This window comes from Leopardus geoffroyi, chromosome C1, assembly GCF_018350155.1.
Source record: "Leopardus geoffroyi isolate Oge1 chromosome C1, O.geoffroyi_Oge1_pat1.0, whole genome shotgun sequence".
In the NCBI taxonomy this organism is placed as follows: domain Eukaryota; kingdom Metazoa; phylum Chordata; class Mammalia; order Carnivora; family Felidae; genus Leopardus; species Leopardus geoffroyi.
The window spans coordinates 186,422,854-186,653,970 of NC_059328.1; the positions used below are offsets into that span (position 1 = coordinate 186,422,854).

At 40.1% G+C, this 231,117-nt stretch overlaps 1 protein-coding gene and 1 non-coding gene across 15 annotated transcripts; both read left to right on the forward strand.

Annotated features, from left to right (window-relative positions):
• Positions 1-44,433: 44,433 nt before the first annotated feature.
• On the forward strand, positions 44,434-44,539 carry LOC123600160. Its single transcript, XR_006713535.1, has one exon. It is a non-coding gene; the product is annotated as a U6 spliceosomal RNA (small nuclear RNA).
• An 11,962-nt stretch (positions 44,540-56,501) lies between these two features.
• SPATS2L (spermatogenesis associated serine rich 2 like) lies at positions 56,502-223,983 on the forward strand. Of its 14 annotated transcripts, none has more exons than XM_045480662.1 (13): positions 56,502-56,556; positions 80,021-80,070; positions 139,913-139,973; positions 163,736-163,844; positions 167,273-167,322; positions 169,920-170,166; positions 186,200-186,406; positions 187,755-187,890; positions 208,111-208,169; positions 214,392-214,501; positions 217,072-217,174; positions 220,034-220,254; positions 223,082-223,983. In XM_045480662.1, exons 3-13 carry the CDS (start codon positions 139,935-139,937, stop codon positions 223,475-223,477), a joined length of 1,677 nt encoding a protein of 558 aa, XP_045336618.1. In that variant the 5' UTR covers positions 56,502-56,556; positions 80,021-80,070; positions 139,913-139,934; the 3' UTR covers positions 223,478-223,983. The 14 variants fall into 14 exon arrangements, with proteins under 14 accessions (XP_045336618.1, XP_045336627.1, XP_045336623.1 ...); XM_045480671.1 differs by lacking the exon at positions 56,502-56,556 and adding an exon at positions 56,717-56,768; XM_045480661.1 differs by lacking the exon at positions 56,502-56,556 and adding an exon at positions 56,722-57,095.
• Positions 223,984-231,117: the final 7,134 nt, after the last annotated feature.

The window sequence follows — 231,117 nt, forward strand, 5'->3', positions numbered from 1 at the left end:
TGGTTCTATGCAGCAAAAGAGAAAAATATGCTTTATGCCTTTTTATTGTGTACATATATATGTGTACATATGTGGTGAGGAATTGTGTTTCTTGCAGAAAAACACAAAAGTAAGTAATAGGCATCTTGATTATAAAGAACAGAAGGAGGAAAGAAGGCAATGGTAAATCTTGATATAAAAGTGACAGAATAAAGCAAAAACTTCAGTCACCAAGTATTTCTTGATTTCCCTCTTGGTTTACTTCTCCAGATCTGCTGTCTACTGTCTCTTTCCCACCCTGAGTCCTAGGAGGCTGACTTCCATGGACTGCTTCACCTAGTCCCTTGTCTTTGGTTGTAGAGACATCAGTAGTAGATCAATCAGTAGGCTGGAGTATTTATTTCCTGTCACCCTACCTCTCCCCATCACAACCCTGTGCCAGCCCAAGGATTTGGGCAGCGGCCACATTCCTCTGGATTCTTCTAGGCTTCTTGATGTCCTCAGCTTTTCTCTAAAGCTTCCTCTTTTAAGGACTCAGTTTGTACTGGATTCCAGTAATATCACTCCCCTTCCTCTTCAGGCTTAGGGGTGGTTGTGGCTTCCTGCTAACTCCTGGGTGCCTCACGATCCCCTGCTGGTTCTTCTTATCCTACCCACACCTCTATAAAAAGAACTTTTCTTAAATTCTATCCATTAAACCTCTTGATTTAACCATCTGATTCTTTCTGGGAGTATAAATAAAACAGTACCTCTCCTCAATATCTCTATTATTCAAGGGGAAGAGACAAGATAACTCCCTTTAAAGAATTTACTTGCAATCAATCAATGATGAACAAGATTACTGATGTGCCAGGCATATTAGGCACTGTGAAGGGGACAACAGAGGTACAAGATCAATGTTAGTATGATAGTGAGCATGGAATCAGAAGAGCTGGAATCAGAAGAGCTGGAGCTCAGCTCCAACACTTACTATTTACACTTTCTTGTAATTACTAAAGAAGAATAACCTTAACCCTAATTGTTTCACAGGAGTGTTTAAGAAAAAAAGAAAAGGCTGTACATGAGAGTGCTTTGCATATCAGGCATGGACATCTTTTCAGAGTTTTACAAGGATATGACACAGTGCATTGGCTTCTACTGTCCCCTAGCAGAGAGGGACACAGAGCACTCAGAATATGGGTGAAACAGTGGCCATAGGAAAATGTTCCTATCACAAACTTCTGTCTGCAAAGGATCAAGAAGGGGTAAAAAGGACAGGGAGGAGAAATATGATCCATTGAGCCCCCAGCCTTTAATCAGGCACCCTGAGCCTCACTCTGTATGAATCATCACCCTTGTTTTTAAAACCAACAAGACTCCACAGTAACTTTGCCTTTACCATCTTTCTTCTAGCATTCCAACATTTCTCACACCTTTCCAGACTGCCCACTATTTCCAGACCCCATAGAAGCCACATGATACAAAATTATCTGATGGAGACATCACACGTGTATGCATTTTGTGCATTGTAAGGAAGCACTTAGGCAGACGAGCTCAGACAGAGAGAACTTTACAAGGCACACAGCTTCTTGAGACTGTGCCATCGCCATTCAGATGTTCAGAACACATAATCACATCACTTCCTCTGATGATCAGGAATGGCAGAGACAAGATTAGGTGACTATCTCTGATCATCTCTTTGCTGGCACTACATATTTATTAATGAGACTTTTTAAGCACGTACTTTTAAACCACTCAGAAAATTTTAAATACTTGTGCTTTAGAGGCTAGTTGGGCATATTAATTTTCCACTGGGACAAACTCAATTGGTTCTATTATATGCCTCAATATTTGCAGATCTTGAAGATCAATACATGCCAGCAAAGAGTTTGCTAACTTTTAATTTGCCCTTTAATTTTTAAGCTGTGTGGTTCTTAAGAAAGAAATTTAATATATTGATTTGAAATTTCATTCAATGAAAAATTAGTTCTTTCTGGGCTGCAGCCTTAAATTAATCATCAGTGAATTTATTGAGTCACTACAAAGGACCTAAATTTCTGTTACATGGGTGGTGGCATGCCATTAAGCAGCCTCCTTCTGCAAAGTGGGAAAAAGATGCTCACGCATGGGGAATGAGTGAAATGCTTCTAGAATGGAATGAACTTTTCTGAATGTTTGCATTCAGCATGCATACTTAAATAATGAGGAAAATAAATAAGAAGGCAATTTTGAAGAAGAAGAATGACTTGAAGACAGGTAAAACTTCTGGCCCTAACCTCATTACCCTTTTCTTTTTACTTGGTACTTCTTTCCCTTCTAAAATCTCTCCAAGACCCCCAATTTTTAAGCCATAAACAAGAACCAATTTAACTTTAGTAAACTTGCCCAAATTATATGCTATATCTTTAAAAGAAATCCATTCATTTGTTCAACAAACATGCATCTATCACCTTCAGTGTAATATTCGATGAGGGAACACATACAAAGTAGACGTAGGAATTTAACTGTGTGATTATGTCAGTTACACGATGAGGATAGTCATCACCATGATGATGATTTACCAAGCATTGTGCTAACTGCAAGATGTATTTTTGTGAACAAGAAAAATATGGTCTCTGGCCTTGAGTACCTTCCTTGCTCATTGGGCAAGACATAAGATACACAAAAATAAGCAAGATAGTAACAGTGTGATAACCACTTTGAAGGAAACAATGGAGTGTTTGATAGAAAAACCGGGAAAAGGTTTTTTTTGTAAAGTCTTGTGTAAAGCGTTGAACCAAGGGGTTTAGGGTTACTTCCTTCTGTTAAAATACCCTATTTTTTTTTTAAATTATCATGTGAAACTAAATCTCTTAATTTAAGACATTTTGTTACAACTGTTAAGAATAGCAGATAATCATCCCTCTCTTCTTTCACTCGGGCTGTATATGGTTGAATCCAATGTTTACTAACTTTATCAGGAGCAGAATATAATTCATAGAACTGTCTTCTGAGAGGGAGATACACAAAATGAATCACCCTCCCACCATGAGGAAACTGAGATATCAGAAATAACCAATTCTAAGTCAAATCTGTCGTTCTAATTCCTGCCTAAAATTAGTCGTTGGATTCATTGCCCCCCCCCCTTTTTTTTCTTGAGTGTAATCCAATTACTAAATGGTTTAGAAGAAATCCTAACGAAGCAAGAGTACTGGTTAAAGGGGAAAGAAAATTAGACTTTGAAGTACAACCCCAAGGACTGATTTTTTTTCTCTGTTTCTTTGCAAGCATGATGTTTTTGCGTAATTTAATTGGCTCATTTCTCATTTTTTGTCATCTCTTTCTTGTTTCCTAGCCCAGGGCCAGACCACTGTACTTTATACCATTGTTTTAACCTCTATCAAAGGCCTTATTATGCATACCCCATCATAAGTAATATCAAAATCCATAATCCTTACCTTCAACGGAGTTAAATGTAATTGGACTTAAAACAACCAATTATGTCCTCAATTCAGCTGGTGTATAAGGTGAAGAATGCAATTTCCCTGGAGGAAATGGGAACACCCTGATTCTGTAAAATAGTTCTAAAGGAATTTTATAATTGTTACTGTTCCCTGCCAGGCCTATCTCCCCACACCTCCCGAAACACAGATTCCATTTGTGTATGCTACCTACTTTCCCCCCAAACACCCCATCTCCTTCCCGGCAGTGCTTTTGTTCTTTCCTCCTCTGTAGAGAATGCCTCTCTCCCCTCCCTGCAATTCCCCTGCTGAAATCCTACTCATCCCTCCAAGCCCAGCTTAGATGTTCCCTCCTTCTCAAAACCTCCCTCATCCCCAGAATTATTCCTCCCCCTTGTTTGCTCCTGTAACATCTAGCATCTCTCCTCACATTGTGCCTGATTTTATAGATATTTTGTCGTCTTTGCTGTTTCACTTTCAAATTTGTAAATCTTTAAGAACAGGCATTTAGAAATGTATGTTTAGATCCCTTTATCTTCTCACATGTTGCCGTTGGCCTACAATGCATTCCATAATTGTGTTTAGTGAATGAATAATCAACCAGTCTACATACTACATCCATCATGGTTCTCTTATGTTCCAAATCCTTGTGGAGTAGAATATGTTTTTTCTCCCCAAAAAAAGAATTATGCACTAATAGGACTTTTTTTTTTTTCCTGCTCACGTTTATAGGAAATATAAAGCCTGGTACAGAGGGAAAGGCTAATGTTGGCTTTTTTTTTTTCCCCCGCAGCAATTGCATGTCCAGAAAACCGTTTTTCTCTAATCATTGCAATGAACATGTAATGTACTCTGGTAAACACTGCTGTCTGATGTGAACCTTTCCTTATGCAGTCAGCTCCCCAGCCAGGGTTTTCATTAAACAGTGCACCATGCTGGGAGCTGGGAGCTGTATTATGCATATTCTATGACAAGATGTCTGACTCTTTTATCGGCATGTATCTGATGGTTTCAGAGTAGTAGTATTTTCCACCTCTTAGTTATTGAATGCGAAGGTAATTAACATATGTTTATTGGATTGGTAATTTCTTTTCATTAATTCCAGATTTGAGAAGGAGTCTCCTAGAGGATGCCCAGTCCATGTGGACTCAGAGTCTCCAAAACGGGAGTGGTCAGACATTCAAGTCATTAAATCAAAGAATGCTCCTCTCACTCGATAATGTTTAGAAGGAACTTTTAGCACACATGCATACACACACTCACACACAGTAATTGGTTTTTAGAATACTTCATCAGCTTAGCTAATCTAAAAACAGAGCAGAACATTTGGTTTTTACATGTGTTGGGCTGATCACCAAACTAGATTACCTCTGCAACAAAAGGCTTTATGAATGAGTTTAAGAACGATGTCCCAGTTATGAAAACATTTGCATGAGGCTCCAGGCTTTCGGCCACCCTTTCCAGACCCCTCAGACTTGCCCTGTGGTCATGGACTGCGTTACCTCCAACTCTAGCAATTAAATTTTCAGACAAGCTCCAGACCATGCTCTGGAGAATGGACACTGTGACTATTTTGGTTCATGCCTCACAAGATGTGCATCAAGATGAAGCCAGGCTGTGCCGGCTGCATACCGCCCTCCCACCCCCACCCCAGAAGACCATCTCTAGTTGTGCGATGGTTGCCCTATGACACAGCAGAACACTGCAGACGTTTTCCTGCAAGTTTGAGACTTCACTGTGTCCAAAAATAACTAGACAGGCCAGGTTTGGATCTAGGAAACTTTTTAGCTCATAGACATATTTAATAATGGAAACACTGGTCCAAAATTTCCTACAGAGACCTCTGCTTTGGAAATGGTTTTATTTATACACAGCTAAAAAAATATCATTTCTGAAATAGTTATGTGGGGCCCAGTATTTAATCTTTTCATGACTTCTGGAAAAGTTCTTTCAACTGGCAAAGTCCAAAGCTCTTCTGTTTTTCCTCAACAGCCACCTCTGTAAGTGTAACCAAGACTACAAAAAGCAAGTAAAACAGGGCCCATCCACCTACTTATGATTTGATGTTTCCTTGATAAGGATTTTTTTCCCAGAAAATCTAGGTGCATTTTGTTCTGTTTCATACTATCCTATATTTAAACTTGCAAAAAATGGTAGTGGATATTTTTTATTTCATTTAATGTTTAAAAATGCTATGCATATTGTCATTATGCAGCTTAAAATAAATGTTATAATTTCAAGGGAGTTTTGAATTCCCTGGAAAACCCTGCAAAATGTTTAAATCTCATTAAGTCCAAAAACTACTCTTTTTAATCGCCAGAGTCTGTGCCACTCTGTTTTTCACTTTTTAACACTATCTTAATTAATTCAGATTTCAGGTCTGTGGTCACTGCTCCATTGCTGGATATAAAAGAAAAAGCATCTTCCCGCAGCAAAGATGACAGACCTTTATAATGTCCCAGGCTGGTGCTGGAAATACAGCAGCAAACAAGACCAAGCCTTTTATCATCTCAGAGAAGAAAAGGACTTGGGCTCTAAAACTGTGGCATTGAAGTGCTGGCTTTGCTACTCTTGGCACAAACTTAACTTCATTTTACAAAGCCTTTATTTTCTCATCCGTAAAATGGGGCAATTCATTCTTGCTTTCCTACCAGCAAGACTGTCGGCAGAATCAAGTGATATATCATATATGTACAAGTACTTTGCAGGCTCCGTGGGATCAGAGAAACATGTGTTACTTTAAAAAAAGAGAGGGGCATTAAGCATCTGCCTCTTGATTTCGGCTCAGGTCACAAAGTCACCATTCGTGAGATCAAGCCCCCAGTTGGGCGCGCTCTCTCTCTCTCTCTCAAAATAAATAAACATTTGTAAATAAGTAAATAAATAGAAATGAAAGAAGTTATTTTAAAACTAAACCTACTCTGGCTTTCTTTAGATGCTGAAATATGCTGTCTTTTACTTTCTTAATTGCTATGAAGAGGCTATCACAGCAGAAGAGAGTTTTTCTTTCTGTTCTCTTGCTTTTTGACAGACAGGCAGAAGAAACTAATATGCATTCAGAAAGTTTTGGTCAAAAAGGTGAGCAAAAGGCAAAACTACTAAACACATGTTCTATGAGTTCTTAAACATGCAGGACAAAAACACAGAACCTAAAACAGTAATTCAGTACCTCCAGCTGCTGGATGTCTCTGGATTAGCGAGGGTAACACTGACTCTCAGGACAAACAGCCCCTCACCATTTTATAATAGTCCAAATACAACAGAAGTGTATTTCTTGTTCATGTGAAGACCAACCAAGATGTCCCTGAAATGTAAGGGCTGTTCTCCAATCAGCATTTGAAGTACAGGCTCCTTGTATTATTTTGAATCTTATATTAACCGCTAAATGTGTATACACACACACACACACACATTTAGAGTTGTGTATATATTTATATATTTAAATGAGAAGATGACCACTTATAGAAATATTACCTGTAGTTTATAAATATTTAAGTATTTTGAATCGAGTAAGTTTAAAAATAAGGATTAGATTTTGTTTTCCCTTTTACACATCCGTTTTAATCCTGAACTCAAATTTCTCTCAGAAAATATTTAAATTCTAAAAACGTCTTGCCTCACAACGCTAAATATACTTGTTAAATCTCCACTCTTAAAAAAAAATTCTAAGCACACAGGTATGCAAAATTCTAAAATGATATGTGGGCTTCCCTCTTTTTTCACAATGTGATTTTCAAATTACAGGGTCGCTTGGAGAGTAGAACTAAAAGGTAGCTTTTGGAGGAGGAAGAGCACCATCCTTGGTGGAAACACCGCCATCTTGGTCTTCAAGGAACACCAATCATTAAGAAGCAAAAACATCTCTGAAACGAACACGCCCTCTTTAAATTCAGTTGCGTTTTTATTTTTCTTACATTCTATGCAAGGCTTATGATGTTCTTATGATCTCTTGCCAACGCTTTTGATTAACAAGATTGTGTGGGGGAAAAAATGCTTTTTTGAGCACACCTCATACATTTTCCTAGAAGAATTGCACTGCAGAGGGTAATTAGTGTTATAAATAGTGAGTGTTTATTTGTATGAGCAAACGCCTAACTAGGTGCAGGTTCCAGCTGGCTAGGTGAGTGTTTCCTCAACTGAGAAATGCACACTGCAAGCACAATAGCATCATTACCAGATACTGGTGCGACGTGGGAGAGGAGCTCAAGGATACTATCCTAGGGAGGAGAGATGTCCACCATTTCCTCCAAGTTAACAGGAATTGGCTTCTGATCCTGGAATTGGACTTCATTTTCTGGCAGCATCAGTGTGGCATCAGGTAGTAGACATGTAGAAGGAAGCTGAGAGCATGAGCTTTGGGCTTAACAGACCTGGTTCTAAGTTCTGACTCTTCTTCCTACTACCTAGGTGACTTTGGGCAATTTTCTCAACTTCTCCAAATCCTCCTCAATTAATTTTGTAAAACAGGATTACCTACAGTACAGGACTATGTGAGGATTGAATGAGATAATGCTTGTAAAGTACTTGGAAAACTTCTGGTATATGGAAAATGAACAATAAATGCTATTATTAAATTAAATTTTAGGACCCAAAAAAGGAACTTCACAAGGACCTATGAGGCTTAATTTTTTAAATTACTCATGAGCAGATCCCTTTGGGTTAGAGAAGCACTATTATTGTTATAAAACTCCAGATTTATTTTCAAAGGCTTCTATAGACTGAATTTGGTCTTCTCTAAAAGTTAATAAAAAGGCCCTTTACTGGCATCATGTGGCAAAATAATACAGCTGATTAATTTATATTTAGGGAGAAAAAGAGGTATCATCAGTCTGATGTAGTGACATACATATCACATTCCAGAGTGTAATTCCCTCTTGTACTCCCCTGATCATTTGCCTGCCCAGAATCCTGGGTGAGAAACACTCTGGGACTTTCCTGGGTTTCAACACCACACGCCTCAACAGATATACAATCCTGGTTTGCTGATTTGAGCAGTGCACGGAAAATCTCTTTACATTACTAAAAGATCTGGAGAACTAAACAATACTAAGTCTTGTGTTATCTAGCATATCACTCAGGTCATCTTTAAAGGTAGAGAATTGAGACAATTATCTAGATAATCGACAAGTCACGCTATGTCTCAGGGAAGGAAATCGAGGCTTTTCTCAACGTGATTTCCTTGTCGTTGTCTGGCTGATGAAATCCAGGTTCTTTTCCTGGCTCTTACGCCATTTAAATCTTAAGACTTAGGAATTTATGAACTTCAAAAATTATTTTCTATTTAAATGCATTACTTACTTTGAGAGAAGATTTCATCTATTAAACACCAGTATCAAAGCATGATATTTTCTGCCTTGTGGGGAACTTTCTTTTTCACTCTAGGGACAAAAATAATAGCAATTCTATATTTGTTGGTAACTTTCAATTTCTGCATCATATCACATTAGATTGACCCCATAAAATACTTTATTTCAAAGGCAATTTCACAGGAAATGCTAGCTTACCTCTTTGGCAATTACTACACAACAGCTTTAATGGTTTTGTTAACTGCTGCATCCCAGTACCTAGCACTGTGCTGGGCACATACTTGGCACACGGGAAGTATTAGTTGAATATAATAATAATCCATTAGATCAACCTTAGACATATCATCATATTATAAACCATAGTTTTAAAATAAAGTTTGCTGCAAGATAATTATGGAATCAAAATAGAAATCATGATTATTATTCATTAAAATGAGACTAATAAAACATCTTTATTGATTGTCATGCATTTTTCAAGAGTCAGTAGTAAATAACTGAACAGAATTGTCACCCATATTCCTTTCTACAAATAAATCTTTGATTCTTAAAGTTCAAAGTCAAAACCATCAGGCACTATGAACTCTTTCGATCAACTGCAACTATTCCTTTGCTCCAGGAACTGCTCCAATGAACAGAATTTTCTTGTTTGCAATTTTTAGCTGGCAGATGAGAAACGCATGAAGCTTTATCCAAATGGAAAACTCAGTCATTCTTGGTAAAGGAGAAGGAAAAAAAAAACCTGTCAGTTCTAAGAATTTGTCACTGGGAAGAATATTAAGGTGATGCACCTTATTTGCACTTTATTTGAAATGCAACAGGCATAGACTGGCAACTCCTAATTTTCACACTAAACTGGACTCTCATCACAATTATCCCTACTCTTCATTCTCTAATTGTCCTGTAACACATAGCCACACACTCACTCACTTATTCACTCACTCACTTACGAGTGGTTTCTAGGAATTTCTTGGTGGGACTGAAAGGGTAGCAGACAGGAGAGAGATTCTCTCCCACCTACAGTTGCATCCAGTCCCACTTGGCCTAGGACTCAAGGAGGAGAGGTGAGGCAAGGGTAGCTCTTGTGATACTCCTGGGTCAGCTCTCCCCTCACCCCTGCCTGCAAGTTGCATGGGAAAGTGCATATTGCTGATGATTGCAGAGGCCCTCCTGGGAGGAAAAGCAGTGTTTACACAATTATTACTGAGCTGGATTCCAAACTCTTTATTGTTTTAGCTGTCTGTTTTAAATCAGAGAGAATGGTTAGGAAGTATTTTGGAAACCAACTGAAAAAGAGAAGTGATGTGGACTAATGCAGAGTTTCCCAGACTTTTGAGTTTCATGGACCAGTAACATGTCAAATAAGTTTGAGAACCAAGAGACAGTTGCCTCCTTGTATTTTGCCAAGTAAGACATTAAAACAATACCAAGTCATGATCACCAGATCCTTCATAAAAGGAACAATACTCTAATACCAAAACAGCAGGAAGAACATAATCTCAGAATAAAGGACCATTGTTCCCAAGACAGGATGGTTGGTAACCTTAAACAGTGGGGGTGGAGGGAATCACTTTTAGGGGATCCCATGGTCATCCTAGATCTCCTCTGATCTCTCTTACTGGTTTTTGTGCTCACCCCCTAGCTTCTCTGCTGTGCTTCTGGTTGTTTTCACCAGCAACTTTCTTTAGAGGAGTGCCCTCAGGCTTCTAGAGTTGCCTTGGGTTCATGTCCAAGAAAGCCAGAAGTAGTTGGGTATGCCTGAGTGTGCAAACCTTGCTCCCTTCCTTAGAGGTGGACAACCACTGGGGAGTAAATTCTTCATGTTCAAGCTGAGACTGGGATTGTCCCTGAAGTCATACCCCTATTTGGCTTCCCTCCCATCCTGTCCTGCTTCCCCCACTCCTTTACTGCTTTCTCCCGGGAGATATTCCCTAATATTTCCTGTGCACATAAATCCTTGTCTCAGCGTAACTTCTGGGGAACCTGACCAAAGACAATTGGGTAAACATTTCTTCCCAGATCAGTGTCAGTGTGTTTATGGCCTTTGAAGGAACATCCAGAGAAGAGACTTGAATGAGAGGGTTTGGGTTCAGGTCCAAGCCTCACCACCAACCAGCTGTCTGATCTTGGTCAAGTCCCAAACCTTTGTCTTTTTTCTGTTCCTTATGCATGCAATATGGTGGCTGTGTGGGGGATACGAATGAGGGTGAAGTTGGGAGGCAATTTCACAAACAAAGGTAATGGGAAAAATGTAGTTTCTCTACTTCCTAGAGCTGATCTCGTTTTTCTTATAAGCCTCTGGAATATGCAGTTCCAGCCTAATCAATGTAGTTCATCCAATAATTTAAATAAACTCTCTATATAAGTCAGTCTTTATCAGGCAAATGCTATTCTTTCAGATGTCCTACTCCTCTCTGAGGTGTCTGGGAGAACAGAAGGAAGATGTGTTACCTCCGAATTGCAGGAGAAAGGAAGACCTCGGAGCTGTGGGTCAAGGACTCAGACCTGACTTCCTGCTGCCTGGTCTCTTTGACCTTGTCCACTGAGCTCTCGGGCACCCTGCTGGTATTGGGGACTGAATCTATGGCTCGGCAACAGCCAGCAGTTCCCTTGGCTGGATCAGAGCATAACCCACTCCTCTGCTGTCTAGACTTCCCTAAGAATCTCTCTGACATTAGGACCTCCTGAAGTTTAGCTGTGACTTCCATTTGATAGCCACCTGGATGGCACTCTGTACATCTTGTCACAGGTCATTATGTCCCTGCTGTGGTGACCCCTCTGGCAGGTTCCCCAGCCACACTCTCAGTCTGCATATGTTCCTACAGATGATGAAGGACATTCAGGTCTCTGTAATGCCACAGAAAAGCAGAGCAAGCCTAGCCCCATCTTCCTCTCTGCCCAGTCACACTGTGTCATCACTTTATAGTAAATACAAGCTACATGCAGCAAAAGGGTATCTTCCTGGAGTCTCAAATAGAAATAGGAGTAAATGTATTCTTCTTTGAGCTTTCCCCTAATACTTATCCCAGATGCTTTACCCTCTGGGATTTCTCTCTGAAGAAGGAAGATCAGGGCTCATAGTTGATCTTTCTCTTATCGCTATCTTTCTCCTCCCCACAACCCCCTGAGGACCCTCAGGATGAGCTGTATTTAGCCAGGTTCAGCCCAATGGTACATCAGGGGCCACCATGTACACTTGTACAGATTTGCCTGCACAAGAATGCCCAAATGAGACAATGAGCAGGACTTGAAATCCTGCTCTCTGCTTACCCAGCCAGGTGTTCTGGCACTGGGCTTTTTCTCCTCAGAGCTAAGAGGTCCTTTTTCTAGTTGGCATGAAAGCATTGTAGGGATGAGTGGCAGTTCTGGTCATATCCATTCTCTTCTGAGGGCATTACCCCCTTCTCTGGAGCTTCAATGCTGTCAGAAGACACAATTTATGAGGGAGAAGAACGACATACACATTGCTGAGTATTTTCTAAATGTAATCCACATTGCAGAAGATGAAGGCCTGAGACCAAAGGGGTTTGAGTGATTGGTTAATGAACAAGTAGCTGTTGTGCTTTGCCACGAAGCAGTGCTGTGCAAAGACTGGGGTGATGCAGGAGACGGAGGGGGGATGTACAGCATGAGCCCTAAAGAAGCAAAACTGAAGTGAGCTTTGGGGAAGAGAGTAAGACACCACGCCATTGGTGCAGCGTGGGCTTCCATTCTGTGGGGCTTCAGCGTAGATGCAGGCCCGTGAGGTCAGGAGTGTCCAGGCAAGGCTGATGTCCATGACTGGGATACAGGCAGGGGTGACCTTGCTGACCTCTTAAACATGGCACAATCAGACTTCTCTTTTCAGAATTTTTCATCAGTCTTGGGCTTTTCTCTACTCTATCTATCTCTATTCAATCCCTTAAAAAACAATAAAAGACCAGCTCCTAGAGGTGGCTGATTTTTACACATGTTCCTAGAACAGGGAGGTTCCTGGACCGCCCTCATGAGGAAAACAGATACTTCTACTGATTTCAATTTGATTTATTTTTCCTGGTTAGAAAAAAACTCAAATATGATTATTAAAGAAAAACTTTAAGCGGAAAACACAATGCTGAGCAACTGTGGATTTAATCCCACCTCCTTAACAGGACACAGACCTGCCATTTAGTTTGTGCCCCACCCCTACCTCCTAAGACATGGTCGGGGGGTGGGTGGGGGTTGTGCCGAAACGTTATTTGGCCAGTGTCCATAATATGACATATGGACATCTGAGCTTCGGTGGTCAGGTCTCTTTACTTCAGATATATCCCTCAGGCTGTCAAGGATCATGCCTTTGAGGGCCTCCCTCATACCCTTGTTGGTTGCCCAAAGAGGTAATTTGTGTCCATCTAAGCAATCGGCTCACTCAGAGGTGGTCAGCATAATGGTCCTCCAATACCTCACAGACTAAGTAAGGGTCAGCATCCATCTAAAGAGGGTGCACATTTCAGAGATTCATAGAAACCAATGAATGACTTATTTTTAGTGGACTAGGGTCCATATCTACTTTATTTCTATAAACAAATAGATTTATGAATCCATGTAATATCTATAAATATTACAGATTGTTTCTAACGAAGAGGGGGGAGAAAAAAGAGAGGAAGAAGAGAGAATAAAGCCCTTCTCAGAAAATGTTTTCGAGTGCCTTTTCTTTTCTTGTATTTATCAGAATAGATGCACTATGGAAAAATAATGCACTACGTAAATTCTACTTATATTAGCATAAAAATGAAAAGTAATCACAGGAAATGATTACAGTGTAAGTATGCTTATAAATTCAATATTTTTCTTTGTAAAAGATGCAATGCATGATTTTTAGTAGGAAAAAATGCTTATTTCATATCTGAAAGTGGACTTTTTTTCAGTTTGAGGAAAGAAAAAATACCAGGATGCTTAATGTGAGTTAATAGAATTACAATTAGTGTGAACAACTCTCCGTACTGTCTGAATCACTCACCAACATTTCACAGAAATGCCAAGTCTGATGGGCTATCACATGAGAATGGTAATATTCGTAGTGGTCCCTGCCCATCCCACAGGGATGTTCTGGAAAATAAAATGAGCCAGTAGTATGCACAACAGGGGTCCAATTCTGTACCAGCACAGGGGTTTTTCTGTCCATTCTGTCACAGCCCTCTGATCATCAAAGCCCAACACTATCTCTATATAAGACGCAGGGTACACATGTCTTGGGTCATTGAAAAGAATGTGCATGTACCAAGGGAGTTTGGGTGGAGCCTGGCAAAGTCTCAGAGATGGGCCATTTTCCTCCCAATAGGCAATCCAGGGCCACTGTGCAGGCAACTGTGGATGACAGAAACATACCTCAGGGCCTTCAGGGAACAGCTAACATGGCTCCTACCCCTGGTTGACATGCAGGGCTACCTCTAAGTATGACAATGAAAGAAAGAAAAGAAAAGGAAAGAAAATAATCAGCATTTTAAGATTTCTCCTTTTTTTAAGTGCTTATTTATTGTGTGTGTGTGAGAGAGAGAGAGAGAGAGAGAGAAAGCCTGCACTAGTGGGTGAGGGGCAGAGAGAGGGGGAGAAAGAGTATCCCAAGCAGGTTCCACAAAGCACAGAGCCTGATGGGGAGCTTGACCTCATGAACGGTGAAATCATAACCTTAACTGAAATAAATCAATCAGAGGCTCAACCAACTGAGCCACCGAGGTGCCTCAGATTTTATCTTGAAACAAACTTACATTTGTGTCCTCTCAACTTCCCTCTCTCCCCTACCTTAGAAAGAGCCTTCTTTCCTTGCCAGCCCTGTTTTCAGGTTCTGTGAGGCAGAATCAGGTAAATGGACATGTGAAAAACAGGACTCTTGTATAAGCCTTGGTAAGAGACTTGACCAGAAGGTAAGGGGTGAGAGTTAAAAGGATGAGAAGCAAGGTGCCTGGCTGGCTCAGTCAGTTGAGCATCTGACTCTTGATTTTGGCTCAGGTTATATTCCAGGGTTATGGGATCCAGCCCCGTGTTGGGCTCTGTGCTGATCATAGAGCCTGCTTAAGATTCTCTATCTCTCCTGCTCTCTCTCTCTCAAAAAAAAAAAAAAAAATGAGGAACTTCTGTTCACTGTGTCTGAGAAAATGAGAGGAAGAGAGACCCTCAGAAAGGTTTCTAAAGATTGCAGAGTGGCCCATAAAGTAAAACCATACACTAGCCAGAAGATAAAAGTTCCTTCAGAAGCACAAGTAAGGAGGCACCTAGGTGGTTCAGTCAGTAGAGCATCCGACTTTGGCTCAGGTCATGATCTCATGGTTTGTGGGTTCCAGCCCTGTGTCAGGCTCTGTGCTGACAGCTTAAGAACCTGGAGCCTGCTTCTGATTCTGTGTCTCCTTTTCTCTCTGCCCCTCCCCTGCTTGTGCTCTCTCTCAAAATAAATAAATAAATAAACATTAAAAAATTTTTTAAAGTAAGGCTTGAATGGCTCTTTTTTTATTAATTAATTTACTTTTTGAGAGATATCACAAGCAGGGGAGGGGCAAAGAGAGAGAGGGAGAGAGAGAGAGAGGGAGAGAATCCCAAGCAGGCCCTGGGCTGTCAGCACAGAGCTGGATGTGGGGCTTAATCCCATGGAGCATGAGATCATGACCTGATCCTAAATCAAGAGTCAGATGCTTAACCAAATGAGCCACCCAGGTGCCCCAGGCTTGAATGGCTCTTTAATTACCTTTGGATGCTAGACTATGGTTTTTTTGGATGATACACTAACACAAGGCTGCATGAAGCTGGGGTGTTAATTTAGGTGTTTATCTAGGCACCCTAGCCACAGTATCTTTTAATGGCATATATATTGTCTGAATGATATCACTGACAAAACTCATCTGATAAATCTAGTGAGAGTTTAGTAATGAGACCTTCCTCATGTGCCTCAAAAATTCTTGAAACAACTAGAAAATCTTTCAGATCTTCACAATGATGTGGCAAGCAAAAGATTCTGTTTTCCACATGAAAGTGAGTATTTCTAAGGATGCAATATGCTCTAGTAGGAATTAATATGTGAGTCGTGAGTCTTATCATCTATTTCCAGTTACAACCACAGATATTTTTTCACTTTGGCTAAGTCATCCTTTCTGACTCTTTATAACTCTCCCAAGAATGTAGTAAGAGAATAAATCTGAGTATCATTTGTATCAGTATCATTTGTGCCATATTGAACATTTCAACAAAATGAGCCATGTTATCACAAAGCTCGTGCATTAGTCAGCGTTCTGGGCACCCTGTGGCCCAGTCAAGTTGACATGTAAAGTTAACCATCACAGCTGGATTTAAAAACTTATAAATAAAACCATGTTTTCATCTGACAGAATGTAGTATATGATGTACCTTTCTGCCTGAGAACTAGCCAAGAATTCATCTTTTTGGGTAAGACCATGCCGATGTTGAGGGAGGCCCCTCATAGATGTTTTCCTATTTGGCGTTGCTCCTGAAGAGCAAGCCCTCTCATGAGTTGAAGTGAAGGGAGGTCAAACGCAGGGTCAGCAGCAGGCTGAGAGCAGGATGGGCAAGGTCTGGTAAGAGCCAGAGAGGGCTCATGGGAGCCCAGAGGCTCATAGCTGGATGTGTCCCTAGAGCACATGCATGGAAACCACTTCCTCCCACACGAAACCCCCAAGACCTTGTGCCTCCACACTAGAGATTTAAGAGTTGGACAACCTTTGAGATCTACAGCTAAGGGCATGATGAAGTTGCTCAAAGAGGAAACAAAGGAAGCTCAGACCAGTTGTTGAGCTCATACGTCAGCCCCAGAGAGCCAATTTCTCTTCTTTGCTTTGTCTCTCAGAGTTCATTTTGTTTTGCAACCAGAAATAAATTTCATTTTAAAACTGTATCTAAGTCACACTCCCACTCTTCTATATTAGGGGCACCAACTCTTCCCAAGGTGTGCCTTGCATCCAGATGAGAAATCCTTAGTGAATATCACTCTGGAGTAATAGCTTCTTTATAATAATGACTTACAAGTAACTCATTACCTTCTCACCAGCCAAAAATATGCACTTCTCCAGGGCATATCTACATGACAGTAAGTAAATATAGAAGGAAAGAATTAACTGCTTTACATGGAAATATGCGTTAATTTCTTTTCATGAAAATTGACTTGACAGACTGATAGTTCTGCCCTGATTCTTCAATAGGTAACTGTTCTTAGTTGATTAATTCTCATAATAAACAAGCTTCTAGTATACTAACTCTAATATACTAACTAGTCTTCAAACTAATTTTTCTCTCTCTGTCTCTCTGTCTCTGTTTCTCTGTCTCTGTCTTCTCTCTGTCTCATTTATCTGAACATCTCTGGATCATCAGTCTTATAGTATAATTACTTAGGTATACATTTTACCTTTCTACCACACTGTAAGCTCCTTTACCTTTGTGTGATTCACCTATCACACTTTTGTCTGATAGCACTTAGAACAGTACTTTGCTAACAGAATGCGAATGTGTATTTGCATGCAAAAGCTAGTTAATACTTACTGAATAGCCACTAAGTAACCAACATTATGCTATCCCAATGGAAGGACATGATCTCCAACAAATATTTAAAATCATGTTAGTGAAAGGAGAGTTACTTATCCAAGAAACCACCAGACATTTTATACACAGGCTGTTAGGGATCTACCTTCTCCTTCAGTTAGTATCTACTTCAGCTTAGTGCACAGACAAATATAAGAAATTGTTCAAATAAGTGATACCGTATTATATATTAAATGGTTTTCAAAAATATTACTGCAGTGTATTGAGAAATACCAATGTATGTGTAGGCAAGAAAAATAGTAAATATAACTTAACTGGCAAGATATTTCTGTTTTATGGGTGAGTAATATTCCATTGTGTATATATACATATACATTATATATATATATATACATATACATATCTTCTTTATCCATTTATCATAAAAAGAATGCAATCTTGCCATTTGTAACGAGATGGATGGAGCTAGAGAGTATAAGGCTAAGTGTATTAAGTCAGTCAGAAAAGGAAAAATGCCATATGATTTCACTCACATGTGTAATTTAAGAAACAAAACTAATGAGCAAATGGAAAGAGAGAGAGAGAGAGAGAGAAGCAAACCAAAAAACAGACTGTAGAGAACAAACTGATGGTTACCAGAAGGGAGATGGTATAGGTGATGGGGATTAAGGAGTACACTTGTTGTGAGGAACACTGGGTGTCGTATGGAAGTACTGAATCACTGAATTGTACACCTGAAACTAATATTACACTGTATGTTAACTGGAATTTAAATAAAAGTTTTAAGATTTCTAAAAAGAGAAAAAAGATATTTCTGTTTTAGTAAAAACCATATCTATTAAGAATGAGGACTTTAAGTTCATTTTAAAGTTCATTTGCAAGAAAAATAAGCAAGAGTGGCAGGAAAAACCCTTTTTAAAAATTTGTACAAAAAATAACCACACACAACTAAGCAATAACAGCAAGGAAAACTAAAAAAGGATCAATTGTGAGGAGGTATTTTGAAATATATTATCAAGCCTCTATAATAAAAATTGTGTGGTATTGGCACATAAAGAGAGGGAGAGACCAATGGAAAGGAATAGAAAACACAGAAACAAACTCAGGTGCACGTGAGAATATAATGTGTGATGAACTTGAAATCTCAAATCAGTGGGGGAAAATGTACGTTTTAGTAAATGGTAAGTGATAATTGAAGAATTATAAGGAATAATGTAAAATTGGATCCATTCCTCACACCACACACCGGGATAAATTTCAAATGGATAGGATACTTAAATGTAAAGAAGTAAAACCATATAATAACTAGAAGAAAATGACATGAGTGAATTTGTAATCTGGGAATGGGAAAGACTTTTGTAAATTTTTTTTAATGTTTTTATTTATTTCTGAGACAGAGAGAGAGCATGAGTGGGGGAGGGGCAGAGAGACAGGGAGACACAGAATCCGAAGCAGGCTCCAGGCTCCAAGCTGTTAGCACAGAGTCCGATGCGGGGCTCAAACTCACAAACCATGAGATCATGACCTAAGCCGAAGTCAGATGCTTAACCAACTGAGTCACCCAGGTGCCCCATGGGAAAGACTTTTGTATCCAGAACTCAAGTATCCAGAAGTACTAAGGGGAAAGATGGATGAATTTGACTATATATAATTAGAAAAAAAAATCTTTGAATGGTAAAAATATACTATAAGCAAATTATAAAGATGAATGACAAATATGGAAAAAATATTTGATAAAGGGTTAATGTTCCTAGTATATTTGATGATATGAAAGAATCATTGCCAAATTCTCAGGTGTGATCCTGCTCTTGTGGTTATGTTTTGGAAAAATAGTCTATTGTTTAGAGATACTTATTCAAATATTTATGGATAAAATTGTATGCTGTCTTGGATTTGCTTCAAAATAATCAAGAGGAGGGAGGAAAGGATAGATGAAATTAGAGTGACCATGAATTGAAAATTGTTGACGTTGGGTGATGGGTACATAGGGGGTCATTCTACTATGCTCTCTCCTTCTGTATATATTTGAAATTCTCTTTTACAAAACGATCAAATCTTTTTGAGGGGAAAAACTATATAAAGCACACAATTAGCTTCAGAAACTGTCATTAGAGTCATGCTCAATACATATGTGTGAACACAAATGAAATGCAAATAGTCTCACTCATTTGGCCTAATAAATCCTTATCCTTCGTATTTTTAAAATAAAGGTCACCACCTTCATCATTATGGATGACCAGATGCTCTGAGGGACTCTCCTTCTGCAAAACAATGAAATCTATTGAAGACAAACTCTGAGACCTGACTGATTTCACAAAAGATGGGGGATGTGTTCAGAGGTCCTTCCCTCCCCTACCTCTCCACACTCCCCAAATCATTGGAAACAAGAAGTACCAGAGTCTGGTGCAACTGGAAGGGACAGGGTTACCTGAGGCTGCTTGGGCAGTAGTGGGCCAGTTGGCCCACTGGGGTAGGTGTAAAAGGAACCTCAGACTCTCTGTGCTAACCAAGACACTTAGGAGGCTGACCTGATCCCTGATACAGAGCTCCCTGGCCACCAACAGAAGCAAATCAAATCTGGGGAAACACAGCCATGCTCATGTGTTTACATATTACCCATAGCTGCTTTTTGCTACAAGAACAAAGTTGAATAGTTGCAACAGAGACTGTAAAGCCCACAAAACCTAAAATATTTATCATCTGGACCTTTACAGAGAAAGGACCTTTACACCTTACAGCCTTAAGGATGATGTCAATTCCACTATCACCTCCCTCCTCCCAAATGGATTCTGTTCTTGATTTACTATCATGGCTGGGCAGAGGAGCAATTTCACAGGCCTCAACTTCACTGCCCTCCACCCCCACAGACAAAAGATCTAATATGGGGGTTATTCCAATTGCCATGTATAGGAATTCTAACTGTAGATTCTGAGATCAAAGAACTGACGATGGACCACTGAGTCAATAAACCCAGGGAATACACTATAAGTTGACTTTGGCCAGGACTTTATTTGTTACCTGGCCCTTGTGTGCTCCATGTTAATGGGCCATGATGTCACCTTCTAGCCAATAGTCCTGGAAATATTCAGGCATTACCCTTTCCCAAGTGTATAGTTACCTAAGTAACTGGTCATAAGTCTTTGTGGGGAAGCTCCGGGGTAATCATTATCATGTGCCCTTATCATTGTATACCAAATTCTTCCTCCCCAGGACCTGGCCTTCTATTCAGTCTCTGGGTCCTAGGTTTACAAACTGTTGCAGGTTCAGAAATTAAACAAAGGATTGTGACTCTTTATTGGGGCTACTGTCCTTAGTCTCCCGGTTATTTTTTTCTGACTGCACAAGCTAAGTACCCTTGTCAGCTGCCCATCTATTTTGCATCTAAAAATGCCATGTTCAAAAACAATAAATAAGTAAAAATAAAAATGCCATGTCCTATTAACCATCTCTGTAAGTCTCTAGAGGGCAGGCTCCCTTGCCTGCCACTCCAATCTAGCCACTTATTACAATAATTGTGCCTATCTGGCCTTTATTGTATCAGGTCTTATCATCTCCAGTGTCATCCTGCTTGCAAATGTAGACCTCTCCTAATCCAGCTCTGGACTACAGAGGAGAGCCACCACTGAACATTCCGGTGACATTGACGCCCCTCTCACCAGCAATTCCTATGGCTGTTAACAGTATATCCTTTGGATACTCCCATGGAACATAATTTTCTAATGAGCCTTCATGCTCACTTCACTAAACTTTTCAGTTGCTTCCTCTGCTGTTTCCCATAGCAATTTGGGCATTTCAACTTCATGTGAACCATCATATTTTCCACATTTCTAGAAGCAGCTCTAATAGCAAGGTTGAAGTATCTTCTGAGGTCCCTGTCATAGTATTAAATCCTAGATCTCAGGACAGTTATCTCAAATCAGTATATTTCTTCCCATCCAACCTTAGGTTCTTATCCCCTCGATCAAGCTCCCTTAGACCTCATCCCATGCACATGCTCCTTGCTTGTACTGGTATGTGCTGATTAGATGCTGTAGCTCCTTTAGCATATAGTCCCTTTCTTCTCTTATCAATCACCTTACACCTCTAAGCTGGGGGACTTAGACTTAATTATAGGTCAAGAGGTCCAGAGGAGGGCTAGGGGCAGATCCTGAGGGGGCACATGTTGTCATGGGGGGTAGAAACTGCTCTATTGTCTCAAGGAAGTGGAGTGTGCTCATTCTTAATAGGGACAAGTGGAACACTTCGGAAAGCTCAGAGGTGCAGGAAATCTGTGCACTCAAATTGCAAGGGGTGATTAATCAAGATGTCTACATCCCAAAAGTGGGGCTCCACTTTTCCCCAAACTGGGCCTGACCTGGCATAGCAGACCCATTTTGGTTGGATCCTTAACCTTCTCTGGGGCTTGGTCATTTGATTAAGTCCTGGGCCTTGGTCTTATATTCAACTTTCTCCACCCTTCTGTTGCAGGAGATGAGAGCTCCTTTGTAAGTTATCAGAGAAGTCCTCTGTTTTTCATGACTGCTTTTCAATTGCTTGTTCAGCATTTATAGTGTTTCATCATTGGTTTCTAAGGCATCAACAGTGCTTAGCAATAGTCATCCAATCTCATTGCCCTTAGAGTTGCTATTTCCCACATATTTCTCAACTGCCTGATATGTCATACCAGCTAGTGTATTACACTCCCACACACCACGCCAATTCATCTTTGGTGAGAGCGTTAACCAGCAGATTGCCATCTTGGGCCAGGTGCTACAGGTACTCATCCTACCACAGTGATGGGGGCTTTACTTTCAAGATGGTCCAGGTCCAAAGTCTCATCTTATCATCCAGTTTCTCTGACTACTCCTAGTACCCCAACTGTCTCAGATCAGGTTACTTCTGCAAGAGAAATGGGAGCTATAGGGCAGAGCAAATAGATTTATGGAAATTATAGCTAATGTTCTTGTTCTTGGGTTGAGTGGTTGAGATTCGCTGTTGTTTATTTTATTATCTGGTAATTTAGATATATTTACATATAATCTTTTGGGTCTTTCTAACAATATTTTTTAAAGATAAGTAGTCAAAAAATAAATTGCTTATTAATTGTTTATAGTGCATAGCATCTTATGCTACCACAATTAGAAAATTATGAGAAAGCATTACTATAGTAAAAACATATTAAACCAGTATACATATTCTTTTGTTGTTGTTGAAAGTATATATGGTCTGTTGGAATTAACTAAGAATAGTGGTAGTTCATTATCTTTGTCACTTTTTATTGTAATCTTGGTAATTGATTTTGAATAGAAAAATGGCTTAATTAACTTTTAATAATATATTCTATTTTAGCTTTTAACCAATCAATGTTTTAAGTCTCCATTTTGAGGTGCAGAGATTGATATATCTCCGTAAGAAGTCATGATCTGAACAGGACTCTTGAGGTAGCATTCTCAATGTGATAAAGGATAGTTTCCCAGGTCAAGTTTTAACAAATTGCTTATGCTGATCTTGCTTCATTGAGTTTTGTCTTTCCATAAACTTTGTGGCAATATTAATGTATTGATTCTCAGTTCTTTGCATGATGGAATCCTTAAATATTGATAAGATTTTACATGGGCCAGAGTCATCAACAAAAATCTTGGACGACTATTTTCAGTTTTTTAAACAAGAGAGTAAATGACTATTTATGTTTTGTAAAAAATATATCCTGCTGTTTCTGTGGATAATGAATGGAAGACAAGGGTGCAGGGAAGAAGAGAAAGAAGGCACTGAGGAACTCTTACCAAAGTCCAAGTGAAAAACAGTAAGTGTTGAAGTCAGATGGTGACAGTGATGACGGAGAGAAGGAACCAAACCAAGAAACCTCCTGGGTAATATCCTGGAGAAGGACTTGGTGCTCAATTCGATAGAGAGATAAAGGTAAACTATTCAAAGGTAACTCAAGTTTCTGGTCAGGTGGACTGGATGGAAGCGGTGTCATCCACAATTTGGTAATCAACGATGAATTGACAACTTAAGTAAGGAAAAAACTAACTCAAGTTTTAGCCATATTCATTGTGAGAAGCCTGTAGGGCATAGAGGTAGAGCCGTTAGGGATTATCAAGCAAGATATTTGCCAAAGAAATACTTTGTTAAGATTTTTTAAATTAAAAAAAAAAAAAACAAAAAAAAAACTTCTTCTCTGCTATTACCTCAGTCATGCCTTTCCTATTTCCTGAGAGGAAACCAAACAGATCTCAGGGACAGGTGGGAAGGAAGACAAAATAGCCATAGAGACTGCCCGAACTTGTAACAGCCCTAGGCCAAGCCTAGTGCCATGTGCAGGTCCATGGAAGTCTAATATGGAACTGAATTTTTCTCCATATTATTTTATATTTTATTCTTTTTAAAATCATAGTACAAAATGTTGTCAAAACTATGAAAACTCCAATTCTTTGTAAGTTTGTAACATATGGCTTATACTAAAAATGAATGATTATACACTGATGACCACACAATCCATAATTCCCATTTGGGATAACATAGAAATAATCAATACATAACAACAGGCCCACCAAATATCAATATACAGCAATAAGCCAACCACTCCTTTAATAGATGGGATGTATAAAGCATTAGCAGCAGGCCCACTTTGGGCTTTTATTTTTAGTTGAGCTTAGCTGACCTTTAAATAGATTTGCATTCAGAGAAATGTAAAACTTCCTCAAATATAGTACTACTTAATTCAACACAAGCCATGGCAGGGGAAGGGGTGTCTCTGGAGAAACTTTTTATCTTCCAGTAACTATAAAAGAAAGGTTTAATACTAAGCTATTTCCCTGAAACGTTCACATTCTAGTGAAGTTTATAAATGTGTCTTTGGGATTAATAAAAATGCCATGGAATTGTGTGCCCCCTCAAAGCTGTGCTTACCTCTGGGATTAGTTTTTCGGCATCTACTCTCAGGGTGATGGTTTCACTTTGAAAGCTGTCCTTGCAATTTTGTTGTGATGCCACCAGGTGGTGATAAAGAAAAAATATGATCAGGGGCACCTGGGTGGCTCGGTCAGTTAAGGGTATAATTCTTGATATTGGCTCAGGTCATGATCTCACAGTTTGTAAGATGAAGCCCCACATCGGCTCTGCGTTGACAGCATGGAGTCTGATTGGGATTCTCTCTCTGCCCCTCCCCTGCTTGTTCTCTCTCTGTCTCAAAATAAATAAATAAACATAAACACACACACACACACACACACACACACACACACCACATTGTGATCAAACTATAGAGGCTGTACTCCAGAGATGCAAGATGGGCAGGCAATTAATTGATTAGTGGACACAACTTTCCCACTAATGATTTTAGCTTTTGTTATCACAACAGCGCAAATACATTGTTGTGGGCAAATCTTAAATAAATGAATTGTCTCTTGGACCCTCAACTTTTCCATCTGACCCCTTATGACTGCAGTTACTTCTTCCATTCTCTTGCCCACCTATCAGTACCTGCCTCTGCTCCTTCAACAACAATCACAATATCTGTCTATTAGGTGCCAGGTTTCTCAAGTATTATTTCAGTAATTCCTCATATCAATCTGTGAGGTAGGTGTTGTAATTACTCTTTCACTGAGGAGAATAATACCAAGGGAAACTGAGAAGCCAAGAGGTTGAATAATTTGCCCAAGTTAACCCAAATTATTGGTAATTTCATTAAACATTGGAATTTTTTTATTGAGATATAAATGACATATTGGTTTCATGTGTACAAAGTAATGATTCAATATTTGTATATATTGCAAAATGATCACCACAATATGTCTAGTTAGCACCCATCACCACACAGATACAAAAACTTTTTTCCTGTGATGAGAACTTTTAAGATCTATTCTCCTAGCAACTTTCAAATATGTAATACAGAATCACTAACTATAGTCACCATATTGTACATTATATTCCCATGACTTATTTATTTTATAACTGGAAATTTGTGCCTTTTTGACCTCTTCACCTTTTTCTTCCATCCCCACTCCTCACCTCTGGCAACCATCAGTCTGTTCTCTATGAGCTTGGGCTTTTGAAGCCTCTGGGGTTTTTTTTGTTTTGTTTTATTTTTTGTTTTTTGTTTTTTTTTTTTTTAGATTCTACATATATGTGAGGTCATACAGTATTTGTCTTTCTTTGTCTGATTTATTTCATTTAGCATAACGCCCTTGGGGTCCATCCATGTTGTCATAAATGGCAAGATTTCATTCTTTTTATGGCTAAATAATATCCCATTGTGTATATATACCATATTTCCTTTATCCATTGATTCATTAGTGGACATTTAGGTTGTTTCCATGTCTCAGCTATTGTAAATAATCCTACAGTGAACATGGGGGTACATATATCCTTTCAAATTAGTGTTTTCATTTTTTCCAGATAAATACCCACAAATGAAATTTCTGGATCATGTGGTAGTTTTATATTTTATTTTTTTGAGGAACCCCATACTGTTTTCCAGAACATTGGACATTTTTAAACCAGACCTAACTCTAAAACCTCAGCCATTATTACACTATGCTGATCTCATATGTTACCTGCCTGGGCTCCTCTAAGGTCTTTAGCTAAAGAGAATCCTTTTGGGGGAAAAAAAAAGGTAAAATTTTCAGTATGGAAGAGTTGAGGGAAGCTAGAAATTCTCAGAGGATGTAGATTCTTTAGCTACCCACCAAACCCCCAAATGACATGTTAGGTTGGCTTACTTGATTAAATTTAGCAAGCAATGATTTAAGGCCTCCAGGTGCTAGGCACTGTGCTCAGTGTTATAGCAGAAATAGAGATAAATGAAACCAAGTTCTACATTCTAAGAAGCGCATATTTCTTCCCATCCTTTTTTTTTCAAATGTTTTTTATTTTTGAGAGATAGAGAGAGACAGAGCACAAGTGGGGGAGGGGGTGGGCAGAAAGAGAGGGAGACACAGAATCAGAAGCAGGCTACAGGCTCCAAGCTGTCAGCACAGAGCCCCAAGTGGGACTCAAACCCATGAGCCGTGAGATCATGACCCAAACCCAAGTCAGATGCTTAATGGACTGAGCCACCCAGGTGCCCCTGTCTCCATTCTTGGATATCAAACATCACTGAATGGCATGCTATCCTAATGGAAGAAATTACCTTAATGAAGGCAGTAATAACCTAAGGTTTATTAGGTGTAGATTAGTACATAATACAGGACTTTCTTGGACCTATGCCAAATCCATACATTCCATATAGTATCAAAGACCACCCTGAATGGCAGAGGAAGAGCATGAGTGGAAAGGAGGAGCAGCTGGTAAACTCTTATTTATTTTTAAGCCTATCAGAGTTGTATGGACCACTCATATGTCGTAGTGGGCTTTCTTTTTATGTGTCACCATCCCTTCCTTGGAGAATCTATTCCTTTCATTCATGGTGAGATCCCCATGGAGCTATTAATCACACAGCCTTGCCTCCACTGGCCATTGGAGTGGGCACATGACTTCTCAGATTATACAGTCATGTCCCTCAAGGCATGGTGATTGGTCCAGAGGTGTACATGTGTTCCAAATAGAGCCAATAAGAATCCACTTTTGAAATTGATATATGGACACCAGTAGAAGAAACTATTTTTCCACTGTGATTTCTAACCATGGACTATGTAAAATTTGCCCACTATGTGGAGCAAAATAAAGTGTGCAGGTGAAATAAATCCAACCAAAGGCAAAGCAGTGCCAAGACATGGAATGAGTCACAGGACTCTGATGACATCATTTGAGCTCTTGGTTATATTACTTAGACTTTCAGTTTTATGAAACAAACCCATACACCCATAAGCAAAACATCTTGTATGCATCCATTTTTTCAGAGTTTGTTTGTTGTCAGTTGATCCAGCTGAAGAAGCCGAATGAGAAGTTAGATTGAAAGTATAAGAAGTTAGGTTGAGTACCTGTTGCTTGGAACCAAGAGTCCTGACTTAAAAAAGAAAAAAAGTCTGTAATACCCTTAAACCTAGCAGTTAATGGAGCCACATCCTTAAATCTCTGAGGTAATGAGGCACAAATTAGAGGGCCATGTGCATATGCCCCATTCTTCATTTGCTGTGCCCATAAAAACAGCTGTCTTGGGTATGAGTTCACTGTGTTTCCCAGGTATCTTCCGGAAGAATTTAGAGCAATTTCTGCTATTGTCTGTCAGTACCAAGGATGTCACTGAAAGCAGCATCTTGGAATCCTAAGTATCAAAGCCAGCCTTCACCTCCCTATTAGAAATTTGAACAGTTTGCCATCAGGTATTGGGACTTGACCCTTCTTTGCTCTGACTCTCTGCAGATGCTGAGTAATGAATTGAGATCGCTGATCTAAGGTTTCTATCTCTACAAAGAGAAATATTTTAGCTAATTCTTCTTAGTGCTGAATAAATAGACTTCTGACTATGAATAATCTGAAAATAAGCATTTTGCGGGCCCTCACTGACCATTGTTAAATTGCTAAGTCATTAATCAATTTCAATGACCTGGCATGATGGGAAGGTGAGGTCTGGAAACTAACCTCATGGCTGATATGTGGTCTATGGTGTACTGGTCTGGAATTCAGCTACTGAAACAGGCAAAAAGTAGCTGAGGTTTCAGCCTCACAAGCTCTGATAATTTACCACTAAAAATAAACATGTGCTCAAGAGACAACTACTATGTAAACACCCTCAGAAAGATTTTTCAGCATCTGCATACAGAAACTGCCATCCAATACCCAGCGAAGCTGAGGGCACAGCACACAAAGAACGCTTTATCTTTGGGGGAGCCAGCATCTGCTGAGCATGAAGGAAAGGCAGGACAAAGAGTTGCTTCTCTTGTTCAGGCAGGGAAATGAAACGTGATTCATTGTTCGGTTTTAAGCAGTCACACGTTTACTATTCCAGAACTATGCTAAATACTGGGGTTTGCCTTTCATTAGAATAGAATGCCTATCCCTAGCATTGGTGTTGGGCTACAAGATACTTCCAGGAAAGCAGAGGCATCTTCCCTGAGTCCTCTGTGCCATGTCCAGAATATTACCTGGCACTGAGTAGGTGCTCAGTCGTTTGTATTTCTTGCCCATCTTTCCACTAATACCATCTTCTTTAGGCAAATACAATTTGTAAAAAAACAAAACCATAAGGCAGCTAAATTAGGACACAAACATGCAAAATCAAAGGACTCTTTCCTTTGCCTCAGGTTAATTTTAAACTGAAAGTTTCCTTACTTGAGGTGCATTTACAATGCACAATTTACATACAACTTTTCAGCAACACTTTTAGTATGTAAGAAACAGGGCACACATTTGTGCGTGCCGTTTCACCTCCATCAGGATTTGCAAAAGAAGGCTAGAGGAAGAATTGACGGAACGAACAGCTGTTTCATGAGGCAAGAAGTTAAAAACTTAAAAGCTTTTAACTTAAAATTAGGTTTGGGGATTATCTGAGGTCTTCAAATATTCATACAAATTGTATTCTCCGTTATCACAGGTCATAGGAGAGACTGCAATGCATGAGAATGTACTGTCCAGCATTGTGACAGGAAAACCTCCAGAATCATCAATTCATGTATTTATGGGTTTTGAATATGAATTTTTGCCATGGATCACATACTTATCATGATGAGGAGTTGCTTTGGCCGAGCTGTGTGGGACACAGAAGCCCCTGCCAAGATGAGGAAGGGTGGGGAACCATATGAGAGTGGGAAAGAACTACAGGAGCGCCTGGGTGACTCAGTCGGTTAAGAGCCTGACTTTGGCTCGGGTCCTGATCTCGCGGTTCATGAGTTCGAGCCCGCATCAGGCTCTGTGCTAAGAGCACAGAGCCTGTTTCAGATCCTCTGTCTCCCTCTCTCTCTGTCCCTCCCCCGCTGTGCTCTCTCTCTCTCTCTCTCTCTCTCTCAAAAATGAATAAACGTTAAAAAAAAAAAAAAAAGAAAGAACTGTATGCTACTTGATTTCCTGCTTTCTTGGCTTGTTTGGAAGTCTGAAAGCCTAAGTCTGCCCCTCAGCAGAGATCAAACTTCCCTGAATAGAATAGCCTCCCAGTTGAGCTTACCTCCTCACCAGCCCCAACCTACCCTAGGCTGTGGTTATTTACATCTGTACTAGACGTAATGAAATTCTCCGCCCAGATCTCCCAGATCTAAACTTGAACATCTCTACAGGTGTCTTTCTAAATTTAGGCAGATGGTTTCATTTCTTTTCTCTTATTTTGAGTTTGTTTATGAATTTGTGATTTTACATAGTTACACATAACATTTAAGAAGGATTTTGGTTTCTCATATTCCTAACTAGCTGGGGTCTGATTCTTTCTTTCAGCATCTGCTGAATAACTGACATTTCTGACCACCAGCTAGCTCCTTTCCATTCTTACTCCCCACATCAGAATTTATGAAAAACTATCATCTAATTCTAGTGCTCAGTAAGTCTCTCATGAGGCGTAAATGTCAGAGACCAGAATTTTAGAAAACATCTTGTGACTAACTCCATAGGCTTGAGTAATTCCCAGACTCTAGGACCCTGGTGATGGTTAATCTTATGTGTCCGCTTGGTTGAGGCACAGTGCCAAGCTGTGTGGGCAAATGCTATTCTGGATGTTTCTGTGAGGGTGTTTTGGATCACTGAACTTAGTATAAAGCAGATTGCCTTCATAGTGTAGGTGGGCCCCATCTAATCAGTTGAAGGCCAGAATAGAACAAAATTACTGACCTCCTCCAAGCAAGAGAGAATTCTGCAGCAGACAGCTGGCTTTCAGATTAACTGCAACATTGACTCATCCCTGGGTCTCCAGTCTGCTAAGACTTGCCAGTCTTCCAGTCTCCATAATTATGTGAGCCAATTCCTTAAAGTTAATCTGTTTCTCAGTGTGTGTGTGTGTGTGTGTGTGTGTGTGTGTCTAATTGGTTCTATTTTTCTGGAGAACACTGCATAATACAACACGTTTTCTTCCATTTTAAATTATGGAGTAAACTGAATCCATTCTACGCACATCATGACTAGTATGATGAGCTAAAGAAATAATATGGGCAAAAGAGATTTGAAATAAAGAGCTGAACAAATATAAGGAACTTAAGATTAATAGTGAAAATCAGCAATTTACTTAAAGATGAGCACAAGAAATTTCTTTTTCTGAAGAGAAGCCCTTGCATGAATTTCTCTTCTTTGGTCAGGCCCCCACCAGTGGGCTCTAACAAGTTTGACCCAAGTATGGCCCCAAGGGCCTCAGATGAAGTGGCACTATTTCTAAATGAAAATCAAGGTTGCTCTCTCTGAGTTGCTTACCCAGCTCTTGGGAAGAGAGGTGTCCTAATCAGTCTCTAATAGGTCTGGGTTTTCCAGATGACCTCTGATATTCATATACATTCATAAACATTTTGTTCACCAAGACCAGACTGATGACAGAGATCTCTTTGTTCATTCATATTTTTAAGCATTCAACAAGGCTTTATAGAAAAATCCATTGGTGTGCCAAGGGTCCAAAGATGATAAAGACACCATCCCTGCCCAAAAATATACCCTATAGATTCTCAAAATTGCCAAGGGGATGACCTGAAACACCCTCAAGTCCCTAAAATTGAGAATATGGAAATGCTTTATAGCATCCTGGCTTTTCTCCTGAATCATATTTTTTGCTTGGAGTCACATACAATCTATGAATATTTTCACACCACACGTAAACCACCTTTTCAACTTTACTCAAGCTTAATCTCTTTTACAAGGCAGTCATTTTTTCCTTATGCACAGAAACAATCGTTTGTTATGTGTTTGCTCCTTTTACCAGAGATATAATCAGTGATGAGCAGAGGGTCAATAGAATCAATGGGTCAGGAGGTTTATCCATTTACCTGATAGCCAGCCTTGGACCAGAAAACTATCTGTCTGGGCCTGATGTCCAGTCTCATAATTGAGCTGATGCCCAAGTGTACATATTGACATTTTTCTCTTTGGTAGTTGACAAGGTGTGTATTAAATACTTAAATGCCAAGAGTAGACCACAAAATAATCTTTGTTCTCATGCCCAACTTGGTTCTCTAGGTGCTGATGCCATTCTGTCCTCTGGGACTTCACACATTGCTTAGTCATTCTTTATGGTAATGTTTGTTCCCCACCCACCACCACTGGCCTCCGTTCATAGGTCCCTCTCCCCACTCTACCTACCCCTCCACCCACCACCAACTGAAAGGCTTGATCAGATTTGCCAGATTCTACCAGATTCATGCCAGTCTGCATGGACTGCCCTAGTCCACACTGGTCCATTTCAGCCCAATTCTAAGCCCTGACAAGAGACTGGGCCAATTGTTTCATTTTTTATTATATTTGAAGTAATTACTTGATTTTTGCCTCAAACTCTTTGTTATTTTCTACTACATTAAACTCTTCAATATTGTTTTTCTTTCATTTCATCTTTTGATGTTAACATTACCTAATAGAGAAAAATACTACCACTATCTTGACTTGTCTGTTGTTTAACTTTATGTAAATAGGAGCAAATAGTATCGTAGCAACCACAGATATGTGCCATTCAGATCTCCCTTGAGGAAAGAATTTGCGATGAGGACTGCAGTGAGCTGACTGCCTCTACCTATTGCACCATCAAAATCCATTGCAGAGTTTATACCAAGACCATGTTCTCCCTAGGCTGCACCCAGCCAATGATTGAGCATAGTGGGGGTACCAGAATCAAGCTATTTCTGCTCAGTGCTGGACCCACTAATAGGCAACCTTTGCTCTAGGTTATCCCCATCAGCCTAGCTGCCCTATTTTCTGAGAGTCTTCTTACCTATCCTCCTTCCTTCCCCTTTTTTTTTCACAGGTCTCAGACTACACTGTGGTATGACAGCTCTCCCTGTCTATTTCCACTCTCTCTCCTTTATTTAGCATATTACATCTCTTGGAACTTCAATTCCATGTGGAATCTGCTCCTAGAGGACCTGAACTGATACAGTTTTTTGGGGTCTGGTTTCTTTTGCTTAACATTATATATGTGACTTCAAATGCTCAGTAGTCACATGCAGCTAGAAGCTACTGTACTAGACAACAGATACAGAACATATCTGTTACTATAGAAAACTTCATTGGCAGTACTGTTCTAGTGGTTATATAGTGTTTTACAGAAGAGAATACCCTATGGTAAAATAGACTGAATAATGACACCTAAAGATAATCAGTTCTTAATTTCAAACCTGTAATTGTTACCTTATTTGGAAAAGGGTCTTTGCAGATGTGATTATGTTAAAAATCTTTTTTATTTTTTATTAAAAAATTTTTTTTGCATTTATTTATTTTTGAGAGACAGAAAGAGACAGAGCACAAGTGGGGGAGGGGCAGAGAGAGAGAGGGAGACACAGAATCAGAAGCAGGCTCCAGGCTCTGAGCTGTCAGCACTGAGCCTGATGTTGGGCTAGAACTCACAAACCATGAGATCATGACCTGAGCTGAAGTCAGACACTCAACCAGCTGAGCCACCCAGGCTCCCATATGTTAAAAATCTTGAGACAGAAAGATTATCTTGGATAATCTCTGTGAGCCCTAAATCTAATCACAAGTGCCTTTATAACAGGGAGGCAGAAGGAGATTCTGGTCAAAGGAGGAGGCCATGTGAAAAAAAGCAGAAAGAGGTTTGATTTTGGCCTTGAAGATTATGAAGTGGTACAACTTTAGGCTAGGGAAAGCTGGGAGCCACCAGAAGCTGGAAGACTCGAGGAACAGACACAGTCCCACCTTGCCCCTCCCCCGCCAACCAAGAGTGTGCACTTGATTTGACTCTGTGAAACTGATTTCTGATTTCTGGCCTCGAAAATTGTGAGAGAATAAATTTCTGTTGTTTAAAGTCACCAAACAAACAAACATTATATATGTGAGATTGATCCATGAGCACTTCTTTTATTAAAAAGTCTAATTATAGGGTCACTTGGGTGGCTCAGTCCGTTAAGCCTCCAACTTCAGCTCAGGTCACGATCTCGTGGTTCCTGGTTTGAGCCCAGCATCAGGCTCTGTGCCAGCTCAGAACCTGGAGACTGCTTCGGATTCTATGTCTCCTTCTTTTTCTGCCCCCTACCTCCCTGCTCCCTCTCTCTCTCTGTCTCTCAAAAATAAACAAACATTTAAAAAATAAATTTAAAAAGTCTAATTATATATCAATAAGGCTATTAAAAATCTATGGATACATATGTTAAAATTTTACAACTCACTGTAGTCTCTCATCTTTGTGATTAGATCTATTCTCCCAACTGCCTGCCTCCTTGAGCCTCAAATTCTCACTGAAAGTCTAATATAATTTGAAATGCATCTCTGATAAGAACATGTCTCAGAAACCACTCACAAACTATCAACAGCTTATTCATTCATACAACACATAGACATTAATACCTACACTGCCAAACACCAGGAGGAACGCCCATTGGCAGGTCAAATAAATTCCAAATTCAGTATCTTGGCAGTTGAGAGCCCCACAATGTAGCTCCAGCCTGCTTTTCCAGGTGCATCATCATGTAACCCATACTTACCCATGAAGATGTATGTTACTTCATTCCAAGGATTCCTTAGAACTTCCTGTTTGTACCAGTCTGACCCTCAAGGCAGATCTGGGCAGGACTGCATTCCCTCCCTATTTGCACCCCCAAAGGCAGAGCCCAGTTTTGCCTTCAGCATTCAGGGAATGTCTGTGATGCTGGTAATAATAGAGATAGGCCTTAGGAAATAAGGGGGAAAACACCGGGCTGTGAATTGAGAGAACGGAATTCAAGACTCTGTTCTTCCACTTACTGCCTTTGTGATTTGACCTAGTCACTTAATCTTTCTGAGCCTCATTTGTTCAATAAAAAGATCAAACTGGATTGATCTAAAGTCCCGTATGGCCCTACCGAAGACGCCAACCTCTGATCAAACACAGAAGAGACACTACTGGTGCATTTGGCTGCATGATGAGCCACAGCATGTACTGAATGTTTTGGTTACTTTCATTTTGTCATTTACTTGGATATGATCTTCTGTACTGACTTGCCCAAATACTGGGTAACCCTGGTCTCCATCTGGTACCTATTCTGTGGGCATTTCAGGGACTTTCATTTCCTGTATTCAAGTCTGGAATCTTTGAGAGCCCTAATTTCAATTTGGAATGGGATAAAATCGGCCCTGCATTTCCAAACTTAGAATAAGTTCAACATTCTATGGTCCATCTGTGTCATTAACATGTTCACACACAAACACACCCAAAAATCCAATGACATTAATATGTAACATCTGTTGTGCATATTAATAACTTTGATTTTTAACTTGATTTTATACAATTGAGTCTTTTGTATGGGTCTAAAAATTTTAATTGTAAGAAGAAAAGTGTTCATAATTCATAATTAGTCATTTCAATAATATTCTTTTGGTTGAGAGTTCCTGCCAATGACCTAAAAATAGTTAAAGAAGTTCTTTTACTTTGATTTTAAATATGAATTCCTTTAGACTTGATCATCTGTCATGTGAGGTTCCTAGCTTCCCTCTGAATTGGATTCCATGTGTGAATTTGTAATGCCTGAAAATAGTAGTTAAAAACACAAGCATAAACAACATACACACAACTCCGCTCAAGTTAAAATGTTTACTATTAATGAGTGTGATTATATAATATTTTAAGCACTTACTCACACTTAGGAATCTTCCTATAGCTCTAATTTTCCCCAGAGTTTTAATTTCATTTTCTAAGTGTATTTACTTGCTGTGTTAAAAATGGCCAGAGAAAGCCTAGATAAATGTCTGACCAGAAATTTAGTTAAGTCTCTTTAGGTTTATGCTATGACAGGGAAAGAGAGGACACTAACATTGATTATATGTATATATGCTAACTCATATGCCAGGTACTTTCATATGTATATACTCTCATTTAATTATAGACAAAAATATTATAGTAAAACCAAAAAAAAGTATAAATGAACTTCTAGGATTTAGCAGAAGTCTGATGACTTTACTGAATTTATGAAGATTTTTTCAATGCCTACTTAAGTTCAAGTTGAATAATGAGTATTTATTTGAGTTCTCTAAAAACATCCTCTCTGATGTATAATTAAAGTAAAATCTTCCAGGATAACCTTGATTATTTAAAAACAGGTTCAGCATTTTGACCCTTCTATTTCTCCTATTCTGTCATGTTCATGTAATATTAAAATTACATTTTTATTTAGTCCCCTTGGCTCAGTTTATTTTCTAGGAAGTCTGAGAACAGATTTTCATTAGGTATGATATGTTCTTCATTGAGTGTTGCAAAAATGGGTATCATTTGTATCTAATAGACTTCATTGACATAAAGTAAGACATTTTTAGGTTACTTCTAATTCAAGTTTTGAATTGTTAATGAGTCTGCAGCAAAAAATAGCAATTAAAAAAAATAATAGCACTTAAATAGACCCATTCGTACCTCTAAAGTGTACTGAAATTGTCCAAGCATGTTATCATAAAATAGAAATTATTGGAAGGGCAAAGCTCTTTTATCCTGATTGGCAATGAATAGTCACCAAGAGAAAAGGTTACAAAAATTCCATCCTTGTAGAGAAAGAACAAAACAAAAGCCTGCCCCTTCTAAGAGCAACTTGTAGAAAGTATAGTGTAAGAACGCATTCTTTAACTATGTATAAATAGAAAAACATGGATAAGAGACTAATAAATATTTTCAAATATTAAAATCTACAGTAGCAATGACAGTGGCATTTTTACTGATTTAAGTTAGCATTTGGGGGGAATGGCCACATGCTATTGCAGTTCACTAAAGTGGAAATTTAATAAATTGGACTCCAGTGACTTAAAAGAGTCATGTTATTAGAAACAGTTATTGACATTTGGGAGCAAGGAACCATCACATTTACCTTCTGGTTTGAAGTTCTCCAACATTATTACCATTCTTTTATTATAGATGATATTGATGTTAAAAGCAGGCCAAGATAAGAATGGTCCCTAACTGATTTTGAACTCCCTGTTTGGCTCCATTTTCCAAGAGGTTTAATTAGGGGCATCAGACATATGCACTTATTTACCTTTGTTCTTTCTCACCTATGTTCAAGTCCTGTTAGCTTAGCCAGTCAAGAGATTCTATAAATTATAGGCCAGTGCTTCCCAAACTTTAACCCGCATAAGAATTACCTAGAGAACTTGTTAAAACACAGAATCTCAGACCCAAACCCCAAAGATTCTGATTCGGTACATCTGGGTGGGACTTGAGAATCCGCATTTTAACAAATTCTCAGGTGATACTCCTAACGCCAGTCCTATTGATTATGCTTCTCTGGAGAATCGTGACTAATACCAGTATACCATGGGAACCCCACCTAAATCATCTTGGCATCTTGGCACTGCCTACTGCCATGCATGCTACTCAGTGGCTTCTAACTGAAACACTTGCAACTCTGTCTAATGGATTTTTCAGGGCAATAGAATCTACTTGACCGGTACACAGAGCAGCTGAAAGTGCCAGACAGAGAGTGGATCCTGAAAGCACCCTCAACCACTGACTGACAGGAGTTGGTTGTCCCTTACTTCTCAGGGATAATCCAAGGCACATTCTACACTACCTCTCAGACTTCATCCATAGGACCGCAGGACACTGCAGCTGTCCACAGTGGCAATATGCTTGAAACACGCTCTTTATGAGGCTTTCTTCCCTTCCCTCTCTCATTTCCCCGTAGTCCTACTTGCACTTCTAAGGACTACCTCCTAAGCAAACTGTTTTATTCAAGTCCTTGATTCAGGGTTGGCTCTGGGTGCACCCAAGCTACAACAGTAGTACATACAGTGTGAAAGAATCAATAAATAACAGTCTATAACAGTCTAAGCATATTATTTAGAAACATTGAGAACAATGCCAGAAGAAACAGATAAAACAGCTGAAAGTATTGCCTCTGGGGAGGAGATCTTGTAGAGAGCTAGGGAAACAGGTAGGCAAGGAACAGCTGGTGTTTGTTAAAACTTTGCAATATTATTTGATTATTTGATATATGTACATGTATTTCTTTTATGAAAATAAAAGATATTAGATATGCTTTTGACTTACTTCCAGAATAGGAGCAGCAGGGGAGAACAAAAATAAAGAAATACTGGTTGATTAAGCTGGAAGAAGAAAGAGATTTTCTTGGAAGAAATGGGACCTTAATAATCAGGCCAGAAAGATACAAAGGGAAAAAAATCTACACGGATTTCATCTACACAGTATAGAAGGGAAGATGTGCCTGAGTCTGAGTCTAACCACTTATAAATATGGGAGGATAAAACAGTGTAGTTTGCTTTAGTCATTGCTAGTCCTTGAAAGGCAAATAATGCTCAAAAGAAATGTAAAAGAGAAAAGACCCAAGATTTCAGGGAGCAAAGTAGAATAGCATCCTTTGAGAGAATTCAGATGTAAGAAGTAATAAATAGCATTCTCTTAAAGCCATAAATAGGATGCCCATAACAATACAAACTGGGAAGTACCCCTTGGAGAATGAAAATATCTCTACTCAATGATAACAGAAAACTTGAACAGCTTTTGAGAGAAAACAACTAAGAAGATCAAGATAGAATATGCAAAACATTATTAAGTAGGTGAATTTCACAGTGGCCCATTTATTGTAGCATGAACCCAGAAACTGCCAGTCCTAGGAAAGAACACACGCCAAGCATTCACAGAATTAAGTGGTTCAGCTTCTAGAAATAGCTGAACAAACTCCTCTCAGACCGCAGATGATAACTACGAAGTCCAGGAAAAACACAAAAAGAGAATAATCTCAAGTCTAAGAGAGTGAAAGAAAGAAGGTAGATTTTGGAAAGAAGTAGAGGTTTGGAAGAAGAGGATGAACTAAGGTGAATTTCCCGTTTTTGTGACTTTTAGCTCAGGGATAAGCTGCAGTTGGCATCATGCAGAGGAGCTAGAACTCTGAAAGGAAACCAGTTATTCCGTCTTGGAGAACCGGAAGACGTCGTGTGAGGGAATACAGCTGTAAGAAACGGAGAGAATTCTCCCAGAAAGTACTTAGAGCTCCAAATAACTCTTCACAAATCTCTGCTGGACCCCTCAAGTCTAGATAATGATAAGAGAACTGAACTGAGATTTGAGTGCCCACCTAAGAAACAGGGTTTGAAGTATGAACCTAAGCAAGTCAATTGCCTGGTAAAGCAACCAAAATTGAGATAAATTGGAGAATCCTGACTAATACCAGTACACCATGGGAACCGCACCCAAATCATCTTGGCATCTTGGCCTTGCCTACTGCCATGCATGCTACTCAATGGCTTCTAACTGAAACACTTGCAACTCTTTGTCTAATGGATTTTTCAGGGCAATAGAATCTATCTATATTTATCAACTGAGATAAAACAAAAAATTTCTTCAGAGAAATTTAATACAATCCAGGCTCCACACAATAATAATAATCACATTGCCTGAGATATAGTTTGAAATACCCAACAAATAAAAACCAAGAAACTGTGACCCAGACTCAAGAGAAACAACATTCAATGCATATCAAACCCCAAATTATTCAGATATTAAAATTAGGAGACAAGAGCATTTTTTAGAGAGAGGGAGAGAGTGCACATGAGCAGGGGGAGGGGCAGAGGGAGACGGAGAGAGAGAGAATTTTAAGCAGTCTCCACACCCATCTCAGAGCCCAATGCCAGACTTGATCTCATGACCCTGAGATCATGACCTGAGCTGAAATCAGGAGTCAGATGCTTAACCCACTGAGCCACCCAGGCGCCCTGAGACAAGAGTATTAAAGCAGCTATTAAAGGATGGTCAATGAGGTAGAAGAAATTGCTCAAAATACATACAAGATAAAAAAATTTCAGGAGAAAAATAAAAAGTATAAAAAAAGTCAAACAATAGAAATTCTAAAACTGAAAAGTAAAATACTTGAAATAAAGCATTCACTGGATGGAGCAGAATGGAGATGACAGAGGAAAGAATCAGTGAACTCAATAGAATTACTCACTCTAAAGAATAGACAAGGAAGGAAGGAAGGAAGGAAGGAAGGAAGGAAGGAAGGAAAGAAGAAAGGAAGGAAGGAAAGAGGTAGGAAAGGAAAGGAAAGGAAAGGAAAGGAAAGGAAAGGAAAGGAAAGGAAAAATTAATGGACAGAAACTCAGAGACCTGAAAGACAATATCAAAACATATCAAAACATCTAACAAATTTATAATTACAGTACCAGGAGAATGGTAGAGAATGAAGCAGAAAAGAACACTGAAAGAAATCATGGTCAAAATTTTTCCAAATTTGGTAAAATTCATAAATTGACAGATGGAAGCAGCTCAGGAAACCCCTAGCAAAATCAATATGAAAAAGCCCTTACCTAGCACATGATAATCAAACTGCTAAAAAACAAAAATAAAGAACAAGTCTTGAAAGCAGTCTGAGAAAAATGCATTTCCTCTTGGTTATCGTTAACTTCATATCTGAAACAACAAAGGCTAGAATACAGTGCAGTGACATATTTAAGGTGGTGCTGAAAGAAAAAAAAAATTCCATCCAGTGAAAATATCCTTGAAGAATGAAGATGAAATAGAAACATTTTCAGATTTAAAAAAAAAGAAACTAAAAGGATTCATCATCAGAAGTCCAGTACTACAAGAATTACAAAGAACATTCTTCAGGCTGTAGAAAATGATACTAGATGGAAATATGAATCTTCAGGAAGGAATAAAGAACACTGGAAATGGTAAACAGCTGGGTAATTTTATATAAAATAGTAAAGAATAATTCCAAAAGGCCATAGAACATTAAGGATAGATATTATAATTCCTGTAGGAATTAGTTGAAACATATAATGGGAACAGGTATAGCTAAACAGCCAATAGATAGATTAAATCGAAATTCTAAAATATATTCAGTTGATCCAGAAGAAGGCATAAAAGGATAAATAAACAGAGGAACAAATCAACAGCAGTAACAAACAGAAAATGAATAACAAAATGATAGACATAAGTCCAACCCTATGAATGAAAATAATTCAATGGTGATAGGAGTCTTTCAACAAATGGCATTGAAATAAGTGGATTATCCATATGGAAAAAAAATTGAACCCTAGCTCACACTGTACACAACTATTAATTTGCCATGGATCTGCCAAATCCATAATAAAAATCAAAATCATAGTGCTTTTAGAAGAGAACCTAGGAAAACAGTTTCATGACTTGGGGATAGGCAACATATTTTTTAGGCAGGATACAAAAGCGATCATGGATTATGAAAAATGATAAATTCTACTTCACCAAGAACAAAAACTTCTGCTAGCAAAAGTCACTGTTAGGAAAAAAGAATAGACAAGCCACAAAGTAGGTAAAAACTGAGATTTATTTAGAAGGGGACTATTTATAAGGATGTGATCAGGATATAGGGAAACCAAAAGAGATAGTGCCGGACCAGAGCTGGTAACAGCAGAGGGCAAGAAGAGGTTACTGGAACATAGAAGGAGAGAATCACGTGGAAAAAGTCACCTTTTATAAAAGCTGAGCCCACTTCTAACTTCAGGGTTAAGCATTGATATGTTAGCTTTATTAATGCCCCTGGCTCTTGAGATTTGTTCACGGATGGGAATGTGACATGAGTTGACTCAATGAGAGTGAATTGAGGAGTTGTGATCTCCAGAATGCAGATCAGTGACCTTCAGTCAAGAAACATAGCCAGCTTGGGGCAATCCCATAGCATAAGAGCCAGGGAAAAAAACAGCCTACCATGACTCTCTTCCATCTCTCGTATCTTTCTCTAGGGCTCCCTTTTAACTGAATCCAGCCAGAAGCCAAGGGCAGGGAAGCTGGTTGATACAGTCATAGGAGACACTGTAGGGGGCCCACCCTCATCACCTTGGCGTTTACATTCCCATATGATTTTTGTCAAAATCACATTTTAACATTTTTATTATATGATTACACAGGACTTGCCAACAGGACCATTCCAGAAGTCCCCATAGACACATGATCAGACTCTGCCAACTCTCAGCTTCCCAGCTCCTTCAGCTCTCACACTACCCATCATAAGTTTAGGGATTCCAGAAAGCATAGTCTTGGACAGCACATTCATGGTGCCTAACAGACTCCTTTCTGAGAAAGCTCAGCATAACTTCCATACCCACAGCTTACTGTGGAAGATTCCCTTACCCCCTTGTTGCCATGCTTTTTAACACTCCATCTTGGGTTGATTAAGCCAGGTATCTGTACATTTGCCAGTGATGTTTGACACAGATTTTGAAATTGTAACTGACTGACTGAACTAAAATTTGAATGTGAGACAGAGTCAGGTAACTGGTAGTATTTGTAGCAGAAAGCAGCTAAATCACTAGTATAATAGAGCACTTGAATAGAGTTAGATTCTAACTTCTGAGAAGATTTTTTAAAAAACCAGATTTGCTAAATCTCAACTGTTTCTTGAACCAATTTTCAATTTTTCGAGAGGCCTGCTAGGGTTTTGTGCTATATCCCAATAAACCTGAAGAAACCCTAACAGATCTCAGTTCCTTGCAAACTTAATATACCCAATTGTATCTTACCTTTCATTCAGTGACAGGCATAAAAGAAAAAGGAAACTTACTGCCTTTACAGTTGAGCAGTCTTGAAGTAGTCAAGTGAAGTTTGATCTAGCCACCCAATTGTATCATCGAGGACTTTTCTCATTGTCTATTCCTTCTGCCATCTACAGTGTTGGCTTCATTTCTAGGTTTCAGACAGAACCTATCCTCTCAGCTCTTACCATTTTATTATCAAGTGCTTAGAGGGGTAGAGAAAAAACTTCTGATAGTTTCTGTACAAGTCTTGAGATTCACTCTCATTGAGTCAACTCATGTCACATTCCCATCCATGAACAAATCTCAAGGGCCAGGGGCATTCATAAAGCTAACATATCAATGCTTTACACCTGAAGTTAGAAGTGGGATCAGCTTTTATAAAACGATCTGACTTACTAAAGATATGGGGGCTATGAAGAATGAGGTAAGTGGAGAATGGATGCTGAAAGCAACACACCTAGCCACATATGTCCACCACCTAGCCTAAATGGCGACCCAAAGATATACATACCTCTTCCAGTGACTTATTGAGTCCTGGCATTTGGCTTTAGGACTTCAAAGACCATTTCAAATATTTCAGATATATTTTATTAAGCTCTGGTAAGCCACACCAAAGGGGAAAGATGGGTCTATCCCAGGACTTGTCTCTCTACTGAACTGAAGTAACATCTATAATCAGCCATCTTCTTCCTGCCTCCTACTAAAACACATGGACATACACACACACTGTTAAAAGTATTCAATTCTTCCATGGGTCAAAATCCACACAGAAAAGATGCTTCATGCAAGAACTCTGGAGTTTCTCTAATATGGAAGTTAAGGGTTTTTAGCATTTTAATGAGGTACCAATTAGATATATTCATCCCCATTTCATACCGACCCTGTTTCCTATTATTTCTCTCCTACCTTCAAGGCCCATGAGCTATCTAAATCAAAGCAGACTTATAGAACTCACACTTGGTAATAAGTCAATGGAACACAAGATACAAACAATGTTGATTTATTCCTTTACTATACAAATAAAAAAGTTAATAAGACACCCTGAAAAGACAATAAAGAATACGTTTTTAAAAATTAGGCATACAGTTAGTTTGAGCTGTTAGCATATTGTCCTTGATTACAGAATTTTAAAGTAAAAATGTCCACTGATTCACAAGAAAAGGCTTTCTTATAATTTGTTTAAATTTATATGTGTTTCAACAAATTAAATACCCTCTTGCATCACAATGAACTTGAATCCATACCTTCCATCATATATGAAAATTAACTCAAAATGGATCATAGACCTAAAAGCTAAAATTATACAATTTCTGGAAGAAAATAGAGGAGAAAATATTTGTGACCTTTGGTTAGGCAAAGATTTCTTGGAAATTATATCAAAAGCACAATCTATAAAAGAATAATTTGAACCTCACTAAAATTAAAAACTTCTGGTCTTCAAAAGACAGTTAAAAGTGTGAACAGACAAGCCATAGACTGGGAAATAATATTTGCAACTCATATATATCTGGTAAAAAAAATGTATTCAGAATATACAGTTGATCCTTGGACAACATGAATTTGAACTACCGTGGTCTACTTTATATATGGACTTTTTTTTATAAATACAATATCATACTATAATGTATTTCCCGTCCCTAAGATTTTCTTAATAATATTTTCTTTTCTCTAGCTTATATTATACTTATACAAAATATGTGTTAAATTGACTGATTATGTTATTGGTAAGGCTTCCAGTTAACAGTAGGCTATTAGTAGTTAAGTTTTGGGGGAGTCAAAAGTTCTAAGCAGATTTTCAGCTATGTGGGGGAGTTATTGCCCTTCACCCCAACGTTGCTCAAGGGTCAACTATAAAAATAGCTCTCAAAATAACACATTTTAAGAATGGGCAAAGAAAATTAATAGACACTTCACCAAAGAAGATATAGGAATGGTAGGTAAGCACATGAAAAGATGTTCAACAGTATTAGTCAATAGGAAAATGCAAATTAAAACCACAGTGAGACACCACTTTGCATCCGTTAGAATGGCTAAAATTAAAACTATTGACCACATCAAATGTTGTTGAGGATGTAGAGGAATTAGAACAGACCCCTAATGGGAATGCAAAATAGTACAAAACTTTGGGGAAAGTTTGGCAATTTCTTATAAAGTTAAATATATACCTACCATATAATCTAGTCATTCTGTTCTTATTCATTTATTCGAGAGGAAAGCATATGTCCACACAAAGACTTTTCCACAAATGTTCATAGCAACTTTATTTGTAATTGCTAAAAACTGGAAACAACACAAAGAAAGGTCCATCAATAGATGAATGAATAAACAAATTGTGGTATACGGATATAATAAAATACCATTCAGCAATAAAAATGAATGTACTATTGATACATGAAGTAATATGAGTAATTAAAATAATTATGATGAATAAAAGGAGCCAGTCTCCAAAAGAGAGTGCATAATATATGAGTTCATTTATATAAAATTATAGAAAATGGGAACTAGGCTATAGTGACAGAAATTGGATCAGTGGTTGCCTGGCAGTGGGGGGTGGGAGGCAGGGAGGACATGAGGGATGGATCACAAAGGGGCACAAAGAGGGAATTTCTGGGGTTATGACTATGCTCCCTGTCTTGGTTGCAGTGAACATTCAACAAGTGTACATACGGCAAAACATCAAAGTGTACAATTTAAATGTGTGCAATTTTTTGTATGTCAATTACATTTCAGTAAAATGTTAAATAAATAAATATTTACTGCTTGCTTCACAGCATATATACTAAAGTTGGAAAGATACAAAGAAGACCAATATGGCCCCTGCACAAGGATGTGAAGCAAATTCGTGGAGCATTCTATATTTATAAATACATACATACATACATACATACATTAATGACATTTAAATGTGTTTGTTGAAAATATCCAGCCATGTTGTCATTTGACAACATTTACTGAATACTTCCATGTACTGAAGCTATAAGAAAATGCATGAGACTTAGCCCTGTACTCCAAAGGCTTTCAAAGTTGTTGGCGAGTTCTCATTTTGAACTCGTGGTGTTGGAGCTATTTGTAGGACATATAACATAGATTTAGGATCTAGAAGTCTACAGCCAAGGAACAAGGTATGAGCTGAAAATATAGATACTGGAGTTGGGATACAGAGAGCTAACAAAAACCTTGCATGAGAGAGGAGTCTAGAAATAGATTATAAACTGAAAAGTGAAAAGACTGAGCCCAGAACACTGGGGACACCAACCATCAGAGGCAGGAAAGGGAAGATGTGCCCAGTGTGAGATGGACAGGAGGTGATCGGAGAGCTTGGATGAGAACTCTGAATGATGGCACAGAGGAGCTGAGCCTTCTCCAAAAGAAGGTGGTGTCAGAGGAGGCCATAGATAAGGAATGAACAACGTCAATTGAATTTGGTAAATAGGAAGTCTCTTGGTGACAGCATTTTGGATGTCATTGTAGAGAGGAAGCCAGACACCAGTGCACTAATATTCTTGCATTGTGCTTTGGTTATCGTAAAGGAGGCAGAAAAGAATCAGTTTTAGACGTTTGGATCATCCCTTGTCAGATAAGATTCTATAGCACACCGGAGCACTGAAAAGATAACGTGTGAGTCTAAACTTCTGGTTTTTACTGCTCTTCTCTTTCATTTCTCCAGATAAACACAATCATACTCTCCTAATTTTCATCAGAATTAATGGCAGGCGCCACTTCATTATTCTCTTTCTCCTGCACTCAAGCCCTTCATTTAAATCCCTTATTTGTATCTAGCTCCATCTCTGTCCTGCAAACTGAATTTCCACTTTCTCCTCTCCTCCCCATCTTCAGGCATCTTGACATCTGGGTCTGACATGCTGGTGGGTGGGGATTGTAGTGTCAGATCAGGGATAGCCTAGAGAGTTTGATCACCAGACTGTGAGAAGCCGAATGTAGTTGATCTTCTAGATGGGAACTACAGTTTCTCATGAAACCTTTGCATGCCTTGAAATCTTCTATATGTCTCTGAAATCTTCACTACCAATGCAGTTCACTCTTTATAATAATGACCTACTTGGCCCCCTTCCCTGAGGTGGCCCCTCTCTGTTCACAGCCACCAGGCACTTGACTGCTCTCTCTAGACCATCTGCTACCCTGCTTTTGACTTATTGGCAAAAGGCAATGCTGGGTGGGTGACTTTAGAATTTGGGTTTAAGTAGCTCTTTCAGAGAAGTAGGCTTCAAGTAGTATTGCTAGTTTGGCTCTTATCTTATGTCCTTGTCCTAGTAACTATGCTTCTTCCTTCTTTTCTACCTTGTACTAGAATTCTTGAAATAAAATCCCCATCTCTGCTTCCTTCCTTTTCCTTGGTACCTGGCTTATTGGCTGGCTATATCAGATAAGAATTTAATTTGGTACTAAAGTAGTGAACAACAGTGGCTTAAACAAGATAAAAGTTTATTTTTCTCTAATATAAAAGACACCCAGAAGTAGATAGTCCAGGAATGTTATGATGGTTCTTCAGTGGTCAGGGACCAAGATTCTGTCTTTCCTTCTAGAATAACATCGTTAGTACTGTTTCTATTTTCAAGGTTACTTCATGGCCCAAATTGTCTGTTGAAGCACTAGCCATCATTGCTGTCTTTCAAGGAAAAAGCACAAGAAAGAGGTAATGGGATAGAGGAGGCACATAGCTCTTTGTTCTCTTCTTACAGAAGTTTCTAGAAAGTACTACCTAGTACCTTATTGTGCAAACCAAATAAAACAAAGGTTCTAAGTAAGAAGGAAAGAATGGATTTTTGGATAGATAATCAGAGGTCTCTGACATAATTGCTCAGCTTAGGAACTTTTGCCATTCATATTATACCCACCTCTTTCCCTGGACCAGTGTCCTAACCTATCTCTCTGAGCCTAATATCTGCTGATGGACTTCTACAAATCTGACTGTCTGCTGTTTACCCATCTGGGTCTCCAAATTTTGTCTGTTTCTAGAGTTTCTATTGCTGTCAAGTGTCCATATACTTGTTTAAATTACTTGATTAGTCCTAATTGGGCTTCGATGATGTTGACACCAGGTTTGGACTTCTTGTCTATGAATTCCTGGTGAACAATACTTTCCAGTATTGTCAAAGATGCTTGAAGTTCCCTCAGGGACAGGAAGATAGATGAGCATACTACACAAGAGGCAAATGTGGAGAAGGGTGATGACAATCATTATGTCGGACAGAAACACATCTGTTCTGAAGTAAGCAGATCCTCGCCCTGCTTGAACTACAGCATCTTTTTCTCCTCCTTGTCTAATCAGTTGTCATGTCTGGGATATGCCCCTGCATCCAAGGCCTTCATTTTCTGTTTGCTAACCAGATTGCTACCTTCCAAAATTTCTCCCCATTGTGGCCTCCTTGGCTCAGAATAATTTCTGGCTGTAATTCTTCAGTCTTAGACTTTATCTTAGAAATTATGTTTTCTTCACTTTCTCCTTCACCTGAGCTGTCAGACGCCCATTCTCAATAATAGCATCTCCAGGCTCTACCCCTGAGAATGGTGATAAACAAATTTGTGAGAACAGGCTCATACTGGCTTGAGAGAGCCAATTGCTAAATTTAAAATATATTAAAAATACAAATAAATATATAAAGTTGTTGAACTGTTGATAGCTTGAAACTGGCTGTGATAGGAGTATTTAAAACATGGAAATTGGCAAATGCTACCAATTAGGGCCTTTTATTCCCCTAAAAAGTGGTTTAGTAGCACACCATTGCTTGTTTCTCTCCATAATCGTCCTTTGTGCATATGCATGTGTGCGTGCACGTGCACACACACACACACACACACACACAGAGCGGACAGTCTAACTCCAGATCCTCATCTCTTCAGTCTATCTCTTAGCTTTCAATGGCAGATAATCTTTTAATACTTAGCTACATCCAACAATTCAATATTTTGGCTCCTACCTTAAAACAAACACTTGTAACAGTTGATAATTGAATATATATTTTAGGAATACATTCTGGACCCTAAATAGACTTATCCAAAACTCCTGACCACACCGTTTGAAAACTGCTAATGTAGCATATCTGTCCGTCTGCAGAACACATATAACCATACGCAGAAATCATTTGTGGGGGGGAAAACTTAGATACTTAAAATGGTGTTTCAGTAGAGGGAATTCATGTATCAGCATCAGAGATGCCTTATCACAGAATATTAGCTTCTTTAAACTTAATATTTGAAGGAAGAGAGTCAATTTGTTATTATAGGTATTTCAGAAAGCCTTGTATAAACTGTGCAATGAAAAAGCTTCATAAGCCAACCAAAATTGTCAAGTTGCTTTGCCTTTGACAAGAACTATCAACTCAGATAATTCTGTTGCCTCACAATGATCAGGAGCTTTGTGACATGTATCTTTGATGAATAACAATAAAAAATGAATTATTGCTTATCATTATAGTATTTTAGTAAATAAAACCATCCAAAACATGGAAGGGAAAATAATAGAAGGATGATGGAAAGCTAGGGACCACTAGACTATGAATTTTTTAACAGTGTGTCAATTTCTTACTTTAAAAGTCCAATGTTTATAAACATGTTTATAAACATTAGAGTTTCCACATATAATGACTAGAAGCACAGGCTCTGGAGACAGACTTCCTGGGTTCGTATTAGAGTTTCGTCACTTACTAGCTCTATGATTTGGGTCAAATTACTTCATCTCTCTGTGCTTCAGTTTTCTCACCTATGAAACAGAAATAAAAGCACCTACCTTACATGATTACCATGAAACCAAAATGAAATGCCTCATAAAGTGCTTAGAATGATGTCTGGTATGTACCAAACAACTAATAAATATTTGCTATCATTTTTATTATTAATACTATTTTTGGAATGCTTATAATGTGTCAGCAACTGTGCTACACGCTTTAGATTCAATCTCCTGTAACAGTGTGAGGTACAAATTAGGCCCATTTTATAAGAAAATAGACCCTCAATGAAATGATATAACTTTTCCAAGTTCTCCTGGATGGTAAGTGAAAGAGCCTGGCTCAGTGTGGTCTAGGAGTTCCCACTTAAATGATAGAAAGGTGTAAAACCAATCCATTCCATCCTGATATTTAGTATTCTATTGGGAAATTCTTCCTTCGTAGTCAACCGAACCCCTGCATGCTGTAGCATAAACTATTCTTGTTCTGTCTTCAGCAAATACAGAAAAACCCAATAACATCCTGTGTTTCCACTCAAAGACATTAAGTTTCCCTTCTGACTTGTTTTCTCCAGGTTTTGAAAACACACAAGTCCCACAGGCCTTCTTCATGAACTGTATTTATTAACCATAGAATAATCTCTGCAGAAGCATTTCCACATTCTCTAACCATAATTTTAAAATTAGACTTTAAATCTGAAGTTCATTATTAATGTAAGTAGGGTGCAGTATCCTTTGGCTGAACTTGCTTTGTTTATGAAGCAGCTGGATATAAGGGTCCTTATCCCGTTTTAGACTTTCTTATCCCACCTTCTTATCTAGAAGCTGCTGTCCACAAAGTGTTCCGACATAACAAGAATTCAAAAGCTTTTCAAGTTTGCACATCATTTTATTTCATGGGGGTGAGTACAGATTCATTTACATTTAGTTGTGAAACCAAGAAGACATTTAAATAGTTATGTGGATTGGTGTTCCTTAAAAGATGAATATTATGTCATTGTTAATCATTCATTCATTCATTCTTGTCTGAGTCAGGCACTGTGCTAGATACGGGGAACAAAAGACACAGTCCCTTCTCACAGGGAATGTGCAGGTCTCATCAGGGAGATAAATGCACAATTACCTAATTACAATAGAGCAATGCAGAGAAAGCAACAGGAACGTGGGGAAAAGGGGCAGGGAAGGTACCCTGGAATGTGGAGAGGGTCTGATAAAAAGTCCTGGGTGACCAATCAGAGACCCAGGCTCTAAACCCAGGCTTACTATTTACTTTGTTATTTATTATGCCATCTGTTACGGTTGAATCATATTCCCTCCCATAAAAAGAAAAGAAAAGATATCCTACCTCAGAATGTGACCTTACTTGAAGATAGGGTTATTAAAATGAGGTCATTAGTGTAGACTCTAATCCAAAAGAGAGGAATTTGGACACAAGGACAGAAGCACATGACGGGAAGACAATGTGAAGAGACATAGGGAGAAGTCAGCCATCTATAAGCCAAGGAACGCATCTTCCCTCACAGCCCTCAGAAGGAGTCAATCCTGCTGACACCTTGATCTTGGACTTCTAGTCTCTAGAGCTGTGAGGCAATAGATTCCTGTTACTTACACCACCCACCCAGTCTGTGGCATTTTGTTATGGTGGCCCTAGCTGACTAACAGACCATTGCACTGTGACAAGTATACCCCACATCTCAGGCTCCATTCTAGGCAACGCACTTAGAACACAACCAATCAGAAAACTGCCTGAATCTGCCTTTGGCTCATTAGTATGCTGTGACTCAGAGGAATCTTGAGGTTTCTTTAAATAGTGACTTTGAGTCTGCAACAAGTTTCTTTTACCCTCTCTAGTATGGATACCACCCATCGGCCTTTGTTTATAAGGTAAGTAATAATACAAGAATATGGGGAATATTAGAGTACAAGCAATACCCAATGGATAAAACTTTCTGGTAAGTAACAGATCAATATGGCACTACTTACAAAATGGTTAATAAACATACAAAAAGAAGTTCCATCTCACATGTGATCTGATTTTTGACAAAAGTACTCTTGGTAAATGAAAGATGCTAATACACATCAGAGAACCAACAAATGCACGCATCCAGAGTGAACTATAGCCTATTCACCTATAACACACACACAGACTGGTGCCATTTGTCTTCCTGTTAGCACAAGGTTGAATGAACCCGAAATTATCTTCCTAGGATTTACAGTGACATGTAACCTCTAAAACCCAAAACTAAAACCCCCAATACCCACCTTCCACTAGGTGTATATTCATTTCAAGCAACAGATTTTGAGAAGTTTTTAACCTGAACAAATGTGAAGCAGTGAAAAGATAACCTAGTAGTTAGCTCCTGGATAGACGAAGTAAGTTCAGCCAAAGGACATTACTTGTTTTGTTTTTTGTTTTGTTTTGTTTTGTTTTGTTTTGTTTTGTTTTGTTTTGTTTGTTTCCAGCATGCTTTGCCCTCAGGCCGGCAGGGTTACCTTTTCTTTTCTCACCCCAAGTCTTCCTCTTTTCTGGAAAATTTCCAAGCAGAACCCTGGTTCCAGGTCATAACAGCTCCATCTGCTGCCATTGGAACTTGGAGGGAGTGACTCACGCCTGTGCATTTGCCTCAGCAAGCCTTCCACAAGCCTTTGTTCCTCTGCCCAGCCACCCCTCAGCCCCTTGGCCTTGGCCAGTGTCCACAATGGGCTTTTCTTTCAGTCTTTCGTGACTTACGTCCTTTTACTTAAAAAAAATTATAATTATAAAAATGATATACAAAGGGAAAAAAGAAGTGTATAAAGTTAAAAATGGAATAAGTCCTTCATTCCAAGGGTTATCAGTGTCAACAATGTGCATATCCCTCAAGATACATAGATTTCTACCTCCTTTCCTCCCCGCCCCCTTTTTACAGGACATTCTGTACAGATTGTTCTGACTTGCTCTTATCACTCAAAAATATGTCAGCAGATATATGTCTCTCTCATTTTTAACAGTTATTATTCTACAATGTACATGTATTAAATTTATTTAACCATTCCTCTACTCATAAATGTTGAGGTGTGGTCCAGTTTTTTTTGGCTCTTATGAGTGGTACTATAATAGACATACACATAAATATATTTTTGCACACTTAGTGTTTCTGTAGGATAAATTACTTGTGATGGAAATGTTTGATCAAAGTACATATGTATTTTTAATATTTTTTTTTTAATTTTTTTTTTTTTTTCAACGTTTATCCACTTCCGGGACAGAGAGAGACAGAGCATGAACGGGGAAGGGGCAGAGAGAGAGGGAGACACAGAATCGGAAACAGGCTCCAGGCTCTGAGCCATCAGCCCAGAGCCCGACGCGGGGCTCGAACTCACGGACCGCGAGATCGTGACCTGGCTGAAGTCGGACGCTCAACCGACTGCGCCACCCAGGCGCCCCTATTTTTAATATTTATACATACTGAAACTTGCTTTCCAGAATTTTTATCAATTCACAGTCAGTTGAGTATGCAAGTTGTTACTTATACAAATTCACAAACACTTGATATTGAAAATTTTTTTTGCCAAACTGATAAGTAAAACTTACTATCTTGTTTTTACTTACACTCTGATTATTGGTGAGATTGAGTATGTTTTCACATGCTTATTAGCACATATTCCTTCTTTTGAGAATTCCTTCTTCATATCCCATGTCTATTTTCTTACTTTGCTGCTTCTTTTTCTTATTGATTTCAAGAAGCTACTTGTTGTTTTGCATATCAACCTCTTCCTGTTGTGTACATATGTTGCATATATTTTCTCCCGTTAGGTAACGTTGTTTATAGTATCTTTCACTGCACAGAAATGGGGGTTTTTGTACCCAAATCTGTTTAATCTTTTCTGTTATAGTTTCTAGAGTTTTTATCATGATTGTTCTAACTAGTATTATAAACAATATTGTGAGTCTGCCATGCTTTCTTTAAGTCATTTTTATTTTTCTTTGTTTAGATTATTAATTCACCTGGAATTTTTTTCTGAAATATGGAATAAGATAGTGGAATAAGATAGTAGTTACACTTAACTCAACAGGTTTTTTTACTCAGATAACAATTCCCCATAGGTAGTCAGCAAGTAGATACCATAGAGTGACTCAGAGACTCAAGTTCCTTTCACTCTTACTCTCCTCTAGGTAACTAGTCAGTAAATGACTACTCAGGACACAGTGACCTACTGCCTGGTTTTGTAAACAGAGTTTTATGAGAATACAACCATTTCCATTTGTATACGGAGAGTCTGTGACTGCTTTCCCATAAAACAACAGAGTTGAGTAGTTGCAATAAAGACCTTATGACCCAAAAAGCCTAAAAACGTTTACTATATGACCCTTTACAGGAAATGTTTGCTGACTCTTGCTCTAGAGTCCCAGATTCCTTAGTTTTCACTTGGCAGGTTAAAAACAGAGATCATGTAGTAGGTCTTCCATGGGTGGGGCCTGGAAGTGGGGTATAAAACGTTGGTCAGAATTCAGTCACATGGCCTCACCTAACCACACAGGAGAATAGGAAATGTGAATTAGCTGTGTGCCCAGGGTGAAAGAGAAACAGATTTGTGGAATTATTAGCCAATCTCTGCCACAGGTACGTTGCAATGATTTGTTTCTTTCTTCCTCTCTATTTTTAATCAGAATAGGCTAGTTTATACTGCAGAAACATTACAACCCCTAAATCTCAGTAGCTTTAACAAGGTTTATTTTCTTGCTTGCACTACATATCCAGTAAGGATGAGCAGGGGTGGCATTGCTCATTGTGACTGCACGTTCCAATCCAATGGAGAAGCCACCACCAGGCACCTTGCTGGTTGCAGGACTAAAGAGAAAAGGGAGTGTAGTGTGGTGATGGATGAAGCTCTTAACTTCTGCCCAGAACTGATACTCATCACTTCTAAGCAAGTTGCAGTGCTACACTGCCCTTCGGTAGGGTGGAGAAGTGCAATCCTACCATGAGCTTCAAAGGAAGTAGGGCTGGAATATTTGTGGACAGCCCTAATAAATGTCACACTCACATACAAAGAACACATTCATCTCCTCCCTGCGGGAAATCACCCAGACTCCATCCAGTCACTCCACCTAGTCAAAGTCAAGGATTTCTAAATAATGGCTCTCCAGCAGGTCTGAACAGTGGTCTGGAGCCTGGTGGCCTAGTAGTCTTACGCTAAAGCCTAGCAACTAAAATCACTCTCTGTCCCCACCACTTATTCAGATGCCAAAATTCTAACAGAGACAACAACTGATTATGGCCTAAAACAATCTTCTGGGATCTGAGCTGCTTGCATGAGAGTGAACCCTACTCTGAATGCCCAGAGAATCAGGAGCTCAGCACAATCTAAAGGGGTGGAATATGGGATTTTGCCGAAATCCATACTGCAGAGAAAGAGTCAGCCTCATTGAGAGATGGATCAGTGTTGCTCCACAATTACAATTAAGCACATTGGACAAAGGGTGTGGGTGACAATATGGAAGAAAGCATATTGAAAATGCCTCTATAGAAATATTAGAATATATAACATACTTTGTCCATCTCTCAGAGAACATTTACTCTTATGATTCTTGTTTGTTGGCATAAGAAAAGACGTTCACTTTTTATTTAGTTTAGAAAATGGTAAAATGAGATTCATGGATTATAATTATGGAGAATCATTTTGAACAACAGCATCATACTAGCATTAGATAAGCCCCAGATAAAAATTTCAAATAATATAATTTTTCAAATAAATTTTCAGTATCTGGTACAAACACTGATTCATATTTTTCCATATTCTATTTTTCAATTTTTATATCTCTATGCAGTTATAGAAATGTAATTCGTATGTTTTTTTTTAATCATTTATGCTTAACTCATCAAAATATTGCTTTGTGAGTTATTCGATGTGCAAAAAGTTGTTTTTTTATTTTTATTTTTAAAAAAATTTTTTTTTTCAACGTTTATTTTTGGGACAGAGAGAGACAGAGCATGAACGGGGGAGGGACAGAGAGAGAGGGAGACACAGAATCGGAAACAGGCTCCAGGCTCCGAGCCATCAGCCCAGAGCCCGACGCGGGGCTCGAACTCACAGACCGCGAGATGGTGACCTGGCTGAAGTCGGACGCTTAACCGACTGCGCCACCCAGGCGCCCCTGATGTGCAAAAAGTTTTTACACACTTCTCAATAAGCATTTTAAACCCTCTCTCCCAGAAACAGAAGTTTTCATTTTTTCCAGAGTCAATAATTATTTTCTCTAGTTACTTTATAATTGTCTTTCCATGGGCTAGGCCATTTCCAGGAGAAGATTAATTTTAGTCTAGTTTGTGGTACAGGGGCCACTACTACACTCCTATTCTCCATTTGTTTTTTTTTCATCAACTCAGTGCTTTAACATTTTGCTCTCAATACACATGCCAGTTATTGTTGTAGCTACTATCTACTTGCTGGGAAATAGCCCTCAAATGCAAAAGGCCAAGTATGGGCTTCTGAAAACTCTTTTTTCTCGCTGGTCATATTCAGTTCTTTAAAGCATTTTTCTTTCAGATTTTACTAAACAATTCAGATTTGGCATCCTGGGAAGAGTATGAAATAGTAGAGGAAAGGAATGAAGTCTGAGTTCAATGTTATTTCCCAAGCCTTCCCAGGAAAACATTAATTTATTATTCATTTTGGAATTCTAATTATGGAGATAACCCCCTCCATTAAATACATTATTTTGCCACAGAACCTAAAAGGTACATCAAATTTAAGTCTAATTGCTACAAGTTACCTTTATACCTAAATTTAATAAGCAATGGGATGTTTATCCTTCATATTTATATGTGATATGGCTTTTATTTTTTTACATTTACTTATTTATTTTGAGAGAGAGAGAAAGTGCAAGTTGGGGAGGGGCAGAGAGAGAGAACTCCAAGCAGGCTCTGCACTGTCAGCGCAGAGCCCCATGAGGGGCTCAGTCTCACAAGCACGAGATCATTACCTGAGCCAAAGCTGGATGCTTAACAGCTGGAGCTATGCAGGCCCCCCATATGTAATATGGATTCTAGAAGCAAGTTTTCCTATTTGCAGCATAGGTGGGGCCAGACGGTACAAGTTCAAATCCTCACTCCACCATTTGCTACCAGATAACTTAGGCAAGTTATTTAACTTCTCCATGCTTGTTTCTTTATCTAAACAAACAAACAAAACAAAACAAAATGGACAAAAATAGTACCTACCTGATAGGATTGTTTGAAGATTAAATGAATTAATACTTATAAAGCATTTGCAAATATTTAAATAAATTATGTGATCAATACATAAATCCAGTGTAACAAGTATTGCCACCACAAGTCGCATAAGAAAATGAGTTCCTGTACTTTTAACTCCTCTATTTATTATGGCTGGGCTTTGTCAACAGAGGCACATAATGTTAGCAGACTTGAACTTTACCGGAAAGGTGTTAGATTTTATATCAAATTATGAATTCCTAAAGAGCGGATTATGTACCATTCTGCTATACACTCAGGGACCCCTTAGGAGTTCAGAGTGTGAGATACATAACTACCCCTGGTCTGAAATTTGTTAAGGGGCTTTGACATCCAAAGAACCGTTGAGAAACAGTTACTAGTATTGAGAATACGGGAGGCTAAGAAGTCACCATTTTAAAAAAATAAACTAAATTGGAGCGCTGCCTGCATTTCACTCTACTGCCTCTGGAAGAGGTGTGTTATCTAAAGTGCTTCCATCATGAATAATGATTGAGAAACTGCCTTTACTCTCCCGACTACTGTACTCCCAGGTACAAATCCGTGGACGGATGCCCAGGTGTCTATCTGGAACTTGGTTATTACACACGTTAGAGTAACCCATCCTCCAGGAGCCGATTGTGAACAAGAAGGAAAGGAAGGGGCGGGAACACTCCGGGTTAGCAGGGTTTCTAAGGACAGACCAGAGCCCAGGTACTTTTTGAGCGCCTAGTTAGTTCTTCAGGTCATTTCGAAATCTGCTATCTTTGTTTACATTTTGAGCTTGGCCCAGCACCAGAAAGCATTACTACCTTCTAAAAGGAGAAGCATCCTGCATTTGTAGATAGTGCTGGGGCGAGCAAAGTTCATTTTCCCTCGTGTGGGAGGACGACTCTCCTGCAACACGTGCGGGTTGTGACAAAATCTTTGAATAGCAGGGGCAGTTTAAGTGAGGTGGAGTATTGGGGAGAGGCGAGGAGGTAGGTGTGGGGCAAGCAAGCAAAGTGCGGAAGCTGTACGGGGATTCTTCTAGAAAGTGGGGTGGGAAAAGGAGCTAGGGAGGGCGTGTGGAGGGAAGGCATCTGTGTCAGAACGTGCGTGTGAGCGGATACAAAACCCGAGAGAGGCGTGAGCAGCGCGCTGTGTGTGCGAGCGGGAGCGAGGGGCGCCGGCTCGGGGTGTGTGCGCCTGGGTGAGTGACACTGAGGGGCGGGCTGGCCGGTCGGCCGGCGGGCGGGAGCAGCCTGCGAGGGGCGGGAGTGTCCCTGCGTGGAGCGGGCCGATCCGGAGTTGTGTCAGTGAAGGAATCCAGTCCGGGGGCCGAGCTGGCTGCGCCCTCCGCCGCGAGCGCCGGCAGCGCGGGGCGAGCTCCGGACGGCGCGCGGCCCAGGCAGCGGCTCCCGCTCGGCCCGCCCTCCGCGCCGCAGGGGCCGCTACTGCCGCTGCGCCTCCCCCGGCGACCGCGCCCCCGGCCGCCGTCTCCCGGCCCGGGACAGAGCGACCAACGCTCGGCACAGAGGTAAGCCCGGGACTCGCGGCCGCCGCCGCCCGGGACCCCCCCTCCCCGCGCGCCGGGCCCGGACCGGGATGCGGGGCTCAGGCGGACGCGGTGGGGCCTGGGCGGCCGGGACGGAGGCTCGGCCCGGGCCGAGCGTTCCGCAGCCTGGGCCGCCCAGCCCCCGCCGCCTCTCGGGGCGCTGGGTGTGGCCCCCGCTCGGCGCCGACGCGGGCTGGCGGCACAGACCGGACGCGGAGGTCGCCGTCCTTCCTTTCTCAGGCCGGCGCGAGCGAACGAGCCGGCGGGCGGGAGGAGGTGCCGGGTCCGGCGCACATTTGCGCGCCCAGGGCAAGCGTGTGGCCGCCGCGCTCCGACGTGGACCCGCCCGCCCCGGATCTGAATCGGCCGCGGTCCCTCGCCGGCCCTCCCCGGCGCGAGCGCCCCCTTCCACTCACGGGGCGGAGTGAGACCCACGGCCACCCGCCGCCCTCCTCCCTCGCTCGGAGCCGCGGAGCTGCCCGCCTCAGCCGGGACCGGCCCACCCTCGACCGCGTCCCGGCGCCCGGCGGGAGCGGGATGCGGTGGCCGCGAAGTCGCCGCGATGGCAGGCGGGGTGACGCGGGCAGACGCCGGGCGACCCGGCCGCGGGACAGAGCGGTCGCGCCGCCGTGTCCGGGCTTGTGGACCCGGAGTCCTCAGGCGGCGGCCGGGGCTCGGATCCGGCGGCGGCGGCGGACTGAAGCCCAAGGCGTCAGTTGTTTCAGAAACGCGGAGAGCGTTCTTCGCGCCATCAGCACGCTAGACTTTGCGTGTCTCAGAAGATCGGCCCTGCTCGCTCGCACCGTGTTGGGTTGTTAATACTTACTGCAGACGTAGGAGGTGAAGGGCTGAGACTTCACCTGGACCGAGATGCTACCGAGGCTTCACATCTTCGCAAGTGGAGGCTTCCCGTTCTTGGGGGGTTGGGGTGTGTGTGTTTGTGAACTTCGTGAGCTTTCAGTTCCCATCAGTCCTGGTTTCAGCGGATGTCAAGGTTTTGGAGACCTGACGCTGTAAAGATTCTTTCGGTACAGCATTTTCTTTTCAGTGTATTACAGAATCTGTAGCTTGAGAACTAGTGAAAAACCTTGAACTTCAGACACAGCCTCTTTCTTTACGTGAAATGTTGTATGTAATATTTTTCACTTATTTAAAAAAATTAAATGTTATGTTAACTTTACTAGTCCTCTCAAAAGTAAAAAAAAAAAAAAAAAAGACTCACATTTTAGAACCTATGCAGAGGAAAAGGCTTATTCCAGTATTTGAAAGAGTATGGTCGTGTGACCTTTATGACATGGTTTTAGTTGGTCTTAGAGGAACAATTCATTGCCGTTCTGATTGATTTTATTTTCTGGAGATTAAGCAGATGTGCAATATGTCAGGGAAAAAAGAGGACAGGAAGTCAGAAATTGCTTCATTCTGAAAAAGAAAATATTCAAGTAGCAAATCCAATTATTGTGAAAGATTCTCTGAAAATAAAGACTAAGGTTGCCTTCTGGATAAAGTATTTCATTGGCTTTATAAAACTGTATCATTAAACCAGAAAGCAGTGTGTTGCATGCATGGGGGCAGTTTTAACAAGTAACTGTACTGTTAAATAATATCTGTGTATGTTAATATTTATTGGATCTTTAACTTGGGCAAAATCAACTTTGGGAATGATTTTCTATTTAAACAAAGCAAACATTGCTGCATCTCTAATTAGTGTTTTGGATTAAACTCAAGCTTTGTTAAAACCTATTTTATGGAGGAATAGAATGTAAAATATATCAAATTCTGTATCTGTGTGGCTTTACACACACACACACACACACACACACACACACACACACGACTAGCCCCAAAGATAATTTGCATAAAAATACAAATGACTTGAATGTTTAAGAGCATAGTAAAAACTCAACATCTGGGAAAGGAGTAATATACTCCTTTTTCCTTTCTTTAATCCCTGCCTCTGAAAATATTAAATTATTTCCTAGGGATCAATTAGTTTAACGTACTAATTTAGACAGTTGAGACTCCTTTTGTATTTACGTTGTTTTTGGGAGCTCCCTAGTGAAAGTCTTAAATTGATTTGCTTCTGTGTTCCCACTGGTTTTCAAGTGGCCATTGTGGGGATGGGTATCTATGGGCTTGTGAAGCTGTTCTACCACCTCATGATGATCAGGGAAAGAAAATGCTTAGGCCACACCATTGCAGTCTTTGAAGTGCTGCCAGTCGGAAGCATCTCCTAGATCAATTTTGCTGTGCAGATAGAAATACCGTAAGAAGTTAAGCTTTAGAGATGTCTCATTTTTGGTTCTAAGGTTTATCAGTTTCTCAGTCTGTGATCATAGAATGGTCCTGTCATTAACAATGAATTTTCACTTATGGCATATGTGTGAAAGGCGCCTTGGTGGTCTTTATTCTATTTTCTTTACATAATTTGAATCAGCATCTCATGATGTGAGCTAGGACAAGAACTTTTGGTTACAGTTTTGATAAAATGGAAGAAGTTGAGGTTGCTGGTAGTAAGATCCAGGCTGCCGCCACCTGTCTGGCCACATGATAAAAGTGGAGTGGGTTTTGTATGCAATAGAAAGATATTGCCTGCTCACTGCCCTGTCCTGTTCTGTAGACCCTTTCCTGACTGTGATAATTATATCATATGTCTGTTACAATTTTTGTGCGCAGAATAGCCACTTTTATAAGCGTGGCACAGGACATGAGGGAAGATACATAATATGGAAAGACTTAAGTGATGGAGGCTGTTTATTGATTTTTGAATGATTGTGCATAATTCAGCTAATCAATTCATTCCATCACTGTTATGCGTTAGAGTGTAATCACACAATTAAAATATGATTTTCATGACACAAACAGTTAAAGACCAAGTACACATAATTATAGAGGAAAAACAAACCTTTCTTTTTTCTTTCCTTTTTTTGAAGTAGTCTGCTATGAAGGTGTTATTTCCTTGACACATCAAAATGGCTAATTTGGAGTTGTGATGCTTGTTATGTAAATAGGCCATATGCCGTATTTCTCCAGTTTATTCGTTCAGTGTTGTAATGGATAGGATCCCCTAAGTACCATAGCTAAGAATAATAGTCTGTGAAGATGTGTTTCTCTCTACTATTTATGTCGTTTCCATTATTTTTGTTTAACAGCTAGTATTTTTATTTTCTAATAAAAAATTCTTAAACATGGGGTGCCTGGCTGGTTCAGTCAGAGGAGCATGTGACTTTTGATCTCAGGGTTGTGAGTTTGAGCCCCACGTTGGGTTTAGAGATTACTTAAATAAATAAAAACTTCAGAAATGTTTTTCTTAAATATGATGGTGTTACCTATTTGTATAGCATGCAAATTTTTGTCTCTAGTATAGACACAAACTCTGTTCCCATTTATGCATGCAAATTTTTCTCTAGTATAAACACAAACTCTGTTCCCATTTATGCACCTGTTTAATAGACTTTTCATGGCGGATGTCCTGCTGTCAGACTAAAGGCTGCATGCCTGATACAAAGTTTTTGTATTCTTTGCTAAACCTATTCCTTTCACAATGAGAAGATGTTCCTTGATACTCGGCATTCTCTTTGTCACCTGGACTTGAGACCCAGGGACCATCCTCTGGCTCCTCCATCTTTCATACTGTGCATCAAGTTCTGTTAACTTTTCCTTTTTAATAGTGTCTCTGAACCGGTCCCCATATCTCCTCTGCATTCCTCACTCTCCTGGATAGCCCAGGTCCATGGCCATCTCTGTTCTAGGATGATTAGAGTGAGCTGTACCTTGGTCTCTCACTAACTGAGTTCTCCCCACTCTGTGTGCTCCCACCACATCAGCCTTCCTAAACTCTTCTCCTTAGAACTCCTCTCCAAGGATTGTCTCGCTGGAAGGCTGTGTTGACCTCAGGTTTATCTGATTCTAAAGCCAGTACTCTTTCCACTAGTTCATATACTTTCCATGCCCTTGCCTTTAGTTCCACCTCTCAACCTGGTTTGAATGTACTTTACAGTTTTGCCCAAATTTGGTTTACCAAGTTTATTTTCTAGTCCTTTCCAACATGAACCTTCTATTCCTGGTAATCGGATCTCACTGCCCTTCTAAGATGACTTTGTACCCTTTTGTTCATGCTCTGCTTTTTAGAACATTTTTTTTTCCTTTTTCCTCTAACCTAACAACAATCTCCCAGTTAAAGTCAGCCTGATCATGTTACTCACTGGTTTCTTCTTCTTCTGCCCTTTTGTCCGCACCATCCCTTTAGACCATCAGGTACTCTCCGGTACTCTTGTATGCTTAATTCTTGCTTTTCCAACTAGACTGAAAGTTCCTTGAGGGCACTGTTCTAACTTGCATGCTATCCTTTAACCGTCTATGGGCCTTGGCATAGGAAGCTCTTGATAAGTATACCAGTGGAGTCAATAAGCCATAAGGGTGAATTTTTTCTAAATAATGGGCTTTGATATTGCCTGTGTACTACTCACCATTGTGTCCCCAGAGCCTAGCTTGCAGCTTGACACCTAGTCATGACCTCAATAAATATTTGTTAACATAGAAATTAATGTTGACATTGGATAAAAGGGAGAGGCATTTGAAGGAGGCATCTGTCAAGGAGTTTTTCCCATTTTTCTTCTGTGGTTCTAATCAGCCTCTCCATTCATCAGCTGTGAGATTCTGAGGCCTCGGCATTTTCCAGTCTTGAGATAATGATGGAGGCTGGCAGTTGTGAGTTGGAATTAAGGAGGCTGTCGTTATTTTAAGGTGGAGTGATGGGTCCCAGTAGTGAGCAAAAAATAAAAGTATTCAGGCTTTATGCCAGTATTTTATACATAAAACAATTAGGCTAGAGTTCTCAGTTAAATAAAAGTTCAGCTAATTGGCCATAAAATCCCAGACTGTATCACAGGACTGTCCAACCTTTTTCATTTTAAAACTTCCTTGTAAATTAAAAAAAAAAATCATCTGGGGATTCAAGCAGGGATGAAAGGTAAGGTAGGGAAGAGTTGGCACCCATCATACTGTGTTCAGGACAAAATTAAATTCTTCAAAGTTCCAATAAGACTCACCTTGTACAAGACACTGTTTTTTGCCAGGAAGGAGTTTATAGTCTAACAGGAGAAATGACAAATGTATCCCAGAAACAAAGGCCTAACAGAGCTCAGAGGGAAAATTTCCTTTCCTGGGATATGGTGGGGATCTTGAGTTGTTTATTGCAAGAGTTCAGTAGCTATCATTGGGAGTACAGGGGTAAGGGAATGGTGGCTGGGTGTGGGGGTAGGGAAGGGCAGGCCTATTCTGAGTTCTGAGTCCAGTATCAGTATTCTTTTACCCTGCCACTGCTCCTAAGCTGAAATCCCACCTGAGCTCTCCTGGGCATTGGTGGGCTGCAGCGTTCAATAATGAAACTTAAAGCATCTACAGATCCCTGCAATAATTACTTTTGGTGCCAAGTGCTGAACTGACCATGACATAAAGCACAAAATAAATCTTGTAAGCAGTATAACCAGTGCATTCCTGGGTAGCATCCAACTTGCTCAGAATGCTCAAAAAGGTCTCCTGCATTATGGAGACACAGCTGAAGGTTGAAACTTTGATAGTGCTCTACATAGGGAGAGGTCTGCCCTGATTGTGATCTCAAGTAGCCAGCCATCTGTGAGACACTGCCCAGTGCATCCAGCAGAGCTCAATGAATGAGTAAACATACTGTTATACAGAACCCTAGTTCTGATTCTGTAGAAGTATTCCCATGAGCTGTAAAACTTGGACCAATGGGTTTACATTTCAGGGAAGACAAATTTGGGGTCAGTGTAAGAAAGGTGGCCCTATTATGAGATTGTGCTATTTCATGAGGTGGCTAAGCCCCACATGACTAAATGTATTCAAGCACATGCTATAATACATAGTGTCTCATTTAAATACATGCCTTATCTCCTTTTTTCCTGAAAACAGTGCTCTGAAGTACATACTTTTATTACCCCTGCCTTACTGAAGAGCAATATTGAAGCCTAGAAAGGTTGAGTAGTGAGTTATGTGTAGAGCAGATGTCACCCCTGCATTTGAGGGCTGAGACTGAATATGTATTGTGATGTAGAAAGGACACAAACATCAGATGGCCATTAGGATTTTTTTTAAGTTTATTTATTTTGAGAGAGAGAGAGAGAGAGAGAGAGAGAGAGAACACGTGCACAAGCAAGCTGGGGAGGGACAGAGAGAGAGGGAGAGAAAATCTCAAGCAGACTCCATACTGTCAGCATAGAGCCTGGTGCAGGGCTCGATCCCACGAACCGGGAGATCATGACCTGAGCCAAAATCAAGAGTTGGACGCCCAACTGATTGACCCACCCAGGCGTCCCCAGACGGCCATTAGGATTTTTAAGGACCCTTCCTAACAGTAGGATTGGCGGTTTAATTCTCCTTAGGGATCAAGATGTTGATTGTTGCAAAGCACAGATTCAGCAGCAGCAGAACCCAATGCTAGAAATTCAGAACAAAGTGAATACAATTATCACCATCATGATAGGTATCACTTATTGATTATCTCATTTAAACCTCAGGGTTATCTTGCAAGGTATAGATTATGTACCTTTTAAAAGAGGGAGACACCGAAGTCAGGAAAGTTACATAATTTGATTGAATCTGCATCGTTGATAAGTTGCTGGAGAGTCTGTTTGGTGTCTCACCCCCACAAGTCCGGGCTTTCTTACACCGCTCTTTCTTACACTGCTTTTTTTCTTACACTGCTAGGTAATGCGTGGTGATACTGAAATGTTTACCTATCAGTTCAGCACAGACACTGACCAACCAGAGAGGCCACAAACTATAAACAACCGCTCTGGCTCTCCTGAGTAACCTGAGGTGATTTAGTTACAGCCCAAAGGTATGCAAAAGGCTTGGTAGTATACCAAGACCACAAATCTGGGGCTCCAGGAAACTAGTGACTTCTATGCTCAGTATTTATCTGATTTTCTACATGATATGTAGGACTATTTTTAAAAAGCCTTCCTGTGTAATTTGGGGTGCATGGGTGGCTCAGTTGGTTAAATGTCAGACTTCAGCTCAGGTCATGATCTCTTGGCTCTTGACTTCGAGTCCCGCATCGGGCTCTATGCTGACAGGTCAGATCCTGGAACCTGCTTCGGATTCTGTGTCTCCCTCTGTCTCTCTGCCCCTCTCCCACTCACACCTGTCTCTCTCAAAAATAAATATATATTTTTAAAATTGTATTTCATTTCTATTTCTAAATAAAGAAAAATAGTTTTGCAATGGTAATGTTATATCTTCCTTATAAATGGCAGGTTCTTCCTCGTCACACCTTTCCTTCCCTTTATTATCTTTAGTCGGAGACTAATCTCTCTGGACAACATCCCTTCTTGCTTCCTCAGGGACCTTGTTCCATTATCTCTCTTTTCTTCAGGGTCTCAACCAACCTTTTCTTTCAGCGCATTAACACGCGCAAGTCTTCTCATCTTTTATAAAAACAGAAGACAAGACGAGCAAAATCCCCTTGGCCCCTTCCCTCTTGGTCTGGTTGTTGTCCATCCCATTGCTGTTGTCAGAAGGACCTGTTCTTACACAGTAACTGCACATCCTTTTTTCCCCTTTCTCTCCAAACCCCCACAGTCCTGTCCTCTCATGATGACCACCTCTGACCTTCAAACTGGCAGATCCTTTGTCTAGGATTCTCTTCTGATTTTTGACCTGTGTGCCTTTGTGATTACTCTCTGCTCTTTGAAACTTTGTCCACTTGTTTTCTGAGGCATTCCTCTCTCCTGCTTTCCATTTACAGCATATTCCTAATGTATTTTCTCTCTCAGTCAATGAAACCCACTTCACCAGTTTTTAAATCTGGGAGTCGTTCTAGATTCCTCCCTCTTCCTCAACCCCTGCATTTCATTGATCACCAAGGCCTGTAGAAGCCATATCTCTCATCTCATTGGAATCTGCCCTGACCTGTCAAGACCACCACCACCATTACTGCTTTGGTCTAGGCCCTCATCACTTCCCTTGAGGATTACTGCGGTGGCCTCATAACTGGCCTCTGCCTTCTGCTTGGCCTGCCTCCAATCCATTCCCCACACTGCTGCCTTTCTAAAAGGCAGATTTGGTCACGACTCTCTGCTGCTTAAAATCCTTCAGCAGAGTCAGAGAAGCAGTCTCCAGGATAAAATCTAAGCTTCCTAGCATGGCACAAAAGCTCCTTTGTGATCTGGGCTCTCCCTTCGTGTGTGTATCAAAGTCTTCTCTAACGATCCTGGTTCCTGCCCCTGCCCATGGCATCCTTACTAGAGGAAACGAGTTGTTACGGGAAAGAAATGAGAGGAAAGATGGGAACAGAGAAGAGATTATAGAACTATGCTAGCCAGTACTGTAGCCACTAGCTGCATGTGGCTGTGGAGCACTTGAAATAATGTGAGATGTTTTGTGAGAGTAAAATACACCACAGTTCAAAGACTGTATATGAGAAAAAGATGTGAAGTATCTCATTAAAAGATTTAAATATTGGTTACTTAATGAAACAGTAATATTTTGGATATAGTAGTTTAAATAAAATATATTATTAAAATTAACTTCACATATTTATCTTTACCTTTTTTTTTTAACATGGCTACTAGAAACGTTTAAATTGCCTGTGTGGCTCTTATTATAGTTCTGTTGGACAGCATTGTTACAGAACATCTCCTCATTCCCAGGAGATGCATCCTGTATGAGCCAAGCCCATGAGCTTGTTGAATGATTAAGTCAACCCTACAGATATAGAGAAGCAGCAATTGCTCAGTTTCTTAAATCCAGAGATACAAAGTGCTTTAGATAAGATTCGGAATCAAAGAAACAGATTGTGAAAGCTACAGCCAGGAGTCATGCATACAATGTGCACAGTGCTGAAATCATGATTAAAGCACATCTGTCTCCCTAGCCTACCCAGTCGCTGTCAGGAGTGAGAAGCAGGGATACTTGTGTAGTAGAGGGAAGATTTGAGATAAACTGTAGGAGCCGGGGAAGGGCAGGTCGAGTCACATTCCTGAGAAGCCTTCAACTTGTGTGGCACCAGGTGGAGCACCGGGAGCCTTGCCCAGGTCTCTGAGATGCCCCATCCTGCCATTGATCCCTTCTGGTGGGCCAAGGCCCAGCTTCCCCACTGTCTAGCTCTGGAATTCTGAACAAACTAATGAACCAGTAGGTCTTGAGCCTTAACACAATATGTGTGCTATAGAGTCATTGTGCATCAAACAAAGTGATGTGCCAAACAACTGTTGGTAAAGCACTTAAGATACTAAGAGCAGCAGTCTGTGGATCAGTTGGCCCAAAAGGCTAAGGGCATGAGGGCGGTCAGAAAGACCCAGAAGATAATATATGGTGTCTTAGGAGATACACAAAGCTTTATGTTTTCACAGTGGAAAAGCCAACCAGTGATAGAAACCAGAGCTTATCGAGTTGGAGCAAGAGGGAGATACCTGGAGGTGAGGGGAAGAAACTATAACTATCATGATAAAGGTTCAGCAGGATCGGATTCCAGCGAAGTCTGATAGGCAGAGTGACTCAGTGCCTTCTCTCCTGGTCTTTTGCAGATTGTTCTGTTAAGCCCTTCATTTCAGGGGAGAATCCCTTTGAGCAGTTGTTTTTATTTGTGTCTACTTATTAGGCATTAGTCTACAAACGGAGAAAGTTTCATGTGCTAAAAAGAAAAGTTTGAAAGTCATATATGTACAGAAAAGGGCCTGAGAAAAATGGCGACCAAGTCAATGTGGTTATTGTTCCCCCATCTGCAGGGTGTGGGACCAGTGTAGGCTCTTTGCAGGAGGGTTGCCACTCCCTTGCGTATGTACCTTAGGGACTCTCCATGGGATCGGCCCTGCAGTTTGCCTAGGAAGCCAGAGCTCAGCCTCATTCTTGGGTACCACATTTTCACTTTGTGCCCCAGATTTCACTTTGTCTCCTTCATTCCCAAGTCCCTGCTTTTCGTTTTCATGTAGGAATCCCAAGTTGCCTTAGGTAAGGGTCCCATCATGTACTTCCATGCTTTCTTAGGACAGTAGTCTTGCAGCTGAGCTACAAGCCTTAAAGGTAAGTCCCCTGCTGCTCCCTTCCAGGCTTCTTCAATACCGACACCTGCCAGCAATGGGCAGGAAACTCAGTTTGATAGATGTTTGAATAGCTTGCCTGGATACTGGCTGTTACCTGGTTCCAGACCCATGACACTGAGCACTGCTTATTAATGAGCTGCCCCACTGGCCTCTGGGTCCCATTTGTACCATATGTGCAACTTGGGAAGAGAAGAGGAAAGCAAAAATAAGGCTGTTTTTCCTAAATTATGATACGTCCACTTCTTTGTCTCCTGTGGGAAGGCTGGTCTCGTGTGTAGATGAGAAAGGTAGCCTTCGTGGTGTGATTTCAGACTCTGTACTACTGGAAAGGGCAGTTCAGATATCAACAGCTTCTCTTTTCCTGCTCTCTAATACGTGAAAGCCTACATTATACAAACTCTACTCCCTTTCCTAAGATCAATATGGTTTATCGGAAAAAAAGAGGACAAATTTGTCACTTGAAAGACTTGGTTTTGACTTATGTAATTGACTGTCTATATTATTTAAATTATTTAATCTTCCTGAATCTCCATTTTCTTATATATGAAGTGAAATTAATAATACCCGCTTGTTTTGTTATGACTAAATAAAACAAGATATAAAGTGCCCAGCAGCAGGGCCTAAAATGCAAACGCTAGGGAAGTGGTAACATAAACTTGTTAGATGTGTGTTCTTTAGGTTGAAGCATTTTATAGATCCTTACCCAAAACTGATAAGGAAGAGAAGAAGCAATCTGGGTCAAGGGGCCCAGATTTCACTCATGCAAGGGTGACAAAGGACCATAAGGAAGTTGCCTTCATGGTTTGCTTAAGGCCAGTCCTACCTAATGGTTTGCATTTGTGAAAATATTCATCTGGGATTATGAGTACAGCATGAAGGCATGGAAAAAAGGCTTGTTTACATCGTCTGCCAGGATAGCGTAAGAATAAACAAAGCAAGTTTTTGAATCTCTGAATAGCCAGGTGCACTGCCATCAAAATAAACTTTTATTTCTATTCTTTGCTGATATATTACAAATAAAGGAAGTCACTAAAATACCCTGAAAAGGAAGATTCATATACAAATTAGACACTGGGGACAGATTTCACACTCATTTTGTTGGAGCCATTCTTTCCTTAACTGTGGATGTTTGGAAAGTTCTTTTGTTGTAGTCTTTGTTGCTTACAAGAAGGGAGGAAAAGCTTTAGTATACTAAGGAAAGAGTGGTTTTGATCGGAGGCAATATTGTTCTCAGTGTGGGCTGGTTGTAGTGATTTCTAATACATAGCTGAGAAAACGCATTTATTGAAGAGCCGTAAACAGCAGTGAAATACTCTGATCTGACATACTGCCACTTCTGATCGATGAATGTTATTATAGGAATGTGGGCAGTCCTGTAATTTTTAAGGGAACAGTAGATGTTATGCTGGCTATTGTGGCTGCTAACATCCTGATCTAGAAGGTCTTTGTCCCTTCTATTTACTTCCCCTGTGAGGTCTGAATAGTGGACTGAATTCAGTGCACGCATGGGTCTCCCAGTGACTTCCTTAGCTCTTGATGCAATTGACCCCCCCCCCCCGCACTGTAATATGATAGCCTCAGTATAGTGTCATGTGAAAACTGTAAACTCTCAAGGAGAAAATGCAAATCAATTGCCCCCAAAATTAAAAATAAAAGCATTAAAAATATTATTTAGTGCTGGTTTGTGGCATTGAATATATAAACTCGCTTATTGTTTTGATAGTCCCAGAGCAAGAACTGTTTCAGCTGCGATGGATGATATCAACTAAGGTTGCCATGACAACATTAATTTATAATTTCCAAACTTTGGTAGAATTTCACCTTCTGGACTCTTCCAGATTGCATTTAAATTTATAGTTATTTCTCATTTATTAAGGCAGGCATTTTTAGATATTGCATCCATAAAGCCCTAGGACTATCTTCATGAAAGTTACTAATGTGAAATTAGAAGCGTAGAATGCGCGTTGGAAGGGGATAGAGGGTGCTATGGTTTAATGTCCCCCCACAAATGCAGGATTCCTTTCCGTGGTATCCCATTCAGCCAGCTGCCATTTGAACGCTGCCAGGAGCGAGAACTTCACAATTTTGCTATGCTGAGGAATTTTGACAGTCATCACAATGCTTCTAGATCTTAAGCGCCTTTAGATTTGGACCTAGTCTCATGTGTGGTTGGACCAGTACTCATTATGAAGCACAGGCAGACAAAAATGTTGAAATCTGCTTCCCTGCAGCTTCCCCGTTTGTCTTTTGTCACCCTTTGGAGTGCCACAGAATAGACACCTTCTGTGTGGTAGCTCTTCAAATATTTGACCGTAGCTATTGGACCTCCTACTCAGAGTCTTCTCTTTTCAGGCATACATGGTCCCAGCTCTCTGAACTGAAATCTCCCATCCTGTTAACACTCCTCTGGTCGCCCACTGCTCTGCCCATGCTGTTTTAAAAGCTAGGATCTTCAACTCCACTCCCTCCTCCTGAGTTCTCTGAGCAGTAGGAAACTCCCTTGTTCAGGGCACCCTTCTTTTATTAATCTAGTCAAATATTGTATTGGCCTCCGTTTTAAACCTGGGCCAGCACATTGTTGGTTTGTCACTAAAGTCAAATAAAATTTCCAAGTCTTTTCTTAAACAACTACTACAAAGCCAAGTCTCCCTTACTCTGTGCTTGTGCAGTTAATCGTGTGAACCTGTGTAGATGATTTTACATTTATCCTTGTTACATATTGTCTCTTTTGGTCAAATCATTTTTCTTCTCTAGCAAGACATTTTTGACTTCTAATTTTTAAATTCAATTTATTAGTGATACTTCTTTCACTTATTATTAATTACACATTTGAGAATTGTACTTTCTCATTGATAAAATGTTGACCAGGACAGGCCAAAGATAGAGACCTGTGGCTCTCTACAGGAGACTTGGCATCAGTATGTGAATTTTGTTAGTCTTGTCTTTTCTTTTTTTTTTTCTTTTTTCTTTTCTTACTAGTTTGATAATCTTTCACTTGTGTTTCCCTTCTTCTCCCCAGGCTGTCTGAGAGGATAGAGTCAGGAAATATTTAGTCAAATGCCTAAGTAATGCTATCATTGTTGATCTTCTTATTGCCAATCTTAGAACCTCCATTTTGAAGTGAAACAAGATTAGTTTGGGGTTACTTTTAATTTTTTTTTTTTTTCAACGTTTATTTATTTTTGGGACAGAGAGAGACAGAGCATGAACGGGGGAGGGGCAGAGAGAGAGGGAGACACAGAATTGGAAACAGGCTCCAGGCTCTGAGCCATCAGCCCAGAGCCCGACGCGGGGCTCGAACTCACGGACCGCGAGATCGTGACCTGGCTGAAGTCGGACGCTTAACCGACTGCGCCACCCAGGCGCCCCGAGTTTGGGGTTACTTTTAGATGGCATTTTTCTTTGGAAAAATTTACTAAAATCATATCTAAATGACCTTATTTTAAATTTAATTTAAAAAGAACAATTTGATAGAATAAATTCTTGTCTCATCTGTACATTCAATTCATATGAACTTGTTTGGTTCAAAGGAATTGCTTTTTTGTACATCATTCAGTTCTCTTTATAGAATCATTGCTCTGAAAATGTACCAGTGGTGTGACAGGAAATCACTCCTTAGGTGTCACTTCAACACATCATTATATTCACACCTTCTGGGGTAGACAGTAATCAGGCTGAGGCATGTCCAAACAGTGTGCTGGTGTCTACGTAAATGGCTCCGTGACAGTATCACTTAACATGACCATGACAGGGAATGCACTAACGGCATCATGTCACTAATGGATGTGTTTTCACTAAGTGGAAAATTCTGTATTACTTGAAAAGATTTTTACCCCTCACACAAGCTCTTTCAGTTTTTGTATTAATATCGAATGTCTGTCAAATACACATACGGTGTTTCCCATACTATATTTGGTTGTATTCATATTCAAAATAGTTTTTCTTTTTAAGAGAGAGGGAGTGTGTGCATGCTCTCATGCATGCAGTGGGGGGAGGGGCAAAGAGAGAGGGAGAGAGAGAACCCTCAGCAGGGTCCACGCCTAATGCAGAGCTGGACCTGGGGCTTGATCATGCAACTGTGAGATTATGACCTGAGCCAAAGTCAAGAGTCGGATGCTTGACCAGCTAAGCCACCCAGGCGCCCCTCAAAATAGTTTTTTACATGCTCTTTACCTTGGACTCAGTGGAAAGAAAAAAAAATTGAAGGAATACTAGCACTGAATCTATAAGTCAAATCTGGAAGTCTATGGCTTCATAAAAATACTTGTATTTGTGTAATACTTCACATTTTACAAAGTACTCTCACACATTTTCTTTTTTGAAATTTTTTTTCTGATTATAAAAACAATTCATACTCCTTGATTTTGGAAAAGATACTAAAATGGATAAAAATAATTAAAAGTCAGCTAAAATTCCACCACTCAGAGATTGTCATTGCTAGCATCTGGTGTGTTTTCCTTCCAGATATGCATGTGTGTGTGGATCTGAGTATGCATGCATGCATACATTTGTGTGTGTGTGTGTGTGTGTGTGTGTGTGTGTGTGTGTATGTGTGTGTTTAAACTAGTCTCCTGGTGGAGCTAGGAAGTTTGTATTGAAGAATCAGTGTGACATAGTAGTTAAAAATGCTTTGGAATCAGACAGTTTGAGATTCCAGTACTGGCCATGCTACTTTATATAGTAACTGTAAGTTGCCCAAACTATCAAAATTGTAGTCTCTCTTTCTATAAAATGGGGATAATAATAGTATGCATCTAGTTGGTTTATTGTAAGAATTAATAAGGTAATACATGTAAAGTACATAGCATGGTACGTGGCTCATAGTCAATGCTCAGTAAATGTGAGCTGTTATCATTATACAGACCTTCTTGTCTGTTTTCCTCACTTAAATTCTAGGAGAGCAGTTTCCCTTGTCATAAAATATTATTGGAAAAATATTTAGAATAACTGCATACATTTCAATATATGAATATACCTTAATGTGGTCATTTCCCTATGCTTAGACCATTTCAGTTCTTTGCTATCATAGGAGCACCAGCGTTAATATCCTTTACATTATTTTTTTGTGCATAGACAACAGATTCAAAATGAATCACTAATCACATTTTACAGGGAGGTGGGAAAAAAATGAACAGTTCCTTCGTATATACTAAAATACCAGGTTGTATGCTAGGTTTTTTATAGCAAAATTCTTGTTTGCCTCTTCCACAGCCCCTTTGAGGCAAATCTGTTATCCCCATTTTTCAGATGAGAAAGCTGTGAGGGGAGATAAGTAGTTTGCCCAAGGTCACAAAGATAGTGGTAGTAGAGATGGTATTTGAAGCCAGCTGTCTGATTTCAAAGCTTAAGCTTTTCCATTCTGGCATGCAGTTCATGCCTATCCTTTTAAGGCTGGCGGAATGAATAGTTACCATTGTGCTTTTTACAAACTGTCGCTTTGTACCACGTAAAAGATAGGACACTTGGCTGGAACTCTTGGCTTACTCAATATAGTACCTCTTGTGTGCGTATGTTCTTATATGTTTTGGAATCAAACCTCATTAAAATAAGGTGTTAACTAAAGGAAATAAGACATTGATATGATTGATGAAAGCAAACCTCAGGGAAGAAGACATTTATTTGGTCAATAATACAAAAGTCGTCCGTGTTTTAGTTGTATGGACTAGGCCAGAATTACTTCTCTCCCCAGGAAGCAGGGTATTTCACACAAATCCATATAGGAATTAACTGATAATAATGGCCAAAGTAAATTGATGGTGTCAAAAGGAATTGTAAGTTTCATTACTTGTATATTAAGGGTTGAAAGGAAAAATCTTTAGCTTTAGCTGTAAGATGATACATCAGGAAAGAGCTATAATATTTGCTAAAGGTATAAGTATAGGTACAGGGGAGACATAGAATATACTGCGATAAACCCCCACAGAATTATTTGGTGAACTGACAAGTTGTCTTTAAAAAGTCAACCATTTGGAACATTTATCTTGGCAGCTCTCAAATCTGACTTACAGCATGTAGTGTGGCAGTCAATTTTGTAGGAAAAATGCATAATTAATATGAAGATCAAGGTGTAGATATTGCCAGTCAGTACCTAACACAGTTTCTTAGAACAAAGGAACAATTGAAGTTGTCTTTTAATAGGGTAATCCTGGTTTGTCATTTTGTAGGTTTCAGTTCTTAGTAAAAATGAACAAAAAAAAAAAAAAATCCTAGTAGTAAAATTTCACATTGAAGAGGTACTTTGTTGCAGAGTTTATAACCAACTATTGTCTAGTCAAGGAAGCTATCTTTGGTTTTGAGCTCTTGAATTTTTATAGCCTTTGAGCTTACACATTCTTACCTTAAAATTGTCCCAGTTTCCCTTAAGTCATTTTAGTTCTTGCAAGGGATAAACAATGTTGCCCATAGCCCAATAACTAAAAAAAGTTTGAATCTTGACAGAACATGACTACCAATTTGACCTGATGAGAGTATATCCCCCATGGTGATATCTTAGCTGGGGAGGCCCAACAAGTTAAATCTGGGCTCTGTGTACAGCTAGTGAGGTTTTAACTGTGAACAGAGAATTGGATATGAATCTGCAGACTGGAGTCAAGAGATGGCTTCATTGCATAGTAGCTGTCTAATCCTGGGCAAAGTGCTTTACTGTCTCTGATGCTTGACTCCTTGGGCTCTAAAACAGAGATGATGACTGTTGCACAGGCAAAGGGCATATGGAGGATTAGATATATTGAGCAAACCATTTGGTTAACTCAAAAACGCTTTTATGATGAGTTTCCAAGTTATTAATTAATGGCCACAGGTCATCCCTCTCAAAGAGAAGCTGATTTACCTTTTAAAATGTTTTCCAGGGGCGCCTGGGTGGCTCAGTCGGTTAAGCGTCCAACGTCGGCTCAGGTCATGATCTCACGGTCCGTGAGTTTGAACCCCGCGTCAGGCTCTGTGCTGCCAGCTCAGAGCCTGGAGCCCGTTTCAGATTCTGTGTCTCCCTCTCTCTCTGCCCCTCCCCTGTTCATGCTCTGTCTCTGTCTCTGTCTCAAAAATAAATAAACATTAAAAAAAAAAAATTAAAATGTTTTCAAATGGGTGCGCCTGGGTGGCTCAGTCAGTTAAGCATCTGACTTCGGCTCAGGTCATGATCTCACGGTTTGTGGGTTTGAGACCCACTGTCAGGCTCTGTGCTGACAGCTCAGAGCCTGGAGCCTGCTTCATATTCTGTGTCTCCCTCTTTCTCTGCCCCTCCCCTGCTCATCCTCTGTCTCTCTCTCTCAAAAATAAGTAAACATTTAAAAAATAATAAAAAATAAAACAGTAAGACTTTGGGGCACCTGGGTGGCTTAGTCGGTTAAGTGTCCGACTTTGGCTCAGGTCATGATCTATGGTTTGTGGGTTCAAGCCCTGCATCAGGCTCTGTGCTGACAGCCAACTGAGCCACCCAGGTGCCCCACAAAACTTTTATATTTGATGCATTATTGTAGCTTTTAATAAAAAAGACTCAAAGGAAAAAACTATCAGGTGGTAAAACATATTCCAAATAGATTGCTTTATAAAAAATTATAGGAAACTCTTTGATTATTAAAGTAATCATTGTTGCTGGAGGCGAAAAGAAAAGAGAACAAGAAATTAAGAATTTAGACACTGGATAGTGTCTATGCAAGCTTTTCAGTAGTCCCTCTTGGTTTTTCCCCCAGCCTTGGTTATGTCCTCGTTAAAGGCACAGAAACTGCTTCTGAGTCTGGCTGTAAGAAAGTAACTCCCAATTCTGGAGCTGTGTTAACTCCCTTTCCCTGGGCTGCTGTGGGCCAACCTCTCTGCCTTTATTGCCTCCCAGTCATGGTGGTCCTTTCTCAGTCCTTTAGAAGGACAGAATTTGATCAGTAGCTGCTCTAGAGCTGAACGTCTGTAGGACTTTTATGAAGGTGTTTCAGGTAATTAATGATTGAAATGTCTCTGTGGCATTCCCCAGCGATGGGAGTGTGTGAGCTGGGTGCTGGATATTTTAGACGAGTCTCATGACCATTTAGCAATAGGGAGCCAACCGAAGGTCAACAGATGCCTGGACACCTTGAACATGCTAGCTGGCAATGGCTCAGCCTGCTTGCTGTACTCATTTTGAAGCAATTTCTAAAATCTATTTCTCAGGGCTCCTGGGTGGCCCAGTCAGTTCAGTGTCCGACTTCAGCTCAGGTCATGATCTCACAGTTCGTGTGTTCTAGCCCCACGTGGGGGTCTGTGCTGACAGCTCAGAGCCTGGAGCCTGCTTCGGATTCTCCCTCTCTCTCTGTCCCTCTCTCTCTCTGCCCCTCCCCCAGTCTTGCTCTCTTTTTCTCTCTCTCTCTCTCAAAAATAAACATTAAAGAAATTTAAATTTATTTCTCTTACAATGGGGATTATTTCGAATTTTCCTCATTTGCTTTGGTATCACATTTTATTCAGCTCATTTCTTCATCAGCTTTTTTTGGAGTGTCTACTCAGTACTAGGCACTGTGAGAGGGAATAAGAAGTAATCAGATAGTGAAAAGGAGAGAACATTATATAGCTTTGGTGGAAAGCAAGATATGCCTCCAGAGTTGGGAAAAGGGAGAAGTTAAATACATAATGATTTTCTTTTCTTTCTTTTTTGCTGTACTTTCTACAATAAATTATACTACATAAAAATCAATACCAATATTCATTTATGTAGCAAACCCTATTGTAATGAAAATTCATGTTATCTGTGACTGGGGCAAGCATCATTAGAACACAGTTCCAATACAGTGGAAGACTTTGGACAGTCCCTTGGAGGGAGGTGAAATGGGACTTGACCTATATATCAAGCTGTTCATGGATTTGATATTTTTCATTTCCACATGTCAACAAATACCTGACTTGATATTAAAGCCAGTTAAATCAATATTTCTTCCTGTAGTCAAGGTACAGCAACATATATCCAAAGGCAACATATCCCCAACAGCCATATTTTGTTGAGTACATATATTTTGTCATAAACCTAACTGATTGAACTACCTTCAGCTGAATAGGATGAAAATATCAACATAGCTAGCATTAAAAAAAAAGCCATAAAAAATATCTTGTCCCTCACCCCTCATTTAAGCAGTCCCATACTTTATTTTGCTCACTTTACTCATAAGGAATGACAAAATGGAAAAGATCTTGATTGTGATAGCTGTGGTTTCTCTGTGCTCCATTGGGTCCTCCTTAACCCTTCTCTCAACTCCCATCCCAACCAGAGGATTTCTGAACATAGCATAGTGGTGTGTGCAAGTGAACCCAAGAGTTTTAGATTGTAAGACCCTAATAATTGTGATAGAAAGGAGGGTAGGATATAAACCCGTTCCTACTTTTCTTCTGAACGTTTAACTATCAGAAGATTTCTGAAAATTACCTGTTAAAAACTCTCAATGTTTCTATAAACAAATGGCTGAAATACAATTTATAAACACCAACAATTTATTTATTGTTATCAGGAAGGCCTTTCTTCCTTGTGTGCTGTGGATGGAAGAGTGATTATCATTCACTGGGCTCCTACTCTGTGCTAAGCAATTACAATATTTCTCACCTTTAGTAGGCAACATGGTACTTCAAGGCATGTGTTATTATTTCCATTTTATGTACAAACTTGGTCTGCTGAGTAGCTCATCTGAGGGCACCAAACTAAAAAGGGATTTGAACCCAAGTTTGTGTGATCCCAAAGCCTTTTCACTTTTCATATCAGGCAATTTTCCATAACATATCATGAACTTGAAAAAACTTATTTTTTTCAAAATGTTCAAGTAACACACGCTCATTATAGGAAGTTTGGAAAGTAGAGGGATTATAAAGAAAAAGGAAAAAACACCATAATTCTTCACTCAGGAATAATCACTACTAAATTTCTAATTTTTTTTCCAAGCTTAAGAAAGCTATAATTTATATATCCAAGAGAGTATTGTTCCTCAGAGTTGTCATCTTTGACATTTATGCATGTACTCCAACAATGTTGTCATTGCTTAAAACATTTTTGGAATCTCTTTCAGGCCCAATTTAGGAACCAAATTCTCTGTAGAATGCCATGGACAGGTTACTTTACCTGAAAACCTATCAAAATGATACATTTTTTTTTTTAATTTTTTTTTTCAACGTTTATTTATTTTTAGGACAGAGAGAGACAGAGCATGAACGGGGGAGGGGCAGAGAGAGAGGGAGACACAGAATCGGAAACAGGCTCCAGGCTCTGAGCCATCAGCCCAGAGCCCGACGCGGGGCTCGAACTCACGGACCGCGAGATCGTGACCTGGCTGAAGTCGGACGCTCAACCGACTGCGCCACCCAGGCGCCCCAAAATGATACATTTTTTATATGTTATCTCATTTTTTTGCCACCTAAAATTATATGCTGAAAATATTTAACCATCCTGCAAAGCATACCATCATAGCTTTTTTTTTTTTAAGAACCACAAACATCTTGGGGCTCCTGGGTGGCTCAGTCATTTGAGTGTCCGACTCTTAATTTCAGCTCAGGTCATGATCTCACGGTCGTGGGATCAAGCCCTGCATCGGGCTCCACACTGAGCGTGGAAACTGCTTAAGATTCTTTTGCTCTCTCCCTCTGCCCCTCTCCCCTGCTCATGCACGTGCATACTCTCTCTCTCTAAATAATAATAATAATAACAATGGAACCGTAAACATCTTGTGTTGACTTCTGTTGTGGTGGGAGGTAGAATTTACCAAAATGCTACTTAAAGGTTGATGGACATTTTGAAGTATGTTTAAAAGTCTTGGCTAGGGGCGCCTGGGTGGCGCAGTCGGTTAAGCGTCCGACTTCAGCCAGGTCACGATCTCGCGGTCCGTGAGTTCGAGCCCCGCGTCAGGCTCTGGGCTGATGGCTCAGAGCCTGGAGCCTGTTTCCGATTCTGTGTCTCCCTCTCTCTCTGCCCCTCCCCCATTCATGCTCTGTCTCTCTCTGTCCCAAAAATAAATAAACGTTGAAAAAAAAAAAAAAAAAAGTCTTGGCTAAAATTATATCTGTAAATATTTAATAGCTCATTTGACAACTCATATTATTCATTAAATTGTCTCCACAGCAGTGTTTACCTTTTTTTAGTTCATAAATAAAGTCAGAAATTGTTTTTGTCAAAAGTTTGAAAAGCACATTTTAAAATCAGTTTCTTTTCAATGGAAGTTTTATACTCATGGAATTATTCCCCTCCGAGGAGTTTCTGTGAAAGCGAACATAGTTAAGTGTGATGAACTTATCTTTAAATAAAGTCAGTAGCACCTTGTGTCAAAATAAATGCTTCTCGAAGAAGCAGTCACATGTGCAAACATACACGGTATGCACACATATACATAAAAAAAAAAGATTGCTATCAAAGTGGCCATTAGTATACATTAATAAAGTCAAGAAAGTCAAGTAAAGTATCAACAGTTTTCATCTCTTTGGTTTATTGCATACAGCACTTACTTTTAGAAAACAAACCTAACCCTCAGCCCCATTTCACTGGTCTAGTTTCTGCCTTATTTTTCATAGAGATTCTTATCTTCCCCATCATACTTAGCATGGCACCCTCTTGCCCAGTGTGGGACCCTGGATTTTGGATTGGTGCAAAATTCATTGGAGCCACTCCCAAGGTTCACATTGGGAAGAATGGGCATGTGCTGCTGTCCTCAGGGCTGCAATCTTCCCTGAGATTTCCGTGATAGGAATGGATCATGCTCACAGAGCTAATTACAAAATGTTAAGCCAAGCCTTGTGTTAATATCCTGAGCACTGTTCACAGTGCCTGGCATTGTGTTCAGTCAATGTTTGTTGGATGAATGAAGGGTTATAATGTATTCTCTCAAAAATGGACTGTTGGGAGAAAATAAGTCAAATTGAAGGAGAGAATAGAATTGTAAATTAGAATCTCTGAGCTTAAGAACCTCTGGGCTAAGAACTTTGGGCTAAGAATCTCTGGGCTAAGAACTCATTTAAAGATGAAACCCAGTGAGGTCAGCTGACTTGGGGAAGGCCACCAAGAAAGCTAGTGCCAGAGCCAGACACAGCATCCAGTGTCCTGACACCACCCTCTCCTGTCCTTTCTATGCTTCCTTCTTGTTGTCATTCCCCATTTGCTTCGTGAAGGTTTATCTGACTGCAGGGTCAATGACCAGAGCCCTTGAAGTCCCACATGGTACTTAACAGAGCATCAGGTACACAGGGATTTTCAGGGAACACTTGAAGAGATTGTTGACTTAGTGAGTGATTGGTTGGTTGACTTATGACCCTGGCACCTATCTCTGTGCCTAAGTGGTTACTAGCTAAATGGTGAGCTCCCTGGGATCGGAGAGGAGAATATTATAACAGCAATAATAACAATAGATAACATTTACTTGTAATAAATTAGGCAGGATATCACTATCCAGCTTCAGAGGCCAGATGGTCCTATGTCCCCACCCCACCACTTGCCAGGGATACTTTTACGAAACATGATTTGACCTTTCAGTGCCTCACTTTCTACATCTGCAGAATGCCAGTGATAAATGTTGAAGAGTTAGCTTATTTGAAGCCCTAGAGAAGTGGTAGGCACTGTCTAAACAAGCCTTAAATGTTAGCTCTTGTACTTGTTAAAGTAGCACTGTTGTGTTTTGAATTCATGGTACGAATTGCGGCAACTCTGTGAGGAGGGAACTGTTATTATCTCATCTTACAGTTGAGTAAACTGAGACACAGAGAGGTTGCTCTCCCTAGTAGCTCTTAAGTCACAGGTAAGGACCAGTTCCATGTCTGCTTGACTCCACATCCTGTGCTTGGATGTGAATGTGATGGAAATGGGTGGTGTGGCTGCTAAATGTGAGATCTGACCTCCCAAATTTACTTTTTTCCTAGAGCATTCCGAAACGCAGGCTGCTTTCAGGAATATCTCTGTGGATAGTTGGGTAAGTAGAGATGTTCCTTCCCCTCTCCGTGTGCTCCTCCACTGCCCACCACCAGAGGCTTCTGCAGACTCCCAGAAGCCTCCTCACAGCCTTATCAGTCTCTCAGGATCTCAACACCGGTTCTTGTTTATAGATGTGTGGACTAAAGTCACTCATGATGGGGTGCAGGGGAGGGGCAGTGGACCCAAGGACTCCTACCTCACCTGCATCCCCCTTCACCACCTCCATTGGCATTTCTGTGGATCTCTTCAGAGTAGTTTCATGCATGTAAAATATTTCAATGCACCAAAGGGTATTTTATAGATGCCCTTGTGATGTAGAAAGGAACTATGGTTAAGAGTGGCGGGCTCTGGAGCCAGACTGCCTAGCTAGCCCTCCTTGCAGTGATCGCTATTTTTGCTGCTGTTGTTGTTGTTGTTGTTGTTATTGAAGAACTTGCTCCAGTGACTCTAGAAGTCTGACTTGCAATCTTCAGTGCTGACTCAGTGTTGAGTTGGGGTGAAAGGACACAGGCTTCTGAGCCAGACCATGTGGCTTTGCATACTGCTTCGGCTGCCTAGTGATGGTTATGTCTTTGTGTGTTACCTGCTTCTCTGAGTCTCAGTTTCCTCCTCTCTGAGATGGAGATAATTATATACATCTTGCAGAGTTGTTGGGATAGTTCTAGCTCATGTATGTAATGTGAGCTATATAAGATTGACACTTAATTAAATGGTAATTATTATGGTCATCAGTCACTGGTATTTTAATGGGTTCATGAAAAGTGTTTGCTGTACAGGAAGCATGTTGTTATTTTTGATTCATCATACTTTACCTGAATTTTTATTTTCCCCCCAGCAGTCTTGCTCGTTTAAGTTAATTTGCTTAGCAAGCTGTTGTGAAAAGATCATCACTGGTCCAGACAACTGTCAAATGATTGTAGATTCTAAACTGAGGTAGTCCAAATGAATGAGGTCTTATTGCACCTAAATATTTCCATGAATGTTAATCTGAACTTGATTCTTTTTCTATAACCCTGAAATTTCAGTATTAAGGTGACTGTAACTTTTTGAAAAGAGCCATTAACATTGGTGGGAGTTGGTGGTTTTCCATGAGTGGAATAGAATACTTTTACTTCCTCATATTTGAAATCTGAATCACCATGGAAAACACTTTGTTTATAGTTGTTCAAAGAGAATTATTATGGAAACTATTGGTTCTCTCTCTCTCACTCTGTTGCGCACACACACGCACGCACACATGCTCACACATACACACACTGCTTAGTTTTTCTTTGGGTTAGGCAACTGAAGAGTTACTATGTAAATTCTGGCAGCCTTCTCCCTATCAGACAAGCAAGGGCACAATCAATTACTGTTTTCTTGGAACATACCAAATAATCAGAAACTCTGATTATTTTGCTGGAAGGCAACAAACAGCTTGATGGAAAGATATACCAATTGAAAACAATTCCGATCATATTTTTGTCAGGAGAATGAGATGCCTCCAGCTGTCTGTCACTAATCATATTAGAGGTAGAAAGCAGGAATGTTTTGGCCTGCAAAAGATTACTCTAATCGCATGTTGGGACACTACTTTTACTGGCTGCTTATCCCAGAACAGTGACATTGGACATCCATTCTGTAACTCACCTCGCCAGTTGGTCGTAGTCTCAAACATATGTCACATGAGCACACTTAAGGAATTTTCTAATTACAGTTCACAGGCTTTTCTTTTATCTTTTTATGCTTGCTCTGCAGACATCAGTGATTGAAATGATTTCTCCCTCAGTATAATCCTATTGCCAGCAGTTACAAAAGAGTAGGAAGATGGCAAATGAAGCCCACAATAACTGAAGAGGTGTCCGAATTCAATTAGGAAGAGGCTGTCCCATGTGGACACATAAGCCATATAAATCCATTTTAATTGTGAGCTTGTGGTACTTATCTGGTCGTGTTTATTTTGGATGCAAGTGCCAAAGCTGGATATAGACCAGAACTCCAGATCTTTGAGCTCTGATGACTAATTTGGGTATCCATTGAATCCCTTAATTCATTTCTTAATTACTTCTCCCAGAGTTAGAGTTGCTTGGTTACAGTCATTTTCACAAAATTTTCATAAATCAAAACAAGTGTACATAGATTTCCCCGCCCTCCTATTGGTTCACACATTTTGCTCTTGTCTTAGAGAACTATTCTTGGTGTTATCAAAATAATCACAAGGCCAACAGTGACAACAACAAAATGAATAAATGTGTTGCCAAGCAGCGTAGTAGGGTCTGGACTGAGACACCGGGAGGCTTGGTTTGGATGACTAACTCAACTACTTACAGCCATGGACGTTGGTCAGGTTACTCTCCTCTCTGTGTCTCAGCTTCCTTTTGTAATTGGGACCTATTACATAGGGTTATGTACCTATCTCATAGAGTTGTTTTGAGGATTAAAATAGCATTGTATATGAACTAATATGCAGAAAGTACCTGGCGCTACAGCAAATGTTAGTTACTGTGTTTATGATCAATAAGACAATGGGAGACTGATGAGCAGGACGATTTTGCTAGTGCCGCAATATTGTCATCTAAGCATGCCCCGTTTACGCACTCAATTTGGAGATCATTCATGATAGTTATGAAACATTGGAGATTCTAAAGTTGGAATTCATCTCTTACTTGTATTTGTATTCCTCAGTTTGACTATAGAATTAATATTTTTGGCTTTTCATGTTTGATCAATATGAGTGTTAACTTGAACCCTTTTGGTGCAAAATTGCTTTAAAATTTGAATGAACTTTGGGGCGCCTGGGTGGCGCAGTCGGTTAAGCGTCCGACTTCAGCCAGGTCACGATCTCGCGGTCCGTGAGTTCGAGCCCCGCGTCAGGCTCTGGGCTGATGGCTCAGAGCCTGGAGCCTGTTTCCGATTCTGTGTCTCCCTCTCTCTCTGCCCCTCCCCCGTTCATGCTCTGTCTCTCTCTGTCCCAAAAATAAACGTTGAAAAAAAAATTTTTTTAATAAAAAATAAATAAATAAATAAATAAATAAATAAAATTTGAATGAACTTTTTGTAGATATAATGTTTGCCCTCATTAAAGTGAAAAATGTGATTATAATATATAAATATATATATATATGAGGGGGGTGGGTATTGAGGGAATTGGCCTCAATAAATTCATTGGAAAATTTCAAACTATTTTTTAACAGAGTTAAATGTATTTAATATTGTGGTTCAAACCTAACGAATGTGCAGGAGTGAAAATCCAGGGAAAGATAAATCTAGTAATTTAATGAGCTTTCATCATGGCTACGGAAGAATTAGTTGATATTAAAATTGATTGCCAGGAGATGCACTAGAATTACCTTCCCTTAGGTGTATTTTGCTTTTGGGTTTTGTTTATAAGCTGTAGTAATCTCTATTTTCTTTTCTTTTTTTTTAAGTAGAAGTTTCAAAAAAATAAAATATAAGTTTCAGGTGTACAGTTTATAATTTGACATCTGTGTACACCACAAAGTGACCAACACAACAGGACTAGTTTACAGGTCATCACCATACAGTTGACCCTCATCATCATTTCACCCACCGCAGTTTCCTTCCTCTCTGGTATTATCTTCCTCTCTGTCTATTATCTGTATCTGGGAGTGCGTTTTTGGTCTGTTTTGTTTTTTTCTTCTGTTTTTCGTTTTGTTTTGTTTTGTTTTTTTAGTTTCCACATATGAGTGAAGTCATATGACATTTCTCTTTCTCCATCTGACTTGTTTTGCTTATCATCATAACCTCAAGGTCCATCCATGTTGTTGTGGATGGCAAGATTTCATTCTTTTTATGGCTGAATAGCATTCCATTGTGTAAATTGACCACATCTTTTTGATCCATTCATTCGCAGACACATAAGTTGTTTTTATATCTTGACTATTGTAAATAATGCTGCAGTGAATATAAGGGTGCATATTATCTTTTTGAATTAGTATTTATGTATTCTTTGGATAAATACCCAGAAGTGGAATAGCTGGGTCATATGATAGTTCTATTTAATTTTTTGAGGAACCTCCATGCTATTTTCTACGATGGCTCTACCAATTTACAATCCTACCAACAGTATGCAAGCGTTCCCTTTTCTCTACATCCTCTCCAACACTTGTTGTTTTTTGTCTTTTTGATAATTACATTCTAACAGGTATTAGGTGATATCTCACTGTGGTATTGAAATACATTTCCCTGATTATTAGTGATATTGAGCATCTTTTCATGTACCTCTTGGCTATCTGGATGTCTTTTTTTGGAGAAATCTCTATTCAGATCCCCATTTTATAATAGAGTTTGGTTTTTTCTTGTTGTTGAGTTATATAAGTTCATCGTGTATTTTGGATATTAACCCCTTATTGGATATATGGTTTGCAAATACCTTCTCCCACTCAGTATGTTGCCTTTTCATTTAGACAATGGTTTCCTTTGCTGTGCAGAAGTTTTTTACTCTGATGTAGTCCCATTTATTTTTGCTTTTGTTTCCATTGCCTTTGGAGTCAGGTTCACAAAGGTGTCATGGAACTTACCACCGGTGTTTTCTTTTAGGATTTTATAGTTTCAGGTACTACATTCAAGTCTTTAATCCATTTTGAATTAATTTTTGTGTATGGTTTAAGACAGTAATCTGGTTTCACTCTTTTGAATGTGACTGTCCAGTTTTCCCAAAACCATTTATTGAAGAGACTGTCCTTTATTCATTGTATGTTCTTGGCTCCTTCATCATAAATGAATTGTCTGTATATGTGCAGGTTTATTTCTGGTCTCTCAATTCTGTCCCATCTTTCTGTCTGTTTTTTGTACCAATGCCATACTGTTTTGATGACTGTAGTTTTTGTAGTATAGTTTGAAATCAGGGACTGTGATTAGGGTTTTTAACTATGTTAGGACTCAGCAGTTTCACTTGTGCACAGATGCATGTGCATGTATATATGTATTCTAGAGACATGTATACCCATGAGCATCCAGAGGCAGGTGTAATATGTCCCTAGTAGCATTGCTTGTATTCATCTCAAATTAGAAACATCCAAAATACCTCTCAGTAGCAGAATGGCTGAATAAACTGCAGATGTGATTGTAAGATAGAAAGCTACACATCAGTAAAAAAGAATAAACTAGAGCTATACACATTAACACAGATATATCTTACAGACAGGATGTTGAAAGGAAGAATATACAAAAGAATATATAACAATCTTATTCTATTTATATGAAGTGTGAAAACAGAAGAAACTAAACTCTGTTGCTAAGGGGTACATACATAAGTGGCTAAAACTATAAAGAGAAACAAGGAATTTATTACTGAAAGAATTAGGATAGTGGTTACCTCTTTGAGGAGGGTGTGCTAGGGAAGAGAAAGGACCTGGAGGGCTTGCAAGGTCCTAACAAGGTCCTGTTTTTTTACTGGTCTGGTAGTTACAATATACAGCACATTGCATCAAACATTAATGTTTTATGTGCTTTTCTGGTTGTGAGTTACAGTTCATAATCTTAAAAGTTTTTTTTAAATGCAAAATAACTTCATTTGTGGCCTGAGTTGGTTTGTCCCTTGTCCTGCATAGTTTTAGGCCTAGAGATTCCTGTGATTATAAGGTGCTCCAGAAATAAACTATTGCTTTGTTTCATGGCAAATGGCCTCCAACTGGAATATACACCCTGGGGAGCTCTTGAGAAGAATCATTTGGGTGGAAAAGAAATTGATTAGAACTTTCATTTAGATTCATTTTGCTTTCATGAAACATTATGATAACTGATGGTGACTGTACTGACACTGGCATCGTCCCTGGGCCCACATGTCAGGTGATCAGTTATCACCTGGAGAGAGGGAGGTAAGGCCACCCCCTTCACAGCGACTTCCCTGCTGGTTCCTCTACTTGGGTTATTTTGTGAAATATATCATGCCGCTTTAACTGGAGTTGCAAATTCTATATTTTAGTTTTAACAAACCCTCACAAACTAACACACTGTTTAAAAGATTCTATAAAGAATTTCCATAAATGGAAGACAGTTTTCATATTGCAGGCAACAAGAAAATGACCGAGTTGAGCATGAACTCTGTCAGCCACATTACAAAGTGATGACTGTGACCATCTAATCAGATCTTCTAAGAATCTAGCCACGAAAATTATAAATTACTTGGGAGACATGTGGATTTATGTTCACTGTGGTTAATTGATCCTTAACCTTGTCCTGTGTATATTTGCCTTGAGATAATCATGATTAGCAAAATCTGTCCTTTTCTATTTTGTTCATGTTTATAAGGTATATAACATGTTAATATAATAATATATGTGTATGAATTATAAATAAACAACCGCACATATTTGAAGATACATGTTGAAAACATCTTGAACACCACTGCTGTGTAGCTCAAAGGACATTTCCTGCTAATAGTTAAAATATGTAGAAGATGGTAAGCTTGCTACCCAAAAGGAGGCACCTCTCAGGCCTGATGGTTTTTTAAATGTTTATTTACTTATCTTTGAGAGAGACCGCATGTAAGCAGGGGTGGGGCAGAGAGAGGGAGTCAGAGAATCCAAAGCAAGCTCCATGCTGTTAGCACAAAGCTTGAAGCGGGGCTCAAACCCGTGAACTGTGAGATCATGATCTGAGCCAAAGTCGGATGTTCAACCGACTGAGCCATCCAGGCGCCCGAGCCCTAATGTTTTTTTGTTGGCAAATATCAACACCAAGGCAATACCTTATATATTTTACTTTATTAAAACTTTTCTCAAGCCTGAGTTGGAGTTGAAGTAGAAGAGCTCAGAATAGTTCCATTTTTCTATTTTGCTTGTATTCTTTGTATAAACCTAACCTTTTTTCTTTTTCATTTTAAGTTTATTTATTTTGAGAGACAGAGAGATTGGAGGATGGGTTCTAAGCCTGGTTCTGCCTCTTGCCAGCAGCCAGGCCCCACAGCATGTAGGTGCTACCCTCTCTGAGCTGCATTGCCTTTTCTCTATCATGAGGGTGATAATAGCAGCCCTTCTCCAACCCTTACAGAGATCATGTATGAGAGCATCTGTAAAATGTAGAGTTTCCTACAAATGTGACCAATTATGATCATGTCTCTTATGCTTCTCTTTTAATGAAATGTAACTTTTTATTAAAGTGCTGATGTCCTTAACCTACAAGATTCTTTGATTGGAAGCTACAGAAACTGACTGACTAGCTTAAACAAAATTCCCAATTATTTTAATATTGTTTATTGGAAGTATCCTGGGGTGTCTCACAGACGTGAAGGAAGGGAGGAACCATGAAACTGCATGAAGGGCCGTGACCAGGGAAGCTCTGGTAATCACAACATAGGGTTCTATGTCCCTCTTCTCTAAGATATTGTTAGTGTGACCAAGCACTGATGTCCTCTGTCCTCTGTTTCATGCTTCCAGGTTTGAAGCCCTTGGAAGAGAGAATCTAATTCATCCAATTTTGGTTGACTGACCACTTTTGACCAGCCATCCTTGGGTGACGGGACAGCATCACCTAGTATAGACAGCATTCCCGGGAGGTCTAGTCTCATATGCCCTGGGCCATCTCAGAAAATCAGGGATCCCTGGAGCCCCTGGGTGGTTCAGTCAGTTAAGCATCCAACTCTTGATTTCAGCTCAGGTCATGATCTCACGGTCCTGAGAGATGGAACCCCATGTCAGTCTCCATGCTGATAGTGTAGAGAGCCTGGTTGGGTTTCTTATTCTCTGTCCCTACCCTGCTTGTGCACGTGCATGCTCTCTCTCTCAAAATAAATAAACTTAAAATTTTTTTCAAAAAAAAAGAAAATCAGGGATCCCAGTGAGCTTCCACCTACAACTGGTAGTAGTGTTTCAATAATTGCTGATGACTCAATTTTCTTTAAGGAATTTACATAAAAAGAATCAAGTATAAGTATGAAATTATATATGAACGATTTCTTCAACAAATGTCAACACACCTGATTGAGCCTGCGCTGCTTCTCTTGTTCTTCTTTGGGTGGACACTGACCTTGAACTCACTTTCATTGACGTAATTGCTGTGTAGGTCCCAAGGGCCATCCTTCTGCTTAGGCTGCTTCTCTAGGGTTTGACTCCGTGTCTGCCTTTAGCTACTGCTTGACCTCTTGTTAGAAACAAGGTATTAAATCCACCTTATCATTCCTAATGCCTATATTCTCTTCACTGACTGCCTGACTTGCCCTGAAATTTTATGCCAAAGCGGAAAGGTGGTAAGAAAGGGGCACAGGATCTGTGTGCTGTCAGCAACTCATCACACTATTGAAGGACCTTAACTTTTTTCTCTTGGGGACCTATTAAAATATATTTGAATACATCACAGCCATTCTTAAACAGGATGTTTATAGCCATTCCTCACACCAAACCAGTATTTCATAAGTACCATTTGTTCTGCCAGAGCTTAAGCAACTATTTGTAATATTTCAAGAATGGAAATGATAAAAATATATGCCCGAAAAACTGATGAATATCTTCCAAAACAAGTTAAACATCACTTTCAAACATTGCCCTGATAGGTCCTAAATTGAGTATTGTCCCATTTGCATCATTTACTATAAACCTATAAAGAGTTTCAAGATTCTTTGTTTTTCAAGCACATATATACATCTGAAATCACCAGGGTTTTTATTGTTAGTACACAGTGACGTGGTCCTTCTGTAAAAAAAAAATTTCTTAAGAAGAGAAAGTGTACCACTAAGAAAGAGAGACATTAATAGCAATCACCATTTTACTTAGCCTCCATTTTCCAAAATGCTGAGTTACAACATAATCTATAGTTCATTTTTTTTTTTTTTACCAACTCTCAATACATTACCAACCAAGTGCCTCATGCTGGTTACAGGGATGATTTATTATTCATCATATTTTAAGTGCTGAGCCATGAAATGTTAAACTTGTATTGGCAGCTGCTGTCCAAAAGTTTGCAGGTGTCCTGTCTAATGCTTTGAAAGTCCAGCATTAGCAATAAATCACAGCATACATAATTTTTCAATAAAGTAATGGAAAAGATTGTTGTATTCTGGTTCCTCTAAGCTTTGGTATTTGGAAGTTACTTACATGGGAAATTCAAGTCAAGGGGTAAAACATTCTCAGGCTTTAACCCTTGAACTTTGAGTCAGCCATAGTCAATAGCAAAAGCATCTTGGTAGCTTTGTTCTCCTAACCCTGAGATCTCTTGGCTCTGGGAACTGACAAAGTGCCAAGTATAGGCCTAATTGCATTCCTTGTTACTGAGGAAAAAAAAATCTCAAAGGAATTTTCCTTTTCTTTCAAAGGAGTACCTTGAACATTAACATTTTCCAGAATAGCAAAATTGTTTCTAGGACTTTTGCAAAGCTTTCTGAAAGGAGATCTTGAAGACGGCTCTGGCAGCCAATTAAGAAGGCATGCGTTGCTTACCTAGAGCAACCAAGAGTGAAGGAAGATTAAATCAAAGAAGTAGGAGAGATATGGCTTTGTCCTCTGTGAGCTTGCACTCTGATTAATGAACCGATGCCTTCTTTCCTTCTTCTTTCTCTGTGGTCTGCTCAAAGATTTAGCAAGATAGCACCCGATATATTCAGCCAGACCCATAATAGACCACCAGCTGTCTGAACGTAAGTTCCATTCACCAGTATGCCCAGTGCTGTGCCCATTGCCAGTACATAGGGATGTTCAATTAGTATTTGGTGAAAGAAGGAATATATTCTGGCAGTTCTTTCTGGGATCTATATATTGATGAATTATATATTGGGCCAGATAAACTCTGATCAAGGAATCGGTACCCAACTTTAGTAGATTGGGATCTTCCAATACACAGAGCTAATATTCTAGTGGAGGAGCCATACAATGAAGACACAGGTAACCAAGTGAATAAACACAGTAATTACAACTAGCGATAAGGGCTACCAAAGACCTAAACAGGGTGAATGATCAGAACTAAGGGATTGGAGAAACCAAAACCTAGAAAAATGTAAAAACTCAGTGGTACAGAAGGAATTGATACAGAAGGCTTAATTTGCTCCAGAAGTTAACATATCCAAAGAAAAGCTTCAGCTGATTGCAGCATTTCTTAGTGTAAATAGGTTTACAGAGTTCTTACCATACCGACCATATGTGTTTCTACTTTGTAGAATTTTGCTTTAACACATCGTTAATGCCGAGGCCAAGGGTTAGCTCTCTGCTTCACTTCCCTTCTCCAGGCTGCAACTTCTGTCCCAAAGCTAGGCAGCTGCCTCCCCAAACGTATGATGCCGGTCACATAGGAAACCAGGTGACCAAAAGAAGGTAGATCAGCACAAATTTATCATCAAAGCTGAAAGAAAGAAAGAACCTCAAAGTGAATGCTCTGTTGACGGTGGGTCAGAAGTGTTATCTTTGTATCTCAAGGACAGAACATTTAGTAAGATTTGGGTACAAAGTACACATCACCCTCCAGGCATGCTGAACTATGTCAACCAGAAAACTGTTCCTTAGGGTTTACAATTTCCTCTTTTTCCTAAATTAAAAAATGCTAATGTGAACTCTTGACTCTCAACAACACATGTTATTATTGTATATAGGGCAAAGAGTAAATAAGACACTCGCCTAATGACATAACAGTTCATTTTAACTCAGCAAGCTGGAAGTAATTTTAGCTTATTTTCTATTCTCCCTGCTTCTTTATGGAAATAGGCCACAATCATTTTTATTCTACCATTCTTCATAACCTTATAGCATGCTTCCTGTTGATGCTATTAAGAGCTGTTTTTAAAGACCCTTGAGGGATATCTTTTAATATATTCGTTTAAAAATAATTACTCATCTATAGTACCCCCTTAGAATGTCTGAGGGTTTGGAAATATAGAAACTTCTTAATGAGATATGCTTAATGGTCTATGCAGAGTATAGCAATGTTTACACCTAGTTCAGTTAATGTAAATTATATTTAACTAGTCACTCTGGAAGAGTAGTAGATGTTTTAGAGTAGATTCAATACCTAAAACCCACCATTTGGCTTTTATATATAATATTTATAGATAAAATTCTATGAGTAGTATTTATAGAATTAAATGTTTGCAGTAACATAAAAGTCAATGGTTAGGGACTTTTATAATGTGAAGAATGTGTCTTTTTGGGGCATAAAAATATACATGTGAGACAGATCACTTGTATTAAAATTCTTTATAAACTTTAAAGTAGTATACAAATGTAATTCATTATTGTTCTTTTTAACACTTGTGACATGCAGGACTTCTGGGCTGAACAGCAGTCTGTAACTGTGTGTTTTAAGGCTCAGTATGTTCCTGTTTCAAGTGAGATTTCCTTTTTCATATAACTCTTTTTTTTAATGTTTATTTATTGTTTGAGAGAGAAAGAGTGTGAGCAGGGGAGAGAGAGAGAGAGTCCCAAGCAGGCTCTGAGCTGTCAGCACAGAGCCCGATATAGGGCTTGAACTCATGAACTGTGAGTTCATGACCTGAGCCGAAGTCAGATGCTTAACTGACTGAGCCACCCAGGCACCCCCTTCACATGCAACTCTTATGTTAGAGACACCCTGAGTTCCTTAACTTGGTTCCTTTACACTACACTTGACTTTTGAACCCCCAGTCCATACTTGTGCCACTAGAAGCATGCTTCGCACATTGCTTTAGAAGGAGGTGCAATTTCTAGGAAGGAACCTCAGCCTACATCGCATCTGCAGTCTAGATGAGGGCTCAGAACCCAGTCCTTCCCGTGCACGAGAAAAAGACTGAGCAGTCACTCATTGCTGGTCTTATGTGGCTCCTTTTATGGTCCTCTGACATGTCCACTTTTCCAGAACCTCTCTGCCATGATGCTCTCTTTGCTCTTTGCATGATACTTTCTTTGCTGCTTTGGTATGTTCTGCAGGCTGGTTCTTTTTTCATAGTTATTCCAGCTGCCTGCGGTTTTCGTCTGACAGCCCTGAGTCTTGGTTGTTCTCTCTGTTCCTTCCTAGCCTCCCAACACCACGTTCTCTGCACTTCAGCCTCTTCCCCCCGCCCCCCACAGCCTCAGGAAACTACAAACAAGAATGTGTCCTGGTGGTACCCCTCTGCTGATTCCCCACTGCCCTCTTCGCTGAGGGAAATTGCTGTTTTCCACAGCACTCTAGAGTTGCCAGCTGCATCTTTGTTCTTCTCCCTTCACAGAAAGCTCACGTGGAGTGGGTGCCGAGGGAGGCGGAAGGGCTTGGGGGGAGCCACAGCCCTTTCTCTCGGCGCTCACCCAGAGAAATGCTTCATTGTCCACATCAAGGACCAGACCATGGGAAACAGACTCCCCGACAGTCACCATGGGCTACACAAATATTACTTCCATTTAGCCTGACCTTTCATTGTGCTCAAAAATGACTGAAAATACTTAAATCGTGTACAGTATTTTTCTGGAAACAAAAATTAATGGCGTTCTTTCAAGAAACCACACTTGAACTTTTGCCCTTTTCTTCCTTTTTGACTCATTATATCCAATTCAAGGTTTCCTTTTAGCATGCATTTTCCTTTTGTGAGAAATAGCTAATTTCTCTACTGATAAAATTATGAATCGTAGAAGCAATGTAATTGTTAAAAATAAGGATACCTCATTTGGCCTTATAATATTTAGCTCTGGGAATTGAGTCTTCTGAACATTTTTTAAGTGCTTACTGTGTAAGCCAGACTGACTTTCTAATTCTATAACTGCTCTAATGTATTAACTCAATTAATTCTCAAAACGGTCCTATAGTATTGTCATTTGTCTATATTTGATGACATAGACACTGAGACACAGTGAAGGTAGGTTGCTCAGGTTCCCATAATTAATGGTGGGCAGGGCCTGGGTTTGAACCTAAGTGGTCTCACTTCAGCGTCCACATTCTCAGTCGCTGAAAAAACTACCTGAGTGACCCGACTGTGTCATGTAACCTTGGGGAGCGTAAGTTTCCTCATCTCTGAAGTGGGAATAATAACACCTACCTTACTCAATTGTGGGGAGGATCAAATAAAATAGCTATTTGAAAGGGCTCTGTACATTGTGAAGATCTACAACATGACGTTTAAGTTTGGGCCAACTGTTGATAGTTTCTATTAGTTGTGTGGGTCTTATTATTGACTTTGGCCCTTGCTCCTTGGATATACTGCTGGTTCAGATGAAAAAATGCGTGTTTTTCTTGAGGTTTCCTGGAAATTTCAGCAAAACCTCAAATTTCACAATGAAAATGATTTTTTTTCTTCCAAAATGGTGGCATTTGGGAATATTTAGAGCATAGGCCAACTCAGCCTAGCACTTTTAATATGCCAGGGAATTTCAGTGACACTTGTTCCCTGTAACTCTCCCTGATTAATGTAGCCCCTAACACCCCTTCCTTTTTTTTCCCCCTAAAATGGGGGGGGGATCAATTTTCTTTCAAGTCTTTGCTCACCATGTACTGGTGACTTATCATTAAGTGTCCTTGAGTGTGTAATACAGGGTCTGGGACCTTGTCTCTTACTGCTAGCATGGGCCCATGAGACAGAAGAAATGTTGGACAAGGTTTAGGTCAGTGGAAATCAAGTGCAACGGATGAGGATTTAGAAAAGCTATGCTCCCCCCCCCCCCGCTGCCATCCCACCTCCCCTAAAAAAAGCTTCAAAATGTAGGACAGAGAAGCAGAGCTAGACCCCAGAGAGATGTGATGGGTGGTGCTGGAAGAGGAGGACCAGGGAACAAAAAGGAAGAGGAGATAGGGAATGACAAGCCTATTGGAGATGGGGTTTCCTTGCCACTGTTCTAGGGAAGTGGGAAGCTTCCTCTTCCTTCTGATGTTGGGCCTGCCTTCCCTGCTGTCAGGCTCCTGAATTTTCAGGTCTCACAGTTCTCTCACAAATTAGAATGTTGGGATCTGAATTCTTACTGTCCCTTGCAGGGAATGAATAGCCCAAGGGCCTGACTTTTTGTGATTCTTTGAAGCTTTTATGCATCCTAGATATTGAGTTATTCCTGTTTTGGTTTGTTTTTGGTGGGACTGGTATTTCATACCGAGGGTCACTTTGTTTTAAGGGGTCTTCCAGGCAGGATTCATGATCGTAATGAGTTATTTTTTCCTCTTTTCTAGATAAGAACAATATCTCTGTCATTCAGTCTCCAAATATAGCAAGCAGTTATGATAGAAGAATATCCTTCTGTTAGGAAAGAAGTTGGCAGCCTCAGTGATGTGAAAATGTCCAATTTAGAAAACACGTTTAGAAAGAAAAGCTGCTTTAAGTCCTTTTTGGAATCAGGTGGAATAAAAAGGAATAAATAAAAAACTTAAAAGAATATGTGTGGTCTGACAGCACATTCCACTTCCTCTCTTTAGTCTTACAGGTACTTGTTGATTTTGCCTGAATTTAAGATGTTATTTCTATCATTTCATTAAAATGTCAGACTGCAAACTGGTTCTGGCATCTAATTGGGAGCATAACTTGGATGATAGATTTTTTAGCTGATGCATGTAATCAGAGCACTACAAGAATGTTGCCAGGGACTGTCTAGAATCTCTTTATGAATGTTGTTAAGTTTATAAAAAGACTATTTAACCAGGGAAAGAGAAAAAGGCATCAAATCCCAAAGAAAGAGTCAAAATGAAATGTATAAGTTAATCATGGCTGGAGGTGTATATATAGGGAGCTTCTAGTATAAAATCATCTAATTGATTAAAGTGTCTATAGTTAACATTCATCAGAATTATAGATATAAGCACATCTATCCCATTTGACCAACCCAAGTGTACCTACAATTTCTCTTCATGAAGTGCTGAACTGACCAAAAAACTTGATGTGCAGGTAACTCAAGTAAATTAAATTATGTGAGTCCCTTTGCAGAGGGTAGTTTGGCAATATGTGTTTTTTTAATCCTTTACTTAATTTTTTTTATTTTAAGTAAACTTTATGCCACACGTGGGCTCAAACTCACCACCCTGAGGTCAAGAGTCGTGGGCTCTCCTGACTGAGCCAGCCAGACTCCCCTTTTAGTCCTTTAAAATGTGTTCACTGTTTCATCACAGAAATTTTATCTCTAGGAATTTATGCTGAGGAGGTAACTAAGGATATGTGCAAAGGTTTTAGCCACAAAGATGTTAATCACATCATTGTTTATAGTAGGGTAAATAAGAAATTGCTTATGTGTACAAAGCATTAGTGTAAAAGATTAGTTAAAACTATTATGCTGTATAGTCAGAGTGAAATACTATTCAGCTACTATAGATGATATTGTAGATAAATGTTGATAATGAGAAGATGTTCATTCTATATTGTTAAGTGATAAAATCATATTCTAAAAAAATAAGTATGCCCAGGGTGATGACATTTTTGTTAATGTATGGATGTATTCTTAGAAAATGACCCAGAAATATATTTAAGGGTTAAGTGGTTCTTTGGGTGGTATGATCATGGGCATTTAAAATGTTCTTCTTTTGTGTTTATCTGGGTCTTTAATTTTCCTAAACATACACTGCTTTTATAACAAGAAAGAACCAACAAAGTTTATTTTTAATTGAAGAAAGGAAAGTATGTGAGCCAAACCATATGAAAATGACTGATTGTGGATAACTAGAGACCTCATGTGATGTGTTTCAGCTGAATTTATTTGTAAACACATTTCAGCTGAATATGTATGCCATGATTTGAGAAGAGCAATTGCTGTTTCATACACCTGATTTAGCAGAGATTATGAGCTTTTTTCTGAATCTCTGCAAAATGAAGGAACTCAACTTATTAGACCAACTCCAGGGTTTCTTCCTATCCAAACCCCAGGTCTACACTTTCTAGGTTTACGCAGAGAAACTGCTGAGTTGGGAACTCCCTGCATTTCTCTTATTTATAAGTTGTCAAGTGATGAAAGTATATTAGGAAGGATTCATCTTATTATTTGTAGTACACAAATTAACCCACTCTACAAGTTTCTCCCTGATGTCTATTTTCTGCTCTTTTGAAGGGAGACCTTCAAAAGATCTAGTTTTTCCATCACCTGTTGATTACCCTAGTTTTGAACTTTTGCCGAAAGCTTATGGTGAAGGTCACACAGCCGAGAACCACTCCATGTTCCAGGGAAACTTTGGCAGTAAATGGGAAGCAGTTGAAGCAGACAGTGGCAAAGAACTCACTTCCATTAGAAAATAAAATTTCCACTAGCTGTTAAACCCTGATGACCTCTCAGCCTCTTCCTTTGGTATCATGGAGGCCTCTGTCTGTCCACGCTTCCTGGGCCCAGTTTAGTTCAGGGATGGGTGATATCACACATTTTCACTCATTTATCACTCTTGGCAGATGTCATGGTATTACAGTCAATTTTCAGGGGCGCCTGGTGGCTCAGTCGGTTGAGCATCCAACTCTTGATATCAGCCCAGGTCATGATCTCATTGGTTTGTGGGATCGACCCCTGTGTTGGGCTCTTCACTGACAGCACAGAGCCTGCTTGGGATTCTCTCTCTCTCTTTTTCTCCCTCTCTCTCTTTCTCTTTCTCTCTCTCTCTGCCCCTCCCCAGCTCACAAGTGCGCTTCCTCTCTCTCAAAATAAATAAACAAACTTTAAAATAAGAGTATAATTTCAATACGAGTTCACAATAAACATAGAGGTAAATTATGGTACGCATCTGGCAGGCAAGCTTCTTCATTCTGTATCTTCTGAAATGGGCGTTAGTGGAAAGAGTGTTGTGCCATGGGGTAGGGAACCTGTGTTTTGAATCTGGCTCTGGCATGAGCTTGTAAAACATTAGAGAGATGACCCAGTCTCTTTAGGTCCAAGGTTTTCTCTGTACAGTGAGTGGGCTGAATTCAGTGGTTTTCAAACTTCCTTTCAGCTCTGAGCTTGTATGAAAATGATCTGCAAAGGCCTTTTATTGTTGTCTACATAACTCAAGACTGAAGGCAAAGCTTCTGTTAACAATCCAGCCCTGTGACTCCCCTGCCTCTTATCTCTCTTGGTGTAATAAACCATTGTTTTCTTGTTTATCTTCCTTTTCTCATGCCACACTACATGATTTCAGGGAGAATCTCATTTTGGCATTCTCCATATCCTCTAATGTATGATATGTCTTTGTGACTAGTGAAAAAAATTCTTAAAAGCAGCTACTTTCATTATTCTCCAGTTTTAAAAGCTATCCCCTGAGAACTAAATGTCAATTCAAACATTCCTACATTTGTTATCATTTCTAACCTAACCTATAGAAGTCTAAGACATAATTTGAAACAGAGAAATTCCTGCCTTGAGACAGTGGGCTCATAAATATGTAGTATGATTTACCCCTATAATTTAAGAAAAAAAATTAGGATATTTGATATTTTTAGCAACATTTTTTCAGTATCTACATTGAATATGAAAAATTGTGCTGCTGCACGTGTGCCAATCTTGCATTTTTAATTGTAGATAGCACGTTTTAAAATTGAGCAACAATTTCAAATGAATCTACTATAAAAGAAAAATCAGGTTACTATAATGAAAGATTTACAAATCAAAGATTTTACTTGTGTGTTTTAGCTGGATGTCTCGTTTGTAGACGCTGAAAAATGTAATAGCTCCTTAACCCTTGTATGTAAGAGATCTGCTTTCTGCAGTAAGCACAGAAAACCCAACCTAAACAGGCCACAGAAGAAACTGGGAACTGCTCACTCAATACCAGTTCTTTCTTTCTTCCTTAGTTACACACTGATTTGATTCAAGGAGGCAATGTGCCCAGCCAAAAGACTGCATTTCCCAGCCTGCTGCCCTTAGAGGTGGCCAATAAAGAAATCTTTAGACGGGACTTTGAGGAAACCTCTTCAGCAACAGTTGCCTGGGCTGTGCATTTCTTGACTCTGCTTCCTCTACGTTCCTCTGTGTTGGCTCTTCTCTGAGCTCCACATGTTCACAAGATGGCTAAGGCAGCTTTAGTCCCATCATCGTCTTCCTTCAGACCCAGCAGAGAGAAAGTCCAGTTTCCTAATAGCACAAACAAAGCTCCAGATTTGCTTCTCCTTGGCCTGATGGCCTGTTGGAGGTTGCAGCAAAGCCATGGCTGCGACACACAGAATGATGTGCTTCTGGGTTCATCCTGAGACATCTCTCCCCTGCCCCCAGCTTCCAGCCCCTTTCTGAAGGAGGCTTCGCTGAGTCCTCCAAGCAAACTAGAGCTGCTGTGGGAATGGATAGATACTGGATGATCAGGGCACAAGTACCCACCCTACCGAGTTGGCCAGTTTCTTCTCTTGAGTTATTATAGCCTCTAGTAATGGGGCAAACTAATCATTTGGTTTGCAGAGTTACAGCAAACAACGATTTGGCCATTGTATTCATTTATGGTAGATGAGATTGAAGTCGAAAGGTCATACCATTAATCCAGATTAGATATCAAAATATATCTGTCTTTAACTTTCCAGATCAATGTCTTGCAATAAGCCATCTAACTTCTCTTTCTCATCACCACCCTATATGTGGCCCTGTACAAGGGTAGAATCAAAGTTTAGCAAAAACTGTTTTTAAACCCCAAACAACTGTATTTTCTAGTATAGCTTGTCGACGCAGCAGAGGACATTGTTTCCGAACATAAAGTTGTATAACAAGTTAGAACCAAATGGAATTTAAAATGACTTGTGATAAACCCTGAAAAAGTGGTACTTTGAAACAGTAATGTCAGCAAGCTGCCTATTATGTAACCATAATACCAGTGCTCTGAGTTTAGATGGAGGAGCTACAGGGCAATGACAAAAAATATTGCGGGCTTCTGTTTTGTATGAGTGAACATGCAGAAGTGATTTTGAAGTGATTTACTGCAGTTGCATGTTGGGACATGGTATGCAGCAAGACAGATGATTATGGCCACAGTTCTGAAAATGTTCAGATGGCTTTCAATTAGCTTTGGGAAAGTCTGCTTCTTGCAGAAGCCAGTATTGATTTTTCAGAATGCCTCATAGCTGTTCAGCAGAAGGGCTGATCATGTCAATCCTTTGAAGTCACAGGAAATGTCATTGGAGAGTAGACTGCAGAAGCTTTCTTGCCGCGGCTGAGAGACTGGCTATCTGGGTTGAAGATAGTAGGAACAAGAGTACGGGTTCGGTTAGAGCGAGACCTGGGTCTGACTCCAGCCCTTTCACATGTACCAGTAGATCACGCCAGCTCTCGGAGCCTCGATTTCCTCGTTTGTAAAATGGAGGTACATCAGAATCTAATGAGAAAAGGCATGTAAAGCTTCTAGCAAGTGCCTCAGACCTATCTAAGTGTTTAGTAAGTGTTAACTATCGTTCTCTTTTCAGAGTTGACCCTTGAAAAGAGGGAGGAGTGTTGAATTTTTCACTCTTTATTCTTGAGTTTCATTAGGTAACAACAACAACAACAAATGTGTGAGAGTACAGAAGTTGAGTTTGGGTTGACTCTACCTAGTGATGCTTTTAAAAAAAATTTTTTTTTAATGTTTATTTATTTACGAGAGAGGGAGAGAGAGCACAAGTTGGGGAGGGGCAGAGAGAGAGGGAGACAGAGGATCTGAAGTGGGCTCTGTACTGACAGCAGAGAGCTCGATGTGGGTCTCAAACTCACGAACCGTGAGATCATGACCTGAGCCAAAGTCAGATGCTTAACCGACTGAGCCACCCAGACAGCCCTACCTGATGATGCTTTTGCTTTTTTTTTTTTTTTTTTTTTGGTTTCGTTTTTGATGATGATGATGTGGAAAAATGGAGAGCTGATATTGGGATGCTGTAGGTCCCCTAGAGTCCTGTCCTGTACTTACTTGGGATGTAAGTGTGTTGAAAACAGCCTCTCTGGAAGGATGGTGTCACTGCATTACATGTAAGAATGGCAGCCATCTGCTGTGTGAGCAACAAGGATTCCAGGAAGTCAGTGAAACTTAAGGCTGCAGATGGTGCCCTATTGAAGACCCCTGACATTCTGTCTGTCTGTCATCTTAGACCTGCTGGTAACAGTGAACATCTGAAAATTCCAGGACCCAAGGATGAGAAACTGAAGCCTAGAAAGGAAAAGTGACTCAGAGGTCACGTGAAGAGTCAGTGACATAGACAGGACCTAAAGCCAAGGTTTCTGATGCCCAGGTCAGGGGAAATAATGACTGTAGCCACTAGAGCCACTAACTCTGTTGGTTATCCTCAAAACCTCTCCTTCTGGTCTCCTGTTATTTGCCAGGCTCATCCAACCGCTGACGGACAGGAATTCATTCCCTTCTGCAAATTCAGTTTGTTAGAAGCTACCTGCCCCCTCCCCAAATGTCAACATCTATAGGTCTTCCTATTGTGGTCACTCTATTTCCCATGAATTGAATCCATATCTCTTGCCTAGAGGTCTAGGAGTAACCCCCTCCTAAGCTGTTGAGTCAGAGAAGGGCCAAAGGTCTCACTTTGAGTGCCCAGAGTTCCTCCTAAGCCCGTTGTTTCCGTCCTGGTGCCTCAGACCACCCTCCATTACACCTGAAGCCTCTTGTTTCTTGGATGCAATTTTTTCAGAGAATAAACCCGTGTCTCAAGGGCTGGGGAGGATGGTTGCTTGGCTGCTCTGAGTGGGGTGGATATGTCACTCTCCTGAGCCCTCTTGGGGTTCTTTGGGAGACAGTTGGCTGGCTTCTCCTTTGTATGTATGTCTGTGGGCCCTGAGGTCTCAGTCTCCTCTGGGGAGTCAGTTGCCACTCTTCAGTTTGCCTTCCATCTTCCCAAATTGTGTCCCATCTCAGCCATTTGTGTCTCCTTGCCCATTTGTTGTTCCTTTTGGACTTTTACCGTTTATATTTATTTCTCACCATCCTAGTAGGTTTTGGAAGGAAGCAGAGATCAGCATATCTATTAACCACCTTCTCCCAACCCCTCAGAATGTTTGTAGCCTCCCTTTTTGGTGTATTGTCCAAAATGTCATCTCTCTTAATAGAAGGATGGACTAACAGGAACCATTAGGTCTAACATGGACCTAAAGCCTGGTGAGTAAGGATTGACCAGGGATGACTGCACTTAATTCTTTTTTTTTTTTTTTTTTTTTAATGAGTGTTCCAGACCTTGGCCTTCAGCTACAGAGAGCGGGTTAAGGAAATCTCTCAATACTGATGTGTGAGGCGTTGCCCCCAGCAACAAACACACCATATGTTCAGTCACTACCAAGAACCTTCCAAAAAATAAATCTCAGGTTTTGTGTTATCACTAAAAATTAACCTCACAGCATGGTTCACAATCATGTTTATGAAAGTGTTTTGAAAATGAAATGCGCCACTATGAAATCAATGGATGGAAATCAATGAGAACTCTGAGAGAGAGGCGGATTTGTATATTTCTTCTGTAGCTGAGTGCTTGCTGGGAGGAAGTGCCAAACAACTCTCTCAGTGTTTTGTGTTTTTAGAGGCACTAACCAGCAATAGAAAGCGTTCCCACAAGTGTGCACATATCAGGGATGCAGGGGAACAAATATGTGCTAAGTGAATACACTTAACGTATGGTAGTGGATTTTTGTGACTGAAGCAACATGTTTGCAGTAAAAACATTTGAAGGCAAGACACTTTTCAAAATCCTGAGAAGTTAAAATTAAATGAGTGGCACATATTTTATTTTGCCAAGGACTAAAATTTTCCATTAAAAAATAAATATATTAGCCTTTCAGTAACTTTTCTCCAACATCTGATGTATTTTGGTTAATACTACTTTATTCCTGGTGCTCTGACATGCATAATTGTTACCAAAGGGAGTCACTAATACTGTATTCAGAATTGATGACTGATTTACATAGCCTTAAACTGAAAGGTGAGGCATAAAAATTTTTGCATTTACCCCTTCCCCCGTTCCTCCAGTGGGAGATTATAAATTGAGCTTTTGCTTTAATACCACTCCAGTTCAGCCTTGTAAAAACATAGCTAACAATAATGTAGACTTTAGTGTGAAGTAGCCCTGTGGACTGCATTCAGGATGTACTGGATTCTAGAAATACCTAAAGAGCTTGGTTATAAATCCCTGCCCCTTGACGTTGTTCTTTAAGAGGGTAAATCTAGTTCAGTATTGTTCAATTAATGGTTGCTTTCTATTACCTTTTAATGGATTCTGAGAATGTTGTCCTATCTCTTCTCCAGTGTATTTGGCTACCTTTCTGGTTTGGGTAGTTTCCCATTTCAGTGTACATCTCAAGTGTTAAGTGTATGTTCTTTTTTTTTTTTTTTTTAATTTTTTGAACGTTTATTCATTTTTGAGAGACAGAGAAAGAGCACAAGCGGGGGAGGGGCAAAGAGCAAGGGAGACACAGAATCTGAAGCAGGCTCCAGATTCTGAGTTGTTAGCCCAGAGCCTGACTCGGGACTCAAACCCACGAATCATGAGATAATGACTTGAACTGAAGTCGAATTGCTTAACCAACTCAGCCACCCAGGCGCCCCTACGTGTATGTTCTTGAAGAAAGAACCAGAGACTAATGTGTTTCTGTGTCCCCCCTCTTGGCGTTTTGTTAGTGCCTAGCTGATGAGACAACGCCTCATGGTTTATAACCAAAAGAGAAGCATGCTGCATTTGTATTCAGAGTTTGTTTTCTTGTGTGAGCAAAACTGCCGATTTAAGGACAATAGAAAAGGGCATACACTTAAAGACATAAAATGAGTTTTGCAAGCTCTCTATAAAATACAAAACGTTTTGGTTTTGAAGCTGCTGTATAACCAGCAGAAGCTAAAACAATAAGTAAAGGCAAACAAGCAGTGTTTCTCTTAAACATCATTCCAAATAACTGGTTTAACTAGTTTTCCCCCACTCTATTGATCAGTTGCTCTGGCCTCGTACAGATGCAGCCATGGAATGCTCTTGTGAACCTGCTGCCTTTTTTTTTTTTTAAACCCTTGGCTTTAGAATAGCTGGATTTAATGGCAGGGGGCCTCAGCCTCTGTTCCTGAAGGCTGTTTTCCTCCCACTCCCTTGGAGAGGGAAGCATGATTAATTTCTCCCCTTCCCTTTTGATTATAGGAAAAATCGGGTACAACGTTACTCAGTGCCAGCACACCTGAATTCAGGGGGCAGCTCCCCAGACAATTGCTCTCTTGTTCCTTAGTCTCATGGGCCTGGGGAGCAGAGAGGGCGAAAGGGTAATGAATTCCTCTAGGTGGTGATAAGAGCTACATTCCAAGAGGATTAACAGCACAAAAAGCCAGCTTCTAGGAGGAAAAAAAAACTGAAAAAGCGGGGGAGGGGGAACACCCACATTGACACACAAACATAGGGGCACAGTGAGCTCTTTCCTGTGTGCTCAAAGCCACATTCCAATTTTAGCTGTCAGAAAACGAAGGCACTTTGACGAGAGCCTCTACAGGTTGTACATGGCAGAGATGGTCTTTAAAAAGGCATGGGATCACACTTGGTTTGCAGAAGGGGACTGTGGTCATATCCTCTGCTTTACCATAAGAATTACATCCAGCTACCATCAAGTACCTTCTTAATCATAAACATTTTCAAAATACCTTGATTTCAGATTTTTCAACCTAGAGGAGCAGAGAAGAGGGGAAGAAAAAGTCCGTGTAATTTGTTAACCACATCTGAGAATGGTTTTGCAAATGGAAATTTGGCCCCATTTAAACTTTGCTCAAACAGCATGATCACTGCATTGAAATGTGGGATCTTGCTTGTGCAACTCAAGTGGAGGCCCCTTGTATGTGTTTCAATGGATATATTTGGTGAAACGTAAAGGCAGTATCATTCCTGTGTGCTAATCAAGGGCCAGAACCAACCCACACACATCTGCCTAGCGATTCCTCACTGCTGTTATGAAAATAAACCTCTCATTTTTTTATAGGAAGTCACTACCCCCAAAGGAGAAAATGAGAGCATGTGGATGTAGTCCCTGATTTTCTCACTCATTTCTAACCCTTAACCACCCCACACCCCAGTTGCTGCAATCCCCCAAATGTTCAAAATTTAAATCTAAACACTCCTTGTCTTGTCATATCCCCTCTTGCACACACACAAAATCTTAGTTTAGTTTATCTGCCAAAAAATAATTCTGAAGGTGTTTCCTAATCAGACACATTTCTTGAAAAATAAACATATAACCAATTCTTATTGAAGCAGTGACTTTTACAAGTACTGTGCTGTAACCAGAAATACATCACACCATTGTAGGAAACTACAGCTTTTACATTTTCTTGTCTGAACTCTGCTCCTCTTTTTAGTGAGAAGCATTCCATAAATATCCAAGTGGACCTTGGGTAAAGATGCTCAATCCACATTTTGCATGGCAGAGTCCATTGGAAATCTACCCTCTTGATGTCAGTACAGGCTTAATGAAGTTAAACATTTGCCTAGTGAATTTGTTTTTGAGAGGAGTTACTTCAGGAAGGCATGTTGGAACAGATCTAAGCTTAGCTAACCATGAGTAATTCTTTGCCTATGTCCATAATTTTAACAATGTGAATCATTAGCTCAGACCCTCTCTTTTATCCCAAAGAAGAAAAAATGCATTGGCCAAGACCATGAATTTTAGTGAAGGCGCTTTGTTCTTAGTAGAAAAGAATGTTGATGTTCCTCACCTTTGTACGATGAGATGACTTTAGCGTTAGCCTCATGACCCTAGAAATGGAGCCTCAGGTCTTACACAGTGTAACCAGCCCTAGTAAAGAGCCACATTGGGCAGTTTCCATCTTGCCTATGCACTTTGGTCACATGCCTCTGGAGTCCTCACCAAAGTGATGCCAAGGATTCTTGTTACTATCCCTTCTTCCCATTTTGAGGGGTAGTTTGTAGAAAATATAAGTGGCTTTAACTGTAGATAGGTTTTAAAGTGCTTTCTGGGATACACAAGAAAATGCTTTTCAATTGAGTTTGTTAGTCATTTGCTGTGACCAAACAAACCAGATTTTAGCAACAAAGGCACTACCTTTCACGTCTTGCCAGGGTTGTGTTTTGTAGCTAAACATGACATTTAGGAAATGTCAACTCTGAATGACTTTTTAAAAAATTGTAGTAAAGTATATGGTTGGATATACGTACAATCCCTGACTTACAAGAACTTGACAAACAAGTTTCCAGTAGACATAAAAGGCTGCCCTTCTTCCCTCTCTCCCCTTTCAGGATCCCTTTCATTTCTCCTCTTTGCCCTACTACCCACCTTCCTCCTGTCCCCCCTCAGTGCCAGGCCATTTCAACACTGCTATGGAGACCGCCTGTGGAAAAACTTGACTCTTCTGGAAAAAGCTTGGTTTCTATAGAAAAAAAGTGGAAGAAGAATCTATATACAGTAGGCACAACTGGGCCTGGCCCCAGAGATAGCTCCTGGGGAGGACCAGGTGGATTCACCAACATTTTCTTTAATGTGGCATGATTCCTTTTAATTTCATTTACTTCTGTTCATCTTGACCTAAAAGTATCCTTTTTTTTTTTTTTTTTTTTTTTTTTAAGATCTAGATGTTTTTGAGAGAGTTGAGGAAAACCACCTTTGTTCATTTATATGTTCATGTGGATTGGGTCAGGCTATAGTGACCACAGATACAGACACAGAACCCTTGTGTATGTTTAGTGCTTTCTGTCTGTTTACAAAAGGTTTCCACACACACATTTGTTCTTCAGCTGCTTTACAAATGGTGAGACAGACTCAGAGAACTTGAAATATTTGAGCTGCTAGAAGCAGAACTAAAAACTGCAAATTTAAATTCTGAATTTAGTTCTCCTTCCATTCCATATTCCATTGTGTGTGTCAATATTTTCATGCATGTATGTGTTTTTGTATATGCACACATGTGCACACATCTCTGCCTTTTTAAATAGTGAAGCAAACCCATGGGCAGATGATTAAGAAACAATACAATGCAGAGAATCTCAACCATCTCTCATCTTGATATGCTGCTGTTTTATAAGATTCTTATACCTGGATGGTGAAAATTAGATAACTGGGCTTTATTTCAAGAGCTTTAGAGATTTGAGAGTATTGTGTGTGCCTATAAAACATACTTAAAAACCTGAATGTTAAGGTTTTACAACTTGACTAAGAAATAGCTATGTAACCATTAATTAAAAAATTCATAACATTCATGAAATATATTTTTATTAACATGCCTAATCCCAACACTCATAGTATTTTTCCATCTGTGGTTTTGAATTCCTTATATACAGTAAGTCATTCCACTCTTGGTTAATGGGTATTACTTGTATCTACAGAGTGTATTTGAATTCCATACCAGGAAGCCAGGTTCATTAGATATTTTCATGTGTTAACCTTCTGATCAGGGTTTAAATAACAGAGTTCTGAAACTGAAAATGATGAAACATGCAGAAAAGCACATTTTACAGGTCTATTTATAGTCATAATAATGAGAGTTCTAAACAGATTGTTTCGCTGGCAATGAACATACAATGGGGACATCATAAGAGATGAACTAGTGCCATTTTCTGAGATAGAAAATTCTCACATTTTACATAAAGCCAGAAGTAAAAATGGTTTCCAAGAAAAAACATGTGTTAAGAATTATAAGTGTTTAGCTTAGAAGGAGGGAAAAAAATTGGGTTATCACAAACATTGCTTTTTTTCCTCCCAAAGTATAGAAACAGTTTCCATTCTCTAACTCCATGATGTCATACTCTGAATAAGAAATGGTGAAGGAAATGGAATTATGCAAATGAATGATAAACTTGTTATCAATCAGATTTAATAGGAAATGAAAATCTGAAGAGTGTGGTAAATAGCTAATAAAGCCTTAAGGATCATGCAATTATTATTTGTTAGAATCTTGTTTATGATTAAAATTATGTAAACTTCTACCTAAATGTTTTTTTCAAACTATAGCAATTGCCCTCCAGCATTCTTCATAGATGTTGAATTTTTGTGTCACTGATTTTTATTTTATGGCCAGGTTTTTGAGGACATATATCTACCCCTCTCATCTGCCTCACCAAGATAGGTTACCCCTATTTCTGCTGGTCCTCCCAATGGCAGTATCTATAGAATTACGCCTGGACTCTGCTGCAGTCTTTAGCATTGCTGGCCAAGTGAGACCACTGAGAAATGAAGCCAAACCCAGTGTCATGAAAAGACTTCTTCCTGTCTGAACCTGGCAGAAGTTTATAGGCTGTAAATCTCAGCTCACCCTCTCACTTTCTTTGGAGGCAGGTAGGCATCTATAGAGACCAGCAACTTCTGCCTTTTGAAAGCTACTATGTAACTGATATGATTTTTTTTATTATTAAATACCTCTTTTCTTAGTTTAAACATGATTTTAAAAACCTACCCAGACCAAATTATTTTTTCCGTGCTTTAATACATCTTGGCTAAATTTTAAAGCACAGGTTGTATTTTATATACAGTGACTAGAGTTTCAGTCCATTTACATGCAAGTAGACCATCATAATGTTAACTGTGAACTAACATTGGGTTTAAAGTCTTCGTAGTTAATTTTAGAGCAGTGGTATATATGCAGGAGCAGTACCTGTCTCACAGCACATGGCAGACATCATGTTTGAGAGATGACAAGGATAATCAGTTTGACTTCATAGCTGAAGGCACCCAGGCACACAGAGCCAGGGAGAGACTTACTTAACCACTGAGACAAGGAAACTGCCCTCATGTCAAGCAGCTAATGTCTTGTCACTTGCCAAACATTCCTGCTACAGATTCATGTTCTGAAATCTTCATGAACCAACTAGACTAACAAACTGTGTGGTCTGGATTAAATAATATCTGCCGAAAAAGAAAGAAGTGAAGTTAGCCAGAAGGCCAGATGGCAGCTGTATTTTCTGCAGAACTCCATTTGGAAAGTAAGCTTTATGTAATTTTTGGTCATTTCTTCCCATCTTAGGAGACTGTTTTCAGAATAAGTCACACAGGTTTCAAAAAATGAACTGCATGGACATAGACACATCATATAACCTGTCCACAGGATTATAGCTATTTGACAAAAAAGCTTGGTTTCTTTTCTTTCCAGCATTGTTATCTGTTCTATCCTCTATCCTTTTTTATTATTCAGCTGTCTGAATTACCCCAGAGTAAACTCCATAGCTTAGAATAATGTGGAGTTCACATATAGGAATAAACGTGGCTGAAAAGGTCATGAACTTATTACTAGTCTTCACTTTGTGGTTGACTGGATTGTTCAGTTGTGTGTGGGAAGCCAGTTGTTGTCAACTACATACACACAAACGTGATGTTTTGTTTTTCTTCAAGGCCAAGTGCCATTTCTCAATTGCATCTTCCAGCAAACTTAGTAAGTAGTACCTTGGACTCATGAAAATTTAGTCCGTGTTCCATGTTTCAGCATTTTACTTTGAGGTTACAGGGTGAGCCTCAAGCATTTAAATAGGAACAGAGAAACATCAATTCACACTGGGAGGGGCGCCCGGGTGGCTCAGTCGGTTGAGCGTCCGACTTCGGCTCAGGTCGTGATCTCACGGTTTGTGAGTTCGAGCCCCGCGTCGGGCTCTGTGCTGACAGGTCAGAGCCTGGAGCCTGCTTCTGCTTCTGTGTCTCCCTCTCTCTCTGCCCCTAACCCACTTGCATTCTGTCTCTGTCAAAAATAAATAAACATTAAAAAAAATTTTTAATTCACACTGGGATTACTTACCATAGCAAATCAAGATAGAGGAAAATTTCCAGAAATCAAGTAAGATTGTTCATTTTCCAAATGGTGGGATCATCTCTAGACATATTTGGTTTCTTCTCTTTCTTCCTTCACATCTTATTGGTTATGAAGGTTTGATCATATTCTTTCTAATTGACTATTTGTTTCATACTTTCTTTTCCCTTATCTCCTTCATCACTCTAGCCAGACTCTCATGGTCTCATTCTAGACTCTTCAGAGCTGCTCTAACCAAATGCAAGTATTGTTCCATCTGATATGCCTCCTAACCCCAGTCTGATCTTCATAAAAGATAAAATGTGATGGTGTTTACATCTTTAAAGCATCCAGAAGTTCCATATTTTGTTCTTACAGGGAATCAGATGCTGATATATCTGCCTAGATTTCATGGCCCAGAGCCACCTTCTGACTTCTCTCTCTCTCTCTTCCAATAACCAACTTCATTTCCTGCTCCTTCACATTATGTGGTTCTGAAGCCAGTGTCTGATGAAAGCCAACCTCTATCCCATTTCTGTGATGTCTGGTCTTGGAATAAAGTGTTCCAAGATAAGTCTCACTTGGAATATCCTTCCCTTTTTCCTTCTAGATCAATAAACATCCATTCATCCACTTTCTCCTTCCAAGTCAGTTCAACACATTCTTCCTGAGGATGCACCATTAAATAGAAAATGTTGTCCTTACTACGCATGGTGAGGAGTGCAAAGCTGTGTGAAACAGGGTCCCTGCTGTGCTGCCTGAATCTGTCTGGACTGCTCCAGACCTCCAGATTCTTCTTCTCCAGACTTGTGTAGTACTTCAAGTCTAGACCGGTGGGCTACAGAATGGACTGCTCAAAATAATCCACTGGTGTGCAAGAAGAAAGTACTGGAACTTAACATTTACATTTTTTCACCTCATTTCAAATTTCTATTTTAGAGTATTTTTATAAAGTATATATTAGTACAAAGGTACATGGTTAACGTTTACAAATAAATAGTATACACATGTTAGATGTCCATGTGCAAGCATTTTTACTAATGGAGTGAATGATCGAAAAATATAGATTGTTGCCTGGGTTGCTTATTCGGTTAAGCATCCAACTCTTAATTCCAGCTGATGTCATGATCTCACTGTCATGAGATCGAGCCCCACATTGGGCTACATACTGGGCATGGAGCCTGCTTAAGATTCTCTCTCTCTCTCTCTCTCTCTCTCTCTCAAAAAAAAAAAAAATATATATAGCCTCAAATTCAGAACTTTCTTTGGGGTTTTAGGAGGTCGGCAAACTGGCCCACCCAGGTCCATTTATTCTCTCATTCAAAAACTATTTGCTAATCCCCTAGAGTGTGTCAAGCAGTATGGAGAGAGAGAAGTCAGGTAAGAGGAGATCAAAATGTCTGCATTATTTCTGATAGATGCTCACTGGAAAATGTAGCTTTATATCAGGGCCAGGATGGTTTGCTAATACTTTACCCCTGCAGTAAGCAGACCCAGTCACAGGCAAAGTGGGCAATTACAGCACAGTTTCTACCTCCCTCCTTCCTAGCCCGGGGCAGGGCCTTTGACCAAAGCTTTTACTGCATGACCAAGAGCAGCTAAGAAGTCATCCTCTTTGTATGCAGGCAGAAAGATCCTAACAGAGGGGAGAGAGGGAGGGAGTTGAGTGGGATATGCTCAGTTTATTCTTTCAAATGCACTTACGAGATAAGCCACTTCTTCACAAGGGAGGGAAAGTAGGTAACAGGTGGAGAGAGATGACAGTGTTTCTCTAATATAGGGGTCCCTCCTGATAAATACACCACTGTTTTTTTGGCTTTTATCACCTCTTAATAAATAAGATTTTTCTCTTGTTTCAAATGTATCTCCCTAAAAAGGAGCACTCTTTTCACTGAAAGTACAAGCAAAACACATAAAACCTGTTGACAGGATTTTGAATTGAGTGTTTCAAGGCCTAAGATGTATCTGGACTGAGGCCTAGAACCTGGTGCCATTTTATGGCCCTTCCCCAGAGTTCTCGATCTGATTTCCCAACCCTGCATTAGAACAGAATGCGTGTGTGTGTGTGTGTGTGTGTGTGTGTATGTGTTTGAAAAGAATGGCGTGGCTGTCAGTCTTATCTGGATATATTGTAAAACTCTTTTCCTAGCTCTCCCTCCCTATTCCCCACCATACACGCACACACGCACACTCACATGCACACGCATGTGCATATGGTTCCCTAACATTAAATTTTGCAGTTTGGAGCACATAGTGGGATGAAAGACCCACTATGATGGTGGTGGTGATGAAAGGTGAAGGCAGGTGGTCTGGGAAACAAAGCAAAGAGAAACAAAAGCTTATTGCTTCTCATTGTTTGTAAGCAGAAGGTAATTTAATGTTATTCTAGAAAGAGAGAGGAAGGGAGAAGGAGAGAGATGCATTGAAAGCACACCCCATCTTGGAGTGAGGGACTTCGTTAAGGTCCATTCTAGTCCATCCTCGCTCCTCCTGCCTGCGCTCACAGGGCAAAACTCTAACATGACATTCTGGAAAATTAAAATCTACCCAGTTTTTAAATACTTACAGGGAAAGACTTTACAGCCTCCCCTCAATAACTAATTCAAATGATTAAACATAAGCTCAGATAGCACTTTTCTTCAAACTGTCAACACATTCTTGCTTCAGTTTAAAATGGTTTCCTTTCCATAGTGGAAGAGACAGTTCATCACCATCTTCTGTGTGATATAGCAATATTAAGTTGACCACTAGATTTACAACTGAGCAAGTCAATCCAGTGCCATCATATACTTCTTTTTGTTTGCTTTGAATCTTCTGTGTGGTGCCTCTCTGTATCCTCTTCAGTTTTTCACACCCTGATTTAGTTGTGGAAACTAAACAAAAGAATTATATGGTGGTTTCTGTGTGTTTCTGTGTGTGTATCCCAAGTAGTCAGCTTGAAACAAATACAGTGCTAATTTACAGCTTCTTACCTATGCATTTTGATTTCTTGGGGGTATTCGGACATTAATACGTAGTTCTTTAGGATACAGAAATCTTCTTAATCCAAAAATGTGAATCCTGGAAATTTTAGGAAGGTCAGTGAAGGAAATTTTTGAGTAAATATTAGTTAGGATTTTCTGCTGTGGTAAAAGCAAAACAACAGTGGCTTCAAAATGTACAAATCAATTTGTCCCTGTTTAAGTGTTCCTCAGCATGCAGACTGACATAGAGGCTCTACGTTGAAGGGACTAGTCTTCTTATCTTGTTGCTCTGTCATCCTGTCTTTATGGCTTCCATTTCAAGATATCGTCATCCTTTAGCTGTCAAGAGGGGGCGAGAGGGAGAGAAAACCGCATCTCTCGTTTTAAGGGGACAACCAAGAAGTTGTGCATTTCCCTTCCATTCACATCCAACTGGCCAGAACGAAGCTGCATGAGCATACTGACTGAGCTGCAAGGGAGGCTGGAAAATACTCCGGGTCCTCATGTGCCCAGGTAGGACTTCACAGTTCTAGTACTAAAGAGAGAAGGAGAGAATGGATAATGGGGATAACAGCCCTGCCCCTGGCTTTGTAGATAGAGCCAGCCTGAGAAGCATGCTTTGACCATGAATTCGGTGAGGGGACTCTTAAGTGGTGTAGAAAATACCTAAGGATGTGAAGAAGGAGAGAATCTTGCTCTGCCATAGAATAGCCCAGTCTACTGGGTAAGATCGGCATTGTAACCTAGTGGATCTCAGGCTTGGCATTCAGTAATAAAGGTACACCTCTCCTGCTACTAGGAGTGAAGTTGAAACTTACTTAACTCCGAGAATATTCTTTGGCTTCTGTACAACCTAATTAAAATAGTTTATCTAGGGGCAACTGGGTGGCTCAGTCAGTTGAGCATCCGACTTGGGCTCAGGTCATGATCTCACAGTTCATGAGTTCAAGACCTGCATCAGGCTCACTGCTGTCAGCGCAGAGCCTGCTTTGGATCCTCTGTCTCCCTTTCTGTCTCTACCCCTGCCCTACATGCGCTCTTTCTCTCTGTCAGAAAAATAAATTTAATAAATAGATTATCTAAGTGAAGTTTCCAAACTAACTAGGTTCGGCATAAAACCAAGATCACAGCTTTGCTCGGTTACTCTCTTTTCAGGACACGGAAACCACACTTCTCTATTGCCCCTTGATCTAGGTATCCTATTAGTTTAAGGTATTACTACATTTCCATGAAAGAGTCAGTAACATATATTTGAGGACTGTAATGAAAAAAAAAATAAAACTTTTTAAATGATAGTAAATGAAAATTTTAACTTAAAAAAATTGCACTACCCCATTGTAAGATCTGCATCACTTTACGAATGTTCTAGGAAAATAACCATAAAAAGACATTTTGCTGATTACAATGCTATACATACTCCATCTGGGACTTGCAAGTCGTATTTGTTTACTCAATTAGCCAGGCGCTTTTTCCTGTTAGTGTCCACATTCATCTTTTTCAAATGTAACCCTGGTTTTCATCTCAGCCTGATAAGACCAACCTGGATTTTGACAGTCACACTGATTTTTATCTATTTAAACTGCTAGAAGCAAAATCTGATTTTGTTCCTGGCTTTTGTTATTGAGAAAAGTAATAAAAACCAAGCCAGAATTAGATCAGGGACATCCATTATTTTAACCAGGAACAAAAAATAAATATATAGCTTTACCCAAGTATTGGATTAATTTAAGTATATGGGGATGTTAAAAATTGCATTCAAAATATGTTTCTCAGCTGATTATTTATTTGATGTACACATTTAACATTTCTATTGTCTCTTGTAGAAATAATAATATAATAATAATGAAAACTCTCATGTGTTGAGTTTTCAGTATGCACTTGCCCTGCACAAATTTTTCTGTGCTTGGTACTTAAGCCTTGAATCCATTCCATTCAAACTACATGGCTGCTGACACAGCAGAGGAAGGAAAGCCAAGGAGCTTTGGGTGGAAGATAAACAGCAGTTCTAGCTCAGTATTAATACTCCCAGGTGAATAGATTGTGCATTCTCAACAGGTGCTACATTACCCCCAAGAGGGTGAAAACTGGCTCCTGAGGCGTGAAAGAATCAGATATTATGGCGGAAGTCAGAGCGTGGGGGGGAATTGTGACAGTGCAAGAACGATCAGAGAGATGCCACAATGCTGGCTTTGAAGATGAAGGGGTACAGGAGCTAAACCATGGAGATGAGCCATAGAATCTGGAAAAGGTAAGGAAGCAGATCCTCCTCTGGAACTTCCAGAGAGGAATGCAGCCTGGTGACACCTTGATTTTAGCCCAGTGAGATCCATGTTGGATTTCTGACCTACAGAACTGTAAAGATAATAAATAAATTTGTGTTCCTTAAAGCCCCTAAGTTTGTGCTAGTTTATTATAGCAGCAATAACAAACTAGCACATCAGTTTCCTCCCTGTTCAAGAGAAGGATAGAATGATCTATGTCACAGGTTTCTTGTAAGCATTAAATAAAATAATCCATGAGAAGTACTTAGCATCAGGAGCATAGGGACATCCTGGCCTTGCCAGTATTCGGATGAGCAAGGTTTGCATTCTGAGTGTACTTTTCCCATGTTGATGTTGCTGATAGATTTCTTTCTTTATGTCAGTGACAACAGTCAAGTTTTATGCTGGCCCTGTCACTTTAAAAGGATTTTGTAGATTTCTCCTCAGATCCATGATAATATTGATTGTATATTTCAATTGGGGGAAATTCCATTTGCTAACTTCCGTGTACAACCAGCTCTTAGGTCCTTCCCTCAAAGCTGTTCTCCTCCTGTGTCTTCCCTCTCTTCTGCCCTATCTGAAGTAATACCTGAAGCTTTGGTGGGGTCTGTGAAGAGGTAGAGGAGGAAATTCCCAGCAGTGGTAGAGAGGAGAGAAGGGCCAGCTACCAAGCACCCCAGTAAGGGAGGGGAGTGCCATGTGGGACTTCCATTCCAGGAAGAGGCATTCCAAGTTAGAGCCTGGCTGGGCTGGGAAGGATGAACTCAGGTGTATTGTTTTCTTTTTTTTAACTTTAAGAAAGTGTGTGTGTGTGTGTGTGTGTGTGTGTGTGTGTGTGTGTATTCTTACTTTTTTAACAACTAAGAAAATCCCTGCTGAAAATGAGAATCTTCACAATGTAACATTCACTGACTTGCTTCATTAAGTGAGTTGGGTAGAGCCTAGTGTAAATGAAGTGAAGTCCACAGGTTTTTCTCTATCTTTGTCGAGTCAATTATTTTCACAGAGAACAGCTTTTGCATTATTACAAGAAAAGAAACTAACAGTATTGTATTCTTAATACCCAGTGTAAAAACTCTGTGTGTTTATATATGTTATCTTTTAACTCACAGCATTGCTATGAAATAGATATTACTACTCTCATTTCCTGCTGAGGAAGAGGGAGTGTCCTCACAATATCATTATGGAGTAGATAAGTAGTTATAATTAGCCCCATTTATAGCTAGGTGCTCAGGGGCCCAGGGATGGTGGCATCTGTACTGGTTTGGCTGCAATAGCAGTGTGACTCTTGACTGGGACTGCTGCTAGCCTGTTGCCTATGCAGGACCTTTTGGTTGAGGCCATATTTTAAACCTTGGTTTTTAGTCTTCAAGGTCCATAAATTGGACTTTTTCCGTGAGCTCAGAGATGCTCAGACTCTACAGTGCACTAACAAAGTTTTAATAAGAATGATGGATCAGGGACACCTGGGTGGCTCAGTCAGTTCAGCATCTGACTCTTGGTTTCAGCTCAGGTCATGATCTCACGGTTCATGAGTTTGAGCCCTGCGTCAGGCTCAGTACTGGTGGTGCAGAGCCTGCTTGGGATCCTCTCTCTCTCCCTGTCTGTCTCTCTGTCTCTCTGCCCCTCCCCTGCTCTCTCTCTGTCTCTCTCTGTCTCTCTCAAAATAAATAAACTTTAAAAAAAAAGAATGATATATCAACCTTTATTATTGGGGCATTTATTTCTATCTAAGGATCAGGACATCCCCTTTCCAATATCAGGGGCTCATAGACTTCTCTTGCCCTCCACACCAGTCTGATCCCCACACTACCCTAGCATTCTTTCTGAAATGTACACCTGGCCATTTCACTCCCATGCTTGTGACCCTTCAGGGACTACTTGCTACCCTCAAGATAAAGTTGAGGCTCCATAACCTGATTCACAGACCTCTTTCTCTCTAGGTTCATCTTTTTTCTCTTCATTTGGTTCTAGGGATACTGAACACCCTGTCAGGCCTGAATGTCTTTTGCATCTGGGTTTTGGTGTATTTTAATGCCTCTGCTGAGATCACGTTCTTCCCTTTTGTTCCCTCCTCACTGCACCCCATTTGGATAATTCAGGGCCCAACTTAGATCTAACATCCATCTTGAAGGTTTCCTTGACCCTCCTGATCTTATTTGCCCCCCAAGTGAAAGTGCTCTAATAAAACCTTGTACATCCTCTATAACAGCATGTGTTGACTTGTGTCTTGTTTATTTGTCTGGTAACCTTCATCAGAATCAAAGTTCTCTGAGGCCAGAGTTTCTATTCCGCTCACTGTTTTTCTCCCTAGGTACTTGGTACAAGTCCATGTATATAGGACGTTTTTGATAAAATGTTCTTGAATATATAAAGAACAGAAAACCTATATTCAAGTCCTGGCCCTGCCACTTTCTAGTTGTGTGACTTTTGACAAGTTCCTTATACACTTAGGGTCTCAGTTTCCAAATTTATAAAAAGAGAAATTTCACTGAGATGTTACAAAGTTCTCTTCAAACGTGAACATACTGGGATTCTAATGCAACTCATTAGCTATCCAGAAACCATAAATCCACAATCAAAGTTTACAAATGACAAGTTGGGAGCATTTCCATGGACTTAATTTCTTGAACATGGATTGATTATTTCATTCCATTCACTTACATACATTAATAGTCAATAGATTCATACCTGTTCTTATGTTGATATTTTTGTTCTTGACCCAAGTGTTTATTTTCTGAAGGATACTCTCTTCATCTTACACTGATTGATACAAACGAAAAGAGCCTCATAAGCCTGAGAAAATAACAAAGTCTGTGTATGTCTACTCTCTTATTCTTATGTCCATCTGTTTTTGAGGGTTAATGAAACTTTTTGCTGTACTAAGAATTTCAAGTGAAGGTAATTAAAAAAAAAACTACTAGGTGAGAACAGTAGTTCCAAATAAGAAAAAAATCTGCAATTTTTACTGATTATTCACGGACTTGAGTTGGTAATAGATATAATACCATATATAACTGTGTGAAATATTTGATATGAAAATCAAAGGAAAAAAGAGAACCACTAACATCCCATTGTAAAATTGTTAATGGCAGATGTAAACCATTGTAGTAACTCACACATGGTGTCTGTTAGGTTAACTTCCTGGTGAAGGAATCCATGTCAAACTACCAGATTGTATTTGTGCTTATATACTTTGGAGGTTGCTTTCTCCTACATTCCTAGCACTAATTATCATAGGAACCAGAATCTTAGTATATCTCAGATACTTCTTGCTAGTAAATTAAACATGTTTAGATATTTCATTTGTATATGTAATAATCTAAAGTAGTCATTTACTAAGAATTTCTATTGGTATAATTACTTTTTCCTAAAATTTCCTCTATATTTCCTGTAATTGTGAATAACTCAAACTTGAAAACAGACTTAAAATTTTTCAAAGTTAGTTCCTAAGCCTATTGCAAAGTCTTGATCAATATTATTGAAATGATACACCTACTGCGATAAAACATCAGTACTCTAAGTAAACTCACTACAAATGATTTTTATTTTCTGCTTTTAATTGAAAGTTTTCTTGCCCGATGCCGAATTCCTTTTATCTTTGGACAAAACTGTATTTGGCCTAGCTTATGGGCTAATTAGCATTAGGGTCTTTTCCCCTCTGTCTCCATTATTTTTATGCATTATTGCTTACTTAGCAATCCATGGTGATCTCTGACCTCCTGACTCAGCAGAGCCCATTTCCAGGTCAGGTGGCCATGACCTCATGTAGACAGAGCAGTTTATTAGCAACACACCAAGAAAACACCAAAGACAAATGGATTTGTTGTTCCTTTACTGACAAGTTACTCTGAGCTCAATTCACAGCCAGTGAAAATGACCTGATTCAAATATTTGGTATAGAAACCTTGATGAAAAAATGTATACTTTTCAGGAAGATAAGAATGTATCTTTATTTCATATGGAAAATAAATTGGCATTTATTGGGAACACAGTTTTTGCATTTTGATTACAAATTGCTTAAATTACTTTGTAAAAAGTAGATCAAAGAAATTAAGAAAATAATGTTCATATTTACATGCCTGAGTGTTGAAAGTGAATTCTAATTTTTAGGCTGCATGTGAGGTATATGGATATATAAATTAAAGTTCAAACCCTAAAAGTTACTGGTCATGTTAATGACCAACTAAATTATACTAGAGCTTTGACTATATTCTGTTAGCATGTTAGTTATTCCCATCATTAAGATCAATGATTCTTAATGGCAGGTGGTTATAGATGCAGTTCATAAACAATGTAGTGCTTTCTCTCGTAGCTCTGATTTTTAAAAATTACTTAATTTGATATTTCAATAGCATCACAAGAAAATAAGAATGTTTTCCTCATCAAAAGATTGAGAAACCTGCTTTAATTAATCTGCACTTAAGAAAAAGTTGGTAAACGGCACAGTTTTTGACAGAGACGAAACAAGGAAAATGAGGTGTTCCTAGGGAGCAGGAATCCAGATGTTTTAGGATAGACAGAAAGGTGGGTATCTAAAAATCCAAGAGAGGACACACTTGGCGAAGTTAAAAGGAGGAAGGAAAAAATAGTGTCCAAAACAGTTTCTTGCATGTAGTATGCACTCAATAAATCGTTTTCACTGAATGAAGGAACTGAAACCACTCAGCCCTGTAAGCATGGGTGTAATTTACTTCTGATACAGCATACAAAAGTAACACAAAAATAGTAAATAGGAGTGACGAAAAATTTAAACTATTTGGGCATCTGCTAGAAGTCTTAGTCATGTTTAGGGGCACCTGGGTGGCTCAGTCAGTTAAACGTCTGACTCTTGGTTTCAGCTCAGGTCATGATCTCACGGTTCGTGAGTTTGAGCCCCACATTGGGCTCCATGCTGACAGTGTGGAACCTGCTTGGGATTCTCTCTCTCTCTCTCTGTCTCTCTCTCTCTCTCTCTCTCTCTCTGTCTCTCTCTCTCTCTCTCTCTCTTTTGCCCCTCCCCTGCTTGTGCTTTCCCTCTCTCTCTCTGTCCCCCCACCCCTCTCTCAAAATAAATAAACTTAAAAAAAGTAGAAGTCTTATTTGTGTTTAAAGGAAAACAGGGTTTCAGATACCAATTTACCTCATTTTCTTCTCTAAGAGGGTAAAGGAAATGAAAATAACTGCTATTTTGGATCTGATTTTCACCAAGAGATTGGTTGGTAAAATAGAAGCAGAAGGAAACTTTATTCATTTATTCAATAATATTTGAGTGTCTACTGTGTGCTCAACATTTGGAAAATTGTGACCACGTCGTTTTAGCTTTTGTGATAACCAAGGACCAGGTGATGGATATAGCCAGATGTGTACTACAGATTTTAGGAGGGAAATTTCACATTTCAGCAAAGAAATGGCCTGAAACTCTAGACTAAAGGGATGAGAAACTCAATTCTTCAAATGAAACTGGGGCTCTTGCTATGTGCTCTCAGTGTCATGCTAGATCAGAATTGCCTTTTCAGTTACTTCTTTTTTTTTTTTTTTTTTTTTTTTTTTTTTTTTTTTTTGAGACAGAGAGGGACAGAGCATGAACGGGGGAGGGTCAGAGAGAGAGGGAGACACAGAATCTGAAACAGGCTCCGGGCTCTGAGCTGTCAGCACAGGGCCCGACGCGGGGCTCAAACTCACAGACTGTGAGATCATCACCTGAGCTGAAGTCGGACGCTCAACCGACTGAGCCACCCAGGCGCCCCCAGTCACTTCTATTTGTTGCAAAACTTCAGGCTTCAAGAGGGCAGGAGTGTATCTATCATATTTATCTTTATATCCTAGTAAATAGGACAGAACATGGTACATAGTTGATACCCAATAAATCTCTCTCTCTCTCTCTTTCTCTCTCTCTCTGACACACACACACACACATTTTATTGTATATATAATGAGTTAAGCAATAAACAGTAATGAAATTCTTATGAGTATTTTCCCAAATTATCAAAGCTAATGCACGAGCGCACACACACACACACACACACACACACACACACACACACATTTGTCAAGTCTAATAGTCTACAATGTTTTGAACAATTGCAACTAGAGGTTTGAATGTTCAAAAACAATGAGGAAGAGAGATGGCTATGGCTGCAAAGGGCATGCTCAGATTAACTCAAAATATAAAAGATTATTTAAAGAAGAATTCAAGGACTGGCAAATAACCAAGAACAAATACCAAAGAGAGAGATAATCCCATTAGATTGGTGTCAAGAAGCCTAAAGTCCAGAGTGAGCTGAATTATGTTAAAAAAAAAAAAAAAAAAAAAAACTAAAACAACAAAAGAGACTTAAGCTCACAAGGAACAATTCTACAAAAAATTAAAGTCATAAAGTAAAGTAGACGTAGAACACTGGAATGCTCATGATGTCAAGTGTGTTATTCTCATTTTTGATAATGACATAGTTACAATTTCTGTCAAGAGTGGAATATTATTTTTAGTTGTACTTTTTACCATAGAATTTTGTTTTACTTTTGGAGAAAAAAGAACAAGAAAAGTACAGGACCTCTGATGGGCAAAACAAAGGACTGTACATCTCTTCTTATTCTTGGCTTTTAATCAAGGATCATGATTTCCCACCTGATAAGGGTAGAACAAAATGTGGATGAGGGAATTGAGGCCCACCGTAGCATTATACCAGATCCTAAGCCCTTCCTCACGGATTGGGGTCTCCTGGCCCAGATTGCAGCTATGGGACTGAGAACATCACATCTGTGACTCTCCCACTCCAGCCAGCCATCTTCAGGGAATGTCAGCAAACAGATAAAGCCCCAAATGCCTAGAGATTAGCAAAAAGAGAAAATGTAACATCTCAGCAAAATTTTAGAATTTATTCTGAAATTTTTTAGAATATTCAGAAAAGAAAGTGATAATTATTAGTCACCAGCAAGAAGTCCAGGGGGACTAAATGATACTCCTGGTCAATAAAGTAATTGGAATGCAAGATGAAGAAAATGTGGTAGTTATGGTAATATAGAAATATGATCCAGCCAGTTTTCACAATATCTCAAGATTTCATTGTGGATTTAATAGAGAAATATAAATGGAATAACAGTACTTAAATGAATTCACAAGTAGGCTTGCATAACCAAATCCAAAGAGTGCTAAAGAATAGGTCCATGTTGTCACAGAGAGGGATCTATAGACCTTTACGTCTGTTTTATTCTAGATTTTTCTTTAGCAATGACTTCAATGATGATGAATTTGATAAAAATAATAGAAATAAAAGACACCTCTTAAAAACAGAAAACAGGGGCGCCTGGGTGGCGCAGTCGGTTAAGCGTCCGACTTCAGTCAGGTCACGATCTCGCGGTCTGTGAGTTCGAGCCCCACGTCAGGCTCTGGGCTGATGGCTCAGAGCCTGGAGCCTGTTTCCGATTCTGTGTCTCCCTCTCTCTCTGCCCCTCCCCCGTTCATGCTCTGTCTCTCTCTGTCCCAAAAATAAATAAACGTTGAAAAAAAAAATTAAAAAAAATAAAATAAAATAAAAACAGAAAACAAACTGAGGGTTGATGGGGGGGTGGGGGAGGGGGAAAGTGGATGATGGGCATTGAGGAGGGCACTTGTTGGGATGAGCACTGGGTGTTGTATGGAAGCCAATTTAACAATAAATTATATTAAAAAATAAAAAATAAAGTATTTAAAAAAATAACAGACACCTATTAGATTCTTAGGTGTGAAATACTGTTCAGTTACTCTGCATGCATCAGTTTATTTAATCCTTACAATAATCCAATGCAGTCAATACTTTTATCACCACTTTATATATTTTTTAAAGTTTATTTATTTATTTTGAGAGAGAGGGAGCCCAGGTGGGGGAGGAGCAGAGAGAGAGGGAGAGAGAATCCCAAGCAGGCTCTGCACTGTTAGCACCAAGCCCAATGTGGGGCTTGAACTCAATGAACCACGAGATCATGACCTGAGCTGAAATGAAGAGTCAGATGCTTAACTGACTGAGCCACCCAGGTTCCCCCTTATCTCCACTTTATAAATGAGTAATCTGCAGCACAGAGAGTTTAAGTAACTTCCTCAAGGTCACACATTTCTTAGGTGTCAGCACAGAGATTCAAGCCCAGACTGTTTACTTAATGGCATAGTTTTATCAATGATATCCTTCAAGCTTGTTAATGACCAAAGTGAAATGTATAGCTGAAGTGGCAAGGTGTAGATTTGGTGTCCAAAAAAATTCTAGTAGACTGTAAAATTGGCTGAATTGATAAGATAAAATTAATTTGAAGTAAATATAACCTCATGCACTTAAGTTCCAAAAAAATCATCTGTAAAAGTAAAGACTGAGGAAATGAGACTTACTAATTGGTTGAATGAGCATGTCTTAGGGGTTTCATTAATATAGGCTCATTACGACCAATGTACAGTGTGATGTGATTGTCAATAAAATGCAATCTTAGGTTGCATTAAAAAAATAATAGGGGCACCTGGGTGACTCAGTCGGTTGAGCATCCGACTTCAGCTCAGGTCATGATCTTGCAGTTGATGAGTTCGAGCCCCACATCAGGCTCTGTACTGATGGCTCAGAGCCTGGAGCCTGCCTCGGATTCTGTGCCTCCCTCTCTCTCTCTCCCCCTCCCCTGCTCATGCTCTGTCTCTCTCTGTCTCAGAAATAAATAAACATTAAAAAAATTAAAAAATAATAATAATAAAACCATAGAATCAATATATATACATACTGGTATATAATATTTTGGTACATGATAGATATAATATAACAACATATATGGTATAGATATCATATATATCAGAGTGAGAATACTCAACACTATGTCACATGAAGAATGAGTGTATTCTCAAAGTTCTAAAGGTCTGACAATACAAAATGTTTTGTCCATAAAATAGTTTAGAGATTTATGAAGTCCTTTCCAAGTCTAACATCCTGTGATTCTGTGAATGATTGTGTACTAGTATAGAGAAAGCATACTTAGGACAAATGTGACACTTGGGGAAGAGTGGTTAGATTTATGGGTTAACTGAAAGCATGACTAGGAAAGCATTGCATGGGAAGTTATAGGAAGGCGATTGACTCAATTTTACCTAAGAATTTACTCACAACTAGCCTCATGCAGAAGAAGCTATGTTAAGAGGCATTGAATCTCCATCAGGGAATTTGTTTGAGAAGATGTTGGATGGCCACTTATTGAGGATATTGGAAAGGAGGTTCATTTACAGGTTAGGAAGACAGGAGAACTCTGAATCCCTTATAACTGCAGATTCTGGAAACATGGACAATTACTAGACCTTTCTTTGTGAAATAAGTAGTGAGGGATGGATGGTGAGTGTTGAAGCTGTTCCAGCTTGCAGGACTGTGAGTAAGTTGAGACCTGGAGATGCATTCCATGGGAGTCAGGTTGAGTTATGAACCAAATCAAACAAAAAAACAAAGTTACGCAGAAGGTATTCATGCCTTTCTGGTGACAATTTTCTTTAGATTTTGCCTTAATGGTAAGTCATATATTATTTTCCAACAGAGCCATATATTTGGAAGCATTTCCAGTCTTGTCTGCAAGCAGGCCTTTTCCGTGACCATTTTAGACTCCTGGGCACAAAGAGCCCAAAGGGAAGCTATCACTTCTGGGAGCATGCCTAGCAAGTGTCAGCTAGACCTAACTTGGTTTCAGTGTTCATTTCAAGCTTTCAGACAATACGTGACTAAGAATGAAACCATTCTAGATGCTTCATGGGAAACTTAGAGGAAAGACTGAGGAAAGATTACAAAACTAGTTTGTCTCCCCTTTTGGAATCCTGCAGAGATTCTCCAGGGGAAGAATCAAGGGACTCAGAGGTCCCCTATTTTCCTGAATTATAAGTGAATCCCCTCTCCGGCATCCCACTAAGTAGTCAACCAGCCTCTGCTTGAACAAATTCTGTGACAGGAGACACACTACTCTTAAGATTTGTCCTCCCTGAGAAGTGGAGAACAAAAGTTAAAACACAGACAAAACATTGTTCTTCCCATTGATAACTTTTTTGTCCTATTTGACTTTTTTGCCAAGCCAGCTTTACATTTCTGATTCTAATTCTTGTGAATACAAAGATTTCCCAAGTGGAGTGAACCCATTAAATATAGTTTTTTAATTGTTTTCCTTTATTTGCATTGAACCAAAATAATGACAGTAGTCTAATAGAATAAGCACAAGCTTGGGAATCATTTTCAGAGGTTTTGAGTTCTTGCCTTGCTATTGACTGGTTCTGGGACCTAGGCCTTAACTTCTGTACGCCTACTTCCCCCATCTATGAAACGAAGATAATGATACTTACTTTGCAGGAGCATTGTGAGGACTTGGTGAAATAGACATAAAGGGATAAAATCCAGCCTGGTGCTTGAGGAGTCTATTTTGTTTGCTGTTGTATTCCTCAGCACCTAGGACAGTGCCTGGCAAAAGAAGGTGCTCACTAAGCATTTGTTGAATGAATGAATGAGCTCCTTATATGATAGCTCTTGCTAAAGGCATGGCAGCGTTATCAGATATGGGAAGCCTTTGTAAAGCAAGAATCTGATTGATTATTCAAAGGTTTGAAGAAGGAGAATGCTTTGTCACAGCCAAATTTATTTTCTTCCCATAATGCAGCATAGCTTCAGGATTTTTAAAAACTTAAACTAAAACTCTAAGCATTATTTAGTCTTTGTAGTCTTTCCTCAGTCCTTACCCTATGTTTTCCATGAGATATCTAGAGTGGTCTCATTCTGTCTAGTCATATATTGTTAGAAAGCTTGAAATGAAAAATGAAACGAACTGAAGTCTGGCTGGCAGCCGTTCAGAAATAGATTTTTTTTAAGTAGATTAATTTCCAAAGACATTTTCTCTCTTTAATACTTACTCATATTTTTAAAAGAACCACTTATTAAAACAAACAAGAGTGTCTTTTCGGCATCTGGTTATCTCTTTTTCAAGACTGAGTTTGGTTAAGTTGGTTATCTCCCAGGATGCAAAACCAGGTAAAAATAAAACCAAATGAAATCTTCAATGTAATTTATGAGTTGCTTTCCTGGAGTGAAATGAAACTCAGCTACATAGCTTTTATTTGTTTTGGAGTGTATATTTAATATTAGTCAGATTAAAGAGTATATTTTTGCAAAACTAAAAGGACAAAGAATTAATTTGCTTCAAGTTGAAATAATTTTTTCTTAAAGTCAAGTTTCAATTCAGCATTTCAAAAATAATAGAGAAAATTGGGTCTAGTTTCAGAACCCATAACCAAAATGACAGAGGAATGGGTCAGAGAATTGGGGTGGGATGGGGATGAGAAGGAACTCTCCCATTTGCTAAAAGGAAAACAAAACAAGGACATTATCTCTTTGCAGCATTATGAACACAACAAGCATACAGCTGAAACCACACCATATAACACCTTTCACATACTGCTGTTGTCATCTAATCGCTTACTGCCTGCTAATCTTATCTCTCTTCAGAGCCAATCTTAAAATTATACTGCATTACAATAAGCTGAACACATTGCATCTAGCCAAGATACATAGTGGGCCCCCAATAAATATTTATCAATTGACTTCTCTGCACTATGGAGGTAGGCTTTCTTTCTGGCCTCACATGTGACTTACTTGTTTCTGCCGGAGAGGTTTCAGTTTTGCTTTTCTTCTTACTTAAAAGGCTATTCCCATTAATTGCCACTACTTCCTTAAAGTAGTACCAAAGAGCACCTCGCCTCAGGAGCTCTAATATACCGACCTAAATTAAAGCTGTCTTCCCCTCTAGAAGCCCCTTTAATAAACATGATTAGTCATTTCAGAATGATTTAAGATTCCATTACTGGCATTCTTAGTTCTCTTGGTTCTGACCAAGAGAACCGATGCCCCATAACATGCACTCCTCGAGAATAGGCATCGAGTACCATTTCCCATATTACACACACGTGTGGATGCCCCTCTACATGCAGTGTCCAGACCATGGGGAACTCACTCAAAGGATATGTTCTGAGGCTGGATGATGAAATTTTTAGCATTATTAAAAAATCAAACAACACTAATTGCTTGTCTCTATCAGACTGCCAAGAATGGGTATAAGTGGAATCAAGGCTGTGAGAGATGGATCTTTTTCATCAAACAAGTGATCAAAACCAATACATTTATACCTGAAAATTGCTTTAAGGTAGATTGGATGACTAACAGAAAGTCTTCCAAAGGGAAATAATGTATTATATTTATTTGAGAGGCCTGTACAATATTTGAACTACTGTACAAAAAACCAGTTTTGATTCAATCTTTATAAAAATGATTTGGAAGAGATTAAGCTACATATTGCTGAGGCCTGTAGACCATTGTAAGCATTTGGTGCTTTCCCAACTTCCCCAATGTGAGTTGAGCTGCAGGCCAGGCTAGAGCTCAGTGCAGGGAGAGATGGTGCAGTGTCTGTCTGCTCCCCTCTTACACCTTCATGCTGTAAACTAAAGGAGTAAGCAGGCAGGCCATGGGAAAGGGTTACAAAGAGCCCTTACTGTCCACAGCCAAAAAAAAAAAAAAAAATCTGTATCTATGGGTAGAGTTAACAGGGATATATAAATGGTAAGGGTAGTGGTTCAGTGTATTTAGCATTGGGTTGAAAAGCAACTATTTCTTGTTTTCTCATATTCCATAGAAAGGGTACAATTTCAGTCTTCTCTTTTGGACAGAGTGTATATAGGTTTTGATAGAGGGGAACTAGCGGGCCAGTCTGGTGCCCTGGTTACCCCAAATACAAGACTCTGCATGAAGAAGAGGTAAAATAAGTAACAGATGTTGGGGAAGTCACCTGGTTAAAGAGTTGGGATATATGGGGTTCGATATGGGAAGATGTGGAGGGCTTAAGTGCTCATGATGGGACCTTGGCTGTGAGAATGACCAACACATTGCAGGTTTGGTAACGAGGGGAGGAGGATTAGGAGTGAACTGGAGTGTGTGTAAAGTGACATGACTAGAACAACATTTGACAAAGCTGGGTTTAATGGTGGCGTTTAAAGTGATAACCCAGTCCTAGGTGTTGAAAACTAGGGAATGAATTAGTAAAGATTCACTGCAACCAAGAAGGGAAAAACAGAATGAGAGGACATTTATTCCTCTTTTTTCCACGTCTTTCCTGAACATTTACTTACCAAAGGCATTCTCCTAGGTATTTTGGAAAAGAGAAAGAAGTGCAATTTATCAGAGATAGGCTTGTTAGAGGGAAGGGTTCTTTTTGTAATTCATTAAATCTATTAATATCTTGTACATTTGAAATGCTTTAAAGGACTTTACTAATTTTCCCATTACAGCATATTTCAGGTGACAGATTTCTATTTTTTATTGCAGTTAGAAATTGAAAGAAAATTTACTAAGATAGTAAATATGACCTGTAGAATTTTTAGCATATCATAAAATGGTCAAAATGAGTTTTTATTATCTGTGATTGCATTAGAATAAACCCAAGGGCATTAAAATCATATTAATTCTCTCTTTTTTATCCATCTTAATACAATTAACCTGAAATCAGAATGTATAAAAGGAGATTTAGTAATTTTTAAGTTGTTCTCTAATTAGCTCTAAGGCTTTATTTGAACTTTGCTCTTTCTATATTGTAATTGTTTATTGTCCTCTGAAGACAAGTACCTTAGCTATGAATTTGGTCACCAGAGCACTGATCACATCTGGCTATCCCCACGGCCAGAAACTGTGACCTGGCATGAGTTTCCAATCCATCCTAGGGGAAGAGGTATTCGTGAAAAAGAACATGAAAAACAAATGACCCTGTGGACATAGCCCTGAGAGTTTGCGTCCTTCTTAGTAATGCTGCATTCGGGCCTTAGCCTGCCACCCACTCCCCTCCAGAGCTTCCCCCATCCTGTAAGGTGGCAGTGTCCAAGATGGAGGTTAGGGAAAGTGTAGACATATAAGGGCAATTTGTCTTTGGAAGGTTGTGTTTCAAGGGCCAGATCCCTCACTGGCTAGATGCATGACCGTGACCTCTTAAGGCTTAGTTTCTCATCTGTAGAATGAGGATTATAGGAAAGCAACCACACAGGCTATGGAGGAATCTAGTGAGATTATTTCTCTATTTCTATTTATTTTGTGTGTGCCAAGTACTGTTTTAATCACTTTTACAAATATGAACTCGTTCCATCCTCATTGCCACCCAGTGAGGTACTTATTATTATTATCCTCATTTTACCGATGAGGAAACAGGCATAGAGACGTGGAGCAATCTGCCCAAATCCCAAAACTAGTAAGAGGCAGAATTGAGTTTCAAACTTGGTAAATTGTAATTATTTGTTTTCTAGCATAAGAAGATAAGGAAGAAGCTGAATAGCAGAAAATAGGCAGTTTCCTCTCTGCAATCAGTTAAGGGCCCAAGATGCTATGCACGTTGTAAAAAGCACCATAATTCATGCACATGCCTCTGCCACTCTGCCACAGGGCCAGCTGGGGGTGGGGGTGGGGCTCCCTGGTGACTTTGCCTGTGGGTGGTTACTGACATGGCGGGGACCAAGACAGGCCTGACCCTAAAGAGAAACAGCACCTTTCTGACAACATGTTGAACTTACAGGCTGGGTTTTTAAAAATCAAACCAGCAAACAGAGGTAACATATATAGGACTAACTTGCCTGCAGGCAAAACAGATGTAACAGTTAAGAAAGCCTTGCCCATTCTGCCCTCCAGCCCCCCACCCATGGTTATCCCCACCTTCATACGCCTCACATTAGCTTTTCACTGGTAAAGACTGAATGTTCACCATGAGAACTTCATTCCTCTGAGCAAGAGCATGACCCCTCGTAAAATGTATATACATGTAGGGGCGCCTGGGTGGCGCAGTCGGTTAAGCGTCCGACTTCAGCCAGGTCACGATCTCGCGGTCCGTGAGTTCGAGCCCCGCGTCGGGCTCTGGGCTGATGGCTCAGAGCCTGGAGCCTGTTTCCGATTCTGTGTCTCCCTCTCTCTCTGCCCCTCCCCCGTTCATGCTCTGTCTCTCTCTGTCCCAAAAATAAAAATAAAAACGTTGAAAAAAAAATTTAAAAAAAAAAAATGTATATACATGTGGACATGGTAGTACATTATTCATTTAGTGCAGAATTAGCCAACAGATGCTTCCAGTTAGGTCTAGAACCAAGAACAGGTTTTATTTATTTATTTTTAAGTTTGTTTATTTATTTTGACACAGAGAATCCCAAGCAGGCTCCATGCCGTCAGCCCAGAGCCAGACGTGGGACTCGATCTCAGAAACTGGGAGATCATGACCTGAGCCGAAATCAAGAGTCTGACATTTAACTGACTGAGCCACCCAGGCACCCCTAAAACCAGGAACAGGTTTTAGAAGGGGGAGGGGAGAGAGCAAGCCTCAGGGTATAGTGCCAGGAATGTTTGCTAATTGATTCATATGCTGCACTAGTGTCACAGGAAGATTAGAAGCCTTTAGCAGATGACCATACCCAGAAACTGACCTTTGGAATGATGACTGGAGTCCCAGCCTGTACTGTCTCTTAGGCTCTGGGGCAGTCAGTGTAAAGGTTGCAAGTTCAGTCTTATAGTTACGCCTTCCCTAAGATAAGAAGAATGAAGAACTGGGCATTTACTAACAGGGACCCGAAGGCAAAAGCACTGGCCGGTTTTACAAAAAGGGAACAAGCCGTTTCTCAGAGGGTGAGTCCTTCTGAGCCTCAGGTGGCTGAGGCCACCAGCCTACTGCCGGTTACTCAGCCACATCCGGGATCCGGCTACCTACCCTGTTTCTGACTCCACCTGCGTCACTACTGCGATGACGTACTGGTCATGGTAAAAACGTGTTGATAAAGGTGGGCCAGTTGGGGAACAGGGCTTATCTGCGTGTTGACAAAGCCAGAAACTTGGGCTTTGCGCTGGGAGCTGATTTAGAACACACCAGGAAGCCTTAAAAAGTGAGTTGAGGTTGATTTTGTTGGAAAGTCTCAGGAGTAATTATGTCCAGGAGTTTGGGGGTGGAGGTGGGGTTGGTGTCATTGTGTTAGAGGGGCTGGCTGCTGGTGGGTTCTCTCCTGCTGGATATTGAGGAACTTCCTCAGTTTCCTAGTATTCCTTTCCCACCAAATGCCAGTACATGTAAGGTAGACATCTTCTACTGTCTTTACTCAGTCAGTGCCAGTGCCATTTCAAGACAGTAGGAAAAACCTTTCTCTGCCCCTCTGAGAAAATCATTAAATGTTTCCTAAAAGAGTTCTGACTTAATGAATTAGGAATATTGTGAGCTCCTTGGAACAGAGGTTTCTGAAACCAGACTCTGCACTGAAAAGATGATGGTTTCTCTACCGGTGTTTATTCCGTGACAAATAAGCCAGCTTCCCGAGTTGGCTTTGAACGTGTAGCCTTTCTTTGCCAAGTTTAGTTAGGACTTCTCTTTGCCATTCTGGAGTTATATTGCAGAACCATAATGCATGTTTTCTTGGGAGATGAATATCTATGTTTTCCTTATAAAGTTGCTATAAAAAGTTTTAAGAAAGTATACAGCCCCTGCTGACTGCAAGCATGCCTCCAGCCCTCTGCTATGCCTGGTCTCTGCCAGGAGACTTGCAGGCTGGGCAGACCACAGTCCTGATTCTGAGCCCTGCCCAGAACCTTAAGCCAGCTCAATTCCAACTCTGATTTCCTGAGTCCACACTCTGATTTCCTTCACCACCTCCTCATCTGGCTCTTGTCTGTGTTTTTGTGTATACATCTGTCTCCATCCAGTAATAGAAGGAATCAGGAGGTCCAAGCTGAGACCTCAGCTCAGGCACTTATTAGCAGTGTGACTTGAGTAAGTAGCTTACTCTCTGTCACTCCATTTCTTTTTTTTAATAAAATGAGGATAGTATACTCCATAGAGTTATTATGAGAATTAAATGGGTTAATATATGAAAAGGGCTTAGTGCTGTGTCGGGTACACAGTAAGAGTTCAGTAAGTGTTACTTTGTAACCACTGACAGCATTCCCCATAGAGCCAGGTGCATCCAAGGTGTTTAGTGAATGTTTGTCAGATAATAAGAAAAAGCATTGCCCTCTCCGTAGGGATTGCCCATGGCTAGTTGAAGAACTGGGAGCAAGGGAAGAGAGGGAAAGCGTGTTCTTTTTCAGCATTTGGGGAGTCTGTGTAAGGCACTTGGTGCTCAGGTGTGCGAAGAACTTGCTTGGTTTTTTGTCCATACCCCTCTGGGATTAGAGATTCGTTCAGTGGGCAGTAAGGGTATGGGGGGCAAACTAGCGTAATCTGCAGAAAGAGAAACTATTATGGCGTGCTTGGAGAGGATAGAATTTCTTCTTCTGAACCTCATAATGCCAGTCACTTCACCTTTCCAGAGGCTTCTCTGAGGATGGGCATGTTTTAAAGACTTGAGCTGACATCACTGCATCTTGAAACATAATTGAACTGCTGGTACAAGTAGGTGCTCGCACCAGGCCCGGGTCACCCATATCTCTATGGAAACACGTGTTTGCTTGAAAGCCCCTCGATCAGAAGCAGAGCCTTCCAGGAGCCAGCGTTGGGTCACTTTTAGAAAAAGGCATTTATTTATATTCTCAAGCTGTCAAAGACCTATGAAATGAAATCATTTCAAATTAAATAGGAAAATCTTGCCACAGCTGAATGCTAATAAAGCCTGCCATACACCCACCCCGTGTGCTTGCAGTGCCTGAGATCTGCCGCATTCAGTTTAGCTGCCCTTTGCTCTTTTGCTTCCATTTACACTCTGCTGGCGTGGAAAGGTGGTTTGGCACTTTATGCAAAAATGGTTAATCTTCATTCATATGCCTTTGCCAGTACTAAAATGGAAAAATTCAAAGCTGGGCCGGCCATAAAGTGTGCTTTGTGCTCTTCTCTGCTGGCTCTGGGTGTGCAGCATATACAAGGGCGCACAATTGGGATGACTCTGCCCTCCTACCCCCGCTGTGGGGCTGTTGAGTGAAGACGTTCTCCCATAGAGGTCTGAAACTTGCATCAGCACATCTTGCCCTAGATGCGCTCAAGTGATATTCTAAGTGATTGGAAGCTTTTATCTGCCTCTGGAAGCAGGCCTTTTCAAATAAGTATTGACTGTTAATGACCTGTTTAAATAAAACATTCAATTTTCTTTCTTTCCCCCACAAAGAACTTCGTAGGCAGCGACATTTCTAAACCAAAGGCTAACCCTGCCTTTCAAAAGAGGCAGAGCCTGGGCTTTTAAATGTGAAATTTTTTCTGACATTTGCCCTTAAAATGCTTTTCAGCAAAGTTGTTCTAACAGTGAGTTTAGTGAATTGAAGTGTCTTTGAATAAAAATGCAACCTTGAGGGTTTTTTTCCCCCTCCGAATTAGCAAAATTAAACAAAAAAAGTCTAGGTAAGTATCTTTATATGAAATTCATATTTTAATCACCATTCTCTGTTTCATTGTTTATGTGTCCTCATTCCTAATAATTAAAGCAGCATTCCTCTAAGGAACAAGGCACTGCACAAGAACTTTTATTAAACTGTGGGAATTAAACCACAGAAGAAAGAGCTAAAGCACTTGGAATATAAGAGACCTCAGTAATTACAGCACCAGATAAGGGGCAGCAAAGGACTGAGGGAAAGGGAAGAGGGCACAAAACAGAAGAGAGGGCTCAGGCAACAGGAAAGTCAAGCAACAGAGAACCTATGTAACGTTAAATTTAAGCAAAGCCCCAGTTTCATAGAAGGAACACTATTTCCCTCTTCAGCTGGCATGCAAGTACCCCTGGTCACGCTTGGGGGACTGGACAGTTAGTCTGTGACCAGTTTAAAGGTGATCTTTACAGGAAGACAGCCTAGTACGTTGGAGACAGCCCCCATGCTTTTTTTTTTTTTTTTTTTCAGGTGGATTTTTAGCTTTCTGCTGCCTTAGCTGCTAAGTACTCCCTTCACTCCCAGGGCCCTTACAGACTTGCAAGGTCTGAGAGCTGAAAAGGGCCACAGAGGTACTACTCGGAAGGGTAGAGAATATGCCACCCCAAAATGTGATTGTAGGAGTTCAGGACGTACTACCAAAATATGTCACCTTGACCTATTGATTATTGTGAGCTCTCGGCATTTGAAAAACAACGAAGGCAGGGAGAGGCTATCTCTGAACTTCCCTCTGGCAGTTTTGTCAACCAAGTTAGACTGTTGACTCCTGTCATGCCTAAACACATTGGTTGCAAACTATCAGATCTCTCGTCTTTCCTCAAAATCATTTGCTGTCCTCTGAGAGGCCTATCCCCCCCCCTTTCCCTGTTAACATGGTATTTAATTCTGAATTCTAAGCCACGGTGAGAGCGCCTCACTTTCCCCTGCGTACCTCCCTTCTATACGTGAGTGCACATGTTAATAAACTTCTGTGTGTTTTTCCCTTGTTAATCTGCCTTTTATTATAGAGGGGTCTCAGGTAAGAACTCAGAAGGGCATAGGTAAAATTATTTCACTTCCATTATAACTCCAGCCTCTTGTTCTACAGCTGGAGACCTGAGGCCCTCATGCTATATACTGTGATGATCTAGAACCTTTTTTCAGATGTCCATAAGGATGTGGTGCCCCATATAGACAGACCTATTGAAAACTTCCCTGACCTGTTTCTCATTCTCTCAGAGCACTGCTCTCTGCTGAGGGCCAGTTGACGGCAGTGCAGTAAAATAAGCTAATCTGTTACAGTGCACCTTCTTCCAGAGGTAATATAGCGTGCTGTAATAAACCGAGTAAAAATGCAGATGTCTGTTAAGTTTATACAGGTTAGGAACTGGCACTCTGGGAGACCGTTGGACACTCTGTTTTGACTGAGAAGCTTTTTGCTGCTTCTGCCAATCACATCAAGGGATTGACTTCCAGCTCACAAGATCAGTCCTGATTCTTCTCTCTGAGGCAGCCAGGAGAAAAAGTCTGAGGAGCTACCCACATGATCACAACACTGTCTAGGCTGTACCGAAGTCACATACATAGACACTGTAACTACTTTAATTTAGAAAGAAGAAGCAGTTAAAACATTAGGCCCTGGAATGTCATGGAGCCCCTGGGCAGCATTGGAGAGCCAAGGAAACACTTTGTTGGCTCAGGGCCCGCTAAATGCAGCTTTCTACACTCTTGTCTGAGGTAGGAAGCCGCAGGAAAACAGCCATCTCTTTATAACAAGTATATTCCTGTCCATTCCTGTGTGAGTTTAGCAGTTTTGCTCTGCAGTTTGTATGCCCTGCATAGATAACAAGGCATATATCACATGCCTGCCTGGCCTGAGAAGCAAAGCCTGGGATGGGTTCCATTCTCCTTGCAGAATTCTTGCTGCAATTCATATACACTGAGCCCCATAACTTGTTTATGATGACTTTGAGGTGCTCTAAGTGGACTCCAGAGTCAGTGCCTGGGTTTGAATCCTGGCCCTGCCACTCTGGCTTAATTACTGAATTCCTATGCCTCAGCTTTCACATGTGTGAAATGGGGGATAATCATCATTTTTACTTTATAGGGGGAGCATTAACTGAAAAAAATGTGTTGAGTACTTAGCGTGCCCCGCAGTATAACTACCCCATAAGTGTGTTAATTATTATTAATAGTATGTTGGTGGAAAGATCATTCTTTAATATAATTTGTGGGAAACTGGGCCCGCATTTATCTCTCTAGGCTTCTATAAGAATCTGTTTGTTGTGTGTAGTGATTGAGATCAAGGAAGAGGCCCTTTCTTAATATTCCCAGGATGGAGACTCTGGAGTAGTGGCTCTCAGAGCTTAGTTTGTGTGCATCTGAATGCCCTGCTGTGGGGATGGGGCATGGGGGGTGGGGGGTGGGGAGTGGGGGGTGGGGTGTGGGGGGGGGGGTAGGGGCGGGGATGGGGAGGGCTAAATGCTGATTGCTGTGCACCTGCCCCAGAGCTTCTGATTCATTCTGTCTATAGCGAGAGACAGAGAATTTGCATTTCTACCAAGTTCCTAGGTGCCGCTGATACTGCTCTTCTGGGAATCAAACTTTCAGCACAGCTGCTCCAGGACTGCACTTTCCAGTAGGGATATAATGTAAGCCGAATAGGCCATTTACAATTCTCCAGTAGTCACCTTTAAAAAGGTATAAAGAGGGGCATCTGGGTGGCTCAGTCGGTTAAGAATCCAACTCTTAGTTTCGGCTCAGGTCATGATCTCACAGTGTGTGAGTTCGAGCCCTACATTGGGCTCGGTGCTGACAGCGCAGAGCCTGCTTGGGATTCTCTCTCTCTCTCCCTCTCTCTCTGCCCCTCCCCCACTCACTCTCTCTCAAAAAAAAATAAATAAAACTTAAAAAATATTTTTAAAAAATTTTTAAAAATGGTAAAAAGAAATGGGTAAAATTAATTTTTATGTTGCATTTGATGTAATCCAGTATGTCCAATATTATCGTTTCAACACATAATAGGTATAAAAAGTATTGAGACAGTTTACATTACTTTTTTGTAGTAAGTCTTTGAAATCTGGGATATATTTTATAGCCCCAGCACATTCCAGTGCAGTCTAGCCACAGTCAAATCTGGCTTTGCATGAAAATGACCTGGGGGGGTTGCTTTTTTCAGGCCTCAAACCCCCCATACCACTTGGCATTGGGGCCCAGGAATCTCTGTTTCTAAAAGCTCTCCAGGTGATTCTCATGATCAGCCAGAAAGCCAGCTGATCCCCATCTTCTATCAACTTGCTCATTTACCTACTCTGCACCTTATTGTCAGGATGTCTGACACTTAACCTATCCCCTTCAGCTATATTATGATGATTTATGAAATACTCTGTGAACAGCTCTAATTATGCATTGTGACCTTTATACTTTTATAGATCATGGGAGAACTTTGCATAAATGATCTTGAAAAAAATTGTTAAAATCGCTATTTAAAAATTTTTCTTACGTATCACCTCTGGTTCCCTGAATCCAATTCAAGAAAAGTGATGTAATACCTGGGAAAAAGAAAGTGACTCTAAGAGCAGTAATAGGTTTTAGAGAAACAAAAGTGAAACTTTATTACTGTCTACCCAGTAAAACATGAGGGAAACAGAGTCAGAAAGCAATTTGGCATTTCAATAACTTGTTTTCACTTTTTATGTTGAATATGATTGTTTGAGCATTATAAATACATACATTTTTTAAACTCAGAGTTTGGTAGTTGATTAGATTGTCACATATATTAAATTTCACTGAATTGTATTAATTAGAAATGCTGAAACATATTTGCTATTCAGGTTTATTTTTCATAAAGAATATTTATCTTTGTTATAAACTAATAGATTTTTCTGACTGTCATTAATGTATATTAAGTAAGATCTTGCATAATGAGTAGTACAGTTTGATATAACTTTGCACATGAAGTGATTGGTAACCATATTTGTGGGTTATTAATTTTACACTGGAGAAGTATATAGATGATATATTGGTGATAAATTGTGAAATTCTTTTCTTTGGGGTTGATATCTTTTCCTAATAAGTTTTGACTTTGGAATATATATATATATATATATATATATATGGTACTATTTGTATATGTAATATATAACTAATATAATGTATAATATATAACTATTTGTTACATATTTCTCTGGGATGTATATAAAACTTAGATGGTATCTATGTATGTTTGTAATGTTATTACTAAAAGCTAAAGTACAACTTTAAGGAAAAAAATTTCAAGCAACATCTAAGCTATTGAAATGTTACATCAATATCAAGAATTTCTGGTTATTTTAATTTTATATTGATTGATATGTATGGAACATGTATTTACGGATTTGAATGATTAGGCTTTAGTAACTAGTCAGTTCTGAGAACACTCTTAAGTGATAGTAGGAATTAGAAACCAGGATTTAAAAGCTCTTTTGATCAAAGTAAGTTAGGATATGGTCATCAGTTGTGTCCAGTAGTGATAAGCTACCAAGTGTGTCACCATGTGTGATGTGAGGTGTGTTGGTCCCAAACACCATTAAAGGATCACTCACAGCATTAAAGGATTCTCAGATTAACTCAGGGGTCTGCAACTATAAGGGCTGGGATTTCAAGTTGTCAGTCTCTGGGCTTATTTTGTTACTTTGGAGGAGATGACAATATGTGTAGTGGAGGAAAAGATCTTAACTATCTAAGTGAAACAATTAAGATTCGGATCAAATTGATCTGACTGTCCAGAAAGAGTTCGTAGCAAAACACAGAATCCCAACAGAATAGGGGCACAGCATAGCATCATTTTCAGAGCGGAGAGGGAGTCGGCTCTGGAAGGGTAATGGGCATATGATGCCATGCCAGTGTGAGGTGTGCTTCACAATAATCCAGAGGTAGTGCCAAACCGAGGGTGTGGACATTTAACAAGGACCTTCAGCACACTGATAATCAACCTTGCCCTAATGTTTGTCCTTATCAATAGAACTGTTTGACTGTCTAGCCATTTAAACTCTTAATTCTTTAAGTTTTATTTAGATTAAAATCCTCCATCTAGTTTCCATAACCGGAACTGTAGCTGATTCCCCAATCTCTCTGTTATACACCAGCCAGCAGAAAGCCTTGATGTAGAGAGAGCATTGCAATCCACCTGGAAGGGAGAGCATAGAGGCAGCAGTCCACACAGGTGAAAAAAATTAAGGGAGTACAATGAGCAAAGAACGGTCCCTGTAATTATCTTCTCTTTCCGTCTGAGAAACCTGTAATAGCCCCATTCCACCCTCGGAGCCAGCTTTTCCTTCCATACACACGCACACAAAAATGTAATTAATCTTACTGGCACCACTACCAAAGAACAGTCTTCTTGAGTTAGACTTTGAGGTCAAAGAGAAAGGGAATTGCCAAAGAAATATGTGTGTGTGTGTGTGTGTGTGTGTGTGTGTGTGTGTGTGTGTGTGTATTTCATCTACAAATACAGATCACCATTCAGTTTTGCCACTGCCTCAGATCTCAGAAATTTTCTGTCCTCAATGAAATTCTTCCCTGATTCTCTGTGGATTATAACACTCCAGCTTTAGAAAATGCTTCACACCCAAATCCTAGACATCAAAGCAAAACAAAAACACAACACTTTTTTCTGTCAGATTTCACACATCTATAATGGCAAGATTAGATGTGTCCAGAAGATTTAGCTAGTCTAGTCTAATGAAAGGAATTGTGGCTCACAGATCTATCCTAACAAATAGTACCAAATCCAGCTGTCACCTTTGATCCTTCATAGTTCCATAGGTATAACCTATATATTCCCCTCCCTCCCCCATCCTTGTTCCCTCTTACAATGTCTCTCTCTCTTACATACACATACAGGCAGGCATACAATGTCCCATGCAGAAAAATCCATATATGTACTGTTCATGTTTACATGCCTAAACTCCCATTTGAATGAGAAAATCAACCATCCAGATGTTTTCAAATATGATTGTAGACCATTTTGCAGGTGTTGTGATGACTGATCAAAGGTTCCACTTTCATCTATGGCTTATCAACAAAAACTCCTGATTATTTGTCCTTGTACCTCATATGCCATCTGTCTTCACTGTTATAGATCATCAGAAAATAATCCCATTCTCTTTTCCTAGCAACTCTTAGGAGCAGGAATAAATGAGAATGAAATTCAGGTATTGTTTGCCAGCTATTCGCTTTCTCCCATATGCCAAGTCAGAGAATACAGAATTTACCATTTGCAGGGTGGGGGGTGGGGGCAGGACACCTGGGTGTCTCAGTCGGTTGAGCATCCAAGTCATGATTTCGGCTCAGGTCATGTATGATCTCATGGTTTCTGAGTTTGAGCCCTGCATTGGACTCTGTGCTGACAGCACAGAGCCTGCTTAGGGTTCTCTCTCTCTCTTTCTCTCTGCCTCTCTCTCTCTCAAAATAAATAAATAAATATTAAAAAAAGAATTTACCATTTGGGACAGTTATTTAACTGGGAGTATTCAATGGGACAGACACTCTTTGCAGAGCATTTGGGAAGGAGCTGTCTTACTGGGGATTGAGTACGCAGGGTCTAGCCTGTTAGTGTGCCCAAATGCATGTGTTAGTGGCATTAGCATTTGGAAACTTACAAGAATGAAATCCTATTGTTTATAATGTCTGATAATGCATAATAATATATGTGGATTCCTATTTGAAGGGTAATAAAGTTTACATATTGCTAAGCTTTCATCCTGAATCAACAAAATGTAATAGATCTGAATTTATGTTTTATTTAAGACCTAGGTTTAAAAGAAAATGATGAGGAGAAATCAGAGAATTTTTGGAAGTTATCCCTGAAATGTATCAACTCTAGATGCACTCATTGTAACATAAGTCAAAAAGAATATAAGAAAGAGTTTCAGGGGTTTTTGATTGACAAAAAGTGTAAAACATGCAAAGAGGAAGTATATCGATACCTTGGCCTGTCCTGCTGCTAATTTTTGAACCAATCTGTTTGGCCATTTAAGTCATTCATGTTCTATTTCAAAAAGAGATTGAAACTATTAAAGACTTAAGATCTGTCTTCCGTAATAATCATGAAAGGTTTAGACCAGATGAGAAGAAAGAAAACACCACTGCTTCTTATTAAGAATATAGATCTTCTCTGAGTGGGTCACTTAACAAAAAAGATTAGACACCAGCAGTAGAAAGCCTAAAGAATTTAGGGAAACAAAGATTATGGGCAATTTTAAGACTCCATTTGATAGAGATCATGAATTTGTGGTCATTAAAATTATGGTGAAGGGTTATATATGCATTGATCTGGAAGGCTGTTCATATATTGATAAGTGAAAAAGCCAGTTTAAAAACTGTTATGTACAGTGTTTATGTTTAAATCTGGAATCATTTCTCCTGTTTCTTCCTCAAGTGCTTTGGTATAGTTATGTATATGCAGGAAAGACTCAATAAATGTTTGTTAAATTAACTAGCGGCTAATAAAAGCTTTGGGACAGCAAGGATTGGGATGACAATGCTTAGTTAAAATAGGTATGCTTTTCCTCCTCTCACTATTTTTGACTACCTTTCTTTTACTTAATAAAAAAACACAGTTTGGGTACACACCCATCTATCTTTGTCATTTTTCGTGTCAATATAGTATGAATAAAAGATTTTACATTGTCTTCTAGAGTTATAATATGCTTTTAGAACATATCTAAGACAAATGCTTAGCTTGAAAGCATTTTTACATTCTAAAATGGTATTTATGATTATGGCTGAACAAGAGCATTTCAGCATGGGAGAGAGCATTAAAATAACACATTGAGAAATCAATTTTAAAACTTTAGACTTAATCTTTTCTTCCTTCTTTACAGGGCTTATTCCACTAGAAGCAAGATGGCTGAACTCAATACTCATGTGAATGTCAAGGAAAAGGTACGATATATTTCTGTATTGGCTTATAGAAACTTCACAAACTGGATAATGTAGTCTCCAGCTAGTAAAAATTCAATTGCAGTGGAAGAAGAGAAAAGTGGTTTTGGGGGATACATAGTAAGTTTGACATGCTAGCAAACCATTCAGCAGGGGCACCTGGATGGCTCAGTCCGTTGAGCATCTGACTTCGGCTCAGGTCATGATCTCACAGTTCGTGAGTTCGAGGCCCACATTGGGCTACGTGCTGACAGCTCAGAGCCTGGAACCTGCTTCAGATTCTGTGTCTCCATCTCCCTGCCCCTCCCCCATTCGCTCTGTCTCTCAAAACTAAATTTAAAAAATATTTTTAAAAAAACATTCAACAGAAAGAATCATAAGGAACATTTACTAAATGTGTGTTAACGCATATTACATCCATTTTCTCATTTAATTTTGACCATAACCCCGTGAAGTTAATACTGTTGTTATTAACAGAGGGGAGAACTGAGACACAGAAAAGTTAAGCAATTAGCCTCAATTTACATAGCTAGTAAGCTACAAAGCTGGGATTTGAACCCGGGTAGTGCCATTCTACAGCTCATACTCTCAGCCACATTCTGGGTTACATCTGAGGGCTGGGGTATTATGTTACATCTCCAGAAATGGCCTCATACAGAGATGTCCATAGCATTACCTAGTGGTCCTGCTGGATAACCTATAAAGTTTCTTTCAGCTGGAAGTTCATGACTCTGAAAATCCCCCTTCTCGTTATTTGTTGGAGGCTGATTACACTTCAAAGCCCTTCCAAGTCTTGTCCACCTCTGTGAAGTTTCCTCCCCTTAGGGTCAAAACCCCTCACTTCCTATATATGCTACCTTGCACTGTTAGCTCCTCATGATCATGAACCATATGAGACCATGGTATGAGACCACGGAGATAAATTTGTCCAAGCCATTTATCTGGCACTGTAGAGACTGAGGCCCTAGAAGAGATATGTCCATGGTTGTACTGCAGAGTGAGAAGTCCTCTCCACCTTCCACAGGGCTACCTCCCACCTCCACTAGACCATAAACTACTTGAAGGCCAGAGTTTGTCTTTTATCTCCTTGTATCCTCACAGTACCTAAAACATAGTGTGAAGGATGAGAGAAGTAGCACTAATGGAGTCTCCACGTTTTTTCTTTCATTTGGCAAAGACGTGTTGGACTGCAACTTTGTGCCACTGTTCTGGATGCTGGGATGATGGCGCTGAGATGTAGAGGAGGTTCCTGCTCCCATGGAGCTTGCTCTTTAGGACAGAGAAACAGAGAGTCAATAGAGAACATATAATTTCAGATAGTGTAACGATGAGGGTGGCTGTGGGAGGGGGTACTTTAGATGGGGTTGGTCAAGGCCGCCTTCTCAGAGGAGGTGATTCTTTTTTTTTTTTTTTTTTTTTTTTTTTTCTTCAACCTTTATTTATTTTTGGGACAGAGAGAGACAGAGCATGAACGGGGGAGGGGCAGAGAGATAGAGAGACACAGAATCGGAAATAGGCTCCAGGCTCTGAGCCATCAGCCCAGAGCCCGACGCGGGGCTCGAACTCACGGACCGCGAGATCGTGACCTGGCTGAAGTCGGACGCTTAACCGACTGCGCCACCCAGGCGCCCCTCAGAGGAGGTGATTCTTGAGCTGAGATGAAGACAACAAGAAAGAAGCACCATGCAGAGACCTGAGGGCAGATTCCAGAGAGAAAGGCAAAAGCCCTGAGGTGGGCTCAATGGAATGTGTTTGAAGATCAAGTGCTCCCTGTTGCCAGAAAGTAATGGGCAAAGGGATGGGAAGGGGAGATGAGATAAGTGAGCACAGCAGGAACCAGTGTTGGTGGGATATTGGCTCTTCATCTGTGTTCCTGGACCTCCGTAAGATCCACGGGTGGAATCCAGGGCTCCACAAACTTGCATGAGAAAAAACACATTTTCATCTTCACTCACATCTAAATGAAATTTAGCATCTCCTTTGATTATGAATGCAGGGAAAGGAGAAAACCCACAGTTGCAGCAGGAGTATCTGTGACTTTCACAACTAGAAACCGCAGATCTCTTCATATCAAGTTACACTTGCTGCAGACAACCCTGAGATGTTTGTTCCTCACTACTTCAAAATTACGATAGCTATTGAACCGGCCGCCACATTGTGCGATTTGTTGTTAATAGAGTAGCACATATATTACTGTAGCATACGTTTTTTAAATTTTAACTTTATTTCAATATGAATGGTGGTTGCCTTTATACTTATATGTATTTTATTTAAAACGTTCTAAGACCCCATAGGTTTCAGCAGACCGCCAAAGGGAATTTGTGCCCCAAAAGGTTTAGAACCTGAGAGAGAGCCATGTAGGGCTTTATTCAAAGGACAAAAGTAACTGCTGAAAGCTTTTAAGCAGGAGCGTGACTTATGTGGTATTTTTTAGAGCTCACCCTAGCTCTGTCCACTACTGTGCTACGTATTTTACAGATCTTCATATTAAATAACATTCTGAGGACAAGGGGGCTTAAGGTGACGTGACCTGGTCGAAGTCAGACTCTCAGGAAATGTGGAGGAGCAGGGGTTCAGACTGTGCTGTGTCTGGTTCTAAAGCCTGTCCTCTTTCCACTACATTACTGCTTCCCACAGTTTTCCACCAAAATACCCTCAGGGCAGGAGAACAAACTTGTGACCCCAGGTCTCCGAGGACATGGTCAAAACCATTTTTCACAATACATAATTTGTTTGGAGTCTCATGGGTTACCTTAGATATCAACACAAATTTTTAGCCATTGTATTCTGTAATATATTGCATATATTATTTTAATACGAAATTGTTTTTACTTATTGAGTATTGAACAAACAATAGCAGAACGATGTGCCCCTTTTATATCATGGCTTCACATTCTTACTGACTCATAGTCTTAATCTTGGGTGAGACTATGTGTTTCCCTGTTTGAGAAGTTGGGTCTGGCACCAGAGTACCGACCAAAGGTTAGCCCTCTTCTGAATGCCTGTTGATGGATGGATTGAACAGCTTCTAAAGTTGGGTTATGGGAAGGAAAAGCACTTTAAAGAATCAGAGTCATGGTAATTGATTCTTTGCAAAACATGGCTAGTTGGATAGAGCGATACTGTAGGCTCAGCTGGAAAAAGTGTCTTATTCAAAACAGAGGTGACATCCAGCCAGTAAGGGAAGGAGGCCTATCTGTCAGCGCCCCAACCACAGAGGTTCTGTGTGAATGCTCCCTGCATTGGCTTAGACGCCACACCAATCCACTTGTCATGATCAATGTCACATATGCACATGAAGATTAAAAGTAGATGGTGTTTTTGCTATTGCAGTTCAGTAACTTATCAAAACATTGGCATTGTTTTGAAAGAGGGTGATGTTTAAGTTGTAAATGTTATTAATCTGCATGACGATGAGAGTAGGGCCCCTCCAACTCAATTAGTACCTTCCGTCTTCCTATAGCAAAAGGTTAATAGATCTCTCAACTCAATAAAATAAATCATAATAAACAACTGAAAATTCTGTGATCATTTATAATTTTATGTTGATTTATTTTAGTGCATTTATGGCCTTCTTATGATTAGTTTGTTTCTCAATCTGTCACACAGGGCAATGACATTTTAGTTCTGAAAATTAAGAATAATAACAACTGTTTTGTCTTAAATTATAAGCTTTTAGAGACCTGAGAACAGGTGTATGCAGTATTTTTATACAATACCTAGTGGAGCACTGTGGGAAATTAATACTTAATAAAAACCTTGTGATGAAATGAGTTCATCAGTTACCTCTAGTGGATCCACTGTTGGATGAATTGAAAAGGAGAAGGTACTTTTGAGGCAATCATTTCTGTCCTCACGCAGCTTTTAGTCCAAAGGAGAAAATAACAGCTTAAGGTGTAATATCCAAGACAACTGAAATTTATAGTTGACACTCTCTGTGGCTGTTTTATTTTAAAATATCTTTCTATTATTGGATTATAACTGTAACAATTTAAGTTGGAAATGCCCTTGGACTTAAAGTTCAGTCTCCTTTTTTCTTTTTAATTTAATTTTATTTTTTAATTTACATCCAAGTTAGCATAAAGTGCAACAATGATTTCAGGAGTAGATTTCCTTAATGCCCCTTACCCATTAACCCATCCCCCCTCCCACAACCCCTCCAGCAAGCCTCAGTTTGTTCTCCATATTTATGAGTCTCTTCTGTTTTGTCCCTCTCCTTGTTTTTATATTATTTTTGTTTCCCTTCCCTTATGTTCATGTGTTTTGTCTCTTAAAGTCCTCATATGAGTGAAGTCATATGATTTTTGTCCTTCTCTGGCTAATTTTACTTAGCATAATACCTTCTAGTTCCATCCACGTAGTTGCAAATGGCAAGATTTCATTCTTTTTGATTGCCGAGCCATACTCCATTGTATATATATATATACCACATCTTCTTTATCCATTCATCCGTTGATGGACATTTGGGCTCTTTCCATACTTTGGCTATTGTTGATAGTGCTGCTATAAACGTTGGGGTACACATGTCCCTTCACGACAGCACACCTGTATCCCTTGGATAAATACCTAGTAGAGCAATTGTTGGGTCATAGGGGAGTTCTCTTTTTAGTTTTTTGAGGAACCTCCATACTGTTTTCCAGAGTGGCTGCACCAGCTTGCGTTCCCATCAAAGTTCAGTCTCCTTAGTGTGACGTACATCCTCTGAGATCTGACCCTGTCTTCTTTTGCACCTTACTTATTGGCATTTCCCCACAGACCCCCTTCACTGCCACCATCCTGACCTCCAATGTTCCTTGCCTGTAGGCCTTAGCAAAAGTCGTTTCCATCTCCTCCTCAGACACCTGGCCCTCATTCACTTCCATTTCAGGAGCCCTTTCAGAGGAATATCTCCTCTCTCTTTCTTCGTGCCCTACCTGAATTCTTTGCTCTTCTCCTTTTAGCTTCAGCAGGGCTCTCTGCATTCTGCTCCAAAACCACTATGCAGATTGCAATGGTTAGCTCTGTCTTCTCCCCATGAGACTATGTGCTCCTTGGGGGCAGGGATTGGGCCCCTCTTATCTTCATATTCTTGGATTTGACACAGAGTTGACCCCCAAATACAGTTAGACAAATGAATGACTAATGAATGAATGAACATGCCTACTTGAATAGTTAAGTTCTTTAGAGACTACATTTCCCATTCATGATATTTTGCAGAATCTCAGGCCTTCTTGAAAACTGAAACATAGGCTAATGGAATTGTCATCTTATTTTAGTACTCTCTTTGCTATTAAATAAAGCAAGTTTTAAATTGCTTCTAAAAACAGAAAGTAGGGTTGCTTAGGTTGACTGACTACCTGTAGTTCTGCAAAAAAGCAGCATCTTCATAAGATGGTTGTCAAATACAGGTGGCTTTAGGAAGGTGTCCTCATAACAAATGAGGTCCTTTGGTGAGTAAAACTCGTCATATCCTGATGTACCAAAAAAAGAAAAAAAAGGAAATAAAAAAAAAAAGAAGAACCCAAGAACCCAAAGGAAGAAAAAAACAATCCCCATATCTCACTTTGTTGAGGAAAGATACCCAGAACAAAATCTTTATACTAATCAGGGACCTTATTATTTGGGATATAGTCACTTTTTACAACTCTTTTCTAAATGACATATTTTTTAGGAAGTTCAACACTAGAAACTCATGGATGAGTTAAGGATATAGGGCTCAGTTGTTACTATTATATTATTTCTCATACAAAACACTAGATTATCAAGCTAAATTGACTTATAAAATTTTATATGTAATTGTCAACTAAGAAAAAATTATTAGAACTGACATAGGCAAACTTTTTAGTCAGATATTTTCATGCATTATTATAAATCAGTTTAAATAGAATACAATTCTGCAGTACAATTTGGTGATGGAAAGCAGAGGGGATCCTTGCTTGTAAAATGGGGTTACAAAATATTTGCTGACTGTCCAGTTATGAACTGATATCTAATTCCAACAAAGAGTGATCCCTATGCAACTTTAGGGAACCATGTATGCTTGGGAAGTGATCTCGGGTGAGGTAAGGTTGTGGAGTTTGGAGACAGAGGCAGAGATTATTAGCCCCCCAGTTACTAACTGAGCAGTCTGGAGCAAGTCACCTAACTTTTCTGGACCTCAGTTTCCTAATCTGTAGATTGGACATGGTAATAATACCACTTAACATAGTCAGCAAATACAAATTGAGCTTTATGAGCTCTGAATCATGTAAACTATAAAAGATCTTGGGGAGCTCATCTGTTTATTTTACAACTTAAAAAATGGAAGAGGAGCTCTAATTAGCATTTTTGTCTGGAACTCAAAATATAAACTCACATAGAATTGAGATTAGAAAAAATTAAATAAATAAAAATCCCAAATGAGAAAAAGAACATAAAACTGGACTTGACTTTTTCAAACTTTTATAGCTATTGCTAAGCTTCACAAAAAATAAGTGAGGCTAGAAAACAGAATGATATGGAAATGGGGAATAGCTTAGTCTAGAATATACTTGTTGGGATATACCACTTATTGTAAATAGCTTTTAGAGCTGGTAAAGTTATAGAGGTAAATTGGGTTGTAAACAGTAATCATAGAGAGTCATTAAAATGAAGAAGGAAGAATAGAAGAGCCTCTAGTCCACTGTGGGGACAGAGAAGGGTCATCTCAACATTTCTACAGATGACTGAGGTAGACTGTGTGTCCTAGAGTCTGTCCTCAACAGATGGGCAGATGTCTCATTTTATCTTTTTTTTCCCTGTAACTATCTTGATCTGTGTTTTCACAAAGTACTAAAATATAGTTCAAGGCTTTATCTGGAGTCGAGTATGATCAGAAAAACCCAAGCATTTGATTAAAGAAATTTTAGCAGGATCAGAGCATCTGTGAAATATTAACTTCATTTAACAGAGAACTCATTTCATAGGATGTGGAATAGTTTTAATGATACACTGTTGTGTTTGTTTTTTTTTTAATTCCAGTGTAGTTAACATACAGTATTATATTAGTTTCAGGTGTATGATACACAGTTGTTTCTAAAGACCAAATCATGCAAGCTTTGAGGCAAATCTTAATTTCATAATTTTGTAGGAGTGTTTAAATCAGTTGAGCCCAGTCCTTGAATTCGAACAGCAAAAACACAAACCACACAAACAGCTTCCAAGTTTCACCACAGACAGGTTCTTGTCATCATTTTCTCATAGGAAAGGGTCATTAAATTTCCCTTTCAAAGGAAGGAGAAACATTGACAATAGTTATTGCCTAATGCTTATGTACAGAACTGCTGTTATTGTTGCTTGGCAACTAGAAGAGATTTGACAGGGAGTCTAAAGGAACTGAATGAATAAATGGAAATGTCAGCATCAGTTTCAGGGGATAAGAAGAAATTTACTATTGCAGGATTAGCATCACATTGCTTTTTCTAGGTTACATGATTGGAATTCACAGTGTTTCTGTTCGGCTTCTCCTGCCCCCCTGCTTCCAGCCTTTTGCTAGAAAAGGAGCCCCTTTTGCACTATGGCTGAGAGGTATATGTAAACAGAGATGGTTAATGCTAAAATATACAAGAACACACCAAAAATTAAGATTTTGGGCAGCAGGGAAGAAGTTACCTCTGTTGGCAATCTCTTGGAATTTATGGGCGCTTCACCAATACTCTAGCTGTTTCTCACAATGATCCTTCATATTAAATTATCCAGTTGGTACAGATTTTTTTAAAAAATGACAAGGCTACAATGGTTTTCTCTCTTCTGACCTTGAGCACTAAAAATCTATCCAGATACGTTAGATTAGATTAGATGAGATTAGATAGATTCAGCACTTAAAAGTGTGCTGCTTGCGTTATTATTAAAGCTTCTCTTTCTCTGTACATCATTTCTCTACAACTTGATTACATGCTCCTTATAAACACAAATGGACTTTTAATTTAGTTGTGTACCCAATGACTCCTGTAATAGCAGTATCATAGACTTTATGCCCCTAAAATATTTGTTAACCAATATAGAGCTAAATAACTGAGCCAAGATTCTGTAATGGAGGTCCTCAGCCATGAGGAAGAAGGGAGGAAAGAGTGGACGATGTCTCCCTGGTTTGGGGCAAGCATTAGAATGTCAGTGGGGAAAGACAGGAGTAATTAGAAAAAGCCTGTTTGTGTTTGTTTGAGTCCTCCAAGAGGTAGATGCCAGATGATTAGAGGAGCAAGAGATTTCTTAGAGGTAGGGGAAGGGAGGGAGTGCTTATAAAAAGAGAGAGGAAGCATGAGCAAGCAGAGAGAGTCTACACACTGTGTGCAGGTCTGGTGTCTTTGAAAGAAGAGAGAGATGAAGGGAAAGTCGGGTAGGAAGAGTCTGAGCTTAGAGTGTGGTTTGAAGGATGTTTCCGCGGAAGGGGAGTCCTGAGGCCAAAGCTGTCGGCTGGAAGGGTCCTGTATCCTTTGGGAATGATCCATGTACCATCACAGTCACTGGCTGGGAGCATCCTGTGGGGAGCGTGGCTTGGGTTCAGCTCCGCTTCCCGCAGAGAGAGATTTCCATGGTACCACAATATTTGAGCATATAGCAAACATTTATAGTAAAAAATGAAATTGAAATACCTATTTTGAAATTCAATCGTATAAGAGAAAAGCATGAGATTTATATGTTCATTGAAAAGAATTAATAGAAAGTTTGAGAACCATTGTTAATTAGTAAATTAAAATGCAAACTCCAGAATCCTCCTTCCCTTAGCAAGCTGAGCCATACTGCCACTAGTATAGGGGTTCTTAACTTCTTGGACCAATGATGATTTGTGGGTCCCATTTTCTATTAAAAATGTAGTCTATTTCTAACATGTTCATTGTACTGAAAAAACTGTGTGTCCTTTGGTAGACTGTGTAACCTCTCTGGACTTCAGTTTCTTTATCTGCCAAATGAGAGAATTCATGTAGAGGATTTCCAAAACCCTCTCCAACTCTAACGTTGGGTGAATTCATGGTCCTTCCCACCTTATAGGTGTCTTATAAGACTGGAAAAGGGGACTGTGTCGTGGATCAGAGACCATGGAGTCAGTCTTAGCTGTGATACAAATTAGCTGCCTCAATTCAAAAGTAGGACATAACCTCTCTGTACCTGCTTTCTTGTAAAATAAAGGAATTTGATTAAACCAGCCCTATGCTCCATTTGTTGTTCACTAGTAGGGCATTTCTAATGCCACACTGTCTATAGACCCTTCAGAACTCTGCTTCTCAATCCTTGAAGATAATTACCAGTAAAAATGTATTGAAATGATGATGGGGATCAGTTATGTAACTTAAAGTTAACAGTTTTTCTCTTATTGTGGTAAGAACACTTCACATGAGATCTACTCTCTTTAAGCATACAATGTGTTATTGTTGACTGTAGACACAGTGTCACACAGCACATCCCTCGAACTGAAACTTTATACCTGTTGACAGCAACTTCTCATTTTCTTTTCCCCCAGACTCTGGCCACCCTTGTTGTTACTCTCTGCTTCTATAGGAGTTTGACTGTTTAGATACGTCATATGGTGGAGTCATGCCATATTCATCATGTGTCTGACTTGTTTCCCTCAGCATAGTGTCCTCAAAATTCTTCCCTGTTGTCACATATGAGACGATTTCCTTCTTTTTTAAGGCTACTACTATTCCATTGCAGTACATACCACATTTCTTTATCCACTTATCCATCAGTGGACATTTGTTCCCGTTTGGCTTTTTTATTGGCTGAGATTGTAATTTCAGCTCTTCAACTAAGGCTGAATGTGCAAACAAGTTTTAACTTTCTACTGCTTTTAGAGAAAAAGCAAGTGAAACTCATTAAATTATGGGGAAAACAAAATCTAATCAGTCAGATGATAATTTTTACTGATGTTGAAACCAGCCTGTGTGTTTTGACTTGGTCAAACCCATTGGAATTAAAACATAGTATGTAGGTGAACAAGTACACTTCCCCAAAGTGAGTGTTCTGGTTTCTGTGGCGTTCAGATAGTCTCCTTACTTCATGCCACAATGAAGAAATATCCAAAGTTGATATAATTTAGAGATTAATTTAACTCCTCTATTCTGGTATTGACTAATGGGTAATTAACTTTTTCATTCTGGTATTGATTAACTGGTAATAGTGACTTATATCTCCGTGGTACTCTTTATCTGAAAAGTTCTGTGAATGAGCAGAGGGAAAAAAATCCATGGGGAAAGTAGACTTCATTAATTACCTTTTTCCCCCAAAGTGGAGAGCTTAAATTCCAAAGAAAGGGAGGAATGATTTTTACTGAATATTCTAAATTAGAAGCAGAAGATCAATTAAAAGCACCTTACTTTTCTATTCTGATTAAAATCTCAAAACCAAAATTCCCTGTAAAAATAACATTGCCCCCCTTTTTTTGTGTCCTCACTAATAAGTCCAAATGTGGAATTCATCAGAGAAAATAACTAGACAGAATATTTACCCAAGTCTTAACACGGTGTGGGTGTAACAGGCTGGCTGAAAACAGGCTTCCAGTGGGCTCAGGGGCTCACCCTGCCCTAAGTTTTGTGCAAATCTAACTGGCAGTTCTGGGAAAATATGAGGGATCAAGCACAAGTACAGTAAACATGCAGGGAGACACTGAATCCATGCTAGCTAAATGGATAAAATGAAATGTGTATGAAGCTCATTCCTTGTCTCCATGTGGATTACAGGGGCCAGTGCTGCTAATAGCAGCCATTTGATACATATTTTTTAAACCTACAAGTGCCAGATTAAAGGTCAGAATTCTACAATGAAAAATTTATCATGGACTAAATTAAAAGATTTAAGACATTTGGTTATCTGATTTTAATTTGACTATTTCTTTAGATGGGAGAAAAGTCCATGTGAGTATCTCTTGGTCTACAAGTCATCAGGTTATTTCTAGAAATTAGAGAAGTTGTATAACTTTAAGATACCAATTTTCATTTAGTATTATAACAACAGTTAAATTAATTTGCTTTTTCTTCCCTCAAATGTACAGTGACTTTGCAAGGTATAGATCTAGAATTGATGGAAAGAAATCTGGGTGGTAGCTGTTGTTTTCAACCCTTTGAGTAGATTGTATTCTCCAATAGCTATAACAATATTTCTCCCATTGAGAAGTGGGGTCTGTGCCCCTCCCCTTATTTATTTTTTTTTTAATTTTTTTTTCCCAACGTTTATTTATTTTTGGGACAGAGAGAGACAGAGCATGAACGGGGGAGGGGCAGAGAGAGAGGGAGACACAGAATCGGAAACAGGCTCCAGGCTCTGAGCCATCAGCCCAGAGCCTGACGCGGGGCTCGAACTCACGGACAGCGAGATCGTGACCTGGCTGAAGTCGGACGCTTAACCGACTGCGCCACCCAGGCGCCCCTCCCCTCCCCTTAAAATTAGGTAGGTTTTTGGAACTAGCTGACCAGGACAGTAAAAAGGAGGTAACACTATGTGACTTCTGAAGCTAGGTGGTTCAGCTTTTTTTGTTTGTTTGTTTGTTTACTAGTTGGGACACCTGTGCTGGTCCCCTGGGCTGCCGTAGAAACAATCTAACTGTTCTAAGCCCACCATGCCGTGGGGAAGCCCAGACTAGCCCACAAGGAGAGGCCACACGGAGAATTGCTGAGATACATAAATACAGAGAGATGCCCAGCCAGACCCCACCTGCACCTGCATTCCTCTGCCTGACTCTTCTAGCTCCTCCATCTACATACACGAGACCCCAAGCCAGACCCACTAAGCTGAACTCCTCCCAGATTCGTGACCCACAAAAATGTTGAAAAATTACAGGTTGCTGTTTTTAAACCACAAAGTTTTGGGGTGACTTTTTATGAAGCAGTAGATAACTGGAATGCCCTCTCTAAAAGTAAAACTGTCCTAAACTAGAACTGATATTTTTGAAGTTATAATGTTGCGTAAATAATGGAGGTGTGGGCGGCTACATAGTGCATTCAGGTAAATGAGTTGATAGGTGAGCAGTTATACCTAAAAGGAGGTCTGTCCCATGCCACTTTCTTTTTCTTCCACACTGCCCCACCCTATCTATGACTTCCCATATCTCTCATTCATGGTTCTCAGAGTCTGGATAGACATTAAAATCACTAAGAAAACAAAAAAATAATCAATGACCAGGCCCAGATTTCATTGTTGGATATGGGGCCTGGGTGTAGGAATATTTTTAAAATTCACCAGGTAATTTCAGTTTGCAGTCAGGGCTGAGAACCAATATTTGATGCTGACAGTGCCCAAATCTGTTTTCTTGGCTCAGTTCTTCCTTGGAGCTGCAGATTCAGAGGTTCAGTTGCTCTCTAAGTATCTGGATATGTGGATACCTCAAGAATAGTGCTCCATCTCTACCATGGCTCCTCATCTCTCAGATGACACCGCTATCCACATAAATGTTCAAGTCAGAAATCTGGGTCATCCATATTCCTTTGTCCTCCTCATTCTTCGCATCTCCTTACACACAGATCAGTCACTTCCTCCCAACTAATTTGTAAGTGAGTCATTCTTTAAACTGCCCCGTCTTTGTCTATTTTCTGTTCCCTGGACACTGCATTAGAATCCTGCCATCCACTTGACCTCCTCCTGCTAATCCACATAGAGACCACAGTGACCTTCTCGAATATGCAAATACCACTCTCCTCTTCTGAGTAAAACCGTTCGATGGCTTGCCCTCAGAATAAGGCTCAAAATTAGAAGATGGCTTGCAGGGCCCTGCACATCTTTGCCCCATGCCTTTCAATCCAGCTTCATCCAAAATCCCCTTCCTTTGAACCTTTAATGCTCCCACAATCCTGGACCATCATTGCTTTGAACATGCTCCTGGTCACTCTGTCCTGTCCATTAACAGATGTTGTGTGCTTTTATTGGAACACTCCCATCTCTTCCCCCCTGACCCCTCTGGGTCTTAACCACCCTTCATCCTCAGTTCTCAGGTGGGGGTTTCCCTGACTCTAGATTAGGATAGGTTCTCCTGTTATCAACACCCAAAGCATCTTTATTTCCCCTTCTGTAGCATTCATCAACCATCTGCCTTCCTACACTATAAACTCCAAAGCTGGTCAAGGAGTGTATCTGTCACCACCTACAGTCCAGCTTTTAGCATAGTCTGTACATTGTGACTGACTGAATGAATAAACAAATGAACATGGATTAGGAGGTAAATATTAGCTCCGAAGGAAGTTCTTGTAGTAATACTCTGGCTTCTGTACTTGGCTCTGGCCCATCCAAATTCAAATCAATTTGGATAAGATATACAAGATCTCAACTAATTTAAAAAATGATGCAAGGTCAGAAGGAATGGCTAATGCACTCCCTGATTTTGGTGGCGAAAGCAAGGTTCTAAAGGCTAACAGCTGGCTTGAGGGATAGGTCAGAATTTACAGATTGAAATTTAACAAAGGTGAATGCAAAATCCTACACTTGGATTCTAGTTGGTGCACAAGTACGGAACAGGGGACACTGGTCACAGAAACAACCGAAGTAAGCTCCATCTCAGCCAGTAATTGGTGTGGCTCCTAAAAGTGTTAGTGCCATCTTAGATTCCTTTAATGGATAAATGGAGCCCAACCAGGACAGGTGCAGGTCCCACAGTCCTCTGCTCAGATCCAACCACTTCAGGAACAATAAGCTTCTTTTATAGAAGCACATTTCAGTCAGATACACTTAGAGGAGCTTGGCCAATGTGGTAAAAGCTTGGGAAGCACAGCTGATTTAAAAAAAAAAAAAAAAAACTGCTGAAGAACATACATTTACTCTATAACAGATGGAATTCTGGGGCATACTTTTGGTTCCTTGAAAAAAGTGAAGGGCTGGTCTTTAGGAAAAGGATTATATTTACACTCTGGAAGACGAGGACCACGGACTGGAAGTATCTAACATCCTCTCTCTGGCCACATCCTTTTTATAATGACCTTTCTCAGCCTCTTGCTCTCTTTGACATCTGCTCTGGGTTCTCAACAGGATCTTTCATCCCTCAGCCTCTCCCTACTCCCAGTCCATCATCCCTCTTCATGGACCACAGATGCCTCAATCGGCTACATTTATGATTCTCATGCCCCATATCCCTGAGCTCTAGGATGTCCTAGTGTGTTCCTTAGAGTTTATAACCTTGAATCGTTCCTTTTCTCTGCTCTGGGCTTACTGAACAGTCTAGGGAAAATCATGACAAATCTGCACTATCCAACATTCGTGGTTGCTCACTCCTGCTCAGCATTCTTCCACGTATAGAGGCCACTCCCATCACCTTCCCATAAGGCAGCTCTAAGCCTGTTCCCACTTTTTAAGCCCTGAAGCAAGCTCTAACACTCTCACTTAGGAAATAGTCTCCTTACATTTTCCTCTTTACGATCTCAAATTTCCATTATATCTTCACTTTCTTAGAATTTGAGAATGAGAGAGAAGAATCTCCACTCCTTTCCAAACCTTGTTTTTCCACATGGATTTTGATACCGTTTTCCTTCATTTCCTCCAGGACTTTGTTTCAGAATTCACCTCCTGTCTTTCCTCTGCTCAAATCCTTTCTCATTGCCGGCTCCTTCCCTTGGTCAGATAAGCACACTCAACCATTTTGGGGAGATTAATTGTACAGTGATTGTTTTAAGATGGATTGGAGAGAGGAGAAACCAAGCCAGAGAATCCAATCAGAAAGCTTTTTCCAGAGTCCAGGTGAAAAGCAAAGGGAACCTGTTGGGGGTAGTGAAAGAGAGCAGAGAGAACACGTGAAATCAGATGATTTCTTTGTCAAAATGATCCTTGAACTAGTTGTTATTTATGATTTTGCCTTATTTTCCCACTGTTTTGTCAGTTCCTGGAGGCAAAGATTGTGTCAGATTCATGTCACTTTACCTCACAAAATCTGGCTTGAATGAATAGTTAGAATTCCCTCAAAATATGTGTGTGTGATGGGGGAACAGGATGGTGTATTTTTTTTTAAAAGAAATTAGTTGGTGAGCAAGGGAAAGACATCTCCATTTTAAGAAGAAGAACGGTGTAGACCTTCACTCCTGAAATTGTGGCCCATTGTACTAGTTTCCCTTTGTTGTAGCAAATCACCACAAATTTAGTAGCTTTAAATAACATGAATTGATTATCTTACATTGATGGAATTGGAAATCCAGATGGTTCTTATTGGGCTAGAATCAAGATGTTGGCAAGGGCTATGTTCCTCTCTGGAGGCTGTAGGTGCAGAATTTGTTTTCTTTCCTTTTCCAGCTTCTGGAAGCTGCCTGCAATCCTTGGTCATGGCCCCCTTTCATCTTCGGACTTAGCAGTGGCTGGTCAGGTCTTTCTCACATTGCATACTCTGACATTGACTTTCTTCCTCCTTCCACTTAGAAAGATGCTGTGGTTATAGTGGGCCCACTGAGATAATCCGGGATAATCTCCCCATTTCAAAGTCAGCTAACAACCTTAATTCTATGCAATCTTAATTTGTGTGTAACCTAACATATTCATAGGTTCCAGGGGACTGGGGGCATGTATGTCTTTGGGGGGTCATTATTATGCCAACCACATCTGCGGACAAGCAGCATGTATATCCCCTGGGAGCTTATTAGAAATGCAGAATTTTGGGCTCCACCCCAAGCATCTGAATCAGATTCCACATTCTGATCAGATTCCTAGATGATGTGAATGTACTTTAAAGTTTGAGAAGGCACATCTCATTTTTTTCCACCTTCAAATCTTCATTATTCCTTCTAATCCTGGTTTCCTGCCAAAAAGAAAAAAAAAAGTTAATTTTGATTTGTACCCCTGGTGTTAATTCCCAAAAAGTCGGCCAAGTAGAACATGACAACACCTCATGCATATTTTTTTTTTCCACTGGCAGAAAGTAGATGTTAGAAAAGGCAATTAAATTATAGCATTATCCATGATGCCGGGATACTGGTCTACAAAGAGTATTTTCTTCCTCAAGAAGATTCGTGAGAGAACTGCCTTCATTAGTGTGTGGATATTAGTGGTCCAGCAAGTGAAGCAAAACATACACAGATGAGCTGTGTTTAAGGCATCTCTGAACGGCTCAGCATTTGAGAAATGTGACCAAAGCTGATTATAAAATTCCTTTCAAAGTTGCAAGAATGGCAAACCCATAAATAACTCTGGTTCTCACTGGTGTGCAAAGGAGGTTGCTGGCTGTTTGACTGCTGTCCTTAGGGTAGGGGGTGGGATGGAGCGACAACACTGCAGGCTCCTCAGGGCTAGGACCAGCCATGTACACCACATACATGGTATACAGCCATATACCATCCTCCTGGTACCTAGGAGGCACTGCGTTCACTTTGGGCTGGAATACTTTTTAATCCTGTAATACTTTACACTGAATTTCAGAAACGCACTGGGGGGGAAATGGACAAATAAAACTGTAATATTTCAGTGGCCGTATTACTAGGCTTCCTACTTCCTTTAGTTCATTCAGTTGTACGTTCATCGATCATCTTCTGATGCCACCCATTGTTCTAGACCCAGTAGATATGTAAATGTGATCTCTCTCACTCAGGGGCTCATATCCCAGTGGGACAAATAGTCACATAAGTAATTATGCCAACACAAGTTGCTAGAAGAGGTATGTGAACAAGGCTCATGGGCCTTCTCCGTTCTGTCCTTCACATTCTAACTGGATTTACCTGTAAAGTCGTCCGTTTCTCCCTTTTGCCAATTGAATTGATTATTTGGCTTTATTATTTTTATTTCCAGCCCTGGCTGCTAGTGTTGTGTCTAGCACTTGCTGCTTATTGTAGAAAATGGAACCCTCTCAAACTAGTGCAAGTAAAAGGAAGTTATTATAAAGGTCTGGGGTAGGGTCTTATGGGACTTCAAGAAGAGCTAAAGAAGCAGGCAAGGCAGGAAGTGAGGCAGCTCCAGAACAGCCCCTCTTCATCCCTATTTTCTTCTCTCCCTTTGTATGAAAAAGTCCAGACTCCCAAGGCAGAGACTCTGATTAGCCTACTTGGCTTTTCTGCCAGGTTACTTCCTGACCTCAGTGATCTTTGTCACTACATTCTGATTGCTTCCTACATATCACTCACTTAGTGTGAGTTGCAGTAATACACATTTTAAATTTATATATTCACTGCTCTTTTCCTCTATGGGTTTGTAATGACAGTATCTGTTTCGTTAGTGCTATATCCAGCCACTAGTATGGTACTTGATCACAGAAAGCATTTGGTGAGTAAATAAAGAATGAGCAGGCCGGAAGAGGGGAAGCAGTGATGGGCTTCCTTATGGTACATCAGCTTGCAGGTGAGGGAGGGCTTCAGGAGAGCCTCGGGTCTGCTGACTGCTCAGTGAGGCTGTACAGGAAGGTTCTTAAGGAGAGAGGTATACAAATAAATTTTCACCAGCACCCTAGCCACATATTCTGTCCATTTCAAAGACTTGCCGATTTTTACACCTAGAGGGACGCTTCTCCTTCATGGCCCAGTGTAAATGTGCCAACCCTTTTCTTTTTAAAATTTATTGAGCAGCTAATATGTGCCAAATTCTATATCCAACACTTAACATGCATCATCTCTTTTCATTTTTACTGAGACTCTAGCAGGTCATATCCTCATTTTACAGCTGCAAAACCAAGTTTTGACAGTTTAAACAGTTCATCCAGGGTCCTAGAGCTAGGATGGAGCAGGGCCAAGATTAGAATACAGGTTGGTTTCAATTCAAAGCTCCTAAGACATTTAGCTGTCTCCTCTGTAATCTGCCTTCTCCAGGCAAACTTTACTGGTTCTTTCTCTGGAGTACCACAGTACCTTGTTCATAAAGACAGCACAGGGTTACTATACACTTTCAGGTGCAAACGGTTCTGGCTCCACTGCTCCACTGTCCCCTTCAGGGCAGGAACTGTATCTGTTCCCCTCTGTGTTCTCTGTGCCTGTCACTTAGTGGGGGCTCAACCAACATCTGTCTGCTGGGCTGACCTTTGGAATGATAGGCACTTACTATGCTATTTTATATTTTTAAAATTTCACCAAATACGGTACCTAACATGATCAGATCTCAGAAATATTCCTCCCATCTCTGTTATTGAAATTTAGAGGACATATACACATTCTCCTACCCATATAATGTTTAGGTCACATCACAGTCACCTGACCTCCACCCCCATATTATTGTGGATGGCAAATGCAGAGTGATAAGATGGCCCAAACCTGCTCACAGAATAGGCCTTTGACCCCAAACAGCAGCTAGATACAGCTACAAGTTGGCATTGTCTCACTCAGCAAATAGTTGTTAAATACCTACACATGCACATGATCGGTCAGGCGGGGTGGGCATGTTGACTATGCAGAGGTGTCTGAGCGGAGGACTCTTGCCCTCATGCCGCTTACCATCTAGTAAGCATGGCACGTACACACTCAGCATGTAGGGTAGAAGGCGCTAAGTGTAAAGAGACACCTGCTGATAAGAGCTGTGGGAATTGTAAGGAGGCAGGGTGACTTCTGGTGACTTCTGGCAGGGCTAGTGGAGAAGGACCCCACGGAATACGTGGCACTTCAGCTGGACTCTAAGATTCGGACAAGCAGACACCTCTCCTGTCAAGGACAAAGCTCACAGGGGTGGGGGTGGGGAGCCAACACTGGGCAGAGCGAGAGGGGCGTTGGGAAGGGCAGGCTGGAGCTGCTGATGGCCATGAATGCTCAGTTGTAGAGATTTAGCTTTCTTCTCAAGAAAGGGAGTAGAATGGCCATGATTATACTTTAGGAAGTGCAGTCTGGCAGGAACCTCAGAATGAATTTGCAGAGGAGACGCCGGAAGCAGAGAGAGCAGTTATTTTTTGTTTATTTGATAATACTGGGTCTCTACTGATCACACAGCTGTGTAGGTGGATTGAAAACTTTGGTCAGAGAACCATTTTTGAAACTCAGACACAGTCTAAGTGACTCATCAGTAAGCCAAGAAGAATTTCTAAGGAGTCATCACAGACAGGTTCAAAAAATGCACAGTGTGAATGAGGAAATCTGCTAACAGCTCTTAAAGCAGACAGCGCAAGTCCAGGGGAGGGAGGTTAATGTGGGAAACTGAAACTGAGCAGCGTCTGTGAAAGCCACTCTGCCTGGCTGCTCAGCGCAGGCGAAACGCCAGCAGGGCGGGCCTGAGGCAGAACGGGGCAAAGCCTGCCCGGCCAGATAGAAAGCCCCAGAGAGAGGAAGGCAGGAGAGATTAAACCACTGAAGGTAAAATCAAAACAACTTCTGAGATGCAAAAGGCGGATTTCTCAATTGCAAACTGAATTTGCCAAACCGGATTTAAATTAGTAGAAGCCAAACAAGGGAACGATTTGAGAAAGGTAAAGCTGTTGCTAAATGAACCGCTACCTAGAGGTCCCGACGGTCGCCCAGCAGCCTGCACTGCCGCCTGCTCCACCCCTCCTGGACCGCTCTGTTCATGGCCTGAGAACCCTGGAGGGATGCAGTCAAGTGCAGCTTCAAACAGTGGGCTTCGACGTGAAGCTGCAGCAGCAGGCACACCAGCTTGGGCTGTGGCAGTGGAGTAAAGGCTGTATGTCTGAAGCAGCCCCAGAAACAGCCTCTTCGAAACAGTCACTGCAGGCGTGAATTTTATGAGTTCCCCGTATGCAAACTACCATTAGTCACGCATTGATTGATCCATCCCTCCAGGAGCTTCATTTCCAAATGCAAAGGCAGCCTTTCAGTACAACCTCACTATAACCCTGCCTTTGTCATCCACTCCTTATTTTTAAAGCTACATCATAATGAGATCTTTTTTAGATTTAAATGCTTAGACCCTTTATAACTCTGCTGCGTCATGAATAGGGACCCTGTGAGGTTCCTGTATTTTTATGTGCACGTATAAGCACGCAGAATTTCTCCATCTTTCTCAAAGACATTTTCATTGGAAAGTAGACGTAGTGAATTTATAAATAAGAGGGTGGAAAAACAATACTCCCTTCACATTAGCCAAGCCCTGGGATTAAAGCAAACACAGAGCTTGGCCCAGAAATACAACTAGAATTCAACATTACTATGGAATCCTAAGAATAGGCAGAGATTCTGTTTTCCCATTTCTTTAAAACTTGACATTCCTATCTTAAGTATCTTCCTCTGAGAATTGTGTGCAATATTCATAGTTAGATTTAGTATCAGAACTCAGTTATTGACAATTTTCTTAGGATATGTTCGGAGCTAGAATATATAAAATGACAAGGATAGATGTTTTCTGTATCTGACCGTGGTTTTATTTTTTTTTTTTCCTTTTAAAGAGGAATAGGCAAGTGTTGTATAAATGTCTAAAAAGAAACTGTCCTTATATGCTGTGGTTTATATATTATGTTTTACTTTAATATAGTAAAATATGTTTTGCAGAGGAGAGACTGGAAGCAGGGAGAACAGTTATTTTATGTTTGTTCCATAATTCTGGGTCTTTACTGATCACACAACTGTGCAGGTGGATCGAAAACATTGGTCTACATGGGGGAAAAAAGTTACAGAGAGGGAGGGAGGCAAACCATAAGAGACTCCTAAGGACTGAGAACAAACTACATGGAGAGTGGGGAAGAGAGGAAAGTGGGTGATGGGCAAGGAGGAGGACACTTGTTGGGATGAGCACTGGGTGTTGTATGGAAACCAATTTGACAATAAACTATATTTTTAAAAAAGAAATCTTTGGTCTAATGTAATTATAATGCAGTTAATGTAATTAATAACTAATCATTGCATTATTTAGAAGGGTATGGCTGATAAAATAATAATGTAATTTTTAAGGTTTTGTTAATGTTTATTTTTGAGAGAGAGAGAAGAGAGAGAGAGAGAGAGAGACAGCACAAGAGTGGGGGGAAGAGAGAGAGGGAGACACAGAATCTGAAGCAGGCTCCAGGCTCTGAGTTGTCAGCACAGAGCCTGCTGCGGGGCTCAAACCTACAAACTGTGAGATCATGATCTGAGCCTTTGTCGGATGCTTAACCAACTGAGCCACCCAGGCGCCTCAGAAATTTTATTTATTTTTATTTTTTAAAGTTTATTTATTTTCAGAGAGAGAGAGAGGGAGGGGCAGAGAGAGAGAGAGAGAGAGCATCTCAAGCATGCTCCAAGCTGTAAATGCAGAGCCTGACTGGGGAGGGGGGACCTCGGTCCCACAAACCGTGAAATCATGACCTGAGGTGAAATCAAGAGTCAGGCTCTTAACCAACTGAGCCACCCAGGCACCTCAAGATTTTTGTATAACACTAACCAACCATAGTAGCTTGAAATGTTAGAATTTTATTTAAAAGAACTACATTAGAAGGGTAACATGTAATGTTTATATGTAACTCCAATGCACTGGTAACTATTAAGCCAATTGTATCTGTTGTTGGACAGATCACATTGTTAGTGATTTTCCTGGCTAAATGCAGGTGTTTTTGTTCTTGTTTTTCTCTCAGCTTCTCTTTAAAAAAAAAAAAAAAGGGAAATGGGGATGTATTGGTCAAAGAGTACAAACTTCCAGTTATGAGAATAACAAGTTCTGGGGATCTAACATACAATATGGTGATTATAGCTAATAATGCTATATGCTGTACTTGAAGGTTGTTGAGGGTAGATCCTAGACGTCCTCACCACAAAAAAGAAATGGCTATGTAATGGAATGGAGGTATTAGCTAATGGTGTGGTGGTAATCATTCCTCAGTATATAAATGTACCAAATCAACACCTTGTACATCTTAACTTACACAATAATAGAGATAGAGATAGAGAGAAAGCTATCTTTCTAACATGATGAGTGAATAAGAAAGTACAACTTAACAAAAGACAGGATAGTTGAGAGATCCTCACATGGCCTTTGCATGGCCTCGTAGGCCATGCATGATTTAGTCCCTGCCTACCACTGGTCCCTGCTTATATTCTTTTTTTTTTTTTTTTTTTAATTTTTTTTTTTCAACGTTTATTTATTTTTGGGACAGAGAGAGACAGAGCATGAACGGGGGAGGGGCAGAGAGAGAGGGAGACACAGAATCGGAAACAGGCTCCAGGCTCTGAGCCATCAGCCCAGAGCCCGACGCGGGGCTCGAACTCACGGACCGCGAGATCGTGACCTGGCTGAAGTCGGACGCTTAACCGACTGCGCCACCCAGGTGCCCCTCCCTGCTTATATTCTAAAGGCCTCAGTTCTGCCTCCCTCTGTGCCTTACTCCACATTCATACTCTTCCCTCTACCTAAAATGTCTTTCCTTTTACCTCCTACCCATCTCTTTTCACTTGTCCTTCAGATATTAACATACCTATATAAGGTCAAGTCTCCTTGTCATATGATTGAATGGCATTAATCACAATGTATACATATATATTTATTTATGTGATCATTTGATCAACACGTACATCCCCCTCTAGTCTGTAAGTTCCAGGAAGTTTGGTGCCTTTGTCACACAATAGGCATTCAAAAAATGTTCACTGAGTGGATTTTTAGAGAGGGGAAAGAGAAAAGGTGAGAAGGAACCTATATCTGAAGAAGTAAATTTTTTAATATAGAATCTAAAAAAGTAAGAACTATAAAAGGTGAGAATAGAAAAAAAAAAAAGCAAAGGAATCTTGAGACACATACATACAAATACATATATTACATTAGAGTCCTTGGTTAAACCCACATGTTTATGAACGTCAAGATTCAAAACCAGCTTTCTGATCAATAGTGTCAAACTTCTGTAAGTTATGTACTTCCAGCTTGTGCTGTTTTCTCATTATAATCTAAGTACTCTCATGTACAGATCTATATGAGATAGGCTGCCTATTTTCTGACATAATTAGGAGCTAGGCTATATTTAACTATACTTAACTAAATGTTCTGGTTAGGAGAGTCACATTACACATATCGTACCCATATAATCTGTAGTCCATGAATCTGATTACAGTAAACTGCATGTAACTCTAAAACTCAATTAGCCATAATTTAACCATTGATAAAAACACACAAAGATTGTGCTGTGCTTTCATGATCATCATTATGGCTACCACTTACCTTTGCACCATGAGGACTCTAGAATCTATCAGTAGCAGCTACAATAATCCCCTTGATAGAAAGCTGGGTGAGCTAGGTTTTGCTCAGATAAGTAGAGCATACTGTAGTAATTCCAAGTTCTGTGAGATAGAGGTCAATGAATTCTATTAGTAAAGAATACATGCTAAATTTAACTAAGAAATACATATAGGTCATTAAAAATTTATTATCAGCTTAGCTTAACCTATTAAAATCCTTAGCTTTCATATATGTATTTACTTTTACGATGTTTTAAATGTTTGATTTTTAGAAATGTGTTTGGGAACATTCTGTATTATGGCTAAGATTGCCATTTCAGAAGTACAATGCCCCACACTTTTATGTCTTTGTAAGCATTAATGGAGTTTTACAGCACACTTGTGTGAGCTTTGAGATGACTGCTTGCACTGTGCAGATAAGAGAAGCTGAGGCATGGGGCTATTTCTGTAAGTTTTCCAAAGATGCCCCCTGAGCCAGTGTAGAGGAGAGCTTGAGACAGAAAACGATCTGTGTCTTCACTGAAAACACCTCTTGTATGCATCCTTAGTCTTGGGGATAGGTTGAGGGTGAAAAACCAGAATTGGCTTTTCACACTTACTACCACAGTCCTAACAAGGAGCTCTTGGTGGACATGTATACATAAATAAAAAGGGTATCAAGGTGATTAGCAGGATGAACTTTTGCTGGTCTGAAATGCTTGAGTCTGCTTGATGGCAAGATAGATTAGTTGGCTTTTCAAGGCCTTCTAACAGTTATAGTCTATCCAGTATGGACAATATTTAAAGTGTTTACCTTTCTTTTTCTTTTCTTTTTCCTCATAGATCTATGCAGTTCGCTCAGTTGTTCCCAACAAAAGCAATAATGAAATCGTGCTGGTGCTACAACAGTTTGACTTTAATGTAGATAAAGCAGTGCAAGCCTTCGTGGATGGTAAGCATACATGACCCCTGAACCTGTTAGAACTAAATATTCTATATGTTCTGTGTTTTTCCTCAAATGCATTGAATGTCAATTAGCTACCGACAATGTAATTCTCATAAAAATATGCTAAGCTTTAAAAACACATCCATATACTCAATAAGAGCAGAATTTGGGATTTCTTTCTCCCTCGTGTAAAAAAAAAGATTGTACCTAGTTTCTAAAAGATACCTATTATAATGATGCTAATTCCATTGTCCACCAGTCTTTCCAATTTGTTATTAAACATGCCCTTTATTTGATGGTGTCCTTGTGAATGGAGGGTAATGCACCTCCTTCCTGATCTGGAAAGCCTCCTCAACTCTTCAGCATAGCTGTACTTAGCTGCAGTCCTTGAACTCGATGCTTACATGGTCTGAGAGGACTGGTTTATTCTTTTTTTTTTTTTTAATGTTTGTTTATTTTCGAGACAGCATGCTCACACCCCTGTGCCGGGGAGGGGCAGAAAAAGATGGGGGGGTGGGGGTGGAGACAGAGGATCAGAAACTAGCTCAGCGCTGACAGCAGAGCCTGATGTAGGGCTCAAACTCATGAACCATGAGATCATGACCTGAGCTGAAGTCAGATGCTTAACCAACTGAGCCACGTAGGTGCCCCAGTGCTGCTTTATTCCTTAGTAGCCTTAGTCTGTGATTTTGAGATTGCCTAATTAATCAGAATATCAATTCTGCTCATCTACCTCTAGATCCTTTTTGCTGTCTAAAACAGAATTTTCTTTAGACAAGCAATTGCCAGTGATATCATAGAATCCAAAGTCTTAGGAATATGTTTATCTTATAAATTTGTAACCTACGACCTTATATTTCCTGTATATTATGGGGAAATTCTCCCCTCCTATTTGAACAATTTCCACTTATGGACAGAGGTCTCGTACTTGTCCTCAGTTACCATATGGGTTCTGTCCTGGTATTAGTTTCTATGTTGTAAATATGGACTGGCTAAATATAATCTGATAAATCGGGTCAGGGAGCACCTGTCAGCACATTTCTCAGTTATATCCTATTTATACTTTCTTTGTTAAGGATGGTTTGATTTACTTATTTTCCTAGGATTGGAATAATTTTCCTAAAGTTCTACAAGTATGGTTGCATTTCAGGCCAGGTCTTGAAACCAGGCCACACTCTAAATCTAAATTCTCTCAACTAATCTCAAGATTTAGGGTCCTAACTGATTTAAAAAATGATTGTCATTCAAAATAGACCTGCAAGCAGACCCATAATGAGCAACCTTTCTGTTTCTCTCTGTCTCATGGACTGGCAGATACAGAGTTTTTAGTCATAAGAAAAAAATAGTAGAAAATCTGATATTGATCTAATTCGCAGCATTTGGTGCAATTTGTCTCAAGAAAAAAATTTTGGAAATCTGCACATACTGGCGCAGATAAACTCTCAAGATTCACTTGCCAACGTCATTCACATGGAAAAAAGCTTTAGGACAGGAAAAAGGTTATTATCCCCTTTCTTCCCCACCCTCACTTGGATTGAAGCCCCCACATTCCCCATCATGAAAGTTTTCATTACAAAGTGACCCTGATGAAATGAACAGATGCTCAGTAACTGATAGACTGTCATCAAATCCGTTTGTATTTAAATAGAGCACCTTGCTTGTCCTTGAAATTGTCACCTCGTTGTCAGTGTTGAGATCTCATTGAAAAAACCCATTGATTGCTGAGAAATCTCATATCACTTTGGTTGGGGACCAGTTGGAAAACTTGTTTAAAAACCACTGAAGTTCGGAAATATTTGTTAGGAATCACTTATGAGGCGTATTAAAAGCACTATTTCTGAGTGGCTTCAAAAGCTTCAAGCAGTTTCAGTATAATTAAAATTTAATAATAACACTTTCAAAATTCTCTGTGAACATGAGTATTTCTTCTTCAGAATTGCTCTCGAAAAGCTCATTGTCCAAATTGCAAATAGAATTTATGTCAAAATGTGAAAATTAGAGGAATAATTGTAAAGCCATAAGCAACTCACCTCCTTTCTCTGATTAGAAAGAACATTATTTAACAGTGCTTTTTAATTTTATTTTATTTAGAAAACTGAAGTTTAGCTGTAAGTAAACACTACCCTAATGATTATTAGCCATTGGATCGGCTAAGAAAAAAGCCTAATAAAAGTGACTTTCTAAAGTTCTTCAAAAGGAGAATACTGTGAAACATTAATTCTCTGGGCAAATGAGAGAAAGACCAGCTCAGTTAATAAAAAGTCTGAATTATAACTTACTTTTAAGTGCGGTATTATTATTTCAAGTACATGTAACTCAGAAAGCCTAAGAGGGGCATTGAATTGGAAACTTTGAATAGATAGGAATAATTAGCCTGTCTAAACATTTGTCAAAGCAATATGGCCTCTGCTTATCTAACAGTGACAGTGGACTCAATAATTGGGACCCTACTAATTTGAAATTTGTTATGAAGACCGGCCTGAAGTTTATCTCTGTTTAGCCAACACACTCATTGTACAGAACTATTAGTATAATGAGATTGTATGAAAAGGCTTAAAATTGTTAAAAGAATACATTTAAGAGCTACTCTTTTAGAATTACCTATTTATAGGAAAACAAATGATGTACTCATTACCAATAACGTATTGTTGAAATTACCCCCAGCCCAGTTGGAATGAGGGAAGAACTTTGTTACACCACGTGGAAAACAGTTATCATAGCTGACTAACAGTATGCATGTCTTTTAAAATATTTTACAGCTTAATCAGGTTAGACTTTTCCTCTGAGTCTGTGCAAGGCCACATATGTATGTGAATAGCATGGAGAAAACCTGAGATTAATATGTCAGTCGATGAATTTCTTTTGTTTCAAAGTAGAAGCCTCGCAAAGAGCACATCCCATCCTTATGCACAGTGACGAGAGCAAAACCAACCTCAGATAATCTGCCCTCCTTATCACGCTGCTCAAGTTCAAGTTGCAAACATAATGAGTGGGGGCAGAAAAAGAGCAGGAGTGGCCAAGCAAAAAGCTTTGATGCACTTGGTTAATAATATTCAAAATCCCATGTTTGGTCTGGAAGATTATAGGTATTTTGATTCATACATCAAACAGAACAATTTTAATTCCACCTATGGCAATGAAGCTAACAGAACATTCTCAAGATATATTTCATTTTCTCTAAGACAACATAATGATAAAAAGGTAAGCTTCATGTAGTGGGGCTTAATACTTTGATAAAACCAAGATCATGCAGTGAATTAAATGAAAGTCTGGAAATAAAAAATGAAACTGGCATTTTTATTAAGGTAGGATGTATCAAAACAAATGAAAAAGCCACAAAAAAAAAATTGCTACCAGGATGGAAAGACAGAGATGAATTTTGTGTGGTGTTTTATTATGTGAATACGTGTTGAAGGTTCTTTGTCTTTGTCTAGGCAGTGCAGTTCAAGTTCTAAAAGAATGGAATATGACAGGAAAAAAGAAGGTAAGATTAATACTGATTGTAAATTAATCACATCTCCAATCAAAACATCCATGGTTGTTACCATTTAAACAAGGTTACCAATTTTATGCTTCTTTCAAATATGTTGGTATGTAGACCGAGAAAACTTGCAAATTCAAGACTCTCTTCAATTACCAGCCACCCTCACTACTAATGCCCTTGTTTTCTGTTGGAGTGTTTTTTAACCACCAGGTGTGCTTTAGAAGCCCCAGAGTTTTTCTTTTTAAGTATTAAGGGGAACCCAGCCGGAGAATTCAAAGGATTCAAGATGTTAACTTGCCTGAACATATTCCGTAGCACAAAGGAAAAAATTAGGGAGTGTTTTAAAGATACTTGAAAAGCTCTAAATATATTTTCACATGTTTTTCCAACTGAAAGAATCTGTCCAAAGCTGCCCTGAGTTGTTTTTTTGTTTTTTGTTTTTTTGTTTTTTGTTTTTTGCTGAGTTCTAAACTAGATCTTTAACAAAGGAACAAGAAAAGACCTTAAAGCCATAGTAAGAAAGGGACCAATTTTTTTCCTTCTTGATAACCCTGGCAAACCACTCTTTGAGAACAGAGGGAAGGAGATTTTACTCTGCCCTCTTCGAATTATTTTCCTTTCTTGGCTAGTCACAAAGGGTTTGACTTCTGGGCACACGTGAGGTGCGCCTGTGTGCACATGGCACTCTGTCTCCAGAACATGCCTGCCTAATCTTGTGTACATATATGGAGCTCACTAGCTCCTACAACCTGCAGTCTTGTTCTTGGCCTGCAACCTGTTTTAGTCTGATTCTGTTTTCAAAGGAACTGCCCCATCCGTACCCATAATTTCCCAGCCAGGCCTTGTGTTTTGGGTATCCCGCAATATAATACTCCAGTCTACCCTTCCCCATGAGGGAAGATCACAGGCCCACAGAACAGGTTTTGAGAAAACAAAAGGCAGCATTACTTCCATAAAATCCTGAGATGACTGAGATTACTGAAATTACCCTTCGCCCTCTGTTCTCCCTTTAGTTTCTTGTGGAATAGGAGGAATTGGGAGATTTTTTTTTAACCTTTGTGTGTCACCCTTTTTGACAATCTCTGCTTATCTCTACTCATGGTTTCCCTGACTTCTGTGTGAGCTGAAAATGGTTTGCAAGTGATTGAAAGGCAATATTGACATGTCCGTGGAAAAATCTCAGATGTGCGGTTTGGGTATCAGATTTCTCTGATGTGAAAAAAGGAGCAGAGGAACAACTGCAGACCCAGCTCACTGAGCCTCCATCTTAGAGGTTCAGTGGGCAAATGGTCTCCCCAGCCCAGCAGACATGCAGCTTGCATGGGAACCTGTGCCTCCAGCCCTTCCCTTCACCCAGGGAATGGCTTCTCTCAGCCAGAGGAGCACTACTGGGGGAATGATTGTGGTTTCAATGGGAAAGAAAGGGAATGAGGAAGAGAATTAAGAGGAAACAGTTTCTTTTTATTTTTTCTGTTCAAATGTGTTGAAGAACAAAGCCAGGCTGATGTTCCACTGGCACTCACTGCTGCAGCAGGTGGATGGGACAGGGTCTGCTCTAATGGGTCAGGCATCTGTTCTGCTTGGCCAAGGTCTGCGCCGTCCTGAATGTTAAATACATTGAGTACCCCGAAGGTACAAAACCAAAGTCAAGTAAAGCGTGCAACATAATTGAGAACATCTTTTTAACTTCCTGTATATTATTATGTGTCATCCATTAGGGCATCTTAGGAGAGGTACCGTAAAACCCTGCCATATTGTGATAATTGGGGTCCAAAAACATTTTAATGGTCTAAAATGCAGGGTGGTGTTATTTCAAAGTAAATAAAGTGAAACCATGTAATGCTGTTCGCCTCATAGCCGAGAGGTCGTCCAGGATTCCAGCTGCACGGTCCAAATCCAGGTGGACCCAGATCGGTTTGGCATGGCTTTATAGCAGTTGTCTGCGCCAGCTTAAATTCTCATGGGGATGATTATGTGTCCTGTGGCTGCCTTGCACTCCGTGGACAGTGGCAGCCATGCCAGGAATCTCCTGGTTGATTGGTATCTATCTCAGCAGACCCAACCTGGACTTTGGGGACCTGCCTTCTACTTCTTCATCTTGCAAGGACTTGCCTGCCCTTTTCCTGCTGATTCTCCTCCTCAACCTCCTATCCTCCCCGGAGGATCAGAACCCTTGTCTCCCACCACCACATCACCAATTTAAGAAATGTGAGCTCTTCTCCAGTGGCACAATATCTGAATTCAAGTTGTTTGAAAGCAGTTCTCACAGGATTCTACTATATTACCGTTCATATATATATGGCTTCAATTTGCTCCAATAATATTTCAACTTTTAGGCCATTCCCTGCTATTTTTTTCCTTTTAAGGGAACTTTTATTTGCTCACTATGTTTATGAGGTAAAAGTTTACACAACTTACTGTGAGAAAGAAGATACTTACATTAATGTCGGTGGTTAATAAAAATGTAGGTGTTTTCGCCCATTCAAAGGGCCAGAAAGCAAACAAGGTAACATACTTCATTTTGATGTCTAGGTTCACTTTGTATCTAAGGGGTCTGAGCTGAATAATATTATCTTCTCATTTGTTTCTCATTCTAGAACAATAAAAGAAAAAGAAGCAAGTCTAAGCAGCATCAAGGCAACAAAGATGCTAAAGACAAGGCAGAGAGGCCGGAAGCAGGGCCCCTGCAGCCACCACCGCCCCAGATACAAAATGGCCACATAAATGGCTGTGAGAAGGACAACTCATCCACCGATTCTGCCAGTGAAAAACCAGTCCTTATCCCTCGTGAGAAAAAGATCTCGATACTCGAGGAACCTTCAAAGTCCCTTCGTGGGGTCACAGGTCAGTAATTCTCGTACAGAGTTGCTTAGGAAGGCACGGAAGAAAAGGATGCAGAGGGAACCCACTGAGTTGATTGTTTCTACTGTTGATATTGTTGAAAGAGAAGGGTTGTTCTGCATCGTGCAGGGATGCAGACATCTTCCCATAGGAAGGGGGTGGGGAGGATGTTGCAGGGCCAAAGAATAAAACTCAGCTTAGCCCCGCACTAAGTCAGAGGATTATTTTTTCCAAGGAACATAGTTCTAATCTGTATTAGCATCATCGGGAAAACAGAAATTCCAGTTAAAAGAAATTTTCTTTCAAGACACCTTTTCCTGGGATAAGGGAGAAATAATTGATGACAAGAGCAAATGTTATTAAAGGGTAGATCAAATTATTTTAACTTTTGGTATTTTATATTATGTGACAGAACCTAACCTTCCAGGGTGTTAGAATCTGGAATATTAATTATTTGTGCTATAGCTGTATCTTAATCAGTCCACCAAAGGCTACTTTTTAATCAAGTGTATGACGTTGGGTGTATCATTTCATCTCTAGTGTCCCATTTCCTTTCTGTAAAATAAGGAAACTATACTACAATGTACTAGATCAGTGGCCCTCAATACCGTCTTACTGAATGCTCCATTTGATAACAAATCCTAAAATAAAATTCATAGATAATATAATCTATATAATCTATCTAGAAACAGGATTTCAATAAAGCAAAAAATATGAGAAATCAGGAACCACTAAAAAATAGAAAACCTGATAAAATGGTCTGATATACACACCCACTTATAATGAATCGCTTTGCACTTAAAAGAGAACAGTGGTCAACAAGATATTGTAGACAGTGGTTTTTTTTGTATTTCACCTGTGATGTAAGAGCTGAATGAGAATGTTTGTATATAGACACAGCATCGCTAGGAAAACAGCTACTACAAATGCAGGCTGATGCAGGGGTGCTGGTTGTTAGATACCGTGACTACAGGTGTCGTTGGCCATGTGATTTTCCCAAATGGTGCAAAACTTTTGATTGGTTCCGAACACCATAAAATACAATCTGTTCTTAGTTTACCCAGTATTAAATCCCAGAAATCTAAGTAAATCCTGGAAATCTGTAGGAAAATTATATTAAAAAATACTTGTGTTTATATGTAAAGCGTCCAACAGGACATGAGAAAGTTCAGGACACAGGATGATTCTTTGTTGTGCAGGATGCCTGTGATTGTAAGTCACCTGGCTATAGGTGTAGGCCCCTCTCCCACACACAAATTTTAAAAATGCCCCATCAGTTTTTCAAAATGCCTTCGAAGCGGTGGTAGATTCTCCCAGTGAGGACCAGATAATTCCTGAAGTCCTTCTAGTTACAAAATCCTGCTTTTATTGACTCAGTGACTCTTTAAATTCTTCCTACACGCAAAGCACTGTGCTCTCAGGCCACAGTAAATTCAGAGAAGGGTATGGTATGGTTGAGGCCCTGAGGGAATCACATCCTATTATTTATTCTTGAAGAGAAGGCTGGGTTTACAGTTTAGGGAAGAGAGGTGCTACATCCAACTGAGTGACCCGGGGAAGTTTTGTGGGAGTAGTAGTTATTGAAGGACCCATAAATTTGAATGAGGAGAGGGGATTTGGAAGGTTGAAAAGAAGTGGAGAAAACTTGACTCCATACTCTTGTATGTCTGCCGTCTCTGAGTAAGACAGGCCCTGCCTAGGAAGAATTCAGTCCAATAGAAGATGATGCAAACAGAACATCTCCTGGTGACATGTCCCAAATCAGGGCTCCACTGAGGAAGCAATACATTAAATAACTGACATGCTACACAGCACATTAGTGAGTTTGCAACTTGCTCACGAAGCACTAATTTTCTTCCATAAACACATTACCTACCAACTCTCTTAATAGTGAGTGCCGTAATTCAGATCATCCTTACTGTGCAATGCTTCCTTAAAACCAACCCAACAGGGGCGCCTGGGTGGCTCAGTTGATAAAGTGTCCGACTCTTGATTTCGGCTTAGGTCATGATCTCACAGTTTCATGAGTTCGAGCCCCATGTCAGGCTCCATGCTGACGGTGTGGAGCCTGCTTGAGATTCTCTGTCTCCCTCTCTCTGTCCCTACCCTACTTGTAATGACTCTCTCTCTCAAAATAAATAAACTTAAAAATTAAAAAAAAAAAAAATAGCCTATTTCCCTTTAGAATCTAAATTTTCCAGGAATTTTTTAATTCAGTTTTTACTACGCCTACAGTTTTGAGAATGTTTTGATTTATAGTAAGGGCAGGGGAAAGAAATTAAATAATTGAGTGGCAGATTCCCAACTTTGCTTGTTATTGCTTTCACACGAATTACTTTCAAAATCTAATTACTCAAGTTGCTGTTTTGATATCAATCACAGACTAAAAGCCTAGCACGTATATTTGTTCATTTACTTATAATTTATACCTTCTTTCTAAAACAATTTCGGTAACTCTATCAAGTATATGACATTAGAGCAAATTCAATATTGAAGCGCTTCACTTCACAGTGGATAGCTGCCATGAAAGTTAAGTACCCACTGGAGGAGTTCTCTGTACAAGGAGGTTTTTGTAAACTCTAACATGAAACTTTGTGTGAAGAATCCTTCATTGCACAAAGAGCCATCCCAATATCCTTTCAGTTTTATAAGTTTAGCATGAAGGCATTGAAGTATGTCAGTATTATTTGTTAACGTTACTGGTTCACTTCAAATCTATACTTCACGTAAGTTTTCCTGTTAAGGACTGAATGATGATCATGGAAGATTATTAGATGATTTTGCAAAAGGAAGGGAATCCTCCTGGTTGACCATTAACATCAGCAGCAGCTCACTCATAAATTTAAAAATGAGTTTGTCACTAGTTAGGTTTTCTTTCCCAAAGATAATGAAAGTTCATCAGGAACGTGGTGCCAAAACTGTGAAATGCCCTTGAAATGCTCATCCAATCCATTGGAAACCCCGAGACCCCTAACAGGTATTTCACAGATGAGTGTTAGGTCTTGGACATTCTGTACCCCATTTTGAATGTAGAGCCTTGGCACTGGAAAGGATGGCAGTGATCCTTGAACCCCATCTCCTCACTTTATTGCCGAGGAAGCTAGAGCCCCTCAGGTTGAGAAGATAACCCGCACCCCTGGGGTAACTCTTTTTAGTTTGCAAAAGCCTGTAATTTAATGCATGCATTCAGAGAGTCTCTGCTGAAACCGTGGGCTCCATAACTCCTAAATGATGTATAATTGAAAAATTAGGAAAAGGTAATCCTAAAAAAGCCATATAATGATATTCTGTACTTGAGTGGGTTCAAAGTATGAGTGTAAAAGAAATCTCCAGTCTGCTTGCAGTGGAGCATTTATCAATCTTTCCAATAATGAAACTGGCTCAAGAAAGCTTGCCCTGAATGCCCAGCTGGGCAGCAGGCTGTGAACATGTGGAACACACATTTTATCTTTTTATAACACCTTGATATTCAAGATTTCTCTTTTTCAAAAATTTTAAACAGAATCACTTTCTGGTAGGGGAGAAGTTAGCTTTAAGATATATGCAGGTGGTTCAGGGGTGTTAGTGTGACTTCCTACGTGAAAAATAACCACCAAACGCATCATCATTGCAGGCTGTAAATATAGCACTGTCGAGTGGGACAATGCTGCCTGTCAGCATGTAGCTTAGAAGTTTGGGAGTTTGATTTAAACTTAGTACAAAATTACTTCTTTAAGCCTTGGAGTAGTTTTTTTTTTTTTTTTTTTTTTTCTGTATTTCGGAATTTTTAATAACAGCTCAAATTAGATCTTTTACATAATCCAATCATGATCATTCTGTGTCCAAGTACAAAGTCAGACAAAGAATAGATTAAGATTTATTTTTACCAAAAGTAATGCCAAGGATCATTTTTATTCCTAAAGTCCATCTAAATGTCTAAGGCACATTATGACTTTAGGGTTCAATTTTCCTAAATATTCTTCCTGCTCTACTTTTCTTAAGGCGTGTATTACTGAAATGTTTAGGTGGTTATCACCGGATAGGTCAGAATAAGAATTCAAATTCCTGTGTGGCTTTCTCTCACTGGACACAATTCCCACTGAATAGGAAAGGAGCCGGATTACAGGCCACCAACTGACTCCATTGAGAGAAACTTTGAGGCGGGGCTTTTCTTGGCTTCAGCTCCCCTGACGGCCAGCAGGCTTCCTTTATGTCCCCTGGTCTTGTGAAGCATCCTGGGAAGCCAGCTCTTGTGTTATTCGTTACCTGTCTCAAACAGAAAGCTCCATGCTGTGTTCACTGACCTGCACAAACCGGACTTCACAATCTGCTCTGTATCACAGAACAGGAGCAGCCCAGTCATTTTGCCTTGACAATACACATTGTCTATTTGGGCATGGCACTGGCACAGAACTGCTTTCTCATTCTCAAAGTGAGCGGAACCAAACATGAGAGAAAGGATCCCGTTATTTTAGAATGTTCGCTGCTTGTCCCTCATTTGTGCGTCTTGTTAACACCCCACACCACCACACACACACACACACACACCTCACCAGACTGTTTCACAGTATTTTTATAGTATGCGGTTTCCTATAGGATTTCCAAGCAGATTTTTTTAATGCTACTGTCAGTCCTAGTCTCAAGATTATCTCCCCTGCTTCTCTAAGCCCCTATATTGGACCAGAGGATTAGAAAAGATCAACAAGATGAAAGCAGCTTGCCTGGAACTTTAATAGTACAGCCAAATGTGTATATTCCAGGATTTCGGCAGTGCCAGCCCTCCAATGGAAGCAATATAATATTGTAGCTAAGAACCAGGCTTTAGCGTTAGAGGTGTTTGGATTCAAGTCTTGGCCTCATCGCTTACTAGGTGTGTGACCTGGGACAAGTTAGCCACTCTGTGTCTCCGTGTCCTCACCTGCAAAATAGAAAATATGACTCCACTTTACAAGACTGTGGTATGCAGTAAGTGAGGTGTCTAAAGTGATTAGCACAGCATCCGGCACAGAGTCAACCCTCAGATCATTTATGTGTCTAGTAAACATTTTTAAGCATCCTGACATGAGCCAGGAATTCTAGACGAAGCAAACAAGACAGCAAAACTTCTGCCCTCATGAAGTTTGCATACGTTTTGGAAGGTGAGGTGAAGAGATGCATAATAAATCAGAATACAGCTAAGTTAAGAATTACATCTAAGAATTCTAGATGATAGTAAATGTTGCGAAGGCAGTGAGTAGGAGAGAGATCAGGGCAGGGGTCAAGATCACGTGTGTAGCAACCTGAAATAAGGCCGTCATGTCCCGTGGGTGATTGAAGAGGAGACATGGGAGCTGAGACCCAGAGGCCTCAGAGCAGGTTCTCTCACACCAGGCTACAGTGGTCCGAGCAGCCAATGTTTTATTTAAACCTTAATTAAGGACATTAGCTGAAACCCTTGCAGAGCCATAACCATGGGCTTTTTACTCTTTTTTTTAAATTAAAGATACAATACTTTCTTAATCTATGTAGCCAATACTAAATAGTGTCCTATGAACTTGCATTTTGAAAGTTTACATTTGAAGCACAGTAATTGCTATTCTCACTCCTCATTAATGATTATTTTAGCATCTAAATACTCAGTGTTAGCTCCTGTTCATGGTTGTGCACTGTGCAGTCACACCCTCAGTTTCACACCCTCAGCAGCACCATGTCAGAACTGTTTGGGGAACGTTAGGGGAGGCCTTCAACTGCATTTTCCATGACCAAGACCTCTGCTTCCTTTCTCTGGGTGTGACAAAGCAGAAAGAGACAGACACAGACATGGGGTGTAGTGACAGGAGGGCATAGGAAACACACAACCCCTCGGGTATTTTTCTGTCACCCGGGTAGAGTGAAATCCACAGCCCTCTCCCTTCTCCTTCTCATTTGAAAACTACTTTTGCTGCAGCCCTGCAGCAAAAACACAAAACTACTCTCTCTGAAGAGCTGATATCTTCATAACTTCCCACCCATACCTTGTTATGGCGATTTCAGTAACAAAGAGACTTAATTAAATGGAATGCACTCCTTGCAAAGAACAAAAGGCCTTCCAAAAAAAATTGTTTTTAAATTTTTGAACAAAGATTTAAATGGTTCTATCAAAATATAATGAGAATTGACTCTGTTTTGCAGTGAAATAAGTCAGTGAAACAAATTAAGGCAAATTGTCCACCTTGTGTCATTGGGCAGCTTAATTCATTGACTTTCTTATCTATTATCTTTTAATATAAATAAACCTGTAAAGGTATTAGTAACAAATAGAGAGACCTTGAAAGGTAATGTAAATAAAACTAAAAGGTCTGCTTCCAATCTGAAAGTTACCAGCTTTCTGCCCACCGATCTGATCAAGTTTAATAGGACTTGAAATAATAAAGTCTATCTGTCTTTGATACAGAACTTACAAAGAGGCAGAACCAACAGACATTATGTCTTTGAAATAAGCCTGTCTGTTTGGGTCTCTGTTTCAAAGTTGTTGGTTCCTCTGACTCTCTGCTAATTATCCTGTCATGCAGTGACAGAAGAATGACGGACCATGCAAATCCAGGTGCGTCATCACGGTAATGTGAAGAGAGTTTTCTTGGGGCTTTATCACTAGACCGTTATTCTGTAACATCTAAAAGAATTATCTTTACTCACTGTCATCTCTTCACCTCTGTCTCTCACTTATCATCTTATTCAGTATGGCTTACAGCCCCATCACTCCAAAGAAATTGCTCCCACGATGATTATCAATGGCCTCAGTGGATTAAATTTAGCACGCATTTTCCAATCTGTACTTTATCTTTTTCTGTCTGTAACATTCAGTGCTGTTGATCACACGATCCTTAAGGACTCTATTTTTTCTTTTCAGTTCCTCTGACATGACACCCTCCTGATTTCCCCTCCATCTTCATTGCTCCATTTTTTCCTTTGAGGGTCATTCTTCTCTACGTAGGCTGTTAATTGGTACAGCTTGTCAAGACTTGGTTTGTTCCAAGTCCTTTCTCCTATAAGACCCAGTACTGTCTTCTTAGATCATTTCAACCATGCCCAGGTTTTAATTATGTAAGCTGGCTCACAAATTCCTCTTCCCAGGCCAGGCTCCTCTCTGTGTTCCAGACTCTTACTTGACACTTTCACTTCAACAGTTCAAAGCACTTCGACAATATGCTTAAAGCAAACTCATGATCTCCCTTCCAGTCTTAGCTTTCTTTTAGTGTTCCTGATCTTAGTGAACTGTCTATCCAATGTGCAAGCCAGGAATCTAGACATCAGTTCTGACATCGTCTCCTCATCCAATCCATCAACAAGTCCTGTCGATTTTCTTTTCCAAATGTTCCTAGAACCCATCTGTTTCTCACAGTCTCTACCTGTGCCTCCCCACCAAAGCCATCATCCTCTCTTGCCTATGTTGCTGTACAAGTCCACCGATTAATGTCCTAGCTTTTAGATTGTTCCCCTCTAAGTCATTCTATATCCTGAAATCTTTTCAAAACACAAATCTGAACTCTTAAGATAAGAACCAAAAGTCTTACCATGGCCTACAGGCCCAGCGTGGTGTGGCCCCTAAGTGATGCTCCAACCTCACTGAATGGCCTGCTCCTTCTTGCTGTCTCTACTCCAACCCTCCTGGTCCCCTCTCAGTCCCTCATATAGACTGTGTGTGTGCAGTCAGGTTCAAGTCCAGAGACCGAAACCACACAGTTTATTTGAATGGGAGGAATGTAATACAGGGAATTACTAAAACACTAGAAACACGAAGAGGTGATTAACTACTAAAAGGAATAAATGAGGATTCTAAGGGTTCTAGACATGGCAGAAAAGTAGTTACTGTCTCTAGAAAGGCTGGACAATAATGAGAGCCCTCCAATCCAAGATTGAGATTGTGACCTCATTGAAAGCATGTGGAACATGCAACCTTGTGGCAGCAAAACAACTACACTAAAAACCAAACAAACAGACAAACAAAAACTGTCACAGGGCATGGACTGAGCTGTTCTGTAGAAGAACTTTACCATTGCCAGAGGGTGTAGATAGACTGGAACTGCTTGAAGCCACTGCCAGTACGGGGGATGCAGGGACCATGGCATGACTGCAGCTGGAGCTCTTCTGCATGGCTCCCACCTCCTGTGATGAGTAAGCATAACAACAAAGAACCGGAACTAGAAGAGAAGTGTATTCCTGTCCTCTTAGCCCTGCGTGGTCACTTTATTGCCCTCCACTGATAAAGCTAACATTCTGTGAGCTGGCAAAAGAGAATCGTTTGCAGGGGCCAGTTCCTGTATCACAAAGTAAGGCAAAGAAGGGTGGATTTGAGCGAAGAGAAAATAACTTGATAACTGGCACACAGGGCTTTCTCCTGCCTTAAATGCTGTCTCTGCCTGGAGTGCACTTTCCTGCCTTCTTACCTGATGAGCTCACAGGATCTATCTCTTGGGGAGTTACTCCTTGCTGTCCCTACATCAAATATGCCAATTACAGATTGCAGAATGCTATGTACTTTTCTTTCATAACACTTACCATCGTTGTAATTCCGCATTTGTCTGTGTGCTGGTGTGATTTATATGTCTTCCTAATACACTGCAAGTTCTGGAAAGATGGGGGCCACATCTGTCTTTGATCACCATTCTTGTTCTGGTGCCTGAAACAGACACCGGACACAATAGGCACTCAGACAAACAAGCCTTTCTCATGGTCTTCACTGAATTGTTAGTGATAGAATATGTAAAGTACAGGTTAAATTTAGTAAAGTGGCTGTGCTGCTTTCTAAAGATAATTAGGGATTTTGTATTTCTGATTTTATTTTTTTTTCAATATATGAAGTTTATTGTCAAATTGGTTTCCATACAACACCCAGTGCTCATCCCAAAAGATGCCCTCCTCAATACCCATCACCCACCCTCCCCTCCCTCCCACCCCGCATCAACCCTCAGTTTGTTCTCAGTTTTTAACAGTCTCTTATGCTTTGGCTCTCTTCCACTCTAACCTCTTTTTTTTTTTTTCCTTCCCCTCCCCCATGGGTTTCTGTTAGGTTTCTCAGGATCCACATAAGAGTGAAAACATATGGTATCTGTCTTTCTCTGTATAGCTTATTTCACTTAGCATAACACTCTCCAGTTCCATCCATGTTGCTACAGAGGGCCATATTTCATTCTTTCTCATTGCCCTGTAGTACTCCATTGTATATATAAACCACAACTTCTTTATCCATTCATCAGTTGATGGACATTTAGGCTCTTTCCATCATTTGGCTATTGTTGAGAGTGCTGCTATAAACATTGGGGTACAAGTGCCCCTATGCATCAGTACTCCTGTATCCCTTGGGTAAATTGCTAGCAGTGCTATTGCTGGGTCATAGGGTAGGTCTATTTTTAATTTTCTGAGGAACCTCCACACTGTTTTCCAGAGTGGCTGCACCAATTTGCATTCCCACCAACAGTGCAAGAGGGTTCCCGTTTCTCCACATCCTCTCCAGCGTCTATAGTCTCCTGATTTGTTCATTTTAGCCACTCTGACTGGCGTGAGGTGATATCTGAGTGTGGCTTTGATTTGTATTTCCCTGATGAGGAGCGACATTGAGCATCTTTTCATGTGCCTGTTGGCCATCTGGATGTCTTCTTTAGAGAAGTGTCTATTCATGTGTTCTGCCCATTTCTTCACTGGGTTATTTGTTTTCCGGGTGTGGAGTTTGGTGAGCTCTTTATAGATTTTGGATACTAGCCCTTTGTCTGATATGTCATTTACAAATATCTTTTCCCATTCCGTTGGTTGCCTTTTAGTTTTGTTGGTTGTTTCCTTTGCTGTGCAGAAGCTTTCTATCTTCATAAGGTCCCAGTAGTTCATTTTTGCTTTTAATTCCCTTGCCTTTGGGGATGTGTATTTCTGATTTTAAAAGAAATTTATAGTAATGAAGAAATTTTAAAAATGCAGTAAGGTTTAAGAAAAAAAAACAGAAACAACCACTGTTAAATTTCATTTCAGAATTTCTTAACTGCACAGATATATAGGATTTTTTAAACCAAAGATCACATTATGTAGTATGTGAACTTTTGTATTCTTTTTCCTTAGCATGACATTACAGACATTACCTCATATCATTATTTATTCTTTAAAGACATTATTTTAATGGCTACATTGTGTTCTTATGAATTTGACATATTTCTTTTTAATTCCCAAACTATTGTCCCTATGGATTGTTTCCATTTGTTTATTACTATTATAAATAATGCTATAGTGAATACTTCTTCTATATAAATCTTTATAAACAACTATGATTATTTAATTGGCATATATTCTTAGAAGTGGAATTATTGGGGTCAAAGAGTATGAATATTTTTGTAATTCTTAATATATTGCTGTCCACAAAGATTGGACTAATCTCATTGTTTTCATTTGTAAAACTGACAATTGGGCAATGGAACATTTTAAAATGTTTAATTTCCATTTGCATTGTTCTTTGTGAATATTTAAAAGCACTAAGATTATGATCAAAGAACTAATATATTATTATTATTATTATTATTATTATTATCATCATAAAACACTAACATATTCACTTAACTACTTTTAAGTGAATGTAATATGCTTTAAGCAACACAGACATTAGAAATTTTAGGCATAATTTTATAACAACTAAATTATACTGTGTCTTTTTATCAATTTTTTCTAAGTAGAACTACTTCACAATACTTTACAATGTTAATCATCATCAGACAATGTGTTTTACTGTGTATTAGGAAGATCTTAACTCAGTGGCTTAAAATAATTTCTTTAGACCTACTCTTATGGTTATACATTTCTTAAACTTAGATCTGAATTCTATGTGTACTTCTTTCAGCCTACTTATAAGTACATAAAACTTTCACTGAAAAGTAAAGTCTAACAAGAAAAAAGAGTTTTCAGAAACTTCCAAGTCTGAACACATACATGTCTATACATAGATTATGAAAAATCTTTGAATCCAAGTCCTGTATTTCTCCCAAGAGGAAGATTTGTTTTCTTTGGTACTATTAGCAAAAAAACAACCACCACAGTTTATGTTTTGTTGTGTAAAATAAATCCACACAAGAAACAATCAAATGTGACCTATAACGAAGAAAAAGATTAGAAGCAGAACAATATTGCTCATGAATAAAGAAGCAAAATCTTCAACAAAGTATTAGCGAATTAAGGTAAGCAATATATAAAAAAGATAGTACACTATGACCAAGTGTGCTTTTTCCCAGGAATGCAACGTTGGCTTAACATTTAAAAACCAATTAATGTAATTTTCTGTGTTAACAAAACAAAAGAGAAAAGCAATATGGTCATCTCAATTAGTGAAACAAAATCACTTGGCAAAATAATAAAAACTCCCAGAAAACTAGGAATATAAGAGAATTTCCCAATAAGCATATGAAAAATCTGCCCTACAGTTAATATCATATTTAATAATAAAATGTTGAATGCAGTTTCCCTAAGATCAGAGCAATGCAAGGACTGCAATTCTACATTGCACTAACCTAGGATTCCTAACCTTTGGAAAGAAAGAAGTTAAACTGCATTTAAGGATGTCATTATTGCCTATAAAGAAAATTTTAAGAAATCTACAAAAAAAAAACTAATAAGGAAATTAACAAAGTATCTAGGTATAAAGTTCAATATATAAAAACTCAGTTGTATTTTTGCATTCTAGCAGCCAACAATTGGGAAATGAAATTTTTAAAAATACTATACAATAACCTAAGATACATAAAATACCTATGAATAAATTTAAAGTTGCTCAAGACACTAAAAACTGAAAAACAATGCTGAGACCAGTTAAAGAAAAGCTAAATAAATGGTATGATGTATCATGTTAAAAGATCAAAAGATGCAATATTGTTAAGATACTGATTATCTACAAATTGATTTGTAGATTCAACTCAAGCCCAATCAAAATCCCATCTGATTTCTTGTAGAAAGATACTGATTGTTTTTGTAGAAGTAAGGTGATTCTTTTTTTTTTAAGTTTATTTATTTTGAGAGAGAGAGAGAGAGAGCTCAAGCAGGGGAGGGGCAGAGAGAGAAAGAGAGAGAGAATCCCAAGCAGGTTCCACGCTGTCAGCATGGAGACCAATGCAGGACTTGAGCCCACAAACTATGAGTTCATGACCTGAAATCAAGAGCCAGAAGCTTAATTGAGCCACCCCCGTGCCCTGAAATAAGCTGATTCTTAAATCTACATTGAAAAGCAAAGGTCCTAAGATAGCCAAAACAATCTTGAAAAAGAAGAGCAAAGTTGGAGGGCATATATGACCTGATATTAAGACTCGTTATATAGCTACAGTAAACAGGAAATGTGGTGTTAGGGGTAAGGATAGACAACTACATCCATGGAATAGAATGTGGTCCAAAAATAGACTACACATATATAGTCAATTGATTTTCAGCGAAGGTACCAACATAATTCAGTGGGGAAAGGTGAACTCAGGTTTACTATGCTATGGTCTTATGCTACATTTTCATATTTTACATATTAGTTGTTAAAGGCAGAGAGACTGTGTCTCATTTATCACCTATGAATAAGCCAGTGCTAGCACGTAGTGGGCCCTCCATATATGTCTGTTGAGTTAGATTGAATCAGAAACCAGAATGATACTCAGGAAGATATACACCATGTGTGTTAGGATTTGATAAATATTTTTAACAAAGGGAAGGCTCAGGTGATAGTTAAATTCAAAAACATTAAAGCTTCTAAGAGCCATTCTTAAGATTAAACTAAAATATATAAAAATTAAATTGTATATAATATTTATTGAAATCTGGGCAGATTGGGTGTTTCCAGAGATAACGTTTCCTTCTAAGATGTAACTACTTGGGTTCAAGTATTTGATAAATATTGGATAAAGTCACAGCCAGGGACACATATCAAACTAGGCTCCATCTAACTAGAAGGGTCCCAAGCATGGAAAGTACCAAAGTTATGCTGATTCATTCATTCATTTTTTCAGTACTCATCATGGTACCTACTATGCACCAAGTATGTAGTGATGAACAAGACATATATCACTCTGTCACCACTTATCTCATGTAGAAATTGCAGAGGATATTTTAAGGTTTCACTAAAATCAATACTCTCTTAGCCTAGAATTAATAGTGATTGCAGATTTTAGACCAATAATCTCACGCTCCTTCTGATTTAGATTAATGCTCCTCAGTAGAAATATAATGTGAGCTACAGATGTAATTTTTAAATTTCTAGCAGCCACATTAAAAAAGTAAAAAGAAACTGGTAAATTAGATTGGGTAATATATTTTATGTAATTTAATATACACAAAATGTTATTATTTTGACATGGTCAATATTTTTTAAATTATCCAAGAAATATTTTTAATTCAGCACATCTCAATTTAGGCAAGCCACATTTCAAGTGTTCAGTAACCACATATAACTAGTGACTACCTTGTTGGACAGGGATAGGAATCAACTCTTGGTAAGCTACAGGCTGGTGAAGTTTACAAGTAGATTCCAGAAAGATAAAGAACCGATGGTACTTCTGGCCATAATGTTAGAGGGAAATCACTGTATTCAGGAAAGAACCCCCATTGTTCTGTTGCTAGAAATGTCAGGATTCGTGGTTAAGATGAACCTAATTCTGTTATAGCTGAGTAACTCACCACCAGCTTTTATGTGAAAGAGCCCCAGAGCTTTACTATATTTGGAGACAGATCTGTACAGCCAACGTGCAAATACATCCAAGTCATCTTTGAGAATTTCAGATCTTCCCAGTGTTCAGCGATTTCCACCAATAATGAGACAGCTTTTCAGGACCCTAAAAAAAACCCTGCTACTCAGATTTCTCAATGGGTATTTGTTGGATGAATGATGAAACGAAGCAGTAGCCCACATACCAGTTCTCTGAGACACAAACAAAATATTTTCAGCTCTAGGTCACTGAACTCATGCTCATTTGCATGCTTGCCTTCGATTTAAAATTCTAAAGCATCCAACAGAATAATTTTTTCCCTTCATTCTAAGGTCATTATTTCCATTAGGCTATAATACAAATCCCCTTATTTTCAAGAATAAGACTAATTTACTACACTTTGCACAATAAGCTATATTTTAGATTCTCAATTTATACTATTTCACCAAGGCTGAATCTTCTCTATGATTTAGAGAGGGAGTGAGTTGGAGCCAGCCTGTCCTTAATCACAATTTTAACAAAACATTTACAGACTCATCAAAAAATTAGTTTTCCATCTTTTCCAGTAGAGTTTCTCCAGGTGGGTAGTGCCATCCACCTTCACCCCAACAGAATCGCCTGGCAAGTAGAGTCATGGGCCCACTGCTGAATCAGAATCCCTGGATGTGTTGTCCAGGAATTTGCATTTGTAACAAGCACTGAGGGAGAACTCACACACACTAAATCTTGACAACCACTGCCCTGCCCTATTCTGAAGTTCTCCTTTAGTATACATAAAGATAAAATTGTATACTACCATTTAAATCTGTTTAAATCTGTTTACTACCATTAAGTACCATTTAAATCTGTTTACCATTTAAATCATTGCTGGAGGAAATGGTGTTTTCAGTATTTAACTTGTTCACTGCCTTTGCTGAACATTTCATTGTGTAATGTAATTTACCTTTAAAGAGTATTCATCATTCAGACCATAAAATGTATGCTGTGCTTTCTTGATATATAGATTATGAATGATGGATTCAAGTAAAGTCAAATTTACACTTGTCTTAAATGGGCTAATGTCTAAAATCAAATTGACTAAGACCCAGATCATATTCTTTTGCACTTTCTGAGTACAGTCTATAATGTTTGTGACAAGTGTTAGAAAAAATGTTCTTTGTTCTTTGTTTTTGTTTTCCTATGAAATCATTTTAAGAGTACTTTAATTCAGTCACAATTTTACAGATAGCTATTGAGCCAGACACAGTACTAGGCTTCAGAAATGAATCGGATTTCAGTATTTGACTTCAAGGGAGTCCTAGCCTCCTCAAGGCAAGGATGAAGGGCAGACACGTAAGCCTTGTGTTAAAATACAAGGCAGTAAGTTTTTAAGAGGCAACATGAGAGCAGAGAGAAGTGAGGCAGGGTGAAAGGGGCTGGGATTCATAGAGATGACGTTGTGCGCTGTTTGAAAGTGAGCCACAGTCAGCCAGAAAAGTGAAGTCATTCCTACAGGCTCATGCAGGACATAGGGAAGCTCAGAACATTGGTCTCCTGGGTCTAAACCTGCACTCTTTCTACTACACTCAGCTTTCTCTAAGAACCTAGCCTTCAAAACATGCTGGCTTCCCTTTTTTTACACCCATAGCTTTCTCTGGTTGTGAGTAAGATGTTAAGGGTGATACATTTCCTTCTCAGGCCACTAAGGTGCCATTTAATTCACTCCAGCAATAACTAATAGAAACCTACCTTTAAAAGATGCTGAAAGCAATGTGCTGCTAATTTATTGCTACATCTATTAAAGCTCCAGAGAGAATTTGACTCCCTAGATTTTAAATATAGTTGAGATATTATGATGTTTCCCAATTTAATCCCTCCATAAATTAAGTGAAATGATTATAGTACCTGTTGTCACTTCATTCTTGCCCTATCTCCAATCACTCTTCTGCCTTCATTAATTCAAAATAAAATACTACAAGACATTAATGTAGCGCTTGGAGATAGGAGGGCTGCATTTTTATAGCCTCCATATGAAATCATACTTAAAGATGCCTATACCTTTACTGAATGGGGAAAAAAATCTTCTCATCTCCTAATAAATAACCTTTGTTATGAGTGAAGAAACCAAGGCTCAGAGATGTTAAGTGGCTTGGCCCAGGGTCACCGTGCAAGTAATTACCAGAGCCAAAACACCCACCCCAGGTCTACCAACTCCCAAGTGCAAGGCTCTATTTTCTAGTACATCCTCAAATCTTCTAGAGATTTTATTAAAACAGTTTCCTCACTGCTTGCAATGAAGGACATTGTTGCCAACATGTAAACAAAATGAAAATCTTGGCACCCGCCCCCCATCACTTTCTCATCAGTGTTTTTAGCTTATCACTTCACAGTCATTATTTGGTGTTTTCTTACAGAAGGCAACAGACCACTGCAACAGAAACTGTCCTTAGATGGGAACCCCAAACCTATACATGGAACACCAGAGGGGTCAGATGGCCTACAGTGGTCAGCTGAGCAGCCTTGTAACCCAAGCAAGCCTAAGGCAAAAACATCTCCTGTTAAGTCCAATACCCCTGCAGCTCATCTTGAAATAAAGCCAGATGAGTTGGCAAAGAAAAGAGGTAAAGTGATTTCTTTTGCACAAATGATTCAACCTATTTTACACACACAGAGAAGTGCCAGAATGATAGAACTTTCCAAAAGCTGCTTAGTGAAGAGAGATGCACATGAAATTGCCTTTCTTTCTGTGACCAACATAGATTGAAAAGTAGATGTGATTCCTCCCATATAAATCAAAGGTCTCGAGTGTTTAAGAGGAATTACATCCCCTTTCTCTGCCTCTCTGTGGTCATTCTTCTCTTTGTAGGCATGGATAAATTTGCACCACAAATACTTTCTACCCTAATGTCTTAGGAAGCAAATGTTAATGCAGGAGCTCTTTTAGTAACTTGAATGCTGAATGTTTCCCAGACACACATGTTCTTAACTTGCATTGAATGAAGATGAATCCAGAAGCTGATGATGTCTTCTTTAGATGATCTTCTTCATGTAAATTCAGTTCTGTGTTAGAACCTTCAGACAATGTAACACCGAAAGAGGGTTTTATATCTGACACGCTATATTTTTATTATTTTTTGAGCTTTGCTATACTTTATACATAACTGGTATTAAAAATGAAAGGGGATAAATCACTTCCTTTCTGATTCCCAGCAGATTAAATAATATTCTTCTCCTTCAGCCTTAGTTGTGTCTGATTTCCTTGGCTTTGGTTTGATATACTTCCTTACTTTTCTGGAGGGAGATTTCTTTCTTCTAAGAAACATGGCCTTGTTGGGATAAGTACAATCCGCCTATTCGCACTGTACTATCTGTACACCTTGGTGACGGTTTCAGGAAGTCAGGCAAGATTGGCGCCTCCAGAGCAGCTTTCAGTGCTGTTGCTCTAATTACAGGGCTGGCTCAGGACTGATGGGCCAGAGCCAGCGTACCTGGCACCAATGCTCCGTCCTCTCTCTAGCTCATTTGTACCTCTCCCAATCTCCATGTCATTTTCCTCATCCAAAAGCCCTGCTGGCTTCTAACCACACAGAGTGGTGAGAGCCAGCAGCACAAATGGTCTTTAGACATATCAGATTCTAAGAAACTGCAGTTCGTGATAGAACATGATGATCAGAGCCTCTTTCCAAAGCACAGAGGAGACACGTATGCCCAGAATGGCCCACCCACAGAACCCACTGGTAAAATCACAGCAGTCTCAGGGGCCATACATATCCCCACTGTGGATTTTTAAAACTCTGGGTTATAAACATATAAACATCTTCTTGACAGAACTTTTTTTTTTTTTCATTGAGAAACAAAAGATAAATCTCTTATTAGGGGGTGGGGTGAGTTAGCTGCTTTTGTCACTGTTGCTATTTAGCTCACAAGTAAAAAGATAATTTAACATTTTTTTCATGACATTACTTGTAGGCCCAAACATTGAGAAATCGGTGAAGGATTTGCAACGCTGCACTGTGTCTCTAACTAGATATCGTGTCATGATCAAGGAAGAAGTGGATAGTTCAGTGAAGAAGATCAAAGCTGCCTTTGCTGAATTACACAACTGGTAAGTAATTCGACTTAGAAACTATAAACTTGTGGCACTTGAGCTGTTCCTACAGGTAAAAGCATCTGATGGAAAACATTGTTTATTTAATGCATAAACATCACAGAACAACTCCTCAGTGAATTTTTTTTAAGTCCTATAGGCAGAGGCATATATCTTGGGAATAAAAATGAAGGGAAAGTGTTTGAAAAGAAGAAACCTGATACACATAATTCATTGGAGTCTGAAGTTGGCCCCAAAGTATATGAATGATGTAGAACACAACCTCAACAAACGATATTTTTGACAAATCCCTGGGAAGCCAATATCATGAGTGATACTGAGAACAAATATTTTCCGGCTTTATCATTATAAAATAAGAAAGACTCCCTTAACAAAACTCGGAAACATCTTAGGCAAGCTGAGTGATAGAATCCCATTCTGGGGTGTCTTGAAGGCTGGAATTAAGAAATGGTACTCTGGTGTGGCTTTGGTCCTGCCCTGCCCTGCTCTGCAACTGACGCTGAAAGAAGGCATCTCTTTGAGCCATGTATGTTTGCTCATGTCCACAGCTGCAATGAAATATCTCCTGGTAAAGGTTAAGTTATTATAAGTGGGAAACCTTCTTAGTGTATCAGTCAAGACTTTTTCAGTTTCAAGTGATGGAAACCCAAGTCACACTAGTTAATGACAAAGGAGAATTGTTTGGCTGATGTACATGAGAAATCCACAAGATTCTTTTAGGTGAATTTGGTTCTAAGCCTAAATTATGCTATGAGAATTCAGTTTCTCTCCACCTTTCTCCCTTTCCCCTTCTCACCCTCCTTTCCTCTCTCTCTCCTACAGTCTCCTGGTTCTGCTTATCCTTGGCTTGATTCTTAGGTATGATCTCTCCATGTGGTAGCAAAGATGACCCCCAAGCAGCTCCAACCTTACATAATCCTTAGTTCCTGTGATCTGAGAGAGAGCTTTGTCTCTAGTGTTCCAACAGAAATCCAGGGGCTAATTTGCACTGGGTGGGTTGGGTCAATCTCCTGTCCCTAAACTAGTCACTGTGGCAAGAGGGACAGGGTCTTCCCACTAGCTAGGCTGGGTCCTGTGCCTACCACAGAGTTAGTGGTGGGGTGAGCCCCACCTGAACCCCATGAACTGAGAGTTGAAAATCACTGGAGAGTTCCCCAGAGGAAAATCAGGGTGCTAAAAACAGAAAAACGTGTCTGCAGTGCCCAGGCTCACATGTGTTCTCTGTATCTCATTGGCCTCCCATGATTCTAGAATTTGGTCACATCTTCTGCATGGTTTTCCTTTCCAAGTCCTTTCTTTGACATAGATGTGCTTTTTAGCAGATTATAGTTGTGTAAAACCAAGGATTACACTTAACACAATCTAAAATTCTTGAATTTTAAACCATCTGCTATGTATAAGATCCCCATGTGCATAAGATACCAGAAACTTGAAAGAAAACCATCTCCTTCGGTTATCATTCAGTGAGGAATCACTTACCCTCCACCCAGTCACGTCATCTCGACCTTAGTGGAACTCTTCTCTGTTTGATCAGACAATAAACCAAGTAATTGTTCAAAGTAAACTCCAAGATTATGTTTGAAAGTACTTAGAGAACATAAAGATGCTATACAAATGAAAGGTGTTATTATGATGGTTGGTTTTTAAATTTTACAGTTCTATGACTTTTTTAAATCTATCCTTAAATTACCCTAATATACATAAGTGCACTCAACTTCCAGGCCTGTTTTCTAGAGCCAGAGTCAGCAAACTTTATCTATAAAGGGCCAGCTAGTAAATATCTGAAGCTTTACAGTCTGCAAAGTCTCTGTGCAACTACTCAGCTCTACTGTTATGGCACGAAAGGCAGTGGGCCAGATTTGGCTTGTGGGGGTCGTAGTTTGCTAGTCTCTGGAGGCATTAGTTAACTATTCAGAGAAGACCACTCTGTCTTACTCTTTTGTGTGGCATTTTAGAGTAAACTCTTCTTCTGAGGCCTCTGTATGATACCTTCCATCTGAGTGACTCACACTAATTGACAAAGTGTAGCAGTGACCTCAAATTACCTCTCTCCTCCAGCTGCTCTGAGTACTTTTTTTTATTTCCTTAGTAAAATGAATACCACATGGGTCACGAGACATCTCGAGATTTATAACAGACTCTTTGACTGTTTCACTCCTCGAGATCTGAAAGTGTGGGGCCAGGAAAGTCAGCACCCAGAGAAGTTGTGTATCTTTTCTCTGCTTGTAATTCACATTTTGTTTTAAACTGATGGGTAAAGATCACTCCTGAATGAGCTCTACTAAGCAGTACTGCTGCTTAAAAGTCACCTCTTAACAAATGGCACATTTCCTCCAAACTGAAGACGAACAAATATAGATTAACCATTTTTTAACATGCTGTTGCTACAAAATTAGTAAACAGCAGCACTTGTTTTGTTATCTAACCTTTAATAAAATGATCCCAAAATAATTACATATATATTAACTTAAAAATAAAACAAAAGTAATTCTTTTTAATAGGCCATTAACATACATTTCTACCAAATGGAAAAACTTTACCTCTGTTCCAAGTTAGCCTGCAGCCCAGCCAACATGGTGATTTACTTGAATAACTCCCTTTTGTTTTCTGAGGGGGAAAAAGGGATGAATTTTAGGGATTTTGGCACTCGTTAAAAAAAAATAGCGGATCACAGAATTGAAGAAGGCAGCTTACATGTTTTAAAAAATGCAGCTTTCCTATTGGTGGTGAAATCATGGACCCCAGGCATTAGAGAGACTTGCGAATGCAGTGCTGTTCGCATGTAAACCTCAGGATCACATTGTAAGGCACATCCAGATTTGGAAAATGTGGGACAAGTCTTCCAGAGAGTTCCAAAATGAATGCTGGTTCAGGGACAGATGTTAACTCACCTGGTACGCAGCGACATCACACTTTTGGTCCTTCTGTCCTTACTCCGGGCCATCCGGTGCTCTCACCGAAGCATTCAGCAGGCATTGTGTGTAGTTTAGAAATAAAAAGAAACTCTCAGGTAAGAAATTCTGAATATTCGCTTTGCTGCCCAGCTTCAGGAGATGAATCCTGCCTGATCAGATTCCCCAAAGCCTGCTGGGATTCATGGGAATGGTGATTTTGGGGGGCTGGGAAAAAGTACTGCTTGCACGTGCTCAGTACCCAGCGGGCACGCATCAGAACGAGATGAACCAAATGCTTGTCCTTCCCAGTCTGGCTGTGAAGAATACTTTTTTCAGTGCAGTTATTGAAGAAAACCATTAAGTAGCTAAATTATAATATCAAAGTGGGCATTTGGCCAGGACACAGTTACATAGGGCTAAATGACCATTATGTGGATCATTCTCTTTTCCCAGAAAGAATCGGGGATTTGAGAGGGCAGCAAAGATGACACGGTGATCCCACACTGTCTTAACAGAAAATAAATTTTGCAACATGAGTGTCTATGAAAAGTCACATCAGGAACTAACATGAAACAGCTGGTTTCCTTTCTATATGATTGGCCCCCTACCACAACTGGAAAATACTCGTCCTTTGGAATCATAGCTGCCAGATTTAATTGGTTTGTGTGCAAACTAGTCTAGTTTCTCATCACAAATTTGTGTGTGTGCGTGTCCGAGTTGATGGTGAAGGCTTAAAATGAACAATAAACATTAACTTCAAAAAACATCAAGGCAGGAGAATAATACTTGATAGCTGTGCCATATGCCGGGGGAGAAAGCATTCCAGAATAGAGCTGTAAAAATTGCTAGGTGCTATTGTCAATTTAACATCTAATTAAAAGCACTCCTAAAAGGAAACGGAAGATGGTGATGAGCCAGAGGGTAGAACGTGTGCTGGGGATGGGGTAACAGGGCCATAGGGAATGGAGGCTGGAAGGGACAATATTTTTAGGCTGCTTTGCTTCCATACAGGAAAGGGAAATCAAAGCATGATTCCTGTACAGTGTTCTTACACCTCATGTTTATTTTTTCCTGAAGTGGCGCCAAGTCGTACTTAAGCAGAATTTGGAGTAGGCCAGTTCCAGCCCTGGCCCCCCAGCCCTTGCCTTCCTCTTTCTTCGCCTGCTTTCTCTCCACTGTGAGTGTCCTCCCTCCCAGCAAAGACAGGTGAACCTCCTGCAGCTCCTCACAGGCCGGGGGCTCCTCCCCACACCACTGGCTACCAGATGAACTTGTAATGGGGTCCCCGTATCGCGTTCCTTTTTTCCATATTAACGGTTGAAACTCACTGTTGTGTCACTGATAAGCTCATCCTTTTGATGACCATGGGTCCTCCTTCCCACAGTGACATATTTTTATGCTCGCAAGTGTTAACCAGAGTCTCTTGAGACTCTTCTCCATCAGCCGAAAGAATAACCCTATAAAAGTGAGAATTTCAGGCAGAAGAAAAAGCCATTCTGAGATTAAGTGTGTCTGCTTCCGTCATCCCTCAAATTCCACTCCACAAAGGGGGCTTCTCATCTGCTGTGGAAGCTTCGCTGGTAGCCGTGCAAGACCACACATAGACCACAGGGTGGTCAGCTGGGCGGCCCCGCATATGGACCAGATAGCATCACTGTGACATTTGAAACATCATGTCCTTTTTCCAAGGGCTCCCGAAGGGGAAATTGCCAGTGGAGACTTTAAGAACAAGCAATGCAACAATGTGCCATGTACTCCCAGTTTGCTGCTCCTTGGGTGCCCGAATAATGTAAAAATATTGGCACATACCACCTTGGAACTGCTTCAGTTTGAGTCCAAATAAGACCAATTTTCTTCCCTTGAAGGTTTACACATAGCAGGATTCTTTCCTCCTGCTGTTTCTCCAGCAGTCCTGGGCTGGTTCTCCCCACCATCCCCCCCCCCACCACATTCCCCAAACTTTTAGCTGATTTTTGGTCAATACCTGGCTTCCCATTTAATGCTAAGAGCCTGGTTTCCCCAGGACGTTCTCTTTGTGAATAACCGAGCATTGACTGAAAGATCATGCTTGTAAATTAATATTTACTTCTCTCCATACCGAAGTATATGTGTGTACACTGTAATTACAAGCTCTGAGAGAGCACTGTGGTCACCCTTCGCCTAGGTGCCACCAACAGAGATGTGGATGCCACTGGTCTGACGGGGACTCCGGAATAGGCTGTTGCTGTTTTTTTTAAAGAACTGCGGGTGATTCTTCTGTGCCTCTGTGGTTGAAAACCACTGGTTGAGAGTCATACAGAGGGAGTGGTACATCTGGGGCTAGCGCACTATTCTCAGCTGGATGCGTTTGCCCCCCCCGGGAGACCGTTGGCACGTCTGGAAATCATTTTGGCTGTCACAACTGCAGGAAGGGAGTGCTACTGGCATCTGGATACCCCTAAATATCCTACAATGCACAGAACAGCCCTCCCCTCCCAGCACCCATAACAAAGAATTATCTGTCCCAAGACATCAATAACACTGGGAAAGCCCAGGCAAGAGGAGAGTGAGAGGAAGAGTCCATCAGTCCTTCTACAGGCCCTGCTGTGGCTCCTTGAAGGAGGGACCGGGGTTCCTCCCCTTTGCTGCACCTCTGAGTATCTATCTGCCCCTCTCTCAGTTGCCCTCCTAACCCACTGCTGGAAACCTGAGAGAGGAAATTTCCTTTCCAGTCATTTCCATACCCAAAAAAACATAACCATAGTGTCCTCTTCTTTTCAAGGAAATTTTAAATGTAAGCTTTCTAACTATACATTTTACAGGTTAAATTACATTTTTGTTTCCTTAAGACCAGAAAAAACAATTATGTTGAAATGTAGAAAATTGAGGGCTTTGCTTTTTGTCTATTTTGCATTAGAGAATTCAACTCAGTCCTTCGGAGAGAATGGAAAAATTAAGAACCAAAGGTTGCAGCTAACAACAGGCAGTCCCTTTCATTAGCCATTCTGTCTCTACCTGAGTCTTTTTCTCATTTTGCAATAAAACCAATACCGCAGGGTGGGGGGTGGGGGAGCCGAGGATTAGGATGAAGATCTGAGGTACGTGAAGATAAATACAGTAGGGAATTGTTTCATTAAGTGTCTGTTTAAAGGATTATTATTTTTCTCTGGCTTCAGCCAGCCAGCAGTATTACTTGGTGCTCCTGGGCATACGTGGCCTGTGTCCAGCTACTGTAATGCCAGTGACATCCTCAAGTGTGCCAGCCCTTGAGCTATTTAAGCTGAATGAAAACAGGTCTCTTTGTGCCTTATGGTGCAGTTGTGGTTGAGCAAACACTTGGTGACTGTTTAATTAGGGGAATCATGGAAGTTGCGGCCGGCACTACGTATACCTCGATGAGTGAGGGTAGGAAAAATATGTGTTAGGTGAGGCAGGTTCTAGAATCAGAACTGTGCCACAGAACAGATGCTGTGACAACAAGCAGACTTGGTTTTTGAGTTCAGTCACATGGAAGATATTGACGTAAGCGTGGATAAGGGGTAGAGACTCCATTTTAAAACCATGGCTGAAGTGGTACGCATTCCTCTTGCACCGCGGAGCTCAAGAGTTCTGGAAGAGCGTGTTGTCCTTCTCTCCAGGCCATTCAACAGGGGATGTTTGTAATAGGATTCCCTGTAGGAGAGCTGACGTTGGGAACCTTTTCAGCCATTGTGATGTAATGATTTACAGACTTTGCTTCCCTGTTAAAATACCAGCAATGTGTTAAATGATTGCTAGATTTTGCCAACTCCTTAGACGTGTAATGAAGACAAAGTCAGGAGTCTGCGTTGTATTTTTTATGGTTTTTTAAAGAAATTTAATAAAAAAAAAAGTCTCTATGTCCTTTCTGCTTTGGAAATAAATATAATCTTCCCATTGATCAAAACCCATACCAACAAAGATTTTCTGACTAATCTCTTTCCTTCTCATCAGATGATTTTTCTAAGTGCCCACCTGCTTGCGACTTGTACAAAGAACTATACAACGGAAATTAAACAAGGCTGTTCCTCCTCCCCACACCCAATATTCGAGGTTATGCCAGCATATTAAAAGAACTCACAGTATGGAGATAAACATACACCTGCAAAGGATATCAAGAGGCAATGATGGAAGAGGCTAATAAATATATTTATGCCTCAGGAGAGCCATATGTATGGTTTTTGTTGCTGTCCTAGCTGACAAATTGCCCAGAATGACTCCTTTTCCTTACTCTGCACCAGTCCAATAAACAGAAATAAGCTCCGGCATCCATTCTGAAATTGTGAAAAGGGTAAATACCATAAACCACGGAGAAACTCAAGGTTCTTGTGACTTTGTGACTAAGGCAAGTCCCTGTGGTACACTGTATTTCAAATCTTGCCTCGTTTGTGAATATGTGTCATTCTAAATAGGTGTAGCTCACTCTTTGGAGGTGAAAGCTTCTTTTTTCCTATTTTCTCTCCTCCCCGAGGTTTTCCTCTACATTAGATGTTTCCCCAGGGCCACTGCAAGGACTGAGTGAATCAGTCGACATGAAGGAAGAGCAGGTTGATAAATTAAAAAAAAGTACCGGACTGGCCTTTTCAGTTGGGGATGGTCCCCAGGAAACCAGCATAAATAGCACCCTGTATTGATAGCCTTTCTGAGCTGCGTGTGTGATTACCTCCATTCGTTATGTTCGTCACACACTCGGCAGTGGAGGTCAGCTTCCCTTTCACCGCAGCCTTCTCTGTGAAATAACAGACCCACAATAAGAGCTGGAGGACAAGAAGTTGATTGAGATTTCAGCTTGAAATCTGAAAAGATTTCTGAATCTTTTCAGCAAAGGAAGGCTACGAATCATACCCACCTGGAAACGTGCTCCCGAATACAGGGTTAGTTTTCACCACAGAATAGAAATTGAAAAAGGAATTAAGCAAATTGTTCTCTCTGTACAATCCCATGTGGGAAGTATGTGTTGTGTGTGTGTGTATGTGTGTGTGTGTGTGTGTGTGTGTGTGTGTGTGTTTCACTCTATAGTATCATCTGTTTTCACTAGGAAAATAAGACAAATTTGTTCATGTATATTAGTATAAATATAAAATACAGTATAGTTTTCAAAGTGGGATATCCTAGATCACAACTTCAGAATGGATCTTAGAACTTATTTCTGTTTATTACACGGATATAGAATAAGACTGTAATCTCTGAGGGTGAGACTAAGGAATCATTCTGGGCAATTTGTCACCTAGGACAGCTAGAAATCACAGAACAGGCTGTGCCTGAAGTCATGTAACAGAATTGCTTATATGTCAGTTACGTTGTTCTTTCAGTGACTGTAAACTTTTGGTTCTTAGTAAGCCATATTATAACAAAAGTCACATTTTCCAAGGCTTATTAACCACGTAATTAGGAGGCATGGAGTATAGAGTTAAAATAGCGTTCTAATCTCAGCTCCACATATTCTAACCCTGAAGATGGTTGAGTTTCTTAACTTCTACTCAGGTGCAAAATGGGGTACTACTGTCACTATCTAGAGGTTTTATGAAGATTCGTGTACAAGATTCATGTACAAGGTATGCATTTCTCAGATTATTCTGGTAAATCTGTAGCCTGACCCATATAGGTTGGTTCTCTTCCCTTCCAGATAAGCATTTAGTAAATTTATTTCTCTCTGTACCAAGACGATGGGAAGAAGTTGTCCTTCTCCACTTTTCTGTTTAGCATGCAGTGGATCCCAGCTATGAGATATGGATATCTCAACACAAGTTTTTACTGTTCATTGCTTGATGAAGAGAGAAGTAAGGCAAAAGCCTTTTGACCCCTGATTCTGAATGGCCACCAGATCAACCCTCGTTCCCCCTTTCACACCTTGCCCTGCCTTCTCTCTGCTTTCTCTTCCCCTTTCTTCATTCACCCATCCAGTAGGGAGATAAATGTGTCGCGAGCTGGTGTTTCTCAAACTTTGGAATGCACAGGGGGCACCTGGGCCCCATTCCTAGCGACTCTGCTTCTGTGGGTGCAGGTGGAGCCCAGGCATCTGCATCTAATGAGTGCAGTGGGTGCCAGTGTACCTGGTCTCAGGACCACACTTGAAGAAACACTGCTAGTAATACTGAGGGATAGAAGATGACGTCTTTACAAAAAAGGTCCAAAGTCTAATGAGAGTGTACAGAAGCAAGCCGTGTGATGCAGTGTGGTGAAAACGGTTGGGAAGCACGCATGGGGTAGGGTTTCTGGCTGGCAGGGAAAGGGTCCACCACAGAGGTAATGCTGGAGCTGGCACTCGAAGTAAGGCTAGGAATTTGCCAGACTGAGAAGGGAGAGAGGATTCCATGCAGAAGAAACAACACAAGGAACCACAAGCATGAGAGACCCCGGTGCACTCTCTGGGAGGAGCACATTCCCTGGGTCTCATTCCATTAATAAATGAACGATGAGCATATCCCTCTCGAACCAGAAAACTTATTTGTAAGTCACATATGTATGCCACTGTTTAATCTGTATACTAGAAATGAGGAAAGTCTACTTTCTAAAATGAAGAGCAAAGTATATGAAGTTTAACATTTCATTTGTTACCCCCACTTGGGAAGCCAGAAAACCAGGGCAGGTGCTGGCATATGAGGCTGGAGGTGCTGGGCGGTGAAGAGCATCAGGTGCCCAGGTCCCCTTCTCATGCAAGAGCCCATCGGGAGGCCAGGAGCCATCTCCGCCAGGCTGGGGCCTTGGGCTGGATGTGGGCCAGCATTGCTGTGACTCCTTGTGCCACATCAGTCTCTTCCAGTTTCTGTTCCTCTTAGTTGTGTTCAACAACACTGATGGCTTCTGCATAGATGCCTCCCCTCCCAACCCCCCAGATTGGAAAGAAATGCAACAGTGTTCTGAGTGGTTGACTCTATTTCGGGTATGAAACGAAGAGATATTTTGCCTCATTTTGTTTTATTTTGAAATGTGTTTTATTTTATCCTGCTTTCTATATTTTCCAGCTTTTTAAATGAGCATGTAAAATGAAATTAAAATGTGAAGAATGTTAACTTTGTTCCTTAAATGGCACCCTTGTGCTATAAGACAGTTAACATCCACAGATAAAAGTTTGCTTTTTGTTCCAGAGTTAGTATCATTTTTTTTAATAAGGGGGTGGGATTAAATGATAATTTTTACAGCTATAGAAACTGAAATACAGTTAAGTTACTTTCCCTGAATAGTGATCCCCAGGGAAAGAAACAAAACTAAGAAATAATTAGCAAAGGTGCGCCTGGTAGCGTGCCTGGGTGGCTCAGTCGGTTAAGCGTCCGACTTCGGCTCAGGTTGTGATCTCACGGTTTGTGAGTTTGAGCCCCGCATCAGGTTCTGTGCTGACAGCTCAGAGCCTGGAGCCTGCTTTGGATTCTGTGTCTCCCTCTCTCTGTGCCCCTCCCCCACCTGCACTCTATGTCTCTCTCAAAAATAAATAAACATTAAAAAATTATATTAAAGGGGTGCCTGGGTGGCTCAGTTGGTTAAGCATCCGACTTCGGCTCAGGTTGTGATCTCACAGTTTGTGAGTTTGAGCCCCGCATCAGGTTCTGTGCTGACAGCTCAGAGCCTGGAGCCTGCTTTGGATTCTGTGTCTCCTTGTTTCTCTGCCCCTCTCCCACTTGTGCTCTGTCTCTCTCTGTGTCTCAAAAATAAACAAATGTAAAAATAAAAAGGGGGCGACTGGGTGGCTCAGTCGGTTAAGCGTCCAGCTGCAGCTTAGATCATGATGTCGCGGTTTGTAAGTTCAAGCCCCACGTCAGGCTCTGTGCTGACAGCTCTGTCTCCCTCTCTCTTCCCCTCCACCACTCACCTCTGTCTGTCTGTCTCTCTCTCTCTCTCTCATAAATAAACATTAAAAATTTTTAAGAAATAATTAGTAAAGATAAATTATATTATTAAATGAAATCATATGTAAAATTCTAAATGGAGGTATATAAGGAGTGTAGATTTTTCAGCTGAACGTGGGGTATTGCAGAATTTGTACAATTTACAGGATTTTGCAACTCTGATATCATTTTTAAAATTCCGAGAAGAAAAAGAATCCCTGTGTTTTTTTTTTCAATTAGCTATTTGCTTTTTGAGGAACCCTGGATTTTATACGTATTAGAAGTCATTCCTTATGCTAAAATCTGCACGTGTCTCATTCCACAAATGCACCTCACACAGTGTGATGAAATATTCATTGACTGTGATTTAAATCATTGTAGGATCCCAATATAAAATACAAAACTAAGAGATATTAACATTAACAGATAATATTACCTCTGATAAAAGAAACAGAACTGAAACGAGTTCAGCCTGATTGGCAAACTGAGTGCAGTTACTGCATTCATTGACAGCCAGAGGGATTTTAACTGCTTTATATTTTAAGTGTGATTCATGCTCAGAGGCACCATGCGCTGCTTTATTTCCCTGATAGTTCCAGTGACTAAGCAGCTTTCCAGAGGGCTGTCTCAGCTTACTCTACATGCTGTAGACATGTATGTTGGGTTTTGTTATGTTTGCCAAATAAAAGTGTGGGATTCAGGAAGTCTTTAGAAAGATCAGTTTGTCACCATGGCTGCATTCAGAAAAGAAGAATCCCAGTTTTCAAAAAGAATGCCACTTGTTGTAAAATCTAAACGTAAAAAGGTACCGAGTAGAATGTGACAGACCCCAGGATCCCTGTACAACTAAAGAATGCAACATAACCAGCTACTTAGTACTGAGCCTGGAGTGTAAGCGGCCACAGTGGGCGAGGAGTAGGGTTGGGGAGACATTTCTGGGGTAGACTTTAGAGGACGTGATCACGTGGGAAGAGAAGGAAAAGGAGTCACAGAAACTGGGTGAGTGACGATACCAGTGACCAGCTTCCAGGGCACAGGAGAGGGGACAAGATGGGGATATAGGGCAGGAAACATAATTTTCCCTCTACCCTTTTTGTTCTCGGCCAAGACCCCTGTAATAAAAGATTAATAAGAGAAAAACAAACAAGTTTGTTAACATGTGCACCTCATGTATACAGAGGAGATACCCAGGAGGAAGCAAGGAGCTCCCACGGTGGCTTAGAATTCAGAACTAAATACCATGTTAACAGGGAAAGGGGAGAGGGGGATACAGGCCTTTCAGGGGAGAGTAAGTGATTCTTAGAAAAGATGAGTGGGCCCTTAGAAGAACAGATGGAAGGTATGGTCATTTGTGACAAAGTGTGTCTGAGTGTGGTGTTGACTTCTAGGCTCCTCTCCCGAGACAGGAGTCAGCAATCTTACCTGGTTGGCAAAACTCCCCAGGAGGGGATTTATGACAACTGAGTTCCTTTGGAGGCTCCGCCTTCAGGCAGATGAGGGGAGTTCAGAGACAACATCTCCCTGCACCGGCTGTTTTTCAAGTGCCTGCAGCTCACAATCATCAGTACATCAGAGTGCCATATTTGGGGGTGGGGGGCATACTCTGCTACCCTTCAGGAAGCAGAACAGAGGAGGAACAGGGAATTGGCAGCATACAAGGTCACGGGTGCTGTTTGCAGGCACCTGTTGTAAGTGGTAGAGGTGCCAGTCTTCTGACCCTAGGAAGCCACACATAGTCTCACGGCATTTGTGGCTACCAAGCCAGGACAGAAGCTCTGTTGACAACAGCAATAGTTGAGAAATGGGTGAGCTGAAACCCTGGGTCCAAGAATTCCTGCTAGTACTTGGGGAGTTGGACTGGAAATGGTACCCATGGTAACAGTGTAGCGCACCTTAAATGTTTAATAAAGGTGGCACCTGGTGGGCACAGTCCTCTGACCCAGGAGAGGGGAAGTCACGGGCAGGACGGGCAGCCTCTTCCATCAGCGCTAGCTCCGCAGCTGAAGGCCCACGTGGCAGCCACCAGGCACTACGAGGCTGCCGGGAGCTCAGCTGGCATTCCTCTGGGCATTCACAGTTCCTACTCCAGATGCAGTAGGAGGGGGCACAGCCCACAGTGGCGGAGGGGATGATTTTACATTACTCTTTCTCTTCAGTGAAGAGAAATTCTTTCTCTCTCTTCAGTGAAAGAGAAAAATATACAAAGTCTGGCTTTCTGACTTTATCACTCATTTGCCCACTTTGTGCTCTTTGGTACAGGCCAGAAAGGCTGAAACATCACCTTCTTTCCCCCCAGCAGTTCCCACATTCCCGTTCTCTGTACTGGGGGGGGGGGGGGGGGAGGGGGGGACAGGAGGCTCTTCTGCAGGATTCTCATCCTGCCCCTCCTCTCCGCCCGCTTTATTCTGCTTGGCAGCTTAGGAGGTAAGCACTTCATCCACAAGAAGGTCCTGAAGCCAGATGGTCAGGGATCAGATGGTCTGGGCAGTTTCTCTCACCACAGCCTCCCTGAGGCAAACTCATGGCGATGAGCTGTGGTCTAGTTTTAACTCCTTAACATGGAGTCTGGCTGCTGTTGCAGGTTGATGTCTTGAAATTCCCTTTGAGATCCTGCTTTCGTTCCCCCGTACCCACCAGCAGGTTCTGCTCTCCAGCTTATCAGCCACTGACAGTCCTGTGGCTGCCTCCCCATCACAGCATCTTTATTGACGAAGAGCACTGGACTCAACGTGGTGCACCCAGCTTCCAAAGGAAGCCGTTTCGTCACTCGGTGTCTTAGCCTCTGGATTTAGAGAAGAGCCTTTCACAGAGCAGAAAATAATAAATCTCTTCTTGCTGAAGTGCCTCTCTGATTCTTTTTATTATTGTTATTATAAGTCCTCTACAGAAAAGAATCAAGACAGTGGAAACATTTTTATAAAATGACACTTTATCTCTGTGATTAACTATATAATAAACCATAAAGGCTTTGCCATGGTAATCTCCTCCTTACACCTTATTGCTTTAATAATAAAAGCTTTTTTATGGCAACAGAATAAAATTTTACTATCCAGACAGTTTAGATAAAATGAGAAGATGTGTTTTTGGAAGGATAAAGGGCACATCTGAAACATGTGAGGTCAGCATAGGTTTTATGTGAGCTCAGTTTATGTAAAACATGTTCAATGTGTCTTAAGTCTGGTGCCCACCAGAGGACTTTATCCAACCGTTTGAAGAACTTTTAGTGGTCAGTGAAAGGCTGAAGAGTTCTGTATTTCTGTCAAGTACAGAGGATTACAGTTCCAAAGCAAAAATGTTCAAAACCAGATGATTAGTGGGGGAAAGCACAAATTTCAATCATTTATTACCACCCTAATTTGCATACAGAATCATCAACTACCTGTTTTGATTCTGAGCCAAACCCTGTGTGGTTTGGTGATTATCATTGCACTTTTATTCATAAGCTTATGTCTCAAATGATTAGATTCCATCAGTGACAAAATTATATAAATTTTTGCTTAAACATGATTTATATGTAAGCACTACAGTATACCAATTAAAAAGTTTCATTATTGCTATCCCACGGGAAAAAAATGAATATGTTGTCTTCCTTCCCATTTATCACTATTGAGCAGTTTCTCTTTTTTTAATGTTTCAAGTTTTTATTTAAATTCTATTTAGTTAACATGTACTGTAATACGACTTTCAGGAGTAGAATTTAGTGATTCATCGCTTACATACAATACCCAGTGCTCAGCACAACAAATGCCCTTCTTAATGCCCATCCCCCCACCCACCTTTCCTCCAGTAACTCTCGGTTTGTTCTCTATAGTTACAAGTCTCTTATGGTTTGCTTCCCTCTTTTTTTTTCTTTCCCCCCGTGTTCATCTGTTTTGTTTCTTAAATTCCACATATGAGTGGAAGCATATGGTATTTAGCTTTCTCTTATTTTGCTTAGCATAATCCTCTGTCTCCCTCCACATCACTGCAAATGGTAAGATTCTTTTAATGGCTGAGTAATATGCCAGTGTGTGTGTGTGTGTGTGTGTGTGTGTGTGTGTGTGTGTGTGCACGCACACACCACATCCTCTTAATCCATCAGTCGATGGACATCTGGGCTATTTCCATAATTTGGCTATTATTACTATTGAGCAGTTTCTTGTCAAGCAACCCACAGTTGTCTAAGACCATAAAGTAGAAGTTTTTTAAACTCAGAGCTTCCCTGAAAAAGTGATAATTTTAGTGGAGACCTGCAGGAAGACTCACAGTTAATGAGGTGAAGAAAGGCAGGGTTGGGGAGGAGGGTTGTCTTCCAAAAGAGGGAAGGGCATGTGCCAAGGCCCTGTGGTGAGAAGAGAACAGAGCTCATACGTTCTGGGATTTCATGAAGCTTAAACAGGGTCATTCCAGTAAAGTGTTAGTGCTCTACTTGTTGTGCCTGCCACACAGTAAGCACTAAGGATGTGTCAGTTATGATCAGCTCTCTTTTTAAGGGAACTCAGGGCTGACGTCTTGTCTGCACAGGTATACCTAAAAAGCAAACATGTGCCCTTTCTGTTCCTAAGTAGGAATGTGGTCTGTGGCACTGCCTTTGATTTCTCTGTGACTCTTCAACTCTCTGATGTCATTTCTCTCAAGACCCTCCCTCCTGCCCTGCATATCTGGTACTCCAGATTACCTGCATATCTGATACTACCCTCTGTCCTTACCGGCCTGCAGTGTTTCTCATCAGGTGCACCCAGTGTATGTATCTGTCCTAGGACCTCTAAGAAGACCCAGTAGGACTCATGCAGGGCACTGATGAAAGTGCTCATGAAGCTGGATGTGACCTCAGGTCCTGAGGGCATTTGGAATTTTTTAGACACAGTCTTTCATACCCTTCCTTCGATCTGGTTCTCAGCTTGATGTAATGCTGGCTCCTCACTCTCTGACAGCCTGCTAGGGAACAGACTGGCCTTTACTATGAAATCCTCTTCACCCTCTGTATCTACTTCCCTTCCGCAATCCTGCTGCCTTGGAAGTGAAAGCCAAAGAAACCCTCAGGTGTATCTTACTGAGATTCTTGAGGGAGGTTTGGAGGGAGCTGCTTCAGTCTGGCACCTAATCCTGGTTTGCATTCAGTTCATGGGTTCTGAGCAGGGTCCTGACTCAGCAGAGATTCCTGGCTTGCCTTTCTGCACATGAGGTTTGAAAGCAGTCATACGTAGCAATGCTTGAATTACTAAGACGCTTGAGGACAGTCTTTTGTTGAAATACCCAGAGGAATGGAAGCATGGTTTGATGCCAACCTCACAGCTTTATCACACCCTCAAGTGGGCATTAAGCAGATTAACAATTTATTGTGAAAACCTTCATTCCTCCTGTTGGGCCCCAGAAGGCCCAAACTAACCACTGTATGAATATCCAGCTTTGTTATGCGTTAGACCTGGGGATGTGTGTTATACACAAAATGTCCATCTCGTAAACCCTCTGGGCACATAATTATGTTAACAAATTTAATCAACAAGAATTTACCATGATCTTGTAGCTAGTAAAGAAATTAGCAAAGGCCCGTTCCTCCACCATTCTCTCCTCCCAACACACACACACAGGCTGCAGGGTTCCCGGGTCTCGGCCTTGTTCCGGGACTGAATGCATGGGAGGACTGTGGGACCCTGCCCGGGCACTCCCCGTGCTGTGCTCCTCCCCCACCCATGGGAAGGCTAAGGACACCCACTCTTGTATTGGGTGCATGTATGTCCTTTAGTTATGTGTACCTTGTGTGCCCTCAGATCCCACAGACTCTAATTAGGACATTGGTTTCGGGTGGAGGAATTTCTTCTTGCCGTCATTTTCTTCCCTGACTGTCTGCTTTTTGCTTTTCCCCAGTAAATTTCGCAGGTCCTCTCCCCTTCCTCTCAGCTTTCCCCAAAAGACTGTAGGCTCCACAGGGATGGCAGGGGGCTTCATCCACAGCAGCATTCCCTGCCTCAACACCCTCGCTGGCACATGGCAGGCACTCAGCAAATACTTGTGCAGTGTGTGTGGTTTCTAGTGCTCTTTGTGGCACATTCCTGCACTGCCGTCCCAAACCTGTGCAATCCTGCTACGCTCCATTGCTTAAGAGAATGGAGCACAAGCTACCTGCAGGGCTCACATGACCTGTAGCCCATCCTTCAGCTGGAGTGTCCCTGCTCCTAAGTTCCTAAGAAGTGGTCCTGGACTCCTATTCATGTCCAGTGGAAGTCAAAAGCCCTCTCTAAGATTTGTGCCAGTTCCGGGGTTGAGGGTGGGCTCCACATTCTCACCCTCAGTCTGCCTTCCCGTCTGTTAAGCATCAAATTGACCCAAACGTGGAACCCAGCCACCTCCTCAGCTGACCATGTGTGTGTTCACTTGCGCACATTCAGACCGGCTGCACCAAGCACAGTGAAGATCGGGCAGTCCCCAGGGAGGCTCATATCACAGTCCTCACAGTGTACACCTTAGACTTCTGGCTCCCGGAAGTTCTTTTGCCCATCCCACTACTGGTGATTTCTCCCAGGGCCTTCACTCTGTACAATTCCCAGCCTTCTTGATGACTCTTCTCCCTCTCTCTTCTGCCTCTCTTTCTGTAGGGGCTAGAAATTCAAAACATTTTCTTAGGCAGAGTAGCTTAATCGCATTGTAATTGGGGCTCCTGAGTCCAGATTTCTAGGTTCTCCTCTTATCTCCCTAATAGCTCATCCATTAGCCTTCTTTTCCCTGAACTAATACAGAACAGCCCTCTCTGAGAGGGTTGTTAAAAACAAAAACAACAAATTGCTTGGCCTGTATTGGCTACATGTGAACTTGACAGAGAAGCTAAATATACCTTATAATCACAGGAGCATAAGCCTGTTGGCCTAACTCAGCATTTCATATGATTAATAAACGCTGGTTTATGACTAGATGGCCTTTGGAAAGAAATTCAAGAAGCTAGTGATGGTAATGGTGGAGACCTCCAAGGAAGGGAACTGAATAAGCTGGGACAGAGACAGGATAAAGACTTCCTTCTTTTGTATTCCCTGTATTTAAAGCACATTGACATCATACCTATTTAATGTCAATAAATAAGGTACAAGTATCCTGATGTGCTGGCTACACCAAAGTGATCATATCCAGTGACCTTAAGCCATATGCTTCATGGGGATAGTTGATATCCATACTTGATGGATTAGGCTTAGAGCCCAGCTCTGGAGAATGTGCCATTCACTCTACGCGTCAGTTCTTTCCATGAGGATTTCCTGGTTGGAAAGAGCTCAGCTTCTCGGCATACTGTCCTTGCTCTCCAGGTGTTCAGGTTACATCATCTGGATGAAGAGCCCCAGAACTCCTATAGATATATCCCTTCTTACCTTGACAGAGATTACAAAATATTACTCTTAAGAGGAAATAAATTTTCAAATCACTTTAAATTTTAAAAGTACACCCGATGGGGAAAAAAAGTACATCTGTTGAAACAGATAATAATTATGGAGATAACTGCAGTGTATTAAAGCATGTTAATTATGAGTTCATAATCAAACTATACAAACAAGCAAAAAAAAAAAAAACCTCATTGGTTACTTTGGGGGATGCTAAGGAACCAACTATCGTTTTGAAAACTGATACACCAGCATTTACCCTGCCTTACCTACTTAAACAGCATGATAACCCAAATAGCTGATAAGAGAAAGTTTCTCTTTGTGAAAGTCTTCCAGTAAATAAATGAAGGAGTGATAGAATTTGAATATGCCCTTTTTAAAACCCTGTTGATCTAGGCAACGATCATCAATGGCTAATATAAAAATGGAGATGTCCTTTGTATTTCCTATCAATTTGTTGTGAGATGGAGGAATCCAAATACATTCAGGTTTGGTTTTTTTTTTTCAAGAGGAATATTTATAACTGTGTTGTGTCATTATGTGTCTGCCGGTAGAAGCAGATAACAAGGTATTCTTCTCAGAAGAAAAAACAAATCTGAATCTAATCAGATTTCTGTATCTCATCACAAATTCATAGGAAAATTAAAAGAATGGGTTAAATACCCATGGAGATGTAGTCAGCAAAATTCAGACTGTGGATAGTGTAGCAGGACAAACAACCTGGTGTATTCAACAAATGAGTTGCAAAGAAGAAAAAAAAGATATGGGAGGGAATCTATAGATTAAAACAGATTTAATAGACAATCAGCCAATTGCAGTGCTCGGAACTTATTTAGATCCTGGTCAAACTGATAAAAAATCTGTATAGGACAATTAGGGAGATTTGAACACTGAGTAGATATCTGATAACATTAAATTATTGTTAATGTTTTTAGATATTATGGTAATACTATGGTTATAGTCCCAAAAAGTCCTTATCTTTTTGAGATATGTATTGAAATATTTATGATGGAAATGAAAATTTAAGAACATCTCACATCTATGATTATATATACATAAGGATATATCCTTATGGAAGGATATGCTGTTGACTCTTGAACAATGCGGGGGGGGGGGGTGCTCCCCCCATGCATAATCAAAAGACTGCATGTAACTTTTGACTCCCTGAAAATTTAACTTTCAGCCAACCATTGACCAGAGGCCTTACCAATAACATAAAGGGTCAATTAACACATATTTTGTCTGTTGTATGTATTGTATACTGTGTTCTTACAATAAAGTAAGCTAGAGAAGAGAAAATGTTATTAAGAAAATCATAAGGAAAATACATTTATGGTAATGTACTGTATTCCCCCCCCCCTCAAAAAAATCCACATATAAGTGCACCTACATAGTTCAAACCCATGTTGTTCAAGAATCAACTGTATAAAGGAAGTCTCACATGTGTTGCTGTTGTGAGGGGAACTGGGAGTCAGGATGGAAGAGAAACAAACTTCTAGACAGATAATTATTTACTTTATGCAGGTAATACTTTTTGCAAAGAACTAACCAAAAAATAATACAGGGGGGTGGGGAGGGGGAAGTAATTTGAAGTTGAAATGCTTCTTTGGGGGAATGATAAGGCATAGACTCTTTGAACATGTGGATGGGTAGACCCAGATGATATTTCCCAAAGTAGGTCCCAAGACCATCCGAATCAGAGATGGGCTCACCTCCCTGCCTCCCAGCCAGAATCTGGAGGAGCCATGCACAGAGACATTTGAGAACTACCGCCCTTGATAACCTGAATGGCAGCTTTTCAAATACTCATTACATTGTTGTGGAACTTTGGAATTCATAGGGCAAAAATACTCCCAAATTTAAATTCAAAGCAGCACAATTCTGAAAGTCTGAAAAGGCTTTTTTTTTTTTTTAGATTTGCTGACAATGATTTAATCAGCAGATGTCACTATGAAATACTTGAGAGCATCCCTTCCATGTTGCCTCATTTTTGGAAAAGGCAGAATGTGCTGCTGGCATTGTAACATAGAAATATTTATGATAATTTTGTCTTTTGTTTAATGAAAATAATTTTTCTTTTGCTTCCAGCGCTTATTAAAAGTTTATCTTTGATTAAGCATTCTTTGCTTTTGTTTTTGTTTCCCTCCCCCTTCCCCCCAGCATCATTGACAAAGAAGTTTCATTAATGGCAGAAATGGATAAAGTTAAAGAAGAAGCCAGTAAGTAGACACATGGTTGTTTGGTCAGGAGCCTCCCAGTCAGAAGCAATCCATAGGTCGACTGACACTGATATGGATTCTGAGTGGGGTCCTAAAACTCACACTGATTAATGAGCTCTGTAACCTTAGGCTAGTCACTTAGCCCCTGGAAACCTCAGGAACCTCATGTGGAACAAAGAGGAGTAGCACCACTGAGCGCACAGCAGAATAAGGCACTTGGCAAATAATAGCTGTTAGCTATTTAAAATTTTGTGAGTATAAAGGACTACTGATAGTTTTAATCAGGTTTAACATGACATTGAATTTAAAATTAAGTTTTAAAACATAAGTTTTTAAGCTTTCACAACTCACACATCTTTTTTTTTTTTAGTGTTTATTTTTGAGAGAGAGACAGACAGAGGGCAAGTGGGGGAGGGGCAGAGAGAGAGACGGAGACACAGAATCCAAAGCGGGGTCCAGGCTCTGAGCTGTCACAGGGTTCTGACTCAGGGCTGGAACCCACCAACCATGAGATCATGACCTGAGCCAGTCAGACGCTCAACCAACTGGGCCACCCAGACACCCCAGCAATTCACACATGTTGCTATGTTACTTATACAGTCCTTTTCACTTGTCCTTTCTTAGGTTCAACTAACACAAGTTTAACAAACTAAATTCCCCTAAAAAAATTTAGTCCATTTGAAGTTTACTTAAATTCCCTCAAACATTTTGAAGTACATTTATAAATTTAATCCATCTGATTTTTTTCAAGCACTCCAGATGCCTGACAAGGCAAACTCACAAACCTAAGAGCAACATATTCCAAGCTTTTAAGCAGCTCTTATAAGATTAATAATTCAAATTTAGAATTATACTAAATGAAGTTTTCTTAAAACCCTCCCGCTTCTGTTTACAAACTTAGTCAAATCGGCTGACACCTGCCAGATTAACACCTCAAAAGAAAATCAATTATGTGTTTTAAATCAAAATCACAAATGGGGATGGTTTAATGTAATAATGTAACTGTTTAAACAATAAACAGATGATCATGATCATTGCAAAACTCCTAAATTTAACACAAAATATCAGTATACCTTCAGTTTGATTTGTTTTATCTTTATACTTGTTTCTAATTCTGAATTTTCCACTGTTGTAAGGTAACTCAACAGCTAGTAGGACAGGACTATCTCAAATAGGCTGAGGTTCATGGGCTGGAAATTTTAACTGAGACAAGATGGCTCAGTCAGATTCAACACCAAGCCTCAAGTGGAGTTGCCGAGCCCTTTTTAATTATAGAATTCAGCCTGAAGTTGTTAATGGGAGTGCTAAAACCGTATTTTTCAGCTGGGATTTAGTTTTATAGTTCTTATCTCCTGGGCATTTAAAGTTTTTCATCCTTACCCAAATTTTATCTTGTTAATTGAATGAATGGCAGTCTGTACCCCAACCTGGTTTCAGCTAAATTCCTTCCCCTTTGACTGCAATGCCTTTCTTTTTATCACAATGAAGGATCAGAACAGATTCTTCATTCTTTTTATATTTTTCTTGCCTGGCCCTTGGTCATAATTCAGTAGTCACTTTTTATGGAAAATAGCTATCAGTGTGTTTGTTACACAGTCTTTTAAAAATAATCTTAAGTAATATGTTAGAATCTAAAATGCAGCAAGTTTTATTAAATAAAACTAAATGTGATCCAGGGTTCAGCTGTGGAATATTTAGGTAGTTATGCAATCCCTTTGATTGTGAAATTATTTTACTCTTATGAAATCTGTTGATTTCTTCAGTAAAAGTTGATTACCACATGATTTGGGATTTTCCCTGTTTCTCAGGTATAGCTTATTTTTTCTTTTAAGTTTCATGTGCTATTGATAAAAATATTCACAGCCAGCACAGACACAAATGTTTCTCTAGTACCAAAATGCAGTTACTACCACGTCACTTTCTAACAGGTTAACGAAAGATCACAGATTTCACATGTTCATTCTATCTCCTTGAGACAATAATATTAGGTGCCAAGACCTGTGGGATTTGGAGTATCTCAGGAGAGCATCCTTATTTTTCAAGTTCATTCAATCAATAAACATGTACTATGTGCTTTGTATGTGTTATGTACTGTCAGAAACTGTGTTAAGCAGCAAACAGTAAACTTTGGGACCTGCACATAAAGAGTTTCAGCCTAGCTGAAATGGCAAGACGGTTGGCAGGGTTTGCCTAACTTCAGTAATTGATGCCATAGCTCTGGTTTTAGAACTGCCCAGAACGTGGGGAAGCCATTTTGCATGCATTGGAGGCAAGCAGAACTGAGTTCAAATCCAGGTTCCACCTGTTTATTGGCTGTGTGACCTTGTACCATTTTGTTAACTTCTCAGAGTCCAAGGTTACTTATCAGAAAAGGGGGAATAAGAATAGTATGTATCTCAAATAGTTATTGTAAAGATAAAATGAGAAATATATGCCAGGCACTTAGCACAGTGCCTGACACAGTACAAAAAGGGAAAAGCACTTACTGGTAAAGAAGTTTGTCCAGCCTTCTCATGTGACAGCCAGAAAATGGAAGCCAAAGGGGTTATGCAGCATCTCTCAGGTGACATGCCTGTGTCAACCATATGTCTTCTCCATAGGCACAAGGAACCACTGAATTTCCCTCCACTAAGAACTGAACTGTCTTTACAACCATCATCTTGAGCTTGCTCATCTATGATCTCAAGTACTTTCCATATTTTCTATTTGCTGCACATGTTATAAATCTTATTTCCTCAATTATGACATAAGCCCCTCTATCTGTCATGGCATCTAACACAGTGCTGAAAAGACTGTAGGTACTTCATAATATTTGTTAAATGAATTACTGTAATTAGTTAGTGTAGGCTGTCGGATCCAATATTAGCAATTGCAAAAAGAGGACGTATATTCTAGATGACTGTATCTCACTTTATTAATCACATTTGAGGTTAGCATCTTTTAGTGTATGATACTGAACATGTCACGTCAGTGATGTCATTTAGCTCCACAACAGCCTTACAAGGTATATATGATCATGACATTTACAGATGAAGAAACAAAGCATGTTGCAGTGCTGTGGTCTCAGACTTTGAGTGAAATTTTTTTGAAATTTGTTTGAGGGTAATTTTGTTGAAGGCCAAAATAGGTGGGTTCTCGGGATATCAAATTGATTGCCGATCTGGGAAGAAAACATTATATTAACAGAAACACAGATATATTATGAGGTAAAAATGCAAGATTCCCAATAATAAAAAGGGTTCCAAAGAATCTTTGTGCTTGAAAGCTTTGTGCCTATTTCAAGTCCACCCTCTGCTAAGGAATATTATTTGAGAAGCCCTAAAATTTTCCATGGTTCAAGCAACAAGAGCAAGTTTCCAATGTGTTGCAAAAACTTGAAGGAATTTATAAATCCTATTGAGAAAATGGATTTCAGCATACCAGATACTGTTTATAAAAGCACCTAAATAACATTAATGAAGTCATGAATGCAGTGAAAATTAAAGCTTTATGAAACTGTCTCCCTCTACAGATTTCCAAAAGGATGGTGCTTGTAAAATATAACTTATTATTCTATTTTAAATTTGGGGATCAATGAATCTTAGGATCTGATCTGGCTTTGTTTTTGCTTTTTGTTTCTGTGGTTGATGTTTTTGAGGTGAAAATGTTGGTGTCCCCACAGAATTCTGGCTTTAGATCTCAAGTTTTAAGCCTTTTTCATAATGAAATGCTTTGAAATGTTAATGAGACTATATGTAAAACTCATCCCAACACTTGCTGATGCAAAATATTCATTTCCATGCACATTTGCATGAGGGTAAACTCAGAGTTTATTGGTGATCTTGCACCTGCATTCCTATTTTAGGGCCCATTTATATCTATTTCTACAAAATCTTTTGTGTGAAGGCCCAAGTTTTTCTCAAAAAGTACAATTATCCCTAATTGTCACCGGTCCCACAAATGATCCATTAAGAAAAGTCAGATCTGTTTAATTGTGTAGTCATGGTCTGCTGACCCCTTCACTATCTGCTCATCAAGTCTAGGCCTTCAGAATTTTTTATCTTTGCAAGAGCAAAATACTTTGTTTCATCTTCCCGCTCGAGAATCGTCTTTTCATACTCCAGACTTTAGTCCCATTCCTGTGGTGAATTATAATGGCAGACAAATAAATAATCAGCCAAAGGTATAAGTGCTGAATATAAGTGGCCCTTCTAGAAAAGGAACTTCTCTCCTTCTTTGCATATTCCTTTTGAATAATGGATTGATTCATTCATTCAGTCCTCCATTCAGCAAAGATACATAGTGGGCACCCACTTTGTACCAGGTCCGAGTCGGCATGGACACAACCGTAAAGTGCAGCCTCTGCCATGATTGGAGACGCCTACAGGGGCCAGGCTGGTAACCTTAATGAGCAGGGCAGAGGGTGACCATGGCATGCTGGGCGCCATGCTCCATCTATAATGGGCAACAACAACTCAGGGGTAGCCAACGGTTGCCACATGGCAATGCTGGCCAACTTTGGCCAGAAATGCCAATATTTTAAGGGAAGCCAGAAATACAGGTTCCAAATGGAATCTCCTAATTTTCAAATGTGGACAATTAATTTGTAAAAGTAATGTGTGGACCAAATAAAACACAGGTACACTATGGCCCGAAGTGTTAGTAGGCCACCTTTTTGTGACCTCTGGTCTGACTGGGTAACTGGGACATCATTCAGTAATACATCATCTGTGTTCAGATGGAAGTTCTTTTCACAGCCATCGTAGGGACACATTTTACACTAGCTCCTCTGTATTTTGAAAGACTACAGGCACAGATCAGCCTCTGCTCAGCTACATGGTATTGTAAATGGGAAGCAGGGGGAGTCCTGGTAAAAAATCAAAGCATGATTAGAGTAGTTTGGCAAACAATTAGGCTTTATGAGTTACAGATTACTTATTTTATTGACTTCTCAACATTGGTATCAGCATAGAAAGACAATGTTTCTCTGTTTGTGGAATAGTTTATAGTTTGCAGGAGATCTTAACTCTTGATTGCTTCTGAACTTTTTTGGGAGTTTTTAAAGTGACTTTTTGACATTTATAAATTAAGAACTCTTACAATCAGAAATCGTATTGTTTGGCTCCACAGGTGTGCTATAAATCTGGTCTAATAAAATAGTTGGCCTTTGTTCAACCAAGAAGTAATGTGAATCCAACATGGATATCATCTTAGTTGAATGGACTTCTTTTTTCTTGTAACTCAAAATGCTTGTCCAAAAGAAATGAAGGCAATTCATATGTGACTTAAATTCAAGAACTACAAGTTATCTATTGGAAGATGAAATTTCATATTTAAATCTCACCCTATGTGTTTGTATGCATTGCTTTTGAGCTCTGTGATCTTTTGAGAAACACATACACGCGCGCACACACACACACACACACACACACACACACACACACACACACGTTCACCTGTGGACTACTACGTTTACTTGAACCTTTAGGTCATCTGACAGATGTGTGAAATATGGCACCAGAAAACTCCCTGGTGTCTTCTCTGCATGTGCAGATGCTAAAGAGTATACACAAATCCAGTTCAAGCAGGCTTTTACTTAACCTTGAAATTTTTCCATGGGGGACACTTAAAACAAAGACAAGACACTCTCTGGTCTGGAACTTCTCTCTGACTGCAAAAATGAAAACAGATCTGCAGAGTATCAAAAGCAGACGCATTTTTTAGCTCACATAAAGCCAGTAAAGTAAAACTTCTATGTCGTATTCCAATAATAAACCTAGTTGCTCTAAAGGAGTGTTAAAGGTCTGATAATGTTAGAATTTAATAGTGAACACAAAGAATGGTTTTTGTTTAGTGGACTCCTTTTCTTTGCAATACCATTCAGATAGGATTTTACTAAGTGTCTTTTTCTTGGTGATAGTTGTTCTGAGTAATGCACAAATTTGAAAGTCCAAATTAAGTAAGTGAGATCAGACGCCAGTGAAGAAAACAAAGAAGACTGTGGGTGTACAGTGAATCAGAAGGGACTGTGTTTGATTTGGGGATTGGCAGATAAGGACGTACAGAAATGGGTGATTGGTCATGAGCACCAGGAGCAAACCCACCTCGATGACCAACTCAGAAAACATAGTCATGGTCCAACAGAGTGATCAGTGTGTTGAGAGAGAACTGATACCAAGAAATTAGGTCACTTAATATGTTTAGGTCTCTGGCCCTAACGTAGTATTCTTTCTTATTTGGCAGTGGAAATCCTGACTGCTCGTCAGAAGAAAGCAGAGGAACTAAAGAGACTGACAGATCTAGCCAGTCAGATGGCAGAGATGCAGCTGGCTGAACTCAGGGCAGAAATTAAGGTCAGTTCTAAAATATCCCAGCCTGAACTCTGAGCCAGAGATCTGATCCCCATTATGTTTGTTTTGCATCCATAGAGTGCTGCTCTCTGAGGACCTAACATCATATACCCAGCTCTCTTTCACAGTGTTGAACTAGAGCATTCAGAAGGGCGAAGAACCAACTTAATCACTGTATTTAAGTATGCTATGGTTTGAAGGGATATATTATTACAGAGAAGTACGAGCTATTTTCTTAGGCAGTGGAGACTGACCCAAATAAAATCTATTCAACCATGAATTATAGCTGGAATGGGGGGTATTATTTTCACCATATGTAATTTAGGTGTATGTATATAAACACACGTGTGAGTACACAGTGAGTATGAACTGAGTGTAACAGTAAGGATTCTAAATCACACACAATATACAGAGACTTCTTTTCTGTATCCTTTTCTAGCTCACTTGCCCTTTTATTGAGAATACCACCACAAATATGTATTTATTGGATTTCTACAGTTGCAAGCAATAGAAGCTGACCCTGGCTAACCTCAAGAACAAGTGGAATTTGAAAGAATATGAGTGCAGCTCACCAAAGTGTGATCTGAAGACTCCAGGCTACACTTAGGCAGAAACCCAGGCAGCCACCTGGGTAATACAGGCAGCAGTAATTACCAGACACTCTTCAGGGCACCATTAGAGTGCGTGACCTTCAGATGTCATCACCCTTTGTGCCACCCCACCCGATTCGCATCCCAAAGAAAGAGATTCTGATTGGCCTCCACTTGGATCACATACACCATTTGGCCAAGGGATGCCTTGATTGACAGACCTGCCAACACTGCGGATCTCTGAAACTGCACTGGGGTACAGTAACCAGAAAAAAATGGTTACCAGAAAGGCGAAAACAAGTATCTATAACAAACCAGGAAATTACAATTTATACATTTTCCCTTCTCCTCTTCTCTTTCCCCAGTATACTAAACATACACACATGTATACATGCACTTGGCTTCTAACCACCTTCTAGAGTCTCGAGTACCTTGAGGACTCAGCCGCTACTAGGTTTTACATAGGATTGTCTGCTTACCCAGGCAAAACCTGGTCGGGCATGGTGGAAAGTGGCAAGTGACTTTTGAGTCCCTTCTGCCCTGGTGAAGCATGAAGGGGAGCCCTGTGAGGATAAGGACTTCCTCCGAGGGTCCTGTGAAGTCCTAGTGGCTTTTCCTTCCTCATCTGCTCTTCTGGTCATTGTTGCTTGCAACCAGTCAATTGCAACTTCCTCCTAACTAGTCTCTCTCCCTCTGCTGTCTCCCTCCAGCCTGGTCATCCACCCTAAGACCAGAGTTACGCCCCAGAGCAGATCTGGTCTCCCCCAGTTTGGTCCACCCTTCCCATCAGAATAAAATCCACAACTGGACTCCAGTATATATATTCCAACTTCGAGCTCTCATCCCTTGTTAGAACATCAGGTGAAGAATATGAAGTTGCCAGTTTCCTAGTCTATTGAAATTTACTTATTTTCCAAGTTTCATTTCTGCCTACCAAAATCCCACTCATCATAAAATGGTTAATGGCACAGGCTTTGGAGTCAAACAGTCCAGCCCCTGTGACCTTGGGTAAACTACTTTTCTCTTAGATTCCTAGAACCTTGATTCCCCTTATATAAAATAGAGATAATAATAGTACTGACTTTGTAATAATGTGATCAGATGAAAATGAGATTATCTGTTAAGAATTTGGCCCATGTCTGGTAAGTGATCGGTAATTTTTTTTAATGTTCCAGCACAAATGCCCCCCCTTACATAACTCTTTCTCTGTTCCCCTCTGTAGGAAATAATTCTTCCTCTTTTATATTCTTAAAGCACCTTCCACATTCTACCTTATATTATGTTTAGTGGTATCTGTTTCCCTTGCCATGTGGTAAACTCCCTGGCAAATCCAGGAGGGACTGAGTCATAGTTATTTCTGTATTTCTCACTCTGACATCTACACACAGATCTAAATTTTAAATGAATTGAAAAATAATCTCTTTCCCACTTCCTTTAACAGGAAGTGGGAAATTCTACCATTGAAGACATTGAAATCTTGAAATTCTACCATTCAAGATAATGTTTTCTAGTTACTAAAGGCTTTTTGCACTTCCTGGTTCCTGGCTCCCTATCACAACAGGGAAGGATGACGTGTCTTCTCTCCAGGGATAATACCTGAGCAAGCCATTGGCCAACTTAGGAAGCCTGACAGAATGCAGCCCCAAAATTTGTAACAGGACAAAACATGCCAGAAGGAGCGCAAGGGGTGCTGAAGGTTAAATACATGAGTCCAGACACACATTTTGCCTGATCATGGTTTTCTCCAAGCCTAGGCAGGGGAAAGACGGGATCCTCACCTATTCCCAGAACAAGAAGGTTATCATGCTCCAGACCGGTCAAACCAAGCCTGATTTAATGGAGCCACACGGTGACAGAACCGGCATGACTGCCTTCCTGGTTAACACCATCAGTGGTTGCCGAAGAGCAGAGTGAATGAATCTGCAGTGTGCCTCAGTCATTTCTGTAACTGTGGGGCTCCTGTTTTACTTCTCTTTCCTCCAGCACTTTGTCAGCGAGCGTAAATATGATGAAGAGCTCGGGAAAGCTGCCCGATTCTCCTGTGACATTGAACAGCTAAAGGCCCAAATCATGCTCTGCGGAGAAAGTGAGTTTTGCATACTTGCTAAATAATTCTGTGTGAGTAAGCTTGGTGCTATTTGGAGTTGATATTGGAAATGTCAGGTGTGCGGTCCCCCAGCGGGGTTAAAGCAAGGTCTAAAGAGATTTAATGATCTAAGGTCATGACACAAGTCACTAGAAATGTCAAGATTTGAACGTAGAGTCTTCAAATGCCACTGCCCATCAGTAAATCCCCAGGATTTATTAAGCAGAACAGAACAGGTCAACTAGTCTATATCTTTTGCAAACTTTTCTTAAGCACTGCCAGATAAACTGCCTCTCTGATTTCAAATAGTCTGGTTCCACAGAGACCTGTTACACTGAGAGCCAGTCTCCCTAACAAGTCTGGGAACAATCGGCTCTTGTCGTAAAGGGCCCAGCTGTCGTATGTGCTCTGCTCAGCAGTGCTGGGAGCTTCTCCCCTGGTCGGCTCTCTGTGCTAAGTCTGAAGATAATGAAAGACTTCGCTTCAGCCATTAGCTTTAGTCTTGTTCGCTATTAAGCCTTAATTAGAGCAGTTAATGTGCAACAAAATTGGCTGATCTTTTTTTTTCTCCTACTCCAGCCCACCCACCAGGGGAGGTGGGAATGAACAGTGAAATGGCTTTAAGGACAGGCACAAGGGGGAAAGAAGGACTAGTGAGGGACATGGAATACCCACAACCTCAGAGTCAGCTGAAAATTTGAGATTTGGCTGCATTTTTTTTTTTCAGAGTCGAAAGTGCTTTTTTTCTTGATCTAAAGCTTGATCTAAAATTAGAGAACTGTGTTAAAGAGAACTTGACATTACTTCTATGTAGCTTTTGCACTTTTTATGCGCATGTTTAATTTGTGTAAGTTATATATTACATCTATAATTATACTACATGTTACAATTTATACTATACTACATAATATATAGTAATATGAGATGCTTTTACCATTTTATAACATATGGCTGAGACTTTTCCATGTCAATATATTTAACTCATAATTTATATAAATATAATTGATGTGAACAGTCCCCTGATTGTGGACATTTAGGTTGCTCCCAAATTTTCACCATTAAAGTAACACTGCTGTAAGCATCCTTGTTCACATATCTTTGGCAGTTATCTGATTTTCTGACTGCATTTCTTTTTTTTTTTTAAGATTTTATTTTTAAGTAATCTCTACACCCAACATGGGGCTCAAACTCACAACCCCAAGATCAAGAGTCATATGCTGTACCAACTGAGCCAGCCAAGTGCCCCCTTATTGCATTTCCTTTAAATTATTTTCCTTTTTTTAATACATGTTCTCTCCCATATATAAAAATCTACCCATTTATCATTCTCTACCCCCAGCTTTTGCCCCATCTCTAAAAACGCAGACAGTCTGCTCCGCAGTTGGCAATTTAACTGCCCAAGCTACTTTCCATTTCAGCCTGGTGATGAGCAAGACCCTGATGCCAAGTGACTGAAGAGGGGTGGGCAGCTCAGCTTGCCTGCTTTCCTCCAGAGCACGTCCAGTGCCATCTAGTGGGAGGAGCCATCCCTTACCAAATTCCAAGGGTCCACATGAAAGTCAGCCTCCCCTATTGCAGACAATAGTCTTCAAAAGGCTCTTTCCAGATCAGCTTTGTTGACAGCATATTGGAAACCCACAGCTAATGAACCAGATATAGTTGTCCCTGAGCTGTAGGAAAGAATGACCCCCGTGAAACTGATCTAGTGAGCACAAGAGCCACTGAAACCCCCTGGTCATGTTCGGACAGCCCCCAACGTGCTGTCACACCTTACCTATAAATAAGGGGACTATTTATCCCTTATTTGGGGGATAAATGATGCATCCCTGTCCTTTCCATTTCTAATGTTCTGTGATCCCTACTAGTCACTGCTAATCCTCTGGAAGAACCCTAGGATTAAATCTGATCCAACAAGGGTAGCAGAGAAAATTACTTTTAAAAATTGGTGACAATTTTAAGATTCAAAGGTCTTACTGTCCAGCATGGCAGTCAAATTCTGGTGAACTGTGAGAGGGAGGTCATAACTTTATCCTTGAGTGATTCCCTCCAGCCCTGATTCAGCATAATCACATAGAAATCATCCCATCAAAAACCACCTCTTTCAAAACCAGCGGGAATGGTGATAATAAACATTGAGCAGACCTGCCTGAGCCTGCTGGGAATCTGTCTGATTAGTCTGCATTGACTTTAGCATTGGAACTGGTGCAGATTTGCAGTGGAGCTGTAGCAAATGGGGTTGAGAAAAGGCCAGATAATGTGGCTCTCATGGAATATGCAAGATGCTTTAGGGCATGTTTGGGGCTGGTAGGTCTGGCCCTGTTGTCGCAAAATATGCATGACCCAGGCTGACAAAATTTCTGACACCCACAGGACATCATGGCTCTGATGAGCCAGGTGTCCACGTGCCTCCTGGTTTTTCTGCGTCTCTGCAGCACCCACTGGTCTAGGGGTCTGACAAGGAGGGCAAAGAATGGGTTTGGTAATGGGGCAGTCAAGAGGCAAAATACACTTGTGGACAGGCATGAGAGGATACTTCCAAGATTTCATTGTCTCTCTTCCTTTTGTGGTGCTTAACCTAAGGAATAATATTAACGTTGCTCAGATATGTCTTATTTCCTACAAATGTTTCCCAACTTGGATGATTATGCTGTAATGACAGTTCAATGATTCTCACTGAAGAGCTTCACTGGCCTCACAAACACAAAAGTGCCCTTTCAAATAACAGCTTTAAAAAAAAAAAAAAAAAAAAAAAGGAATGTTTTTACGAAGCTTCTGCCACTTTCTCCCATCTTTTAACCAGTTACTAAGGCAGGAGTGTTCATGGCATAGCCCATAACACCACGCGCTTTCTTGTTGCAGTTACACACCCAAAGAACAACTATTCCTCAAGAACTCCCTGCAGCTCCCTGCTGCCGCTGCTGAACGCCCATGCAGCAACCTCTGGAAAACAGAGCAACTTTACCCGAAAATCATCCAATCACAACAAGGCCTCAGAGGGTAAAGCAGCAAACCCAAAAATGGCGAGCAATCTTCCCAGTGCTGCCGACAGCTCTCACCAGGCCGTGCCAACTAATAAGCAGGTAAGCTGCTCTGGGGAGGCAGACCCTGGTGCAAGGTGCCGGGCAGAAACCACCTGCCTGACCTCGGAGGCCTCCATCAGCCACTGGCCTCGCAGAACTCCCCTGGTCCATCCAGCCACATTTCACAGGCACTTTCCCAGGTGGAGGAAGTGTCCTTCGTACACTCTGGCATTAGGAGAGTCCACCTGAATGAGCCAGCTCTTCCTGTGCCTTTGGGGCCACCACCCCCAAGCCCTGGTCACTGGCCCGTGTGCAGAGGGGACTCACACAGACGTGGAAACAAGACTCTGTACCTGGCCACTGACGCTACTGGAGGGAGGGAATCTGACATTTGGTTTTGAAGATTCTTTAATTCCCATTGATGTGTAGTTTATCAGTAAGAGGCCAAAGTTGGCTCAAATTTCTCTCTCTTGGGCTTTTGGTAAAGAGAATACATTTCAAAATGACATTATTAATTCTCATCTGCCGTAACACCTAAAAATGTAAGTGTCCAAAGGTCAGTCTTCCTTCATTCCTTTGCTCCTCCACTATATGCTTGAGAAGTGATTTCCCTCTTATCGTAGGAGAATGAACAGGAAATGGAATTTGATGATAACAGACGTTGGGCATGCTATAAAGACACCTTTCATGAATTCTAAGAGAGCTCAAATAAAGAGACTTTTTTAAAGCATTCCCAAATGCTGGTTTTCTAACAAGTGCCCTGTTGGATTTTGTGGTCTAGGTCTTTTAGAATTCTCATTAATTACACTGACAGACATTTCTCTGGCCCCAGGTATCTTCACCAACTCTAAAACAGCACTTTGACAAGGAGCATTTCATTTTTCACATCTTCATAGCTTTTGTTCACAGCTTTTGTTCTTTGGTCATTATTAAACCCCATACTAAAATTAAGTCTAAAATTTAGTCTGGGCTTCCCTTTCACTTCTTTAAAAACAAAAGCAGCCAGATTAAATGCTAGCCGCATAGATACTTTTTCAGCTCACTGTTATCATTTTCAGCAAAGCATTTCAGGCAAAGGCTCATTTATTTATTTTTTTTTAATTTTTTTTTTCAACGTTTATTTATTTTTGGGACAGAGAGAGACAGAGCATGAACGGGGGAGGGGCAGAGAGAGAGGGAGACACAGAATCGGAAGCAGGCTCCAGGCTCTGAGCCATCAGCCCAGAGCCCGACGCGGGGCTCGAACTCACAGACCGCGAGATCGTGACCTGGCTGAAGTCGGACGCTCAACCGACTGCGCCACCCAGGTGCCCCGGCAAAGGCTCATTTAAATGGAAACATATACACAAGCCAGAGCCCTGTAGACCCAGGGAAGAAAGGCCCTTGTACCAGGCCCTGTGCTTTCTCCTAGTCACGGCCATCCCTATGGAGCAAGACCAAAGAGATGTCACTACTCAGAATCTGTATTCTCCCAAGTACTCAAGATCCTGGAATTCTATTCCCAAATGGCACCAAGCCTGCTCTCAGGATTTTTTTGGACCACTTCCCTGGATTTATCACTTTGAGGGCAGACCATACTACCAGTATGCACACTCCTAGGTCCAAAGGATGATTGTTCATGGGTGTGAGGACAAATCTTAAGTGTGCAGGCTGAAGTGTCCACATTTGTGTGTGCAAGGCCCACTCACAATGTTGGAAGGAGTCAGAGGGAGGAAGAGACAATATTCACTCATGTGGTACATGGGCTTGCCTTTGTGCTCTTGGCCTGGGCCTTGAATTATTAGGGGTGGATCTGCCATAAACCTGTACCTCATCCCATCACAAAGCACAAATGTAGAACTTTATAAATTTGTAAGTCATAAAATTACACATTTTAATAATAGAGATTTGATTTTCAACCAAGACCCGTATTCATGGAACAACCTATTTATGAATCTTGTCAGGAGACAGTATGTGAAATGGGAATAGCTCCACCACTTTCTAACTGTAGACCTTGGGCAAGTCCTTCAAATTCATTATCCTCCTCCATAAAATGAAGCAAATAATAGCAACTGTCTTAAAGGGTCAGTGTGATGATAAATGAGATGGTACCTTGCTTGATGCCTGGAACACTTTAAGCCCTCAATAAATGTTGGCTGTAACTGACCTCATAGAGTTCAGAAATCTTTCCCTTGTACAGAGACAGAGAAGCTAACCATTGCTTCCTTTCTACTCTTCCATTTATATTCTTGGTTGCTGATTTGTTGAAGGCTGCCAATTTTCCAGTATGATGTTTCGAAACTCGTTGGCTAAGAACTATATAAGGTTTAGAAGAACTAATTACCTCCATGAAAATACATGTTACTTCTATATCCTGCCAGGATCTACCAGATACACCTCATCCTTATACTTACCCAAGATAATATTTCTAAACTATGATACTTGTTTCAAGATGATAAAATAGAAAAACTGCTTTAGACAAGAAAAATTACAAACAGAATTTTAAACAGAATTTTACATTTTTCCTCATACATTGTAATGAGAATTCATATTTCTAGTCTATTTAGAAGGTCCAAGAAATTTTCACGGTAGAGAATCATCATTATCCTGCCTCTGTGTTACATTCATTACATTATATTTTAAGCATATTTTATGGGATTTCTTTATCCTGGCTCTTGATTTGTCTGTCTTATACTCTGAAACCTCTCTTCCAACATCAGTAATTGGAGTTCCACTTGCAAGACTGTCCACTGTTCTTTTAAGCTTTTATCAGCTTGACCTCATTTTCATCTTGTCATTGTCTTCCAGGATGTAAAAAAAGCTTACCTGTGGCTTAGAAATTTGGTTTCCCTGATGGTATCTGTGGTTTGTTGGCACCTAATACCTATCTCTTTTCTTCTTTTGGTAGAATGGATCTTCTAGCCAAAGACGAAGATTTAATCCACAGTACCATAACAACCGGCTAAATGGGTCTGCCAAGCCCCAGGGCAGTGGTAATGAAGCTGATTTGATGATGAAGGGCAACAACCGCCATGAACACAGAAGACAGCCGCACAATGGCTTCCGTCCCAAAAACAAAGGTGGCGCCAAAAACCAAGAAGCCCCCTTGGGAACAAAGACCCCTGAGGCCCCGGCCCATTCAGAAAAGCCCCGGCGAAGGCAGCACGCTGTAGACAACTCGGAGGCCAGGCCTTTCCGGGGTAATGTCACTAGGGTTTCACAGTGCAATCTCTGCCCTACAAGAATAGAAGTTTCCACAGATGCCGCGGTCCTCTCAGTCCCAGCTGTAACGTTGGTGGCCTGAGCTAGGAGAGAAAAAAGCAGTTTTCACTCAGTTTTGGTTCCCTGCCCGAGGTGCTGACCCAATTCGCTGCCAAAAGAGAGTCAATCAGAATATACAAACCCTATATGGTTGTGTCATCCTCTCTTAATCATTTTTACTAATTCTAATAATCAGCTCTAGCTTGCTTTCATAACATTTCATGGCTTTGCTTGATCTGTTGATGCTTTTTCTCACCAAGACATTGCAGCATTTTAGCCAGGCAGTATTTACTCATTTGTTAGGAAAATCAAGATGTGGCTAAAGATCAGAGGCTCAGTAGCAACCTGTGTTGTAGCAGTGATGTCAGTCCATTGATTGTCTTTAGAGAGTTAATGTTGGAAAAAAAAAATCCTTACTGATCAGACAAACATGATCTGCTGAAGACACATGCGCTTTTGTAGAATTTAACATCTGGTGTTTTTCTGAAAAAAAATATATATATACATATATTGCTTTATTTGAAACAAATTAAAATATGCTGCATTTGACACCTGGCTTGCTTTTTTTTTATTGATGCCTACTTTATTATTAAATGTAGTACTTTCAGGAAAACTTTAGAGGTCATGGCACAGATCTCTCCACAATACTCTTTCTCTTTGGACAAGTCTTTTTTCAGAAAAAAAAATAATGCCTCACAATGGCCCCTGCCAGTACATTGCCCGCATATAAGTGGATATGCACCCCAGTCATCTTACACACAATGTGGTAGTTTGGAAACCTTGGTTGCAAGTGACATAAACCTCAGCTCAGCCTAGCTTAAACAATAAAGACAATTTATTGGTTCAGTGACTGAAAAGTCCAGCAACAAAGTATGCCTTGGGTCCAATTTGATCAGGGCTCCAGCTCATTTCTCTTGATTACCTCCGCTCTCCTTCCTCCATAGGCTGACAGTGTGTTCAGAGTGGTGGCAAATAGCTGCCTTGCTTCTAAGATTCAAGTCCATGCCCTACACTGTCTAGAAGAAAAGAGATGCTCTGCAGATAGCATGCATGGGGAGCAAGTATCCTTATCAGAAGTCCCTGCAAGGGTCTTGAAAATCATTGGCCCAGATTGCAGGTAGGCTTGTCGCTACACCAATCAATCACCAGACTGGGGGAGAGGGCAGCAAATAAGATCTACTTATTAGCATAGACTAATGGGAGTCCAGCCCCGCAGAAACACAGGGGCTGTGTGGGAAGGGCTACTGTTTCCTCAGGAAGAGAGAATGGACACTGGAGGGCCCAAGCCCCACAGAACCCCACGTCCCCTATCTTTGCAGGGCACTTCAATAAGGGCACTTCTTCCGTCCAACTTCTTTGTGTCCTACAGATTGGTTGGCTTCTTTCAAGTGCAAATGCTTATTTTGAGCTCAGCGTTAACATTTTTTCTGGCGGCCCAGGTTCAGTGGCTCCCCTCCACAGAGCGGCCCTGAGCAGTGGCCCTGAGCCACGCAACCAAGTACAGGAGGATGTTTGCCTTCTCCGCAGAGAGCTTTCTGAAGTCTCTGGATGTACCTAGAGATTTAATAGGAATTTTAAATGTTAAGTCACATCCCAGGAAGGAAGGAAGAAAGAGGTGTTCGTTCAAATAAGAAAGATAAATGTTCAGGACTGCAATCCCTGTTTACTCCATCTGAGGCCCTGAATTTATATTTTACAAGACAGAAGGGCTTTGCACAAATTTTGTGTAGCAAGATTTGGCCTGCCACTGAAAAAATGTCAGTTTAATATGTGACCGCTTTAAAGATGAGTCAAATAATTCTTGCAGCAGGAAAACACTACATTTTCCAGGTCAGGAGTGTACCTGCCTTTGTGAGCCTTGGCCCCTACCACTCTCAGCCTTGACTGACTGCTCTCAGGGTTAAGACAGCTCAAACACATTCGTAAGCACATTGCAAATGCTCCCAGCTCACAGAAAAGAAATAAAACAGAATGCTAAAAAGTGTTCAGACCTAATTAGGTTTTTTTTCCTAGATTTTGCCTTTCTTATGAGACCCTGGGCATGTGAGCATTTACTAATTTGTATGTTTGAAATGGTAATTTCAATATTGTAGTGTCACTGTCAGGCCATTTAAATACTATATTATGTCTGCTCAGGTGGAACCATTGTGATCCTGTCGCATTCTACCATTCTTTTAAAATGTTTCAAACTCCTTTAAAAAAAAAATCCACAGGCAGAAGCACTCTCCTGTCTCTGCTTAATGCACAATAGCCAGAAAAATAGATTCTTCACTCTTAAACATTTCTTTAGTAGAGGTTAAAACATTTTAATACCCATGAAGATTGAATAACTTCAAAACTCACCTACATTGTACCAAGACCCCATCTGTGAAATTCAAACCTCCCTGTTGGGTTCCCATTACATTCCAAATTTCCATTCCATTTGAGAATCTCTGCAGACTCCAGCTCTGTCCTGTTGAGCCTATCCTAGGGGTGCTGAATGCAGCAACACTTAGAAAGTTCAACAGAAGTCATACAAAACTCATCCTCAATAAAAGACATTATGACAGTTTGAGGGAAGAAACTAGAAACACAACATATCCAAATTAAAGCTCAGTTCACAAGTAGTTCAATTCTGCTGGCATCAGAAAAAGAGATTCTAATTAAATATTCCTAGGGAAGCAACATCAAATGAGGTTAATGGGAAAAGTTGCCAGACCAAAAGCGACCTGCAGATTTTTGCCAAAGTAAGAGATTTGGGACTTGTGATTCTGAAAGCCTAGATTTGAGCCTCAATTTCAATTTAATCATGAGAAGAGGGAATCTAGGACCTGATCAGTTCTTTTCCTAGGGCAACTGGGGTAGGGGAAGGGTCAGTGGAGTTGGGAGAACTGATTTAAGACTGGAGGTAGGGGTGCCTAAATTCAAAACCTAAATTCAATTGCCTGAGAGTTTTCCCTCTCTCCCTTTCTACCTTGTATCCTACCCTGCCTGTTTAGAGTGCCCTCTTGTGTCTAGAGATGGTAAGATTTTCACTTCTCTACAGACACGCTAACAAGAGCATCCAAGAACTCTGTAACGGATGGCACCTTTGTTACTACACTGGCTTCAGAGGCCATACCTAAAATGCAGGCACAGGTGGGCTAGGACTCCAGAGTTATCCCAGGCACCAAAAAAGTGAAACAAAAGAGAAATAACCAGTTACCTGCTCCCACATTTCTTCAGCAAACTCATCATCACCATCCAAATCATTCATCTGGCTAATATGCTGCTCCCTGAAAGTACTGAGCCATCCTAACTGCTCTAATTTGGTGAGAAAAAATATGAAGAGTTGCTAAGTGCCAGGGATTCTCGTTACCTCAGAATTTGAAGTACGATTTTAATACTATTCATTGCAAGCTATTAGAAGGAACTTTTTTTCATCCTTTTGCTTTTTCTAACAAGGCTTTATAAATCCTAAGGAAGTTTTCTGTCTATTCCTAGTTTCAAAGAACTCCCTGGTCCTTGGAGGAAATCAGCCCAAACCAGTGTTTAATCCCATTACAGCAGCCCCCTAGGCAAAGGGCACTCTGGTCTGGACCCAGTCGTGCTGTCCAAGAAGCACACAAGGTTGCTTTCATCATGCAGGTTCTTATAAATTATTTTTGGTGATTGATTTTCACAGGACCCCTTGCTTGTGAACTCTGCTTCTTTTCACAGCTTTTGGTGCTACCAGTAAGTTCAAATCTCACAGGTGACATTGCCGTACACAGTTTTTAGGGAATAAATAGATTCTAAGCAAATTTGTTTCTTTGCTTGAGAAAATATGTAGATTTCTCACACATAAAAATAATTATTTCAGAGCTGTAAGTGCAACAATGACCAAAGAATTTCTACAGAAAATGAGTGTAAGAGGTGCCTCCCATCAAAAACAGAAAATACCTATTTTTAACTTCAGGTGCTTAAGTTTGAATTAGATTTACCAGTTCCTAGTCTCTTGTGAGAACATACACTTTCTATAAATTAGTACCACTGTGTAACAACCTGGCCAATAATGTTATTACCCCTCTGCCAATGCCTAACACACAGTAGGAACTCAATAAATACAAGAGAACAGATAGGAAAGAGTGGTCAACTCCAATATGCCTAGAACATTGTGGAGTCTAAATGCAAAATAATCCAATAAGTCAATTCTAAAGAAGATGGGAAGAGAACAGAGCTACTAAAGTTTTGACCCTTGTGGCAGACTAGCTTGACTCACATCCAGGCCTCACCACTTCCCAGCTGTGTAAACTTGGGCGTGTTTCTGAACATCTCATTGCCTCAGTTTCTCCATGGGCTGATAACCATACATACCTTGGAGGTTTTTTGTAAAGACTGAACGAGTTAATCTTTGCAAACCACCTGGAATAATTCCTGGCACTTTGTATGGGTCAGGTAACCACCAAGTAATTACAATGGGAAAGCTTTATAAATTTATATGGGGAAACTTTATATATATGTTCTTTTTTATGTGTGTTTATGTGTGTGTAGGTGTTTATGAATGAAAGAAGAAATAATTAGTAACGAGGGATTAGCTACTAAAGAGTACAGGAATAGCAGACACAGGGACAGTTACCACTGGAGTTGAGGCAGACTGTCCAAGGAAACAACAAGTTTGGGAGAGCCACCCACCCCTACTCACCCTGGCCCCATAGGCTGAGATTCTGATCCTCTAGAGGAGGGTGTACCTGTGGTCCACTGAGGGTCAAGAAGTTCACTGAGATGCTGGCAGCAAGAAGCCACCTATGGGGCACTGGAGAGCCAGAGAGGAGCTCCAGAGGAGGTGCTGGCCACTCTGCCAGGGGTCCCCCTGCAGGGGTGCCACTGAACTCACTAAGAACTGGCTGGGGTACCAGCAGGGATACTGTTGAATTATCTGGGGAGCCAGCGGGGGTAGGCTGGACTGGAAGCTACTGCCAAAACTTACTGAGGGTGAGGGCTTCTGGGGGTCCCATACCCCAACTAAGCACCACAGGAGCAAGAACACAGGGATGCTCAATGAACGAAGAAAAAGCCCCTTCCTCACTCCTGTGGTGTCCCTCCAGTGACAAAGCGAGATGGCTAAAGAGAACTGCTTATAGGGTCCAGCTCCTGGATCACAAGCAAGGCAATAAGGAGTGGATTTAGAACTGTAGAGCCCAAGGGCAGGCCACCCCTACAGAACCAAGAGGCAAAAGAGTTGATAACTGGCATAATCTTAGCACTAGCTGAGGATTTGATAAATAATAGCTATGCAGCATACAGAAGACTAAACAGCATGCAGAAGTCCTGTCCCACTCATGTTCAGAAATGGAGCAGCAAGCTTCCATAGGAGGCCCACCATAGTGCTTAAGAGCCTGTACTCCAGGAAGATAGCATTCATGGGAATCCTGCCTTAGCCTCCTAGTAGCCGCTAGGTGGCTTACCAAACCTCTTGGTGCTTCAGTTTCCTCCTCTATAAACTGGGGATGATAATAATAATATACCTACATTCTAGAGTGGTGTACTAAATATGTCAGTATATAGGGCTTAGGGGAGTACGTCTTTGTTTTTCTTAGGTAGTTGCTTGCTCAGAACAGCAAACAAGTGTTTTTAGTATTATACATCAGGGAAAAAGAATTTCCCTGCCCTTCAAAGTCCTTCTAGCTAGACTAAGAATCAAACTGACATGAGGCAGATTAACAGGAGAAAATAAATCTTATTTTCATACATATGGGGAATCCACACAGACATGAAATTCCCCAGTCAGCCAAAATGAGGTATACATGTATCCTGAACTAAGGAGAAGTGGGCAGGGGTCTGGAACTTCAAAGGGAAGGAATGCAATTCACAGAAAGATGAAAAAAAGTAAATGTTTGGTAAATAAATGTTTGCTGGGCCACTCAGAAATAATGGGACATAGGGGACTTTGATCAGAGGCCTTGCTAGGTTCCTCTCTGTCTAGGATATCTAGTTCATATTATTCTATAGTTATCTCTGGTGAGTGCTCTCTTCTTGGAACAAGTCCTCTATCTAAATTCTGTTTAGGTCCTTGATGGGGGAAAAAAGGAGGTTTTCCTGAATCTGCTGGGTTTTGATTGCTTTCAGCTCAAAATAATCTTCACGCCAAGTGGTCCATCTTGGGGCAGGCTGCCCTTGGCTCCTACAATACCAAAATCAAAAATGTAACTGGCGGCTAATAGGATACATTTTTAATTGGCGGGCCTGAGACATCCTTTAATTCTCACGGCTCCATTCCTGCTTGGGATGGACAGCTGTGATGTTTCCTCAATATACCATGGGCCCCGGTTAGGAGAAGTGATTATTTTGCTCAGGTTAAGCCACCAAACTGAAGCAATGGTTCTCAACTAGGGGTAGTCAATCTTGTGCCCATCCCCAACCCCTAGGAGACACTTGGAAAAGTCTGGAGACATTTTGGTTATAACAACTAGGGCAGGGATCCCTGGCCAGGGATGCTGCTTGACATCTTACAGTGCACAGTACAGTCACCCACAAGAAATAATTATCCAAAATGTCAAATAGTGTCAATGTAGAAAAAACCCTCATCTGAAAAAAAAAAAAAGAAAGAAAGAAAAAGAAAAACCCTCATCTGGAGGGTACAAGGGGTTTGGAGGAAGGAAAGAGAAACAGAGCTGATGAGCAGGCACATGTTGCCTTGTTCCCCTAGCTATGCTGGGTTCTTGATTGGTTCAGCCTAGCTTACCAAATCCAGACTGTATAACCTACAGCTGAAGTCTAAATATATAGCTTCTGAAGCCCTTGGCCTATTCCCGTCATCTACATAGAAGTTGAGTTCCCACATCTTCCAAACCGAGAAGTTAAGGGCTGAGTTCTTGAAAGAGCTGCTATTGAAGCAGAATGTCCAAAGTTTTAAGAAATCTTGGCAGAACAGAAGCAATAGTTGCCTTTTCCCACCTAGCAAATATACTCCCTTTTTCTTTCCGTAACATGCTCTCTGTCTAAAACAAGTTTCTCTTCAAGGCTTCAGGCCCCCAGTTCATTTCCGTAGCTGGGAAAAATTTTTACTAAGGTAATGAGGGCTTCGGGGTAAAGGAAGGAAACGAAAAGTATGAGAAGCAACAATACAGCATGAAAAGTTGTTAAATAAACAAGTAGGGAAGAATACTGACTGACAGTTACTATAAAGTTCTATTTGTCTTAGCCAGAGCCTACATCAGGAACCGTCTAGCTATCAAATATGAAATGTATACAGGCTGTCCAAGACAACACATGTGAACAAAGAAAAATTAGCTTTTCTGTAACAATGTGTAAGAATGTGTAAGCCATGTGTATCTCATGAGGCTGACAGAACTGTAAGTGAAAATGGCCCCTTTGAGGCTGCACCACCAACCAAATTCCATGAATAGGAAATTCTGAAAACAGCTGGAAACCAATTTTTTTCTGTTAGCTATTCATGATGTTTCCTTTTTTGGCTTGAAATCATGCATACTAACTGCATCCCTCAACAAAGAATCACTCAACCACTCTTCACTGAGGAATCAGCAACTTGTTGACAGTTTTCAAGGCTGTTTCCGCATATGGGAAAATGACAGTATTTTCCATCATTAGAAAGTTCCTAGTTAACTTAGGAATACACATATGTAAATAATTTGAATACTTTCCATTTGCTATAGAAGTTCTGTCCCTTCATTTTATCCAATTCATACTTTCCACTTAGTATCTAACCAACATCCTACCAAATAT

Bases quoted from the DNA above. Each gene is read 5' to 3' on its own strand.
- SPATS2L (XM_045480657.1), top strand. From the start codon at position 58,100: ATGTCAAGGTTTTGGAGACCTGACGCTGTAAAGATTCTTTCG. The intron at 186,407-187,754 runs GTAAAGTGATTT...CATTACTTGTAG, and splicing joins TGAGTTGGCAAAGAAAAGAG to GCCCAAACATTGAGAAATCG. The intron at 214,502-217,071 runs GTCAGTTCTAAA...TCTTTCCTCCAG, and splicing joins AACTCAGGGCAGAAATTAAG to CACTTTGTCAGCGAGCGTAA.